At 38.4% G+C, this 288,358-nt stretch overlaps 5 protein-coding genes, 2 long non-coding RNA genes and 1 pseudogene across 18 annotated transcripts; 6 read left to right on the forward strand and 2 right to left on the reverse strand.

Annotated features, from left to right (window-relative positions):
- The first annotated feature begins 19,364 nt into the window (after positions 1-19,364).
- On the forward strand, positions 19,365-29,509 carry UCP1 (uncoupling protein 1). Of its 3 annotated transcripts, XM_039249162.1 has the most exons (6): positions 19,365-19,490; positions 20,131-20,329; positions 24,609-24,806; positions 24,906-25,007; positions 26,482-26,662; positions 29,273-29,509. In XM_039249162.1, the coding sequence occupies exons 1-6, from the start codon at positions 19,365-19,367 to the stop codon at positions 29,385-29,387; spliced, it is 921 nt and encodes a 306-aa protein (XP_039105093.1). In that variant the 3' UTR covers positions 29,388-29,509. The 3 variants fall into 3 exon arrangements, with proteins under 3 accessions (XP_039105093.1, XP_039105094.1, XP_039105095.1); XM_039249163.1 differs by lacking the exon at positions 24,906-25,007; XM_039249164.1 differs by lacking the exon at positions 24,609-24,806.
- A 4,182-nt stretch (positions 29,510-33,691) lies between these two features.
- ELMOD2 (ELMO domain containing 2) lies at positions 33,692-62,852 on the reverse strand. Of its 8 annotated transcripts, none has more exons than XM_039249168.1 (10): positions 62,693-62,852; positions 61,646-61,670; positions 61,402-61,549; positions 59,464-59,492; positions 50,246-50,343; positions 49,866-49,995; positions 46,745-46,878; positions 45,448-45,516; positions 43,875-44,008; positions 33,692-37,241 (listed from the first exon to the last, which is right to left on the reverse strand). In XM_039249168.1, exons 3-10 carry the CDS (start codon positions 61,541-61,543, stop codon positions 37,096-37,098), a joined length of 882 nt encoding a protein of 293 aa, XP_039105099.1. In that variant the 5' UTR covers positions 61,544-61,549; positions 61,646-61,670; positions 62,693-62,852; the 3' UTR covers positions 33,692-37,095. The 8 variants fall into 8 exon arrangements, with proteins under 8 accessions (XP_039105099.1, XP_039105102.1, XP_039105098.1 ...); XM_039249171.1 differs by lacking the exon at positions 61,646-61,670 and adding an exon at positions 62,143-62,181; XM_039249167.1 differs by lacking the exon at positions 62,693-62,852 and adding an exon at positions 61,807-62,106.
- A 12,964-nt stretch (positions 62,853-75,816) lies between these two features.
- MGAT4D (MGAT4 family member D) lies at positions 75,817-131,581 on the forward strand. 3 transcript variants are annotated; one of them, XM_039249153.1, is made up of 13 exons: positions 76,268-76,319; positions 78,819-78,941; positions 94,563-94,721; positions 96,946-97,083; positions 101,771-101,904; positions 105,173-105,219; positions 111,312-111,425; positions 114,294-114,369; positions 115,905-116,019; positions 118,761-118,891; positions 123,711-123,818; positions 125,159-125,324; positions 130,968-131,581. In XM_039249153.1, exons 2-12 carry the CDS (start codon positions 78,890-78,892, stop codon positions 125,171-125,173), a joined length of 1,089 nt encoding a protein of 362 aa, XP_039105084.1. In that variant the 5' UTR covers positions 76,268-76,319; positions 78,819-78,889; the 3' UTR covers positions 125,174-125,324; positions 130,968-131,581. The 3 variants fall into 3 exon arrangements, with proteins under 3 accessions (XP_039105083.1, XP_039105085.1, XP_039105084.1); XM_039249152.1 differs by lacking the exon at positions 78,819-78,941 and having other exon boundaries at positions 75,817-76,319; XM_039249154.1 differs by lacking the exon at positions 78,819-78,941 and having other exon boundaries at positions 75,817-76,319; positions 118,824-118,891.
- LOC120243139 lies at positions 96,702-96,802 on the forward strand (annotated as a pseudogene).
- A 5,234-nt stretch (positions 131,582-136,815) lies between the features above and the next one.
- Positions 136,816-188,712, forward strand: CLGN (calmegin). The gene is made up of 15 exons (XM_039249151.1): positions 136,816-136,955; positions 153,861-154,013; positions 156,358-156,431; positions 157,096-157,154; positions 161,500-161,641; positions 165,387-165,468; positions 166,862-167,054; positions 170,614-170,803; positions 178,947-179,060; positions 179,181-179,331; positions 182,114-182,329; positions 183,607-183,732; positions 183,958-184,126; positions 185,857-185,957; positions 188,166-188,712. The coding sequence occupies exons 2-15, from the start codon at positions 153,870-153,872 to the stop codon at positions 188,244-188,246; spliced, it is 1,842 nt and encodes a 613-aa protein (XP_039105082.1). The 5' UTR covers positions 136,816-136,955; positions 153,861-153,869; the 3' UTR covers positions 188,247-188,712.
- Positions 188,713-195,919: 7,207 nt separating this feature from the next.
- Positions 195,920-206,132, reverse strand: SCOC (short coiled-coil protein). Its single transcript, XM_039249161.1, is given in 5 exon segments — positions 195,920-197,531; positions 199,200-199,283; positions 199,627-199,698; positions 205,932-206,079; positions 206,082-206,132. Coding segments are annotated over 5 exon segments (498 nt in total). The 3' UTR covers positions 195,920-197,388.
- Positions 206,133-206,308: 176 nt separating this feature from the next.
- LOC120243127 lies at positions 206,309-215,826 on the forward strand. Its single transcript, XR_005531226.1, has 3 exons — positions 206,309-206,390; positions 213,682-213,726; positions 215,806-215,826. It is a non-coding gene; the product is annotated as an uncharacterized LOC120243127 (long non-coding RNA).
- A 26,509-nt stretch (positions 215,827-242,335) lies between these two features.
- Positions 242,336-249,990, forward strand: LOC120243128. Its single transcript, XR_005531227.1, has 2 exons — positions 242,336-242,427; positions 249,812-249,990. It is a non-coding gene; the product is annotated as an uncharacterized LOC120243128 (long non-coding RNA).
- The last annotated feature ends 38,368 nt before the right edge of the window (positions 249,991-288,358 follow it).

Below are 288,358 nucleotides of genomic sequence, written 5' to 3' on the forward strand. Positions count from 1 at the left end.
GAGAGGGAGATACAGAATCTGAAGCAGGCTCCAGGCTCTGAGCTAGCTGTCAGCACAGAGCCTGACGCGGGGCTGGAACCCACAAATCCTGAGATCATGACCTGAGCCGAAGTCGGAAGCTCAACCGACTGAGCCACCCAGGCGCCCCCTGGTGTCCTTATTTAAAATAAGGAAGAGAATGTGTATCAGTTATCTAAGTATTTAGCTTATCCTGCAGAAGTGATAAAAGGGTGCAAATCCCTCATTAGTACACTGTAGTACCATGTGGTATGTATCCAGTTGGGTAACTAGTCATTAACTTGATATGATTCGACTTCAATGGTGTTTCACATTATTCCATCATGCCTTTCTATCTTTAGAGTCATTTCATGGTGTCTCAAGAAGTAACCATAAATTCTGATTCTCTTGCCTATCTTTACCTTGCCAGTATCGATGATGGGGATTTGGGAGGGGAACAGACATTTGTTAAAATTCATAGCCCCAGGTAACAAGAGGAGTCAGAATTTTCCATTATTACTGAGAAAGGGACTGTGACTGAGCAGCATGTGACCCGGAAGCATGTCTCTGTTGACACTGTGTCGTCACCTTGCCCTCATCTGTTCAAACACATCATAGTGCTTCTCAACACATCAGAACTATACTTATTACGTAAAGGCCACTTTTAGTCTGTTTGCTTCTGTAGGCTGCACGTGGAGGAGCCCTGAGCCTGTGAGTTGACTATTTCCAGCTTAGTCCATGAGCCAAATGGGCCAGTCAGCTCATCCTCCTTCACCTCCAGAAGGTGGTCAGTGCATTTCAAAGGACATTTTCTAAGAAACAATTAAAGTTCTTGTCTTATTTGTAATGGTTGTTTTATGTCTTTTTAGTATCTCTGTGGATTATTCTCAATTTCAGTTTATTGTAATTTACTGTCTCTGAATGGTCCCTTTTGATCTAGCTCTGCAATGATTAGCTTCCCAGGCTAATAATCATTACACCATCCAGATGGTGGCTCTTGTATGTATCCTAATAGACTTGAACTGGCATCTCCATGAGCTCTTAGCTACAGAACCCTGGATCTTGGCCTCAGTGGTGCTTTTGCATATAAAAACTCAAAAGAAAAAGCTACTGCCAGGGGAAAGGAAGAAACCATTCATTCGGAGCCTGGGTGCTTAGGGAAGTGGGTATTCCAGAGAAACCACAGATCCAGCCACGTCCTTCCATCCCGCATTACTTCAAGTCTGATTCTGGGTAGGAGGGAGGACAGACTATGTGGACGTGCCACAGGTGGAGCCACAGGCAAGGAGAAGGCTCATGTGTCAATGGTGTCCTCGTCTCCCACTGCGGTACATGGTCCAGAACCATGGCAGCCAGGCAGAGGGCAGCTGTCCGTAAGTCCTTGTCACAGCAAATAGGAAAGGTAGCTAGCCATCTCCTCACTTTCCTGTCCCCAGAGTTAGGATAGTAGCCTCCCAGTCTTGGGCTGGTCTCTGCCCAAAGCTTTGTCTAAGGGATCTAAGCTTAGAGTTACCTGGGTCACCTGGGTGGCTCAGTGGGTTGAGCCTCTGACTTCAGCTCAGGTCATAATCCCACAGTTTGCAGGCTCGACTCCCACATCAGGCTTGCTGCTCTCAGCACAGTGCCTGCCTCGGATCTTCTGTCCCTCTCTCTCGGTCCCTCCCCTCCCACTTGTGCTCTCTCTCTCAAAAATAAATAAAACATTAAGAAAAATAAACTCAGAGCTACTTTAGTTCTTGAATCTAAAAGTGAAACTCAAGGGGAGTGCGTTGACAGCTGCCTTAGTTCTGATCCCTCTGGCTGCTCTGAATGTGTATTCTTCACTACCCATCCTGTAAGGAGGCTCTTTTGTTACACATCAACTTCTAACCTAAACAAAACAGCAGTTGATGTAGTGAGTACAAAATATTTCACACTATTTTCTGCTTTAAGATGACTGTTTACATAATTTTTAGGGCCCCGTGCTTTGTGTTGAGCATTTCCTTGACAGTCTAATTCTTTAAAAGGAAAGCTTAGGGAGCCAGACAAAGGAATTGAGAGATGGGCACGGTGTGAGTATGGAAGTCTTGGATCAGGATTCCCTGCCTGTGGGCTTTGTTACTGTGCCTGGTTGTCAGGAGGCGGGGCTGCTCAGCGGCCAGAAGCAGATGGCTGAGGTCCACGCTATAGATGATTAGGGTTTCCTGGATTTACAACGGCTTCCTCTCCTCGCCCTTCACAGAGAGGCCAAGACCTGCAAACTGAAATCCTGTAACCCTTAGAATCCTTCAATGATAAGTATCAACTAGACTGATGCCACATCCTAGGACTGGGCTGGAGATAATCTTTTGAGCCCTAGAATAGGTGTAACGAATTCACTTATTTCATGGATATTGCCCACCTACTAGGTGCCAGATACAGTTTCAGGCTCTGGTGGTATAGCAGCGAATAATACGGATCAAAAATCTATGCCCTTAAGAGAAACATACACTCAGCTAAGGGAGACTGACAATAAGCAAGATAAATGCCATATATGCTATATGTTAGAGACGTGGACAATCAAAATATAGCAGAGAAGCAGGGCTTGAAATGTGGTGCTCAGTGAAGACCTCACAGAGGTGACTTCTGCGGAAAAGCTGAGGGAGTGAGCCATGCAGTTATCTGAGGGGAGAGCTTTTCAGAGTAAAGAACCCCAAGTACAAAGGCCCCTAAAGTGGGAGTCTGCCTGGCAAGTTTGAGACACAGCAAGGCAGCTGTCATTGAGCAGAGGGAAGATGGTAACAATAAGGCAGAGATAATGGGGAAGCAGATCTCAGAGGATCTAGGAGGTCAGTGAAAAGACTTCGGCTCTCAACTCTGAGTGAGATGGAGTGCCCTAAAGAATTGGGAGCTAGGGAGGCATATTCTGACTTAGATTTTAAGAATAATTCTGGGGGCACCTGCGTGGCTCAGTCAGTTAAGCATCCAACTCTTAATGTGGGCTCAGGTCATGATCTTGAGGTTCATGAGTTCCAGCCCTACATCGGGCTCCAGACTGACAGTGCAGATTGGGATGCTTGAGATTCTCTCCTCTCCCCTTTCTCTGACCACCCCGCCCCAAATAAATAAGTAAACAAAAAGAAGAAGAATGCTGAGCATGCTAATGAGAATAATGGTAGGAGTACAACAGTAGAAACTGGCAGACCAGTTAAGAGAGGAGTGTTCTCATTTGGGTAAGAGTTGGTCAGGACTTTTTCCTCCACTCTCACTCCATCCTCACTCTAGGCCTAAACTAGAATAGGGGCATATCCACCACACCCTTGTGGTCCAAGCAGTCACAGGCCAGGTCAGACTCAAATGGAGGGAAGCCAGACGCTAGTTATCAGTGAAAGGTGTGTCAAAGAACTGTGCCCCCCTTTCGCTCCGTCACATCTCCCACCCTGGGTTTTCCCGAGTCTTCTCCAGCGTTCCCAGATTTCCTATTTGCCCATTTTTGCTACCATTTGGAGAACTTTGGCATCTATAAAGAGAACCCAGCAAATGCTCCAACCATGATTTCTGTGGCTTTGCATCCCCCGCTGTGCCTCAGAGATATGAATGAACCTCCCAACCCTCCAGTTGAGGGTCTTAAAACCCTCAGTTTTCTAACCCTCAGTGAATTTGCCATGTCTCTCTCTGAGTTTCCTCATCAGGTTCCATCCCCTGATCGTCTCTTCAACCACGGTCTTCCACTCTCTCAACTCCACTTTCCCTCCATCTGTGGCTCCCATTTGTGGTGACCTCAGTCACCACAGAGTCATTACAAGCATCTGCCATCTTCAATCACATCTGGGCACCTGAGTAGCAGGGGCTCTTGGGTGTGGAGGGGATTCACGATATACAGATTTGTGCTGCTACACTTTTACGTTTGTCTTCAGATGAGACTGGAATGCCAAGTCAACAATCCCTTTCCACGTCCCTGATCCAATCCTCCTTATCCCAAAATAAGCTATTTGAGTTCTTGACTCATTTCTTAAAGTCCCCTAATCTGACTCCTGCACCCTCTTAGGTAAAGAATTTGATTCACAGATACAATCAGTGCTATCAGTTGCCACTCTCCACTTTTAGCCCCTCAAGTACAAATTTATGTGCACTCACAATCTGCTTTGCTCCGTCCTCCATCTTGGAGAGCCTTTGGCATCTTTTCATCTCTGTCTTTTATCATCAACATCTTCACAATGGATTTCTTGGCCTCGGTTTGTGAGAGTGTTTATTCAATTCTTCAACTTTGTTACACACTCTATTTACTGACTTATCAACTGCATTACAGTCAAACGTCATGAAAGAGCAGTGTAATCTTCTGCCTCCATTTCTTCATTCCCAACCTAACTTCCCTTCACTTTAGTATGACATGGTGACTCACCACTGAAGCTGCTCCTGCCAAAGGCACCAGTGATTGCCTAAATTCTTGAATCCAATAGATGCTTTCTGGTTCTTCCTTTTCTGTGTCATTTTGATCCCACATTAAAATTCCCTCCTCCCTTGCACGGTTTCTGTGAAACCGGTGTTTTCCAGATTCCCTTTTCTCTCTCAGACAAAGTCTCCATCAGTTATCTGAGCCTGCCTTCCGTTGCCATCCCATCGTGGGTACCGCAAGGATCTGGCTAAGGTTGTCCCCACTGTATGCCCTGAAGGAGCTCACCCACCTCAGTTATTTCAACTCCTGTCTGTGTGCTCTTTACTCCCAAAGGTTATCTCAGCTCAAGCTTCTCTCCTGAACTTTCACTCAACAAGTATGTGTTGAGTGATGTGGGTATCTCAAGCTTTGTCCATTCTCTCATTTCCTGAATGTTCCATAGGCATCTCAAAACTAGATTTTCTATTTTCTCTCCATAGCCTATTCCCATTTGCTACCCTTAGCTTAATTAATGACACTAATACCCATTCAGTACCCGAAGCCAGAAATGTGAGTCACTTTTGATTCCTCTGGATAGCATGTGACCCACATCCAGTTACCAAGGCCTATCCATTATTTTTTTCTAAACATCTCTAAATCTGTGTTCTTCCATCTGTTCCCAGTGATACAGCCTAGCCTCGTACTTGCTGATCGGTTTAAGAGGGTTTTATTAGGCTCGTATTAATATTTGATGTATTCTCATCACTCTGAATATATTTTTAAAAAATAGGTTATCCTTAAACAAAAGTAGCAATCCTAACAAGCTGTCACAAGACGTGAGAAACTCTGTTGCTTTCTACTTAAAAAAAGAGAGCATGTCCAGTCTTCGGTGGATCGAGCAGCCTCTTGGCACCTTGTCTTTTCTTGACACCTTTTCACAATATCTAATGGTCAAACTTTATGCCCCAAAGTGTGACCCAAAAGGGGAACTCTGAGGTTGCTGATGCTCTGATGAAAGGCTAAGTATGGATGTATAGTCCCAGACCATGGCAATGCTAATGCACCTTTCGTTAATTGGGTCTGTTTTTCTTAATAACTAGAAGGCAGTCATTCAAAATAGCCCTTTGGCTATTGATCAGACTGAGTGTGACATAATTACTCTTCCAAGCACTGGCAAGCAAGAAAAAAGTGATCAAGTCTGTAAGTTCATGACGTTTGTGACAGCGTTTGAAAGAACAAAGTTTGCTGAACTGTGGCCACTTTACTTTTCTGCCTCTAGTCTCCCCTCATACCTCCAGTTACTCTTTTAAGCTACTGGTACGTGATCTTTCTAAAACTTCAGTGTGGTCATGTTCCTCTCTCATCCCAACTCCCTACAGGAAAATAAACAAGCATATAGGAATGTTTATGATCTGTCCTGCCTGTACACCTATAGACCAATTTCTCAATATTTATCGGTGTTGAGAGGTGAGGAACCTAAAATACAGAGGTTATTACAGTTTGTTCATTTTCCCCACTGGCTGGTTTTAGTACATTATTTACAGCATCCTTTATCAAAATCTGTGAACGACATGTGCTATTTCAACCCCTCCCTCCACTTCTGCCACATCTTTAAGGCTAGAATCAGAGGTAAAGGAGGGATGACTTTTGAAGTTTTGGAAGTAAAAGAGGGATCTTGGTATAAAACAGTATGTGGTTAATATGACATTTCATCAGAAGCCAAAAGTGTTGTCTCAGCATCAGATATTTGGACATTAGTCTTGTATAATTTGTATTGAAAAGTCAAGTGTCCCCAGTGTGATAGAACATGGTTATCTCTTCTCACCATGAGATAAAGAACTGTACATCAGAACAAGGGGAAAAATTGAGAAATAATACCTGAATTCACTGGGTCCTTCTTGAAATAAGTAAAAAAAAAAAAAAAATACTCAATTAAGCTAAGATATTTTAAAAATATCTTGGGATGGGGCATGGGGGGGGTGATTTCCTCAGCAGCTGGTCTCATAAAGAAGAAGATGCAACACACAGAAAGGGAATTTGCAAATGCCTGCTGTGGAGGAGATAACAGGAGTATGTTGACTTCCTAAAAAACTTAAGCAAAATATAAAATTTAAACTCTTTGAAAGTGAAGTATTGTATAAAATAGCTTTAATAATACACACAGGTTGGCATGGAGATTTCAGAATCTCCTTTGGAATTCCTCCTTCTTTCTGAATAGGGAGGAGCAAACAGGAGGATTTCCGTAAAGCAAATGGTCTCCCGTGGGTTGACCAGATTTGGGGCGGGGCCAGGAGGTGTTCGGTGAAAAGAATAATGATTGGAGGTCCTCAGGCTACTACGCTGTCTGTCGCCCACCATGGCTCAGTCCAGAGCCCTGAGTAAACAGTGACAAGGCCAGGAAAAGATTCAGACTATCTGGAAGATAACAGATTCATGCATTTCTCTAGCAAAATGTTTACCACGTGCTGAGATTTCTTGAAAAATGACACTCGGTGGAAAGGCTTCCACTGGCTTAGCCTTCAACTTTGTTAAATTTAAACTTTCTCTATGCTACCATAAAAAAGTCTCCAATAAACGTTAGTGCATCTGCATGGACATCACATAATAATGCTTAAATAATTTGTTTGCTTTTTACAAACAAGTCATACACAGATGCAACAATCAAAAATGAACACCCATATTGAATAAAAAATTATGTGGAAAGAAAGTCTTCCTTTATTAGCCCTCAACTCCTACTTCCTACATGGAGGTAAACATGATTGACAGATTGAAGCTCATTTGTTCTATAAATGTATATACACATCTAGGAACATGCATTTTTTTAAAAATGAGATCAAATTTGAAGTTATTCTGTGATTTCATTTTTCTTCACCTAAGTGTCAGGGAGATGTTTCCATGTTGGAATATATAGATCTACTTCATTTATTTTATATGTTTTAATTGTTTAAAGTTTATTTATTTGTGTTTGAGAGAGAGAGTGGGGGGGGTGCAGAGAGAGAGGGAGAGAGAGAGAATCCCAAGCAGACTTGTCACTGCCAGTGCAGAGCCCGACGCGGGGCTCAATCTCATGAACTGTGAAAGCACGACCAGAGCTGAAACCAGGAGGTGAATGCTTAACCGACAGAACCACCCAGGCACCTCTACTTCATTTATTTTAATGGCAGCACAGTATTCCATAGAACAGGAATATCCCATGCCACACCCACCTTCTCACTCCCAGGCGATGGGCTTTTACTACAGCAGACTCTTCTTATTATAAACACTGTGGTAGCAAATATCATTATAAAGACATTTGGGGCATATATAAGAATGAATATTTCTTTGGGATAGAATGAAAATATCCATTTAAAATTTTAACAAATACTGCCAAATCACCTTTCAAAATAATCTAATGCTCACAATCCCATCAAGAGCCGGTACTCTCCTTTCACACCCTCCACCAATATTTGAAGTTAACAAGCTTTTAATTTGTATTAATCTGATCAGTGAAAGGTGATACTTGATTTTTTTATGTTTATTTTTGAGAGAGACAAACAAACGTGAGCAGGGGAGGGGCAGAGAAAGAGGGAGGCACAGAATCCAAAGCAGGCTCCAAGCTCCAAGCTATGAGCACAGAACCTGATATGGGGCTTGAATTCACAGACCACAAGATCATGACATGAGCCAACGTCAGACACTTAACCGACTGAGCTACCCAGGTGCCCCAAGATAATATTTCATTTTCAGTTGAATTTTTCTCATAATAAGGATGTTGAATATTTTTTGAAATGTTTACTGGTCCTTTAGATTTCTTTTGGATTTGTCTTCTAACTTTTGATGTCTTGTGTTCTACAATAGTGGGTAATTTTCATGACATCAGACCTATTTTTAAATATGGCTTGTGTTTTTGTTTCTCTGGTTCTTACATGACATTTACTATGGCAACAAGAGAATAAAATGAAAGAAAAAGAGCAGGTTATTAAGCATCATGAAATATCCATCCTTTCTGAAGGCTTGTGACTTACCGAGTGTGAGATGTTTAACTGGTATTCTTAAGAGCCACTATATTTGCCACAGAGCAGACCTGATGCAAAGCCTCAAGTTACACCTGTTCAGTTGCATCCCACATACCCTAGTTAATATCCATCCCATTGTATCCCACTAGGGGGTAATGTTAGGCTAAAGACTGTTTCTTGTCACTAAATTTGAGACCCGCATTTCACGCATTCTGGTAAAAGTTTTACTTCTCCTGTCCAAATGAAAAGGATACATTTCCCTTTAATGCTCAAGACAATTGGAGCAAAAAGGAGGACAGGGCTTTGAATTCAAGTGTAACTGAAAGGATATTATCAAGAAAAGCTTGACAGACGTGGGCTTCAGGCAGCACTCAGCAGACAATGTGCCATATTCTCTTATGAACACAGGAAGACAAAGGATCAAAGGAAGAAAAGATTAAATAGAAGGTAGATGATGCCTTCATGACGCAAACATTACCTAACATTACAGCATTTTGTTTTTGCTTGAAATGTAATTTCCTCTTGGGTTCATGGCCTTAAGCTGGCAAAATTTCCCTTTACAGCCCTGCCAGTGCCAGCCTGTCTCACGGGGCACAGAGTTTATCCTCCACAGCCAGCGTGCTCTGGCACCTCCCGTCGGGAGCTGGCCTGGGACCCAGGTGACCCCCTGGAGGCCTCCCCTGACAGTCATAAGCTCAGGACACGGTGGGTACAAGCCAGTTTTCTGTACAAAAGCATATACTAAAATCGTGTACCAGAGCACAAGCTAGTTCCAAGGACTCTTCAACCTTTGGAATATTTTCCGTCCCTCCAGGGTCCCTTCACTCCATTGCACACTTTTTATTTTCTCTGCAAAGAAGGAAACCTCAGATGCTCTTATACAAGGTCCTTTAATACATGAAACATCTGAAGAAACTTAAACAAAGGCCAAGATGATCCCAGTTAAATGAGACAGCCGTTTAAGGATTCGAAGGTGCTGCTTTTAAAATAATAAAGCCCCAAACTTTTCAGGGGGATTGATGTGGGGTCAGCCTTCAGCCTGAAAGCTCACAGACAGCAGCAGCACCAGTAGACAAACTGGATCACGTTCTTTCTCAAAATTCGTGAGAAAGAGGCACAATGACGGAGGCAGCGCATACATACGTGTGTGCGTGTGGGAGAGGATATATGAACCCGATGAGTAAAATAGCCATGCCAAGTTTCAACGCATCGAAGATCGAGGCGGCCAGCCCCCGTAGAAATGTCCACATCCTCTTTCTGATGGGCGTCTCTGGCTGTGAGCAGCAGGGACGTGGCTGGGCTGAGAGCAGGGAGTCAACTGCAGTCTAGTGCTCCCCCATGCTGTCCATGCTGGCTCTCCTGTCCCCGTGCACGGATCGAGCCTTTGGAAATGGGAAGGGATACCATTTCCCAGTGTAAAGTCTAGAACCTGAGAGCTTGAGGGTTGGGAGGAAAGAGTAAAAATGAGGCCAGGGAGTTGGCCACCAGAGGACAGAGCAGTGGGGTCACCACTTACGGGAATTAACATGCTCCCCACGCTCGCACACCTGTCCTTTCCAAGTCCTTTCCAAGTCCACCCTCTTCTACATCTTCTTTCCCTACCTTCCCACCAACTGCAGCTGTCATTGAAACCCTTGTGGGCAAAAAACTAAGCTGGAGATTTTAGTGACCCCTTTGGTTCCTAAGAGGGAAGAAAAGAAGAGATTCAGTAAAACCACTCAGAGAAGCTAAACCTGTGGGCCAAGTCTACTCCTGGTATTCATCCTTCCTCTGCCTGTACTTAAAAATACATATTATTTAATATAATACAGTCAGAAATACCATGAATCAGAAAGCCACTGGGGTCCAGTACTGTTCCCAGACATGGGTACTTGGTGACCTGTCTTGAGCCCCGTTCTTTAGTGGGCCTGGCTTTGTCCACCCGATCAGTCCGTATGGGCCCCTAAATACCACTCCAGAGGAACCACAGAGACTGCTCAGTGAGGCTTCATCACCCTCACCATCTAGACCACATTCCAGAACCAGGCCCCAATTTTCCCTCCCCAAAGAGCCATGAGTCCCTGCCAGCACCTGACGGGCCTTCCTCCATCCCCCTGAGAGCGCATCTACATATTCTACGTATTCTACATGTGGGATCCTAGAGGAGAACGATGCCGGTGCTAGTTAGTTGCCTGTTGGGAGAATTGTTCATGGAGCCTCAATGTAGAAGCTGGGATGTCACACCATGTGCCCAAGGCCATGCGGGGTGATAAGAGAAGGGGTGGGCTTAAGGCATTCATGCTTACTGTTGCCCCACCCAAAAATGCTTACAGTGAGCCTGCTTGGGTAAATCTTTCTTCAAAAAGAAACCACAATGACTTACTCCTTACCATGAAATCAATTTATAAAGGAACCATTAGACCATTAGAGTCTACTTCTAAGTAGGCTGAACTCCAAGAGAGAGACTTCATTTTGAAATTCAGCTGGGTAAAGAAACCCTCCAGGAAGAGTCATCAAAAGGTCATTCTGCAGATCATAAGAAAATAATGCAGAGGAAACTTTAGGTTCTTATCTATGAAATTTGGACATCTTATTAATTTTTTTTAATTAAAAAAATTTTAACGTTTATTTATTTTTTTAATTTTCTTAAAGTTTATTTCTTTATTTTGAGAGAGAGGGAGAGAGAAAGAGAGAGCATCAGTGGGGTAGAGGCAGAGAGAGAGAGAGCAAGAATTCCAAGCAAGCTCCATGCTGACATAGTGCAGAGCCTGACATGGGGCTCAAACTTACGAATTGTGAGATCATGACCTGAGCCAAAATCAAGAGTTGGATGCTTAACCGACTGAGCCACCCATGCACCCCAATGTTTATTTATTTTTGAGAAAGAGAAAGAGACAGAGAGCATGAGAGGGGGAGGGGCAGAGAAAGAGGGAGACACAGAATCCAAAGCAGGCTCCAGGCTCTGAGCTGCCAGCACAGAGCCTGACTTGGGACTCCAACTCATGAACTGCGAGATCATGATCTGAGTCAAAGTCAGCTGCTTAACTGGCCACCAGGCACCCTTTAAGATTTTTTTTAATGTTTGTTTATTTGAGAGAGAGAGTGTGTGTGCCGGGGAGGGGCAGGAAGAGAAGGGGATAGAGGACCCAAAGCGGGCTCTGTGCAGAGATAACTCACAAACAGTGAGACCATGACCTGAGCCGAAGTTGGTTGCTCAACCAACAAAGCCACTCAGCTGCCGCAGAAATTTGGACATTTAAAAATCAGCCCCTTCTGTGTTTCCAAACACGCATTCTGACCACACAAGTAAAATGTAAAAGAGAGAACGTGTGTGGAATTTTAAGCACACAAATACACGTGCACATGACAAAGCGTGCATACACTCCAGATGTTTCCCCCATCTGTTTTCTACCGGACCAGCACCTTGGGCACGGCCGGTGTCGGGGACTGCATTCCCTGGGGAGATTCTCCCCTGCCTGCACCCTTGGTGTCTTACTCCACACACTCAAACAACAATGTGAAAAATAGTTCAAGGTAGCCATTTCTTTACTTTGCCCTGCACCATTACGCTGCGGATGAAATAAAATCCATCCTTAGCTTTTAGTGTCAGGCCGCCTCTATCCTTCCCAGACAGCTCGCCACACAGGGGCTGCAGTGGGACATTTCACAGTCTGGCCAAGAAGGCCTCCTGGCCGTTCCCTGACTTGGGAGCAGTGTGGGAAACAGGCAAACTGAAGCAACGACGCAGACATCACCGAGAACGCTTCCACGGTAACCTCAGTTAGTCTTTGCTCCTTCCCCCGGTGTCCATGTCACATTCACACTAGGGCTGCAATCGTTGACCTTTAGCCAAGTCCTCTCTGCCAGGCAGGATGCACCACTCTGAAATTTCCACCGGCCTGGGAGATTAGGAGGAGGAATGGGGGAGGGAGAGGATCCTGGGACTGGGCTGTGACCTCTAACCCAGCAACCACGTCCTCATCAGAACACACTGGGAGCCTCAAGGCTGGCTCTCAGCTGGAATGGCCCCATTTCACCTTCATGACACTCCTGGCTGTCCTCTACCAAGAGATCTGGGTCCCAGTCTACGTAATAGCTGCATCCGAGGGTGGGTCACAGAATCAGGCGCTCAAGTTCTCAAAGTGTGAAGGGACTTTTACACCTCTCAGTAAAATCTTTAGCTGAATGCTTTGGTTCCTTACAACAGCCTGCAAAATGGTCATCCAAACTGGATTAATAAAATATAATCATAATGATCATTGATTATGCCCCTCCATAGTTATTGTGCTAAAGTCTTATTAGTATTGTTTCATTACAGCCTCACAGTATCCCTATAACTGCAATTATGATTGCCACCCTTATTTTACACACAGGAAAACAGGTGTAAAGAGATTAAATAAGTGGGGCACCTGGGTGGCTCGGGAGGTTAAGCATCTGACTTAGGCTCAGGTCTTGATCTCACTGTTTGTGAGTTCGAGCCCCACATCAGTCTCTGTGCTGTCCAAATAGAGCCCGCATAGGATCCTCTGTCCTCCTCTCTCTTTGCCCATCCCCCGCCTCTCTCACAAAAATAAACAAACACTTTTTTTAAAAAAGGAAAGATTAAATGAGTTGCCTGAGGTCACATAGTAACAAATGGAAGATTCAAATCCAGGTCCTCTGACAATATTTTGATGCTCTGAATTAATATTACACCAAACTACCCACAATGGAATACCCCAACAGCCACACCCTCTGTCTATGATCACCTTGACTAGTAGAATATTTTTTACACTTACCAAAAATCTGCTCACCTGTACTTTCCCTGCCTCGGCACTAATGCTCTTCCCTAATTGTGTATAGAACAAATTTCACCTGTCCACCGCATATGCCTTCAAGTGTCTGAGGACAGGAATGTCCTATTCTCCAAGTCATCTCTTCCTCTTCATTTTCTGGTCCCTCTGATGGGCCTCAATCCCTGTCAAACACATTTTTCTAAACTTCATATATCACTTTCCCCACCTCTTCCACCAGCTTCTCCTGAAGATGAAATGAAATTAAGTGATTTTATTTATTTAATTAATTTCAGTTTATTTATTTTTGAGAGAGAGAAAGAGTGCTAGCAGGGGAGGGGCAGAGAGAGAAAGGGAGACACAGAATCTGAAGCAGGTTCCAGGCTCCGAGCTGTCAGTACAGAGCCTGACATCTGGGCTTGAACTCGGGAATGGCAAGATCATGACCTGAGCCAAATTCAGATGCTCAACTGACTGAGCCACCCAGGTGCTCCTGAATTAATGTGATTTTAAAAGTAGAAGTGTTGCAATGTTTAGTCTTTTTGTTGCAAATCCCTTCATCATGTATACAAACCAAGTAAAGGCTATATATTCCATATGACTTCTTTGAAACTTTTTATACAATTTGTTAAGAAAATATATGAGTATACCTAGCCATTCTATACCTTCAAAACATAGGAAAATCATGTCATAAATATATTGGGAAGGCAGTTTGGGTATCATATAGTGACAGAGGGTTTGGGGGACAGAACCTAAGTGTACCATTCAGGGGTTACATGACCTAGGAGAAGATTCTAAACTGCTCTGAGCCTCTGAGTTTCCCCACCCATGACATGGAATTAACAGTAGTACATTTTTCAAAGGGCTGAGATGAGGAGTAAATGTGTTAAACTCCATAAAGTGTTTAGAACAGTGTCTAGTATGTACTATGTAAGTATTTGCTACGAGCATAAAGTGGATAAATCTTTCATAAGCTTATGCCAGTTATGTACAGCTGGTGCTAAACACAAAGATTGATCCGTTAATAAGAATAATGGGCGCCTGGGTGTCTCAGTCCATTAAGCGCCTGACTTGGGCTCAGGTCATGATCTCACAGTCTGTGAGTTCGAACCCCATGTCAGGCTCTGTGCTGACAGCTCAGAGCCTGGAGCCTGCTTAGGATTCTGTCTCCCTCTCTCTCTGCCCCTCCCCGACTTGGGCTTTGTCTATCTCAAAAATAAACATTAAAAATTTTTAAAAAATAACCTCTTGACACAGGAATATTCATTATAAAAGTGAAGAATACGAGTTCAGAGAAGTAATTTGTCCATGCTCACTCAGCCAGTAAGTATCTTAGCTAGAATTTGCACATGGGCTTGTTTCTCTTAAATTTTTGTGCTATGCCACCTTAGAATGAACACAGAAGATTTTCTCCTTTAACACACAGCTTGATAGTCTCTCTCTTTGGGCTGGACTGGACCAAGAGAACCCCTTCCTGCCCTCTCCATACTTTCCCAATTCCTAAGGGCAGTCTCCTTCCAGTTACTTATCACTGCATACAGGTGGACACCTATGGATCATTAATATTCATGATTCTTTTGCAAGCTCAGATAAGCACATCTAGATCCCAAGTGATGTAGGCACTCCCACTAATTTGCTTTTATAAATATTGGACTGCAATAAGCATTATCCTATATATTACTTGTTCTCATTTTGGCTAATTATTTTAGGGAAGATATCCAGAAGTAGGATTCTTAGATCAGAGGATATGGATGTTGTCTTTGCTCATTGCATATTGCCAAACTGTTTCCCAAAAGAATTATGCAAATTTATAATGCCGTCATTAATGCAGTACTGATATTATAATTATCATGTTTTTAACATTTACAGTTTGTAATTAAAACAGTCATCATTTATGTATATTTATAATATTAAATTTATAATATGAAAATGTACATGTAAATGTAATAATTATAATTTTGGTAGAGACAGAGTATTACTTTATTAGGGGAAAAAGGTACATTATGTTGTTAATGACATTAAATATATCCCCCCTATTTTTAAAATTTGTATTTCTTTTTTTATAAACTGTCTCTTCTGTTGTTTGCACAGTTGTCTATACAAGCACATGTGGTGTTTCCTATGGTTGGTGAGAGAATTATGGGAAAGGGTAGAACACTATTCAAATGCACAGCATCATCCTTTTTAAAAAGTGTATATCATTTACTGTCAGATTGGTTTCCATACAACACCCAGTGCTCATCCCAACAAGTGCAGCATTATCTTTTTTATTTAATATGGAGACATTTGTTCAGTGATTCCTGATCGACCACAGTTTGAGCAAGTACAGTTGTAAATGTTGCTCTAAATTTTCAGAAAGGAAATAGGAATTTAGTACATTAAGAACTTGCTGCCTTTCCTTAGTTACGTCATAAAAGGGCTGTTACCCCTGCTCACACTGACCTACTCTTCACCTCTTCTTTGTGCCAGAGAAGTCTGACCTTGGGGATGCCACTCTACCCTAATGTTCTCTCCAAACTGAGGCAAACTTTCTCCTATTTCCAAGGGCCTCTCAAAATGGGTGAAGTAGTCTGCTCCTTGGAATCCAGAACCATTTTCAGAGTCTTGAGATCCTATGACCATAGGGTCTCCTCATGTGAGGCTTTTGACTTCTGCTGCTTCTTTGACCGTTAGTATTGTCATTGTGCCTGACACATCTCAGGTGCTCAGTCACCATTGAACTAAACCGGTACCATCCCCTGCAGAGGTATCTTAACTGATGGGGTCTAATTGTATCCCAGACGCTCAGGCTGTCATTCCTCCTATGGTCTCAAATAAGTCAACCTCTTCATCCTGCCACAGCCTCCCTCTCCCCACCTGTTCTCACCTGTTTGAAACTTCCCTATTTCTAATGAATCTTTTCTTCAGGTTTCCTTCCCTTCTAATGGTTTTCATCCCTCCCGGTCCTCTAGCGTGTCATACCCTGCCTCTGAAACATGCAAACATGTACCTCATGGAAGCAAAACAACTTTCAGTTTACCCTGCTTCTTCTTCAAAAATGTACTGCATAGTCCAAATCCAAAATGTATAGTCCAAATCCAAAAATTCTATACCCACCCACTGCCTCCAACTCTTCATCAGGAAGGTAATGTTGGAGGAAAGGGCAAAGAAAGAGTGTCTTCCACCAAGACGGAGTCTTTTCAACTTCTCCAAAAAAGTATAGGAGATGTTCCCGCTTAAAACAACCACCATTCCATCATATCTCACAACTTCATGGGTCAAAAATGTGGGGAGCGCTCAACTAAAAGATTCTTCTGTCCTACTGACAGCGACAGAGATGACTTGGTGGCATGTAGAGAGCAGGTGGGTTTATCTGCAGAATCCAAGATGGCTGCACTCTCATGGCTGGTGCCTTGGTGGGTGGGCTGGATGCCTACACGGGGCCTCTCTAGTATGACAGCCTCGGAGGACTGTATTTCTTACTCGGTGGCCCACAGCTCCAAGTGCTCCAGGTGACTAAGATAGAAGCTGAAAGGATTTTTATGATTTAGTAGCAGAAACCACAGAGCATCAGTTCTATCTTATTCCATTGGCCAACGCATTCACAAGCCTGCCCAGATGCAAGGGAAGGGACACGGACTCTGACCTTTTGATGGGAGGAATTTGCTATTATGTTTTCAAACCACTGCAGAAAGAACACTGTGAAGGATTCAGGTTAGTGTTGAGTTGTGGGTTGGGGACTACTCAGTTGATAGCAGATGTTCACTAGAGTCACCAAGGAAAAATGCCCCTCTCCCTCCCCTCTTAGGCACTTAGTCACACTATACTGAACATTCTCAATCTCTGCTTAGCCATCGGCCTCAACCTAATGACTCCACCACGGCACACTCAAGATGACTGATAGTATTTGAGCCAAATTCAATAGGTTTTTCTTCATTGTTGTCTTCTTTAACATTTCTTCTAAATTTCACACTAGTTGAGACCCCACCCTTCCTTAAATTATATTCTCTAATATCAGGGTTCCATGACCAGATACACTACCAACTTTACCTTTTGACAAAATCATTCTTCCCAGGCCATAACTCTGCATACAGCTACAGCTTGGCCCAATCCTACTGAACTCACTTTTCATCACATCTATATTGCTGTCCTCCATATACCTCCCAGCTCTGATCTCTTGTTCTTTTAGTGTGTTATGTGTAGTTTCCTATGGTAGCTTTTTACCTATGATAAACACTCTTCTCTTCAAACAATTCCAAGACTTTAAAAGTTAATCTCATCTTCTTGCCCCTAAAATCGTCTCATGACAATCAGCTGGCACCATCACTGAGCTTACTACCCATGTTCTTTTATGTATTTTTTTAATGTTTATTATTTTATCTATGACAGAGACAGAGTGCATACAGGGGAGGGAGACAAAGAATCTGAAGCAGGCACCAGGCTCCAGGCTCTAAGCTGTCAGCACAGAGCCTAACATGGGGCTCGAATCCATGAGCAGTGAGATCAGGACCTGACCCGGAGACGGATGCTTAGCCCACTGAGCTTTCCAGGTGCCCCACTACTATCCATGTTCTTAAACTTAGAGTCAGCTCTGAAAAACCTTTGACTCTACATCCAACCATTCATAAAGCTGTATTGTCTACCATATTAAATAAGACATTTACATGAGAGCACCTTACAGTTGTGAAGAACTACACAGGCATGAGGCGATAACATGAACACACATTTGGAATAGACTTTCAGATTCAGCCCTCAGCTGGCCTTGTTTGGCTTCCTCAGTTTCATCTTTTACCAATTTCATACTCTGCCTCTCTCCTTCTTCCCCATCACACATTTTCTCAGGCAGGCCAACAGAATGCATTCCCATATATTTACCCTGCTTTCCCCAGATCTTCGCCTTTGTATATACCACTTACTTGCCTCAATTGCTCTTTATTTCACAGGTGTTTGCAGAGGAGGAAAACCAATGTCTTCATCTCTTGTTTATCCAGAGTTCATCCTACCTTCACCATTGATTTCCTCGAAATCTTTCAGGCATGTCCTCCCTTGGAAGGCCCCTAAATGGCTTGCACAGTGCACACAACCTGTTCTTACAGAGTATTTGGAAATTATTCTCTAGAGGCTCTGTATCCTATTTTCCCTGCTCTTGAACCAAAAGAATAAACGAATGGTCACAATACATCTCTGCACAGGGTAGAAGTAGGAAAACTCCTCCTCCCACAACAAATATACATTGCAACAACATTTAATTTATCACTATAGGTAAGCTAGCAACAGATTTCACACCTGGGATGTCTCTGGAACCATATTTTACCAGAAGGAAGCAAAACTGGGAGTCAAGGTGACCAAGCCAGGGAAGGGAGGTGGCCAAACTGCACCTGGAGCCAAGGGACAAGCCGCTGTCCTTTCCATTTCCCTCTCCTAAGAAAGGAAAGTAAAAGGAGCAAGTTGTATCTCGCTTCATAGAGCGCTTTAGCAATTGACTATTTGCTTTCTAGTATGTCGGTGATTTCGTTTGACATCCGCTACAAAAGGTATTCAAACGAAACGCTTTATTTCTCTTAAAAGTTCAAAGTGTTCTTGGTTCCTGCCTGGGATTTTTCCCGAGTCTGGATTTGGCAGATGGAAAGGAGAAAGGAGGATGAGAAGTTAAAAGGAGAGGAAGGAAGCCGAGAGGATGCCTGCAAGTTTCCCGGGGCGTCAGAAGACTAAAAGCGGAGCTCCACTCTTGCTTGGGTGAATTCCCAGGTCGGCAGGACCTTTGACTAGGATCCCCGAGATCGCGCCTGTTTACGGACCCCGCACCTGCTCCGCGCCCCAGCCTAGGGCACGTGGCCACCAGGCGCGGGGCTGCGGCAGGCTGCGGTGCGGTCCTTCGGAAGTGCCCCGCGCAGGGCGCAGAAAGCTAGGTGCTCAGCGAAGGCCTTCGGGATAGGGAACAGCTCTCCAAGCGCGGGGCGAGGATGCGGGTGGGAGGGACTGGCGCCCCAGGGCACGCCCCGGCCAGGTCCACCCCCCTCACCCCCCCCAACCCCCCCGCGGAGACCTGGCGAGCGCAGCCCGTGAGCCGCTGCCTATATAAGTCACCGGCGCTGCAGGGCGCACGGAGTAGCCAGGCGCGCCCGCTCCACCTGCGGCCACTGCCGGCTCGCCGCCGAAGCTGCGAGCGGTCCCCGCCTCTCTCAAGTCAGGGAACAGGTTTGCTGTCCCAGCGGGACAGGAGAGGAAAGGCAGGGAGAAATTCCATCTTGTGGAGGCCCGAGTCCTTCCGTCCTTGCGCCCGCTCGTTGCTCCGTAATTTGAGCGAAGATGGTGGGCCTGACAGCCTCGGACGTGCCCCCGACCATGGCGGTCAAGATCTTCTCTGCTGGCGTGGCGGCCTGTGTGGCGGATGTGATCACCTTCCCGCTGGACACAGCCAAAGTCCGGCTACAGGTAGCGAGCGAGATGGACAGGTGTCTCAGGGAGAGAGAGGACATCTATTCTGTGCGTCCTTTGACAGCGGCTTTGGTTTAACCACCCCTTCTCAGGCAGGGCCCATGGCCACCTGTAACAAATGGTGTGGGGTTGTGACTGTATGACAGCGCTGGATGCTTTAGGGGCGGGAAAGTGGAACTGCTTTGAGAGTAATGAAGAACTACAAAGAGCCATAGAAGATAGGTTGACCATGTCGCTGCCAAAACCCCCAAAGTCAGGGTGTACTAAGTATTCTAAGAGCTAACAATACCAGCCTCTCCCAGTTTACAAGCCAGGCTCTTGGCCTTTCTTAGTTTGGCAGGGACACATTCCCATCTACTGGTTAGGGGTTCTGGAGAATTTATGGAGGGAGGGTGAAAGTGTTCAAAATATGCATTGTAGCTGATCTCTCTGCATATATATGTAGCTAGAGATATGTTGGGAGACGTTACTGAAAAGAAAAAAGGAACTGAAAATAGGAGCACAGCGGGAAAAATCTTGGCTTAAAGTTTCTTCTGCATGGAGAACAGCCTATGGCCAGTTTTTATTTTTTCCTCACCAGTTAAGATCCCCATACTCAATTTTAACTTTGCTCTGACCTGTCCTTTCTCATTTCCAGATCCAAGGTGAATGCCAGACCTCCAGCGCCATTAAGTATAAAGGTGTCCTGGGAACAATCACCACTTTGGCCAAAACAGAAGGGCCTCTGAAACTCTACAGTGGACTGCCTGCTGGCCTCCAGAGACAAATAAGCTTTGCCTCTCTTAGGATCGGCCTCTATGACACCGTCCAGGAGTTCTTCAGCACAGGGAAAGAAAGTAAGCAGTGAGCATTCCTGGGAAGGATAGATAGAGAGACATGCCCTGAGCCCAGCTTTGGTCAAAGCAGTGTTACATGCAGGGTAGTGGTCTCCAAAACAAATTGGCAAGGAAACACCCAATATTAGCTTGGTACTCACTGTTCATGGAAAGAAAAGGAAGCGTGCAAAATTGAGTTTTCAGATGCAGATTTATACTTGTAAAAATTAGCCAGTGAATCCTGGACGTTTGGGGTGTCATTTGGATAATCCATCTGTAGAAGATGGATGGGCTGCAAAAACGTTTAAGTCAAAGTTCCCCGAACAGTGGAGTCTCTCAGGAACACCGGTGGAGCTTGTTAAAAATCCCAAGCGCCAAGGACTACCTTGTCCTCCGAATCTGAATTGCTCAGGCTGGGACCAGGACATCTATGTTCTCACAAGTTTCCTGGAAATTTTGGCATGCGACAAATTTGAAGACCTTTGGTCTGAAGGGAAGAAAGCCAGACCTCATGAGGAGAGCTGGGAGGGCAGGGAAAGGCTCGTTTCCTTTAAGAGTGTCCTTGTCAGGTCTCCAGCATCGGAGGAGACCAGAGAACCGAGTCAAGTGCAGCGGTGGGGAAAGACCACAGAGAACTTCAGCTGTAGTGGGTTTGTTTACGGGAAGAAAGGAAAAGTAATGTTTCTTGAGTGCAGCGTCTACCAAGCTTTCCTGTCAGTTTAGGCAGCATTGTTTTGAGGCCTTACTATGAGCTGGACACGATGCTAAGTGCCTCAGATACATCACCACTGGAAAGGTACTGTTATTTTTATCCTTTAACAAACGGGGAAACCGAAGCACAGAGAAGTTTTATAACTTCTGTTATAAGATCACACAGTTGGAAAGGGGCAGAGCAAGAGTTCAAAGCCAGGAGGTCTGGCCTCTAACCTCAGGCTCTCAACCATGGCACTCTCCTGCCCCCTGTGCTGTCCATGTGATTCTATGCATCATCCAGTCCAACAGAGCTGTGGGATGCAGTGTTGCTCCCGTAGGGGAACTGAGTATCAGAACAGTTCAGTGATATCAAGACCACCCAGCTAGCAAATATCAGAGTCACTTTCTTGTGGAGAAGACAATCCAGAGAGAAGACATACTGGTGACAAAATGAACACATTACATGACTACTTAAGCAGATTTTATCAATTCTGCTTTAAGTAACATTAGGATGGATGTGAGGGTGATCTGGCTGCGACATCTGTCACCCCATCGATTGCCAGGGTTGATCTGGCTGATCTGGCTGGCTAGACAGGTGTCCCCTCCCTCCCTCACCACTTCACGTGTGTCCCTCCCAAAGCTGCATGTGCAGTCAAAGAAGACAGCCTTCTCCAATTGAAGAGGACCATTCTCTGGTCAAGGGTATACAAGTGACTGCGCTCCACTGTTAGAACCTCCAAAGAAGCTCTCAAGGCCCATTTGTAGGAGAACGTAGGGTAATAAAGTCTCCAAGTCCACAGACATGTCCAGATGAGGCACTGTAGGTTGCAGTCTGCCTTTCTTTAAAAAAAAAAAAAAAAAAGTAACCTTGGGAAAACATAACTTTATGGGACAAATTATAAATTTTGGTTATATAAATCTATTAAGTTTATCTGCACAAGTAGTTTCAGAGTAAAGTCTAGATGTTTTGAGGTTATACCGCCTTGTCCTATCTGTAGATGTAGCAAGAGAAGAAACACAAACAGGATGTAATGCTGCCCATTCTGGTAGTTTTCTTCATAATTGATTGTTCTAACCGATTGTTGAGTACTTTAGGTACTAAGTTAATAGGACATATTTTGCCAATATTTTATGTTATGCCCATTCCAGATTTTATTGAGCTGCCATGTGCCAAAAACCATGTTAGATGCACAGATTATATGTGTCTGAGTAGGCAAGAGATCACGGTTCCAAGTATGAGATGTGAATAGGTTAATAGATCACTGTGTACTACGAGATAGGCTCTATTAGAAGTAAGTACAGGATGTTGGGCACACGGAAGAGGAATGGTTAACCTAGCCTTGGGGGCGTGGTTGTGCAAGATTTTTTTGAAGAACTCATGTCAGAATTGAATCTTGAAGGACCAATAGGGGTAATAAGGTGAGGTGAGGTGATGAGGAGAGACCTTCCAAGTAGGGTGAAGGTCATGTACGAAGACACAGAGAGGAGTGGCAAGGACACACAGGGCAGAGAGGGAGGACAGCTTGGCCAGGAGGAAGAGACAAAGCCAACACAGGAGGGAGTCAGATCACAATGGACCTTTCATAAACCATCTTTATTTTCAAAGATCACTTTGGCAGCAGTATCTAGAGAATGGAAAGAAAGAGGGCAAGAAGGGGATAAGTTAGAAAGTAAGAAATGATCAGGGTAGGCTAAATAGATGGCAATAGGGAAGCAGAAGAGAGGTCAATCAGAAAGATTTAGGAAGTGTAACTGACTGAACTTGGGAGGCGACTGGCAGGAAGGTGTAAGCGAAAGGCTGGAATGTAAGATGGTTTGTGAGGCTCTTGCTCAAGGTACCATTCATGGAGGGAGGGAATATGGAGACTTTCTTAGGGGGAAGGTAAGAAATTCACTTGATGGTACGTCAACAAGTAATGTCCAGTTAACACATGAGCTTAGGAGTAACATCTGGGCTAGATTCCAGGGAGTTACAGAGAGCAGAGAGATCTAGTGTGAAAATGACTGAGAAGTGATTGATGTGCCTAACAACAAGAGCTCATGGGTCTTTAGCAAAAACATCAAAGGGGGAGTAGTGGAGATGGAAGCTAGATTGTGGAAGATTGAGGAGGAAATGGGCCATGGGAAGTGAAGACAGGAAATATAGGCTCTCTCTCAAAGGGCTTGATGGGGAAATGAGAAGGGGACTGGAGAATGAGTGCATTAAAATAAGATTCTGGGGTGCCTGGGTGGCTTAGTCGGTTGGGCGTCCGACTTTCGCTCAGGTCATGATCTCGCGGTTCGTGGGTTCGAGCCCCGCGTCGGGCTCTGTGCTGACTGCCAGCTCAGAGCCTGGAGCCTGTTTCAGTCTGTGACTCCCTCTCTCTCTGACACTCCCCTGCTCACGCTCGCGCTCTCTCTCTCTCTCTCTCTCTCCTAGAAATAAATTAAAAAAAAAAAATAAAAAGTAAAATAAGATTCTAAGTGGTGCCTGGGTGGCTCAGTCGGTTGAGTGCCCAATTCTTGATTTTACTCAGGTCACGATCCCAGTCGTGTTATCAAGCTTGTCATTGGGTTCTGTGCTGAGCATGGGGCCTGCTTAAGATTCTCTCTCTCTCTCTCTCTCTCTCTCTCTCTCTTCCCCCTCACCTCCCCCTGTTCCCAAAAAGATTATAAATGTGGGCCCAAAGTAAAGGGAATTGTAATCATATGATCTTAATCATATCATCTTAAAAAAAGATGGTTATCTATCGGATGCTCAGCTCTTGGACAAGCATGATGAGAAAAGAGTATAATCACACAGCTATGAAAAGAGCTGCTGTACTTCCTATATTCAGGACAGTGTGTTAAGTGCTATATTGATATTATTTTAACTGACACAGTGATTCTATGAGGTAGATATTATTATTTCTATTTTACAGATTAGGAAACAGAATGAAGGAGAAAGTCATTGATGAGTAAATATTTTTGATCCATACTTTAATTATAAGAATGAGCTTGGGGAGGAGGGCTGCCGGACTATTTGTAGCTCATTAAATAATATCTGTCTTGAGTAACCTAAGCTAGTTGTTTTCAAAATTTCAAGTCAAAAATCACCTTCTTCACTTCTTTCTTCTTTTTTTTTACTTTTGTTCCCTTTGTAACCTTTCGTAACCTGACACCACTTGACATCCCATATGGGGCAGTTTGTCCATTTGGGGTTTTCCTAAGGCCTCCAAGTCCAATAATTAGGATCACCATTGATGAGAGGAAGGCTAAGCATCTCTGGTGACTGGTGCCTCCTCTAGTTGGGAAATACTGAAAAAAAAAGAGCCAAATACAGGAAAGAACTAAGCACTATTTAAACAAGCACTTTGTTTCTTTGTCCTTGAAAGTCTTTATTTTTAAAAAAAAAATTCTAGTCTACTTTGAGGTTTCTTGCCCTATAGTGATTCAGCCCATTCTCAGTACATGATCATCCCATGCATAAGCACTGGGGAAATAGAAAAGATATAAAGATATAATAATACGAACTACTAAAATGAAAAAGACACAGAGCTCCATTCTGGGTCTTGGTTTTTTGTTTTCATTTTCGTTTTGTTTTGTTTTCATTTTTGCTTGATAAATATTTTCTCTCTCCGGATCTCAGCAGCTAGTTTAGGAAGCAAGATCTCAGCTGGCCTGACGACTGGAGGAGTGGCAGTATTCATAGGGCAACCCACAGAGGTCGTGAAGGTGAGACTTCAAGCGCAGAGCCATCTGCACGGACTCAAACCTCGATACACTGGGACGTACAATGCTTACAGAATTATAGCAACCACGGAAGGCCTGACAGGCCTTTGGAAAGGTAACTGACTTCAAGGTGAATTTGATAATGATCAAAACACATGTATCCAATTAGCAATTTATCCTATAATGGAGCTATTGAACATTTCCTTCTTTCCAGGGACTACTCCCAACCTGACAAGAAATGTCATCATCAATTGTACAGAGATAGTTACTTACGATCTAATGAAGGAGGCCCTGGTGAAAAACAAACTCCTATCAGGTAACTTCCTATTATATGTAACAACCAGGTCTGCACATTTACAGTCTCATTTTGGAGCTTCTCTAGCTATGTTGTACTGAATCCCTTAATTGTAACAGTTTTCTCTTTTAAAAAATTAAGTAATTTTGAATATAAAAAATTTAAAAAAAAATTTTTTTTTAATGTTTTATTTATTTCTAGGAGAGAGAGAGAGAGACAGCATGAGCAGGGGAGGGCCAGAGAGAGAGGGAGTCACAGACTGAAACAGGCTCCAGGCTCTGAGCCGGCAGTCAGCACAGAGCCCTACGCGGGGCTCGAACACACGAACCGCGAGATCGTGACCTAAGCGAAAGTCGGACGTTCAACCGACTAAGCCACCCAGGCGCCCCCCAAAAAAATTTTTTTTAATGTTTATTTTTGAGAGAGAAAAAGACAGAGTGAGAGCAGGTGGGGGTAGAGAGAGAGGGAGACACAGAATCCAAAGCAGGCTCCAGGCTCCAAGCTGTCAGCAGAGGGCCCAATGGGGGGCTTGAACTCACAAATCATGAGATCATGACCTGAGCCGAAGTTGGCTGCTTAACCGACTGAGCCCCCCAGGCACCCTCATTAGATATAACTTTTAAGCAAAAACAAAACAAAACAAAACAAAACAAAACAAAACAAAAAACCCCAAACTCCAAACCCTAAGTATTAGAAGTTTTGCTTCAACAAAAAGAAAATGCAACTATATTCTTATACCAGCATTATTCTCATTTAATACTAATATATGGAACTTTTGTTGGCATCTTATTCTTTATATAGCATTATTCAGGAGGTGAGTCCATCCCACACTCTATCCCAAATGAGCTGGTTAAATAAGGAGCTCATCAGTGTTTTTAACCAAAAAGTAGTACAGTTGGATAGATTCCTAAAATATTCTTTTCTTATTATTTTTTTTACATTTGCTTAGTTTTAAAAGACAGAGAGAGACAGAGCACAAGTTGGGGAGGGGCAGAGAGAGAAGGAGACACAGAATCTGAAGCAGGCTCCAGGCTCTGAGCTGTCAGCACAGAGCCCCATGCAGGGCTCAAACTCACAAACCATGAGATCATGACCTGAGCCAAAGTTGGACACTTAACCGACTGAGCCAATCAGGCGGCCCATAGGTTCCCAAAATATTCTAACAGGTTCTAAGACATTGAAATTCTCTCTGAACAATGATTTTAATTCAATAAAAAGTTATTAGATGCCTATGTATCAGGCATTATGCCATACCCTAATGGCACAGAGAAAACTGACAGGTTCTTTTCCTAAGGCATTTACAATCCACTGTGCCTGGGACTATTTGCTATCTCTTTGGTAAAGGGAAGTGTAACCTTCCTTACTATATTTTATTTATAAGACATCTACATTGGTCTCCTGATATCACTAAGTTTATAAGGATCTGATAGAGAACTAAAACCAAGAAGCTTCTTCCAAAAGTCTGATGTTGACTTGTTTTATCGGTCTGTTTTAGATGACCTACGCTGCCACTTTGTGTCAGCTCTCATCGCCGGACTTTGCACAACAGTTCTGTCCTCTCCAGTGGATGTGGTAAAAACCAGATTTGTTAATTCTCCACCAGGACAGTACACAAGTGTGCCCAACTGTGCAATGACGATGCTCACTAAAGAAGGGCCATTGGCTTTTTTCAAAGGGTAGGATATAGTCTTTTCTATCTATAATGCTGTGTTCAGGGTATCTATGTGCTTTGAAATGCTGTCTTGTCTAAATAGTTGACATATAGCTGACCAGCCTTAGTCTAAGCAGCATACTTAGTATCTGTTTTTCCTTGCCATAAATATCGCTCCAATCCCCCAACGCTGGGCCAGAAAATTAAAAACTGTGAATATTAAATTTTCTCAGCCTTGGTCAGAAGCTCACTTAAAATCAGTGACCTCTCACTTGGTCCTGGTCTATGGAAATGTAGACAGGATTTTGCCTTATCAGGGCTAGAGAACTATAGAGTGGATGGAAAACAAAAGAGAGGGATAAGAGAAAACAGGATGTGATCTTTACTATTTAAATGTTTAAAAATACTTTTAAATTTTAAGTTTTTATTTTAATTGCAGTTAGTTAATATACAGTGTTCTGCTAGTCTCAGGTGTACAATATAGTGATTCAGCCCTTCTATACAACACCCAGTGCTCATCACAAGAGGTACATTCCTGATCCCTATCACCTCTTTATCCGTCCCCCACCCACCTCCCTTCTGGTAACCATCAGTTTGTTCTCTATAGTTAAGAGTCTGTTTCTTGGTTTGTCTTTATCTTATTTTTTTTTCCTTTTGCTTGTTTGTTTCTTAAATTCCACTTATGAGTGAAACAATATGGTATTTATATTCCTCTGACTGACCTATGTCACTTAGCATTATACTCTCTAGCTCCATCCATGTCATTGCAAATGACAAGATTTCATTCTTTTCATGGCTGAGTAATATTCCTCTGTGTGTGTGTGTGTGTGTGTGTGTGTGTGTGTGTGTTGTGTGTGTGTGTGTGTACCACATATTTATCCATTCATCTATCCATGAACACTTGGGCTACTTCCATATCTTGGCTATTGTAAATAATGCTGCTATAAACACAGGGATGCTTGCATCACTTTGAATTAGCATTCTTGTATTTGGGTAAATACCCAGTAGTATGATAGCTGGAATTTTCACTATTGTAATCTGATGGACTCAGATTTTTAGACTGTAATAAAGTAAAACTAGAGAAAAATCATTGCCACTGACCTGGAAAAGTGATGCAGAAAATGATGTGGCTTGGATAATTATTATACTCACCTAGAATTGTGTAGATCACATTTCCCATTAAGTAATATTATATTGGAAACTACCTTCCTAAGCAAATACAGTATGAACTAATTTATGGATATACTCCACAAGGATTAAACTCTTGATAATAACAAAATTCTACAACCCTTTAAAATTGTAAGGCAGTGCCTCAAAGCTTACCAAGTAAGCATTAATGCAGCAGACACACTATACACAGGTTTCCAATTCACCGTAATCAGCACCTATATGTTAATACAAATGAAATACACTATAAAATTAATTTAAGAATGGATATGTCAGTTATCAACCATTAACCATTTAACAATATATATTTTTTTCAAACTTAAAACCTCTTGGGGATACATGTGGCAACAAGGATGAAGCCTTGAAACATTATGCTAAATAAAATGGGCCAGCCCAAGAAGGACAAATGCTGTGGGATTTCACATACATGAGGCACCTAGAGTAGTCAAATTCATAGAGACAGAAGTGGAATCATGGTTAGCAGAGGCTGGGGGATGTGGTGGCAGAGGGGATTATTGTTTAAGATGTATAGTTCCCATCAGGGATGACCAAAAGGTTCTGGAGATGGGTAGCGGTTGCTCACAGTGTGAATGTACTTAATGCACTGAACTACACACTTAAAATGGTAAAATGGTAGACTTATGTTATGAACATCGTACCACAATTAAAATACACACACACGTGCACGTGCACGCACACACACACACACACACACACATCCAGGAGTCAGGAGAAATGTGTTGAGACCTACACAAAACAAAACAACACAACAAAAAACAAAACCACACACAAAACCTTTGGGGGCCTGATTTTTATAGGCCAGATCTCTTTAAAAAATCTATCCAAGGCAGATTTAACTGATGACATCTTTTTCTCCTGGAACATATCATTGCTGCAAACAGGCGTTCAAAATCAGTCATTTGGTCTGCACAGTTTGACATAATTCTCAAACATAACACCCCCCCACACACACACCCCACAAAATGCAAAACCAAAAAGTGCACTTAGTCTCTTGACAGTTTAAAGACAAGAACTGCCAAGATCTGGACAGCACGAATTTCTTCACTTTGGAAAATGGTCCACTTACTCATCACTTTTTCTTTGCTTTCTCCTTTTCCTCTTTCCACAGTTTCTATCTCCCATTCAGAAAGCAGAGCAAAACAAAACAAAACTCTCCCCACCCCTCAAAAAAGGGGAGTTATTGGAAAATGCCCTTTTGGAAAGGGGGGAGTGAAGGCTGTGTATGTATGTATCTAGATGGGAACACCTGGGTTTTGTTGTTTCACAGCAGTTTTAGACAATTAGGTGAAACATTATTTTAGGTGCATAGTAGGGAAGGGTGAAGAATAGCTACAGGGAAGCGCCTTTATTTGAGAAGAGCACTACAGTGAGAGGTATTAGCTGTTTGTGCTGCAATAGCTTTAAGAATTCTAACAAACTCAGAGAATGGTGACGTGCACTTTTCTAGATTTGTGCCTTCCTTCTTGCGACTCGGATCCTGGAACGTCATTATGTTTGTGTGCTTTGAACAGCTGAAGCGGGAACTGATGAAGTCAGGGCGGACCATGGACTGTGCCACATAATCGCCTCCAGGAAAAGGATGTAACACAATGGTGGGAATCTGTGCTGGCTGGCCAGATAATTAAAACCCAAAACAAAACAAAACAAAACAAAACAAAAAAACCTACTCATTTTATTTCACCCTAGAAAGATAGAGGAATTCTGATCGAGTTTTGGGCTTTTTAAAGAAAAATTCATATTTATTTCCTGTGACTTTTATTCCCAGTGTTTTCAGAGGGAGAAAACAAAACACTTAGTATGCACCCTGGCAAATGCAATGTCCAGATAAGTGACTGCATCTGCCTGACTGTTTGGGGTGGGCTGGGGTCTTACGATTGGATATGAAGAAATTTAATATGTCTTACTTATAATTCAAGCTGACAGAAGAGGAAAATGGAGTGGTGCATTTTATGTTTATAAATATTTAAGGTGAACAATTATCAAAGAAAATACAATGTTTCCTTTTAATTTATTAACCCAGTTGTCATTTAATATATTCAATAAAGTACTGCTAATACCTTAAAAGTTTGCCATTTTGGATCTATATCTGAATGTAAGCTTGCGGTTCACCTAGATTACAAAGTGGCCCAATAACAAGTGAAGGTCTTTAGAACCAATAGGCAAAAACTTACTTTAAATGTAATTGGTACAGTCTTTAAAAAATTTTGAGAGTCTATATTTTATGGCACTTTTAACAACTTTTAATCTAAGACACCATAATCATTTGGGCATATTGTTATTAGAATCATGGTATCAGGGTACCTGGGTGGCTCAGTCAGTTGAGCATCTGACTTTGGTTCAGGTCAGATCTCATGGTTCATGAGCTCGAGTCCCATGTCAGGCTCTGTACTGACAGCTCAGAGCCTGGAGCCTGCTTCAGATTCTATGTGTCTCTCTCTTTCTGTCCTTCCTCCTTCCTTCCTATCAAAAACAAATCAAGATTTTTAAAAAATTTAGAATTGTGGCATCTATCCCAGAGTTAAAGCACTTTTGAGCCAGAAGGTACCTTTGGTTAGACAGAGGAACGGTCTTAGATTTCTACTGAGATAAAAATGAATCTTCATGGCATCTTTCCAGCAAAGCTAAATTCATTATTAACACCTACAATAACCCTTTTTTCATGCCTTACAAATGGAGTGCAGAAGAGATAGGGAAAGAATAAACAAGAGATTTACAAAGTATAAGACATGGCCCAAGCTTGTTTCCAACCCCAAACAAGAATAGCAGAAGGACCAGGAAGCCCACAGGCTGTCAAGCAGTATTCTCTTTGCTTTAATCAGCTCCACATTATATCTACTGTTGTGTTTCTCCCCTTGACTTTATGAGGTTTCCCCGGTGCTTACTTCCCCTGTTGTTACCTGCAAAAGCGTCTTGTAGCAGATGTCCTCAATATCCCTCACCTGTCACTGTGCTCTCACCACTTTAGCACACACGGACCTGACTTCCTGTTGTCATGTCAGCACCTCTAGAGGATCCTCGGGCCATCAGAGCCATCTTTGCACTCCTGTGCATGCTAGAAGAGCAGGGAAAATAACACACCCCTTGCCCAATAACTGATGGGAGTTGGTGCATAAATACTTCAGTCCCCTTACACCCAGGTGGAGTCACCCCTCACCTTCACCCAAGGGCTCAGAATCCAGTTACACACAGTGTTATTTTGCTTAATACAAACCCTTTATGGGATGACTTCAATTCCCTCCATCATTTCCCCACCCCTTAGCAGCACTTCCTGGGATCACCTTCCAAACAAATGACACATCCTTATCTCTAGATCTGATTCTGGGGGAATCCAAACGACGACACACCACCACCTTAGGGCAGCACGTTTCTGTCAAGAATTAGGAAGAAAACATAAACCTCTCTTTCTTTGCTGAAATCTTGCTCAGGCAATAGGCAGTAGTGACAAGATGCTTCCCCTTGAGCAAGCAATAATCAGGCTCCTCTGAGCCATCTTTTTCCACTAAGTCCCATTGTTAGGCATGACTCCAATTTTAGCAAGAATCAGGCTAAACAGGTTTAGCCAGAATCCCTCACCCTTGATAAATGATCATTCTTGATAATTGATCAAATCCCTCCTCTACCCTTGATACATCAGATCAATTCTCTTGGATTCTCTATGTACACATTTATATCACTTATAAATAGTAGCTTTTCTTTCATTCCATCCACTTGTTTTACCGCACTAGATGGGATCTCTAGCACAACTTTGAAAAGATGTGCTGAGATGACTTGGATTATTCATCAAATGTTCACTCCTTATCCAAGTGTATTTCGCTGTTTCATTGATTTTGGACTTGGTCATGTGACCTGCTAGATGGCCGAGGGAACCTTAGTGGACATGACATTAGCAAAGACTTGAAATACCTTTGAGCCGCAGGGCTTGTTGTCCCTGTGCTTCTGCTGCACCGTGGAAAGAGCATGCCTCAGGTAGCCCCTTGGTCCCAGGTGAACAGGTCACATGGAGCTGACAGGAAGTAAACCCACGACCTATATTTAAGGCCAGCTGAGTCCAGCTGAGATTAGCAAAACTGCCTGGTTGGCCTACCCATCTGCGAGGACATGCCTGGTTTGAATGCCCCCAAGAGTTTTGTGTGATTGGTTGTTCTGCATTGTTCCTGTGGCAAAAACTGATAAAGGTGGAGACACCCTTTCTAAATTCTGATCCAAAAATTTTACTGTTAAATATATTTGCTATGGTTTATTTTATAAAGACACATTTTGTAAAATTAAGGTAACCCCTTTCCATTTTTCATTTGCTATGTTTTTAACATAAATGGATGTTGAGTTTTTATCAAATTTTTTTTTCAAATTTTAAGATCGTCCTGTGATTTTCAAATATTAATGTGGTAAATTTCATTAATTTTATTATGGGAATTAACCCAACTGAGCTATAATTGATCATACATTAAAATAGCATATCTATATGCAGTTCATTATTTATTATGTAATATATAAAGTTTAATATATTTCTAGATTTCAGTATGCTTCTATTTTAGTTAGGATTATTGCATCCAAAGTGACATTAGCATATAATTATTCTTTTTCATTCTGTCCTGGTTGGGTTTGAGTCATCCAGATTATTAAAGTTTCATGAATTACAGGGTGTCCACCCTTCATTATTTAGAAGAGATTATGAAAACTGTCATCTTATTCTTAAAATGTGTTCACTGTAGGTTTTTTAATGGAAAGGTTTTTAATTGCTGAATCCACTTAATAGTGCTAGGACTTTTTGCTTCCCTGTTTCCTTTTGTACAGTTTTGTTTTGGCAAGTTATATTTTTCTAGAAATGTTTATATCCCATCTAAATTTCCAAATTTTTGAGGTTATCCTCAATACATTTTCTTTCCAGTATTTGCTGGATCTGTAGTGATGTTTCCCATTCAATTTTTGGTATCATTATTCGTTTCCTTCCTTATTCTTTAAAAAAATTTTTTAATTTTTATTTTAGAGAGAGAGAGAGAGGGTGTGAACAGGGGGCAGGGAGAGAGAGAAAGAGAGAATCCCAAGCAGGCTACACACTCAGCACAGAGCCCGACACTGATCCCATGACCCTGGGATCATGACCTGAGCTGAATTTACCAGTTGGACTCTTAACTGACCTGAGCCACCCAAGCGCCCCCTATTCTTTCCTTATCTCATGAAGAATCAGTATTATTAGTCTCTCCAACCAAGACATTTTTACTTTTGTTGATTCTATTGTATGAATTTCTATTCCATGCATCTAAGCTCTTACCTTTAATATTTCTTTTTTTTACATTTTTTGCTCTTCACCAAACTCCTTGAGATGATTGCTTTGTCTTTAATTTTCAGCCATTCTTTTTTCTAATACATACATTTTAAAGCTATAAGTAGTATTAACTTTAATAAAGGATGTTTGCTGTATCCAACCAGTTCCATATGTAGTATTTTTTAGTTCAAAATGATACACACACAGGGATGCTCTGCAGTTGTAAATAAATACAGTAAGGAAGCTATGTATTAACATAAAATGTATCTAAGATACACTGCAAAGTTAAGAAAAGCACACCTCAGTGCAGTATGAATTATTCCTATCCTTTGTAAGAATGGGGGGTGGGAGTGGTAGCTTCTTTTTTTTTTCAGCTTTTTTCTGGTCTCATAACTGTTGTTACCCAGTAACATCTTAAATGGGTAATTAGTGGATGAGTTAAAGTCACAACAATAAAAATTTTCTGTGTATTCTGATTTACTCTATAGGAACATAATTAAAGGGTTAAATTAGAAAGTCACTGTTTAGTGAACATAAGTGACTTAAATAAGGGATGGGGAGGATGGGAAGAGACGGAAGGATTAGCAGAAAGGCTTATAACAATTTTGACAGTTTTTTATTTGTTCACAACATTCTGAACAAAATGACATCACATTTAAACTATTGCTTTTACATAAGAAGTTAATTGTTTTACCCAAAGTAGACAAAAATCGATTTCTTTAAGTTGCCAGCCAGCACTTTTTCCCCCAGGGAAAGCCACTGCTTATATTTTTAATACATTAACAGAAACACAGAATTGCCCTATAATTTAAAAAAAAAAAAAAAAAGAAAAAAAGGATTGCCCTATAATAGTTAGGTCTTACTTGAATTACATTTAAATTTCTTCTGGTGAAGCCAGAAGAAAACAAGCTCACTCATGATTTCTCTCAGATGTTTACTAAGTCCATTAATCTTTGTTAAAAGTCTGCTTGTGGAGAGGGGCTCATAAACGTGAAAAAGGAAAGGAAGCCTCCCCAGACTTGTTCGGAGAGAAGACAGGTGGACCATTTATCCTGAGAAAACAGCTGCACATTAGCTCTACACGTGACTGCCCTGCAAGCCAGACTTCTCTTCTGTGCCATGACGGTGCGGCATCTTTTCCGCTCTGGCAACTAGCAGTCCACTTTCCTCTCATGTAATGCTGCTCCTGCGAACAAAACTTGGATCACGTTCTATTTCACTGAACGCAAAGGGGAGAAACGGTACATAAACAATTATTAATACTGGAAGAAAAATGAAGAACACATATGTTTCTCACATAGAAATATACGTACAACTCCAAGTAGCTGTTAAAAGTCGAAAAAAATCAGGATGGGCATTTTCAAGAAAAAGATCCTGTTTCCTAAACTGGTGCCAGTAAGATACTGATTTATATCTAACTATATCACCATATTTATATACAAAGAGAGGCTTGGTCTAGGCTCACTGACATACTGATATGCCCTGATTTCTCCCATTCCCCTAAAGATGGTCTTTCAGAACACACTTGAACTACGACCAGTATAATTCTATTTTTACACCATTCTTGTCACTGGCACGCCCTCTTTGATCTGGCACATACAAAAATTCATTTCAACATCGATTCACTTTTCTGAGGCTAAAACAAACATAATTTTCCTGCTACTTCAATTCTATCACTACTTTGGTATTTTATTCATTATTATAGAAACAGGTAAGATTCTAAATATGGATTTTAAGACTACATAAAACTCTAACACACATACACTGAAAGCAAGGAAAAATAGGAAAGGAGACACAATTATATTTTTCTTTTCATGTATGTCACTATGTTACATTCTAATTTACAAGTGGGGACACTTAGCTTGGCTTCCAGACTATCAAACTTTAGAATTTATTGACAGCTTTTAGACCAATTCACTACAGAGCTTCTGAAATGGTTACTGAGTATTTGAAGCAAAAGCAGGACAGTACCTATATTGTACAAACAGTGATGGATTTAAAGAACATATTATTGATCAAACTTTCAAAGGACATTCTCAAAACATTATTACAAAGTTTTTTTTTTTCTCCCTAGAAGGGGAAAAACTTAATTACTTAAAAAGTTTTCCCTTCCATACATACTTGAGTCATTCTTCATTAAGCATGACAAAGATTTAAGTCACTTCAAGACCTCAGCTGTTGAAATATTAAAATATAAAAATAAGAATTTTCAGGATGAACATTAAAAGACTAACAGAATTGCTTCCCATGTAATAGTAAACACTATGAAATGAACGTTAATGGTTAGCACCTGATCCTTACCAGGATTTTGCTACATCTCCTAGAACTATAGAGCTAGAGACTAAAGCACTGAAAACATAAAGAAAAAATTAAGATAATCCCAAGGTTGAGAAGTCTCCTATAAGAAACGAATTTTAAATTTCTGTGATACTGAGACACCAAACCACAATTATAATAAAATGAACCCAATTTTTAAATGTTTTATTCCGTTGAGAAAATAATAGTTTTAATGCTGAGTTTTCAATGTGTGCTATACAACACTGCATCTGTTGGTTTCCGCTCAGATATTTTTTACCTCTCTTCTCTTTGGCAAGTTTGCAGAGAGAGGTCTGTTAAGAGACATGAACGAACATTGAAAGTTTCGGGTCTTCCTACCACATGTGTCGGTCCTTAAGCACTTGATTTACACATTTAAAGATGGGCTAACTCTCATTATATTTAGAATATGTCTTTACCAGGCTGGTTTCTGTAGGATTTGAGAACTTAATAAAACAAACTGATCTTCAAACTCTTTTAGTTCTGCTAGGAGTACAAATGTCTAAACACACAAGGAAGAAATCATTCCCATGAGAATCTCATCACTATATAATCCTTGACAGCACTTGATGCCCTCCTGAGATTTTAGGACAATAAAGCTATACAAAATGCACAGTCATCACCCTCAGGCTACTTTAGAATCCCACAGACCACGAACTCAAAGAATACCCATAAAGTCCGTACACCATTATCCGGAAACAATATGGAGACAAAGCAAGAAGAAGCAACAGTTAATCATAAGTAAAATAAATCAATGATGTTTCACCAGTATTTCTGAAAAGCTTTAAGTTTTCCTTTGTGTAAGTTCACAGACAGCTTTATTGAAACAGCCGCTGTCCTTTGAATACAATCTAGATTTTCTTAGCAAATACATCTCTTTTCATAAACACTCACAGGCAGAGAAGCCTCATAAAAGGCCTTCACTCCAAGCACTATCTTTCTTTTCTACAACTGACTGAAAAGCAAATAACTGAAGATGAGAAAATGCTTTTAAGCTTTAAAATGCCACTGTGATATTTTAAAGTGTGGTATTTAAAAACAAAAATGCTAGTCACCAATACTGTCATTCTCTCATTATCCATTATGCTAAGTAATCAGGGAAACCTAAAAGGAAGAGGCCATGATTCTTTATCCTGTCTGACATATCTACGTTTTTTACTACTAATGAAGCAACATTAGGACATGTGATTGAGATGCAAACAAAGAAAACCAGGAAGAACTACTCTTCCTGTTAATTAACCTAGGAAGAAAACATGACAAAGAAAAAGAACAATCATCACCAAACTAAAACACAAAGTTTTAAAAGCGCTTTGAAAGGTTATGATACTGACTTGATAGTACAACACATAAAAATGAAAACTGATTTTTATACATTTTAATCAACCAATTAAACACAAATACCTGATTTGTACTTTTGCACTAAACGGGCTAAATCCCAAGTTCCAAACTGTAGTTCACAGGACTCTACAGAAGGGATCTTTGGAAGGATAAGGTACCTTTGGAGAACAGTGTATAAACAACTGTAAACATACACTGATTGTCTACTAGCTTTCTTAAATAGAATTTCTGAAATCTTTTTGTAGGAAATTATATATAAGGAGTGTAATTGATCAGATACTTTCTATTACAACATATAAATTCTGTTGTGTGTGCAAAATGTGGTAGAAATAGAAGATACTACGGATGATTCATATTTTTAAAGTAAGTGATACATTACAATCCAGTAAGAGTCCTTTAATCTTTTCATGAAACTTCTCTCTATACATGTTGAAATACATAATGCTTTCTGGCTTTTCTTCAAACCAAAACTTGTCAAATTCATAGACAAGGTAACCTGCGGTTAAAAAAAACAAACATAAATATAGTCTCAGTAGGGAAATCACAACTAAACCACCTCATTTTAAAATTCAGAGCCATCCTTTAAATTATACATTAAGACACAATAATCAGAAATCACATTAAACTACTAGAAAAACCTTATAAGAAATATTTTTGTTCAAAATAAGCAGGAATTTCAATAAAACATTTAGTATATTTACTGTTTTTGTCTCAAATATCAATAAAATCCCTCAAATGTAAGAGACACAGCACTGTCAAAATATCACTTGGAAACAGGAAAAAAGTTATCCCCAGACACCCCTGAAACACAAATATGAAAGTAATGAGAAAATGGGGAGCCTGGGTGGCTCAGTCAATTAAGTGCCCGACTCTTGACTGCAGCTCAGGTCATGATCTCACAGTTCATGAGTTCGAGCTCTTTGTTGGGCTCTTCACTGAGAGTGAGGGGCCTACTTGGGATTCTCTTTCTTTCCCTCTCTCTCCAAAAAAAAAAAAAAAAATTGTTTTTTGAAATAACAAGAAAACATTAGACAAGGATAAAGTACATGAAAGCCGTCTTCTACTTGATTTATAAATCTAAGAATTATTTCTACTTTCTCCAATGAACTATCAACATCTTCTGTTTTTAAAAAGAATACACAAACTAAATAGTAGGCTTAAGGGCCGCTGGGTGGCTCTGTCGGTTAAGCATCCGACTTCAGCTCCGGTCATGATCTCATGGTTCATGAGTTTGAGCCCCACATCAGGCTCTGTGCTGATGGCTTGGAGCCTGGAGCCTGCTTTGCATTGTGTCTCCCTCTCTCTCTGCTTCTCCCCAACTCACACTCTGTCTCTCTCTCAAAAAACAAACATAATGAAATCTAAAAAGAAATAGTAGGCTTAATGTTTTTGTTGTTGAGTAAGTATCCTCATGACAGTAGCCAAATTAACCCTCAAAGTATTAACAGTACATAATAAAAGTAAAAATGTAAATCGATACATTTACAACCAAAAAATGTGAATTTAAAACTACTCTTAAACCATATTTGGATTCAACCAAATATATGTAGTTATTTAACAAATGCTACTATAGTTCTTACCACACGCTCATGTGCGCATTTAGTCTCGCAGCAAGCCTATGATGTAGTACTGTTGTTACTCCCATTCTACCAACCAAGAAATGGAGGGCGCAGAGAGCTTTTACTTTTTTTTTTTTAAAGTAATCTCTATGCCCAACATGGGACCAGAACTCATGATGCTGAGATCAAGAGTTGCATGCTCTACTGATGAGCTAGCCAGGTACCCTGAGAGCTTAAATAACTTGCCCAAATCACACAGTTTGCAAGTAGTCTCTATTATGTTATAAATTAGACTTTGTTTCCACCAGAATCTCATTTCTTCTTCTGAGAGGATTTGTAATAAGGGATAGAAGTAACTTATTTCAGATAAATGGTAGGGGGGGGGAGGGGGGGAGACAGTGAGTACATAAAAGTGTGGCTAGATTATCATAATCAGTATGAAAAAAATAATACCCATTTTAGAAATTAGTCATAAAGCAAACACTAACAGTTAAGAACCATGAACATTGAAACTTCATAAGAAGGCCAATTTAAGAATGGTTTCAGAGTAATCTCTTGATATGATAAAACAGATTTTTGTTAACTAAGATATATGAGAACAGTGAAGAGTAAGGTCTCTTTGAGCAGAGGGCTTCGCATTCCCAAAAGCCAAATTGAGAATGGTAATCTTGTACTTATTTTTAAGTGGTATTTTTTTAATCTTTATTTCATTCAAAATTTACTTTGTACATATATTAGAATAGTACATCTATAGAAATTACACATTCATATATGAATTGAATCTGTGCTCCCCCCCACACCTACTCCCAATACATTGATAGGGATGTACAATAAAAAATTCAGAGATTAATATGTTGGGTAGTATGAAAAATAAGACATCTATGCAACCTTTATGATATTTTTGTTTTATTATTTTTGGCAATTATATTTCAGCTATTCACCATTCTTGTAAGTCCTTTAAATTGCTTTTCATTACTGCCTAAGTAAATGAGTATTTAGGTTTGGAACAAATTACTCAGGTATAAAGCACTAGCAATTTCTTGCTTCAGAATTGAGTTGTTGGTCTGTAATGTAAACCGGTCTCAGAGAAAGACCGGTCTAAAGTCCTGAGACTGTAATGGCTAAGTTGATTTGATGAGACATCAGGAAACTACAGGAGATGAGAACAAAATTATAGGAAGCTGGCAGGGCCTTACCAGACTCTGAAAGCCTTGCAGGAAAGGATGGAAAAGAGTTGTTTCCACAAAGCACATCTATTGCTCTTTTGCCTCTAGGACGTTTCAAACACTTGACTCAACAGAAACACCATACAAAATTTCTAACCTCAAAATTCCCAGTATGCTTTTACTGTCCCTGACCAAAGCCACAGGGACACTTGAGGTCTTCCAACAGGGGTTAAAATATAGTAACCACAGGAACAGGGCTTACCTGTAAACTGACAATGAGGGATTTACTGGGATAATAGAAATGTTCTAAAAGTGGACTATGGTGTTAGTTGTATAACTCGGCAAATTTACCAAAACTCACTGAATTGTTCACTTGAAATGAGTGAATGTTATGGTATGTAAATTATACCTCAATAAAGTTGTGATTGAGCCACAACTTTTTTGTTATAGAAACGTGGGGAGTTATTTTTTTTGGAATCACCAAACCACTCAGGATGACACTGGATATCTGCTTACATTTTTGACATACAAGAAGGTGACAATGAAGCTAAGAAACTGATTTAGCAAGCACTTGTTTTCAGCCTCGTCTTTAGAGAACAGTAACAACAATAAAAAAGCAGTAGGGATAACTAGGGAAGTGGAGATGGAAATATACCACAGGGAAATAATATATATGAAAGCTAATCTCTTTAGGGTCGCCTGGGTGGGTCAGTCAGTTAAGCGTCTGACTTTCGGCTCAGGTCATGATCTCATAGTTTACGAGTTCAAGCCTCGCATCAGGTCTCTGCTGTCAGTACAGAGGCCACTTTGGATCTTCTGTTCCCCCGTCTCTCTGCCAATCCTCTGCTCATTCTCTCTCAAGAAATAAGCATGTAGGGGCCACTGGGTGGCTCAGTTGGTTGAGCACCCAACTTTAGCTCAGGTGAGTTCAGTAGTTTGTGAGTTCGAGCCCTGTATCAGGCTCTCTGCTGTCAGCACAGAACTTGCTTTAGATCCTCTGCCCCCTCCCCCTTTACCCTTCCCCCACTCAATGTGTACTCTGTCTCAAAAATAAACATTAAAAATAATAATAAATATATTTTTAAAAAACGGTATAAAAATCAATTTTGGAGAGGAAACTTTAGTGTATAAGATTAAGAGAGGTGTGTGTGTGTGTGTGTGTGTGTATGTGTGTGTTTGCTTGCTTTAAATGTTTCAAGAAATTTGAAAAACATAAGCTTCATTGTTTCCAGGATGATCCACAGCTCTTATGGATCTAGAACTGATAGAAACAAGGCAACTGAGAAGGTCCTATAATGACTTTTGTACTTCAGCATTACTTTGATGTCTTTCCTAGACAAGGGCCAAACAAGATGTTGGTGCTGAGGGCACTGAGATCAACGGTATCCAAAGATGCTCACATTACCCATAATTAGAGGAAAAAATACTGGGCAGAGGTCATTTTGCAATGCTTTCTTCCCTACCACACTCTTGTATTTATTTAAATATGGCAAAATGTTTAATTTGGGGGAGGGGAGAATTTTTTGATGGTTTCTTTTTATATTTGTTTTATGTGCAATGGGCAGCTTTAAACAAGCATGTACTTCATAGAGAAAACAAATTATCAGAGACTGTCAGTGAGGTTCCAGCAGTTTAGACACTATGCTAAAAGTCAATGGGAGACTTAGGGGAGGAAATCAAATAAGACTAATGGGGGAAAACAGGGAAAGGTAAGACCTAGAGAACAGGGAAAAGATGATGTAGATTTGGATAAAAACCTGTTCGAAATGCCCAACCCCTAAAAAAAAAGTCTGGCTGGGCCTGAGCCAAGGCCAGGAAGGGTCTCTTCCAGCTCACAGGATGAACACACAGATACGCATGCTGCAGCTACACTGACCCAGTTTCACTGGATCTGGGAGCAGTCAAGGTAAGGAGACACCTCCAGTACAGTCAGGAAGGGCCAGGAGGGTGTTTTAAACAAAACCACAATGACAACTCTGCCATGGTAAAGGAAACCAGTGCCCCCAGGCAGACCATCGACAGTGGTCCTAGGAACCTGAAAAACCTGGCCCCCCATCTGAAAACATGTTGCATCAACGCCTACTTTGCCCACCTGCATGAGGTCCTTTATCCTTTTCCATTTAAAAAGATGTAGACATACAAACGCTAGAGGCTAGAGAGAGAGGCTGGGCTGAAAATGTACACATTGGTATCACGAGTACACATATGGTAAGTCAAACAGGGGACGGGGTAGGACCATTTGGATATAGATTGAAGGGCTGAAGAGAGAAGGGGGTCCAGGGCTGGGCTCTGAGGTGCTCCTACATTTAGAAAGAGGTAGATGAAGAGTCAGCAAAAAAAGTCTGTGGATGAGTCAGTGGGGCCAGGGAAAAGACAGAAGATTATGCCATCAGAAAAGCCCAGATAACGTTACAAGAAGAAAGGCACGGTCATTTACGCCTAGTGCTATTAAAAGTATCACGTAACAGGCAGAAAAAAAGGTGGCAAGTGGATTTGGCAACAAAAAAGGTTGTTTGTGTATTTAAAAAAATCTGTTTTAGCAGTGTAGTAGGGAGAGAAACCAAACTGGAGTTAGAAAAAGATTAGAAGTGAGGAAGTGAAAACAGAACTTATTTTAAAAGCTCTGTGACAAAGGGGAGCAGATAAATGGAGTGGGATCTTGAGGTGGATGCTCCACTAAGGGAAAGTTTTGTTTTGGTTTTGGTTTTGAAAATGGATGCTCCATAAATGCAGAGACTTTTGCCTCATTTCTGCCATATCCACAGTGCCCAGAACAGCATGACACACAGCAAGTGAATGAATGAACTGAACATACCAAAGCAGGTCACTAGTCTTATAAAATATTCCAAAAGAGAAGAGAAGAATAATGGAGAAAGAAATGGGTAGCTGAAGGAACAAAGTCTCTGATAACACTTCCCAGAGAAGGTCATGTCTAAACTGAGATTTGAAGGATGAGTAGCATGACCTGGAAAGAAAAGAGAGCGCAGGCCAGTGTTCCAGGTAGAGGGAAAGGTCCAGAGTCAAGAGAGAGCATGAGACATCTTCATAGCTAAAAGAAGACCAGCGTGCCTAAATTTCAGACTGTGGAGAGTTGGTGTTTGGCAGAAGGTGAATCTGGAGAGGTTACCAAGGTATGGATTATGAAAGGCCTTCTAATGGAACATTTTAAAGAATTTTAAGCAGTGGAGCAAAATGACTAGATTTCATTTTAAATAGTTCTATCTTCAATGTGTAGAAGAACTGGAAGAAGGTCATCAGAGACTAGTGAGAAAGCTATTACAGTAAATTAGTAGTGAAGGCCTGACGTTGCGCAGTTACAGGGGGATGGGAAAAAGCAGGTAAAGGCAAGAGAAATTTAGGAAGTGACACATCAGGAGCAAAGGATCAAGTGAAGGCATGGGAGGCTGTGAGAAGGAGGGACCTGGGTAACACCTTCAACAATGGAAGTGAAGAAGTTATGATTTGGCAATTTAGGTAATAATAGTAGTAGTATTATAGGTAATACAGCTTCCTATATACTGCCAGCATGCAAAAGGTATTCTAAAGACACAAAAAAGATCAAGAAAAGTAGAATGTGAAATTATGCTAGGTTTTATTTTTTTAATTTTTTTTTTAACATTTATTCATTTTTGAGAGACAGTGTGATTGGGGGAGGGTCAGAGAGAGAGAGAGGGAGACACAGAATTGGAAGCAGGCTCCAGGCTCTGAGCTGTCAGCACAGAGCCTAAAGCGGGGCTTGAACCCAAAGACCACGAGATCATGACCTGAGCTGAGTCGGACATTTAACCAACTGAGGCACCCAGGCACCCCAAAACTATGCTAGGTTTAAATTCTTTGCCTCTGAGCAACAGATTCACAAGTTAAGTTCATTTGATTAAATCTTCAGTGTGCAAATACCATCACAACAGAAGTTAATGAACAGTGGTAATAGTGATTGCATTAGGAACAGTGATTAAGGACAACCTACCTAATAAAAACCTGGTCTTGAAATGAAGGGGGTGAGGGTAGGAGGTGGGGAATCTTCCTTTATATTTCCTTACAGGACTAACAAAATAATCTGTGAACGGTCTGTCCTTGACTCAACAGCATTCGCTAACATTCAAGAGAGAAAATTCATTTTATAGTTGACTACAAAATGGATGTTTATAGAAAGACTGAATAAATCCTAAATCTGCATATATGTGAAAAAACTGCCTTGCTGAATTTTTTTATTCAGCAAATATAGAAATTGATGATAAAATAATCCTGGGGACCCATCTACTCTTATTTCCCTGTTTTTCAAAGATCCTAAATAAAATGACAAGCATAAGTTGTATACTTAACAGAGATATTAAATTATATATCTTCCTAATGATTTAAAAATTCTCTTAGAAATATCTAGTTTTAACTCATTTTAATACTCACAATAAAACTGATGAAAGTGTTCCATTGTTGGTATACCAGGAACAAAGTTGTAGAGATGAAACTTCAAAGCTTCACTCTTCAGCAAGCTATAAGCCATCTCAGTAAGGTTGATTCCAACTATTGCATAAGAATACCTATGTCAGAAACATTACCAGTTATACCAGCTAGCCAAATAGCTCATAAAATAAATTTAAAATTATACAAGAAATTAGGGAAAAGGTATTTTGATCCATTTCTAATACAATATTGATTTTATAATAATCTCTATCTATTAAGAAAAATAAACCAGAATAGATAAAATATTTTTGTTCTTTTAGAGGCTATTGATTTTCTGGATATAATCTAAGAAGTAAAAATGAAGCTTTGGATACAAAATTACTTACCCAAAGGGGCACACTCACCCTGATGTTCATAGCAGCTTTATCAACAAAAGCCAAATTATGGAAAGAGCCCAAGTGTCCACTAACTGATGAATGGATAAAGAAGATGTGGTATATATATACACACACATACACACAATGGAATACTACCTAGCCATCAAAAACAATGAAATCTTGCCATTTGCAACAAAGTGGATGGAACTAGAGTGTATTATGCTAAGTGAAACAAGTCAGTCAGGAAAAGACCATTTCACTCGTCTGCAGAATTTAAGAAACAAAAAAGATGAATGTAGGGGAAAGAAAAAAAAAGAGAGAAGCAAACTATAAGAGAGTCTTAACTATAGAGCACAAATTGAGGGAGGTGAGTGGTAATGGGCTAAGTGAGTGATGGGTTTTGAGGAGGGCACTTGTGATGAGCACCGGGTGTCGTATGTAAGCAATGAGTCACTAAATTCTACTCCTGAAACCAATATTACACTACATTAAGTAACTAGAATTTAAATAAATCTGAAAAAAATTCCAATATATACATATTGTGTATATATATATGTGTGTGTGTGTATATGTGTATACACAAATATATATGTAAAGCTATAAATGAATAAATAAATAAATATAAAGCTTTGGTCACACAAAATACCAAAAACAAAAATCTTTTAAAAAATTAAAGAGTACTACATACACTATCATTGGCTTCTAAACACACTAGTAATCTGACATTTTGTCCATTATCAGGGAATTTATTTTATAATGCAATATTGTTATAATGTTTTTTTCAAAGGTAGGTATCACTGGAATATAAAAATAAAATAATGACAAAGCTAATAACAGGACCTTATTTGCATTTCACTTTGCAATTTTCAAAACTATTTCTCATTTTTCTATTTCTATCTCAAAGCTATTTCCGATTCCTATTTTCAAATCTATTTCTCAAGAAACTTTCATAAAGTTCCTTACCTTCATTTTTATAGACAAACTATATTTTCAGTGACAAAAATATACTAAATACAAAACTGATTTACAATCACACTTTGCTTTTAAAATAAAATATCCTGCAATATTCTTTATAAAGTTCTTATTAATAAAAAATAATCTCATTTTTTAAAATACCATGAAAAACTTTCAAATTCAGATAATATCATCAACATGTTAACATTCAAGAATTTACAGTTTCCTTGACCTATCCAGCTTACCCTAATTTTGGATGATTTGAACGGGAAAGAATCTGGTGAGCTTCACTGGTATAGTTTTCACTGAAATACCTTTAAGAAGTTTAAGAAAAATGATGAAATAGGTCATTCAAATTGAAGATATCCAGAAGAAATTTAAAAAGCTTCTGTCAAGATGATAATACTGCCACAATCATCCCAGTCTCCAGCTCAAATCACTTCAGGGACTTGGAAATGTGTCTGCATCAAAATTTAATTCTGAGCTCTGAGACCTATCTTGTTACTATAGGACACAGGCCTTGGGAAAGGCTTTGAAGTACTTAAACAAATACATGATTTAACAAGAGACTTTCCATCTACCTTTCAAACAAATCTAGAGTTCTTTATGTTTATTTCTGGTGATTTTAAGTTTTCTATAAAATAGTCCACGTGTGCCGGCTGGGACATCATCCTTCACCCCGGCTTATTTCTCCTATTGCAGCTTAGGTCAGTATTGTTTAATGCCATTTTCTGTGCAAACAGAAGAAAGTCAATAATCTCTCTTCTGCACTAAAAATACCCTCCTTGGTCAATGGTATAACAAAAATCCTGGCCATAAAAATGCAAGTATTAGCAGGTATAACAGAGAAATATATAAAGCTATCTGTTTGTAGACTCCTACATCCTGTTGGCTTATAGTAATGGAAACTTTTTTGAGTTCTTAAAGCTAGGGATAATCTTTTGTTCAATCTTCTGGATCACCTCATAATGTACTGGTACTCATATACATATATGATAACCAAATGGGTGTTTCTATGAGGGTAAGAAGTAGAATAAAAAGTGGATTTCCACAGCTCATTTAAATTTTGGAGGGCACAATCACTGAAATTTTCATAAAGTACACAAATTTCTAAAAGAGTTCATATAGGCTCTGAAAAGTCAGGGCTTTAGATCATTTGTCACAGATGGTGAAGAATTAAGTGTGAAGAGACTTTATTAGTATCTTATCAAGTTATATATCCCAAGATGGAATTAGAAAACCAAGAAAAAAGAGGCAAGAAGATAAAAAGAATAAAAGAGAGTGTATATAATTCCTTAAGAGGAAATCTGAAAGGAGGTCAGGGAGAGAAAGGAAGAAAGATATCAGTAAGAAATCATACAAAAACAAAATGTGTCCAATCTTTTCATATTGTTGCCAGCGTATCAGTAAATACTTTAAGCAGTGTAGCTATTAAAATTCAGAAAAAGTGTGAAACAAATCGATCAATGATTAGAATTTAACAATATTGGAGGTTCCTTGTAATTTCACTTAGAGAAGAAGAAAAAGTTTATTTTCACTTACACAAGATTGATTAGTCCAAGTATGCCCATGCCTCTGAAGTCTGTTTTGGGATCATCACCCTGGAAACCAATGTCAGCCCACTGCTTGGAGATTCTAGCCTTCAACTTTTTTGTGGGCATTAGAAGATTCCAAAGCTGTACAAACATGCTTCCATATTACAAATAATAGTGATGTTCTTAATTTACCAAGACATTTTTCTTCTCATAGCAGATATGAGTTAAGTTAAATGCTTTCAATGTTAAACAGCTTTTGTAAACAAATTATAAGTTCAACAAAAACTATACTTAGAGAACTTTTCAATTATCCTAAAAAAATGCAGTATTCTTACTCCAACTTAAAAGACTGATATAAAGAACAGTATACTTTGACAAAGTATTAAGTATGCAGAAACCTAAAACAATGAAGCATCTTTATTTACTAAGTAATACATATACACCAGCATTGGTAAACTGCCTCCTTAAGATAAACAATGTTAGGTACATGGTCTTTGCCTCAAACACTAAATACTTAAGTAGGCTCCACTCTAATGGTGAGTGATTAGTCCCTAACCAGAAGAAGGGAGACAGGGAGGGAATCATGAAGAAGTAAGACTGCTAGTATTTCAATCCATATGATCATTATTTTATAAATTTTCATAATTTTAAAAGAAAAATATAAAATGGCTTGGTTTAAAGTAAATATGTTCCTTAAGACTGAGGATTTAAAACCAGAAATCAAATATTAGCAACAAATTAACCAATGCAAAATAAAGGTTAAAAAATTTAATCCTTTCTAAATTCAATACCACAAGTCATCAAACAAAACAGACTTACAAAAATTATTAAAAAGTTTGTGAATATTTGCAGAACAGAAATACTTGCATTTTTTTTCCATTTCACTACCATTTCAGGCATTGTTGAATAAAGGACTCCTAATGAAAGGAGTATCCTGTCACCTAAAATAAAATGTGAAGACTTGTGACCTTACTTTAAGCCAGGGTAATCCAGGCATTAGATCTTATCTGGTCTCTTTTTACTAACATATTGGCATCTCTCCATAAGTTTGGCAAGGGGTTTGATTATGGGTGGCTCAGTCGGTTAAGTGTCCAGCTCTTGGTTTCAGTTCAGGTCATGGTCTCATGTTTTGTGAGTTTGAGCCGCTCATCTGGCTCTGTGCTGACAATGCAGAGCCTGCTTAGGATTCTCTCTCTGCCCTTCCCCCACTTGCTCTGTCTCTCTCAAAATGAATAAACTTAAAGAAATTAAAAATAAAATATAGTAAAATAAATACACAAATATCAAACTGCTGGGTTCCACCTCTGGTGATTCTGATTTCATAGGGCAAAGGTAGAACCTTAAATTCTAAATATTAAAAAGTTGGTTAACTTTAGTGAAGGTGATCCTTAAACTTCACTTAAAGAAACATGTACCTGCTTAACTCTTTACTCACATAGACTGCTGAGTCTGTGCAGCAGCTGGGTGGTTCCCTGACACCAAATGGCTCTTTACCTTTAAAACTGACATTCACGATGAATCACTAAGATAAAAATTACCTTGACTACAATGCTAGCATCTATATCTTACCCCTTCTAAAGGCAAGGTATTATGTAAATAGGGTCAGAAAAGTTAAGGGAATAATGATTAACAATGAGCATATAAATGGTGGCCAACCCGCAGTGAGTGCCTGACACCATTCTAAAACTTTAATTTTTTTCTATGACTTTAGATATACAAATTGAGTCTACACCAACAGCCCTTTGAGGTATGTACTTTCGTTATCCTCATTTGACAAAATCAAGTTTTATTTTTGATTTTAAAATTAAGTGTATATAAGTATATGTACTCTTTTTGAAAAATAGGTTGTTTTTTAACTTGTCTCTTACTATTACTTAGATACTATCAATGTCTCATTCCACAGCATTTTTAGATATATCAAACTCCTAACTCCAAGTACAATGTGCTATTTTCTTTGACTTTAACCATTAAAAATAAAATTGAGCCTAAAGCAAATTACTTTATCTCCTCTAGGCCTAAGAATCCTCATCCCAGGGTGCTTGGGTGGTTCAGCTGGTTGAGTGTCTGACTTTGGCTCAGGTCATGATCTCACGGTTTGTGGGTTCAAGCCCCATGTCAGGCTCTGTGCTGACAGCTCAGAACCTGGAGCCTGTTTCGGTTTCTGTGTCTCCCTCTCTCTCTGCCCCTCCCCTGCTCACATTCTGTCTCTCTCTGTCTCAAAAATAAATAAACATTAAAAAAAGGGTGGGGGGGACGCCTGAGTGGCTCAGTCAATTAAGCATCAGACTTGGGCTCAGGTCATGATCTCGCGGTTTGTGAGTTCAAGCCCCATGTTGGGTTCTGTGCTGACAGCTCAGAGCCTAGAGCCTGCTTGGGATTCTGTTTCTCCCTTTCTCTCTCTTCTCCTCCCCTGCTTGTGCTCTGTCTCTCTGTCTCTCAAAAGTAAACATTAAAAAAAAAATCAAAAATAAATACATGCTTAAAAAAAAAAAAGAATCCTTATCCCTAAACCTAAAATGAAGATGCTAGACTAGATGATCTGGAAAGCTTATTCCAGGTTTACTAATCTCTAATTTTGGCCTCTCGCCAGCCTTACGTATTTATACTTTAGAAATAAGAAATAGAAAAATTCAAAGTAAACTTCATTACTTCCTTAATTTTTAAATCTGTGGTGGTATTATTTGGCAACTCACATTCCATAAATCCCAAAATATTTAACATAGTAATATGAAAGGAGACGTCCATGTTCACAATTTGAAAGTAAGCTTAAAAGGAATGCCTAACTTAAATGAGCGATTTATACAAAAAAGTAAAGGGAACATCTGAAGCTTGTGGACTCCTACTTTTCAGTTGAAAAGATATCTCCCTTATATTATAAATTAAATTATAAGGATTATAATTTATTTCAGAATTAGGAACATTAAAATAAAATTTATGTGAATATATTTTAACGAGCCTTATCAGAAAATTATAAAAATAGTTAACTCAAAATCTTTCACGAATAACAAGGCGCAAAGAAACTGGATGCCTGTATAATCCTCTAGAATTTGCACACAGACCTTACTAGCTCAAGCCCAATTTATTTCTCCAGTGTCCAATAACTCCAAATACTGAAAACAAAATTTTACCTTGAGAAGCAGCTTTTCATGTTGGAGGTTATCAGAATCATATGGCCTTTTTCTCACACTCTCTACATCCAAATAGAGCTGTTTATAACCGGATATCTGCAGTAAGCATGCCTTCATGCAGATTTTAAAACTGAAAATGATAAAATTATTATCTTTAAAAATCATATCTTATCACAATAAAGTAATGTCCTCCATAGCTTGTGCTTCATCTGTCTATTTAGAAAGCATTTCCTCAATTTCTCATCTAGCAAAGTGAAATGGTTGAACTGGATGATCTCTACAAACCCTTCAGCTCCACTGTTTTACAACTAACTGTGTGTGATCTCCACACCTCACCATACAAGAGTGTAATTAAAGAGACTGCTGTAGAGACAGCATACCTGGCATCCTTCTCAGGGTTAATATTCTTTTCCTTCATTATATCTTCTACACATTTGTCCACTTCACTCTGAACAACAAGTGTTGCTTTCTGCAAAACCTATTTATGTGAAAGAAAGCTGAATGAGGAAAATCCCTTATAGTTGAAACACAACAGTTAAGTTTTGGGGGCATTTAGTCTTTACAACGCATATATTAAAATGCAAAATAAACCAAATTTGCGTCACTAGGGCTAAAATCATTCATACACACACAAGTACATAAAAGAGAAACAGCATGATGTATCAGATAAAGGCTTCTTCAACTGGGAATCAACAGGTTCTCAACTGATTAGTTCTTAGCAAATGAGCTACCACCACAGTGGGTGCATGAAGCAGATACATAATTTTTTAATTGCATAACAAAAATATGTGTACAAAAATTTTAATGCAGAAGTTAAAAAAAACTTAAATGCAGAAGAGCAAAAAGAGCATTCAAATATTCTTGTAATTACTGGCCACCAGACATAGCCACTGATAACACATATTCTTAGTCTTTTTTCTATGCATATAACACGGATTTCTTACATAATATGTCCTATTCATGTGCACTGGATCCTTCTTTCAACAATCAAACAAGTTCAGGTCTTTCTTACCCTTAAAAAGTTTAACTCTTATCCCTCTGTAAACTACCATCAAAATCCTCTCCAGTATCCCTTTTAACTCCAGGCAAAATATTCTTATCATACCTAGAGTTACACCTCTGCATATCCTGGACCTTTCTTCTGGAATGCTCCCTCCCAGTCACTGACATATCAATACTTCCCATTTTTAAGTTAGCTCACATAACAAGACAAAGAAGCCTTCCCGGATTCTATTCAAGTGGAATTAACCTCTCCTCTCTTGGAATCCCCATAATAATTTATCTATAACCTTTCTATGATGCATTCTACTTTCTATATTATAGTTCTTTTTATATATTAAGTAGAAAACTCCTTCAGGATAGAGATTATATCTAGTTCATCTTTTCATATCCTGCACATAAAAGATAAGTGACAAATAATTGTTAAATGGAGGTATTTAACAGATAAAAACCTGAAGGAAGGCAACTGTTTCAGTAAAAGATATGTACAGCAATGCATACTACTACTTAAAGAAAGAAAAGGAAAGAAAAAGAAGACTCCCCAAAGTAAATTAAAAAATGAGAAGGAAAATGACCAAAGACTAACAGTAAAGATACACATACGGTCAACAAGGTCTAGTTGGTCAAATCCTGAGGTAATATGGCTAGAGGAAATGTCCTGAAGCTTAAAAATTAGCACTAATGAAAGGGCTACCTTCACCATGGATAGAAATCTTTAGTCTCCTAAAACACGAGAAACCTAGTCAAATATCACCTCCTTTTGTGAAGCCTTCCTTCAGCCCTGGAGTTAGCTACTTCCTTTTTATGCTCATACCTCAGTGAGACAGCACGGACTACACCGTATTTATTTAGTTTTATACATTTGCCACTGGGTTTTGTCTCTCTTACTCTTACATTACGAATGAATGAGTAACTGAATGAACTTGCTAAAGCCCTATATAAACTTAAGAGTTCAGATTAGAGATAATGTCTAGTCTCTCAGCAAATACTTTTTCCTGGAGACTTTTGACTTAAAGACTATGACTTTTTTTTTAAATTGAGGTCAATTTTGAGTGCAAGTACTCAAGTATTACACATCCGTATCAAGATGCAGAACATTTCCACAACCCCAGAAAGTTCCCTTGTGCCCCTTTCTCAATCAACCATTCTTTCAAGAAGCAACCACTACTCTGATTTCTATCACCATAACTTTGTAGTGTGCACAAAAATGAAATAAAAAAGTAGGTACTCTTTTGTGTCTGGCTTCTTTCAATGTTCCTAGGATTCATCTACATTCTTGCTTTTAACAGTAATTTGTTCCTTTTAACTGTCAAGTAATATTCCCATCTTATGAATAGATCTTAATTTGCTTATTCATTCTTGTGGTGACAGGTATCTGCACTGCTTCCAGTTTTAGATGATTATGAATAAAGTTGCCATAAAGATTCTTTATTATGGGGGCGCCTGGGTGGCTTAGCCGGTTAAGCGTCCGACTTTCGCTTAGGTCATGATCTCGCGGTTCGTGGGTTCGAGCCCCACGTCGGGCTCTGTGCTGACTGCCAGCTCAGAGCCTGGAGCCTCTTTCGGTCTGTGACTCCCTCTCTCTCTGACCCTCCCCTGCTCACACTATCTCTCTCTCTCTCTCCTAGAAATAAATAAAACATTTAAAAAAAAAAAAAAAGATTCTTTATTATGGTTTTGTGAATACAGGTTTTCATTTCTCTTACATATGTTAAGAGTGGAATTGCTAAGACATAGGATATGCTTAACTTTTAAAGAAACTACCAAAACCATTTTCTATAGTAAAATGAAAAGCATTTTATACTTTTATATATTACCATAGTAATGGTAGCATTTTATACTCCCATAGGTGCTCACCAACATTTCGTGGTCTCAGCCTATTTCATTTAGGAAATTTCATCACCCTATCCTAGTACGCAGGTAGTGTCCCCTCACTGTGGTTTTAATTTGCATTTCCCTGCTGACTAATAATGTAGAGGACATTTAGAAGTGCTTTTTGGCCATTTTTATTTATATATATTATTTTGTATGCACATATATAAGAATATATACCTCGTGTCATATATATGCACATATGTGTATATATTTATATACATGTATGTTACATACATTTGTTACATATATGTATATATTATATATAATATACACATTACATGCATATGTGTATACACATTTATATAATTATACATTTTTTCCTTTGTGAGGTGACTATTCAAGGCTTTTGTCCTTTTTAAAATTGTGTTGTCTTTTTACTACAGTTCTCAAAGTACTTTAGTAGATACAAGTCTCTAATCAGATATATGTGCTGCAAATATCTTCTCAGTAAGCTGCTTGCCTATCTTTTTTTTTTGCCTATTCATTTTTTAAAGACATCTTTGATAAGCAGTTTTTATTTTGATAAAGTCTAATTTTTCAATTTTTTTCTTAAATGGTAGCACTCTATCTTCTCTAACAGAAATCTTTGCTTAACCCATGGTGGAAGATATTCTCCAATATCTTGAGAAGTTTTAAAATATTAAAGACAGGTGTAAAGTACGTATCAGATTAATTTTCACACGTAGCAGGAAATAGGAGTTGAGCCCTGACTTTGCTCAGTTTGGATATCCAACTGTTCTAGCACTATTTATCGAGAACACTTTCATGTTCTCACTGAACTGCTTTGGCATCCATGTTAAAAATTACATGTGGTCTATCGGGTTCTTGGGTGGCTGTTGGTTAAGCATCCAACTCTTGATTTTGGCTGAGGTCGTGATCTCACGATTGGGAGATAGAGTCCTATGATGGGCTCCACACTGGGCCTGAAACCTGCTGGGGATTCTCTCTCTCACGCTCCCTCTGTCCTTGCCCAGTTCTTGTACATGTGCACATACACAGGCTCTCTCTCCCCCCAAAAAATTACATGTGGTCCATTTCTGATTTATCATGTATTATATTGATCTATTTGCCTATAAAGTTTTCAATTCAGGTAGTGTAAGTCCTCTAACTTTGTTCTTTTAGTAGATTGCTTGGGTTGTACTAGGTATTTTACATTTCTGTATAAACTTTAGAATGAGCTTGTCACTTTTTTCAAAAATAGCTTGCTGGGACTTTGAGTGGAATTGCACTGAATCCACAGATCAATTTGGGAATTAACATCTTACCAATCTGAGTCTTCCAACTGATGATTACAGTATATCTTTCTACTTTTAACTTTTCCTAGGAAAAGGAGTTTTAGTGCAGAAGTCTTACGTAGTTTTCATTAAACTTCTTGAGTATTTTGTTTCTGAACGCTACCATAGGTGGTATTGTTCTTTTGTTTTCCAAAAATTTCTTGGTTATAGAAACACACTGTGTCCTGAGACACTGCTAAATTCATTTATGAATAATGCTAGTAGTTTTTATAGATTTCTTAGGGTTTTCTGCACTCACAAATTCTGCCACCTGTTAATTGTCATTTTCATTTATTATACTGTCCTTGTCTGGTTTTAGCATCAGGGTCATACTGGCTTCACAAAATGCATTTCTTCCTACTTGATTTTCTAGTTTATGTAACAGTGGTATTATTTCTTTGTAAATGTTTAATAAGAGTTCACTATTGAAGAAGAGTTTTAGTGCAAAATTTTTTAATTATAGATTCCATTTGTTAAGTATATGGCTATTTATATTTTAAAATTTCTTTTTGTGTTAGTTTTGACAAATTGTGTTCTTCAAGGACTTTGTCCCTTTCATCTAAGCTACAGAATTTATTGGGCTAAATTCATAGTATCCCCTTATATTTTTAATGTCTATAGTCTGATGCCTCCTCTCTCATTCCTGATAATGGTAATTTGGGTTTTCTCTCTTGATCAGTATTTCTAGAGGGTTATTAATATCACTAAGAAATCTTTTCAAAGAATTAATTTTTGAGTTTGTTATTTCCTGTTTTTGTCTGTTTACCATTTTGTTTAATTTTTTACCTTCTTTTTTATATCCCTTCTTTCCTTACTTTGGGTTTAATTTGCTCTCTTAAGCTATAAGCACAGATCATTGATTTAAGATCTTTAAAAGCTGTTTAGGTGTTCTCTACATTTTGATATGTTGTTTTTCATTATCAGTTCAATTTTTTTTTAAATTTCCCTTGTAAGTTCCTTTTTAATTCCTGGGTTAAATTCCAGATATTTGAGAATTTTCTAGATGTCGTACTTTTCTTCCTTTTAAGTTAGAACAATGGGAGACAGAAAACACCCTCTGTATAAGCTCAAGCCTTTGAAACTTCCTAAGACTTAAAGAAAGACTCACATATTGATGTATCTATATATATATTCCATGTATACTTGAGAATGTGCATTTTGCTTTTTCGGTGTAGTAGTCTATAAATGTCATTTAGGTCAAGATGGTTAAAAGTATTGTTCAAATGGTATATATCCCTTCTGATTTTTTTTTTTTTTTTTTTTGTCTTTCTGTACTGTCAAGTATTGTTTGTTAAAGTTTCCAGCTACAATTGTGGATTCATCTACTTCTCCCTTTAGTTGAGTCAATTTTTCTTCAGGTATCTGGCAGCTCTGTTAATAAGTGCATACATTTTTAATATGTTATATTTCTTGATAGATTAACCCTTTTATCATTATAGAAAAATATTTAGTCCCTGGTAACATTCCAAGTTTATATTCTGAAACAAAGACACAGCAGCTTTTTATGCTTATTGTTTGCATGGTATATCCTTTTCCATTCTATTTGTTTGTATCTTTATATATAGAGTATATTTCTTGAAACAATATTCAGTTAATTGGGTCTTACTTTTTTATCCATCTGTCAGTCCCTGGCTTATTCTCTACCTTTTTGGTAGGTCTGCTTCCTCATCAAAAACAAAATAGCCTGGATGGAGGATAAATATAATTACAACATTTTCTACGTTCTCATGTACCCCACCATTTTGAAGGTATATTCAATACTGGAATATACAGTACTTAGAGAATTTCTGAGGTCAGCAATTCTAATTCTTTCCTTTTTAACCTCAAACCATGTAAGCACCCAAAGACTATTTTCCCAATATCATTTACTTTTTACCAAAGAAAAAGGTGATAGTATGAGAACAAATATGAATCACTTGTCATATATCTTGTAAAGAAAAGTTATATATGCTTATACATATAATTTTATTATAAAAATTTGATGAAAATTAAAGTAATATAGTCTTTTTTACTTCACCTACCTAGATAGATTATAAAATACATGATTAACAGGTATTCATAGGCAGCAAATATCAACAGTGAGTTTCACTATGCAAACAAATTTGGGGTGATTATACATACATTTGTGTTTGTATACACAGTGTGTGAACATTTCGTTTTTGAACCTCTGTGCCTATGTGGTTATATACTTAAAGGTTAAGTACTTAAAGTTTAGCTTTTGCAAAATTAAAGCCCAAAAAGTATGCAAATATGCATCATTATAGCAATGATCCATAGACAACTAAACTGATGCCACAAAACTAATTTGTTATTCAACCGCTAGAACGTTATCATTATTATTTAAAAGCTAAGATAGCACTTACAATTGAAAAAAAAAATGCAGCCAGTCAAAAACACTATTAGATTGACGTGTTCTTTCCCTAAATGTTAAATATTTCAAATACTTGTATATGCATTAGTACCGTGAAACTCTGTAATATTACCATACATTCCACAGCAGCCACACTTCTTAGCAGAATACTGAATTCAACTCCTCAAATTCTAATAAAGTTCCCATGGTCACTTATAAATCCTGAAGTTTAGTAATTAATAAGTAGTCCTTAACCTAAAATACTAGCAAATGAGACTCAATTTTTAACAGTCAAGAAAAGAATTTTCACTATGAAATAGCTCACGACTCAGATCATTCTATCACTGCTTTAAGAAACTGGCCTTAGTAGGTTAAAATCATTTTTATTCACAGCAATCATCAGTAATGTTGAGTATTTAAATAGCTAAGAAGCTTTCATGTATATTTTAAAGTTCTAAAACTCTTATAGTGTCTATTGCCTTAATCCCATTATCACTGATATTACCAATATTACTATTTGTTGGATGCCTATCATGTACTAGGCATTCTCTTAGACTGCTTTCATATTAATATCTCTAATCCTAAAACAATCCCATGGGCATTCACACCTCCTTTTACAATGAGAAAATAAAGAATATGTACAAAAGTCAGCCAGCCAGCAAGTGATAAAATCAGGATTTGAACAGACTTTTTTCATGTAGATGAAAAAGTAGATCAGGTTAGTAAAAATATCACAAAATCAGAATTTGATTTTACTCTACAAAATAAATGAAAACCTAAAAGTGAGATGCAATAAATACCAGGAATCGTATGTTTAAATTGATGAGGCTTCCTCCATTTGTTTACTGACAAGTTTATCTTTAGATTTAAAACTTCAAGAAAACAAAGGTTCTGTGATTTAATTCAGTAACTATACATTCGTTGACCATTCATCATTTTTTAGTATGCCCTAAATAACACTATTAGCAATCTATACTTTTAAATAATAAAACCATAACAACACAAATGTTTATTTTTCAAGTGGACTTTTCATTGTCAGTACATCACATAAAAAAAATAATAAATGTTCTACTGTTCTTTAACTCATTACCCTTACCTTAAAGTTCCCAACACTTCAGCCTCTATTTACCTATACTTTCACCAACTGCCTACTCATAAGTATATTCAACACTGGTCTTTATTTCTTTTATATTTCCCAAAGACCCTGGTGCAATGTTGAACGTATAGCAGCACTCAAATCTCAAGGATTTGACCAAGGCACGAGAGTTCTTAAAAAGTAAAATCCCGTTTAATGTATGGTCCCACTTAAATTTGGCATGATTTTACTACCCATAAAATCCCATTAGTAAAATCTGTGACCAAAACTGTTGTTACAATCAGTTATTGTAACAACAGTTACACACCTTGACACCGAGCAGCTAGTTTCAGAACTTCTCTTGCAGTTCTTCCACAATATTTGACAGTTACTTTGTGAAACTGCATCCTAAGTTTCAATTAATGGAAGGAACCATATGGGTGGTAAGGTAAAAATAAATTTTTAGAGCCAGCAACTTATTAACTTTTTAGAACCCTACATTCTTATTAAAAGAGAAGAAGAATATTAATCACTATCTAGGATTCGGAACAAAAGAGTAGGCCTCCAGATTCCTGTTCCCCAATATATAGCTGCTTTCATGAGTTAATCTTACCTTGACCATTCATAACAAAAGACGGTAACTAATCAGTGAAGCACTTATTTTATAGGTCACTTTCCTGAACATAACAGATATGCTTGCAACATTCAACAACGTCTATTTACTTTCTGGCATGAATTAGGAACTCATATCAATATCACTAGACAATAGCAAGTCACAGTTTTTCACTCTTTTTTATCCACATTGTACATCAAGACCAAGTACAAGCATACCTATGGATATCTAAAATATAAACAGATGCACACACACGATAATAGTAGAATTTCATAAAATAATATTTAACCTTATTATGATCAATGTTTTCAGACTCGATTCTATTCTGGTTGTTGTTAATGCTGGCTGTGATCTATTATGGGCTTTCAAGCAATGATCTAGACAACCCATACTCTACCTTTGCCACACCAAATAATCTGTATGTATAGAAAAAACTGTGAACTACTATAGAAAAGTACAGCATGTAGTAGACTGAATTATTCATCCCAATTTTTAATCCCCTATAATTAAATTATATACTCACAGGCTTACCATGGCTTTATAGCAAGCACTGTGTATTTCTCTACTCTTTGACTTGAGTTTGGCTATGTAACTTATTTTAGCAAATGGGATGTTAATAGACAAGACAAAAAGAAACTTAAAATATGTCTCTGTGGTTGGATATTCAATGATCCAATGCAAGAACATTCTCCATGCATCCACCACATTTTCAACCTGGGTTTCATAATGACACAGTTGGAACTGACCTGATCTTGGGACCAACTTGAAGAAGAGCCTCTCCAGTTGGCCCACAGACCATGAGCAAGAAATAAGCAATGTATTATTATATATGCCCCTGAGATTTTCTGTTTGTTACACAGCAAAAGCTAACTAATGAATAGCATGAGGTGTGACTTATTTTCGATCAAAAGACACATGATACAGCTTTTTGTAACTATCCAAAGTTGCTTGCTTTTCTCTCACATAAGAATCTATCCTAAAAACAGAACTTGCCTTTTCAAAGGCTATCAAGTTTTGTGGCAAAATAAACAAGCAAAACATCAGATAAGGACAAATTATTCAAATACTTTCTTTGTGCATAAGTAGCACACTAACAAAGAAAATATTTCAAAAACAAAACATTACCTCTTTTTTTTTTTTTTTTTGAAAGAGAGGACGTGAGCAAGGGAGGGCCAGAGGGAGAGGGAAAGAGAGAATATTAAGTAGGCTTCAGGCCAACGAGGAGACTCACAGGGGGCTCAATCTTACAACTGTGAGATATTACTTTTAAAGTGGGAAATTTCATGCAATTCTCTTTATGGCAGACTTTTTTAGCAGAACATTAAAAATAGTTAATTCTAAATTCTAAAATAAATAATTTTCTTATTTTAAAGAAAAAGTTTTCTAGAATTACCACCTTGATATAATCCTACCTTATTCTTCGAGTACGTCAAGGAATTTTCTGAAATAAAGAAGAAAAAAAAAGAATGTTACCACTTAAATGCTGGCTGTGAATTACTCTATAAAAAATAGTATAACTATCAAGCCAGTAATAAGTTAATAGTTTAGAAGATATAATTTCTACATGAATAACACAGGAAACATTTGAAAATTTTATCCTTATAGAGAACTATATGATTCCAAGACCCTCAACCCAACATAACACACCAGAGCCAAAGAGGTGAGCCTGTCCTAATTTCCCCAGGGCCGTCTGTTTCTATGCAAACCCCCAAGTGCCTACTAACCACAGCAAATTCATTCGTGGCTGCCTCACAATAGCTCGGGTCCTAGAAACTCAACTAAATAATACATAAGGAAAGTGCTCTCTACTACATTTTTTTTCATTTGTTAGTCTTATGGTGTAAGCATTTAGATTTGAGGAGCTAGCACATGAACCATACAACTACAAAGGAGCAAAAACAAAGAGACTTAGATGATTTGGTTAACTATCCTCTAATAGACAAATAAGAAAATAGCTTCTCCATTCTTGTCTTTTGTTTCAAGAATGACTAGAACAGTTTTACTAGACTATTGAACATTTTTTCTGGTACATGTACTAACAGTCTCTTTATTCTCAGCAATTTGAAAACTTCAAAACAAATAGTTTTGCTACAAATTAATGCCTTAATATGTTCTTCCCCCATACTACAAAACATACACCATTACTGTTAAGATTTCTTATCAAGAGGTACTTTGTTCTTCTTAGAGCAGCCAAAAGGGCAATCAAAAGGGCAGGCAGTAATTGAAGTCAGCCACAAAATTTTGAAAAAACTAGGGAAGTAATTAAACTTCAATCATCCAGCTGCCCTGAGGTTTACTCCCTCCTAATATCTCTCATTCTTTCCAAATTGCCTTGGATACAAACACCCACCCCCCAGATATCACAGGGGTGGATTTCTAGGTCAAAGCATGCTTGTTTAACATAAAGGAGGATTTGGTTAAGTCATGATTTTTCCCTTTAACACAGCGAACATGGACTATAACCAATTCCTGGTCTCACTTACTCTGGTCAAAGAGTGATGACCTCAACCATATTTCTCACTCCTCTGTGTTCTAATTTAAAGCAATATTTTCAATTAAGCATTGAAAGCTGATGAATTTTCCAAGGTAATAAGAGCACCACTGTTCAACAGAAATATAATGCAAGCCAAAATGTGAGCCACATGTATGCTTTAAAAAATTTTCAGTAGCCACATTAGAATCATAGAAACACATAAAATTTTATATATTTTAACCCAAAAAATCCAAAATATCATTTCAACATATAACATAAACAATTATTGAGATTTTTCTATATTCCTTTTTCATATAAAGCCTCTGAAACCCAGTGTATATTATATATTTCTGCACATCTTAATTCAGAGTAATCACATTTCAAGGGCTCAATGACCACATGTGGCTGCTGGCTACAACACTGGACAGTGCAGACTTTGAGTGCAATAATCTTTACCAGGGACCACTTGATACCTTTACTGTTCTTTTGTGAATTACGTAAGACACTAAAGGACTGATGAAAGATGCTGACTATAAAGATTCCGACACTCAGTCTTCCCCACCAGTTAAGTAAAAATTTCAAAGGGCATAGAAATATACACATTTTGCTCTGGAAAATAGGTTGCAACTATAATCTAACATATAATTGATCAATTTTACGAGCCAGAGAAGATCATGCTTTGCAGAGATGTGGAATTAAATAATAATGTTTCTTTTTCCATAAAATCGTAGTATAGTTTTAGAGCTGGAATCATAAAAAGCTAGATTTCAAAGATTGAAAAACTAAGGTTTTTGATCAGGATACATAATGAATATCACTATGAATATGAGAAAAAAAATCTTCAGTTACTTAATCACCCTTTTTCAAATAACATTACCTATCCTGTGTGTCCTTTGTGCACCTACATAGGTATCAAAAATTCGCTGCAATTCACACTTTCCCGTCATCTGTCGTAAGAGCCATTTCATCCAAAATCGAAAAAAGTGCCCATAGAAGAACTCCCATAAAGAAATAAACATTTTTTCCTGGGGAAGGAAATATATGACAGATTTAATGACCTTAGATTTTAAAATGGAAAAAAAATGTCCAGTTTATCCAACTCATCATATCCCAAATTATACCTATGATGTTATTCTACTGGGTCTCCTTTGTAGCAGTATTCAGGCATGTAAGAAAACAATCACAGATGTAATAAATACCATTTAGATCAATTAAATAATGGATGGTCCAAAGCCAATTTATCACCTTTTTAGGAATTAACTGTAAAAATCAAACTACTTACTTAGATTCAAGTTCTCAGTTCCCTATGTTCTCATCTTTGAGAATGGGGCTCAACAGTTCAAGAACCAAAGGGACCCAACTTAGCAACAATTCAATCAAATATGCCTTATATCTGAACTGTTTGTATAAAGAAGAGTTCTTTCAACCCCTGTGTATAATTCCAGTTACATCTGTCCCACAGTCAGGAGGTTCCAGCAAAAAACATTACATATGGCTTACAAACTAAAGTATAGAAGTTGAGCACAAAGTCGATCACACCCTGGCTAATAATTGTTGATTTTCATTCAACAGGTGAAGGGCAGAAATAATAAGAATAGTAAAAAAACTACACCCTCACCAAATCGAATCTTTATGCCATTAGAAAAATCTTGCGCTCCTAAATGAAGCAGGGGTGGGAGGGACTACACGTGAGTAGTTACTTTAAAATAAAAACGCTTATCTCCTTCCTGCCTTCAACATTCCCCAAGATACATCATCTCTAGACTACGGTCTGAGGGACTGTCAAATTTGAAATCCCCGCAGGCCAGCGCAGAAGCAGCGCCCATCATCAGAGATCGGCTGAACTGTTACTCTAAAATGACTCTATCTAGCCCGCGCTCAATAGGACAAAAGAAACAGGAACTGCCAAGCGCTGGGAACACAAGCCTCGAGGCGCCTGAGCTCCCCAGACCTCGGGGAGTGGCTGCGCGGAGCCCCCCCTTCCGGAGCCTGGCCGAGCCCAGGTCGCGCGCTGGCCGCGAGCGGGAAGGTACGGCTCGCACAAAGCCCCGCCGGCCTGGGCACCCCACGGTTTTCCTTAGGACACCGAGGGGCTCAACCAGCCCGCGCGCCCTCAGCGCAGCCGCACCGAAGCAGCGCGGGGCGAGAGGAAAAGAAACAGCAGCCACCTCACAGGAGCGGAAGAACTAGGGGGGAAAGCTGGAGCTGCCTCGGTTTCCCCAACTGCAAACAGCCGGCAACGGAAACGACGCTACTCGCGGAGCGCTCCCTGCAAGCACCGCGACCCGGAAGTGGGGGAGCGAGGCCGCGAGAACGCCTTTCCCGGGACCCTGCCCGCCTCCTCCCCCGCCCCTCCGGCCACTACGATTGGTCCGAGCTCCGCCAATTGCGAGCGCTAAAAGAGGTAGCGCTGACTCGCCGGCGTGCGTGCTCGTATTGTACGGACGCCCAGCGGTTTCCCTGGCAACGGCTACCTGCAGGCAAGTCCAGGGCCAAAGGTTGGTCTCAAAGTGCAGCTTTGGAGGTCTTTAGGGCCTTAAACCGATCATTTCCGCTGATTGAAACTGTGTACTCCAAGCACGGAAGAAACGCGTACTTTCGGTAACTTTCAGAACACCAAGGTTACAAAAGCGCTTTCACCTACATGTAACCTTAATCTTGCGAAGTAATTATTAATAATCCTTATTAATAGTCCTAGTTTATAGATGAGGAAACAGGATTTACGTTTAGTGACCTGCCCATGGCTAATACATGCCAAAAAGGGAGAGTTCTATATGTGGAGAAAAGAAATTTGAAACTTGTCCTAAACCCGAAGAGTTTCTATGGAGGAATATTCCAGGCACTAGAAATGTTAAGTGCAAAGGCCCTAAGCCAGGAGCATACGTCATAAATTGGAGGAATAGCAAGAAGGCCAGTGTGGCTGGAGGAGAAAGGACAAAGGGAGTGTAGAATATTAGTTCAAAGGACAACTTCCATTGAGAAATGACTTACCCCTACCGACCCACAACTTCTGATCCCTCAGACCCTTTTCTCAAAAGCAAGCAGTTTTTTGTTTATACCTCCAAAAATGTTTTATGCAAGTGTATATTTGAATAGTCCCTGCACCCCCTTGTTAACACAAATTGAAGCAGCAATACACACTTCTCCAGACTTCAATCAACATATTTTTTTTAAAGTATTAAATTGTAAAAATTAGACATGTGAAGGTTGAAGCCATCATCCCTGCTCCATAAAAGCAACCAACAATCAATTTGGTAATGAAATCTGGCCATCTACTATAATAATAAAATCATCGAATCTTAGATCCTAAAGGGAAATTAAAGATCATCTCAGTGAATATTTTTTGTTGTACGTAAAAAGATTCAGAAAGACAAAGTACACAGCCAATTTGGCAAGTTAAGAAGTAGAAACAAACTTCTTTTTCAAGGGTCTTCCAATTATTACAGAAGACCTTTATGTGATTTAAAGTGAAATAATCCTGTAGTATAATTATATATAATCTTTTTATCTTCTAAATTTGCTGAGAGTAGGAGTACAGAGGAACTCTCGCCTTGTCTCCTTGCTGCCCCTTGGCCCACTTCTGTCCATGTTTTTCTCCAAGACAAAGTAAGGGTAACCTGTTTGGTTAGAGCCTGAAAAGTTTATTGAACTGCATTTATTGGAAGCAAAGTCATTGTACGTTAAAATGTCATGTGTGTATGATTGCCTCTTTTCCACTAATTCATTTGCATGTAACTGGAAGATATATTAAGCCCTTCTTATCTCTCAGGGAAGATTGGCCTTCTCTCTCTCTTATTCTCTTTGGTTTTCTTTTTCTGTATGACTGGCTAAATGGTATTTAACTCCTGAGATTAGAACTCTGGCTTTAAGTAGAAGGTGGGAGCTTTTTAGGTCTCTGAAGGAAACTGTGTGCTCTACCTGGCCCTATCAAATCACCTATGTGGAAAACAAAGGCTACAGTATAATGGTGTTTGGGCATAGTTTTGAGTAGTACTGAGGAATCCCTCTTTTCTTGGATTCTCAGACTAAACAATCAAGCACTGTTGAGTGTAGAAATTGCATGGGGCACCTGGATGGCTCAGTCAGTTAAGTGTCTGATGTTGGCCTGGGTCGTGATCTCACAGTTTGTAGGTTCAAGTCCCTCAATGAGCTCTGTGCTGACAGCTCAGAGCCTGAAGCCTGCTTCCAATTCTGTGTATCTGTCTCTCTGTCCCTCCCCTACTTCTGCTCTATCTAGTTCTCTCTCTCAAAAGTAAATACACCTGTAAGGCCACAAGTCTAAACGTCTAAACCAAACTGACTCCATGACAGGCTTTAAGTTTCCCCTCTAAACTAGAAGGCCTGAGTTTAGGCTTCCCCGAAACTATCAGGCAGTTACACATTGCCCAAGGCAAGAATAACCACCCTTGCAAAACCCAATCAAGAAAGGCCAGCGACCACCCTCCACATTGTTAAGGGAGAGGTCTGGAGATAGAAACTATGTATAGGACACTGTTACCTAATGTTAAAGTTAACCAGTTAGTCGCCGAACAAGACCCTAGGCAGACTCTGTGATTGGTTGAATTTAAAGGTACTCTAAATGTTGTAATTGGATCCCGCCAAAAGTAACGAATACTCTAGACAATGTGTATGGTTAAACCCACTGTCAATAATGTTGAATAATTATGATTGGATCACTGTTCCCGTGTCACAACTTCTGTAACTCCCCAGTCACAAACCCCATAAAAACCCTACTCTGCCCTTGTTCGGGGCTCTCAGCACGGAACCATGCGCTGGTGAAGTCTGTGAGCCAGAGCTAAAGCCCGTAATAAAGCCCTTTGCCTATGCATGCGTGACTTGGTCTCCCTGGTGGTCTCTGGTCGGTGAGGATACTGCGATCTGGGTATAACACACCCACAAAAAAAAATTTTAGGAACTGCTTAATGGACAGGTTGTTTGGCATGACTTAACCAACAGCTTGTTGCACTGTTCAGCATTTGATCCATAAAGGACTCAAATTAAATCTTAATGCCCCTTTTTGGAGTATGCATGGTCTAGAATACAGCAAATTTTTGGTGAGAAGGAAAATTATTTACTCCTTTCACTAACAGTGAAATTGATTATTTCTGTGGAAGCATTAAAAAGGTTATAAAGTTTTATGATTTGTGTTGTACTTCCCTAAAACTATTTTATTTTATTTTCCCTAAAACTATTTTAAATGCTATTTTAGACACTGTAATTAGGGGGAATACCTCATATATATAAAAATGGTTCCCCATCTGATTCTTTTAGTGGGAGAACGGGAAATATACAGAATGCCAAAGGAGGTTGTTTCTCATAGCTATCAGTAATGAGCTTTACCAATGAAAAGAAAGTTTAAACTATTCACAATTAAGCTAATGCACTGGAGTGAAAATGGTAACCAGGACAAAGGAAATAAACATTGAATCAGGTCAAATGATTTATATGATTGTTTTAAAAAGAAGGGAGGGTGAGAGGGAATAGAGAAGCAGAAAATTGGACCTACAGGGGGTTTGTTAGCACATTTGGTGGTAATGGTTGAGATGAGGGAAATTTACTCCAGCCCCTGCATCTACCTCACATAAGTTAACCTGTCAGATCTGTTCCAATGATCCCAGCCTGGAAGAGTTTAAAGCGAATGATGGCAAAGGGAAATAGAGAAGTAAGGAGTGTTTAACACAGGATGGTGATTGTAATTCATCTATTAAGGCTGTAGGAGAAAAGGACAAGTAACTTGAGGCTCAAGAAATCTTCATTTGAGCCCTGGTAGGAGGTCCAAGATTGTGTGAGATCATTAATGTTGAGGGGCAGAGGATAGTGGAATACCTTTGGGGGATTATTGAATGATGATGCAATATGTAGCATAGTGCTAATGGCATTGGAAAGACAACTGGAGCATAGGAAAATGTTGGGGTAGGTAGCACCAGAGTCACCATGAAGCTGAAGATGAAGAAATAAGAAAGAAAGAACTATTGAGTTCTTGACTTTACCTGAATATATAATTAGAATGGATGTGATAATGGTCCTTGTCACTACTAGCTTAAAGCCAAAAGGTTTTAAGAGACAGAGAAGTCTGCCCTTCGTGTAATTTTAATTGAACATGCAAAATGAAAGCCCTGAGAATTGCCCAGACCTTCCTTTGTAGTAAATATTGGGCAATGTCAGATTCTGGAAGGACACAGAAAAATCTCACCTTTCGTTAAGTAAACAATGAAAGCAGAAGAGCTAATCTCCACTAATGCTTTGTAGTAATCTTCTGTGACCCAGGACCAAAAAAGAAGGCTCTTGAAAACAACATGTTAACTATTACGATTTCATTGAGGTCGTTTCCTCAATGATTTAATGATTTAAACAAGAGTCTGGGGGCTCCGGGGTGGCTCAGTTGGTTAAGCATCTGACTCTTGATTTTGGCTCAGGTCATGATCTTATGTTTGTGAGATTGAGCCCCATGCTGGGCTCAGTGCTGACTGCACAGAGCATTCTCTTCTTCTCTTTCTGCCCCTTCCCTTCTCTATAAATAAATAAATAAATAAATAAATAAATTTTTTAAAAAAACGAAAGTAGAAACAAGTGTCTGTTGTGCCAGACAGTGGAGTTTTCGTGATCATTTCAGCTGGTTCTGTCTTTTTGATCCCACTCTCAGAAATCAAGCGCAGTTTGCTTGTCCATGAGAAGGAACGTAATATCTGTGTAGGGTCCTTACCCAAGACATCTGACCTCTTCAATTCACTGCCACAATTGATGACGTTGGAGTTAGACGTGACCACCATCAACGTGAAGTTAAAATTCATTATATTGAGGACGTTACGATTGTTCCCTCCCCCCACCTTGGAGGAAGGGATTCAGAAGATTTGAGATAAGTAATGGCGGAAATGACTACCCTAATGATTCATCAACCAAGCTAAAATTCTGCACTTACCACAATCAGTAAAGTTTCTCAACATAACTTTGGGCTACCAGAAGTATTCTATGAACAATAAATAATAAATAACTCTCCTTCCAGGACTCTGCCAATAAAAAAAGGCACAATACCTTTACGAACTATTTGGCAAACTATGAAAAATATATAATGGGCAGTGGCCTAAGTATGCTCTGAAACCCTACGATTCTAATACATTCACAGATAATTTTACAAATTTCTGATGCCAGAATACAAGCAAATTGGAAGCTTTGAGTAAGATGTAAATAATACTGCCGCCTTGTGGCGACTACTGGGATATTTTTGCTCAAAAAGTTCCTGATGATGGCGCTGGAGAGCCGGTTGCCGGCATGACGTTGGACTCTAATGAAAACAAACCCCACAACTTAAAAGGAGCAAATTAAGATCTAAACTACCTATGATATCATATGGGTAATAACAGAAAAAAAGAAGAGGTAGTGATAAAGAGGAAGCTGTACAACAAAGTTCTCAAATAAAATGGAATTCGTGTCCCTCTGAGGTCAGAGGTCCCTCTGAGGAGTTACAACACACCCATGACCAAGGAGCATCTTGCATTAGGACTAATTCACAGTTCACATCTCTTGCTGAACAGTCTAAACCCCATGTTTTCCTTTTCAACAAAATAAAACAAGTTTCTTAAAAACCAACAAAAACAAAAACAAGCTTCTTGATTTATACGACAGTGGAAGGAGAACTTAGGTTTTTAACCCCAGGGCAATGATTGCATATTTAAATGGTCATAAGCCAGTAACCAGATGAGAATCTTGATGCGTGCACATTAAGAATACTCCTATTGTAGGTGATGCAATTGTGGAAGGCCCTATGGGGCTTTACTTACAGTGGATCTTAAGAGTGGAGTTAATGAGGGGCGCCTGGATGGCTCAGTCAGTTGAGCCTCCAACTTTGTCTCAGGTCATGATCTCGCAGTTGCTGGAAGGAAGCCCCACATCTGGCTTGCTGCTCTCAGCTCAGAGCCTGCTTCAGATCTTCTATCTCCCTCTTTCTCTGCCTCTCTCCCTGCTCATGCTTTCTCGGACTCAAAAATAAACAAACATTAAAGAAAAAGAATGGAGTTGTTCAGGAGGAGAATGGAATGCCAAGCTGACACCCTGCCGTTTTCTAGAAGTAGCCACATAATTTAAGTGCGTAAAGTGGTGCCAAAGCCACGCAACAGTGCATGGAATGATGATGTATTACATGTGTCTTTTACCTGTGCCACTACTGTGGTAAGAGACTGTTGATTGCTACTAACAGCAGCAACAAAATTAGCCATTTAAAGATGGCGTTCAGAAAAATCTCCTGGGCAAAAGGATCCAAGCATAAAAGCCAGTGAACTATATAGGATTAATTACTATTTGCAGTCCCCACAGGATCCAAATGAGTTTGACATTTATTCTATCTTGGACTAAAGCCCAAACAAACACTGTCAGTTGCTGTTTGGTTCCCTATAATATCTCTCTCTGTGTGGGGTGTCTCGATAGGATGATGTGGGGAGCACCAAACGGGGGGCACTCCAGTCTGGTGAAGGCTGGTGGTGCAGGTGGTGGAAGAATTCACCTAAGGCTGAATTACAGAGATAAGCGTTTATTGAATACACTGCAAGGAGCAGTGGGCAGAACAGCAAAGGAGAGGCTGTCTGTGACAGGTGGTGGTGAGGGCCCACAGTTCCAGGGCAGAGGGAGGGAGTATGGGGAGGTATGGAAATTTCCCTTTTTTTGATAATCTTAGGAACAGTGCCTGGTTGTAAGTGGACAGTTAGGGCCTAAGGCTATTTCGAGGTGGGTCGCTTCATGAGCCCGTTTGCATCCAGCTGGGTGGTTGCAGTGGCCCCTTTGCAATGCTCTAAACTCTGGACCAAAGAGTGCATTATACATTCCAACGTGCAGAGATTGCCTCCCTCCCACCCCAAATCCCAACATGATACGGACACATCAAATTCTTTGCCACCTATAAAGTCATCGTTAAATTGATGCTAGAACATTATTGAAAATACAATGTAAAGATATGGAGGCCTGGCTGGATCAGTTAGGTGAAAGTGTGTTTTGTCCAAATAGAGGGGTAGGGATAGTAAAGGAAGAACGGCTTTAAAAAGGTTTTTGGGTGCTGGAGATGGATACAATTCTGGCCATCAATTCCAGTGTATAGGGTTTTTTCCACACCACCAAGCAATGCTCAGGCACCAGCTGGGTGACCTACAGTTCCGCTCAATTCGGACACTGCCTACCTGGAGATAGTGACAGACCCTACAGTGCTCAGTCCGACAGAACTGCTCGTCCACCCACTGCTGCAGACACCACTTGAAAGTTGTCACCTGTGCTCTGACCTATCCTCGTAGATCAGAGTTTCCAAAGACCCCCTCCTTAGGTTGGATTAATTTGCTTGAGCAGCTCACAGCACTCAGAGAAACATTTTATTTATTCGTTTGTTGTGAGGGACTATAACTCAGGAAGAGTCGTATGGAAGATAGCACATTATGTGGAAAAGAAGCATGAAACTTCTACGCTCTCCAAGCGCTCCACTTATCCCTTATCTCCACGTGTTCCCCAACCCAGAAGCTCCAAATTCCGTCCTTTTGTTTTGTTTCATTTTTTTAAGTTTATTTATTTTGAGAGACAGAGAGAATGTGCAGGCAGAGGAGGGGCAGAGAGACAGGGACAGAGAGAATCCCAAAAAGGCTCTGTGCTGTCAGAGCAGAGCCCAATTCTGGGCTCAAACTCACATACTGTGAGATCATGACCTGAGCCAAAACCATGAGTCGGAAGCTTAACCAACTGAGCCACCTAGACTACCCCCTCCCACCCCACCCAACCCCCACCTCCAGCCCATCTTTTGTTTTTTAGGGAGCCTTCATTACATGGGCACAACTGATTAAATCTTTGGCCCTCTTGGTGATTTTTACTCACTCTCTTGCTCCTTTCCTATCCGCGGAGGTCAGGGGGATGGGACTGAAAGTTCCACACGCTGCCTTACTTGGGTGCTTTCTGAAAGCGACCTCATTAACATAAGAAAACCACTCTTACCACTCTTCACCTTAGGAAATTCCAGGGGTTTTAGGAGTCTGAAGACACAATATATATTTCTTATTATAAATCACAGTATTGCAATGGGAGTGAAGAGGTGGAGGATGGTGCTCTGATAGAACGCTCTTTCCCACTTTACAAACTCATTTTATTGGATCCCATGTTTAAGGGACCAACACTACCCTTGGAAGACCCAGTGGAAGGGAGAATTGCTGCCCAAGACACAATTTCCATTCCTTTTGACATAAATGTGCATATTTTTAAAATGTTTATTTATTTATTTACTTACTTACTTACTTACTTGAGTGGAGAGAGAGTGTGTGTGGGCCCCAGGGAGGGCCAGAGAGAGAGGGAGACAGAGGACCTGAAGCAGGCTCAGTGCTGACAGCAGAGAGCCTGATGTGGGGCTCGAACCCATGAACCTTAAAATCCTGACCAGAGCTCAAATTGGACGTTTAACCAACTGAACCACCCAGGCACCCTAAGTATGCATCTTTTTAAGGAACGCCCTGTGTTGGATAGAGACTTTGTTACAGAAGGGTGGAAGAGACACTGGTTTTGTCTCAAGGATTCAAAGAATGAATCTCGAGGACAACAGAGAGTGAGCAAAGCAGTCGAGTTTATTGAGCGAAAGTATAAAGCTCTCTCAAGAGTGGAAGGGGTCCTGCCTGGGTAGCTGCAGAGGGTTTCTGTCCCTGAATGTTTATTGGCACTTTGTCAGAAAGTTTGTAAGACTCCACTCAGGACACCTAGCCCATGCAGGTCTGGAATACATTTACCCCCACCCCCACCCCCCACTGCTTCTTCAGCCTCCCCCTGACAGCTGCAGCCCGCCTCCCTGAGGCTCCCTTGTCTCTCCCTGCCTCATGTTAACCCTTTCCCTACTCAGCTTCACATCATGTGGCCAAACAAGGATTGGCTGTAGGTCTCACTCCATTTCTCCCAGTCGCCCCATAGAGTGGGAAGATAGCCGCATCGTACTTGACCGAGGCAAGCCTCCCACTTCTTCCTGGACATGGACAAAGGGAGGCTTTAGCAAGTTTCCGACTGCTGCTCTTTTCGTGGATTGAGAGTATGGCTGACCCGAGGACCTCGCCTGGGGAGATCAGGTTTGTATTCTGACAGGTGGTAAATGGAAAAGAGATGATATTTTAGAAGAAGGAGAACAAACAAGAGATGATGCTGGGGAAAGAGACTGCCATTCTCAGTCCTTGAGAATGTCTGAGGGTAAGTGATCACAGTGATTTCTCTCAGATGTAAAGCTACATCATGGCTGATGATGGGAGAAGACCTAAGAGCTATTCTCCTTAAAAATCAGACTGAAGCTGATTTTGACATCTGGCTCGAAAACTCTGCCGGGGTAATCTGGAGAAAACCTGTGACACAGGACCCCTGTACCCCGGCCCCAATGGTAATAGAGTGGCATTGTCATTTTGGGTTGTGATAAGCTATGCTTGTTTTTCCTCTGCTTTTCTAGGTGCCCTATGTGGTACCCATGCTGCTTCCTAACTTTTGTTGGGACCCAAGGCAATGTCTTGTCCTTGTTCACTCCTTCCAGGGATGATGAGGCTTCAGCCAGCCTACTTGATGCTTTTGTGTGCCTTGGTGTAAGATGCGCTCCTTGCTCTGAACTGAACCAGTCTGGCACCAGAGCGCAGCCGGAGCAAGGGCCAATTTCAGCCCTCACCTAGGCCGGGCCCCTTTGGTAGGATTACAGCCTTTCAAGTCAGCAGACAATCCTAGAAACTGGAAGCTTTCTGTGTGTGTTTTGTTTTGTTTTGTTTTTGTTTTTGTTTACCTAACCAGGCCCATCTTTGTACATTCAGGGCTAGGAAATAAATTTTTGTAAATATTGTTAACTTCTAGAATATAATTACCAGCGCACATAATGGAATCCCCCTCGTTGGTGGCAGAGAATGTGGTGTCTTTATTAAATGGGTATTTTGGAGGTGCCTGGGTGGCTCTGTTGTTGAAGCATCCAACTTTAGCTCAGATCATGATCTCGAGGTTTGTGGCCCCGCCTGGGGCTCTGTGCTGACAGCTTGGAGCCTGGAGCCTGTTTCAGAGTCTGTGTCTGCCTTTCTCTGTCCCTCCCCTGCTCACACTTTGTCTCTGTCTCTCTGTCTCTCTCTATCTCTCTCTCTCTCAAAAGTAAATAAACATTTAAAAAATAATTAAAAAAACAAATAAGTATTTGGGGATGGTTTGGGCAAAGAGAATAAACTGGGTAATCTATACCTTTTTTCTAAGTCCAACCTATGATTCCATGCAGGGCTATTATTATGCAGTGGTTCTCAAAGTACCATTCCTCAGACCAGTGGCATCAGTACCATCTGGGACCTGTGAGAAATGCAAATTTTGGAGTCCTAGCCTTACCCTGCTAAATCAGAAACGGAGGGTGGGCCCAGAAATCCATCTAACAAGGTTTCCAGGTGATTCTTGTTTAAGAAGGAGGGCTGTCCTAGATGACCCATGAAAGTCCCTTTCAGCACCGTCGTTTTCCCGAACTGTGCTGAACAGATGGCACTCGCCCTGGACACAGATGACTTATTTCTAAATCACTTGAAACAGAAAATAGGACCAGGACAACTGGCATTTTATCAAGTTATTATCTTTCAGACCGAGTTTTCACCTTCAGGATCCTACGTTTATACAAGACTAGAAAAATCTGCCCCCGCTGGTAGGTTTATTCTGTGCTAATAATGGTCCTGAGACCGCCGTTTAGACTGAAATTAACTCTAGAAGCCCCGATGGCTGTAGTGCTGGTAATACCCCCACAGGATACTTTTCCCATCCCTGTTATTATTCTTATAGATATTCCTATAAATATTTAGTAATTATTTAGCCTGGCAATGTTCTACTCCCCTCACGGTCTGAATATGCCACTACTTTTAGAAAACAAACCACAAAAGGGAAGTGTGAAGGTCTTTGAAAAACGCTACTGCATTCTTGCCTGGATTTCCTGGCATGATATTTTTTGTCGGCTTGAATGGTAGCAGGTAGTGACAATAGGTGGTTAGTTGTGAACATGGCTCAGTTGTACTATAGCCTTGTGTTTCAATCAAAACCTTTCATCTGTAAAACATCCTCAAATGCACAATGGGGAATATGATATGCAAATATGTAACTCATCATCTTTTTCTTTCAGGGACTTATAACATGGTAACAGAAATAAAATCCTTGCATAACAGATAAGTGATGCAGACTGAGTGTCCCGAGAGAGGACCCAAGGGCTACAAGCTTTCAGACAGCATAGAGACTTCTTTATATATGGGCGATCAATGAAGGCTTTGTGAAGTGACATTTCAGTTAAGTCTTGAATACTTTTGAAAAGTAGGGATATGAATGTGTGTGTGTGTGTGTGTGTGTGTGTGTGTGTGTGTGGTGCAGTCTGTGTTTGAGGATAAAGAAGGTGGAGTCAAAAACCAACAGGTGACTATTTGTAGCTCCAGTACCTAAGTCAGTGACTGGCACAGAGTAGATGTTCAATAAATATCACGTGTTCTGATTCATAGACAAACCATGGACTGGTTATCAGGGTTTTGGATTTTCTTTTCTTTGGGAAAAAAAAGACAAAAGAAAAAGAAATAACAAAAATATAAAAATCAGAGAACATATGAGGATTTCAAAAGCATTAAGATGTGAGAACAAAATGCTTTTTTGAATCTTGAGAACATGGTATTTGGTGAGTTTGAGTGCAGTAAAACTGTTAAGTACTAAATTAGAGGCATATACATAGCTGAGATAGATACAACAGCTGGGAAGGTAGATGGTACTAGATTGTGTAAGGTTCTCGATTCTAGGACTTTTCACTTTCAACAGAGATTTGCTGAAGGATTTAAAAAATTTTTTTTAATGTTTTATTTATTTTTTTGAGAGAGAGAGAGAGAGAGAGAGAGAGACAGTGTGAGCAGGGAAGAGTCAGAGAGAGAGGGAGATACAGAATCTGAAGACAGTCTCCAGGCTCTGAACTAGCTGTCAGCACAGAGCGTGACATGGAGCTTGAACCCACAAACCGTGAGATCATGACCTGAGCCAAAGTCGGACACTTAACCAACTGAGCCACCCAGGTGCCCCAAGAAAGATGTTTGAGCAGGGAATCTGCTGTAGAAAAAAATAATAATTAGAATTCGTGAGAAAGTGAATACTGCTCTGATGAGCAACAACAGAAAACCAAAATGTATTGAGCATTACATAATGACAAGAAATATGCTAACTGTTTTTGAATGTTATTTAACTCAACAGCCTTGGACAGATATTCATTCCAACTTTCTGTTGAGGAACCCTAGCTCAGAGAGGATTAAAAACTTTCCCTGCATGCTGCTAGTGGATTGTGACATCGTTTGCTTTCAACAAAAAGCTGAAAGTTGTGAAACTGGGGACCAAGGAAGAGGACTATGAGATCTGAATTTGGAGATCCCTTGTGCTGCATAGCTTCTTCCCACATGTCAGTCTACATCTTTCTCCACCCTACTCCATATCCCAGGAGGCAGTTCTTAAGATCGAATACACTGCAAAGAATGTCCTTGCCTTCTGGCTTCCAGTAGAACTTAGCTAATGGGAGCCACTGGCAAGCGACTAACGGGATGAAGGAGAATAAAGTTGAGGCATTCCTCCCAGCTTCCAATCCTGGGATCTGGCTGGGTCACTGCTCGACTGAAGGTCACAACTCCTGGCCATCATCACATGAGAAGATACAGCTCATAATGGCATCCTTAAGCTGGCATGTGTTCAAATCTTTCTTTTCTTTCAAGGAGCCAGAAACTAGCCCAGCCTGAGGTACAGTGCTGGCTCCAAGTAAAACGCTTATAACCAGACACAGACAAAAAGAAGACTGCTTAGTGTGGAGAACCCAATAGCAAGCCACAGTTCATGGAGCCCAAAGGGCCTTACCCACTGATTTTCTCACCTAGTGTTTCCCAGCCTTGGCTTGTAAAGGGCTGAGAAACTGATACCTTGAACTTGGCAAAGCTTAGCAAACCTCCCTTGCAGTGCTCATTGTATATATAACTTTTTTCTTTCCTAAAAGTTGACTCCCTCATCCTTTCTGGGGGGAGGATACCAAAATATAAAAGATAAAGGGATTAAGCTGAAAGACTGGCATTGGCCATTTCCCACACAAAAATCTAAGCCCCCTACGTTATTTGGGCACTTGATGGCTTTCATTTAAAGCTAAAGATACATCATTATTTAAGAACTTCTATATTACTTATAAACTTATCTATGTACAAGATTTGTAGCAGAACTACTTCCAGCTGTGTATCCTGTAGCTCAATTTCACAATGGCTCCTTTCTTTCAAGGTAAAAGGAAGACAACAAGAGCATATTAGATGTTATTCTCTTTATTGCCTTAAAAAATTGGGATGTTGTGAGGATTTACTGAGGTAATACATGCAAACCGCTTAGCCTAGGGTCTGGCACAGAAGTCACTGCTGCAGGAAAATAAAGTAACAGTCACTGAGCACCCACCACTGTGCCAGGCAGTGGAGAGCTTTCCCATAGTTTATGGCATTTAACTACCAGCAGCCCTAGCAAGGGGTTCGGGATGCTTCGCGCTGAGCCAAAGGGCAGGCGTGCTGGGGTCCTCACGGACGCGGCGTCCGGCAGGGGGCGCTGGGCAAGCGTCCAGAGGCGCAGGCGCGGCGGCGCGCGCTCCGATTCCACTCGGTGGCGGAGGGAGGGGGGGCGCTGCTTGTCCTCTCCACTCCGGGCGCGGCTGCCGCCCCCCTCAGGCCAGCTTCATGAGGACCAAGCACGTGAACGTGCTGATCGCGGTGGCCGCCTTCGTGCTCTTCAGCTTCTCCTGCTTCTGCATCTCCAGGATGACTCAAATCAGTAAGCTGCGGGTGGTGGCTTCTCTGCCTTCTTTCCCGCCCTCTCTGGCTCCGGGGCTCCGGGACTGCCTTTGCCGGGGCGGCCGGGTGGAAGAGAGAGTGGGTGACATGAGAGCCTGGCTCTGTTGCCCGCTCTCGTATGAGGTGTTTTACAGTTGTAGCCCCCGCCCCCACACCAGGCCCTTGCACGACCGGCGGTGAAGCTGTAACGGACGCCCTTGGTCTACCCCGGCGGCCACGACCTCCGCCAGGCGCGCGCGCTAACGATTGGCCCGCGGGGACCTCCCAACTCCCTACCTGCGCACTGGGTTTCCCTCCCCAGGTTCAAGGGCCCACGGTGTACCCTGCGTCCCTGCCGCTGCCGGCGCCTTCCTCTTCCCCATCGTTTCCAGAAATGGGTGAAGGTCTGATTAAAGAATTCTTATCACAAAGCCAACATCGTTCCACTTTTGTGTTCCACCGTGAGGTGACTGAGCCACCCTTGAAGGCTCCCTAACTCTAGGAGCCTAGAAGATGAAAGGGGTGAGATGATGGAGAGGCACCACTTAGAGCACTGGTATAGCATCCCAACTTTCTCAAGTGGGCCATGTGGCTTGCGTTGCAACTTTGAAACACACAAAAGTTTTAATTCATTTTGTTTATGGGGTTCCCACTTTAGCAATTAAAGTAGAGATTGCTCAGTGAAATTTTAACTTTAGATAAACAATGAGTAAGATTTTAGTATAAACACTGCACAGGGGTGGGGGCTGGGGTGGGTTAGAACTCCTGGGTGGCTCAGTCAGTTGAGCATCCATCCGACTCTTCATTTTGGCTTAGGTCAGGTCATGATCCCAGGGTTCTAGGATGGAGCCCTCCCACCTCACCTGCTTGGTGCTGAGCTTGGAGCCTGCTTCAGATTTTCTCTCCCTCTTCCCCTCTCTCCTACTCGCTCGCTCGCTCTCTTTAAAAATAAATAATTTTTTTAAAAATTGCATGGGATATATTTATACTAAAAGATTTATTATTCATCTGACATTCAAATTTAACTAGAGTTCCTGTATTTTATCTTTTAGCTCTTGTCCAATGTCCAGTGTAACATTTTAGCATCCATATAATTGGATTTTGAATTTAAGCTTAGGAATCCTGTGCCCGGGTCCGCTTCAGCCAGTCCAGGGGTCCCTGAAGGGTGGACGGTGTCAACGAGAGAGAGAGAGATGAGAGAGCAATGAGATTCTTTCTGGTCACCAGGCAGGCATCTCTGCACTGACTGAGACTTAGCTTTATTTATGGTTAAGTGTATGGGGAATAGCACAGAAGTGACATTTGCCTTAGACAATGATTTTGATGACAAATTTCCTTGATATGTAAAAATTTCCCAGAACATAGATTTTTAGAAGACTCGTGTATTATCTTTATCAATAGTGATTGATGTAGGTGATTTAGATGCTTATCATATGGGGAAGGAAGGTATCTTTAGCATTCAAATACAAACAAGACAATGTTTTTAGTATAGCAAAGGCAAAAGTTAGTTCTTTGTGAGCAGGGATCAATAGCCTGTTTGCCTTAAGGGGAAGTATAAGCAAAACAGGATTTTCAGGAAACACAATGTCTGCTCCCATAATCACAAAAGAAGCAGTTCCTATAATAAGTTCCTTCACAAGGTGCAGTCAGCATATTAGGGCCAGAATAAGTCACTCCTGATACCAATCAACAAGGTGCCTCAGGGGTTGGTGCTCAAGCAGAAATAACTGAGTGGGGGTGGATATTGGTCATCATCTGACAGCAGGAGGCCTTGCAAACCTGCCTTAACCTCACAAGGAGTATTCTCGGCTAGTGAGTCCGAATGACTCCCAACAGTCCTGTAAATATATTAAGCCAGACTTCCAAGATTGTCCTTAGATTGTTTTAGGTTAATTTTCATTCTTTTTTTTTTAAATGTTTATTTGTTTAGAGAGAGAGAGAGCGAGCGAGCACAGAAACAGGGGAGGGGCAGAGAGAGGGAGGGAGGGGATCCCAAGCAGGCTCCATGCTGTCAGGCAGAGCCCAATCCAGGGCTCAGACTCACAAACAGTGAGATCCTGACCTGAGCTGCATCAAGAGTGAGAGGCTTAATGGACTGAAAATTAGGCGCCCCAAATTTTCAGTCTTATTAAACACACTTATGACTCAGGGCTCACACAAAGTAACCTTGGTGGTGGTGTCAAGATCAAGTTTGGAAGTGGCTTTAATCCTCTAATTAATACTTAATTTTGTCATGTACATACAATATCAACATTCTATTCCATTTTTTTCAAAGATTAGACATCTATATTATCTGATTTATGCTACTGATCTTTAATCACTTTATACACTTTCTCTCTTTTTCATTTTCTATAAGGAACATTATCCAAATGTGTTTTTATGTTTTTTAGGACAATAAACAATTAGCATTTTTCTGACAAAAAAATAAATCATACCTCATAATTAGAAAGCAAAATATGAACTCCTTTTTATAGTAATTTTGTAAGTCAATTTAGGCTAGTAACCTCTGAAGGCATTTTAATACAGTTAATATTATTGTAATGAAACTGTGGACTTTGAACCCCTGGAGAAATGGAGTGGCCCTATACTGGAATGGTGAAGGCTGGGACAAGAGCAGATTGGGGTAAAATCAGTATTTCTGTTAAGAATATGGTGCCTATTAGACATTCCAATGAAAGTATTAATAGGAGGTTGGCATGTCATTCTGGCAGGATTGCGGACATAAATTTGAGAGCTGTCAGCATACAGTATTTAAAGCCATGATACTGGATGAGACCATATAGGGAGTGGATATAGGTAATGAAACATTCCAAAGAATGAGCCCTGGGGAATACTAATATTTCAAAGCCAAGGAAAAACTAGAAACCAAGAGAGCCAAGAAAATATGTCAAGGAGGAGAATTTAACAGTGTCAGAAATGCTGATGAAATCCTTCAGTATAGTAAGAAAAACCCACCCACCCATAATCCTTAAAGTCCTCATTCCTGCATTATTGGTGAATGCTGCCACTTGTCTGCAGGCTACAGTCTAGGTAGGTACTCTATCCCAGTCAACCACGGAAGACCATGTAGGCAAGTGTTTTGTCAGTGTCTGTCATGGACTTCCAGTATCCCGTCTCCTCTGGCAGGTGGTAGACTGTCCCTGCATTTAAGCCCAAGTAGGGCACAGAAGCCAATGTAGGGCAGATAACTGATTCCAGATCTTCTCTTGAGAGTGTGTTTGCTGGGTAATGCAGCATATAGTACTGCTGCCCATCTGCTAGCTACCTCCCTGGAAAAGCCAGCACTTGCCTGCCACTACCGTTGACAGTGGTGGGGCCGCACTTGGCCTGCTGCTGCCTGAACATCTGACACTCCAGCAGGAGCTAGCAGTTTGGCAGAGGAACCACCAAATGCAGGAGGGCTCCTGCAGCCTCTAAATGGGCACAACTGCCTCCCCTTGGCAAAATGTGATGAGAGCATGGTGGGCAAGGAAGTCTGGGACAAGTAACAGATTTCAGGTTTTAATAAAATCAAAAAGGATCTAGAAGGGGCACATGAAAAGCAAATGTGAGCACCCAGACTTTATAAATGAATTTCATGGGTCTCTCTTTCTACCGTTGGTGAATGGAAAGCACCCTTGCCCAGTCCAAGTGGGATGAATATATAGGACATACTCTTGTAACTATATGTGTTGTAGTATGTACATAAGCTCCAAAGTATATGACCTTGTAAGAATATGCCTACAATATCATGGAGAAGAAGTGGTTAGGAGAGCGGTCCCAGCTGTAGCTTTACACCAGCAGAGTCCAGGATGCAAGTGGGGGTCATTCAAGACAATAATTGAAATGTCTTGTGGAATTTAAAATATATCTAGAACAACAATGCATGACAGCAATCACAAGATAGGAGAGAGGTAAGTGGAGTTAAATGGTACAGACTTGAAGCACTGTTGAAGAGTGAGAATGTAAGAGTTTGTATGAGACTGCAATAAGTCAAGGACTCACGATGAAATCTAGTCTAACTACTAAACTAATAGCAAAATAATGCATAACAATATCAGTCATTATAGTTAATGTTCCAGAGAGGAAATTACAGTATTTTCTAATGGGATATAAACAAAACCAAACTTGATGTTGTTTACAAGAGGGTACATTTGAACTTCAAAGACCTAGAAATGTTGGAAGAGGGATGGAAAATTTTATACCAGCAACCTGAACCAAAAGAAAGTTGGTATAGCTGTATTAATATCAGCAAAGTAAGCTCTGAGGCCAAATGTAACATAAATGTTGAATAAACATTGGAGAACTTCATTAGCAATCAAAGAAATACAAATTAAAAACACAAGATACCCTTTCACACTTTTCAGATTTTTAAATTTAGGAAATCAGACATTTGGTGAGGATATGGAAGTGCAGGAATTTACACATACTCCCCTTGGGAGTGGGGCATATACATTCAATCACTTTCATTCTGTAACATGCCTTTCCTGTGTCCTAGAAATTTTTCTGCTAGTCAGGGCTGAAACTGGTGTGTAGCGTTACCCAATGGTTTATGGCCAGCTCTTCTTGCTGATTAGTACCCATGTCATACAGGTGGTTAAATATTTTAAATAACCTCTCCACCACCAGATATATCCAAGGGAAATTCTTGAGCATATGTATGTGGTGTATTCTTGGTTGCATTTTTTTGTAAGTGTTCATCAAGAGTAGAAGAGATAAATATGTTGTTGTAATTCAGAACAGTGGGACATTTAACAATAGGAAAAATGAATGACCTAGAACTTGACTTCCCAGTATGGATGAATTTCAAAAAAATAAATTAAGCAAAAAGAGCAAGTACAGAAGAATACATATAAGTATTATTTTATTGCCTAAAGTCTAAAAACAAATGTGAATCAGTTTGCAAAAGTGGTAAAACTTGAAAGAAAAGCAATGGATGATTAATACAAAATTCAAAATTCTGCTTATCTGGGAGTGGGGAGGAAGGGGGAACATGCTTTTAGAAGGAAACAGATGGAATATTTTTCAGTCTAAGGTAGTGACTTCATGGATGTTTCTTCTTGTCTCAGACTGTTTTATATACTCTTCGCAGTGTTTGAAATAGTTCATCATAAAATCTCATGCACAGAGGGACCACTCATAGGGAGTTCAAAGGGCATGGTTCATAGTGTAATTTGATTATTGCAAAGTATATGTGGAGTGGAGTAATCCAAAATATATTTTACCTTTTTAGCTTCAATTCCTACCAACTGCCTCAGATAGTCGTTCTTTGGAACCACGTTGGGTACAAATAAGTGAATAATAAATTTAAAGTGGTCTGCCAATACTTTAACTTCATGCTGTTCATTCCTCTTTCTTTCTACCCCCTGAGTGAATTACTTGCTCTCCCCTCAGTACGTCCTACCATTTCATACTTAGGCGTTGATGTTGTTATTTTCTTACTTTGGAATGCCCTTCCCTGCCCTTTGCTGTATCACAAAATTCTATACATTCTTCAAATTCTCAAATATTCCCTCTGCTCTGAAGCCTTTTTCCCTCCATCCCCCACCCCTCAGTCCTCCTTACTAGTTAAGCATTTCCGCCTTCCTTTGCCTCTTGTGTTTGAGTATAACTCCGTTTTCACAATTATATTAACTGGTTGTTTAAATATATGCTCCTTCCTCCATCTCTCGTAATTTGGAGCAGGAACCTGACTTATCCATGTTTGTTTTACCTTTCACATAGCTCAGTGAATGACACATGGTAAGTATTAAGTGGCAGAAAGAATGCAGACCCTAGGATGCTTCTCATTGCTAGAGGAATTTAGTGAATGAAACAGAGTGGGAAAGTCGGGTCATGGCCATACGGATAGGACCTTGTATACTAAGCAAGTAGTTTGGACTTTATTCAGTAAACATTCAGAGAACTATATAAAGTCTTTGGGCCATGTTTTCAGAATTGTGGCTTGGAGGTGAGAGACTAATTAAGAGGCAGTTATAATAGTGCAGCTAGAAGCAATGATGACCTAAACTATGGGAAAGCCAATGATGAGAAAGATAAAACAATTAAAGAGATCTATAATAGTGCTTCTTAGATTCGAACGTGCTTATCAGTCACCTGTGAATCTCATTAAAGCTCAGATTCTGACTCAGTAAGTCTATGGTGCAGTCTGAAGTATTGCATTTCTCTTTTTTCAAGTTTATTTTTTATTTATTTTGAGAAAGGGAGAGAGAGAGAGAGAGAGAGAGACAGAGACAGAGACAGAGACAGCATGAGCAGGGGAGGGGCAAAGAGAGAATCCCAGACAGGCTCTGCACTGACAGTCAGCTTGAACTCACGAAACCGCGAGATCATGACCTGAGCTGAAACCAAAATTTGGATACTCAATGGTCTGAGCCATCCAGGTGCCCCATGAGATATCGCATTTCTAATAAGCTCACAGCTGATGCCATAAACCTGCTGTCCAGTGTGACAGCCCCTAACTAGGTGGCTGTTGAGTGCTTGAAATATGGTTAATGCAACCGAGACACTGAATTTTAAATTGTATTCTATTTTAACTAATTTAAATTTAAATGTAAGGATTGAAACAGTGCAAAATATTTCTCCACTAAGCAAAGTTTTACTGTTTTGGTAAGGCTACATTTCAGTTACCATTAAAATTTAGCATGTGAATTAATATGTGTATAAGTATAAACTATACACAGGATTTAGTGTATTTAGCACAAAAAAGAATGTAAACTATTCGTTTAATTATTTTTATGTTAATTAAATGTTTCAGATATATTGAATTATATTAAATATATTCTTTACAATGACCTTGTTTCTTTTACTTTGTTAAAAAATTTTTTTGCATTTATTTATTTTCGAGACAGAGTGTGAGCGGGGGAGGGGCAGAGAGAGAAGGAGACACAGAATCTGAAGCAGGCTCCAGGCTCCGAGCTGTCAGCACAGAGCCTGACGTGAGGCTCAAACCCACAGATCAGGAGATCATGACCTGAGCTGAAGTCCTACACTCAACCAACTGAGCCACCTAGGCGCCCCCTTCTTTTTCCTTTTTTAAATGTGGCTACAGAAAATTTAAAATTATAAAAGAGTCTTACTTTTTTTTCTAGTAGAGAGCTGTACCTTGGACTCTTGCTGTAAGAAGCAAAAGTCAGTGGTACTTAGGACGTCACCTGGCCCCTTTCTTATGAGTAGAAGTCACATTGGCCCATCGCCCACGTGGACTGATGTCTGTTTTTACAATTTCACCACAATTGACTCAAAACATATTATTACTATCTAACCTTTGTAACATATTTTTATAACATTTCATCCTCACAAAATACCTGAGTAAATACCCAAATAATATAAATATTTTAATTGTTGAATTATCAAGTAAAAATATATAAGAAGCAAATGTAAGACTAGGGAATATGTCTTTTCCCTTTTTTGCACGCTTGTTTCTGCAAATACTATTTCCTCTAGAGAAAACTCTTTCATGTTTACCAAATTGATCCCTCAGGGGCTGGCTGACATTGTGGAAGCTTAGACATATTGCATCATCCATGGTGTATCCATTTCAAACACCTGATCCAATATTGGGAAGAGACAATTACCCCAGGAACCCCAATTACATAGTGTTATACTAGAAACTATGTCTACTTCTAAAGTTTGTAAAAATCTTCCAATAGTATCCACTTCATGAATATTTAAGATTTATCTGGGATAGCTGCAGTTCTTTTGATTAAAGCATAATTCAGTTTAAAAATCACTGAAAAAGTCACTATGTTGTCACATCCATGCATCTATTAATTTGTTCATTCATTTCAGCATACATTTTAGAGGGACTATATGCCTAATACTGTTTTGGACATTGGGAATTTAGTACTACCCCTACCCCCAAGCTTCCTGTTCTCAAGCTTGCATTCTAGAGAGCTCTGGAGAGAGACATAAAAACAGTAAATACAAAAAAAAAAAACAAAACAGTAAACACATAATAGAAAGTCTGGTAGTGATGAGAAATTTGGGGGAGGGGAGGGTAAGAAGGAGTAAGAAGGGATACGGTTTCACATAGGGTGGCAGGGTAGGCTTCTCAGGGGAAGTAACATTTTAACAGAAAACTGAATGAAATTGGAAAACTCTAGCCATGTCAGTGTCCAGGGGACAAGCGTTCCCCGTGCAGAAAATTGCAAGAGTCAAACCCACAAGGTAGGTGGGTGATTGGTATGAGGAACGGCCACCAGTGTGACTGGAGCTGAGCTCCCTCAGAGTGAGGCAGCCTAGGTAGGAGGTGAAGCCAGGGAGGGTAGAGGACTAATCCTGTCCTGGCGAGGGCTTTGCTTATTTTACCAAGTGTGAGGAGAGATCTCTGGAGGGTTTTGAGCAGGGAAGTGGCATTATCCAGTTTTTGACACAGGCTGGACAGTGTGCGCTCTTGGTTCATAAGAGGCAGATGAATGAATAAAGTATTAGGTGTTTCAACCCAAATATGCCGCCATTACTTTTATAGTTTCATATTTTACCCTAATTCTTTTTTAAAAAATCCATTTGGAATTTATCTTCCAAACTGTGAATTTACCTTTTTTCTATCCAAACTGTTCGCCATTTTCTGTGCTTTTCCTAATTAGAATATAGGAAGAATATGCTATATTCGTGTCTCTAATAGTTTTTTTCTTTATGTATTTTGGTATTTGACTACCTAAAAAATAACTATTTTGTTTTCATCATAGATTATACCTTTTTCAGCATAAAGAGAACCACTTTAATACATTTTCCCCTGGATTATTCTATCTGATTTTTATATGACAGGGAAAAAAAGTAGGCTAAAGTCTAGAACCATGTAAAACAAAGCATTAGTGGTGGTTATCTTTTTTTATGTTTTGTGTGTGTGTGCATGTTTCAACCTATGACTTGCTTATCTAATTTACATATTTTAACAAAGCAGCCAAGATTAGAAGCTGCTTTGTTCCCTTCTTCTTGTCTTTTTCTGAAAGTTTTATTTATTTAAGTAATCTCTACTCTCCACTTGGAAGCAGGGACTCATGACCTCAAGATGGTGCTCTTCTGACTGAGCTAGCCAGGTGCCCCTGTTCCCTTATTTTCTCTGGGCCATATTCTAGTTGCTTTGTATCCATTAGAATGAAAGTTCAGATGTGTTAAGAGGTATCCAAAACAAAGGTGGTTTAACATTTAAATAATAGGCTCCTGCGGTGATTCTCCTCCCTAACCTCAATCAAGGCTTTAGGTTCTTTCCAACTCATTGTCTTCATCTCCGGGGTATTGTCTTCATGATTTATTCATTAGGCAGAAATGGCTCCTGAGTCCTGTGTTACTGTAGCAACTTCATGGAGAAGTAATGAAGGAAAGTGAGAGAGCGAGGGAAGAGGAGATATCCCCCCCTCTCTGTCGCGCTCTCTCTCTCTCTCACACACACACACACACACACACGCGCGCGTGCGCGCGCGCGTGCGCTTGCACGCGCATCCTTTATAAGCTCCAGACTTCTTTGAGCTATCTTTTATCTCCCTGACTATGGCAAACACCACGGGTTGCCGATCCATATGCAACCTCAGCCTCTTTTTCACTTACAGAGCTGTGATTGTTTGGGCCAGCAATGCATCACCTAAAATTACTAGACTTCCAAGACTGCAGCTAATTCAGGAGGGAGCTGCATGTGTTCAGAGTTAAGACCTCTCCCTCCCAGTCTCAATGCCTCTGTCATCAGGGGCAAAAGAGAGTCCCAGAGACTTAATGATCAGAGTAAAACACCCACCCCTCACCCTCACACCTCCATCAATAAAACTCAAGAAAGAACAGCGGCGGTCCTGGAGGCCCTGACAAGATACACATCCGTCTGTCTGTCTTCCCAATGCTCACAATGTTGTCCCTGCATTCTTTGTTGCGACCATCAAGGCTGATCTCATTAAACCCTTTATCCCAGCCCCTGACTCCCAGGTTAAACCCCTTCTGGACTCTAATCCCCACATGGTTCCACACATTGTGCCCCTTCCTTTCCTATTCTACTCCCCAGCCTTCCCAGTGCCCAAAATCCTTTGACTGTGCTCACTAGAGCTCATGGCCATTGTGAACATTGTCTTTGTCTTGCTTTCACTGAAATTGTCTCTTGCCTGAGGACACTACTTCCCCTGTTCTCAAATAGTGGTGTTTTCTCTCCCATGCCATTTGTACTCAAGGTAGGGTAAATGCCTTTCTTCTCTCTCATTGCTCCTTCCAAATCTTTCTTCTACCTTTCTTCCCAAGATGCCTCATTATTTACTCTGACAATATCAAATGATACCTCCACTTTCTCTCCTTCTGCAATCATCTTTAAACTCATGGGTCACTCTCTCTCATTAGCAATAATTGCTATGTTTCCATAATCTGTGTTCCATGCAACCAAATCTCTGACCACCACCTCCCAAATTTCCAGGCCATTGTCTTTAGTACCCCAGCTACTATAAACTTCTGACACCACTGGACCTATAATCTGTTGATTCATCTACCTTTTCACATGCCTCCCCCTCACTGTGTTCTTCCTCATCAGGTTTAGATTCCATGGACAATCATTGTAACAGTTCCCTGGTGTACACTCTCAATTCCCTTGATTCTTTCTCAGTAATATGCACTTGGCTAAATCACACCCTGGTGAAGTCCCGTGTCCTCCTTTTACTCTGCATCTGCCTCCTGATGACTGAATGTGGCTGGAGTGAAATAAACAGTGACAGTCTCACTTTGAATTCATGACCTCCTGAACTCTGGCAAGCTTTGGTGGCTGCGTCAGGACCGTGCTACATTTCCCAGTCCTCTCCACCCTCCTGCTCTCCCAGGAAACTATTCATACTTCTTTCTTCAGGCCCCCAGTACCTTCTCCAACCCTCATTCTCAGTTGATGAGTGTACCTCCTATTTCACTGACAACTAGAAGCAATAGGAAGAGAGCTTCCAGAAGTTCCATAATCAGTGGAAATCTCACTATAGTTGGGGTAGCTAAGGGCCAGGCACCCCAAGTTCTGCCCCATTATGGCTGGAACTGTCTGTGTTTCTGGCTGAAGCCCATCTTCTACTCGCATACCAGATGCCATCCCCTCTTATCTACTTTCACACGAATCTCCAGTTTTCTCTTTTTTCCCGGGTCACGTGTATCCATATACAAACATTGTGTTTTTCTCCCATCCTGTGAAGGAAAATGAAGAACTCTGTCTCTTGCTTCCACTTCCACCCTAGTTACTGCCCATCATCCTACCCCCTCTCACGGCAAAACTCCTCGAAAAGAGTCTGGATGCCCTGTCTCTAAGCCGTCTCCTCTTGCTTCCTCCTGAGCCCATCTCACTATAGGTTTTCACTTCACCTCTTCACAGCCACCTGGGCCACATGCTGCTGAGTCGCAGTCCACCCCGTCCACATCCCCCTCATCCTGTTCAACAGCACTTGACAGTTGATGCCTTACCTCTCCTTGAAACACTTTTCTCACTTGGTTTCCAGGATTTCACACACACCCGAGTTTCCTCTTGCCTCACTAGCTAATCCATCTTTGCTCTGTTACTGTCTTCTGTCATTTATTCACCCTATAACTTGGGGTGCCCCAGGATTTGGTCCTTGGGCCCCATCTCTTCTCTACTCATCCTTATTCCCCTAGTGATCACCTGCATCTAAACACAGGTCTCTGTAAAGGTGTATTTCCAGGCCAGGCTAGTTCTCCCACCAGACTCACACATGAAGCTGCCTACTGAGATGTGTGAGAAGCATCTCAAACCTAATAAGTCTCCAGCCAGACTCCTAATATTCACACCAAAGCTTGCTCCTTTCATCTTCTCCATCATAGTAAATGGCTGTTCCCTTCTTCTAGTTGCTCAGAGTATCATTGTCTCCTTTTTTTTTTATATCTCTCATTCAATGTCAGCAAATTCTATCTTCTTTACCTTCAAAATATATCCAAAATTAAACTATTCTTCATCACTTATCCCAACATTTTTTCTAAGCCACTGACATCTCTTCCCTAATCTCCCTTCTTCAGTCTCAATTTCCCTAACTCTGTTTTACACACAAGAGATAGAAGGATCCTGTCCTGATGTAAGTCAGATTATGTGAGTCTGTGCTTATGGACTTCCATTGGGTCTCCATTTTGCTTAAAGTAAAAGCTAAAGTCCTTACAACAGTTGCTTTGTGATTTCATCACCTATTACTCTTCCTGTCATTCATTTTGTTTCAGCCACACTGGCCTCCATGCTATTTCTGGAGATAATGGGCGTGCCCCTGCCTCAGAGTTTTGCACATGCTCTTCTCGCTGCACCAGAATTACTTACTGCATTCCTTCCTTTGCTTTGTTCCTCTCTGTGCTCACATGTTATCTCCTTAGAAAAGCCTTCTCTGAACACCCTGTTTACAGTTAAAACCTCCCGGGCTCTGCCATCATCAACACTCTGTGTCCTTTTTCCCTGCTTTATATTTTTCTTGTACTTACCATCTGCCTAATAAAATGTATAATTCACTTATTTATTCTTTTTTTCCATCCAGTAGGATGTAAGTTCCAACGGGACCAGGAGTTCTGCCTGTTTTGTGCATTGTCATATCCCCAGGACATGTAACAGTATTTAGTTTAATAAATCTTTGTTGAACGAGTGAATGAATTGAGTCGCCAGGTGACTGTTCTGGCTGCTGAGACACAGAAGCCCCTGACAAGAGCATTCCTGCCCAAAGGAAAACTCAGGCTTTCCTTGGAAGTGTGAATGAATTCTGAATACATTGTCACAGTGTTTCAGGAAGAAACAGAAAGTTGCTTGTATTGTTTACACCCCACTGTCTACTGAGACCAAATGTTTTGTGATCTGTCTCCTATAGCCATGTCTTTCCATCTGTAGAGAATAGTCGAAATTCCCAGTATTGCACTGTGAGGCACTGATGACCCACACAAATTGCCAACCAGGTCCTGGAGACCTGCCTATTTACTGCCTCATCTGGGTCAATTCGGGGGCCCAAATTAGGAGTCTTCACAAGGCTGCTGAGAAGAAGTTAGTTCAGAGCAGCAAATCCTCCATCTTATCCTTCCTGAGTGATTGATACGTGCAGATGAAATTGTGGCTTGGATCTAACAGTGCCTTTTCACTCTTGTCACTTGTCATTCACTCTTGTCTGGCCTTTCCCTGGAGGTGGACAGAGGAAGGACACCATATATCTTGGGCCACCAGCCAGTCACTAGTGAAGACCGCAGATGTAGATCCTTGAGTTCTGTTGGTTGTATCATAACAGGGTAGGTACTTGTGCATGGATGGGGTACAACACATTGCCAAGGACTACCAGATCTCCTCATAATTACACAATTCTCTGAAACAATTAGCCAGCCAGTTGGGTCTTTCCCTACATGTCCACAGCCCTGTTTCAGCAAGCCCAACTATCCATAAAACCCACATAGACTTGTTTGTGTGTGTTACTCTATTGATGGGAGACCCCGTTGGCAGGCTAATCCATATATCATGAAATTGTTGCATCTGAGAGATTCAGTGACAGGTAACTGGAGCCGGAGAGGTGTTGTGACAGACCCTAGAGATGGAGCTGGCCGCCAACTGAGGACTGGAGCGGTGGGGCTCACTCCAACCCAAAGGGGAGAAACAAAACGTCCTGTTAGAGAGCAGTGAAGCAGCAGGTTCACTTTCCTCCTTTGTGTCTTGGGGCGCAAGATCCATTGAGCCTTGGCAGGGAAGCATTAGAATATTAGTTTATTAGCTGCTTCCTATTCTGTCTTCAATGAGGTAGTTCAGGCAAGACACAAGTTTTGTTCTGAGCTGGCCTATCTGAAAGGTGAATGGAACCAGCAAGATGGATGTACAGCACTGTCAAGAGGGCCCACTTCTGCCCATGGCCAGGGATCCAAGATTTCTGGGAACCAGACACTTAGGCACCCTGCTGGATTTCAAAGACTGAACCCTCTGCCCCAGGCTAAGGCTGGTGTGAGCCAAGGCAGGCATGAGGGAAACATGCAGGAGATAAGACGGGGGCAGTATTTTTATCCCTACATTTGCTTGCTCCATTTTATAAGTGAATCTTGCTTTTCCTCTCACATCTATAATGCCAGCCCCTATCTCTCCCTTGAACTTCAAAGTCATATTAGCCAAATATTTGCCACATATTTGGAAGCCTTATAAGCATCACAGTTGCTCTTTTCCTATTTCCCCAGTTCAGACTGTAGAAATCTGGTGGACCTGTCGGAAGCCTAGGAGGGATTCTAATCTCCCTCTTTCAGTTGGTACAAATTCTTTCCAATGAAAGCTCTCAGATATTTCTCATCTTATCCCCTATTTCCTAATCCTTTCTGCCCTGGCTTATTCTTTGGTCATCTCTCACATGAAACTATCACTATAGTTTCCTAAATTGTGGTTTCTCTGGCCTTAGTTTTGCCTTCCTGAAACAATCTTCTATATGGCCACCAGAATGATCTTTCTAGAAACAATTTTTTAAATGTTTTTTATTTACTTTTGAGAAAGAGCAAGATAGAGCACAAGCAGGGAAGGAGCAGAGAGAGAGGGAGACACAGAATCTGAAGCAGGGTCCAGGCTCTGAGCTGTCAGCACAGAGCCCGATGCGGGGCCTGAATCCACAAACTACAAGATCATGACCTAGCCGAAGTCAGACTTAACCAACTGAGCCACCCAGGTGCCCCTAGAATGATCTTTCTAAAACACATGTTGTACCTGATAGTCTTCAGTTGTGTTTCTCAATTGAAATGGTAGCCTGCAGTGTTGTTCCAAGATATATAAAGTCACCTGAAAAAAAAATTGGGAGGAGGGCAGAACATGACTTCATTATCTTTATATTAAAACAAATACATTTTAATTAGATTTATCGTGGTCATCATTTCACAATATATGCAAGTATCAAATCGTTAAAAAATTTTTTAATAGAGTTTATTTTGAGAGAGAATATGTGTGCACGAGAGCAGGGGAGGGACAAAGAGGAGAGAATCCCAATCAGGCTCCACATTGTCACTGCAGAACTGGACGTGGGGGCTCAAACCTGCGAACTGCGAGATCATGACCTGAGCCGGGATCGAGAGTCTGATGTTTGACAGACTGAGCTACCCAGGTGCCCCTGAAAATCACTTAACCCAAAACCAAACCAAAACAAATATGTACTGTAGAATGGGCTGCAAAACTTTGCACACATTTTAAAAGAACTTCACGGACATTTCATGAATGTGGTGGGCTATTTCAGGATATGCCTCCACCCACATCCCTTTTTCTCAAATTTACTGTCATTAGAGGCTTCTTAGAAGAAAGGTTTGAGAAACACAGGTGTATGGGGAAATGTTCAGGTTCTTTATCATAGCTCATCAAAAAGATCAGCAGAACCAGACTCCACTTTTCACCGCCGAATTTCCCCCCATTGTCCTTGAAATACTGAATAGCTACTAGGTGTGTAGAGACCATGTTTTGAATGCCTCCTTGCCTTCCACACACGCTGTTCCAAATAGAACACTTTTCCTTGCTTCCTTGACTGCCTAACTCACATTCCTTCCAGAGTCCCCTCAGGCAGCACATCCTCCAGAATCCTCTGACTTCCCCTGGTCCCCCAACAGCTGTCTGGGCTCCGCCCACTATGCATACATTATCACTACAAGTTAGGGGTTGAAACCTTATTCTACTGTGCTCATATTTTCCTTCATGGGGACATCTTTCATTTCGTTCTCCTAGAAAGGCTGTTTTATTATTTTTTTAATGTTTATTTTTGAGAAACAGAGAGACAGAGTGTGAGCAGGGGAAGGGCAGAGAGAGAAAGAGACACAGAATCTGAAGCAGGCTGAGCTGTCAGCACAGAGCACGATGTGGGGCTCGAACTCACAAACCGCGAGATCATAACCTGAGCCGAAGTCAGCTGCTTAACCTACTGAACCACCCAGGCGCCCCTAGAAAGGCTGTTTTAAAGCGAGTACTTGGGCCTTATCTCAGAAGCTCATTACCTCTCTCAGAAGACAGAGAGAGATTCATCTGAATGGTGAAATTGGTCAGATTTGACTTCTGTAGACCACACTGGCAAGGAGGCTGAATGGCTTCCATAAAAAGGCAACTTGGGCCATCTCTGGGCTCTTTCTCTTACAACATCTCTTATGTGCTCTACGAAAGAAGGGCCAGCTCTCTCTGCTTCTTCCTCCAAAATAGTGAGCACATGTGGCAAGTCATCCCCTTTGCGGGTGTGGCCCCACCATTGTCCAGCTGCTCTTTCGATAATGGGGTGGAGGTAAGTTAACATAGGTAGGGAAGTAGGACATCCCAGTGCACTCTGCAATACACCCGTTGTCAGACAGCCCCAAATAAAACTGACAACCAGTGGTTGGGACTGATGTTATCTATGTGTATTCCTAATAAGTTAAAACCCAAGGAGAAGGAAATTTGTAACATCTGAAATATCACAATGATTTAAATTATCAATTAAGTTAGTTCTATCAGTTAGCCTATAAACTTCCCGAAGGCAAGAACTACCCTATCTTTTTTCATTGCTGTATGTCCCTTGATACAGAATAGTTGGCACGTAAAAGGTGCTTAATTATTTGTCAACTTTTTTCTGATTAAAGAAGCAATGCCACATGATTCTAGAATGAAAGAATTCTGTAAAAATAGGAAATAAAAACTGATCCAACAAACTAAAGATTATATATTAACAACATGTAAACTTGTATACTTACTCTTTTTTACTATCTGGGTGGTTTTTGTTTTTTTTTTTTCCAAAAAGGAAATTATTTTATGCATAGTTTTGTTTTTAAAAAAACAGTTGTGGGGCGCCTGGGTGGCTTAGTCGGTTAAGCGTCCGACTTTCGCTTAGGTCATGATCTCGCGGTTAGTGGGTTCGAGCCCAGCGTCGGGCTCTGTGCTGACTGCCAGCTCAGAGCCTGGAGCCTATTTCAGAGTCTGTATCTCCCTCTCTCTCTGACCCTCCCCTGCTCACGCTGTCTCTCTCTCTCTCCTAGAAATAAATAAAAATATTAAAAAAAAAATAAAAATAAAAAAACAGTTGTTTTTGCAACATTAAATATAATCTTCTTCTATAAGATGACTTTCACAGTTGCATAGTATTGCACTGATAAATGAACAAAAAGTAGCCCATTGATAAATATTTATCGCACATTTGTCGAAGCATTTTTTTCATGTCCTTTGCCATATGGTTTACATGCATTATTGCATTACTTCTTCCCAACTCTGGAGCAAGGAATTTCTTTTAAGTTTATTTATTTTGGAAAGAGTGTGAGCAGGGGAAAAGCGGGGGGGGTGGGGGGTGGGGAGAATCCCAACCAGGTCCTGCACTGTCAGCATAGAGCCCAACTCAGGGCTCGATTCCACAAACTGTGAGATCATGACCTGAGCCAAAATTAAGAATCGGACTCTTAACTAACTGAGCCACCCAGGGGTGGGGCAGGGTTTTTTATATATCCATTTATACATGAAGGAACAGAGGCTAACAAACATTAAATAGCTTGTCCAATGTGAACACAAGTATTAAGTGGCAAAACTGGGATTCAGTTGTATATGATTTAACACCAAAGTCACTATAACTTTTAAAAAGATATTCTGGGGGGCGCCTGGGTGGCTCAGTCGGTTAAACATCAAACTCTTGACTGCAATTCAGTTCATGATCTCATGATTTGTGACATCAAGCCCCAAGTCAAGCTCTGCACCGACAGTGTGGACCCTGCTTGAGATTCATTCTCTTTCCCACTCTCTCTCTGCCCCTCTCCCACTTGTTATCTCTCTCTCTCTCTCTGTCTCTCAAAATAAATAAACTTAAAAAAAATAAAAGAATATTCTGTAATTTATTTAACATATTTCCATTGCTGGGCATTTAGGTTGTTTCTTATTTTCTTAGGATAATAAGCAATGCTGCCTTTATTAAACATCCTTCAAGCCAAACCTGTGTATCTATTTCTGGTCATTTTCTTCAGATAAATTCTTAAAAGTGAATTTTTTGGCTCAGTCGGTTTTTCCCTTTTAATTGTAAGTCTAATATGTGCACAAAATGGAAATTTTGGAAAATATTAAACAGCACAAAGTAATAAAGCAGAAACCATTTATAATCATTCCACCTTCCAGATAGTACTATAACATCTCACTCTTTCTCCAGCCTTTTATGTATATCATATGTACATATTTATATATGAACTATATACATACACACATGCACATGTGAACACACACAGGCACACATAGAGTGTTATATATAGCTACATCAAAGCATATATTTTACTTTTTTGTTATATATTATAGAAAATTGTATACTACTGATATATGTATATATAAACATGTACACATATGCTTTCTTTGCAGGTAATCAATTAATTAACTGTAGAAATCATATTTTGGAATTTAAGGAGAAAATTCTACATCTAAAAAACAAAACTGAAAGAAATCGCCAAGAGCTGATCGATGCTTTGAGAAAAGTCAAGTATGAAATGACACAGAGAAAAAATATGTCCTTGAACTTAGGTTTGTGATGCTTTTGTTTTTGTGTGTGGTGGTTTGTTTGTTGGATTTGTGTTTTGTGTTTGGAAATTTAGATTTTGTGCTTTCTGATTTTAGGACATTTCTCCCCAACCAACAGAACTAAATTAGTGCTTGTTCTTTTATTGTGAGACATATAAAAATCAGGTAAAATATATCAGTGATATGCCTCTTCTCCTCTGTAGCTCAGAAATGGTCTTCCTGTGTTTTCGGTGTGAACTGCACCGCCGTCGTGTTCTGTCCAAAAGACACAGCCACAACCCTGAGCATTACTCTGACCCCTCCCCCGTCCCTCTTGCTTATTTCCATTTCAGTCAGCAAGCAGTCGTGTATATTCATAATCCTATGCACTTCACAAATCTGTCCACATTTCCTGTCACCGTCTCTGCTGCTCCAGTCAGGACACCTTCATGCTTCATCTGAATGACTGCTAACATTTCCATTTTGTTCTCTCTTCAGACTTGTCCCCACCTGTCTATTTCCACTGTAGCCTAAGTGAATGCTCACTGTCCTGTCTGTCATCCTGCAGTGGCTCCCATTTCTCCAGTAAAAAGTCCTGCCTCTGTTTCTACTTTTGTGGTCAGGTACTCTCTGCTCTTAATTCTTTGCAACCACTAATCATCAGCTCTCTGTTATAGTTTTCCCTTTTCCAGGATGCCATACAAATGGAATCATATAGTGTGTAATCCTTGGAGACTGACTTCTTTCACTTAGCAAAGATTCACTGAAGTTGTAATGTGACTAACTGTTGCCTCTATTGCTGAGTAGCATTTCATCATATGGATGTAGAGTGAATACAGTCTGTTTATCCTTTGCCAATTGAAAGACATTTGGGTTTCTGTTTTTTTGGTGATTACAAGTGCATGTTGCTATAAGCACTTATATATAGGTTTTTTGTATGAAGAGAATTTTCTTTAGCATATATATACTAAATATATACATATACATATATATATATATATATATATTTCCTGAATATATATCGGATGGATATGTGATTTGGAAATGTTTTTCCCAAACTGTGGCTAATATTTTCCTTCCCCTTCAGAAAGCAAATATTTTTAATTGTGATGAAGTCTAATTTATTAATATTTCTTCTTTTTTATTGTGTTTTTGATATTATCTTTAAGAATTCTACCTACCCCAGGGTCATGAAGATTTTCTTTTATATGTTTATTTTAAATTTTATAGTGTTTTGCTTTACATTTAGGCCTATGAAATCTTTGAGCTGATTTTTACAAATGGTGTGAAGTATAGGTCAAGATTCAATCGTTTTCATCTGAGTGTCCAAGTATTCCAGCACCGTTTGTCAAAAAGGTTGTCCTTTCTGCATTGAATTACCTTTGTACCTTTAAAAAAAATCAACTGACAATATTTATATGAATCTCTATTCTATTCCATCAGTCTGTGTATCTTTTTGTAATGTAATACCATGCTGTCTTTTTTTTATAAAGTCTTATTTATTTATTTTGAGAAAAAGAGAGAGAAAGCAGGCAGGGGAGGGGCAGCAATAGAGGCAGAAAGAGAATCCTAAGCAGGCTCTGCATTGTCAGTGCAGAACCTGATGCAGAGCTCAATCTCACAAACCGTGATATCATGACCTGAGCCTAAATCAAAAGTTGGATGCTAAACTGACTGAGTCACCCAGGCACTCCAATATCATGCTGTCTTGAGTACTGTATTTTGTATTATGAATTAAATTAGATAATGTGAGACTTTTAATTTTGTTCTTTCTCAAGTTTGTAGAGGTATATTCAAATGAATGGTACAAGGGAGTAACTAAATGTTTAGCTACAAAACAGTTATAGAGATACAAACTTCAATGGATATTAATCTGAATAGCAGATCAAATCAATTATAGCATGTTTCAGTTATACTTCATTTGGAACCGACAGTTCTGTTAGTCTCTGGTTGTGTAGCTCAGAGTGCTAGACTTAAATATTACTTTTTAAATAAATATGAATCATCACTTCTAGGCCTTTTGGCTAAGATCAAGTATAGTATATGTTCTTATCAGTTTAAATAAATAGGGATCAATAATATTTGAACTATATATTATAGCCAAATGATTTTAATAATTCATATTCAACTGTATTTCTCTTATATATTGAATATTCATTAATCTGATCATTACATTATGAGAAATTATGCCAAAGAGAAAAATCTCTGTAGTCATGAACTTAGAAACCCTATCTTTTCTCTCTTTCAGTTGAGAAGAAAATTAATACATTGGGTAAGAATGAAACAGTGTCTAATACATTTGAAGTCATAAAGTTCTTTTTTCCTCATCTAAGGAAAGTTGGCAGAATTTATCCTGATGTAATCATTGGCAAAGAGAAAACAGGTGGTAAGCAAACTTAGATTTAGAAAATCATCAAATATATGTATTTTGATCTTGGAGGACATGCTTTTAAGTTTTTTTAAACACTTCTTCTTATTATTATTATGCATGCTTTTACATTTTAAAATGTAATCCATTGATATAATACTCTGATATATAGATCACCAGCCAATGTGGCATTAATTTGGACTGCCAGAAATCAGTACGTACATTATCTGGCAGAAAAAACAAGTTCAATAGACATTTGGAGACTTGAATTCAAATTCGATTTTAATACAGATGTTTTGAAAACAAGTCATTATAAGTCACATACACATGAGACTTATATGAAGCATCTGACAACCCTTGTCTCCTTTGGTTTTGATAAATGCATTCTTATTTGGTTATCTTCCTCTTTCCCCACCTTTCTGGGGACCAAGGGCAGCAAAAGCTTTATGGAAGAGGTAATGTTTGAGCTAAGCTTGAAATAATGAATTTAAGCTCAGCAGATATTAAAGAAGAGAAAAAACATTTAAGGTAGAAGCAGAGATATTAGGGCAAGTCTCAGAGTGCTTGCCATTCTCACAAACCTCAATCATTCCAATGAGTAAGTTGCTCTAGGCCAGCAGCAACAAACTACAGCCTGTGGACCAAATCTGCTATTTTAAAATAAGATTTTGTTGGACCCTGGTCAGGGTTCATTGTTACTTGTCTATGGCTGTTCTCACACCACAGTGGCAGAGTTGCAACAGTGATGGTATGGCCTGAGAGACAAAAATATTCACTATCTGGTCCTTTACAGAAGAAGCTTACTGATCTCTGATCTCGGTAGTTCCTTGGGAATATGGAGTATTGTTCCACATCACATGCCTCTGCCAAGCCCGTTGGGTTGGAATGGGGATGCCAGATGGCAGTGCTTAACATCTGAATTCTCACTGTGTTCCACATTCTGCATTAGTATGTTTTCTTTCATTTTCTCATTTGACCCTCGCAACCCAATACAGTAGGACCTATGATTATCTCTCTCTTACACCTAAGAAATTTGAGGTTTAAAAATAGGAAGGTACTTCTTGGGGCGCCTGGGTGGCTCAGTTGGTTGAGCGTCCAACTTCAGCTCAGGTCATGATCTCACAGTTCGTGGGTTTGAGCCCCGCGTCGGGCTCTGTGCTGACAGCTCAGAGCCTGGAGCCTGTTTCAGATTCTGTGTCTCCCTCTGTCTCTGCCCCTCCCCCACTCATGCTCTGTTTCTCTCTGTCTCAATAATAAATAAAAAACATTTTAAAAAAAGATAGTGAGGTACTTCTTGAGGTCACACTTGAGTCTTTAACTGTGTCAGATTACCTCTTAGGAGTGTTTCAGTGTGGCATGTAAATGTGTACATATACATGCATGTGTGTGTGTAGACGTATGAGAAAGTGTGTGCTACACAAAAGCTATGGGTAACAGGAGGAGGAGGAGGTGAAAGTCAGAGAACAAAAAGCCATTACATAGAAACCAGAAAATATTAGATACCAAGAATAAGCATAGCCTTGAGTAAACATCAGCAAAGATACACAGAAGCCCATGACACAGAGTGAAAGGCAGGAGGGAGAGAGGTTCGTTATTGGGAAGAATAAGAGAACTCTTTGTATGGGGGTGTGAAGTGTTGAGGTGACCCAGTGAATCCTGAATAATTTTTATTTCCTGATTTCCTACTATGCTGTATACATTGATTCTTCTTTTGAGGCCCCTTTGGTGGATTTTCATAGGTTCTTGGGGGGACTAGCTTGCATCTAAACCTTCATGACCAGAGGTAATCTAAAAGATTTTCTTCCTGGTAACTAATAGATCATAACACATAAGACGTTTGTAAAAGCACTGAAGACTGCAGCAAGGTCTACTGTGGAATCCATCATCAGGCTTATTTATTCTCTATTCTGAGTATATCTCAAATAATTCCTGCTCTCTACCCTCTATAACTATTCTCTTTGAACTTTCATTTCTTGCCCGGTATATTGAAATAGACTTGAAATTTTTCTCATGCCTTTAGTATTACTAAAGTCAGTCCATTCTTCATACCCTCCTCAGAGCTATGTACCCAAATTCATAATATCATGCTCAACTCTGGTTTAAAGTCCTCTAGTAGATCCTCAGTGCATTTAGGATGTTAGCTCCTTGACATGGTATATGCACAATAGACTATATCTCTCAAATCTCAAATTTTGCCACATCTCCTTTCCAGCAACCCCAAACCACTTACAGTCCCCACAGATAGACCAAGTGATTAGCACATGCTAATCACTGCCTGTAATGAACACACCACCTCCTGTCAACGACAACTCACTTGTCATGTAAGTCGTTGTCCAATATCACCTTTCAGCTTAGCTGACAACTTGTGTGTGCAGTCCTCCACATCCTCACAAGACCAGCTTCTATCAGGTACTAAGCCCTGGGGGATAGCGGCGGGCAAGACATGAGCCTTGTCCTTCTAGAGACATGTGAGAAAGCAACTACAGTGACCAGTGCTGTGACCAGTGCTGTGACAAGGGAAATATCAGATGGGGCAGGTAATCCGTACTTGGGGAATTAGGGAAGACTTTCTGGATGAAGTGACATCTAACCTGAGACACGAAGGGTGGAAAGAATTGGAATAGACTGAATAGGGGAAAAACATATGACAGACAGTGGAAATGCAGAGCATGTTCATCCAGGTAGAAGACACAGGAAAGTTCTAATGGCAAGAGGGCCTAGAGGAAAAGTGTGGCATGCATGTACAGTTAGAGCTGGAAGTTACTGACTGTGAGACATGAAGCAGAGGCCAAATAATAAAGGGGCTTGGCCATTCACTTTTTCACCCCCAACATATTGCCGTCATGATGCATTCTAATAACAAAAAGGATGTTAAGTACTATATAAGACACAGTAAGAATATATACCTGCTATACTCAGCCTTGTTCAGAAAGAATGAGTAGAATTGGCACAAGGAGCCTGAAGAAGAATGTTCTAGGCAGAGAAGGAATGGCATATGTGCAAAGACTTGGAAGTGAGAGAGTCCTATTTGGTCAGTTTGCGAAGCTGAAAGATGTTTAGTAAGTAAGACTGATTTGTAGACAGTTGAAACAGAAGAGGTAGGTTGGGACAAGGTCACTAAAGGCCTTGTGAACGTTTGTAAATGTATTCCTTATTCTAAGGCACTGGAAGCCATTTCAGCAATTGCATTTTATTTTTTTATTTTTTTTTGTTATGTTTATTTATTTTTGAGAGAGAGAGGGAGCGAGGGAGACACAGAATCTGAAGCAGGCTCCAGGCTCTGCACTGTCAGCACAGAGCCCGATGTGGGTGTGAGATCATGACCTGAGCTGAAGTTGGATGCTCAACCAAATGAGCCACCCAGGTGCCCTTCCAGCAGTAGCCTTTTAGAGTGGATCCCAAAGTTTGAAACTCGATTCCTGCCTGACACCATGCATAATCCCTGCCTCACACCATCCATAAAAATGAATTCCAGGTGCACTGTAGGCCTATATATAAAAGAAAAACGGTAAACATTCTAGAAGTTATTTAGGGGAATATCTGTATGACCTAATGTTAAACGAAGATTGCTCAGCAGGAACCAAAACACTAACTGTAAAAGAATAGGTGCATAAATTACACGATATTAAGAGTTTTTGTTCACCAAGAGGTAACACATTGAAAAGAGAACCCAGAATAGGAATCAACATTTTTAATACATATAACTGACAAAGCATTCATATTCAGAATCTATAAAGAACATTTATAAAGAGCAATCTATAAAGAGCATAGAGAAACAGGTAAGAACTTAAATAGAGATTTCACAAAAGAATAGCCAAAGACCTATAAACATATGAAAATGTGTTCAAACTCAATAGTAGTCAGGGAAACACTGACTCTCACAGTTCTCACCAAAGTTCAATACGTTTTTGTTACATAAATGCTTCTCAGTTTGTTGTGTACCAGAGCCCTGATTGTTTTGACAGTTTTTTTTTTTTCTTCCCAGTTTTATTATTGCTTTTTAGGGGGAGGATTTTCTGAGTTCCTCACTTAGCCATTCTAGAAGTCCTTATCCCTACCTTAAAGGTGGGAAAATTGAGGCTGGAGAGACTGTGTATCTTGTCCAAGTTTATACAGCCAGGCACTGGTGTTGAGTTTGGGCAGACTTCAGTGATATAATCTGGATATCTATTTAGGATGACATGAAGTCTTTTCTGCCAGTGTTCCAATCAATATTGGGCAATAAAAGTAACTCACGGTCATGGATTCATTACACGAAATCACTTGGAAATTACTTCATACATTCTTTTTACAGATGAAAATATTTCATAGTATTTTACCTGTTTTGGATTCCAGCATCTCCTTAGGAAGAGAGTCAGAGAATCAGTCAGTGTGGGACATTTTGTATCCAGTTAGGTAAAAGCTATAAGAAATAGAGAGTGGTTAGCTTTATTTTTCACTACACTGAACTCTCCAACATAAGAAAATCTTAGAGTCTACTTACTGCATTTACTAAGAATCCTTTGCTAATTGGAATTTGCTCAAGCTGGAAATGAACTTTGTGATAAAAATTAACAGTAGTTTGGATTGTTTTTGTGGTACAGTTTCAGACACTCTTTTTTAACTGTATGACTAACCCAAACATAGTAATTGGCATAGATATTAATGATAAAGTATGTTTTTCTCTGTGGTTCGAAATGGTGATTCCATGCTCCTATGTCTGCAGTCTCTTTTGCGCTGGGCATTTCCACTGTTAGCAGAGGAAATCAAAGTTACCTGAAGCAAACACTGAATTCTGTTGTCTCCAGGATGACCCTCTCAGAGGAGAAGGACTCTGTGGTGATTGTCTCTGTTGCCGATGTACGTATGAAAAATAAGTAACTCTCTAAATACCATTCCTCCATGGTAATCACTGCATCGTTTCAGAAAAGCAATTCATAGATGCCATTTTTGGATAACAGACAATGTATTCAAGACTTGTTTGATACCATGGAGAAAGAATTAAATATGTCAACCGAAAAAGAAAAGATAGTGGTTCCATGCGGAGAAATAAGATTGCGTTGTTAAATATGTACCTAGGAGCCCTGCATACTGTATGGAAATTATATTTACAAACAGAACATCAAAATTGAAGCTATAGTAAAAAAACACTGTGCCCAGCCCACTAAAAAGTTGGTATATGAAACAAGAGGTAATTTGTGTTAAATTAAGTAACGATAACTACCATGAATCTTGAAGGACTCCTTTCTCTATCTGAAGGATTCAGGACCATTTTTATATACATTATTTATAGCCTGCATTACATCTTTGTAAAGTAGGTATATCTCTCCTGATTTTACAGGTGAAAAAACCTGGAGCTTTATAGAAAGTAGGTTACTTGCCTAGTACTTAATACAGCAGATTCAAATCTATGTTTAATAGATTTTCTATCTTGCCTCTAATACCATTTAAGACTATAAAGCATGGCATAAATATTAATATCATAAAACCTTTTTGAGGAAAATTTTGCACTTGTGATAGATTTAAAATGTATACATCCTTTGTCTCAGAAATCTCAATTCTGGGAAGTTATCCTAAAGAGATAATCAGACATGAATTCCAAAATAATAAAAATATGGCAATGTGTGACAGTATCTACAGTACTTGAGAACACAGACTCTGGGTCTAGATTTCTCTATATCCTGTCTTGTGAACTTGAACAAGTTCTTCACTTCTCTGTGCTTCACTTTCTTTCTCTGTAAAATAGTGATGATAATATTACCTATGTGATAGGGTTTTGTCAATTAAATTAGCTACTATATTTAAAGTATTTAGAATGATGCATGGCACATAATAAGTGTTCAATAAGTAATTGTTTCAAGGATTTTCAGTGCACATTTGCTTTTTAAAACCATAATAGTGGAAACCACCAAAAATGTCTACCAATAAGAGACTGGCAAATAATCTGCAGTGCAATTGTAACCATTGAAAAGAGAGTGAATATCTGTATTCACTGACATAAAATTATGTCCCTATCCTATTGGTGAATGAAAAAAAGTTGTAAAGCATCTCATTTGACATAATGTTTTCTATGTAAAATATGATGGAAGGAAGAAGAGGAGTAAAAAAAGATATACAGGCAGACAAAATGTAGAAAGAAAAAAAATGAGCAAATCTTGTAATAATGGTCTCCAAAATATAAATAATGGTTATCTCTGGAGAGTATGATGTATAAGGATCTTTTTATCCTATCTTTTGAATTTTCTATAATAAACATGTCTTTGAATGCAGAAAAAACTCAAAATAAGCAATAGGAGAAATAACAGGAAAATATAAATAAAAATTAAATAGTCATTCTGTCCAAGTTTAATTTCTTAATATTGGAAAAATATACATTATCTCCAAAATGTTTTGTTGCCATTCTGTATATTATATATTATAATCCTTATTTCTTTGCTGCTGACACAATGCATGTATCCCTAAAATGTTTGGGCCAATAATAAAACATTAGGGACAAATTTTAAAATGGAATATAGAATGCTTAAAAAGTGTAACTTTAGTACTCTGTCTAAAATGTAATATGTTTCAAGGTACCTGGTTGGCTCAGTCAGTTAAGCATCTGACCTTTGATCTCAGTTCAGGTCTTGATCTCAGAGTCATGGGTTCAAACCCCTTGTTGGGCTTCATCCTGGACATGGAGCCTACTTAAAAAAAAATAAGTAATGTGTTTCAGTATGTAATAAATAGCTGGTGATTCAATTTATGGCTATCTTAAGAACCTTAAGTACTGTCAAAGAGTTATCTGTATCATGACACATACATATATATTTAATGTTTATTTATTTTGAGATACAGAGAGAGAGAGAGAGGAACAGTACATGCTGGGAAGGGGAGAGGGAGAAAGAGAATCTGAAGCAGGCTCCATGCTCAACAGGGCTTGATCTCAGGCAAAGGATCCTGAGCAGAAATCGAGTCACACTCAACCGACTGAGCCACCCAGGCTTTCCTTATGACAGATATTTTTAAATAAACAATCTGACTATATACATTTCAGAGTACTCAGATTTGACAATACAATTGTCTTCATTCAAACATTTTTCAGAATTTTATATTGAGAGTGCTTGTGGCCCTGAGGCAATATCATGTAAATGCCATCACCTTTGTAAAATAAACAAATAAATAAATAATCTGAGAATAAACTATCAAAAGCTATTTACAAATAAGTCTGTCATCTACTCTAGCACAGCATTTGATGAAGAGTAGGCAAATAAGGTTTGTTAATGGATGAAAATTTGGGAATTAGTCTGAGTAATACTGTCTGGAAAACTGTGGTATAATATTGAAGTACATTTAGTATCATATAGTACTCACAAAATGAAGACATCTTCAAAAAGAGCAGTTCTTAGAGGCACCTGCATGGCTCACTTGGTTAAGTGTCCAACTCTTGATCTCAGCTCGTGTCATGATCTCATGGGTTCTTTAGAATGAGCCCCACATCGGGCCCTGACACATTAGAGCTTGGGATTCTCTCTCTCCCTCCCTCTCTACCCCTTGCTCGCACATATGTGTGTGCGCTCTCTCTCAAAATAAATAAACTTAAAAATTGTTTTTAACTTTTTTGTTTTTTACTGTTTATTTTTGAGAGGGGAGGGTACAGAGAGAGAGAGTGAGATACAGAATCCAAAGCAGGCTTCAGGCTCTGAGCTGTCAGCACAGAACCCAATGTGGAGCTCAGACTCACAAAACACAAGACCATGATCTGAACTGAAGTCGGATACTTAACTGACTGAGCCACTCACATGCCTCTAAAAAAATTTTTTTAAAAAAGGGCAATTCTTAGCAATAAGCTGCCCCATTTGTAGGGCAAAACTGTTTTAGACACATAGGTTTTTGCATACTAATTTTTAAGTGTAAAAAATGTGTAGTGATATTTTGTATTGTGACAAAGGAAGAATGAAATATTTTAAGTACTCCAGTCAGGTCTTTTAGACACAAGAGTATTTTAAAATGCTTTCATAGAAAGTGAAAAAATAAAACCTTCTTAGGACCCAATGACATTCCACACATAAACTAGACTTACATGTAGCAAACGTGTTAGTAAAACTACGAGGCATGCTTGATTTCAGTGAAATATTTTTCTCATTTTTAGAGAAATGAAGATTATTTAAAATCTGTTGTTGACATGATTAAAAAAAGGTGAGTACTATCTGATAAGCTTAAAAATAGCTATTCTTTTATTTTTCTCTTTTATTTTTTCTGCCCCGTTATTCTATTAGTGATCATATTCTTTTTGATGAGTGTAGCTGTGCAGACAGAACTACTTAGAACTACAGGTAGTTCTAAGCTGTGATGAAGTATAGCTTATAATTCTCCCCAATTTTGTGGGTTATCTACCTAATAAAATCCATATTTTTCATGTTATGATTGTCATATCTATTTATTATTCCTCTGAGGAAATCCACTTCCTCTGAGAGAAGCCTACTAGATTATTTTTTAGGCGATCTTGTGTTCCTTACTGTATGAAGTTGCATTCTCCGCTTCTGCTTATGATCTCCTACTGAACGCAGCCCAGGAGAAGCAAGCACATGCTGATGAACGAGCAAAAGGTGATTTATCCTGCAAGACTCAGTGGAATTGGACCCAGCCTGTTACATGTTTATATTCACGTGGGTGACACAAGTGGTAAAAAACAAATCACAGCGAGGAAGCTAGTGTTTTGCATTGGTGTGGGGAGGACAATATGAGAACACGTAGAGGAGAGAGTATTTTACTCTAATTGCAAGTTATCAAGAAGGTCTTTCCTGAGAAGGAAATCACTGGGCTGAGTCTAAAGGTGTAAGCAGACATTCTTCAGGCAGATCCAAGGAGAAAGGGAATGCCTGGCAAAGAGAAAACCAAACAGGAGCATGCTAGATTTTTGGAAATAGAAGTATATCCTGGGGCGTGGATGTTTGGTGTTTAGGAAGAAGTTATCAGTGGGAGTTAAGGCTGGCAGCAATAAGATCATGAGGAGCCTTGGATACTGTGCTAAGGAATATGCCCTTTATGCTACAGACCAGCGTTGCAAACATGGCCTTCAAGCTGAATCTGGCTAATAGACATGTTTGGCTTAGACAGAAAAGTATTTGTTTGTTTTCCTCACCAAATAGCTCCCAGGGATGAGGCAAAGTTATTTTAGTCAAAAGTATTCCAGCTAATAACTGTAGAATGAATAGAATTAGAAAATCACCATTTTGAAAACAGCTGATTCAGGCATGTGGATGGGGAGCTTTACAAGGAAGTTGCACTAGCCAGCCTGCAAACAGGATTACCCTTGGTAATTCAGAGAGAAGGAATTCAATAGAAAGAATTGGTCAAAAAGTGTTTCTAGGGGCTGCAAGAACCAAAGAGAGAAGAAAGGAAATGGAAGGAGCATGACGGGACATAGTTGTATACATACCTCAGGATCTGACGTTGGGCTGCACCTGCTGCTGTGTTGTTGAAAACGCCATGATCGCAGGTTCGAACTGTGCCAACTCTGTCAGAGCTGGGACCTCCAGTATCTCCGTTGCCTCCTGCTACTCTATCCTGCTGCTGCTGTGGCCTTCACCAGAACCCGAGAGTAGGAAGAATATCCTCCTCGTTGACTGCCTTCCAGTCTCTTGATACTGCCTCCCATGGGCAGAACATAAGTGAAAGGTACCTAGCAAGGGGGCCTGGGAATGTGGTGTGCAGACCGCCTCTCCCTACAACAGCTGGCAGAACAAAAGTGTGAGAATGGGGGCTGAAGGCACATGGGCAGCCTGCAGGAGGGGGCCAAGTGCCCCCACCTGAACCTCTGATCAGTCACAGCATCACGGAAATGAGACAGCCAGACATTTTGTGTCTTCTGTTGTGATGTAAATGAAATACACTGTGAAATAACTCTAGGGAATTACTGCCCACCACTCTCCAAAATACAACACAAAACAAATACAAAATACAACGTAACACAAAACAGACCTTTAATCTGCTCTAAATTCAAGTTTAGAGTCTACATAGTGAATAGAGGAAGCAATCTGGAGTAACCACCTGGATGAGGACGGGGGATAGTCTATAAGACAGTTGACCCCGTTCTTTCAACAAGACTGTTGTATGAGACAAAAACAGAAAGAGAAACTGAAATAATTGGTCTAGATAATAAGTTTAACAAAAAAGTAAGAGATAACTGATTACAATGAGGGGATCTTACGTGGAGGCTGATTTGAACACCCCACCTTCCCCATTGAATACTTGTTAGGCTACTGGGGACATTTGAGTTATCACCTGAATATTATGTGATGTTAAATAACTATTCTTGGTATGGTAAGGTGTGATAATGGCTTGAGGTTATGTGAATAAATGCGCTTTTTCTACTTTGACACTGAAGAATTGAAGGGTGAGAAATGATATCCAGGATTGGTTTTAAAATACTTCAAAACAACAAAACAGTGGACTGTATAGATGAAACAAGTGTGGTAAAAAAAAAAATGGTCATTGAAATCAGGTGATTTGAGTTTCACCGTATTCCCACTTTTGTGTGAGCATGGTAATTTTCACAATAAAAAGTTAAAGCATTGAATTAGACTATTTTCAATAAGCTTGACTGATGGGGACGGAAACAGCCTGATAACACTTGTGTTAGGGGGGGTCTGGAGATGGGTTGCCGGGAGTGGTTTTATATGTGGTCTCTTCCATGGGAGGACCTATGGGGGGTACACGTGGATGGAGTTCTCGGCAGGACTATGCTAAGATAAAGGGGGAAATGACAAGAACAGGTGAAGGAGCAGAAAAAAATAATTCATTTGAGAAAGCAGGGTGAAATGAAAGAATTCCATCCTTAAAGGCTTTTCCTTCCTCTGTGAAAGATGAAAGTATGTCGAGAGTGAGGGATTTATTGGCAGTGAGCTTGAACTGGAGAATGGTAGTGAAGCCCTGAAGTAGATGACCTGTGTGGAAGGAGATAGAGTTGGGCAAGATTAAGGAAAACACCCATGTATGTCTGGTTTTTCCCAAAAACAATTGCCCAGGAAGAAAGTTGCCTCATACTTGAAATGTTCTCCTTAAAATGTTCTCCTATTCCAGGATACGCTCTCTTGGTTGCTTTATTCTGCATAATAAACCACTGTTTGGAGAATACACATTAGCCTGAAATGACATCAATCTATACTAGGTTGGTGTCCTTAAAAGGGAGTCTTAATAAGATCCATTACAAAGAAGGCAGAGGTTTATAAACAATTCCTGGGGATGTGTTTGCATAATTGCAAAACTTTTAAAGATGATTTGAAAAAAGAATTCTAGTATGCGGTTCCTTGTGGAGATCACAAAAATATTACTTGATGTATAAGGAGACATGTTTTGCTATAAAATGTACAAAGACAATGTCACTAACTGGTATTTTAGCTAGGCTTGAAGATCATGTATATCAGAGAACTATATCAGATGATTCAAAGAGATTCTCATGATGATAAGGATATTAATGGTAACAATACATCATAAAGGGTTGGAATACAATTTTATTTTTTGTGAGGGTAGAATGAAACTATCATTTAAAAATTTAATGTAGACTTATAACTTTTCATTTATATACCTACATTTTTATATATTTAATTTAGCTCAAAACCCTTTTTCTATGTCTTCTCACTGAGGTTAATGAGAGATTCCTCTATATGTTATAGGACCCGATTAAGATTATACATAACCTTATATGAAACTGTATGTAACTTACGTGCTTTATATAAAGCTATAAAGCTGTATGGTTTCCATGCTTTTATGACTGTAAGATAAAATCATTCATTTATAATGGCAACAACATACAATTATACTATTTTCTCTAGTCATTGGCAACTAGCAATTCTGGTCTCATTATCTCCAGGACTTTTGATGCTATCCATAACCTAATAATCTAGAAAAGGTTTAAAGAATCCTAGAAGGATGTTACCACACAGGATTCAAGGGTCTTGCTTAAGACAGACTGAAAAAAATTGAACCTGGAATCTTTTCCTTTATCAGTAATGGGAAATTATACCATCAAGATAGAAATTATTTGTAACCTGACCTTTGTTGTTTTGAGACTTTGTGTGAAATTTTCTAGAGGACAAAATTTACTTATAAGCTTCTATAATCCTACTTTTTGATGATTGTATATGCTGCAACTTAATGTTATTTTCATGTACCTCTGATATTCTAAATTGCTGTACAAAGTTAAGCAATTTTACTTTTAAAAATGTAGATACTGTGTTACTAATTTTTACCCTAAAGCAAACAGAATTCCTTATTCTGTTCTTTGAGCCAGCATTTTCTACTCTCCAAGGAACATACTAAAATTAGTTTTTAAAAATCTTTCCAGTTGATACACCAAAAAATCAGAGGAGCCAGAAAGACTTTCATCCACTGTACGTCCCCATTTACACTCCAACCTAAATAAATAAGTAAACAAACAAACAAATAGGCAGAAACCCTTACACTGATGCATAGAGCCTGGTTAGGATCGAGTGTCAATTAGAACAGTTCTTTACCTGGGAGGGAATGTATTGCTATTCCTATTATAAAAACTCAGAAGCCATTTAGAAAACAAACGAAAGGAATGAAATTGTCCACATTGCAATGTCATGAGGAGGCAACACAAGTACCGTGACCAGGCACCAACAGACTTTGGAAGGAGGGGTGAGATGATGATGTGCATTTGTTATTTGTGTAGCGCTACGTGGGCTGAAGAACCGGAAGCAAGTTTGTGCTTTATGGAATCATTCACCGCCAATATAGCATGATGATTCAAATTCCATCAATGTTGTTGAGGGAGACGTGTTGTCTAACTAATACATGGTAACTGAAATTCATTCGTATTGGAATTGTGCAAAGTGAGGACTGCCTATTTTGCACAAAATTGAGATTGTGCATCTAAAACTCTGTCCTGCTTTTTCACCTGCTAGTAAAAAACAAACATTTTCTTGAGACTTTAATATTTTAATAAATAATGTAATGCCTAAATGTAAATCCCATTTAAAGTCATATTATCTCTAAAGGAAAATCTTTTAAAATGCTCTACCTGGTGTCCCATCCTTTACCTTGATGGTGGTAGATTTGTATAATAGCTTTTGTGAGCCATGTGGTGTGCATTTTAATGATGTCCTAGTTTGTCTATAAATATTAACTTAAAATTATTTTTAATTTTTAATTTTGTTTAATTTTAATATATTTTTTATTTTATTTAAATCCAACATGCATTGTATGTTAGTTAACATATAATAGCTTCAGGAATAGAGTTTAATGATTCAGAACTTACTCAGTGCTCATCCCAAGTGCTCTCCCCAATGCCCATCATCCATTTATCCCATCCCCCACTCAACAAAATTAAGATTCTAAAAAGCATGTCCTCCAATGAGTTGTGGACAAGAGTAACACTTAATCCTTGCTTGCTGGGAGGAATCTATAGTTTCAGGAGCCACAGTGCTGTTACTCAGTAGGACTCTTGTTAAACTCAAAACTATGCATTTTTTTTGAATTTTTTAAGTTTATTTATTTACTGAGAGAGACAGAGAGAGAGAGGAGAGAGAGAGAATGAATGGGATGGGGCAGAGAGAGACAGAGAAAATCCCAAGTGGGGTCTGTGCTGTCAGTGCAGAGCCTGAAGCAGGGCTCGAACTCACAAACTGTGAGATCATGACCTGAGCCAAAACTAAGAGTCTGATGCTTAACTGACTAAGCCACACAGGCACCCCAGGCATTTTTTTATTTATTTTGAGAGGAGAGAGAGCCCACATGTATGAGCGAGAGAGGAGCAGAGAGAGGGAAAGAGAGAGAATCCCAAGCAGGCCCCAGGCTCAGCATGGATCCCAATGTGGAGCTCAACCCACTACCATGAGATCACTACCTGAGCTCATATCAAGAGTCAGGCGCTTAACTGACTGAGCCAACCAGGTGCCCCAAAACTATGCATTTTTAAAAATCACCTAATGTTCTATGCTAGCTCAATAGTTCCATTATTTTGAATCTTTTAGGGTGTATATATGATTATAAATTTGCAAAATTTTAAGGGCCTATAATTTTTGTGAGAATAAATTAATTTTATATTGTATATTTTAACTTTTTGTTATATTGTGCACTAATTTGTATAAGAAATACTTTGGCTAAAAAGTATTAGTTTCACAATGTGGATATCATGTATCAACATGTGAAATAATTCAAATAAAAATATTACATGGACCTGCATGAGGACATTCTTTTTAAGTATTTGTTATTTTGGTAAACCAAATATTCAGTTACAAACTTCCATTTACTTCCGTTTACAGATTCAAAAGGCAACTGAAGTCTGGATCCTTAGAAGTCATTTCAATACCTGCCTTTTTTTATCCAAACATGTTACATGTCAAGAAGTCAGCTGAGGACTCAGGAAAATTAGCAAGGTATTGGGGTGTCTGGGCGGCTCAGTGGGTTAAACGTCCTACTTCAGCTCAGGTCATGATCTCACGGTCCATGAGTTCAAGGTCCTCATCCAGCCGACAGCTCAGAGCCTGGAGCCTGCTTCAGATTCTGTGTCTCCTTCTCTCTTTGTCCCTCCTCCATTTGCACTCAGTCTCTCTCTGTCTCTCTCTCTCTCTCTCTGTCTCTCTCTCTCTGTCTCTCTCTCTCTGTCTCTCTCAAAAATAAATAAACAGTAAAAAAACTGGAGACGTATGATGTATTAGAAGACCGTATTCTTAAATAACAAACTTCATCGGATGTACTGTTGGAACCAGTATCTAATAGATCCCATTTCAAACACAGTCACTTCTTGCTCCCTTGCAAGAGCGGACTATGTGCATTCCTTCCCAGTCTGCGTCCAGCGATGTCAGGCTGGTAGCATGAAACCAGCCATGGTAGGAGCATTTACACTATGGAAATGGGCAAAAGCTACAAGTCATGGCTTCTCCCCACCCCACTCCCCAGAAAACATTTGCCACCAGCACTGGATTATCTATGCTCACATTTTCAGCCAATAATTAGCAAGGACATAATGAAGGAGGGAAAAAACTGGGGTTATAAATTATTACATGTGCCTTCTAGTTTCAACTTTTCTGTTTGTTGGTCATCCTAGACAGGAAATTTAGCCTTTGTTTTCTTAGCTTCCTCCATTTTCTGGTGTGTATAGTAAAATCTACATTATATATTTGGAAAAATCATGGTGAGAATAAAATATGATAGTACCTATTTAAGAATTTTGGGGGCACCTGGGTGGCTCAGTCGGTTGAGCATCCAACTTCAGCTCAGGTCATGATCTCATGGTTTGTGGGTTTGAGCCCCATGTCAGGCTCTGTGCTGACAGCTCAGAGCCTGGAGCCTGCTTCAGATTCTGTGTCTCCATCTCTCTCTGCCCCTCCCTGTTCATGCTCTCTCTCTCTGTCTCTCAAAAATAAATAAATGTAGGGGCACCTGAGTGGCTCAGTTAAGTGCCTGACTTCGGCTCACGTCATGATCTCACAGTTCGTGGGTTTGAGCCCTGTGACAGGTTCTGTGCTGACAGCTCGGAACCTGGAGCCAGCTTCAGATTCTGTGTCTCCCTCTCTCTCTGCCCCTCCTTTGCTTAGGCTCTCTCAAAAATAAAAAAACATTTAAAAATTTTTATGAATGAATGAATGAATTAATTAATTAAACAACCAAATAAATAAATAAATGTAAAAACTTTGGGGCACCTGGGTGGCTCAGTCGGTTAGGTGTCCAACTTCGGCTCAGCTTATGATCTCAGTTTGTGAGTTTGAGCCCCACATTGGGCTCTGTGCTGACAGCTCAGAGCCTGGAACCTGCTTTGGATTCTGTGTCTCATTCTCTATCTGGCCCTCCCCACCTTGTGTTCTGTCTTTGTCTCTCAAAAATAAATAAATGTAAAAAAAATTTTTTTTAAAAGAATATTTAAGAATTTTGAACAATTAAAAGGCTTGTATGTGTATAAAGGACCACTACTGTTTGATTATAAATGTGGTAGGTATTATAAGAAATGTAGTAATTTGGTTCCTCAAAACTTAATGGAGGAAAAGAAATTCCGGAATTCAAAAAAAAGTTTTATCCCAGGAAACTTATTAGCTCTGTTTTGTTTTGTAATAATAAATGGTATGTCAGAATCTGGAAATCTCATAAGGATTTTGTTTTACTTTTAATTAAGTAGTCAGGTTTTAAAGTCATAAAGCTGGGAGGCCTTCTAGATTCTGTTTTTCCTTCTGCCCTTTATGTCTCTATCATCATTTCTTCTTTTAAAAACAAAATCTCTCTTAGAACACCTGGGCGGCTCAGTCAGTTGAGTGTCCAATTTCGGCTCACGTCATGATCTCACAGTTGGTGAGTTTGAGCTTCACATCTGGCTTTCTGCTGTTAGCATGGACCCTGCTTCGGATATTATGTCCCTCTCTTTGCCCGTCTCCTGCTCTCTCTCTCTCTCTCTCAAAAATGAATAAACATTTATTTAAGGAAAAAAAAATCTCTCTCTGCATCATTCCTCTCATCCTCATTCCTCAGCTCTGGACTTATTTCAGGCCATTAACGATCTATTTGCTTTCCTTAAGCCTAGCCTAGCCTGGCCTCTCTTCCAATTCATTCTCCACAGTGTAGCCTGAAGAATCCCTTTTCATAGGAGATCAGGAGCGAAGTTTCCTTCATGATCTGGTCTCTGTCCACCTTACCATCATCAGTTTTTTTTTCCACCCATTCTCGTTGCTGTAGATCTAAGATGGCACGCTCTCTCGCAAGCTTCAACGTCTTTGCAATAAAAGTCTTCTCACTAATGCCCCGCCCCCTGCTCCACCCGCGCCATCTTATGTTACATCATCATTGCCAATGTCTTTGTATATCACTTATCTAATTGTTCTGATTTTATAATTTTTCTATCTTTTCATAGAAGATTGTGAAACCCTTCTGGGCAAGGGCTGCATTGTGTATTGCTCTTTTTATCTTCAGGAACTGGCCTCGTATCTAGCTTAGTAATAAATTAGAATAAAGTTTCTTCTTTTATTTGAACAAGACCTAGGATGAGAATGGATATTAACTTTTTTGTACAGATCAAAAGTTAACTAACCAAAATGTAAAATAAATAGGTTATGCTTTTTTTAGTTTAGCAATGGCAGATACCATCCACTGAATGAAGATGGAAACTTTAATATAACTTTTCAGTATAACATTCAATTTCACTTACTATAGATAGTACTCTATGTTAGCGAAGGTTGTTTTCAATTACTGAAGTGTGCTTGTAAATAAAAATTATATAATAATGACAAATATTAACAGATTTTATTATTTATCTTTAGTTGGCACATCAAACAAGTACTGGATTTCTGTTTTTTGATGCTGTATGCCCAACCAAAGGCCATGTATTATTTACAGGTAAGACCTTGGTGTATATATATAATTTGAAGTGGAAGTATTATGTTCTATTGTATCCCTCCACTTACTTTGTATTCAGAAAATAAGAAAATGCTCATTATGTTAAAATTCCAGAAGGAAGTTTTAAGTTGATTTGATGTAAGTCTTCTAGCTGCGTTTACTATAAACAGAGGATATCATAGTTACCTGAAGCAAACTGAAAAGAAATTCTCAAATTAGAAAAAAATAGAAATTATGTTCCCTACATTTGTCTTGCCACAAGTTTATTACATTAGAGAAACATATTTTGAGAACTGAATATATGTCAGATGTGTATATGCTTACCATTGGTATCCTACATTGTCTCCTCTCGTATTTTATGTTCTACCCAGTTCTACAGTGCCTTACTGTATTTTTGAAATAAATAAATTGTATATAGTTTGTTTCCCCTGTATTCTGGCATATTCTTAAATAAGAGTGTTATGTTTCAGCAGTAAGTATACACCTCACTACAAGTGACAATGTGCAGTTGTAAGAAGAGTTTGTAAGATATTACTGGAGATGAGAGAATGTTAGAAAAAGGCCTGAAGCAGGGTCTTCTCTTTTACTGGAAGAACAACAACAACAAAAAGAGCCTTTTGATTTCTAGTTAACAGAAACATGAGATCCACCCGATGTATTCTTCCCAATTAGAACAGCATAATTCTGGTTTGTGCTCTGGTAATAATGTGCTTGAGGATTTCCACATTTTTCTGAATCATGTAGGAGGCCCTCTTAGTGTATAGATTACCCTATAAATATTTATATATATATTATTCTATAATACGTATAAAATTTAAAAGAAGAAAACTATATGGGCGCTGGGTGCCTCAGTATGTTAAGCGTCTGACTCTTGATTTTGGCTCAGGTCATGATCTCACGGTTCGTGAGATGGAGACTCGAGTTGGCCTCTGGGCTGACAGCACGGAGCCTGCTTGGGATTTCTCTTGCCTCCCTCTCTCTTTGCCTCTCCTCTGCGCATACTCTTCCTCTCTCTATCTCAAAATAAACAAATAAATATTTTTTAAAAAGAAAATTCTAGTTTCCCTTTCCCCCTGTCTTATGGAGAACTGCCCTTAGGCTTATGTGTACTGTCATCCTACCCAGCTTGTTGTGGGAGAGTGCCAGCTCTTTTGTCATCTCATTGCCAACCACATTCTCCGGTTCTCTGGGGACAGGACACGGAACCTATCATCTCACACATAAAGCTAGTTAGTCTTAAACTGGGAACTGAAGTATTCGTAAGGATGAAAATGGATTCAGATCAATAGATTTTTTTTCAATGAGGATTTAAATTGAGTGTTCCATATTAGTACTTAGGATCAGCTCTGGTCTCAGAATCTGAAAGTGAAAACTAACTAACCATAAATGCCCTCAGGGAATTGAAGTAAAAATAAAATAACCTCATAAAAACTCTTCCTTCAGTGTATTCTACTGAAAGTATTTTCAGTTCTCAAGATAATACAATTTATTCAATGGAAGCATCAAAGGAACTAACGACTTTTGTCTTTTTCCAGCTAGAAGATGATATCATAGCTAAAAAGATGTACTTTACAAAAATCACAGATTTTGTCCATAATATCACTTCAAAAAATTGGTTTTATATTGAGTTTTCAATTCTTGGATTCATAGGTAAGCAGTCGGGTTTTTTTTTTTTTTATCTCACAATAATCTTAAAAGTTCTTAAGAATTTATTAGTCTATTACTCAATGGAAAGGAATGGCATGGTTTCTGTAAAGATACTATTAATTTAACAATAATTCAAGTATCTGAGTTTCAGAAAGTGTATTTTTAAACCAATTTTTTCTAGATAGACAATATAAAGAAGCAGATTGACACACAGACATATGTGATAAAAATGTAAGAAAGCTACCACTTGCTAAATGCTTGCTGGGATTCTGGCCCACATGGTAGCTCAGTGACTAAAGGGTACTGCTCTATTTTACACAGAAACTCAAAGAATTAAAGTTGCAAATAAAGGAATTCTAATTTAGGACTCTAAACTCCATGTAATTTCCAGTATGCCAAATCTGACATCCTTAGAAAAGTATAAAAATATATGAATCATACTCATCATAGAAGAATTCCTAAAATTGTGCCCATGATGAGATTTAAAAAAATTTCCTCTATAGACTTTCTTTTTTCTTCCTTCTACTCTTTCTACCCTCCCTTCAATACTTTTTCTTTTATTTGAACCTTGATGCAGCAAGTTGAATTGCCACATTCATTTCATGGTGCATGTCATCCTTTCTTTTGTACAAGAACCCTCTCTTATTTTATTCTTTCGTTTTATGCCCAATCCCTACTCTTACTTCCTCCCACCCCTCAATAGGTTTCCACTCTAATATGTTCAACGTATACATATAGGGGCACCTGGGTTGCTCAGGTTAACTGAGTTACCCTCGGTTAACTCTCTGGCTTCTGCTCAGGTCATGATCTCACAGTTCATGAGTTTGAGCCCCGTGTCAGGCTCTGTGTAGTCAGTGAGGAGCCTGGAACCTGCTTTAAATTCTGTGACTCCCATCTCTCTTCCCCTCCCCTGCTCGTTCTCTGTCTCTCACTCTCAAAAATAAATAATAAACATTAAAAATGTTTTTTTTTAAAAAGTATACATTTAAATATGCTTATATGGGTGTTTATAATGTTTGTATCTGTTTAAAACGTACACGAATGGTGATGTGATAAACCTATCATGCCCCTTAACATTTTTGTCCTCAAAACTAGATTTTAAAACTGTCAACATGTTGGTTTATGTCCATTTAGTTTATTGTTTCCTACTGCTGTTGCATAAGCCCCACATAATAATCCATTTTACTTCTCCATCCTTGAAGTGGTCAACTTTGCTCCCAACTCTCTGCTGCCACAAAGAAATGAAGTGACATATTTTGTCTCCTGGAACAGGAGCACTGAGGGTGAATAAGTCGTGCCAGATTACTTTGCAGATTGGCTATACGGTTTATAGTCCCCTAAGCAGTGCATATGAGTTCCCACCTCCCCATATGCTTGACAACATGTCATCTATACATCATGTCTTGTCTTTTCTTTTCTTTTTTTTTTTTTTGCCATTGAGAAGAGTGTTAAGTATTTCTTTGACTGCTAGTGAAATCTGTTATTCATATACTAACTTGACCACCTTCTTTCCCATACTTTCTGTCAAGTGTTGTAGAATCCAATTTTGAGACTCCAAAGGTTTATGCTCAGCTTTGATTTAAATAAGAAGAATAATTATAGGTAATAGTAATACCTAATAAGCTTGAAGAGGAAATAATCTTGTTGATACATTACTGTGATAATTTTAAATTCTTTGTATCTTTCTCACCAAAGTCCAGTATGAGAAGGATGCAGAATATTCACATTCTGATCACAAGAGCACACCGAACAAGGAGCACTATATATGTAATGCTGAAGTCTTATTTAAGCTTATGTTTACAACAGCTGTGGGTTTTTTTTTTGTTGTTATAATACTAACAATTTTCTTACTATTACCAAAAATATGAATTTGCTAAATAGAATTTTACAGCATGCTGACAGCAGGTAAGGAAAAGACAATTATTGACTCAAATATTTCCATCATTAAATCACTTGTTTGGTTACTATATAAAAACCAAAAAATTAAAATACAACCATCCACTTGATTAAACAACTCCAAGAGATTCAATTCCTAGTGAAGAAAAAGAAGCACGATTACTTCCTACTATCATATTAATTAAATGGTTGATATATTTTACACTATTTACTAACATTTACCTGAATCTTATACCTTCAACTTCATTTCAAAATCAAAGATGCAGTATATTAGAAGAAAGCAATTGGATCTAAGGAAATATCCTACTTTAAAATACAGCAAATCTTTAAGTATCACAAATACAAATAGAAATAAAATTCACATAAAACAATGCTCAAATATTGAAATAATACTATATTTTCATCAAAATTAAATGCTAGACATAAAAAATGTGGTAGATAAAGTTCTACAAAAGTCAGGTTTTGGATTCACTTCTACAAAATTAAGTAAAAGATTATAGCTTCTGTACATTTCATTTTATGTATGTATCGTTCACAAGTCTTAGCAATTGATCCTCATTGATTATCAAAGTTGATTTCCTAAGGGTATTCGCTATTCTAAACCTGCTTCACCCTTTCTCTCCCAGAAGTGGCAATCTGTAATACTTAAGCAGATATATTATTTTATTATCCTTCAACTTCAGGAATGTTTTAAGGATATATTTATGTAGGAATGTATTTAATTTTTAATGTTTTTTTTGGTCCTTTCTCTTGTTAATAGAATGAAAAACTATATATAAGGGTTATTTTCTGATATATTGTATAAACACTCGAGAGTTATTTGAATTTGTTTACTTTTTTCTCCATAGGAAAACTATTTAAATCTGAGGACTTAACTGATTTTGTGCGGTTTTTTTTAATGTTCTACAAAGATAAACCCATAGATTTGCTCCTGGGGGACATTTTTCAGGTAAAGATGTGTAACCCAGGAGAGACTCCTGTGAGTATTTCTTTACTTTGTAAATACAAAATATTTTAGGAAAATACTATCTGTCTAATGTATTTCCCTGAAATTTGTTTACAGAACTAAACCAGATGATTGCATTAGTTTTTTAAGTTCTGGTATCCAGAATTTTTACTGACACTGATACCTACTACATGAAGTAATGAGAGGCCACAAATTAGTGAAAAGTGGAAGAAAGGTGACAAAAAAATAATAAAATGATAGATGCAAATCCAAATATGTCAATATTTACATCACATATAAATGATCAAAATATGCCAGCTGAGAGATAGTTTGTCAGAATGGTAAACAAACACTATGCAATTACTTACTGTCTGTACTCAGTTCAAATATAATGCTATACATAGGTTAAAAGTAAAAGATGGGAAAAGAAAAACCATGCAGACAAAAATGAAAAGAAATCTGTACTAGCTATGTTAATATTAAAGTAGACTTTGGTGTAAAAACCCAAAAATTTTGACCAGGGATCAAGATACTATATACTGGTAAAAGAATCAAATCCCAAGAAGATATAACAATCCTAAATGTGTATGCATCTAATGACAAAGACTCAAAATACATGAAGCAAAAGATAACAGAACTAAAGAGAGAAATACATTAATCTACAAGTATAGTTGGAGACTTCAACACTCCTCTCTCAGCAATAGAACTGGTGGGTAGAAAATCAGCAAAGAGATAAGAGAATTGAATGACACCATCTACCATCTCAATTTAATTGATATTTTTTAAAAATGTTTTATTTATTTTTGAGATAGATACAGCGTGAGCAGGGGAGGGTCAGAGAGAGAGGGAGACACAGAATCTGAAACAGGCTCCAAGCTCTGAGCTATTCCTCAGCACAGAGCCCAATGCCGGGCTTGAACCTACGAACCATGAGATCATGCCCTGAGCTGAAGTCATACGCTTAACTGACTGAGCCACCCAGGTGCCCCTGGATTTAATTGATATTTTAAAAACACTACATCCAAGAGCAGTACAAAACACATTATTTTAAAATACACATGGGGACTCCTCCACGGATCTATTGGTTAAGTGTCTGACCTTCGCTCAGGTCATGATCTCGTGATTTGTGAGTCTGAGCCCTGCATCAGGCTCTGTGCAGACAGTGGGATTTTCTGTCTCCCTCTCTCTCTGACTCTTCCCTGCTCGCTCGCTCTATCTCTCTCTCTCTCCTAAAATAAATAAACATTAAAAAAGAAGAAATTAATAACAGAAAGATAACTGAAAAATCTACAAGCACTTGGAATTTAAACAATACACTCCTGAATAAACCATGAGTGAAAGAAGAAGTCTCAGAGGAAATTAGAAAATGCTTTGAATTGAATGAAATGAAAATGCAACCTATCAAAATTTGTGGGATGCAGCTAAAGTATTGCTTAAGGAGAAATTTATCATAGAAGAAATCTTTATCTAAGAAGAGAAGAAAAGTTTCGCATTAATAATCTCAGCTTCCACTTTAAGAAACTAGAAAAAGAGAGCAAAATCAAGCAGAAGAAAGAAAATAATAGCTCTGAGGGCAGAAAGCAACATAAAAGCAATTCTTTGAAAAGAACAAGAAAACTGATAAGTTTTTAAAAAGACTGACAAAAAAGACTCAATAACAAATTATCAATAGAGAATACATGATGCATATGTGTGTGTATGTGTGTGTGGGTGTGTGTGTGTGTACTAACAACATATGGAGATGATTTATATGCTGAAAACCTAAAAATGCTGATGAAAGAAATAGACATACCATCATTAAATATTGGAAGACTCAGTAAATATGCAAATGCTTCCCAAATTGATCTATGGATTTAACATAATTCTGATAAAAATCCCAGCAAGATTTTCTATGGTAGATACAGAGAAGCTGATTCTAAAATTTTTAAGAAAATGTAAAGGAACTAGTTTAGCTAAAATGATCATGAAAAAGGAAGGAGAAAGTTGGAGGCATCACACTACTCAATTTCAAATCTTATTCTAAAGCTATAGTAAGCAAAACAAACATAGGTAAAGAGGTAAACAAATAGACTCATGGAACAAAACAAACAGCTCAGAGATAGCTTCGCACAGTATGGCCAATTGGTATTTGACAAAGGAGCATATGCAATTTAATGGAGAAAGAATAATCTTCTCAACGAATGTGTATTGGATAAGTTGGATGTGTGTATATGTGATATGTAGGTATGTATGTATATATATATATACATAGAAATACATAAATATACATATACGTATATATATACATATGTGTGTATACATACCTATCTACATATCAATCTAAACATAATGCTTGATAAAAACATTATTTCAAAATAGATCATCTATCTAAGTATAAAACATAAACTATAAAACTTCTAGAAGAAAGCGTAAAAAGTATCTTCAGGATCCAGGAAAAGAGTTCTTAGACATGATACTAAAACTATGATCCATTTTTTAAAATTGTTAAATTAGATTTCATCCAAATTCAAATCTTTTGTACTGTAAATTTTACTGTTAGAGGATAACACACCACAGACTATGAAGAAACATTTGTAAATTCCGTATACAACAAGGACTTGTATTCAGAATATAAAGTTCCCAAAACTCAATAACAGGAAAATAACCCAATTAAAAAAATAAGCACAAGACTTGAGTAGACACTGCTAAGGCAATTTCTCCCTTACTGCAATAAGCAATGAATTCAGCTCTCATTTTTTGGGGGGCATTTTGCAGGAAGCCAGTATTTGATAAATCTATCTCATTGAAACTTCTATTAGTAGCTTAGCAAATATTATCATATTTGCTAGTTTTTAACACCTCAACTAATTTTATCTGACTTTAGTTTCAAGTTAAATTAACCCTAGATTATTTAAATACTTTACAGTTATAACAACAATCCTTTAATATATTATTTTCCTACATGTTCGTACTGAGTAGAAATCCATTTTAGTGAGTCTACTATTTTTAAAATTGTTAAATAAAACAAAAATGTAATCTATCAAATGGGAGAAGATATTTGCAAATAATATATCAGATAAAAGATATATATCCAAAGATATATCCAAAGATAATATCCAAAGTATATAAATAACTTATACAATTCAGCACCAAAAAGCCCCCAACTAATCCAATTAAAGAATTGGCAGATAAATTGAATACTTGCCAAAAAAGTCATACAGATGGCCAAAAGACACATGAAAATATGCTCAACATCACTCATCATCAGGGAAATACAAATCAGAACCACAACGAAAGTAGCACGTCACACTTGTCAGAATGGCTAAAATGGAAATCTCAAGAAATAACATGTGTTGGCAAGGATGTGGAGAAGACGGAACCCTTATGCACTATTGAAGGGAATGCAAATTGGTGAAGCCACTGTGGAAAACAGTATGGAGGTTCCTCAAAAAACTAAAAATACTGGGGCGCCTGGGTGGCTTAGTCGGTTAAGCGTCCGACTTTCGCTTAGGTCATGATCTCGCGGTTCGTGGGTTCGAGCCCCGCATCGGGCTCTGTGCTGACTGCCAGCTCAGAGCCTGGAGCCTGTTTCAGAGTCTGTGACTCCCTCTCTCTCTGACCCTCCCCTGCTCACGCTGTCTCTCTCTCTCTCCTAGAAATAAATAAAACATTAAAAAAAATTTAAAAAAAAAAAAACTAAAAATAGAATTACTGTATGACCTAGTAATTCCAATATTGGATATCTACCCAGAGAAAACAAAATACTAATTGGAAAAGATATATACACCCCTGTGTTTACTGCAGCATTATTTACAATAGCCAAGATATGGAAGCAATCCAAGTATCCATCAATACAGAAGTGGATACAGAAGCTGTGGTATATATAAATGGAAAATTACTCAGGCATAAAAAAGAATGAAATCTTGCCATTTTCAACAACATGGATGGGCCTAGAGGGTATAATATTAAGTAAAATAAATCAGTCAGAGAAACGGAAATACCATAATATTTCACTCATATGTGGAATTTCAGAAACAAAACAAACAAAGAGATTGACAAAGAAACAGACCCTTAACTATAGAGAACAAACTGGTGGTTGCCAGAGGGGAGGTAGGTGGGAGATTGGGTGAAGTAGGTTAAGGGGATTAAGAGAACACTTATCTTCATGAGGCGCTGAGAAATAGAATTGTTGAATCATTGTATTGTATACCTGAAATTGATATAACACTATATGTTAATTATACAAATTATTGAGTATATAAATTTGAGATGTATTTTTATGAATTTTCTAAGTATACAGTATATAAAATAATTCTCAGTGATCGTAATAATTTCAAATGTTTGCTCTTGCTTTTAAGGAGTGGTTTCACAGGTCATCTTTCTTATTTTTATTTTTAATGAGATTAACCAAATCTTTTTCTATAAAGCATAATATTGGATCCTTGATTTAATCGTGGTTTTTTTCTACTTAATACATAGAGGTGGGGTGTAACAGTGTAGGAATTAATATGAAATGAAAAAGAATAACGTAGTCTAAGAGAAATGGATAGAAAAATACAAAAAAATTCATTTATGTTGTTGAAATAGAAAGAAGGGAATGGAAAATTATAGTTGGTACAACAGTAGCCTGATTTTTCTACAACAGATTTCAAGAAGATATATGCTTTAACAAAAACCATTTTGTTTCTAAACTTTTGTTTTATTATTTTTCTGAAGAAAAAGCTAAGAAATAAAGTTTTATTTAATGTTTAAATATTAAAATAGGACTCTGGCAAAAACTAATATAATACAGAATTCTTCCATCCATAAATGCAATAAAAAGGACTATTTGGGTTGTTTCAGAAGATTTGTTGTTTCTCTTCTTTTTCCCCAGGAAAAATGTGCGGAAAGAAATAAGCAAATTCGTATTCGTTATAAACCTTCTCTTTTCCAGCATGTGGGTATACAGTCGTCATTCCCTGGAAGAGAACAATATTCCAAAGTAAGATTTTAAAATGTTACCTGAGTAATATACAATGTATTGTCAACTTAGAAAATATTTTCTAGAAAAGGAGTGATGGACACACGAGAGAGACTATAAAATATGGTGGTTCAAACATAGTTCATCTTATGATAGCTGTATGTTGTGAAGAGCAATCACCTTTTCAAGATCCAAGTTATTTGTCATCATTAGAAAAATCTAGCCTATCTTAACTTCTCTGCCTTACTGTTACCAGCTGTGTAATTCCAAGTAATGACTAAACACGTTTTAAAAATCATAATAATGTTCAGTATTTTAGTCTAATATTTAAAATTAGACAAGAATACTTCCAAAAAAGCCCCTATTATTTAATTTAAATGTAGCAACATTCTTATTTCAGATCACTGTCATTTCAACAAAAATTCAGTATTGTCTGGTTTTTAATCATTCTTAAATTTTCCATCATTTTTAGAAACAATATTACTTATAATCTAATTAGTATCTTGCCTGGGTAGAAGAAGCAAAGACTTCAGAGTCAAAACACCTAGTTTTTAGTTATAGTAACCTATGTACACGATATTGGGCAAGACCTGAGACTCCTCTGTGCTTTTTTCAATCTGTAAGAGGAGTTTAAATTAGATCATCCTTAAGATGTTTTCCACCTTTGAAATATTATCGACATCTCTCCCTTCTTCATTTCTTCACACAACAAAGCAAATGATTGCTTTAATCCTTTGTCAATTGAAATAAGAGAAATGTACATACATTTACTCCCATCATTTTATTCATTATTTATGATCAGCCCTCCTTCCACCTTTTCCAGTCCTTATCTCTATATATTTATTATACTGTATTCTTTGAAACACTGCCTGAAGCACAGTGTGAATTCAGTAGATGTTGGCTATTAGCTATTAGGCAAAGTGAAATTCTAGATTAAAAATATTCATTAAGCAAAACAGACAAGTATCTGGAATAATGAATATGTATGGATCTGCATGCAAAAAATAACACCATAAAAATACATAAAACATAGCTGCAGGTGATGCAGAAAGAAATTGATCTATGCCACTCTATTTGTTAGTGCTATTATAATAAGATTCTTCTCTTCCATTATATCTTTTGCTGGATGAGCTATTTTAACCTTACCTTTGTAAGTTTACAACCAATTAAGTAGAATATTTATCTAATCACTCATATTTTGATATTATACTCTAGCCTTTTACCTTTTTACACCTTATACCATGTAAAATAGAAATAAATAACAGTTTAATGACATGTCCAATGTGATTGTATATTTTTAAATGTATATTACTTTAATTATTATAATAATTTAATCATGTTATTTTAAAATTTTCTAACAGGATATTTATTATTAGGATTTCATAATTTGAGTACCTTCTTTGAAAATGATCAGCATCAGTGTTTGGGAAAAAATGATACAATGAGGATTAGTCTTAGTTCTCAACTTTCTTCGTAATGAATAAGACACTATATCACATAAAAAATTAAACCTTTGATGATATACTGGTAAGTGTAAAAATTGATATAAATATATAGAAAATTATCAGATATTTGTTAGCCTTATTTTATAACCATATTTTGTGTATTTTTAAAACTTTATACATATAACTTTCTAATATACTCTCTAATATTTTGTTTGAGAATAATGAGTAAGTATTTTCTTTTCCTTTTTTATCATGTACTGTACACATATAATGAATTTGGAGACAATAGATTTCAGTGTGAAGCCTCATTCTTATCAATAGATGCAACAGTATGGATGAATCTCTAAAACACTGTGCTAAATGAAAAAAGCCAGATGCAAAAGGCTATAGACTATATGATTCAATATGGAATTCTAGGAACAGCAGATCCTGATAATCTCATTATGATTTTAATTTGCATTTCTTTGATAGCAAATGATGTTGAGCATCTTTTCATGTGCTAGTTGCATGTGTGTTGTATGTATGTGTGAAAAGATGCTCAACATCATTTGCCATATATATATATACACAAATTCATATAATGAAATATAGATTTTCATCAATATGGATTTTAATGAAATGTATGTATATAGTTTGTGAAATTTCTGTTCGAGTATTTGCCCATTTAAAAAACTGGGTTGCTCACCTGTTTACTTTTGAAGTGTAATAATTCCATATATGGTCTCAGCTTATGGCTTGCTCTTTCATTTTCTTTTTTTTTAATTTTCAAAAAATGTTTTATTTATTTCTGAGAGAGAGAGAGAGACAGCGTGAGCAGGGGAGGGTCAGAGAGAGAGGGAGACACTGAATCCAAAGCAGGCTCCAGGCTGTGAGCTGGAGCCCGATACGGGGCTCGAACTCACAAACCGTGAGATCATGACCCGAGCTGAAGTCAGACACTTAACTGACTGAGCCACCCAGGTGCCCCTCTTTCATTTTCTTAATAGTGCCTTTCAATGAATGAAAGATTTTCACTTTGATAGAGTTCAGTCCACTGAAACCTCCACTCTGTCGATATAGTTATGTTATTGCTTAGTTTAGTATTCAGTGATTTTATGACAATATAAATGCTGTTTACACTTAAGCTACATAGAATGCTATTTATTTTTCCTTTATTATACAACTGTTTTTTGAGTTTTAAACTTGCTTTATTTCAATGTACTTATCACTAATTCATCCTCATATTCCCCATGAAATATCTAAATCTGTTTGCAGTGTATTGGAACGTTTTAAAAATCATGGATGATGTTCAATACTTTTCTGCATTTCTACCACTTCCCAATCTTGAAAAATATCTCTCCTGTAGCCTCTGACCAGTTCTAGCAGATATCTTAGAAACCAGGCAGTTGATTTTCCTGTTTTCTATATCTCAATCTGTATCATTCTTGGTCTACTCATTTGTTTTAGTAAGGCACACACCCCCCTCTCTCTGGTAATTTCTTGAGGAAGATTGTGTAGGAGGTAAATTCTTGGAGAACTAAAACATCTTAAAATGACTGCAGTCTATCAAATTTGTTAGGTTGGTTAGGCAAAGGATTCTGAATTCTGATTTTTGAAGGTATTCAAGAGTGTAACTGATGAAAAGTAGTTAAAGCCATTCTAATTCCTGTTTCTTGGTATAAGCCCAATTTTCCCATCTGTAAACCTTTTAAAATTTTTCTTATATTTAAGGTTCTACAATTTCATGATCATAGGTCTATTTTTATCTACGGTGCTTGATATTTGGTGGAGTTTTTTTAATATGAAAACTCATGTTCCAGTTCTGGAACATATTCGGAAATTATTTTGTTGATAAAGTGACTCCCTCTATTTTCTATGCTGTTTTTAAGGAACGCTATTTCAAATGTAAGATTTCTTGGATTGATGTTCTCCCTGTCTCTTACTTTCTCCTTCCTATTTTCTTTCTATTTGCTTCACTCTCTGAGAAAGTTTTTCCGAATTTTGTCTTATATCCTTTTTATGAGTGCTATTTTTGTTTTTTGGGGGAAGGAAGGCAGTTTTCATTGATTGGTTGGTTTGATTGTTTTTTTGTTTTGTTTTGCTTTTGCTATTAAAGCTTTAATGTCTGAAGAACCCCTTTTGTGCTCCTAATGTCACTGTCCCCTTTAAAACCCTTGGTTCTTACTTTATGATTGGAATACTCTCACTTAACCCTCTAAGGATTTTAATATTTTTTCATATTTTTTAAAATTTATTTTCCCTGCATAATTTCTATTTCCTTCAAGTTCTTTGTTGTTGTTGTTGTTGTTGTTGTTGTTGTTGTTTTTGGGTCTCTGTACTTCAAGTTGAAGGTATCCTCAGGTACGTAGTGATCATAGAGTGTATGTTCAAAAGGAGAAAGGTGGTTGGAGGCCCTGAGCACACGGCCAAACCTGTCAGTTTCACTGTCTGGGGAGGGGTGGCTAGGCTCTTGCCCTAAGGAATCACCTGTGAGTGCCTCTAAGTTTTGCTTCATGGGCTAATTAAATTGCTAGAGAATCTGGGAGCCCAGTAGGCAAAGATAGTTGGGGGCTTCGGTGTTCACTTTGTCAATATTTACTTATTTGTCCTATTTATCATTATTATCCTTACTCTGGTTTGAGTCTAGATACCCTATGTTTGCCTTTTCAGAGAATTACCTGTCAAGAGTGAAGAGAAGAGGGTCACCAGTCTTCGTGGGGAGGGAGAGGGTATTTAGGGCTTTAACTGCCTCTCAGACTTGCAAGCCAGCCTCACAGTTTTGCCCCATCTTCACCTCCGTTTCTAGCAGTAGTGGAGGTTTCTCTCCTGCAAATGGTGCTTCTGTTTCCATACAGCTTTTGCACAGACCTCCATTGTGGTGCCATCGTTTCCGCTCCCATTCTGTAAGATCCTGTATTTTTAACTGGCCCTTCAGGTTAAGTGTGATTTCTAGATAGAGTGAAAGTAAATACTTGTGCCTGACTCACCGTCTGCATTGGGCAGCCTAGTAGTTCATCCTTGAACTTTGACTCTTCAGCCTATTTGCTTTTTAACTTCCAAAAACAAAATTTTAATTTCCAGGACTTTCAGTTGATTCTTTTTTATGTGCACAATATCCTTCCTATCTCTCGGAGACCATTAACTACACTTAAACATTCGTAGATTAGTATATGTGTAAGTCATTACTTTAACCACCTCCTATGCTTATTGTTTGCTGTTAATTCTGCATCGTTGCCATCCTCCTCTCCATTTCCCCCTGCTTCTCAGGGGGAAACTCATGTACCTTACACAATGTCTTTTCCCACAAAGTGCCATGTTAGGTTCTGTCAATGAGAGAGAGTCCCAGTAGAGGTGGAAGACACCAGAGAAGGTAGCAGGCAGAGAAGGTAACAGTTGCCTGCTGTGGACAGGGAATTGAGATCACACTTGCTTCCTTCTGGGGCATAGGTTCACACACTGCCTGCACTAGGTGCTAGTTACATCTAAGTGGCTCATTCAGCCTTCCTTCAAGAAGGCTATGTATATCAGTTGCCTGGGGCGAAAAGTCCTTATTGCTCTCCTGTGGGTGGTGGGTGCTCCTGACGACACACCCCCTTTCTCCTTCAGGGTTAGCCCCAGTGTAGTTCCCATCTTTTATCAAATTTGGCATCTCCGTTCTAGCCCTGTGCCACGTGCTGCAGTCACAGATTCCTCGGCTCCACAGTCCCCACTCTTCCATCAGATTTATATTTCTCATTAATGTGATTAAATGTCTCCTCACCTGGGAGCCCCCTCTATTCTTTATGTCGTTTGGAGTTAGATCTTTTCTGTTCATATACTATTTCAGTGGGGCCTAGCTGTCTACTACCTAGAACCAAGAATTTAGAGATTACCTTTCAGCTTTTTTCAACTTTCAATTTTATTAAGTAAAATAAAATTTACATTCATGACCCCAGAAAGATAAATGTCACCCTCTTTTCTTTAACCAGGTATAACATAGCAACGCTTTAACATTCATTTCTTTACGTCTTTTGTACCTCTTTTTTTTAATATTTATTTTTTGAGAGAGAGAGAGACAGACTATGAGTAGGGGAGTGGCAGAGAGAGAGGAAGACACAGTTTCCAAAGCAGCCTCAATGACAGAGGCTGAGCTGTCAGCATAGAGCCCAACGCAGGGCTCGAACCCATGGTCCGTGAGATCATGACCCAAGCTGAAGTCAGAGGCTCAACCGACTGAGCCACCCAGGTGCCTGTCTTTAAGTCTTTTTAAAAAAATTTTTATGTAAAATTTGTTCCTGAACCAGTTAAATTATGTATTACACTTCTCACAAAACTTTTTAACATGTAAGATAAATTTTCTATAGTCCATTAAGAAGACAAATAGTTTGGTTTATTTCTATTCATCTAGCTAGTAGTTCAAAATAATATGTTAATTAAAAAATTAATCTTGGTGATGAATATTCTAAGTTTTAAAGTTTTAAAAATTTTGCCTGTCAATTTAAATGTTCTTTATCATTTCATGTTCTACATCTCTAATAAACAAGAGATTAAGAAACAACTAAAATATTTCTGTATGAATTATTGCTGAAAACTCAAATAAGATATTTAGTTTTTCTATTAGCTGATAAGCAAGAGAATAGTGTGTTTCTATAATTTGCCAGTGCTTCATCCTACATGAAAAGTTACGTTTGTTTTACTGCAGTGCACTGGGCATAAGGCAAGGTGATTCAATCTCTTGGAAGCAGAGATACCAAATAAAATACAGGATATCTAATTAACTTTTAATTTAGTTAAAAATGACTTTTTTATTTTGTATGTGTGACTCATTTGTTTATTGCTGTTGCTAAATCTACCAAGCCTAGTTGGAGGTGATGGAGGGAGAGGAAGTAGATGGAGATTTCCCACCAAAATGCTTTCACTGAATTATTTGAGTTTACGCCTTTGACTTTTATTAAAGAACAATATTTGCATGCTTTTCAAAACTATTATTTAAAGTTATGTTTCTTTTTTATGTAAAGATACATGTGACAACTTTCTCTTAGCTAGAAAAAGGATATTCTTTCCCAAAGAATAGTCATGACTTCTGTGGTCCGTTGTGGGTATTTTTGTTCCCTTTGACTAACAAGAAATTCAAAACTAACCTCATATGAAATGTAGTACTCATATTTTCTTGTATTCACAGCAAAATTCCTCCAGTTCTAATTTTATACTTAGTCTCTGATTTTCTTTCATACGTTAGTGTTAAAAGATTATTATGTTTCAAATTGTTATCTTAAATCTTTCCTTCATTTATTTATATTTTAAATTATAAAAATAAAGTGTATGTTTAAAGATACCTGGATGTTGTCATACCAGGGGTACCTGGCTGGCTCAGTAGAGCGTGCAACTCTTAATCTCGGGGTCCTGAGTTCGAGCCCCATATTAAGGGTAGAGTTTATTTAAAAATATCTGTACCTTGTCTATAACAGTTTGTTGGCTTTAATGACAATCCCAACAATATAGATTTCCCAGGTATCCCAATGGTGTTCAATAATTCCAAAACCATGACGGAATTAAAACTGACATTGTCTAATATATCTTAAGAATCATGTCTTTGTCAACGTAAAATTATCTTCTTTACTTATAAGGCAAAAGTGTAATCAAAAGGACAACATAAAGAAAGAATGTTATCAACGTTTTTCATAAAGATAATTATATCCTTGAGAATTAATTAATTTCTACTTTAATTAATATTCTAGATATTGCAGTTCTCTTGTTTTTATCTCAGAAAATAAGAAGATAGTAAGCATAACAAGAAAAAATTCTGTAACACATTGGAACCTCAGACAACCTTGATTTCTCATGGCATCTTTTAGAAATTACACTAATAAAAATGCATAATTGTTTGGAAGAGGAGAAAGCAGTAAGCTAGTAGGCCTGAAATGTTAAGCTACCTCTTATGTCAAGAGAAATTATAGTGTTTATGTATGATATTTATACCCTTACTATTTAATTTAATTTAAAAATAGTAAAGGCAAGGAAGGTTTTGAAAATTAAGAAATGAATTTTGTTGACTTGGATAGTGATGCTATCACATAATTTTAATAAATAATATTTCAGAAAGTTACTATTGTCATGGACAGGTTCTATGTAAATTGGTATATGTTCTTATCCATTTTGTTAGGACATCTAAAGTAATAGAAAGCACAATTTAAGCAAGCCTCGGTCTGGTAGTGTGACAGTATCTTCTTGTCTTTTAAGTAAGTGCGTTTAAAACTATAAACTTACACCTAAAATGTCATTTGAACAGATTACCAGCCTCTTGATGTTTATGTATTCTGATAGTCATTCAGTTCTAAAGATTTTATAATTTCTCTTATTAATACTTTCTTAGCTTATGGGTTATTTGGGAATGTTTTCTTTTTTTCAAATATGTTGGTTTTTGCCATCTTTTACTGTTGATTTTTCATTTAATTGCCTTGTCAGTGGATTTTATCTGTGTGATAAGATTTGAGAATTGTTAAGAACTCTTATGTTTCATATAAATTTGAAAAGAATGTATAGTGTCTGTGCACTCTCTTTAAAATATGTTGCATTCATTTGTTTTTTATAAATGTGTTTTGTGCTTTAAAAATGTCTTCTTAAATATTCCCAGTCATTGGGTGCAGATTTCTCTTATATCAGGCTTTTTAATTTACTTATTCAGGTTTTTAAAATCTTGCTAATTTGTGTCCGCTTGATTATCAGTTTCTTATAGGAGTCTGTTAAACTCCACTATTCTTGTTATGCTGTTGAGTTTTACTTTATTTATTTTCAAAAATAATAATAAATAATTTTTTCCTTCTTATTCTTAGTATAAAATTTGAAAATTGTACTTTTACTACATATTATCTATCCCTGAGTGTCAAAACTTTACATGCTTACCTCAGTATCAACTGTCTCACATATCAACATATAAAAAGAATATGAAAGATGAACTGTTTAATGTGTCCATTTTATTCTCTCCTTTTAGAAGAGAAGGAGCAATATGTCAAGTATATTTCAGTGAAGCTGGGGTGGGGTGGTGGGGATAGGCAAGGAGAAGAAAAGACATTACGTGTATGTTACCTGTGGCAGATGTTAGGAAAAAAAAGAGAGAAGTTGAAGAGAAGCCTTAAAGATTCAACACCTAACTGTTGTCCTTAATGAAATGATTCCAGAACACAGAGTTTTGGTAGTCAACACAAAGCATTTCCAGAAAATGTTCCTAGTGTAGCCAGGAGAGACACCCCCAGTTTTTGTCCCCATTGCTTCTGCCCAAATGCTGAATGTTTGGACCATTTCACTCATTTGCATGGCCCCTGGTCTGAGATATCTGAGAAAGGGGTGATTTGGAGAATCCCTGACACTCATCTGGCATATAGCAGAGCAAATAGCACTTATTGCCTGTTCTGGGCATTGTTTTATAACATTCATACTGATTTTACTTTGTAAAGTCCCTTTCCTACAAGCATATATATGAAAGCACATGATATATTTATGCACTTGGCTCAACATAATAGATGAGTTTGTAGAAACCATATTCAGAGAAGTTTCTACTAAAATCTTTTTCTTCCCCCTCAAACACTACTTTTGAAGTAAATGGAAGCTCTGCAAACTTTGGAGACATGATAGGTGAAATTCTCTCTTACAAAAAATTCAAGTACTGAGATAAGCTATCAACAACTGCACTATTTACTATTGAAGTAAATAGTAACATGGTAATATAAGCAATATTAGTAGTAATAGTAAATGTGACTACACTCTTGGAGAGAGGGAGAGAGTTAACTGTCTACCAACATAGGTGTGTACCAGTACCTGAGGGTTTGTTGTATACTCTTATATGGACCTTCCATTCTGTGGTAGGATTGCAGCAATTATGAACAAATAATGGGAGCTAAATCTGGGCAGGCATTTTCCTATGAAAACTAATTACATTTTTAGATGCTGCGTTATTAATAACCAGTCATAGACAATGAATTACGAGAAAATTTATATGAGCTGATAGGTTTTTGTTTTGCTGATATTAGTTTTCTTTCTAAGCCCAGATAAAATGAGGATTTCTTAGAATGCAGTTTACCAAAACTGATGTGAGTAGAGACAGAAAGCTTAAATCAATGAATTCTCATAGAAGAAATAGAGAAATTTATTGAGAAATTATAAGCACAAAGATACACCAGGCCCAGATGATTGCACAGGGGATCTTAACTAAACTTCCAGAAACCAGGCAGTCCCAATGTTTTAACACTGTTTCAGAGTATAGCAAATAAAGGAAAATTTACACATTCTTTTAATGATGTAAGTATAACATGATGGTCCTAATAATGGTGGTACAAAAAAGGACACCACAGTCCTATATCATTTATGACAGTTGATACAAACATCTTAAATGCAATATTAGAAATAAATTCCCAAGCCACATTAAGAAAACAACATACCATCACCTGGTTTCTTAATACCAGAGGTGCAAGAATCTGAGTAGGCTTCTTACTAACAGGTCTAAGAAGAAAAAGCAAATGATTGCCTCTACAGATGCTGAAAAAGACCCTTGAAGAAAGCAAGACCTATTTTCAACAAGGAATATTAAAGAAAATTGCAATGAATGGATACTTTCTTAACATGATAAAATTAAGGGCTAGATAAACACATATGAAAAATACATATCTAAAATATATGTCTAAAATTATTAGTTTATTTGAAATTAGAATCTCATGGGGTGTCGTGTATTTTAATTTACTAAATCTGATAATCATAAATACAATGTATGTACCTCAACCCTAAAAATGGCTCTTTATTTAATGGGGAAACACTGGAGGCATTTCTACTAACATCGGAAAACAGAGCAAATGATCCCCCTATCTCCACGACTGTTACACTGTTCTGGCCATATTAGCCAGTGAAATTTGATAAGAAAAAAACAGTTATAGGCATAAGAGTTGGAAAATAAAAAGTAACATTCTATTTGAATAAGTCAGGGGACTTAATCACAAAACTAATTCAAATAAAATAATTCAGGAAGATATCAGGATATAAATTTAGCATTCAAAAACTAATAACTTCCTGGGTGCCTGGGTGGCTCAGTCAGTTGAATGTCAGACTCTTGATTTTAGCTCAGGTCAAAATCTCAGGGTCATGGGATCAAGTCCCACGTCAGGCTCTGTGCTAGGCATGGAGCCTGCTTGAGATTTCTCAGATTCTCTCTCCCTCTACTTCCTCCCTTCCCATTCCTGCTTATGTATATGCTCTCTCTCTCTCTCAAAAATAATTACATATATATATATAAATGAGTAACTTCCTAAAAGTGAAAATAAACCCTTACATTATATGATGAATGAGAAAACCTCTTTTATAATAGTAGTGAAAAAGATTTAGGAATAAACCTAGGAAGAAATGTACAAAACCAGGAAACTTTTTGGAAGTGATTGGAAGTATCCTGTATTTTGATTGTGGAAGTGATTTCAAGTGTATACGCCTGTCAAAACTCATCAAATTGTAAACTTTAAATGAATTGTATTTACTGTTAAATCTCAATAAAGTGGATCTAAAGGTAAATTACTGTGCAAAACCTATATGGGGAAAGCTATGAAAAAACGCCTAAAGATGGAAGAAGAGACTCAAGCAAATAGACCTCTCTCCTCTAGGATAGGATATCTCATCAAAATGTTAGTTCTTCCTAATGTAACTTAAAATTTTTTTGTGATTCCAATAGATATGCCAGTATTCCTTTTTTTCCTGGAGGTTGCCATGTTGATGTTCAAGTTCATACGGAAAAAAGCATTCAGGGATATCTAGAAAAGCACTGAAAAGAAAGCACTAAGACGGCATCTGGAACAACTAGATATTAAAACATTTTTCAAAGCCTCTATAATTAGTGTGATACTTTGTACTAGCACTTGAGTACACAATTCAGTGAAATAGAATAGAAAGTCCAGAAATAATACCCAAGTACATATGGATATTTAGTAAATGATAAAAAGCAGTATCTTAAATCACTGGGCAAAGAGATATTCTGATAAATGATATTGGGGCAAGTGGATAGCTATTTGAGGAAATATTCACAAGTTAAACAAAAACTGTAAATGAGTCAGAAATAATAAAATTACACAAGTATTAAAATATAGATGAACCTTGAGTAGGGAAAGGTATGCTATGACTCAAAATCTGGACGCAATAAAAAGGAAACATTGCCCTTGTGCATAAAAATTTATTCAGCCTCACAAGTAAAAATTAAAACAGGGCAGGTGCCTGGGTAGCTCAGTGGGTTAAAGCAACCAACTTTGGCTCAGGTCATGATCTTGCTATTCAAGAGTTCAAGCCCTGTGACAGGCTCTGTGCTGACACCTGAGAGCCTGGAGCCTGTTTCAGATTCTGTGTCTTCCTCTTTCTCTCGCCCCTCCCTTGCTTGTGCTCTGTCTCTCTCTCTCTCTACCAAAAATAAATAAACATTAAAAAATTTTTTTTAATTGAAACTACACTGAGGTATCAATCATGAGGTTGACAAAAATTCAAATGCTTGACAAATGAGTTCTGTTGGGTAAGGTCATGTGGAAATAAACACTCTTATACACTGTTTATGGGGATACAAAATGATGTAAGCCCTGAGGAGAGGATTTGGTAATGTATAAGAAAACTACATAGCACTTAAAACCACACTACATCATTGACTGGCCTCTAGAAAGACTAAGATTGACCATACTATGCAATAGTGAAAATGTACTGTAGCTGGAACTCGCATACATTATGGTGCGTATGTAAAACAACCATTTTGGAAAATAGTGCAGCATTTTCTTAAACAGTTAAACTTATGCGCACTATACATCCCAAACATTTCAATTCAGTCAAGATTTCCTATCAAAGTATTAGCAAAATATGCATGATCCATCATCAATGGGGGCAAAGAAACTCGAGATTCAGTATTACCTTTATGTTGTACTTTTGTTTTTTGGTGTGTTTGGTTAAAAAAAAAAGTACAGACTCTGAGTGAGACGGGCCTGGATTTGAACCCTATTTCCACCATTTGTTAGTCAAAGATTCAGGCAAGTAACTATCTTTAATTTCTTCACCAGGGTTGTTGTGATGGTTAAATGAATCGATGAATGTAAAACCCCTGGAGAACAGAGAGCACAATAAATGTTAGCAATTTTGGAAAGAAAATAATGTACTTATTACGCTAACATTTAATAGGTCTATACTTATCCACACCCCCACACGAAATAGGAAGCCTCCCTGCTGAGCACAACCACCTCTCATCTCTTAACATGTACAACTCTAGGAAAGGCCTGGGGTACTAACTGTATACTGTTCAAAAATGTGAGTTATATAAAACTCAGGATCCATTTATGTGTAATAGCAGGCACAACCCCTCTGATTGCAGACAGGGCAGGTGCTCTTTGGGAGAAGAAAGTCTTCGGGCTAATAGAGAGGCAGTCGTCCCCGTCCAGCCCAGGAACCGGGTCCAAGCACCACAGGCAGCGGAGCGGGCGCGAAGCCCGAGGGCGTGCCTGAGGGCCGGCTCCGCAGCTGCAGCCGGGCCTCGCTGGACAGCGCGCCTCCGCGGCGGTTGAGCCCCTCCATGCAGGTGCGCCCTGCACGCGCCTCCGGCCACCGCCTCCTCCCCGCCTGCGGCCGCACGCGCATGCGCGGTTAGCAGTCGCTGCTGGGCGGCCGCCGGCGGGATTGGTCTGGGGAGACGCGGGGACCTAGTGGCAGCGACTCGGACATCTGAGCTGCCACTGCTGGAAACGAGCCCGCAAGACAGGTGCGTGGGCAGTACGCCGCTTTCCTGCTGCCCTTTGTGCTCCGGCTGGAGTGAGGAATCGGGAGTCGTTGCTTCTCCGCCCAGGGCGGGGATTCCTGGGTCGCACCCTTTGCTTTGGCGACTCGCCAGGCTGAACAGGTTGGGGTCAGGTGACGGGGTGGTTCTTGAGTTCTGGGATGGAGGTGCCCCGAGCGAGGTTCTTGGGTGGGCTCTCCCGTCCTCGAGAGGAGAAAAGCCACCCAAGGGCGGCTGGAGTTGATGGCACATCGGGTCCGTTGGGTCCTAGCGAACCGCTGTGTCCACCTGCTGCGCCGAGGCGGGGGCTGGGGCGCAGAGAAGGCTGGTGTCCTCTCCCTCCCGGCCTGCCCCCGAGGGCTTGAGGGGCCCCAGGGAGCCGAGTCCGTTATTCCAGCGGTTACAATCTCAGCCCCGTTCCAACAGCTCAAGTCCCGGTGAGCGCTCGCGAGGGGTGTACGAAAGGCCCGGGCTTGTCTGGGCGCGGTTCACCCCACCCCGCCAGTTTTCACAAAATCGGGAGCAAAAACAGAAAAAGGCTCAGTTTACGCAAGTCCTACCCTTGTAAAGAAGAAGAGACTCAACTCTCTTTGCGGTGTTGGCCTATAATTCCTGGCCACTCCCTAGATGCGCTGCTGGGAGCTCGGTGTGCGCCGCCGGGGACCGAGCTAAAGAGTTGGGTTGAATCCTAATTACTGTAGACTCATTATCGCCTAAAGCCTGTTTACGATCTCTATCAAGACACTTTAGCTGATAGTATTTATAGCATCGCCCAAGTAACAAGAGGAAGGCATTTGCTTGGTATTAAAAGCAGATGTCAACAAAGCTCAGAAGGGTAGGTGGGGTGGCAAGGAGTGAGACCCTAAATTGAATGGCCATGGGAAGAAGTCTCAAATTAGAAGAGTTAATTTATTTTGCAGCTTTTTGTTGCATAAAAGCCATAAGCCATCAAAACACTGATGTAGTCTTAAGATTTTCTTAAAATATTTTTTAAGAAAAAAATTCTTAAAATTTTTACATCACTCTAGGTCATTTAATCACTAGAGGTGGCCTTCCGTTTGGTCGTTGTAGGTTGTCCTCTTTTCACTTCACAGTTTGCCTTCACATTTAATTGGTTTGGTCTTCCAGTACCATGTAGACCTATCTCAGATGCCTCGGAACGAGATAATCTATATTAGGGGCGCTTGGGTGGCTCAGTTGGTTAAACCTCCAACTCTTGATCCCCGCCAGGTCATGATCTCCTGGTTGGTGAGTCCCGGCCCCATCTCTGGCTCTGTACTGACAGAGTGGAGCCTACTTGGGATTCTCTGTCTCCCTCTCTGCTCCTTCCCGCCCCTCAAAAATAAAACTTTTTTTTTTAATTTTAAAAAAGATTATATTATCTAGTTGATAAAGTTAATTATTGTATATGAATGATTTAAATATGTTGATGGACCTCTAGAAATTGAACAGTGCTATAAGTTAGCCTTACTGCTTTTCAGTACCTAGTCAGTTTTAGTGCTCTTAATTAGAAAGCTAGAATTCTCCATTTCAATGGACCTTTAAATCATATAGTTTAACTCTTTCACGTGACAAAATGAAAAACAAAACAAGCCCTAAGCAGTTTTAACCTCTTGCCTTTTTAATAACAGAACTAGGAGTTTGGTGTGATGGTACCAAGTTCAGGGTACCTTCTATTATATCATTCTGTAGTTGGGTTTCTCCTGAAGCTGCAGGACAACTAAAACTTTAAAAATAGTGATTTTGAAACACCACTTTTGAGGCATACCAGTGTTGGGGGAGTCCACAGGCAGCCATTGAAACTGAATAGCAGAAAGGCATCTCAGTTATAAGATATAGCATACAGAAAAGCATTAATGTATTACATAGTTGAGTGTTGGAGAGAAAAGTTTTAAAAAGACAGAACTTATGATTAGAACTACAGAGAACTACTGTACATTTTTATAAACAGACTTGTTTTAGAAAACTCGTGCTAGAGAGAAGGTGGAGGATAGATTGGGAGATTGGCAAGACTGGAAGTGAAGAGGAAAAGTGGGAGTTTGTTACTCATCTTCAGAAATGATAGGTTCCTAAATCAGGCTGTGTCATGGGGATGGAATGAGGCATTTAAGAAATTCCCAAATGCATTCAGTTACTAATAACATGGGGGATCAGTGAGAAAGATTAGTCTTGTGATAATGGCAAAGTAACCCAACTGATTTAGCTGACTGGAGGTACGGTAATGGAGGAAGAGAAATGTGTTCAGGAGATCAGAGAAACAGGTTTGGGAGGAAAGACCAAGTTCAGATTAGCAGAAGCTTTGGGACATCCTTGAAGATGGATTGTGATTTGAAATCAAGGAGTGCTTTTTGAGCTGTGGATAAGATTTGGGAGTCTACTTACCTAGTTATTATAGGTAGAAGTCAAGAGTATATATAATGGAAGAAGAGAGCCTGGGGATGGAACCCTAACCCTAAGGAATAGTAACATTTGCAGAAGACTGGAGAAAGTGCCCATGAGGAAGGCAGAGAAGAAGAGAATCAAGAATCAGGAATGGTGACATAAAAACCAAGGGACAAGATGACACCAAGAAGAAAGCAGTCAGGAGGAGCAGTAGGCGATAGAATTAAAAATGTTCTTGCACTTATTAAGACTTTGTTAGTAGCAACATTTTCAAAGAAGCTGAATCAGGAATAATGAAAGTATTAGTTTTCATTGCTGCCACAACTAATTACCATAAATGTAGGATCTTAAAGCAATACAGATTTATTTTCTTACAGTTCTTTAGGGCAGAAGTCTGACACAGTCTCACGGAGCTAACATCAAGGCATAGGCCAGGCATCACTGCTTACTAGAAGCTCTGGAGAAATTCTGCTTCCTTGTTCATTAGGTTGGTGGCCAAACTCTGTTTCTTGTGGTTGTAGGCCTAAGGTTCCTGTTTGTTGACAGTCAGCTGAGGGCTGTTTTCAGCTTCTAGAGACTACTCACATTGCTTGGCTCACAGCCCCCTTCCTACCTCTTCAAGTTCTCTCTGGTGGGTGGTGTTCCTCTTACTCTTCAAATCTCTTCTACCCATCTCTCAAGGACTTCCTTTTCTACTTTTCAGGGCCCATGTAATTATATTGGGCCCACCTGGATAATCCAGCATAGTCCCTTTATTTTAGGGTCAGCTAATTAGCAACCTTAATTCCACCCTCAAAGCCCGTTTTGCTATGTGAGGTAACATTCACAAGACCCAAGGATTAGAGTGTAAACATCTTTGGAGGAGGTCTTTATTCTGTCTACCATAGGAAATTAGATGTATTAACAGTTAATGAAAACATAGCTTCTAGCTTTTGTTAAGAAGAAGAGATACCTCGACATACTTCTGTTATCTGGCATGTGATAGTTATAGTTTCGATAGTAAGCCAATTATCTTCTTAAGTGTCTTAAAATTTATGTGAGCATTGTAAAACTTTAAAGGATCATAGTAATGTAAGGTGTTACCATGAAGTTTGTAGTTTTTATATTTTTATATAGTCTTAAGCTGCTTTAAAATCTCTGCTGGAAATATTTTAAAAGTCATTTAAACTATATATGCATAAGTCATAGTTTGGATATACATAAAAATTGGATTTTCAAGTATAAAACCCACAGAAACCGGTTGTATGTCTAAAGGATGGAATAGAACATATTTAACTTTACATTTATTTCTTATTTTTGAGTGAGAGAGAGAACGCACACAAGCAGAGGAGGGGCAGAGAGTGAAGGTAACACAGAATCTGAAGCAGTTCCCCAGTTACTTAGAACTTATTTAGAACTTATTTACTTTTCTTTTTTTTTTAAAAGGTTTTATTTTTAAGTAATCTTTATACCCAGCATGAGGCTCAAACTCACAACCCTGAGATCAAGAGTCTCATGCTCCATCATCTGAGTCAGCCAAGCACCCCAGAACTTATTTACTTTTCTCTCACTTATTATGGTTTTCATGTAATACCTGGGCTATTTGTTTGATGTCTGCTTTTTATCCTAGATTAGAACCTCCTTCAGATCAAGGGCTATGTACATTATGGTAATTACTGTAAATTCAGCGTCTAAATTAATTCCTGGCACATAATTGGCAGTCACAAATATTTGTTAAAAGAATTTGTGAATGGTGAATTTTATTATCTGTCAGCTAACCTTCCCTGAATTTCTGGGCACATCAGCCATCACGATTAATAAATCCTTGATGCAACTTATTCTGAAGCATTCCCGTTTCTTCTGTGAGGAAATAACTGCATTTCAAATGGAGTCTCGCAGCTTCTTTGGAAGAAGGCTGACATCTAAGATGCCGCTATTACCTGCCTCTCTACCTCATTTGTGATCTTTCAAAGTGGATTTTCTATGTGTTACATAGAAAACTCTAAGAATGCCCTATAATTGTGGTGAGAATTTGTGCAGTTTGATTTTTGTGATATGGTAACGCAAAACCTTTTAATCTGATATTTTTGTTTACTGTCTTTCCTAGTAAATTATGAATTGGGTTGTTAAAATGCTGTCTGTAGCAAGATTCTGAAATAACTCATAGTGAGAGATGTTTCTTCATATAGAGTAGAAATTAAAAATATTAATTTCCCCATATTAAATTAGATCATAAAATTGCAAACTTCCTGGACCATTATCTCTTTTCTCTACAGAAATATGTTTATTGTGATAAGTTTTACCAATGTTTTAACAAACTTTAGAAGGCCAGTGTTAGAAGTACTGATATAACGGGGCGCCTGGGTGGCTTAGTCGGTTAAGCGTCCGACTTTCGCTTAGGTCATGATCTCGCGGTTCGTGGGTTCGAGCCCCGCGTCGGGCTCTGTGCTGACTGCCAGCTCAGAGCCTGGAGCCTGTTTCTGTCTGTGACTCCCTCTCTCTCTGACCCTCCCCTGCTCACGCTGTCTCTCTCTCTCTCTCCTAGAAATAAACAAAATATTTAAAAAAAAAAAAAAAGAAGTACTGATATAACTATTTTTCTCTCAAGACAATAAAGACATTTATTATGTAAGGATTCAGTCCATACATTTTTCTAGCACTGAATTCTAAAAGAGGATTTTTCTCTTTAAAGATCTTGTAGACTTTTGTAGACAATGAAAACTCATTTTATTTTTGGCTCTCCTTTAATTGTGTAGAAATCATTTTGCTAAATGTATTGCTGCAGTACTACATCAGCAACAAACTCATCCTAGCTGGTTGCTTAGTAATATCTAGTCCCTCCGCCACCTGACCTTTTTTTCCCTCTTATGTAAGCATTCATTCATTCATTCTGTACACATGTATGTGTTCCTGTTTACCACATGCCAGCTCTCTTGGGTACTGCGAATACAGAAATGACAAGGAGTTCCAGTCCTCAGCAACCTTATACTTCTGTCTGTTTTTTTTGTTGTTGCTGTTTTGCATGATACCTCAGGCTATTTTTTGGAACTATGTAGAAGTAGTCTAAATCCTAAATACATAGGTAAGTATAATTTTATTTAACATTACTTTTAAAATGAGCCTAGTATGACCAAAATAATACTTTTATATCCAGGATTTCATCTCTGTTCATTTCACTAATCTCAGACCTCAGTAGTTTCTCACCTTCTAGGATCAGATCCAGACTTCTTGGAATGTTTTGTAGTACTGCGGTGTCTGAACTCCCAGAAAGGTGTTATTTTCAACTATTCTTTCTGCTTTTTCGGTTCTTTTTCTACTGTTTGCTATATTGCTTGAGGTATTTTCATTATTTCTCTGTTTTTCTGATTTAGAAAAAAAAATGCCTGGTTTTAGTCAAAAGTATGTATTAGTTAAGGTAGTGCTCAAAGAGAAAATAAAACCGTCCCGGAGACCTAACAACAATTTCTGGTTGCTGGCATTCTGGAGGAGTGTGTCAACTTGACTGAACCACGAGGTGCTCAGATATATTTAGACATTATCCTGGGTGTGTATGTGAGGGTGTTTTGGGATGAGGCTAAAATTTGAATGATAGACTGAGTGAAGCAGATTGCCCTGCCCAGTATGGGTAGGCTTCATCCAGTCAGTTGAAGGCCTGAATTGAACAGAAAGGCTGACCCTCTGGTGAGGAAGAGGGAATTCCTCCTGCCTGACTGTTTGAGCTGAGACTTCAGTCTTTTTCTGTCTTTGGATTTGAACTGAAGCATTAGTGGTGTGTGAGTCCAGGGCCTGCTGGCTTTCAGACTGGAACTTCTACCAATGGCTTTCCTGGCTCTCAGGCCTTCAGACTCAGACTACAACTATGTCATTGGTTTTCTGGGTCTTTCAGAAAACTTCAAGGAAAATATAGTCCAGTAATGTCCCCTGGAAAAAGAGAAGAAAACTTGGTGATCAGCTGGCAGTCTCTTTCACACTTTACAACAATTATTGTGATTGTTTTTTCTTTTAACGCTCTAGCAGCTACCTTCGATGTGAGAGTGAGCATTACTTCAATACCAGTAAATGAGCTGCACTTTATAATTTGTGATTGCGGGCTCACAGTGGAGATTCAATAGAACTTTTAGGTAATATTGCTTAAACTCTTTGAGGTATGTCAGGCTGCTTTGTCTTGGTTTCAGAGATTATTGAGAATGGCATCTCATGCTTGGCCAAAGTTACGTATGCTTTAATTTGCTATTGAATCAGTGCAGAAGCAATGCAGAGAACATATATGAGATGAAGGGCACATGAAGATGGGTGTATTTCTCTAGTGCGTCCCTTCTACCTCATGAAGGCACAAATGCTTAGAACCCGAGGGCCTGCCCTCTTTTATATGTTTATAAGTGTAAGTAGAGGGGATAGTATCAACATTAAATGTTCTGCCTTATACCATATAAACAAGTGCTGACTACACTAAAATTGTATAATTTAGGACAACCATATAAATCAATAAGGAAATAGAGGACTTGAACAACACTGTATACCAATTGGACCTAATAGACATATACAGAACACTCCATCTAACAAGAGAAAGAAAAATTAATACCAATCAATTGAAATAAATATTAATACCAGTCTTCCTCAAACTCTTCCAAAAAATAAAAGAGTAGAGAATACTTTCAAAGTCATTCTATGAGAGCAATGTTACCCAGATACCAAAGCCAGGAAAAGACACTGCAAGGAAAGTACTCACCAATATCCCTGATGAATAATGATACAAATACATTTTTTAAGTTCATTTATTTATTTTTAGAGAGACAGAGACAGCACAAGTCAGGGAGGGGCAGAGAGAAAGGAGAAGAGAGAATCCTAAGCAGGCTCTACAATGCCAGTGCAGAGCCCATTACAGGGCTTGAACTCATGAAACAGCAAGATCATGATCTGAGCTAAAACCAAGAGTCAGACGCTTAACCAACCGAGCCACCCAAGCTCCCTGAAGTAATTATTTTTCTTAAGTACACATGGAATATTTTGTAGGATAGACCATACGTTAGGCCAAAAAACATATCTTAATAAATTTTTTAGTGACTGAAATCATACATAGTATTTTTTCCAATTACAATGTAATAAACTTAGAAATCAATAGCATAAGGAAAACAGGAAAATCCACAAATATTTGGAAATTAAACGACACACTCTTAAACATACCAAAAGGTCAAAGAGGAAATCATAAGGAAATTAGAAAATATCTTGAGATAAATTAAAACAGAAACGCAGCATACCAAAACTTACGGGATACAATGAAAGTTTTGCAAAAAGGGAAATATATAGCTATTGATGTTTACATTAAAAAATAAAGATCTAAAATTTACAACCTAACTTTATACCCTTAAGGAACTAGAAAAACCCATATGAGAAGAAGGAAAAAATAATAAAGATTAGGTGAAGGAAAGAAATAATAAAGATTAGGTGAAGGAAAGAAATAATAAAGATTAGGTGAGAGAAATGGAATAGAGAGTAGATACACAATAGAGAAAATCACTGAAACTAAGAGTTGGTTTTTTGAAAATATCAAAATTAAGCAATTTTTAGCTATATTGAGTACGGAAAAAAAAGACTCAGAAGTGAAAGAGGGGACGTTACACCTGAATCTGTAGCTATAAAAAGGACTAGAATACTATGAACAATTATATACCAATATCTGGAACAATAGAATCTATTAAGACTAAATCATGATGAAGTAGAAAATCTGAACAGAACTATAACTTGAAGGGAGATTGAATCAGTAATCAAAAACCTTCCAACAAATAAAAGCCTAGGAGCAAATGGCTTAACTAATAAAGTCTATCAAACATTGAGAGAAAAGTTATTACCAGACCTACTCTAATTCTTGTGAAAAACTGAAGAAGGAATGCTTCCAAACTTATTCTGTGAAGGTAGCATTACTCTGATACCAAAGCCAGACAAACTACAAGAAAACTACAGACCAATATCCATGGATATTGATGCCACAATCCTTAATAAAATACTACCAAATAGAATTCAGCAGCATATGAAAAAGATTATACACCATGAACAAGTGGCATTTATTTCCAGTATGCAAGGATGGTTCAACATATGAAAATCAATTAATGTACTTAACACATTATCAAAATGGGGGTGGGGGGACGTGATTATCTCAGTTGATGTAGAAACAGCATTTAACAAGATTCAGCACCTTTTTATGATAGACACTCAAGAAACTATGAATAGAAAGAAACTACCTTTAATAGGAATAATACAATAAAGGCCATATGTAGAAAGCCAACAGCTAACATTATTCTCAGGGGTGAATGACTGAAAACTTTTCCTCTAAGAACTAGAACAAAACAAATATGCCTGTTTTAACATTTCTATTCAACATAAATTTAGGAGTCTTGGCAGAAGCAATTAGGCAAGGAAAAGAAATAAAACTGAAAAGAAATAAAAATTTATTCATATATAACATGATCTTGTATGTAGAAAATACCTAAAGACTCTACCAAAAAATGTTAGAACTAATCAAGGGGCTTGCCAGGGGCTTGAGGGAGGGAGAATGAGAGTGTTGTTGCTTAATGGTATAGAGTTATGGCTGTACAAGATGGAGAGTGTTCTGGAGATTGGTTACACAACAGTGTAAATATACTACTGAATTGAACAATTAAAATTGGTTTATTTTTTTTAACATTTATTTATTTTTGAGAGACAGAGAGACAGTGTGTGAGCAGGGGAGGGGCCGAGAGAGTGGGAGACACAGAATCCGAAGCAGGCTCCAGCCTCTGAGCTGTCAGCACAGCTCAACACAGGGCTCGAACTCAAAAACCATGAGATCATGACCTGAGCCAAAGTCAGCTGCTTAACCTACTGAGCCACCCAGGCACCCCTAAAATTGGTTTAAATGGTAGCTTATATGTTCTGTATTCTACCACAATTAAAAACATTTATTTAACTACACAAATTAGTTACTTGTGTTTTGTGGTAGTACCCCATTGTCAGGCCTCTCAAAGTTCCAATATAGGCCTGGCCATGTTTTACCACTTCCTTTAAGAAATGTTATGTGACAAACTTCATAGTTTTGTTTGGAGATTGATGACATATAGGTACCATAGTGTAATAACTTTCAAGTAATACTGTGACCTTCGTGATTTTTTTTTTTTTGAGAGAGAGAGAGAGAGAGAGAGAAAAGGGGGGCTCACCTGTGGCTCGTGTTTTACCCAAAGTCGGGCTCGTGTTCACCCAAGACAGGGCTGGAGCTCACCCAATGTGGGACTTGAACTCACAAACCGTGAGATCATGACCTGAATAGAAGTCAGATGCTTAATGACTGAGCCATCCACACACCCCAACCTTCATGATTTAATTCTCAATTGTCAGCTGGTGCATCACTGAATAATAATAGAGCACTCAAGAATTAGGCAGAAATTATTAGGTCTGTATTTCTAATTTTTTAAAAAAAGGAATAAGCAGCAGCAATGACCTTTAACTACATCATTTTTAAATGGAGACTATTTTCTGTAGAACTGTATTATCTACAGAATGGTTTGTGACCAATTTTATTTTTAAGCATTTCACTTCTGTTTTAAGGTAATATATTCATTTCTGGATAAATATCATAATAACTTAATACTAATAACCTAAATGTGAGAAATTTTCAAGAGACTCGAAAGCATATGCTATTACAATTTTCGTAATTTCTTTCCATTGCTTTATCAAAAAGCATATAATAATGCAGTGGGATAAGATTAAATTTAGAGGTAGCATGGTATATTAATGTACGGTTCTAGATTCTGATCCTGTTTCATATTTCCAACGCATGTGACATTTGCAGAGTTTTTAAATCTGATTTCAGTTTGGAGATTGGAAGTAATAATGCCTATCCTATTCATGTCCTGGGCTGCAGAGATTAATTTGGCTCATCCCTTTATGCAAATTAATGATCATAGTCCTAGAACTTTAGAGAAGAGACAGATTTTAAGATAAAAGACTTTCAAAACTTTTTTTTCCTTGAAGCTTTGTGTACTATTTATTTCTACAGAAAAGTTAGAAAGAACTATAATATAAAAAAGAGAATGGGATTGCTCTGGTTGATGTAAGAATAGGATTCCAGAGAGAGCACTGCATGCTTGGTTTTCCCTTATCTTTCCCCAACAGCCCAATACACTAGAGCTCAAACAAAGCACTTAGAACATATTTTTTTCAACAAATTAATTATTAAGAAACTAAAGGGTGTTTTCATTTTGAAGGAAGAGATATGGGCCACCAGTGATACTAGTGTTCATTATTACTGCTATTATTTTATGCATTTCTATTTTACTCAGATGTTACTGATAGTCAAGCAAAAGACTTTACTACATTATGTAAATCATGCAAAGCTTGTAAAACTTTAGAACAATGAAGCTTTTAGAATTATAATTTTTTAGAATGTTTATTTATTTTGAGAGAGTTGGAGAGAGTGCATTTGAGCATGCATGCATGCAGTGGGGAGGGGCAGAGAGAGAGGGAAAATGAGAATCCTAACCAAGCTCCTTGCTATCAGCACAGAGCCCAACATGGGGCTTGATCTCACAAACCATGAGATCATGAACTGAACCAAAATCAAGAGTTGGAGGCCTAACCAACTGGACCACCCAGGCACCCCTGAAGCCTTAGAATTATTAACAATTAATAAGCAATTTGCAAATGCACTCATTTCTCTGCCAAAAAGTCCAAAGATTTTTAAATAAACCTATGTATGGTTATTGAGTCCAATTGAGCTCTTTAAATTTACTTTCTCAGTTACACCTTTTTTTTTTTTTATGATTCAGAGAATTCTCAAACTCTTCTAACAGATAACAGCATGCATCATTTTTTGGTGTTGTCTTTGTCCATAAAGACACACTTTTTAATATAGAATATTCCTATTGTAGTGTCATTTAAAATAAACAAATGCAGGGGTGCCTGGGTGGCTGAGTTGGTTAAGCCTCTGACTTTGGCTTAGGTCTTCATCTCACAGTCTGTGAGTTTGAGCTCCACATCAGGCTCTATATAGCCAGCTCAGAGCCTGGAGCCTGCTTCAGATTCTGTGTCTCCCTCTCCCTCTGCCCATCCCCCACAAATGTTCTCTTTCTGTCTCTCAAAAGTAAATAAACGTTAAAAAAATTTTTTAATAAAATAAGCAAATGCATTTTTCAAGCTAAACTTTAGTATTTCAGTTAGTGTCCTTTAGAAGAAATCAAGGCTAACTGGCTTCCATATTCACATAAAGTTTTGATCTCATTAGGGAAGGTTCTAATCACAAGTCAGTGAAACCAGGAGCTGGTTCTTTGAAAACAACAAAGTTGATAAACGTCTAACAAGACTCGTTAAAAAAAAGAGAGAGAGGACCTAGATAAACAAAATTACTAATGAAAGAGGAGAAATAACAAATGACACCACAGAAATACAAACAGTTGTAACAGAATATTATAAAAAGCTATATGCCAACAAATTGGACAACGTAGAAGAAGTGGGTAAATTCCTAGAAACAAACATATAACCTACCAAAACTAAAACAAGAAGAAATAGAAAATTTGAACAGACAGATTACCAGCAATGAAATTGAAGCTGTAATCAAAAAACCCCAACAAACAAAAGTACAGTACAGATAGCCTCACAGGCAAATTCTACCAAAAATTTAAAAGTCTTTTTTTTTTTTAAGTTTATGTATATATTTTGAGAGAAAGAGAGAATGTGAGCAGGGGAGGGGCAAAGAAGGAGAGGAGTTAGAGAATTCCAAGCAGGCTCTACACTGGCAGTGGCAGCACAGAGCCTGGAGCCTGACGGGCTCAACGTGGGCTGGACACAGGGCTGGACATAGGGCTGAAGCGAGGCTTGAACCCACGAGCTGTGAGATCTTGAACTGAGCCAAAACCAGGAGTCAGTCTCTTAACCAACTGAGCAACCCAGGTGCCCCAAATTCTACCAAACATTTAAAGAAGAGTAATACTCATTCTTCTCAAACTATTTCAAAAAACACAACAGGAAGGAAAACTTCCAAATTCATTCTATGAGGCCAGTACCATCCTGATACCAAAACCAGATAAAGACATCACAAAAAAAGAGAACTACAGGCCAACATCTCTCATAAATATAGATGCAAAAATCCTCAACAAAATATTAGCAAACTGAATTCAACAATATATTTAAAAAATCATACACTATGATCAAGTGGGATTTATTCTCGGGATGCAAGTGTTGTTCAATACTTGCAAAACAACATGATACATCACATCAGTAAGAGAAATGATGAAAACCGTATGATTATTTCAATAGATGTAGAAAAACATTTGACAGAGTACAACATCCATTCATGATAAAAAACCCTCTGCACAGTAGTTATAGAGGGAACATATCTCAAAATAATAGAGGCTTTATATAAAAAAAAACCCACAGCAACACAGTACTCAGTGATGAAAAACAGCTTTCCCCCCTAAGGTCAGGAACAACACAAAGATGTTTATTCTCACCACTTTTATTCAACATAATACTGAAAGTCCTAGCCACAGCAATTCGACAACATAAAAAAAATAATAAAAGGCATCCAAATTGGTAAGGAAGAAGTAAAACTTTCAGTATTCGCAGATGACGTGATAACTATATATAGAAAACGTGTAAGACTCTACCAAAAACTACTAGAACTGATAACTTAAGTTTGCAAGATACAAAATCAATGTATAGAAATGTGTTGCATTCCTATATGCTAATAATGAAGCAGCAGAAAGTGAAATTAAGATAATCTCATTTACAATTACACCTAAGGCAATAAAATATCTAGGAATAAACTTAACCAAAGAGGTGAAATACCTGTACTCTGAAAACTAGCTAACATTGATGAAAGAAATTCAGGATTACTCAAAGAAATGGAAAGACATTCCATGCTCATGGGTTGGAAGAACAAATATTGTTAAAATGTCTATACTACCCAAAACAATCTACAGATTTAATGCAATCCCTATCAAAATACCAACAGTGATTTTCACAGAACTAAAAAAAAAAATCTTAAAATGTATACAGAACCAGAAAGGCCCTCAAATGGCCAAAACAACCTTGAAAAACAAAACTGGAGGTATCACAATTCCAGACTTCAAGTTATATTATGAAGCAGTAGTAATTAAAACAGTATGGTACTGGCATAAAAGTAGACACATAGATTAATGGAATAGAAAGGAAAACCCAGAAATAAACCCACAATTATATAGTCAAGTAATCTTTAATAAAGGAGGAATGAATATATAATGAGAAAACTCCTTTCAACAAATGGTATTGGGAAAACTGTACAGCAACATGCAAAAGAATGAAACTGGACCATTTTCTTTCACCATACACAAAAACAAGCTCAAAATGGATTAAAGACCTGAAACCATAAAAATCCTTGAAGGGAGCATAGGCAGTAATCTCTCTGACATCAACTATAGCAACATTTTTTCTAGATATGTCTCCTGAGGCAAGGGAAATAAAAGCAAAAACTATTGGGACTACATCAAAATAAAAAGTTTGCACAGTGAAGGAAACAATCAACAAAACTAAAATGCAACCTATGGAATGGGAGAGCTTTGTAAATGACATAGCTGTTAACGGGTTAGGATCTAAAATATACAAAGAAGTGATACAACTCAACACCCAAAAAACAAATAATCTAATTAAAAATGGACAAAACACATGGGCAGATATTTCCTCAAAAAATAAAAAAGACATACAGGTGGGGAACAGACACATGAGAAGATACTCAGTATCACTCATCATCAGGGAAATGCAAATCAAAACTACAATGAGCTATCATCTCACACCTGTCAGAATGGCTAAAATCAAAAACAAGAAAAACGTGTTGTCAAGGATGTGGAGAAAAAGGAACCCTTTTGCACTGTTGGTAGGAATAAAAATTGGTGCAGTCATTGTGGAAAAGAGTATGCAGGTTCCTCAAAAAATTAAAAGTAGAACCTCCCTATGATCCTGTAATCACACTACTGGGTAGTTACACCCAAAACACAAAAACACTAATTCATGGGATGTAGCCAAATCATGGAAGCAGCCCAAGTTTCCACTGATGGATAAGTAGCTAAAGAAGTTGTGTATATATATATATATATACACAATGGAATATTACTCAGCCATAAAAAGAATGAAATCTTGCCATTTGCAACAAGACTGATAGAACAAGAGAGTGTTATGCTGAATGAAATAAGGCAATCAGAGAAACACAAATACCATGTGATCTCACTCATATGTGGAATTTAAGAAACAAAACAAAAGAATAGGGAAAAAGAGACAAACCAAGAAACAGACTCTTAACTATAGAGAACAAACAGATGGTTACCAGAGGGAAGGTGGATGGGTAGATGGAAGATATAGGGGATGGGGATTAAAAAAAAAAAAGAATGGTTATAGTCAGTTGGGCTAACTATATGGGGAAAAGCTTTATATAATCTGATATTTCTTTTTTTTTTAATGTTTTATTTATTCCTAGGAGAGAGAGAGAGAGAGAGTGTGAGCAGGGGAGGGTCAGAGAGAGAGGAAGTCACAGACTCTGAAACAGGCTCCAGGCTCTGGGCTGGCAGTCAGCACAGAGCCCGACACGGGGCTCGAACCCACGAACTGCGAGATCATGACCTGAGCCGAAGTCAGATGCTTAACCAACTGAGCCACCCAGGCGCCCCTGATACTTCTTTTCTAAAAATAGCTTTATTATTACAGTATTTGCACTTTGAAGTTCATTTGTTTAATGTGTGAAAGTCAGTGGGTTTTAATATACTTACAGAGTTCTATAACCATTACCATATCCAATTTTAGAACATTTTCATTACCCCCAAAAAACCTTACATCCCTTAATCTTTTATTCCTATTCCTTTCGCTGGGTACTCACTGAATCTATTTTCTGTTTCTATAAATTTCTCTATTTCTTTTCAGTGGGATCATACAATATGGAGTCTTTTAGTACTAGCTTCTTTCATTCATCATGTTTTTTGAACATCTATCTTGAACATATCAGTATTCTATTTGGTTTTATTGCTAAGTAATATTTTATTGTATAGATAGCCCATATTTTGTCTAACCATTAGTTGATGGATATTTGGGTTGCTTTTACTTTTTGGCTATCATGAAAATGTTTCTTTAGGCATCCATGTTTAAGTTTTTGTGTAGATATCTGTTTTCATTTCTCTTGGGCAGATACTTAGTAGTGGAATTGCTAGGTTATAGCGTAATTCTATTTTTAACATTTTAAAAACTGACATACTGTTTTTCAAAACTTACATCATTATATGTTCCTACCAACAATATATAAAGGTACCAATTTTTTCACATCCTGTCAGCAGTTGTTATTGTCTCTTTTTGATTATAGCCATTCTAGTGGGTGTGAATTGCTAATCTCATACCAGTGTTTCTAACACAGACCAATGTAGGTCTACAGAAATGTTCTGGAACATCTAAGAGTTCTAAGAATTTACTTTAAAAAAATTTTTCATGTTGATGGTAACTTTGGGGGAAAAAAGTAATAGAACTGTACTATGGATCATCGGGATCACTGACCACCTTATAACTAAGGACTGCAACACTAGTTCAGTATCCATGTTTACTTTGTGTTTGAAAGGCCATTGGCACCAAAAAATAAAACTTGAATTTTAAGATATTAGTGGGAATAGAGCAAGAGATGCAAATCATGTATTTCTGCCAAGAGGCAGCCAAATTATATTTGGTTTCTACTCAAGTAATGTTATAATAAGGAACAGACATTTTGCAGTATTTAAATAGAGAAACAGATTATTGAGTCACCAAAATATTATGATAAATTACACTTTTATCCAGTACAGTCAGCCTGATTCCAGTAAGTCCATATTTATTTGTCTTTAGCTATGATTTGATTCAGTAAAAGACTGTTACATTAAATTGTGATAAAATTATTTTTCTTTAGTTTTTTGGTGTTAATATGTAAACATACATTGTTTTCATAATTATGAAACTTCAGTAGTGTGTTTATATATACTTAAGCAAGATTGTAATAAAAAATTTGAGAATCATGATCTTCTTTTCTTTTTTTAAAATGTTTATTATTGAGAGAGAGAGAGAGAGAAAGCAGGGGAGGGGCAGAGAGAGAATCCCAAGCAGGCTCCATGCTGTCATCACAGAGCCCAATGTAGGGCTTGATCTCACAAACCTTGAGATCATGATAGGAGCCAAAATCAAGAATCAGACATTTAACCTGCTGAGCCACCCATGTGCCCCCACCTTTTCTTTCTTTTAAAGGGGCCCACATACTATTTGAGTTTGGCAATAACTGTTGATTATATATTTAGGTTTTGTGCTCTTGGTTCTTTGCTTTTAGAGGCAGGTGTGTAGCTATAGAATCTGTGTCCTGTGGTATTTGAAGTTTATGTTTTTATTTATTCAAAGTATAATTTAAACACCTTCATTAATGAAACCATTCTAGAATAAAGGAGGCATTAAAGAGAAACTATGTCTTTGTAAGTGCATTTCCATATTTCTCACAACTTTTATTTTCACTGATAACTCTTAATTTCACAGGTAATAGGTATGCATTTCCAAAGGTTTTGGCTATATTTGGGCCTTCTGTTCATCTCAGTTAATACAGAATTTATGGATGATGGTGTTGAGATGGAAGATTTTGATGAAAATTCAGAAGAAATTGATGTTAATGAAGGTGAACTCTCCTCAGAGGTAACATTATTGCAAAATGAGTTGTAAATTATTCCTTTACAGAAAATATAGGAGAGTGACCTCTAAGATTCATTTCAGTTCTAATAGTAGTCATTTTCTAAATAAGTAGAAAAACACTGCTTTTTTCCAGCTACTTCTTGCCATGTTGTAGAATGCCCACATATTACAGAAATCTGTGCATTGAACCTAGCACAGTTTTATTACTAAGTAAATATGCAGAAGGTTTTATTATCAAAATAAGAATTTGTCACTGGCTAAAGAGGACTGAGCACCTCTATCTGAGAGAAAGGTTTTCGGTCTTATTTCTGACACTGCTGGCCCTCTTCAGATGAAAGGTAAGGTAGTATAATTTGCAGTTGTAGAAATAAAGTAAGTAGTTTTTCTTATTCCTCTGAGGAAAGAAAATGCTAAATAGGAATAATTAGAAAGGGAGGTAGTAATGAGGTAGGCATTTAATAAGGCTTACCTATATTTCTGGCTCATCATTGTTAAGATATGTTTTGAGGTGGTGACTAACAGAAGTCTGAAAACCCTTGCAGAGATTTTTGTATATCTTGACAATCCAGAAAATTGGGACAATCAGAAAAAATTTTCAGAAATATTTTTGATGGTAAGAATGCATCAATTATATTGTGCTAACAACTGCTTAAAGGGCCAAGGACCATAATATATAGTTGTTGCTATAGACTTCACCTCACTTACTTTTAGAGTTTTTTATTTGCAAATGAAAGTGTTTAGCTATTTCAGGTGAATATTCTTTCTCTTGTTAAATTTTAAACTCCACAAGTACATTTCTTTTAAAACCTACTTCTGTGATCCACAGAAAATAAGTAACCAAAGTGCTGATGATTGATTTAGATATAACTACTACAAGGGTCTTTGGAGGTTAAGACTTCAAATGAATTGAGAGATACCTACCATTTTAACTATACTTGGTGATAGTTGAAAAAATAGTAGGAAATGGGAAAGAAAATTTCTGATCCTTCCAATTTTATAGCTATAAGCACGTAGCATAAGTAATCTAAACACAGTAAAGTATAAATAAAGGGCAATATAAACTTCTGATGATTTAAAGAGTGGGTCTAATAGAAAGAAGTCTTATGGTACCATTGTCTATTTTGCCAGTCCTTAAAAATATAGGGAACAATAAAGTTGTAATTCAGTAAACTTCATGAAAAATTAGCAATTTCAGGGGCACCTGGGCGGCTCAATTGGTTGGGCATCCAACTTGGCTCAGGTCATGATCTCATGTCTGTGAGTTCAAGCCTCCTGTCAGGCTCTGTGCTGATAGCTTGGAGTCTGAAGCCTGCTTCAGATTCTGTGTTCCCCTCTCTCTATGCCCCTAACCTTCTCGTGCTCTTTCTTTCTCTCTCAAGTCTGAAAAAAGAAATCTCATAATCATATAGATAAAATCACAGAGCTTGATTCAGAAAGGTCCCAGATCTATTACTTTAGGCAAAATTTTATTGATTCATCATCGATTCAAATTACCTTTTTATAATTTGTCAATAAATTATTTCTAATCTTTTAAACTGTTTTGCTGATATGTTCTATGCAGCATAATGGTTACATGTAAAAATGTCTAGAGCCAAACAGCCTTAGTTCATATCATGTCCCATAACTATCTAACTGTGTAACAGTGGGCAAGTTACTTGGCCTCTCTCGCACAGTGTCATCATATGTAAAATGGGTGCAATAATAGCATTTTGCTCATAGAAGTATTATGAGGATTAAAAGAGCCACCATATAACTACCACCAGTATCACTATCATCATCATAGCAGCTAACACTTATAAAGCACTTGAAACCACTCTTTGCAGATAATTGCTTTTACAGTGCTTTCTCTATCGAATCTTTCTTTTCTGGATTCCTAATCACTTAAAACGGTATCCTCAGCCTCTATCACATAACAGTGAAATTTAAGAGTTGATATTAAACTAGTCTGCATGCTTACTAAATTTTTCATCTTATATGCATTAGACCATGCTATTTCCTCTGTCTCTAATGATTTATATTCTCACATGTTGTCAGCTGCTAGAATCCTTTCAAGGCCATGTCAGATATGCCATGAGGCTCTCTCTAATAGAACTTTTTCCCATCCTTCCTGTGTTAGAAGGACTTAATGTATACTCTATTTGCATTTACAGCATATTTCCAGATCATTGTGCCTCTTATATTCCCTTATCTCTTATCACACTAGGGTACAAAGTTTTGAGGTCATATCACCTTTTATCTATTTTACCTAGATGTGCATTACATACTGCACATCTTAACTAGTGAGGTTATTTAATTAAAATATTTGTGAAGATGAATAACTTTAGATTTTAAAATATCTATTTTCTAGATTAAATATAAGACACCTCAACCTATAGGAGAAGTATATTTTACAGAAACTTTTGATAGTGGAAGGTTGGCTGGGTGAGTATTCATTCAAGAGAATGTATTTTTTTCTTAATTTAATTAGCTGTGTTGAAGTTATTGGCCTATGAAAATTGCATCTACTACAGAATTATAAAAAATGTTAAAGTATTTTACTTGCACTTGTAAACCAGTATCACTTTTGTTATTGATAGAAATGTTTAACTTGAAGAGTTATTCATTTATACAAAGAAAATATGCAAGTGAATTACAAATATAAAGTAAAAATTTATAGCATTTCTTCATTCCTAAGGACAGATAATTAATGATCTAACTTCAGATGACAAATTCAAGTTATTGGTCCATCCTAAATATTGCTAAAAAAGTAAATGCTACTTTTCATTGATTCTTATATGCCAGACACTGTCCCAAGTAGGTAGGTAAGTACTATCTTTATCTCCATATCTTTATCACCTTACAGGTAAGGAAACTGAGGCTTAGTTTATCTGATGTGTGATCATACAGCTAGTAAATTGTGGATTCCAAATGTGGTTGGAATCTAGCCTTGCAAGATTATGTATGAGCATCCATCATTTAGCCTCTAAGCATTTAGTTTTTAATGAGAGGTGACTGTTAGGTAATGTCTTATTGTGTTTCTAATATGTATCGTGTCTGAATTGCTGGCTTTACTTTTAATGATATGTATTTGCTTTTGTCTTTATAGATGGGTCTTATCAAAAGCTAAGAAAGATGATACAGATGCAGATATTTCTATATATGATGGTAAAATATTTAAATATTAAATATAACCAGTATGATCCAGAGTTCACTACCTTTTAAGATTATATTTCTATTAAATATATATTTGAGGTCTGGGGCTCCATCATGCTTCACAATAGAATGTTTAGCCTTTTGTCTCCTTTCTGATATTTCTGGAGGTCTCTGGGTGATCCCTCCTTAAGCCACCATCTAGTTTCCTAACTCGAAAGAGTTAACTTTTCACTCCACTGCAGTTAGTCACTGCATTTCCTGCAGCAGTATTTCTCAGGCTACTGCTGTTTTGTGTTGTTTCATCTCCAGCATAGGCACACCTAGATCAGATTGTAAGTTAGGCCAAGATTCTCCTTGTGGCACCTCGGTGGCTCAGTCAGTTGAGCATCCGACTTTGGCCCAGGTCACGATCCCATGGTTTGTGGGTTTGAGCCCCGTGTGCTGGCAGCTTACAGCCTGGAGCCTGCTTCAGATTCTGTGTCTCCCTCTCTCTTATCCCCACCCCTACTCACGCTTTGTGTCTGTCTCTCTCAAAAATAAACAAACATTAAAAAATTAAAAAGATTCTCCTAGCAAGTGCAAAACGGAGGATAATTTATGAGAGCTACAAGTTATGTGGCTACTCCTGGAGCCCATGTCTCTGGGCCTTATGTCTACTTTCATCTTCAAGCTTAGGCATAGATAAAAATGTCCTATATGCAGGAGTCATCTTTTCTTCCCTAATAGGACTTTTTTGAAGTACAAGAAAAGAATTTCTTCTTCCTTCTCATCTAAAATCAGCCTCTTCCTTGGGGGTATCCTAAAGCAAGATCAGCCTCTTCTCAAGGTGACTGATAGTGGGAATTCTCTTTCCCTCACACCCTTATGGGTGTGACCTCACACTCAGACTCCAATAGGCAGTTACATTAGAACAGTAAGGAAACAGATAATAGCATGTGTAGGATGTTAGCTGTCTAATTCCTTTTCATATTTTGTTGTAATGTGAGATGAAAATCATGCCTGCATGTCTGTCTTTGCAGTGTTCTCCATCCTAGGAACTCTTCTGGGTTTTTATGTGCTTATATTCTCCAAAAAGAACTCTACGATATGCACAGATCAAGCAATACTACATTCAGTCTGAATCTATTTAGAGAAAAGAATCATTTCACCCAAAGCAGCAGGAAGTCTGCAGATGTGTAACACGACCTAAAATATGCCCAGAAAGATACACATTATAAAACAGAATGCTTGACCTAAAACACCTAGGTTTAGGGATACCTGGCTGGCTCATTCGGAGGAGCACACAACTCTTGATCTCAGGGCTATGTTTGAGCCCTATGTTGAGTATAGAGATTACTCAAAAAAAAAAAAAAATCTTAAAAACAGCTATATTTAGACTACTTTACAGTTTTTTCAAGAGCTTTGGGTAGATAATTGTTTCACATTTGTATTTTAGTTTCCTAAAATTAAGATATGCTCTATCTTACAAGTGAGCTTAAATCTCTGTTTCTTGCTGGACAAAAGTGGCTTTTAATGTTCAAATGAGTTTTTTCTTCAGTTTAAAATTAAAATCAAACAAGGAAGCAAAACAACCAACCAAAAACAGCCAACTTCTTAGCACTGAAGATTGGTCTGTAGTCTCGTTAAACATAAATATCCATGAAAATAATTTTCTCACATATTTTTTATAGTTTCTTAATAACTTTTATGAGTGTCTTGAAAGCAACTTTGAAAAATATGGAATCAAAGTTCCAGATCGTGAAAGTGGTATTTTCGATATTGATTGTAGTGGCATTGTTTATAAAATGGTTAGTCGAGTCATCTAGTTGGTTAAGCATCCAACTTCAGTTCAGGTCATGATCCCAGGTCCGGGGGTTCAAGCTCCATGATGAACCCTGTGCTGACGCTTGGAGCCTGGTGCCTGTTTTGGATTCTGTGTCTCCCCTGCCCGCCCCCCTGCCCTGCTTATGCTCTCTCTCTCTCAAAAATAAACATTAAAAAATGGTTAATTGAGATTAATATTATATTCCTTTGCAGGAGAATTTATTTTTCACAGTAGTTAATGACAGCTTCTGTCAAGTGCCACTTGAATAAAGCTCATTCTGAGCTTTTCAGGAGTAAGAAAATCTGTGAAACATGCTGGGATGTAGTTTGCATAGTTTGCATTTGGAGTAGACATATTTACATTTTTCAGATTAAGTTATTAATAAACATATAAATGTTTAATGAATACCAGTTCTTTAAGTGACCAACTTTCAGGGTGTAAAACTGGAATTCCTTTTTAAGAAAAAATGTTTAATTATTTATTTTGAGAGAGACAGAGAGGGTGCATGCCCCTGCATGAGCTGGGAGGGAGAAAGAGAATCCCACGCAGGAACCGAATTATGAGATCATGACCTGAGCCAAAATCAAGAATCTGACACTTAACTGACCCACCCAGGCGCCCCTTAAACGGTCTGAACTCCTTTTAAAATTTTATTTATTATCAGAATATATATTCACTGGTATTGTAGAATTTGGCTAAATGTAGTAGAATTTGGCTAAATGATCAATTAATAGAAAGTTATGAATTAGAAAACCTCATGTCTTTGGGCAATAATTACCCTGTCACACGTTTTCTAAAATTAATGTGCTAGATGGTACCTTTTTCATAGCTGATAAATATATGTGCATAATTGCAAAAAAAAAAAAGAACAACTAGTTTAAAAAATTGTTTGCTATAAATATCCTGAAAATCCTAAAAATGAAGTTTTTATTTCTTAAAAGAAAACCTTGGTTTTTTTGAAACAACAAGTTAGTAGGGATAATACAGTTTATCATCAGTGTGAGAGAAGAAATATCAAATGAATTAATCTTATATAGAGAGGTATAGTATAACCAAATTAGGGAGAGAAAAGGAAAAGAAACCTGTGAAGTTTTAAAAATGGATTTTGTAAAACTCAGTAAATTCTGCATAGTGACAGACCAAAAAACTACTTCTCTCTGATTTATGACTGTTCAGGTTCTTGCATTTTTTTAGAAAGGAAAACAAGTAATATAAAGAGCACTTATGATTCATAAGTGCCTGTTAATAAATATTTCAAGTTGGTATAATGCTTGAAAATAGCTAGTTTTTGCTAAATTGATTTTAATTTGAATTGGCAGTACCTATACTTTTCAAAGTTAGAACATTTTATACAAGTTAATAGAAGTTGATTATTTTTTATGTTAAGAAGAAAAAAGGAGATAGTCTAACATGCAACTTTGAGGCTACAGGCAGCCCATGGAACTTTACAACATTTGTAGTAGCTAATCTAATTCCAGGAGCTGGAAACATGGAAAATTCCAGACCGGAGAGAAGCAAATGCAACTTTGCCATTTTACAGCTCAGGGCTTATCCAGCGCTTGCTACTTTCTTGGCCAAAAGTTCTGAGAGCTAATTGGCCTAGCCTGAGAACAGTGACTTTAATTTTTGTTCATTGGGCGTACAGTTTTCAAAATAAAATTTAAATCCCACAGTAACTTTTGCAAAGGTAGGAAAGCAGCTGATGAATATCATATATTTCCAAATGACTGATGCAAACTTTGTATTTTGTGTTAAGAATATTCTTTATCTATATGTAAGTTTAAAATATATCATTTTAGGGGTGCCCAGGAGGCTCAGTCAGTTAAGTGTCTGACTTTAGCTCAGGTCATGATCTCATAGTTTGTGAGTTTGAGCCCCGCGTTGGGCTCTGTGCTGACAGCTCAGAGCCTGGAGCCTCCTTCAGATTCTGTGTCTCCCTCTCTTGCTGACACTGCTCACACTCCATCTCTCTTTGTCTCTCAATAATAAATAAAAACGTTACAAAAATTTAAAAATATATATCATTTTAGGGGTGCCTGCAGTTAAATGTCCGTCTGACTCTTGGTTTCAACTCAGATCATGATCTCATAGTCTGTGGGTTCGAGCCCTTTGTCAGGCTCTGTGCTGACAGTGCAGAGCCTGCTTAGGATTCTCTCTCTGTCTCTCTCTGTCTCTGTCTCTGTCTCTCTCTCTGCTCCTGCCCCTCTTGTGCTGTCTCTGTCTCTCTCAAAATAAATAAACAAAAAAATAAAATCTATCATTTTAAAAATATGGTGTTGCTAGATCCATGATACAAACTACATTTTGTAATTTCTTTGATTAACAAGCCAGAAATACAATCCAATTTTAGCTAAGAAAATGAAACCATTCTCTAATAAGAGAAAAAAGAGCAGGCATGCATACAATTGCAGATATTATTTCCTGTTTTAAAATTTTGTTTTACTTTTCACAAATCAGCCTTCATAAAAAAAAAATCTTATTGGTCACCACTGCTGATAAATAATAAGTCATTGTTTTTGGTTTTCGTTTAATTTGCTTTGCTTTATATTTTAGGAAGATGGGAAATAGAAGAATTGAAAGAAAATCGAGTACCTGGTGACAGAGGGCTGGTATTGAAATCTAGAGCAAAGCATCATGCAATATCTGCGATATTAGCAAAACCCTTCATTTTTGCTGATAAGCCTTTGATTGTTCAGTAAGTTTTATTATGTTTTCCAGTACTTTTTCTGAAATTTATGTCAGTTCTGTATAATTTGGCTTCTGAATAAAGCTATGATGGGTATAAAATGGGTATAAAAATCCAGATTTCATTTTCATTTTCACTTACTTAAATACATAAGGCATATACAGCCACTCTGAGGTTTTGAGTAAAAGGAAGGTTAATTTAAAAGTTATATAATATATACTATAATATAAAAAATTCTGCCACCATTGACCGTATAATACATACTAAAATCATCATTTTTATTTTACCTCTTTCCTTAAAATTACTTGCTATTAAGATATTAATCTCAGTATATTCAGAAGAGAACCATAAATGTTGCTGTTAAACCAGTGATAAGATTCAAAGGAAACAAACTTATTTTAAAAAGGATACACATATATAGATCAGTGTCTTCCAAGCACAAACCCCTTTTAAAGGGCACATGTTTTCACAATCCTTCACTCCCCCACGTGTGACAGAAGCTAGTTTTATTATGATGTTGCTTACATGTACACTGTCATAAAATCAGGTATAAATTCCTTAAGTTTCACCTATATAAAACTGATGCAAAACAAAATCCGCTTATACGAATACATTTACAAAGCCAATAATTCAAATTAAAAACAAAGAAAAGGAAATGTATAGATGTTATTTTCTACCTTATGTTAGAAGATTTGGCTACCCAAAGTTAATTACAACACCGAGAAGTGTCATTAACTGTGAAGTGTATCACTCTAGAACCCCTTCAGTATCTTTCTTAACATTTTGTTAAACATGTTTCCACATAGTATAACTAAAATGCCATTTTGTGTTTTAGAAATTTTTTAAAATATGGCATTTGGTATAATTGGCTTAATTTTTCACTTGTTTTGCTGTGACTTAGTTGCATTGTCATGTCAATAAATTTAAATTTTTAAATAATGTCAAAGAGTATATGACTATTATTTTAAATTAAAAAGACTTTTACAGTTAGTTTATTGGAACTAATATTTGAGCTTGATATTTTTTGTCATTATTCAAGGTTTGGTTTTTCTTCTTAAAGTTTGAAAGTAATCCTATTCTGTTGAAACTTAGGTGAATATAATATCACTTTCTATTTTGACCCATGTGGCTTTAAATGAAAAGATCAAGGGAAATAATATAAAGTTGAATATTATGAATCAAATTTAGTATTTTCAAAAAGTATAAATCACCACTAGGCAAGTAAGCAAAAATAGAAGCAAAGATTAGATAATAAGTCTAGAAGAATTATTAAATTATGAAATTATATCCTCAAAAAGGTAGAGGAGGCCAAGAAGAATTGAATAGCTGTCTTTGATATATATTCTTGAAAACAATTTGAAGGAGAGTGAATATCTTCTTTTAATATTGATAAAATGAAATGGACAAATAAAGAAATTAACCACTATAAACACTATGGATTTATAATATAACTTTACTCAAAATCTGCTTTTCCCAAATTGTGTACATGTTAATATGCATTATGTGGTCATATAAGTTTTAGAAACTAAGAATATCGTAAGTTTAGACATAAAGAAGTATATATTTGCTTGCCCAGTAAAGAGTTTGAGAACTTCTACATGCAAAAACCTGTTTCTAACTTTAATACTGTGTTTTCCAGACATATGGGACCACAGAATTCTTTCCCAGTAACAATAATTACTGTTTCATAAGACAGTATGGGAAATGATACTCTAAAAAGAATAGGGTTACCATATACTCTAATACATCCTCATTTTTCCTCTGATTAAAGAATAATAGCAGTCAAGCTCTATGATACACATTTCACTTACCTCTAATCCATTGTGAAATATTTATACTCGGCACAAGTTAATGATTTGGAAACTCTTAAAGTCTGTAGTGTAAGAAATAGACATAAAGATTGGGTCTAGGCATAATACAACAACAAAACTATGTCATATTTATAGAGACACTTTACAAAATTGTCTTTTTTTAAGTTTTTTTCTCTTTTTTTCAGTTTTTCTCACAGAACCCTTTGTCCTTAGATCACCTATAATAAAACTATCTTTTTATTTTATTTTACTTAAATTATTAATATTTACCTTTTATTCACACCATGCACCATTTCTTTTACTTTATAGTCTTTAAAAACATGTTCCATGAGAAAAAAATTTGTCAGCTACTGCTTAAAATAAAAATATTGACAAGGTTTGAGGAAAACAAATTGTCCCTTATTAAAAAAACGAAAAAGAACAAAACAGATCCTTTCTTCTGGTCATAACAGAAGCTAACATTTTGGACATCTGGCCATTGCTGTGCATGTATTACTTAATCATCAGTGTCCTTTGAGGTCTCCGAGTTTGAGTAACTTGACTTTCCTAGGTGTCACTAGAGTAAGTGGCAGAATTGGGAATCAATTTCAGGTCTTTTGGCTCCAGATTACATGCTTGTAACCACTGTTGTAGTCTTGAGAAACAAAGCAGAATAGAAAGTAGCAGAGGAAAGATCACCATAATCTGGCAACTCAGAGACAGTCACTTAAAATTTTACTGTATGCCCTTTGTTCTTTTCAGTGCAAAATATATACACTAATTGCATTCAAACTGTCAAAATTTTGGGGTGCCTGGGTGGCTCAGTCAGTTAAGCATCCGACTTGGGCTCAAGGCATGATCTTGCAGTTTGTGGGTTTGAGCCTTGTGTTGGGCTCTGTGCTGGCAACTAGCTCAGAGCCTAGAGCCTGTTTCAGATTCTGTCTCCCTCTCTCTCTGCCCCTCCCCTGCTCACACTGTCTCTCTCTCTCAGAAATAAATACATTTATTAAAACATGTCTACAAACTGTCAAAATTTTATATGCTTTTTTGTTTTTTACTTTGGTGTCACTAAAGTATTTTTTAGAAACATTTGAAACTACAGTCCTTTCTTAAAATTATCACTGGTTCCTGTTAGTTCTCTAATTCTCATTTCTTTTTCGTTTAATTCATTAAGCCAGATCACAGCCATTGGGTTTTTACTGTTTTTCACTCTGAGGGCCATTTCATTGATTATTTCACGTATAATTCATCAGTTTACCAAAAATCTCTCCTAAATACTGCTCGATATGCCTATGTCTTTGCCTAAAAAAGACTATTTCCTTAAAAACAAAAAACAAAAAAACCCTTTGCTAGAGATGATGCAGTGTTGCAAATCCATGAAAAGACTCTCACGTCAGTTCATTCTTCCAGTTGTCTTTCTGTTTCCTGGATATTAAGGTCTGAAGTACTCTAGGTTATTCACTGAGATTATGAAATCTCTTTGGTGAAAGTATTTAATTAAATGTACGAACTATGTTAACATCTAGATGAAGTTGAACTACAATACAAATTAGTGATCTGTGTATCTAAGATCTTAGAAATCTATTGCTGCAGCTATGGTCCTCATAATTTTTGTCTTTTAGTTTATTAAGAAAATGTATAGTGTATACCCTAGCTGAATTTGAAGTTTCCTATTCTGGTTTTAAAGTATCTTATTCTTAAAGCAGCAGTTTTGATGGAAAAATTATTTCAACAAGTTGGCTGGCTTTTCTATAGTTGATTATAATCATTCTATTAGTATTTTAAGAATGTGCATAGAAAAAGCATTTTGCTTATTCCCTATACATTGTGGATATGCTTTATATGAGCTTTCTGGTAATGTAAAACATTTATGTTTAAATGAATTGAGAATAATACATTCGGTTTGAAGAGCAATTAGTAATTTTTTATTTATCAGCAGTATGATTCTTTTTCCCTTCATTTAGATATGAAGTAAATTTTCAAGATGGCATTGATTGTGGAGGTGCATACATTAAACTCCTAGCAGACACTGATGGTTTGAATCTGGTATGATATTTTAATGTTTAAGAAAACCTTATTAAAGTTTATAATATTTTTAAGAAGCAATCAATAGAACAATTTTTATTTTAACTGAAATAGAAAAGAACTTTAAAAATCTTTATCCAGCATGAGTCTGTATAGCTTTCAGAGTGTGTCTTCCAGTTTCATATGCAGCTATGTTACTTGATGGCATCAGTTTTGTAATCTTTAGCAAAATAATAGTTTGCTGTGTCTAAGTAAAAAAATAACATGATGCTTATAAATGTCATGGAAAGATCAGCGTGGAGTTATTTTCTTTACAAATTAAGAATCATAAGTTTGTTTAGGGAAGTAAAATAATGGAGCAAAACAGTAAAAAGGAAAGGCCAAAGAACCAAATAAAAAAGGTAGGTCAGTTCAAGAGTTGGAAGTCCACAAAAATAACCAGGTTAAAAATATTTTCATAATGAAGCAAGTGTATTGGAACTATTTTTGAAGGTTGGAAACATTTCTTATAGCATTCTCCTACAACAGGCTGTATCAGGGCTTCTGCATATAACAGACATAAGATAAATGAGGCATCAATGTGATATTTGTCAGAATGCATGGCTATGCAGGGGCTCTGAAACATATTATTAGAATTAGGGAAAAGGGAGTCCATTTGTAGTATATGTTGAAGCTCTTGGGTATTGGAAAGTGACTGTCACTCAAAGGTGTAATGACATAATGAAATTAAGTACCAAGTATTTTTCTCAGCACTTTACCTGATTAACTCAGTTAATCCTCAGGGAAACCTTTAAGGTAGGTACTATTATTATCTCTATACTTGAGAGGTGATGAAATAGGACTATAGTAAGACTAAGAAATTTGCTCAGGGCCATATGCAGTTGGTTAAGTGGCAGTGGTAGGATTTTCATCCTGTTATCTGACAACAGATCCCCTGCTTTTAACCAATAGGCCATGCCAGATAAAGAGAAATTACTAGTAGTAAGATAGGGAGCATGTCTCTGTGTCTGTTTTTGTGTCTTTACCCTGTGCTCTGGAAGGTCATTTTCTGGTGTCTTCTTGAATAAGTAATCATTAAGGTCATTAGTATGCTTTCCTCTATGCTTAAATTTTCTGAACAAAATATTAATAGTGCAGATTTAATTTAATTAATAAAGTAATTCAAGCTTATTATGTTGTTGCTAGGGTGGTTTCAGCATCTCTCCTACATCTTCAGGAAGTAGTCGTGCATTTTTTAAAAATCTATTTTTGAAGTAAAAATTGGATTTTCCACATCCTTTATTGTCACTTGTGTCAAATGATTCTTTGGTGAATTCGCATTTAATAGATTTTTGTAACTCCTGCCCAATTGGATAGAATAGAAAAATTCATTAAATAATCCTGGACTAATCCCAACACTCATCTCTCTTTGAAGGAAAACTTTTATGATAAAACATCCTATACCATTATGTTTGGACCAGATAAATGTGGAGAAGATTATAAACTTCATTTTATCTTCAGACATAAACATCCCAAAACTGGAGTTTTTGAAGAGAAACATGCCAAACCTCCAGATGTAGACCTTAAAAAGTTCTTTACAGACAGGAAGACTCATCTTTATACCCTTGGTATATCCTTTTAATTAATTCATTCATTCAAAAATATTTGCTGACTACGGATATTTTCATGGCAAGGGATTTGGGAGAAACAAATATGTATCCTGCCCTTGAGGAGCTTATCTTTTTAGGATAATTATAATGCATATAGTGCAGGTAGAAAGTAAAGTGCCACGGAAGGTGCAGATGAGGTACAGTTAAGAGTTCAAAAGCAATATTAATTCCAGTTTGGAGACTCAGAGAAAACTTAGAGATTATGTATTAACTAGTCTTGAAATGTAGACAGAACGTGGAAGATAGGAGAAGAAAAAGACATTTGAGGTGCTGTGACATTAGTGGTAGTGTAAAAATAGAAAACTGGAAAATAAGATTAAAAAGGAAGAAGTCCTTGATGCCAAGCTAAGAAGCTTGGACTGTACAAGCAGTTGTGATTGTTGTTAGACTCTACCTCATGGTAGTTGTGGCACATATTTAAACTTGGAAAGGGAAAATATTGAACAACCATTACATTAACATACTTAGCTTTACTTTGTAAATAGGAGTTTGCATAGACATGGAGTGGGAGGAACATTAGAAGGAATTGTTTCTCCTCTTCCCAAGTACCTATGGTTATGGAGCTTTGATGTATCTATGATTACTTAAGATAACAGCGTGTCAGAATCTGAAGGACAGCTCTATCCAAGACTAAGGTATTTCAGGTTTTTTTCCAAAGACTGCGGTTGCGGAAACATTGAGGTTGTCTGCCAAGGCAATGACCAATTTTCTTTTTAATGTCAGTGTTGATATCAAAGAGCTTTTTCTAAAATTGGAAAATGGAACTGATGTTTTGGGGAACATAAAGTAAAAGTCATGAGAAGTTATAACTAGAACAGAACAAATGAATTTCATTAGACTTTGTACAAATTTGGGGAAAAGCAATGTGGTATAATATATCAAAGACTGTAAGAGGATTATGTGTTTTGAAACCACAATTCCATTTTCAGGAATTTATCCGAGGAAAATATTCCAGAAGAAAGAAAATGAGCTATGTGTGAAAATGTACTGTAAATTTAAAGCAACCCAAATGTTACAGTAGAAATTTCATATGCAACATAAAAATGATAACTATCGGGGCGCCTGGGTGGCTTAGTCGGTTAAGCGTCCGACTTTCGCTTAGGTCATGATCTCGCGGTTCGTGGGTTCGAGTCCCGCGTCGGGCTCTGTGCTGACTGCCAGCTCAGAGCCTGGAGCCTGCTTCAGTCTGTGACTCCCTCTCTCTCTGACCCTCCGCTGCTCACGCTGTTTCTCTCTCTCCTAAAAATAAAAAAAAAAAAAAAATGATAACTATCAAAATGTTTAGCAACAAAGGAAAATGTTTACAATATTAAAATGTTAAAAGAAAAGGAGATTCAAAGTGGAGGTATATCATTATAGCGGCCACTAGGCAAATTATGCAAGCAAATAGAAAGACCAGAAAAAAAAGAACTGATTTTCATTAGTCACCTGATAACATACCATGCTCTGTGCTAAATACTTGCTTTAGAACCATCATGTGATATGAACAGTTTTTCTCTATTGTACCTTAACTTAGGTTAAGTAACTTGTTCTAGGAAATAAAAGTAAATAGTAGGACTAGAATTGAAATTCAAGACTGACTCTTAAACATTTGCTTTCTTACTACTACACACAAAAACTTTTCTATACTAGGAATATTGAAAAACTTAAAATTTTTTTTCTTGTAATACCATTATTTTTTATGACATTACTTTGTAGCTGTTCTAAGAACTTTACAGAGTACCTTTAGAGGCATAAAATCCAATGCCTTTTATTGTTAATTCATTTAAAATATTTAATACAATTTTAGACAAAAAGTGTCTTTTCACATGTTAGGATTTGTCATATGCTTTTTTGTTTTAGGCGTGATTTTTAAAAATTTAAGTTGCAAAATTTAGTCAGAACACTCTTTTCAAGATTTTTCTTGAAAATGCCATTTAAAAAATTTTTTTAATGTTTTATTTATTTCTGAGAGAGAGAGAGAGGCGGCATGAGGAGAGGAGGGTCAGAGAGAGAGGAAGTCACAGAATCAGAAGCAGGCTTCAGGCTCTGAGCTAGCTGTCAGCACAGAGCTCGACACGGGGCTTGAACCCACGAACCATGAGATCCACAAACCGTGAGATCATGAGCTGAGCTGAAGTCGGATGCTTAACTGACTGAGTCACCCAGGCGTCCCAAAAATGCCTTTTTTGAATTAGGAAAAACTCTAGTACTTTTTTACATTTAAGATCTTACTCTTAGCTCTGCTTAAATCTTGATTTTTTCCATATGTAGTAATATAGTTTTATAATCTCAGCTGCAATAGAAGAGGAAATATTGGAGAAAAAAGGGAGAAAACATAGTGTTTTCATTATTTGAATTTGTATATAAATTGCAGTATTTGATTTTGATAAAAATGATTTGGCATTGTTGTTACTGAAACCACTGGAGATTGTTCTTGCTTCAGAACTATTTTCTTCAGAATGTGGTAGCCTATTTACTAATTAAGTCAGGATGATCCTGACACTTGCTGAGAGCTCCTACTTCTTTAGCTTATTGAAAGCAAATGTTAGACATTTATTTTCATCTATTGTTCTTTCCAAAGATCTAAAATTTACCCAGTGACCATACCCCCCAAGTTTACAGAAGGAGGACTTTTATCATTACAATGAAAATTTTGGCTTGGATAGTTAGTTAGTCAGTTAGTTAGTTTTAGAGATGGGGAGGGGCAGACAGAGAAGAAGAGAGAATCCTAAGCAGACTCTATGTTGGGCTTGCTCTCATAACTGTCATGAGATCATGACCTGAGCTGAAATCAAGAGTCAGATGCTTAACCGACTGAGCCATCCAGGTGCCCCTAGCTTGGATACTTTTAGAGAGCTAGCATTCACCTCCAAACAAACATATGTAAACTTTAATATTTTCAGTCAACCTTAAGATATGTTACACTACAATGTATGAATCATTGAATTTAAAATGTCAGTGAACTTGAAAATTTTCTAGGAAATAGTAATCATGCATCAGTGTGGATTTCCTGATTTTGGCGACTAGATTGGAGTTATATAGGAGAATGTCCTTGTTTATAGGAAATGTACATTAAAACATTCAGGGATGATATGTATGAGGTTAGTAACTTAATTTCAAGTGGTTCATGTAAAAATAAAGTTCTTTATAGTGTACTTGCAACTTTTGAAGTTTGATATAGTTTCAAAAAAGTTCTTTTAAAATACTGAAGAGGATTGGGTTGCATTCTGTAATAATAAAAAAGTGAAGCTGACTGGTTGTGTGAGTCCCAAACTGATAGCTATTGGATATTCTTCATTTGAGAAGTAATGGAGCATGTTATTAAATTATTACTTAAGACAAAATTTTATCTTTGGTTTTAGAAAGCACTTTACCTAGTGATCTCAGCACATTTTGATTTAATATTTGATTGTAATTCCTCTATTTCTGGTTGATAAAAATTTTTACTCATGAAATTTAGGGTAGATTTTTATTTCAAAGATTATCTTTAAAATATCAGTCATTATAAGTGTTATTTATTTAAATTGGTCTTTAGTGATGAATCCAGATGACACATTTGAAGTATTAATTGACCAAGTAGTTGTAAACCAAGGAAGTCTACTAGAAGATGTGGTTCCTCCTATCAATCCTCCCAAAGAAATTGAAGATCCCAGTGATAAAAAGCCTGATGAATGGGATGAAAGAGCAAAAATCCCTGATCTTTCTGCTGTCAAACCAGAAGACTGGTAAGCAAAGAATTCAGGAGCAAAGCATTAGTTGGCGTAATTCAGTAATGAGATATTACATATAAATGAAATTTACAATCAGTGAAACATACTCCTTTAGTGTCAAAATTACTTATTTTGACTATTTGGGGTGAAATACTTTTCTAAAGTAGACTTTGTATTTTCTTGCCTTTTAATTATCTTAATTTTCATTTTAATTAATATTTTTTAGTATTTTTTCAATATTTTTTTAATGTTTCTAATGCTGTGGGTGGGGAGCGTTACATGAATCTAAGAGACTAACACTTCAATTTTAATTCCTAGTTTGATCTTTATCATGTATGCGTGTGCATAAATTACATAGTCTTTTCAGTTAATGATTACTGGTTTTACAATACACTTATATTCAGCATCTTCTAAAGCCATATAGGATTCATTCATACTAGGTTGCTTAGCTGAATATTTGTGTCGTTTTCATTCTATAGGATTATGAATATTTTCCTTAAAAGAAATGTACTCAGGGGCGCCTGGGTGGCTTAGTCGGTTAAGCGTCCGACTTTCGCTTAGGTCATGATCTCGAGGTTCGTGGGTTCGAGCCCCGCGTCGGGCTTTGTGCTGACTGACAGCTCAGGACCTGGAGCTTCAGAGTCTGTCACTCCCTCTCTCTCTGACCCTACCCTGCTCATGCTGTCTCTCTCTCCTAGAAATAAATAAAACATTGAAAAAATTAAAAAAAAAAAAAAAGAAATGTACTCAGTTTCTGAGTTCCCATTCAGATGGTGAGAGAGGACTGTTAGCTCACTCTAACTCTAGTTCCTAAGAGTCAGGAATCTGGGAGTGGCTAGCTGACTGGTTCTGGCTGAGGCTCTCCAGAGGCTGGAGTCAGGCATTCATCTGAAGGTCTGGCTACTGGAAGATCTGCTTCGCTTTTTAATTGGCTAATGTGGCTGTTGTCAGGAGGTTTCAGGGCATTGCCACTTGGGCCACTCCTTAGTGCACTCATGACATGGCTGATGATGTCCACCCTGTCCCAGAGGGAGTGACCCCAGAGGGAGAGAAAGCACAGCCACAGAACTTATAATGTCTTTTTATAACCTGATCTCAGAAGTGACCTGTCATCACTTCAGCTGTATTGTTTGTCACAAGACTAATTCTGCCTGGTACATTTGGGAGAGAACTACACAAAGGTGTAAATACTAAGTATGATTTTAATGTTTATTTTTGAGAGAGAGGAAGAGAGTGTGAGTGGGAGGGGCAGAGAGAGAGACATACACACACAGAATCCAAAGCAGGCTCCAGGCTCTGCGCTGTCAGCACAGAGCCCAACACAGGGCTTGAACTCACAAACCTCAAGATTATGACCTAAGCTGAAGTCAGACACTGACTGAGCCCCACTAAGTATGATTTTTAAAAGTTCTTTTCTTAGTTTACTAAGAGTTTTGGTTTTTTTCCATGATTGGATGTTGGATTTTGTAAAGTACTTTTGTGCATGTGTAGAGATGACCATGTAGGTTTTCTCTTTTCTTTTCTTTTTTAATTTAAAACATATTTAAATTTTAAATTAAATTTTATTTTTTTATTTTTTTAAAAATTTTATTTTAGAGAGAAAGAGCAAGAGGGGGAGAGGGGAAGAGAAAATCTTAACAGGCCCATGCTCCACGTGGAGCACAATGGAGGGCTCCATCCCACGATGGTGAGATCATGACCTGAGCCAAAATCAGAGTCGGACACTGAACCAACTGAACCACCCAGGCGCCCTTCTTTTATTTTCTTAGTATGCTGAATTATATTGGTTGATTTTCATAATTAGGCTAAGCTTACAGTCCACTTGGTCAGCAGGAATTGTCCTTTTTATATTTGCTGGATTCTTAATTTTTTAAAAATATTTCTTTATTTTTGAGAGAGAGACAGAGTGTGAGTGGGGAAGAGCAGAGAGAGAGGGAGATACAAAATGTAAAACTGGCTCCAGGCTCTGAGCTGTCAGCACAGACCTCGATCTGGAGCTTGAATTTGGGAATGGTGAGATCATGACCTGAGCTGAAGTTGGACGCTTACCTGACTGAGCCACCCAGGCGCCCTATATTTTCTGGATTCTAATTGCATTTTCCTGTCAGATTTATTAAAGTGTCATTTTCATATAGGTTAATTCATTTATTTTAGATACACAGTTCTGGGCATATTGACAGACATACACAATGATGTAACTACTACCACAATCATGATATGGAATATTTCCATCATTCCAAAAAGGGCCCCTCATATCAATTGTAATCAGTTCCTCACACTCTTATCCCTTGCAACCACTGATCTGATTTCTGTCTTTTAGACCTTTGCTTTTTCCAGAATGTCCTATAAAATGGAATTACATTATATAGCTTTTGTTTCTGTTTCTTTCACTTAGAATAATGCTTTTTGAAATTCATCCATATTTTTTCTTATATCAGTAGTGAGTTTTGTTTTAGGGATTTGTATGGATTTATCATAATTTGTTTATACAGTCATACATTGATGGAAATTTTGGTCAGTTCCAGTTTGGAGCAATTATGAATAAAGCTATTATAAACATTTATGGACAGGGCTTTGTGTGAACATAGTTTTTCCTTTTTCTTGGTCAATACGTAGGACTGGGATTGTTGGATTCTACAATAAGTATATGTTTAAATTTCTAAGAAATTGTCAAAATTTTCAAAAGGGGTATCCCATTTGCATTCCCACTAATACTAAATAAGAGTTACAGATGTTAAACATTTACAGCATTTGGTATTATCTATTTTTAATTGAGATATAATTGACATATAACATTACATAAGTTTCATTGTATAACATAATGCCTTGATATGTGTGTAAATTGCAAAATGATTATCATATTAAGTGTAATTAAAATCCATTGCCACACAGTTATACAGTGTGTGTGTGTGTGTGTGTGTGTGTGTGTGTGTGTGTGTGTGTGTGTTTGATGAGAACTTTTAAGATCTACTCTCTGAGCAACTTTCAAGTAAATGATATATTATTTCTAACTATAGTCACCATGGTATATATTACATCCCCAGAACTTATTCATCTTAGGCTTGTACCTTTTGACCTTTGATATTATCTATTCTTTGTTTTTGTTTTTATTTGACTTTTCTAAAAGGTTTGTAGTGATACCTAACATAGTTTTTATTTGCATTTCCCTAGTAACTAATCATGTCAAGCAACTTTTCATTCACTTGCCATTCATATAATTTCTCTGATAAAGTATATTTTTTAGTTTTTGTGCCCATGTTTTAATTGGATTATTTTATTGAGTTATGTTATTAATTGGATTATTATTGAGTTATGAAAGTTCTTTATATTCTAGATACAGTAATTGTATTAGTTATCTATTGCTAGGTAACAAATTACCCCAAAATTAGCAGCTTAAAACAACATTATCACAGTGTCTGTGATTCATGAATCTCCAAACAGCTTAGCTGGGCCTTCCAGCTCTGGATTTCTCACAGGCTGCAATTAAGATGTCACTGAGGACTAGTCATCTAAAGGCTCAGCTGGGAGTGGATCCACCTTCAGTCTCACTCAAGTGGGTTTTGGCAGAATTCCGTTTCTCAAGGGACTGAATTGTCATTGTTGGACTGAGAGCCTCAATTCCTTGCTGAGTCCTGTCTTGGTTGCTTGCAATCTAGGCCTCTCCATAGAGTAGCTCACAATATAGTAGCTCTCTTCAAGGAACCAAGAACAAGGGGAAGAGAGTGCAGAGAAGATGGAAGTCACAGTTGGAGTGGTTTTTTTTTTTTAATGTTTTATTTATTTCTAGGAGAGAGAGAGAGACAGCATGAGCAGGGGAGGGTCAGAGAGAGAGGGAGTCACAGACTGAAACAGGCTCCAGGCTCTGAGCTGGCTGTCAGCACAGAGCCCGATGCGGGGCTCAAACCCACGAACCGCGAGATCATGACCTAAGCGAAAGTCGGACGCTTAACCGACTAAGCCACCCAGGTGCCCCTTAATTGGAGTGTTTTAAACTGTCTTCATTTAATGTAATTATTAATATGATTGGATATAAAGATACTTGTTTTCTTGCTACTTGTTTTCTGTTTGTCCCATATATTCTGTGGTACTTTATAAAATATTTTTTCCTGACTTCTTTTAGATTGAATTATTTTGTTTTGTTTTATTTTAATATTGTATTCTTTCTTTCCTATCGGCATATTGTCTTTTCCTCTGTGGTTTATTTGTTTTGCATTTCTAACATATTTCAGTCTACTCTCAACTAATATTATACCACTTTATGTCTAAGTTAGTCTTACCAGGGTCTTATATTTTTTTCTTCCATTCTTTGTGTTGTTATCATACATTTATGTCTATCTATTCTATGGATGTCACAAATTTATTCTTCACTCAGTATATTTTTAGACAGCTATTAGGAGAAAAGTTCTTTTATTTACCCACATAGTTACCACTTATGATACTCTTCTTCTTTTGTGTAGATACACATTTTCATTTGTTATTATTTTCCCTTCACCTGATAAAATTCTCTCAACATATTGTGGTGCATGTCTGCTGTCATTGAATCCTCTCAACTTTTAAGTATCTGAAAATTTATTTTACCTTAACTTTTGAAATATATTTTCACCATTACAGGCTGATAATTATTTTTTTCTTTTTTTAATTCAATATAATGTATTGTCAAATTGGCTTCTGTACAACACCCAGTGCTCATCCCAACAAGTACCCTGCTCCATGCCCAGCACCCACTTTCCACTCTCCCCCACCCCCATCAATCCTTAGTTTGTTCTCTGTATTTAAGAATCTCTTTTGGTTTGCCTTCCTCCCTCTCTGTTTGTAACTCCCCCCCCCCCTTTTCCCCATTGTCTTCTTAAGTTTCTCAAGGTCCACATATGAGTGACAACACATGGTATCTGTCTTTTGTCTGACTGACTTATTTTGCTCAGCATAACACCCTTCAGTTCTATCCACGTTGCTACAAAGCAAGATTTCATTCTTTCTCATTGCCAAGTAGTACTCCATTGTATATATAAACCACATCTTTTTTATCTATTCATCAGTTGGTGGACACTTAGGCTCTTTCCATGTTTTGGTTATTGTTGAGAGTGCTGCTGTGAACATTATGGTACATGTTCCCCTATGCATCAGCACTCCTGTGTCCCTTGGGTAAATTCATAGCAGTGCTATTGCTGGGTCATAGGGGAGTTCTATCGTTAATTTTTTGAGGAAACTCCATACTGTTTTCCAGAGCGGCTGAACCAGTTTACATTCCCACCAACAGTGTAGGAGGGTGCCCGTTTCTCCACATCCTCGCCAGCATCTAGAGTCTCCTGATTTGTTCATTTTATCCAGTCTGACCAGCGTGAGGTGGTATCTCAATGTGGTTTTGATTTGTATTTCCCTGCTGATGAGTGACATTGAACATTGTTTCATGTGTCTGTTTGCCATCTGGATGTCCTCTTTGGAAAAGTGTCTATTCATGTCATCTGCCCATTTCTTCACTGGATCATTTGTTTTTCGAGGGTGGAGTTTGGTGTGTTCTTTATAGATTTTGGATACTAGCCCTTTTTCCAGTGTCATTTGCAAATCTTTTTCCCATTCCATTGGTTGCCTTTTAGTTTTGTGGATTGTTTCCTTTGCCGTGCAGAAGCTTTTTATCTTGATGAGGTCCCAGTAGTTCATTTTTGCTTTTAATCCCCCTTGCCTTTGGAGATGGGTCAAGTTAGAAATTGCTGTGGCCAAGGTCTCAGGGAGGTTGTTTCCTGCTTTTTCCTCTAGGGTTTTGATGGTTTTCCATCTCACATTCAGGTCTTTCATCCATGATAATTACTTTTAAAGTCATTTTTGAGTTGTCTTGAGGCTTGCATTGTTTCCAGTGAGAAGTCAGTTGTTATTCTCATCCTTTTTCTCCTTTATCTGATATGTGATTTTATTTCTGTTTGGTGTTAAGATTTATTGTTACTAGTTTTCAATAATTAGATAGTGTTATGCTGTAGTTGTGTGTGTGTGTGTGTGTGTGCGCGCGTGTGCACGCGCACACACTTTCCTTGCTTTCCAGCTTTTCAGAATGCAACTGTACAGTTTGTATCAACTTTGGGTAATATTTGTCCATCATTTCTTTTTTGTTTTTTTAATATTTTTTTCTTTTCACTTTTAGAGCAAGAGAGAGCATACACAAGTTGGGGAAAGGGACAGAGGAAGAGAGAGAGAATCCTAAGCAGGCTCCACACTCAGTGCAGGGGGTGGAGGGTGGGGGCCCAGTGCATGGCTCAATCCCATGACCCTGGAATCATGACCTGAACCAAAATCAAGAGTGGGCCATTCAACTGACTGAGCCACCCAGGTGCCTCCTGGCCATTATTTCTTTAAATATTTGTATGTACCTCCCTGGCTCTTTTTTTAGGACACCAAGTAAATGTATGTTAGACTACTTTATATTGTCTCACAGGTCACTTAGTATCTGTTCATTTTTTTAAGCCAGCTTCTCCCTCTCTGCTTCATTTTGTTTACTCCATTTTTTCAAGCTCTTGTTTATAAACATTGGGGTTACTACCAACTCAGAAATAGAGTGTTGCTCATGGATAACCAGAAGTGTTTCCTTCTTAATTCTCTTGTAGATAAAGAGAGATACTGATTTATCATAAAAATGTTTTTGCATTCAAGGAAATAGTATCATAGGGAAGTAACTTTTATAAGGAAGGAAGAACAGCATGGTTTTTTAAAAATTTGATAAAAAGTCATAATTTTCATGAATTCATTACTTTCAGAAATGGCAGGAGTACCTCCCTCATTTTCTTCCTTGTTTCATGTTTGTTTACCTATAAAGAGTAAGGCTGAGAAGTAAGTTTGCCCTGAAATCAAAGAAATTGCTTATAATAAGCTCTTTCTGATTGTGATACCTGTTAGAGTGTATTTTATGAACTGATAAAAGAAATGCTCCCTTAAATTTTAAATTCTAGTTACTCTGAGCCCTGAGAGACTCATTGATTGATAGTAAGCAAATACAAGTCTTTATATATAGAGAGTTGATTGAGTTTATTTTGTTACTTAGATTTGTTAGAAAAATTATAATGTAACCTCTTGTTTAAAATTTGTACTTTTTTATAAAAACAAAAATTATACCAGTAGTTTTATTTAGTACTATGATTATGTTTATATACTTTAGATATTATTATCTAAGAGTAATTTTTTAATGAAAATTTAAAATTAATAGAATTAAATATGGAGAATTTTAAAAAGAATAATATTGGAGTAGGAAGACCTTTCCAAATATGACATAAGGGGCACCTGGATGGCTCAGTCGGTTAAGTGTCCAACTTCGGCTCAGATCATGATCTCATGGTTCGTGGGTTTGAGCCCCGCCTCAGGCTCTGTGCTGACAGCCAGCTCAGAGCCTGGAGCCTGTTTCAGATTCTGTATCTCCCTCTCTCTCAGACTCTCCCCTGCTCATGCTGTCTCTCTCTCTCAGAAATAAATAAAACATTAAAAAAATTCAAATATGACATAAAATTGAAGAATCATAAAAGAAAATATCAATAAATTTCAACTACATGAAAATCAATTATTTGAATATGACCAAAAAATACCTACCATAAACTATATCAAAAAATACATGAGAAATAGGAAAAAATATTTTCAATTCAGAGCTAATTTCATATTAATTTCTAATATATTCCAGGATACTCATTATAGCATTATTTGTAATAGTAAATTTTTGGAAACACTAAATGTCCCTCAAGAGTAGTTCATCTAAATAAATTACGGTATATCCACAAATTAGAAAACTGTACAACTGTTAAGAATGAAGCAGTATATATGTATATAAAACAGAGCTCACAGAGCAGTGTTGGCACATAGTGGGCTTCCAATATGTATGTGTTGATGAATTGACGAGTTTTTAAGTAAACAGAAACAATGTCAAGCATACTTTGTGTAGAATGCTATCATTTGTGTAAAAAAAAAAGTATATTCCTATGTGCTAATATGCATGTAGTACAATGGAATATATACAAGAAAGTAGCAAGTTAGCAGAAGATTTTGGTGGATGAGAAATGGGAGAGATAGTAGGCACAAAGGCAGAAGGGTAGGATATACCTTTTGGTATCTTCTGAATTTTGTTAACATAATGCATTTTTAAACTTTTTGAATAACTAATACTTGACGTAAAATACTGTATTTGCAGGGATGAAAGTGAACCTGCCCAAATACAAGATTTAAGTGCTGTTAAGCCTGATGGCTGGCTTGATGATGAACCAAAATTTATTCCAGATCCTAATGCTGAGAAACCTGATGACTGGTAAACATTCATCTTCAATTGTCAATTTCATCCATTTCTTACTTGCTTTTTGTTACTAGTTCATATGACTGACAGGAGATACTTGAGGTTAATGTATTTGCTTTGTTCTAATTTCCTAAGGAATGAAGACATGGATGGAGAATGGGAGGCACCTCGTATTTCTAATCCAGCATGTAGAATTGGGTGTGGTGAGTGGACACCTCCCATGATTGATAACCCCAAATACAAAGGAGTGTGGAGACCTCCAATGATAGATAATCCTAACTACCAGGTAATAACCACTTCTTCAAATTCCATAGTAAAGTGTAAAATGCTGTGATATTTCTATTATATATCTAGTTATTGATAATGCTATGTTAACTTTTAGAAATTTGATTTGTAATAGCATACTTTAGCTATCTTAAGTCAAAGAAAGGGCGCCTGGATGGTGTTCAGTTGGTAAAGCATCTGGCTTTTGGTTTCAGCTTATGTCATTATCTCAAGGTTTGTGAGTTCACACCCCACATCGGGCTCTGCACTGACAGCACAGAGCCTGCTTGGGATTCTCTCTCTCCCTCTCTCTGTCCCTCCCCAGTTTGTGCACATTCTCTCTCTCTCTCTCTCTCAAAATAAAGAAACTTAAAAAAAATCAAAGAAAATAGACTCCAACTAATTTATTTAAAAGAATTTTTATTTTTTTATTTTTAAAAATTTTTATTTTTGAGAGTGAGAGAGAGAGAGAGAGAGACAGTGTGAGCAGGGGAGAGGCAGACACAGAATCTGAAACAGGCCTCAGACTCCAAACTGTCAGCACAGAGCCTGACGCGGGGCTCAAACCCACAACCTGTGAGATCATGACCTGAGCCAAAGTCGAGCGCTTAACTGACTGAGCCACTCAGGCACCCCTAAAAGAATTTTTAATGTTTATTTATTTTTGAGAGAGAGTGAGAGACAGAGCATGAGCAGGGGAGGGAAAGAGAGAGAGAGAGGAAGACACAGAATCTGAAGCAGGCTCCAGGTTCTGAGGTGTCAGCACAGAGCCTGACGTGGGGCTCGAACTTATGAACCATGAGATCATGACCTAAGCCAAAGTCAGACACGTAAGTGACTGAGCCACCCAAGTGCCCCTAATTTATTTTAAAAAATCAAGTATTCTTGGAGTGCCTGGGTGGCTCAGTCAGTTGGGAATCTGACTCTTGATTTCAACGGGGGTCAATCTCCCACAGTTCGTGGGATCGAGCCCTGTGTGGGGCTCTGTGCTGAGGGCATGGAGCCTGCTTAGGAGTCTCTCTCTGCCCCTCCCCTGCTCATACTCTGTCTGTCTTTCTCTCAAAATAAATAAATAAACTTCAGGGCCCCTGGGTGGCTCAGTGGGTTAAGCATCCAGCTCTTGATTTCAGCTCAGCTCATGATCACAGGTTCATGAGTTCAATCCAGGCATCAGGCTCTGCACTGACAGTGTGGAGCCTTCTTGGGATTCTTTTTTACTCCCTCTCTCTCTGTTCCTCCCCTACTCGTTCTCTTTCTGTCTCAGAATAAATAAATATACTTTTAAATAAAGAAACAAACTTAAAAAGAAATGCAGAATCTCAGGTCTCAAACCTACTCAATCAAAATCTGCATTAAAAAAAATGTAAAGTATTCTTGGGGTGCCTGGCCAGCTCAGTGCATAGAGCATGTGACTATTGGGGTCATAAGTTCAAGCCCCACATTGAACAAAGAGTCTACTTTAAAAAAATGTAAAATATTCTTTATGTTATTTTCTGGGGGAATAATATTAAGAACTAAAGATCAGTCACTTTATACTGTATTTTTCTCTGTTAATTGATGATCACTCTGCAACCAGTTTCTAGTTTAGAATTAAATACAAGAAATGAGTTCTGATCAGGAGGCCTCACATTGTACATTTTAGTAATTGATACCTGTACTTAATTAATGTGCTCCTTATTTTTTGCTGTTATTAAACTTTGGATTTTTTTTTTAAATTTTTTTCTTTATTTCTGAGAGAGAGAGAGACAGACAGACAGACAATGTCAGCAGGGGAGGGTCAGAGAGAGAGGGAGACACAGAATCTGAAACATGCTCCAGGCTCTGAGCTGGCTGTCAGCACAAAGCCCAACGCGGGGCTCAAACTCACAAACTGTGAGATCATGACCTGAGTCAAAGTCAGACGCTTAACCAACTGAGCCACTCAGGCACCCCTAAACTTTGGATTTTTTACAATATGAATTGGATGTCTTTCAGTGTACTGAGATTTTTGGGTCAAAATCTCTATATTATCCATTTAACCCTATAGTTTTATCTAATTATTCATTGACATTTTCTAACATTTATTATACATATGCAGTTACATATTCTAATTGTTTCCTCTTTTTTATAGCATCCATCACAGAATGCTTATTTTGGTAGCTTCCTTAATATCTGTGTCTTTCATTACTTTAAATTTAATAAAAGTAGAACTATGTCTCTCTTGATCCTCACTCTATCCCTAGTATCTGGCATAGTGCCTGGCACAGGATAGACATATATGACGGATGAGTGAGTGAGTGAATAATCATATTGTCGAATTTTTTTGATTTGGCTGAGTTTAATCATTTAAGATTTAATGGAACTTTTATGTTGAATTTTTTTCTGAGGTGCAGCATAATTGATAATTGATGCCCATCATGCGTATATGTTAAAGGAATGGATTCATATTTACCATACAGTAATCTCTCTGTTTTGGGCAATATTAATGACTTTTTACGTTTAATAACTTTGCTAAATGTAAAATAAATTTGTATAAAGTAGTATCACTTACTTGTGAAATTTAATTACTCAAGGTTCTATGTGTGTTGAATTTTCACTTTGTGGTTTTAGAGTTTTAAGTAAGTTTTATTCATAGGGAATATCGTGTACAGAATGAGAAGAAAAGTTTTTATTTCCAATGACTTGCTGATGAATTAATATCACGTAAGATTTTCTTTCTTTTCCAAATAATACTGCTGATTTTGTTCAACAGCAACAACTTCTTGAATAGCATTTATAATGATATTATTTTATTTGAACATGTCTTTAAATTCTTTTTCTTCCAGGGAATCTGGAGTCCTCGAAAAATTCCTAATCCAGATTATTTTGAGGATGATCATCCATTTCTTCTGACTTCTTTCCGTGCTCTTGGTTTGGAGCTTTGGTCTATGACCTCTGATATCTACTTTGACAATTTTATTATCTGTTCGGAAAAGGAAATAGCAGATCGCTGGGCTGCCGATGGTTGGGGAGTGAAAATAATGATAGCTAATGCTAATGAGGTACAGTATTTACTGTAGAGTAGTGATAGGACTTCGTCCTGGTTATAGCTTATACAAATGGCTCTAAAAGGTAAATAAATACACAGTCATTACTAAATGCCAAAGAAATATACTTAAGTAATTTTATGTAGATAAAATACTTAGCTTTATTATATTATGAAATAGCTTCATCATGAGCTATATAATGAATTGTATGTGTGTATATCTTCACTCATTAAATTATGATAGCATAATGTAATTTAATTGCTTACTTGTTATTTATAAGGAAACTACTTAATATCTTTGTCACCTTGTCACTTCAAGGCCTAAGTGGTAACAGTAATCTAAATATTATTCTTTATTCATTGTAACTACTTTTCACTTTAAAGGAGTACAGAGAACTTTAAAATTTTTTATTATTAAATTATGTTCCAGTATTTTTTACCTAAATCTTAACAGTATTTAGAAACAGTAAGGTAAATATTTCAACACAATGCATCTTGGACAATGTATCTTTAAAATCAAGTTCTGTAAAGAAAAATACCTTACATTTGGTTTCTTTGGACATTAGCAAAAGCCATCAAAAGAATAGGTACAGAGATTTTCACTTAGAAACTTTCTTAATTAAAGCATTTAATGAATTTATATTTTATTTTAATGAAACAATTTCCTCACTGAAGATTATGTATGAAATTTGCTAATAAAAAAAAGAAAATACAGTAATTCACAGGTTGCTCTTGTTAATATGTTCTTTAAAAGTACAGCATGAGGGGCACCTGGTGGCTCAGGTGGTTAAGCAATCCAACTCTTGATTTTGTCTCAGGACATGATCTCGTGGTATGGGTTCGAGCCCTGCATTGGGCTGTGCTGACAGCACAGTGCCTGCTTCGGATTCTGTCTCCCTCTCTCTCTTTCTCTCAAATAAATAAATAAATGTACAGAATGCATTATCAGAGCATTATATACTTCTAAATAAAAGAGATAATGCATCCATAGAGAGTCGTTCTGTCCTGAAGTTTACCAAAAAATAAAATTGTCATAATTCTTGCTGGTAGGTTAGTAATTTCTACCTATGTAGTAACGTATCTTCTACTACAAAGTCTCAAACAGTGATACAGGCTAATAGAGTTTAAACAGTGCAGTGTATAAGATGGGAAAATAAAATATTTTTCGCTTAGAAGTTCATCATTTCTTAATATGAAGCACCTACATAAAATAACTTGTTTTTTTGTAGGCTGTATTTCCTCATGAATGTCTATGGAATCTGAATTTCACATCTATGCCTGTTTCCTCTGCAGCCTGGTGCACTTAAACAGTTACTGGCGGCCACAGAAGAGCGCCCATGGCTGTGGCTCGTTTATCTTGTGACGGCAGCGCTTCCAATAGCATTAATTGCTTCATTTTGTTGGCCAAGAAAAGTCAAGGTAAAGAAACTGAATTTCCTTCAACTTAAAATAAATATCTTAGTATGTAGGAGTTCTGTGAATTGAGCAAGTGATTTCTTAAAAGCAATAAGCTAAATAAATTTCCTGTAAGTTTTTTACTGTGTTCACTATGCTTAATATCAGTTATTGCAAAAAAAAAATAAAAACTTTAAAAAAAATAGGGCTTTGCTTTCACTAAAAATAGCTTCTGTTAAACTACCACAGAAAAAATATGAAGATTCAGAGTATAAGAAAACTGACATATGTAAACCACAAACAAAGGAAACAAAGGGAGCACTAGAGCAAGAAGTGAAGGAAAAGAAAGCCACGCTGGAGAAACCAGTTGAGTTGGAAGAAGAAAAAAAGCAAAGTGATGGTGAAAGTCTTGAAAAAGGTAGGGTAATGATAGCGAGTTGTAACAGGAGCACTCCCTCCCCCGCCCCCCCCGCCCCCCGCAAAGCTCCTAAAAAGAGTAGATTATCTAGTAAACACTAGATGTCGCACCTACTAATTTTCAAATATGTACCTTCTGAATCCCCAGGAGCACATGCCTAGGGCAGAAAGGAGTGATGGCCCCTGTCTGGGTTTGTGCCCCGAGCAGCCATTGCGTATAGTTTTTGTTCTCTAGGAAGAAAGAGATTTAGCTCTCTTTCAGTTGCTTTGGGGCCTGAATCCAGTGTGTCCTAGCTTTTTGCAGGGACTTTTCTTACCTCGAAGAATGTAGATGAAATGAGAGGTACAGAGAGCACAGCTTCTGAAGGAGAGGACTAGGTTTAAGGCAGGTGATTGTGGCAACAAAATCAATAGCAAGTCTTTAGTTTTTATTATTATTTTTTTTACAAATAGTTTATTGTCAAATTAGTTTCCACATAACACCCAGTGCTCATCCCCACAAGTGTCCTCCTCCATGCCCATCCCCCCCCCCCCCCCACATCCATCAGTCCTCAGTTTTTGTCAGCATTCAAGAGTCTCTCATGGTTTGCCTCTCTCCCTCCCCCCACCATTTCCCTCTTCTTCTCCCCCTTGTTCCTCCATCAAGTTCCTCCTAATCCTCCTATACGTGCAAACATATGATATTTGTCCTTCTCTGCCTGACTTATTTCGCTCAGCATAACACCCTCAAGGTCCATCCATGTTGCTACACATGGCCAGATTTCATTGTTTCTCATTAGCAAGTCTTTAGATAGGGAAAAATCTGTTAGAAGATCGCTAACAGGATTGATAGGGGAATTCCAGTCCCTGCCCAAAGACTCCCATTCCGGGTTTTTCTTCCCACCTCGGGTTTTCCTTCCCACCCCACTCGCCACAGGAACAGACTATAAATTGTCACCTCTGCTAATGCACTGGGCTCAGACCTCAGGAGAATGATCTCCTCTGAGCCCACCGGTGTAAATAAATCTCCTGCCTTCCAAGATCTCTGAGTGCCGCTTGACTCTTCCGCCGGATTATCCAGACCAGAATCCGTAACACTTTCAGTGGCTGTGGTTCATCAGATAGTCTATCATATAGAATGAATAATTTAATGTCCCAAAAGGATTGCTGAATCATATATCCCCTTCTCGCCCTATACTAAACTCCTAAGGATGTTAGAACTGAAGAACTGAGGCTTTGGGGTGGGTCTCCTTTGAGACTTTCTTTTGCTCATCTAGGTAGAAATAAAACTATTGATATTTACCAGCTGTCCCAAGTCAAGTTCCAGACTGAGTTCCCTTACAACTTTAACTATGTCGTGAGCACTGTTTTTAACTTAAGAGTTGATAAAGGAATTGACTAAAAATCGTACTCTCAAAAAAAAAGCGCACACATGCATATTTCCATATATATATATATATGTCCATATGTGTGTCCAAGTGTATACACATACACAGATATATATTTGCTTTCATATTACATGTAAACTAAATGCTTATGAATTTCTTAAACCTGTCCCTTCCCTCAAAAATGTTGATTTGTTTATAAAATGTGGTAAAATAATGAGTATTTGTATTAATTTTTAGAAATTTCTAATAGTAGAAATTGATTTTAAATACTGGAATTTAAATAAATCTCCTTATTATATTTAATACTTCTCAGTAGCAAAATTCTAACTCAAGTCTCTGCCTGTAATAAAAATCTATATTCTAGAAGAGGAAGGTGAACCTGAGGAAAAGAGTGAAGAAGAAATTGAAATCATAGAAGGACAAGAAGAAGGTAATAAATCAAATAAATCTGGATCAGAGGATGAGGTAAGCAGCTCTTTAACAGAAGATACAACTATTTTTTTTATATATGATTGTTATCCATAAAGAATTATTTTAATAAAAGCAGTCTGGTTTGTAGAGAATTTTTTGCCACATTTCTCCCAGGTTTCATAAAAGCCTCCATATTGTTTTTAAAATGTATCCATAAAGAAGGCAAGAAAACACTGTAATTTATATCACCTTAATGCCTAAAAAGAAACAGCATGAAGTAAGTGTGGGGTTTACAAAATCCAGAGAGCTGCATCTGTAAAATATTATGACTTTAAAGTATTCTGTTGAAAATTATTATAACAGACCACCTGAATATTTAAAAAGTATTTCTGTTTATTACAGGGAAGTTTTCTTTATATCTTATCGTAAAAACGTTCTTTTTGTCTGAAAAGCTTATTGTCACATTTTGTAATATTTCATTCATTGGGTAGTTGAGTACTATCTGCCTGATATGGTGGGGTTTGTTTGTTGTTTTTTTTTTCCAAATCTTTAAAGAACTAGTTTTCCCATTCATTTGATCTGTCTCCCCCTTTTTGTATCCTGATATATAACAGAACTTTGCACAGTGCCTCTTTTTATGCAGTTATGGAATCAGAAACCATCCAGGATATGATTCAGAACTTTCTCTTTTGCCCAGCATGTACCAAAGGCCTATTTTCTCTCTTTGGTAGCCCTTAGGAGCAACCTGATCTTACCCCAGTCACCATCCTCACCAGCCTTATTACTCATTAGGGTAAAAGCACAGTTTTGCCTGGCCTGCTACATGTGATAACATAAAGTTTCTGTCTTGTATGTTTGAAGAAATCTCTCACACTTCTTTCATTGTTATTTGTTTTCTAAAGGTTATTCAGTATGTAGACTTGGTGACTGGTCTTAATTGCCTTGTGAGTTTTGGGGGGAACATTAGTATGAATATTCGTACTTAGAGGAAGCTGGGTGAAGATAATTTCTTCCCGGACAGAGTTTTAAACAATCATTGTTTCACCTGTCACTCTCTTAATAATAATACTTGCAGTCATTCATTTGAATATATATCTAGTTATATTTTGCTTCACAAAATATTTTAAAATATTTAAAAATATGTGCTTTTAAAAATATCTTGGGGCACTTGGGTGGCTCAGTCATTTAAGCATCTGGCTCTTGATTTTGGCTCAGGTCATGATCTCACAGTTGTGGTATTGGGTCTATGCTGGGCATGGAACTTGCTTAGGATTCTCTCTCTCTCTCTCTCTCTCTCTCTCTCTCTCTCTCTCTGTTTCTGCCCCTCCCCTGTGCTCTCTCACTTTCAGGGAAAAAAATTGTCTTTTACTTTTCTGTCAGTGAGCTAAAATTAGCCAATTTTTTGTATAGTAAGACCTTGAAAAGTAATGTGTTTTGTATAACACCATATAATACTTTCATTATTTATTTATTTATTTTTAGAGGGGAGATGGCAAGTGAGTGAGGGACAGAGAGAAAGAGAAGGAGAGAGAAAGAGAATCCCGTGAGAGTCAGACAGAGAGAAATAAGCAGGGCTCACCTGACGCATGGTTTGAGATCACCCAATGCAGGGCTTGCACTCACAGGATCCAGGGGACTCAAACTCATGAACTGTGAGATCATGACCTGAGCTAAAGTCAGATGCTTAACCAACTGAGCCACCCAGGCGCTCCTTTCACTATTTTATTTTCTTACACAAGTTTAATTTATGTATGAATGCTTATTCTAGAAGGATACGGAAAGAAAAATCCCAAATTATAAATCTGATGTTTCCCTACCCCCCTTCTAATTTTTCTCAAAGTACTGTGTGCCAGAAGTTCTGAAAAAGTCTCTGTAAATCCAGCTCAGCAATTCGTTACTTATGGAACTATTGTGATGAAGTTAGTGTTTAAGATCCCACAATGAAAATGTCATACAACCTTGAGTTAACTATAACACTGAGATTAAATTCTGAATGATAAAATCATGAATAGACTTGTTAGCAGTATTCCTTGTCAGATGCATATTTGGTAAGCAGAGTTATTCTAAAATGTAATCATGCCAAAAGATGAACAAACTAAAACACATTAATTTATGTACACATTTTTGAGCAGTTTCATGAATTAAAGAACACATATAAGGTAGCATTTGTTACATTTTAGAGAATAAGAAATATGTTATTTACTACTACCTACTAGTTACCCACTGTATGAAAATAAACATTTGCATAATTCTTTCTCCTAGATGAAGGAAGCAGATGAGAGCACAGGATCTGGAGATGGGCCAGTGAAGTCAGTACGCAAAAGAAGAGTACGAAAGGAATAAACTATATTCAAGTATTTTTAATTCCTGAGAGAGATATGTGGCATTCTAAAATCAGTGTGCCAGAACTGAACTTGAGTCAATCTGCACATTTTTCTAATATCTAGCAATGTTATTCTTTCAGACATTTATTGTAGTCTTTCTTTTCAGGAAGAGAAAAAAAACTTTGAAATTATCTGGTCTTTGAATTTAGAATAAAAAAAGAGTGGCACGTTACATATCAGATTTAAGAGAATAATATCTTTAGACGTTACAGAGTTATAATAGTTTGGAGAAAGAAGTTTCAGGTTGTACAGAGCAAAATAATATGCAGCAGATTTACTGCTATTGGAAAATCAGTTACTGGAATTTCCTCTGAAAACAGCCATATGACAATATAACCGGTAGTTGTATAATAAAAACAAGAGTGTGTTCTGTTGTACAGAGCTAAGCGCAATAAAGTTTCTGTGTGCTTGTTTGATTCTTTCAACAACTGAAAGTGTTGTATGTGGCCCCCATTTGCCTAGTTGTGTCAAATTATAGTTATGGTCTATTGTTCACTTAAATTACAGATTCCTTTAAAGAGGTGCTTTGTTGATGAGTCAACAAAACAGCAATGTCTAAGTGTCATTCACAGAATCAAAGGTTAATAGTGCAGCATATTTTACATTTGAATACAAAGATAATCGGTTCATCAAAATAAAATGGTGTACAGATGTTTTTTAAGCTTTTATAATTGTTTTATGCCAGAATGACGTACCCTACTCAGAAGATTGGTTATACATACATTGCTCTTGAAAATAAAATTTAAACATTCTTTCTTCTTTAAATTATACCCTCTTTAATAGGAAAATTATTGAGCGGGAGCTTTAAATTATTTTCTTTTTTCTGGTCATTAAGAAATTCTAGTATCAATCATCATGCTTTGTATTTTTTTCTTGTTTTTTCCTGAAATTCAAATCCATTTTAAGTCTGTTATCTCATCTGGCTTCAAAGCTGTCTCTAAGGTAGATGGTAGATATTGCTCCTCTTTTTAAAGTAGTTATCAGAAAACACACTATAATTAGGGGAGCTATGTCAGTCCATTTAAAATATTTTAAAACCTTTTTATGTTTAGGTAACAGGTTAGGCACTTTGGAAGAGGATCTGAATCTTTGAGACCACAGAACCACTTTAATACGAACTTTCACACTAGCTGGGTAATATTTTGGATTTCTTCATGGACATGTACACCCCCAATCTTGGGCAAGCCCCAGCTAAGTTCCCGTACAGCCTGCTTCCCACTAGTACAGTTAGAGCATATGTGTGAGTAAAATAAGTCTCTTACTTCTTTTACTAAAATTAAGCCAAACAGCCAGCAATACTATTCACTCCTTATTTTAGAAAGTGAAAATAAGTGCTTTATTCTCATGCTGTGTACTGACTTTCATAAATTGGTGGTAAAAAATCTTAATACCTAGTTAACCATATTTTGTGTTTATTTAATACTACCTGAACTTTATGTTTAAAAAAAATCTTGCAAGGACTGTTTCTTGCTTTGTATTTGGAATGTCCAAATGAACTAGACATATTGAGTGATTCTAGAGGAGAATGTTTCCGAAAGTAAACTGCTACTTCTGGAAATAAATCCTTAAGTTAATGGAAACCTTCTAGCCTGACAAGTGTCTTGTACGTGAACATTTATTTCTAAATATTTATTAAAGCTTTTTTTACTTTCTTGGTTGCAGATTCATTGTAACTTCAGTGTTTGGTTAAACTCCATGAGCTTGCAGCGGTAGCATCTGAGCAACCAGAGGTGCCAGCTCACTGCTACATCCTGTTGGATGTACCCTCTGTGCATGTAGCATGGCTGATAGGTTTAACCAAAACTTAAAACTCTTACATGTGTACTAGATCCATGCAGTAGACAAAGCACAGAGTTTTCCTTTTACCACCCTAATCTTTCTTTAAAATGACTTAAATTTTATCCTTTTCTCTAATATAGAAAAATAAGTATATTTTGCTTTTCTTTATTTTAATTGGCCTTTTTAAAGACTTTTTAACTTGACCAGGCTAAAGTAGCTTCCTTTTTCTTGAATATCTTAAAAAAAATTTTTAAGATATTTTAATTTTAATTATTTTAATTTTTTTAATGTTTTGTTTATTTCTGAGAGACAGAGAGAAGCAGCACGTGAGCAGGGGAGGGTCAGAGAGAGAGGGAGACACAGAATCGGAAGCAGTCTCCAGGCTCTGAGCTAGCTGTCAGCACAGAGCCCTATGAGGGGCTCGAACCCACGAACTGTGAGATCATGACCTGAGCAGAAGTTGGACGCTTAACCGACTGAGCCACCCAGGTGCCCCTTTAGTGTGTATTTATTATAAAGAAGGGACAGATAGTGTGTGAGCTGGGGAGGGGCAGAGAGAGAGGGAGATACAGAATCCGGAAGCAGCCTCCAGGCTCTGAGCTGGCTGTCAGCACAGATCCCTATGCAGGGCTCAAACTCATGAACCATGAGATCATAACCTGAGCTGAAGTTGAAAGCTAAATGGACTGAGCCACCCAGGTGCCCCTCTGGATTATCTTTTTTTTTTTTTTTTTAATGTTTTGTATCTATTTCTGAGACAGAGGGAGAGAGAGGCAGAGTGAGCAGGGGAGGGTCAGAGAGAGGGAGACACAGAATCGGAAGCAGGCTCCAGGCTCTGAGCTGTCAGCACAGAGCCCATGTGGGGCTCGAACCCACAAACCGTGAGATCATGACCTGAGACGAAGTCAGACGCTCAACCAACTGAGCCACCCAGGTGCCCCTTGATTATCTTTTTAAGATAGCCTTGCTTCCATTGACCATTTCTCTAGGAAGACACATATTACTAGAATTAGGAGACTTTTTGAAGTGTCAGGACACATTTGCAAGAGACACAGGATAGAACTGCTTACATCTTACAATTTAACCCATAACAGTGAATTTAATGTATCTTAGAAATTTAAATTCAAAAATAGTTTTGTATTCAATGAAAGCCATATTACACTTTAAGCATCTAAAGTTTTTTCATTCTCTTCAATCGTGCCTATAGTAGGAATTAGGAATGAACTATCACAGGGCTAAAATCAGAGAACTACTCAAACCTCTTATGGAAATGAGTAAGATCATTTCTACATTAATTTTAATATCCTCCCAAATTTTAGCTTCCATGGATTTCCTTGGTATGACAGCTATGAAGAGTTCAGGAAATAATCCTTAATCCAACATGTCAGATGGGGTAGGCTGATGAGAGAGAAAATGTATTTGAGAATGCCTTTGGAGTTTGTCTCTGGAAATGCAAATGCATGGAAGAGAACATGGGCAGTACGATGACTGGGTCTTGTAACGCCTACCGTAGTATCTTCCCACAAAGGTGGAGTTTGCTAATTGAATACAATTTTACATTCTCTGTGAAATTTGGGAATATTCTCAAGTTTTAATAACTTAGACTAAACATTTAGTACTAAACATTTAGTAAGCCATCTATAAATAGCATATAGAATCTAAAGCAAGGTAAGGACATTATATATTGATTGTAATGTTCTTAAGCCTCTTTCCCCACCCATCAGTATCCACCTCCATTATAAGGTAAGTTAGATCCTAAGGCCAGTATAAACTTCCTGTTATGGTAAACTTGGGTTTAAATGCCATGAATCTCTATGATTTAAAGAGAAACTATAGTAGTGTTTTTCAGATAGAGTAGCTAAGAGGCAGTTAAGTCCTTCTCTATTCTGATTCTTTTTTTGTTTATACATTTTTGGGAGAGAGACAGAGTACGAGTGGAAGAGAGGAGCAGAGAGAGAGGGAGACACAGAATCTGAAACAGGCTCCAGGTTCTGAGTGATCAGCACAGAGCCCTATTCATGAGCCGTTGAGATCATGACTTGAGCCGAAGTTGGATGTGTAACCAACTGAGCCACCCAGGCACCCCATCTCTCTTAGGATTCTTAAACAAACTTGAATGTAATGACATTTTCTATTGTTTCATAATTTGCAAGTTACTTTAAGTAATCTCTTGGTCTTCACTGGTAATTTTGATTTCAGACTGAAGAAATACCTGCAGACAACCACTAGAGGGTGTTCCCTCAAGAGAGGGAAAAACAGTTACTGGCAAAAGTGAAGAAAGGTTTTATTTTCTAAGGTATTACAATCAATTTCGCTTTGCTTTAGACCATAAAGTTAATTTTGGATTCTAAAATTCACCTCCCATTTTTCTTTTGAAAAAAATACTAGATCAAATGGAAGAGTAATGGATAGGAACAGAAATGTGATATTATAAACTGATAGGGGTTACACATTTAGATGGCTTTATTTTTCTGCAGAAATTTTTGTTGCTACAATTTAAAAAAAAATCTGTGAAAAGCAAAAGTGTTTTAAAGTTTGACACCAAAATGCATTTGGCAACCAACCCTGACCTCCCTGGCAGGCTTCTATACAGCATTGATCATACTAGTATTAAACACATGCTATATAATGACTTATATAGCATTAATCATTTAGTATTAAATTCATATATTTGCTACAAAAATATTAATGTGTTTGATTACAGGTGCATCCCCAAACCATATTTATAATACTTTACAAAATCTGAAAAAATCCAATTTCTGAAGATGTGATCCCAAGAATTCCAGATAAGGGATTGTGATCTAGAGTTAACTTGCTATAAATAAAGTCCAAAGGGAATATAAAGAGGGCAAATTCTGGTTAGTATGTTATCAGTATTGAGGGAAGTCCTACTGGGAGCAGCTGAGGAGAAGGGATATGCTGGTTTTCCCTGCCAGCATTTCTTCATCATTCCACCAGCATTTAAGCTAGAAGATTTACAGAAAAAAAGTATTCTGACACTTAAGACAGTGAGGACAACTATTCTAGCTACTATAATAGGTGCCCAAGACAGGGTAGGGGAGAGATACTTCGCTCAAGTCCAAATACAGCAAAGTATTTAAAGTCATTGAGCAGAATGTGGGGAGGGTTCATCGATAGAAAACTGCTAAGAGGAGACATCAAGGGTAGGGGAACACTTGCTAAACTGACAATGTGATTCTTGCTGGAGGCAGACCAAGGTGATCAGATACTGAGGGTGGGGTAATCCTCTTAAAACTTAGCAGGATTCTTTCCAAAACTGGCATAGTCAGGCTAAAGACAGGGCCTATGAGGAGGCCCAGCTGAAAAGGTCTGCTTACAGTTTGGTCAAAGAGAGAGTCTGTCAGAAGCTAGACCCAGTTCCTGTGCACACTGTTTACATCTCTATTTCTAATGCAGAAATTAATAGCCTGAAGTAGAATATTGTCATAAGGAAAACAACATATGGTATTGGGTTTAGCATTCACATGACAAGCAGGTAGGACTTATAGTTCAGTAACATTTTTAAAAAATGTTTTTAAATGTTAGAAAGAGAAAGCACATGAGCTGGGGGGCGGGGTGAGAAAGGAGATAGAGAATCCCCAAGCGGGAGCCATGCTGTCAGCACAGAGCCCGACACAGGACTTGAATCCACAAACCAGATCATGAGTTAAGCTGAAATCAAGAGTCAGACCTTTAATTGACCAAGCCACCAGACTCCCCTCAGGTAACATTTTGTCACCTACTGAGATGATAGCTCTATGGGTAGCAGTTGGAGAAGTCAGAATGTGAAATGAATTGCCTGGTCCTTGATGCTTTTAGCAAGGCATCACAAGAAAGAATTTACTAGTCTTCGAGCAGAGATGGAATAAACACCAGTATTAGGAACCTCAAAGGATTAGAAAAGCCAAGTGTTTCTGTACCCTGAATAACAAAAAAAGTTCTAAGATTGTTTTATTTTTGAAGTGTGGGAGGTGGGGGGTGGGAAGCCCAGCACGACCTCTCCACCACTTGGTTAAGCCAAACAACAGGATCCAGGCCTGCCTTGACAATCTGGGTGTAGCATCCCCAGAGCAGCCTTATTTTCAGTTGGTCTCAAGGCAGCCTCCATTAAAGAGAGGCAGGGTCCTGTGGCAAAGAAAGCATACTTTGAGAATTTGGTCTAGAAAAGTGCTTGATTATGGTTCCTAACAGGTGGAACTAGAAACATGTAGACCAAAAGGCTAAATTTTTGAGGGAATTTTACTGCCAAAGAAATGTGAGCTCGGCCTTAAAACAATGGGCACCAAGCTCATGCCAGCAATAAGTGAACTGTTTTCACATCTCCCATAAGGCGCACACTCCTAGCCTCTACTTAGAGCCGTGGAGGGAAATGCATAAGGAATAACTTTCCAGAGTGGAAGCCATTGAGGGTAATAAACAAGGGGTTCCCCTGCCAGAGAGCAGAGTCAGGATCTGATCAAGGAACTTCTTTCTCCACCATCAGACAGACTCTTCTCAGGGTCTCCCAGGAATATCGCACGGTTGCTTTGAATCGATGCATTCCCTTTATTCCTCTTTCCAAGTTGAGAGTTTTATTTGGGTTTCCTGACCTCACCACAACATTATAAATGGGAAGAAGTGAGGGTGAGAGCAAATAATTTGCCCATCAGTTTAGACATTGTCACACTATTTGGAAGCCACATCTAAAACTGATGGACCTTAACAGAGATCCTAGATTTTGAGATGAATCAGTGACTGGGAAGGAGGGGTTGAGTATGTTCTGTGTGCGAGAAGAAGGTTGTACAGAGACTTAATAGCAAGAGAAAAGGGCTGTGGCTGAGGCTGCAAGTCACTACCCAAATCCTCTATGTACTTTTATGGTAAGACAGTTGTAGCTGGAATATGGCTTCCAGCCAAAGACTACATTTCTCAGCTTCTCCATCTAGATTTAACGAAGTCTCCACGCCACTGAAATGTGAGAAAAACCTATGTGCCAGGCAGGCCCAACCCTTAAAACCTTGCAAATGTGCACCATGAAGGCATGATTGAAAACGGCAGTGCTATGCTTCAAGTCCCTGAATCATCATATGGAGCATAGTCCGCTGGCTTGCAATACTTACCTCACAACCATTAGTTGGGAGAGAAACTTCTATATTATTAATGCATTCTTCTTACAGGAGCTTAGCCCAACCTAAACTACAACCACCTTTCCCCTGGCAATCTTGGATCTTTCTCTGAATTCTTTGTTTTTATTTAAAAAATTAATGTACAGGGGCACCTAGGTGGCTCAGTCGGTTAAGCATCTGACTTCGGCTCAGATCATGATCTCATGGTTTGTGAGTTCGAGCCCTGCATCTGGTTCTGTGCTGGCAGCTCAGAGCCTGGAGCCTGCTTTGGATTCTGTGTCTCCCTCTCTCTCTGCCCCTCTCCTGCTCATGCTCTGTCTCTCTCTCTCAAAAATAAACATTAAGAAAACTTTTAAAGAAGTTAATGTATGGGGCGCTTGGGTGGCTTAGTCAGTTAAGCGTCCGACTTTCGCTTGGGTCATGACCTCGCGGTTCGTGGGTTCGAGCCCCGCGTCGGGCTCTGTGCTGACTGCCAGCTCGGAGCCTGGAGCCTATTTCAGAGTCTGTGTCTCCCTCTCTCTCTGACCCTCCCCTGCTCACGCTTTCTCTCTCTCTCCTAGAAATAAATAAAAATATTTAAAAAAAAAGTTAATGTATAATATCCTGTAACATTTGTTTTAATAAAAATATTCCCCTAAACATAAAGTAACTGGTACTTAAATAAGATATGCTACTTATCCTGTAGCTTTGAACAACCCTGGACACACCACATTATACACACCACAGTATTATAATAACACACACACAATCTCTGAAACAGCTTTTTATTAAACAGTAAAGCAAAATTGCAACACAAGTTTAAATGTTTGTAAATTAGGTCACAAAAGGGATGCAAAATGTTTCCATTATAACTATTATATTCATACAGCTAAAGTCATTCATCGAATCTTACACTAATACAAACATAAGATTATTCCATGATTAAAAGTAGCCCAAATCTAATAACCAAAAGTATATTAGTGGATCTCTCTTCCTATTTAACATTTTAAGATTACTTCTGATACTAAGTTTCTTATCAAATGGAATCTACAAACTAAATTTTTTGAAACTGTCAAAGAGTGACTAAAACTCTGAAACCAAGTAGTTAGGTTTAGAGAAAATTCTGGGAGAAGTAGTGAGATTAAAATACTGAGAAAATATCACTTAGAATACATGTAAAACTTCTCCGTTTTGCTCATGATTCTGATACTAATACACGCTCAAGGGATTTTGCAAAAGTTGAGCTGCTGGGCACCACAAATGAACTTTGGGACTAAACCCTTTGTAACTATTCTCTTCTAGATGTGGCTGACCTAAGGTCAGTCACATTTAATCTACTTTCATATGCATGTACTCCCCAAAAGATCTCGTCTGTGCCAGAGATCACACGAATCCGGAGTGAAAACATCTGGAGCTGGTTACTACTGTTTGCCAAGTTCTTTTCCCATCCTACTTTCTGTTTTTCTCAAAATTTTCTATTTCAAATATATAGCTAGAGCTCATCTTTTGAGATACCAAGTGCATTATTTGTGCAAAAGGAAGGTTTTAGCGACAAACCCTCCCAATTTAATAACTCGGTTGAAAGAAATTTCTTCATATTTATGGCCTCTGTTTTCAATTGATTAAAGAGAAACCAACAATCCTATCTTAATACTAACTATGACAAGCCTGAACTGAGAAAGTATCTTATTTTGGTTAAATTTCAACAATTCACGCTCAGGTTACTCTCACAGATGATTACCTATTAAAATTACTTTTACAAATGTGAAACCAATTTTTTCCTTAGGGGAAGGGAAATGAGAAGGAAGAAGCAAATGGAGAATAGGCACAACATGGTGGACAGGGTACATAAAGCTGTGCGTTCAGTACATGATTTTGGTCACTTTTCACAACACGGTGGATATTGTATCTCTTAATATGCCTATAATAAAAGACAGTGCTAAACCTATAAATCAAAGCAAATTTGATAAAACATTCATTTTCAAGTGTCATAAATATATGCATTTCTAATTATAAAGTCTCTACAATACATGTGCACATTTTTATAGACAAACATATTATACACAAACTCATGGAAGTCTTCTGTTATGCTCTTAATTTTGCCTAGATCTGATATTATCTTCATAAATATTCAATTAAGCCACAAACGAAAGTACTATAACTTCTTGAATCTATCTGAGTTTTAAAGAAAAAAAAAGATCAGCAGCAATTTCATAAAACAGAAGGGATGTCAATCCCTTACTTTCTTTTGCTTTTTGTATCAGTTGTTTGAAAAACACTAGAAGCTGACATGAGGTTTTCTATATATTGTCCAAGAACTTGGTTTTCTGATTTTAGCTTCAGATTTTCTTCCTTAACTGCATCTACTCTTGCGGACAGGTCTATATTAGAAATAAAAAAGCCCATTATCAATAAAATGATGGCAATGACTCCATATTATAAAAGACTTAAGATTCATTCTTAAAAGAGAGAATACGATCTTTAAATTTTCTGTTTTTAAATTCAAGTAACTTTAGAAGTTAAGGAGAACAACGTAAACTGAGTGCAAGTCAATAGCTAAGCTAAAATTCTTAAAAAGTGATCTCACATTAGACTAAATGTTAATCTTGGTAAATAGCATTTAAGTCGAGTAGTTCTTAAAATGATTATTTCTAAAAAACACGGACTTCATTTTTAAAATGTGAATTTTGGTTCATGTCTTAACATAAAAAATCTTTGCTAGAAACACTTCAGAAAATGTCGTAGGCAAATAAAACTAGCTTTATACACAGTCTATAGAAAGTCAATTTCCAAACAATTAAATATTTTGTATATTTACCTTAGCAAGAAATTCAAAAGATACAGTTCTTAATGATCAAATAAAACATTACCTCCATTCATTCATTTAACAACTAAGTACTGGGTGCCCTCTAAGAGTCAGGCGTTATTCTAGAGGCAATAGTAAAAGTCCTTGCCTTCACAGACCTTATATTCGAATATGCATGTGAACACATGAGCATTTAGGGGGCCCCAAGAAAAAGTAGAAAAAAGAAGGGTAAGAGTGGTAGGAAGCAAAAGGGAAGTTGCCCTTTTATATAGGATAGTCAGGGAGAGCTATTTTGATAAAGGGAATTTGACCAGAGACCTACAGGAAGTAAGGAAATGAGCCATATAGAATGCAAATACCTAAGGGACAGAAGTCAAGCCGCTAAGGAGAAGCATGCCAAAAGAACAGCAAAGAGGTGAGTGTCCGAGGCAGAATGTAGGAGGCAGAGTGTGACATGACTGACTCTGAAAGGTAAAAGGAAATAACAGGTCTCCAGAGAGTAACCTGGCTTTTATTAACTGTGAAAAAGGAAGCCAGTGAAATGACATGATCTGCTCACTCTGCTGTTACAAAAACAAAAAAACACAACCTCTTAATTTCACTAAAAACCAAGATGTTTAGGGACACCTGGGTGGCTTGGCTGGTTGAGCATCCAACTTCGGCTCAAGCTATGATCTCAGGGTTTGTAAATTCGAGCCCCACATTGGGCATGCTGCTGTCAATGCAGAGCCTGCTTCAGATCCTCTATCCCCCTCTCCACCCCTCCCCTGCTCAGTCTCGCACTCTCTCTCTCTCTCAAAAATAAATAAACATTAAAAAAAAAACCCAAGATGTTTCACTGGTAGTATTAATTTTATGCAAGACATTGAGAAAATGAGAAAACTCAGATCAATTTACTTTTAATCTCTGAAGCTAAAACACTGTTTTTACTTTAGCATAAGCTTTATTAAAGTGGACTTAGTACTAACACAATGCAGGGACTTAAAAGGGGCTCTCATGTAATAAATAGCACTATGTAACACCAGAGGGATGCTGAAGAACACCATTTTACTTTCTTACTGAAGCACATTTGTTCTTTAAAATCACCAAAGATGCAAGCAGGAGGGGGGAAATATCATTGAAATGGACTTTGAAGTTTATACTTTTAAAAACTGGGGGCAGACTAACAAAGTTTAGCAACATAAATGCTTACAATTTCAACTAATTGGACGTTATTCAAGAAAACTACAAAATGGAGGCTAACCTTCAAGTGTGTGTTGAAGTTCCAACACTTGATTAATAAGTCGCGTTTTTTCCTCCAATTCCACCTGATTTTCAGCATCAACTGCTGTAATACAAAGGTTCGCATTTACTATTAATTAACATTAGGTATCATTTGTGTAGTGTAGCACATGCAAAATGTTTCATATTTGTTATTTTATTTGCCTTATACAAGAGCCCTGTAGAGGAAAAAGTTATACGCCCACGTGGATATATGCCCATAAGGACACCAAGGTAAAGATAGAATGTTTTGCCAATATCAATCCTTTCTAGAACTAGATAGGATATAAATCAGTAAATTAGCCAAATCCAAGCCTTCTAATATTGCTTCTCTGTTCTTTCCACTGCTCTATTAAGCCAAAAGCACCTACAAAACCAGGAACATACAAACAGGAAAATAAAGAACATACCATCCATATCGGCATTCATCATCTCGGGTAACAAACTTTTGGGCCTTGGATACAAAATTTTTGATGAATCGTCTGCAAGAAAAAAAAGAAACAGACACATACAGCAATAAAATACCACTGTACATTTATCAAAAATTCTTAAAGGAGATAATGATCAATACTAGCAAAGTTATGCAAGAACAAACACAAAACATTAGACACAAATTTTAAATATGTATCTTCTTGGAAAGCAGTATGGTAATAAATTAGATTGATAAAAAAAACATTTAAATATTTTCTACTAAGCAATTTTGCTCTTGGAAATTTAGCCTAAGGAAAATTACAAAGAAGGAAAAAAATTATATACATAAAATCTTCACTTCAACCTTATTTACAACCCACTAAATTGGAAACAACATAAACTGTCCATTCAGAGTCTGTAATTACTGTTGTTTCTAATCGAATGGGTACTAAAAATAATTAGGATAACTATCATAACTTAGAAGAATGTTTATAAAATTGTGTATTCATTGATGTAAATCATGTAAAATATACATAAATACAAGTCAAGAGAACAGCAAAATGGAAAAAGCTCTTCTATTAAGGATGATAATAGGAATGAAGATGTGTTTAAAAATATTTTTCATCATTAAAGTGTTATTTTACACATACTGTTTTAGTACTTTCTATTGATAAGGTTCAAGAGAAAAACACTAGTTACCTGAAACACTAATGTGGAATAAATGAAAAATATCAACCTGTTACTTCCTAGTTATGGTTAAGACTAATTAGGATGCGAATAAGTAAAACATAACACTTTAGGGGCGCCTGGGTGGCTTAGTCGGTTAAGCATCTGACTTTCACTTAGGTCATGATCTCGTGGTTAGTGGGTTCGAGCCCCGCGTCGGGCTCTGTGCTGACTGCCAGCTCAGAGCCTGGAGCCTATTTCAGAGTCTGTGTCTCCCTCTCTCTCTGACCCTCCCCTGCTCACGTTGTCTCTCTCTCTCTCTCTCCCCTAAAAATAAAAAATAAATAAATTAAAAAAAAAAAACATTTTATTGTTTCCATAAAATGTTTTAAAATATTAAAGCATATAATTCTTATGAACTATGCTGTGCTCTATAACTACCATTCATTTCATATTCAGTGTATTCAAGATTTATTAAATACCAGATTATTACTGGTCACCAATCTAATCTACTCACTGAAGCAATTCAGACCTGTCAATATTGGTACTCTTTCAACAAATTATTTATGGAGCACCTACTAAAAGCATTGTTATGCTTCCATATACTAACCAGTGGAACCTAGATCTGCTGAACAAGGATGTCTACATTCTAGAACTAGAATCACAATCAGAGTTTTCAGATACTGGCATGAATGTGAAGATAAAATGCTCAATGTACATACATATGAATTATCTCTGAAATAAGAGACCACTTGTTAGTCTAAAACAGAAGGATATTAAACATCTTATTCATAGCATTATTAAAGAATTAACTAGCTACAAATGGTGTAAAATTGACTTAATGGTTAATAAATCTACTCCCAAGTCTCCTGGCATCGTTCTACTTCTCTAGCAGTAGAGCTACTCTCCCCTTATCTTATTCACATGGTTTTTAATTCTCAGGTTCTTTTTACTTCAGAGAAAGTTGACACATATACATGTGATATATATACATATTATATACAAATTACATGTGCATTATATATGCACATATGTATGTAATATAGGCACATTAATATATAATATAAACTTTCTCTGAAGTATAAAGAACCTGAGAATATACATGTAATTAGTTATATAATAACTATATAATTACATAGTTATATAATAACTAGTTAATAATATATACATATTAATATACAATATATACTAGTACATCTACATAAAACCCAAGGAGACTGATTACTAAAAATCTTTCAAAAATTATTTACTTTAAAGTTTCATTTATTGGGGCACATGAGTGGCTCAGCCTGACTTCGGCTCAGGTCATGATCTCACAGCTCTTGAGTTCGAGCCCTGTGTCAGGCTCTGTGCTGACAGCTCAGAGCCTGGAGCCCGCTTCAGATCCTGTGTCTCCCTCTCTCTGCTCCTTCCTCACTCACACTCTGTCTCTCTCTCTCCCAAAAATAAACATTAAAAACTTTTTTCTAAATGAATAAAGAAAATAAAGTTTCATTTATTTTGAGAGACAGGGTGCATGCATGCATGAGTAGGGGAGGGGCAGAGAGAGACAGAGACAGAGAGAGAGAGAGACAATCCCAAGCAGGCCCGGCCCCATCAGCGTGGAGCCAGATACAGGGCTCAAACTCAGAAACCAGATCATGACCTGAGCAGAAATCAAGAGTTCCACACTTAACTGACTGAGCCACCCAGGCACCCCCCAAAATACTTTAAATTATTCAACTTACTATAATATGTGAAGACCTCACTTCAAAAATTATCCCTCTCCATTCAATCAACAACATATCTCTCTACAACTGAAGAGGAAGAGTGTTAGCAGTGAAAACTTTATTTGGCACCTGCCAATTTTCCTACCATTTCAACCACTGACCTGGCTAACACAGGTCTAGAAGGGATGACACAGGCAAGCGCCAAAACCAAAAGTGATCTTGAGAGTACTCAAGTAGCAACAGTAGCCTGCAGCTATCTCCCCTGTTAAATAATATATAAAAAGTGCTTCAAATTTCTAATATTTGTTTTTACAAACAAATTTTCATGCTAGAACAAAATTTTCATGACAGCTGAATTGTAAGGAACACAAGCCAAAGCAACAGATAATCATGCAAGCAATAAAGGACTTTGAAGTCAGATTTAAGATAGGGATATGGTATATTTCTTTTGCCTATGTTTCAATCTAACACTAAAATTAAACCAAAAAGTCTACAAAAGCAAACTGTTCTGAAATGATCATTGTAATCATGAAGCCAGTTTCTGAAATTCTGGCCACATGTAACCCAAGCAACAGAAAATCTTTGTATGGTTTATCAACAGTCTGACTTCATCTGAAAAAAAAATTAAAGAAAAAAAAAGCAGAAAAATAGGGTGGAGGGGGAATAGAGAAAAAATGAAGCTTAGAAACACACATTAAAGACTGGAGTGAAGTCAAGACTCCAGAAACCAGGTAGGGACAAGGGCAGCACTATGGGGTCTACAACACAACCCAAGGGAACACTACTCCCATCACAGTCTAGTAAGATTGCACCTCGGGGCGCCTGGGTGGCTCAGTCGGTTAAGCGTCCGACTTAGGCTCAGGTCATGATCTCACGGTTCGTGGGTTCGAGCCCCGCATCGGGCTCTGTGCTGACAGCCAGCTCAGAGCTTGGAGCCTGTTTCAGATTCTGTGTCTCCCTCTCCCCCTCTGATCCTCCCCTGCTCGTGCTGTCTTTATCTCTCTCTCAAAAATAAATAAAATATTAAAAAAAAAAAAAAAAGATTGCACCTCAAGGCCTGCACAGGGCAAAATGTGCCCAACCATATGCGGCAGCCGTGTACAAAAGGGTATTCATGACTCTCCAATAGAGCAGACAAGAGCACTGCCAGCTGGGTCTGCACATCAACAGAAAAGACAAGTAACAATTTTCTCTTATTATGATATGATTAAATAGGCTGACCCAAAAACGCTTTCTTGCATACATTCAAGTTCTTTCAGTAAATTCAGAGTAACTGATTAATTTTATATATAAGATCAGAAGGTTCATTGAGTTCTTTGTATCAAAGCAATTTAGCCACAGATTTTTTTCTTTCAAAATAAGATCAATCTTCAAACTTCACAATGTCTACATTGTGTATTGTACTGTCTAATATATGACACAGTACTATGTCATAATATGCACTCAGTACCAGAGTGAGGTTTTCAAGTATACAATCTTTTTCAATCTAGAGCTGCTATCATAGCAATCCAATTTCATATAAAATGCACTTTTAAGAGTTCACTGTCAACTCCTTCTGTTCTTATATATAAATGCAAATCTGATGTGAAAAGAAAATCCAGACCAAAGTATCTCAAGTGGCAGGACACTGAAAATAATGTGGGTACTAAGGCTGATCTGTTTACCCTAAAGCTGCCTTAGTTTCCAAATGATTATGGTTCTGAGATCTGTCAACTCTGACCTAAGCCTAAAATGGATCCAAAAGATTTTTCAAAAACGGCCGTAAATTTTGGTCCCTATCTTTATCTAGCCTTGGTCAGTGGTAGAGAACCTAGAATTATTTTGATAATTTAAGTCCTGGAAGCAATAGGTATGGAGAGAACAAGGGTCAGGAAGTGTGACAAACATTAGGGTGGACCCATTTTCCATGCCTACACACGTGTGACCAACTACTAGTGTTTTTTTTTTAATTTTTTAAATTTAATATTTAATATTTTTATTTATTTTGAAAGTGCAAACAGAGTAGGGGTAGAGAGAGAGAGAGAGAGGGAGACACAGAATTTGAAGCAGGCTCCAGGCTCTGAGCTGTCAGCACAGAGCCCGACAGGGAGCTTGAACTCATGAGCTGTGAGATCATGAGCCAAACTGAAGTGGGACGCTCAACCGACTGAGCCACCCAGGCACCCCCAACTACTACTATTTGCCAAAGGAGACCTCTACCTTCTTTTATAGTACCCTGAATAGTACCACTGTTAAGAGGCAGTTTAGCACAGTGATTAAGAACAAAAATTTTTATTACCTGGATTTAAATCCTAGATCTGCTATTTATAAGCTCTGGATCCCTGAGCAAGGTTAACACCTTAGCCTCAGTTTCCTCATCTGTAAAATGAGGATAAGGGTATATACCTCATAGTTTTAAGAATTTAATAAGTTCATATATATGATGTGCTTGCAATGGTACCTTGTACAAAAAAGGTATTCAATAATGTTACCTATTATCTTCTCTTTTGGCTCTAATGCAGGCCACAAAATTTTTTTTTTTTTTGAAAAATCATCTGGTCTAGCTGCCTCATTTTATAAATAAACAAACCAAAGCCAAAGGTAATAATGGCTTACCTCAAATCACAGAACTAGTTATTGACAGAGCCAGGCCTACCCAGGCTAGTTTTTTCCACCATACCACTCCAGGTATGCTCACATCTGAGATCTAAGATTCTGAGGCTTAAGACTGACATGCATCCAACTTTTCAGCATCTAAAAATGACTGTGTGTTAATATACTAAATGCTTTACATATATTATTAGTATGTGTTCATCAAATCAACAGGGCATCATAATTTATGTTTGTGGATGCTATTATCTCAGAAAGGCTATGTTCTGCCTTAGACTTCACAGCCAATGTTTGTACCAAGAATTGGAAGGCAGGTCTGACTATAAAATACCTGCTTTTCCACTATACAATGGAAAAAACTTTAATACAGCCCTAATCTGTATTATTGCAAATATTTTGCAATCTTTGATGTTAAATAAATCCCTTTTATATTTTACTAAGCAACTGAAGATAGATTTCATTCCCTTCAAGCTGTACCAACTTTCAACATGGTTTATCTGTTCAGGCTCGTTCTAGTTCTGTTCTGGTTAGATAAACCCAGTTTCAGATTCTACAAGATTAAGGAGCTGAGTGGCCCAATAGCTAGATCCCCAGAGAATGGCTAGCTATGGTGAATTTAATCAATAAGTACAGGCACATACTATATAGGTATAGCTTTGTATCTTCAGGTGCAGACTTACGGTGTTAGGAACACAGCATTTTAACATTGTTACGTCATAGTAGTGGCATCGCTATATTGTATAACCAAAGACCTGCCTTTCAGAAATGCATCTCTCTCCTTTTCAATCCTAACTCCCCAAAACTTGCTCAGCAGGACCCTGAAGGGAAGCCGAAGCAAAAACCAACCCGGGAACTGCTTTCAGCACCTGGAAAGCTGTCGCCAGCCTTTATATTATCACTCTTCCCGCCTTGGCGTCCTCTCCCGCCAGCCTGCGGGCTCTCGGCACAGCAGCCACGGACAAGTCCAGGCGTGCCAGGTCCCATTCCACCCAAACGCCCCTCCGCAGTCCCAATCAGGGCGGGAGGCTGGACAGCGGCCTTCGACTCAGAAAAGACGGTAAAAAGGAGGCAGAAGGCCCTCCTCAGGGATGAAAGCAGCCCCTCCCCAAAGGAACCTCTGGGCTCAATAATGAGAAGAGGAGAAAGAGGTTGCGCAGGGGCTCGGCAGGGAAGCCAGGCCTCCGCCGCCCACCAAATGCCCAGGCCCGAAGCCGCTCTTCCCGGGCCCTAGGCGCGTCGGACCGCGTCTAGCCTACCCCGCCCTCCAGGCCCTAGATGTGCCGAGGCCGCAACTCCAATAGCCCGGGGCCAAGCCCTCCGCCGCCCAAGACTGTCCTCACCTGCCGTTGGAGGCGCTGGGAGTGGGAGGGATCAGGAGGACGCCTCAGGCCCCAACACTTGGACCAACTGGTACCGGCAGCTCCGCCCTCTGCGCCCACAGAGCGTGCGCCGAGGCGGGAGTCCCGCCCCGTCCCGCCCCGTCCAGCCCCGTCCAGCCCCGTCGCCCACCAATCGCCACTCAAGAAGACACGCCTGCGCATTAGCTGTACGACGCCCCTATCGTCCTTTGTCGAAGCCCAGGGATCCACCTTTTGCCATAACAAAAGGACGTTGGCATCCAATCAGGGTTGAGGCTACTGTGGGCGGGTCCAGGAAAAGCAACAGCCAATGGCAGCACAGAAGCGAAGTTAGGCGTGAGAAAGCAAATCCCTGGAAAGCAGCCCGTCAGCCTCAGCAGGACCCTGAAAATTGGGGACAGAAATCCAGTATGGAAAATTCTGACAGCTGTCAGGAAGGAGGTTGGTAAAACCGAATGCCCGGAGAGAGGAAAATCATTCAAATTTAAGAAAAGGGCATTTGTGGACATGAAAGATAAAGCCAGTATAAAACCGTAGTACCTCAATTCAAAAAGCAGACTTTTCCATATTTTTTAATTTCCCAAATCGAGAAGTTCATAAGTACACCCCTAGTGGATTGTTCCTCTCCACATCCTTTCCAATCCATCCTTTCTATGGATTATTAAATCCATAGTGCGCCTGACTATTTAATAATATTTAGAATTGAGAAAATACCTTAATGATACTTTGATATATAGAGCTTTCACTCTCCTCCTCTCATTTTGATTCTCACACCAACCCGCAGAAAGAAACTGAAGCTTATGAATAAATAAATGGCTTGCTCAAGGTCATACATTCAGTATGAAATGCTGCGACCAGGCTGTGGGATGTAATGTAATCTGGCTTGATAGCATTCATTGATGTCTAGCACCTGACACAAAGCAGCATCCTGCTAGTGTTTTAATATTTGTTGAGTACAAGGTAGTAATACCATATTGCTTTGGCTCTGGCACATTCTCCTGAGTTGTAGAGGTGAACCTATGTCTGCCTGTTTCTTGACTTTTCACCTATGGTTCAGTTTGCTGACATACCACCTTAATCCTTTTAAGAATATATTTTAAAAATCTCCCATTTTGTTAGTATTTGAGAACTATACATTTGGCTGGAACTATGCGACATAATTTGAGAATAATTACTAGAGTGAAACACAGGAGCTAAATAAGTGGAAAATAAGAAAGATCCAGTGTATGTCCAGCTAGGAGTGTCAAAAAGAGAAACTAGAGAGAATGGATATGAGCAGTGTTCATAAATAATAACAGAATTTTTCAGGATTGTGGAATATTTGCTCAGATTCAAGAAGCACATATTCTTCAGCAGGTTTAAAATAAAGAATTTCATACCTGGGCGTATGCTGATGAAACCGCAGAACACCAAAGACTAAGAAGTATTAAAAGAAACTTTGTTGTTGTTGTTGTTGTTGTTGTTGTTAGAGTATAAAATATACATGATGTTTATAGTATAAAATATACATAACAAAACAATTTACATCTTATTTTATTTTTGATAAGTTTGTGTATACATGTGTGTGTATATATATATATATATATTTGTTTGCTTTAGAGAAAGAGAGCATGTGCATGAGCGGAGGGAGAAGGGCAGAGGGGGAGAGAGAGAATCCCAAGCAGGCTTTACACTCAGCATGGAGCCCCATTGGACTTCAGCCCCCAACCCTGGAAATCATGACCTGAACTGAAATCAAGAGTCAGATGCTCAACCGGCTAAGTCACCCAGGCACCCCTCATCTTAACTATTTTAAAGTGTACTGTTCGGGGCACCTGGGTGGCTCAGTCAGTTAAGCATCCGACTTCAGCTCAGGTCATGATCTCGCAGTTTGTGAGTTCAAGCCCCATGCTGACAGCTCAGAGCCAGGAGCCTGCTTTATATTCTATGTCTTCCTCTCTCTTTGCCTCTCCCCTGCTCACACTCTGTCTCTCTCTTTCAAAAAATAAACATTAAAAATTTTTTTAATTATATTAAAAAAGAAAGCTAGTAAGGATATAGAACTAGTTCCCAACCTTCGCTTGAACATTAGAGTCACCTGGAAATCTCTTAAGAATTCTAAAGAACAGGCTAACACCCTATACTATTTAAATCACAATCTCAAGGGTTGGGATACAGGCATTGATATTTTGGGAAGATACAAAGGTGATTTGAACAGAGTGCAGGGAAATTAGGGAACTATTGTTATAGAAGACCTTAACAAGCCTATCAACCAATTTGACCTAGTTGGCATTTATAAAAAATTCCATCCAATAATTAGAACATACCTTCTTTGTACATGGAATATTCAAGAAAGTGGACCATATTCTCTGTCATGAAACAAACCTCAACACATTTAAAATGATTGAAATTAAAAAAAAATAAGGCGATTGTAATCATAAAATACTTTCTCTGCCAACAAAGGAATTAAACTAGAAATCAATAACAAAGAGATTTGTGAAAAATTTAGAAATTAAGTAAGTATATAAATTCTACACAAACTCTTCCAGACAATAAAATAGGAAAGAACACTTTCCAACTCATTTATAAGAACAGTGTTACCCTGATTCCAAAACTAGACAAAAACAGTAAAAGACATGAAATTGAACATAGGACAAAAGTCCTTTACAAGTTTATAGGAAATCAAGTCCAACAATTGCCTCTAGACAGAGAGTCTGAACAGTTGTGATTTTGGCCCCAGAACTTTCACTTCTCTCACAGATTATGCTTTAAAGCTGATTCTAAAATTCATATGGAAAAACAAAAGATACAGAATAACAATGTTGTAACAGAACCACAAAGTTAGAGGACTTATACTACCTTCTTTCAAGTCTTATTATAAAGCTAAAGCAATAAAATAAATGGAGTATTGTTATAGACACATAGATAAATGAAATAGAATAGAATCTAGGAATAAACTCACATATAATATGGTCAATTGATTTTCAGAATTGTACCTTTTATGAGAAAGAATTTTTTTTTCCCACAAATGGTGCCAAAACAGCTGGATATCAGTTGAAGAAAAAAATGAACCTCAATCCCTACCTTAGAGCATACACAGAACTGTTAATTCAGAATGGATCATAAACTGAAACATAAAAACTAAAACTGTAAATCTTCTAGAAGAGGTCAAAGAGAAAAAATCTTCGTCCCTTTGATATTGGCAGAATTTTTTGAGAAAGGTCACACACACACACATATTAAAAATGATTAATTGAACTTTATAAATGGTAAAAATTTCTGCCCTTTTTAAAAAATGTTTATTTTTTAAGGAGAGGGAGAGACAGAACATGAGCGGGAGAAGGGAAGAGAGAGAGGGGCACAGAATCTGAAGCAGGCTCTAGGCTCTGAGCTGTCAACACAGAGCCCAATGTGAGACTTGAACTCAACAACTGTGAGATCATGACCTGAGCTGAAGTTAGATGCTTAACCAGCTGAGCCACCCAGACACCCCTGCTCTTTGAAAGACACCATTTTGGAAATGAAGACAATTTATAGACTGGGAAAAAATCATAATACATGATCTAGCAAAGGACCTAAATTCAGAATGTCTCAGAACTTCTTCAATCAATAATGGAAAAACATCCCAGTAAAATAATGGAAATAAAACTTCTCAGCAATAAAAAGTAACAAACTACCAATATGGATGAATCTGAAGTATATTATCTGAGAGAAAACAGCCAGATAGAAAATATGCAAACCGTATGATTTTATTTTATTTTATTTTTTTAATATTTTTATTTATTTCTAGGAGAGAGAGAGAGAGAGAGACAGCGTGAGCAGGGGAGGGTCAGAGAGAGAGGGAGACACAGACTCTGAAATAGGCTCCAGGCTCTGAGCTGGCAGTCAGCACAGAGCCCGACGCGGGGCACGAACCCAGGAACCGCGAGATCATGACCTAAGGGAAAGTTGGATGCTTAACCGACTAAGCCACCCAGGCGCCCCTGAATTTATTTTAATATAAAGCTCTAGAGCAGACAAATCTTATCTATTGTAATAGTTGAATTAGCAGCTGCTTGGGGTTGAGGACAGATAGAGAGTTGACCACAGAGGCGCATGAGGGAACTTTCTGTTGTAGTGGAAATATTCTATATATTTTTATTGCGGTGGTGGTTACACAGTGCATACAACTGTCAAAAGTTATCTTCTGTAACTTAAATTATATTTGATTATATATTATTTTTTCCACTGAAACTGATTTTTAAAATTTATTTATTTATTTATGTTTGAGAAGAGACAGAGCATGAGCAGGGGAAGGGTCAAAGTCAGACACTTACCTGACTGAGCCACGCAGGTGCCCCTGAAACAGATTTTTTTAAATGTTTACTTATTTTGAGAAAGAGAAAGAGTGGAGGAGGGACAGAGAGAGAGAGAGAGAGAAAGAAAGAGAGAAAATCCCAGTCTCCTCACCACCAGCACAGAGCCCAACATGGGCCTTGATCCCATGAGACCAGAAGATCATGACCTGAGCCAAGATCAAGTGTTGGATGCTTAACCAACTGAGCCACCCAGGTGCCCTGAAAGTGATTTTTTTTAAATGAGAAGACTATCCAGGATTTCTTTAGGGTTTGAAGTATACTAGATATGGTATATGTGTTATTTTACTCAGTTCTCAAGCAATCCAGTGATGTAGGTGCTATCAATCCCATTTTGGAGATGAGGAAATTAAGGCTTAAATTGTAAAAATATCATACAGCTGGTGAATAGGCTGAATTCAAACTTCTCTTTTTATCTCTAAAGTAAGTATCATAAAACCAACTTTACTGAATTGTTATCAGGATCATTAAAATTAAATACAAATAAAGCACTGCAAAGATTTTCCCAGTTGAAATGACTTTGAAATCATAGCCCAAAGAAGGTGTGGGTTGGAACTTGCTGCCTCAATCTAACCAACTCAAATTCCCACTAAAAAAATTTTAACATTCTCCATAGGACTTAAACCAGACCCAGGGTCTCAATAATGTAATAGTCAAAATTTTCAGGATCCAATCCACAATTATTCAGTTTATGAAGAACTATGAAAATCGCAATTCACATGAATATAACAGTCAACAGATACCGATACTAGGATGACACAAATGTTGAAATTATCCAGAAAAGATTTTAAGCAGCTATTAAAAAGTACTTGAACAAGCAATCATGAAAGATCCTGAAACAGAAGTTATAATTGAGAATATTAGTAACATAACAGAGGCTACCAGTAAGAACCAAATGGAAATTTTATAACTGAAAAAAGTATATAACTGAAATGTAAAACTGTCTGCAGAGAATCAATGGTGGGATGAAAATGAAAGAGAAAAGAGTTGGTGAACTTGAGGAAACCTCAGGAGAAATGATGCAATCTGAACCTCAGGACAAAAAATGATGGGAAAAACAAACCAACCAACTTCAGGAATGAAAGAAAACAAAAGAGATACCATTTTGTGTCATCAGAGTCCCAGCAGGAAAGGAAAGAGAGTTTGGTTCTAAAATATACTTGAAAAAATAATGGTTTTCTAAGCATCACAAAGAAAATTTCATAAGAGGAGGGTATGATTAGGAAAATAATGTCTCAAAGGCTCTGGGGGTGGGGTATACTGAAAAAGACCACTGAGAACACTAATCTAGAGCACTAATATCTCTAACATCACAAAGAGAACCCACTAAGCAGCATGTATTTCCTGATGGAAGAAGAATGTACCACCATCTTGGAAATAGTCTTGCCCGCTTGCCCCCACCGAAAAGGAAAAGAAATTGCAACCTGACCTGATCAAGCCCATAAAGTAACAATTTAACAGGAAAACAGAGGTCACAGAGAAATACGGTAAATCTACAACCTGGACAAAATTAGCAAAATCTGGCTATTGAGAAAAACAAGACAAAAACAACAAACAAAAAGCCCTTTTCTTTAACAAAAAGAAAATAAATTGCACTGGGGGGAAAAATTGAAAGAAAACCTATAGATAAAATGATGCTTAAGATACATATTTTTAAGGGCACCTGGGTGGCTCAGTTGGTTAAGCATCTAACTTCGGCTCAGGTCATGATCTCACAGTTGGTGGGTTTGATTTCCACATCAGGCCCTGTGCTGACAGTTTGGAGCCTGGAACCTGCTACGAATTTTGTGTCTCCCTCTCTCTTTGCTCCTCCTCCACTCATGCTCTGTCTCTCTTCATCTCTCAGAAACGAATAAACATTAAGAAAAAAATTTTTTAGATACATATTTTTAAAAACAGACAAAAAAATCTCTGGTTTATTTTGGATGCTAAAACCACTGAAAAGACACAAGAAAATGGTTGCCATCAAGTAGAATATGATTATTTTAGAGCACTTGCCTTTTAAAAATTTCTGGACTGGCAAAAGTTGGACAACTTGGGTAGTGAGTTGGGGCACCTGGGTGGCTCAGTTGGTTGAGTGCCAACTGCAGCTCAGGTCATGATCTCACAGTTCGTGGGTTCGAGCCCTCAACTGGTCTCTGTACTGACAACTCAGAGCCTGGAGCCTGCTACGAATTGAATTCTGTGTCTCCCTCCCTCTCTGCCCCTCCCCCCACCAATGCTCTGTCTCACTCTGTCACTCAAAAATAAATAAATGTTAAAAAAAAATTCTGGAACCAAACATATATCTTGTAAGATAATTTAGAGTTTAAGGAAGTCATTAGAAAAACTATTTCAAAAAAGAGAACACACCAGATGATCATAAAGTTAGAGAGCAATATGTCAATCACAAAATATTGCAAATCTGATAAAACAGTATTACTGATAATTAAGTTCTGCCCTTGAATGTAGGGAAAAAAAAAAAAAAAAACCCTTGAGGAGGGCATGGGTGGCTCAGTTTCTTAAACGTCCAGCTCTTGACTTTTGCTTGGTTCATGATCTCACATTTGTGGGTTAGAGCCCCACATTGGACTCTGCACTGACAGTGAGGCCTGCTTGGGATTCCCTCACTCTCCCTCTTTCTCTGTCTGTCCCTCCCTTCCTGTGTGCTCTGTCTTTCTCTTTCTCAAATAAACTTAAAAAATACTTCATTAAAAAAAGAAAGAAAGATAAAAAACCTTGAAATAACAAAAAAGGACAGTATACCAAATTGGATAGAAAAAGGAAGTTGAAATTTTAACAGACTAGTCCTGAGTAAACATTCTTTAAGCTATGCATTTATTTTTATATAAAAATAAATGCTCCATATTTGCATTATATTTCAGTTAAAAATGGTTTAAAAATAGTCACAAATGTTTCCTTCTTCTGAATAAGGCAAACATACATGTACAAAGAGAAGCCGCAGAAATTGCACAGAAAGATTTGATTATAAGATGAAAATTTGTTATCTGGGATATGCATATATTAATATTATAACCATCTAAATAAAAGCATAAAATTAAAATATTATTTGTAGAGAATGGGGAACTCCAAACTGAAAGCTATTGTTACAAAGCAATGTATTAGGTGAGGAAGAAATGATAAATAGTATAGAACTTCCAAGATCATTTTGATGTTTCAGCCTGACATAGTCTCATCATGAACATGAAACTTCTAACTTAAGTAATTAGAGAGTTCTAAACATTCTGTAGATATTTTAAAGTGAAATATGCTAAATGGTAGCATTTTGATAACTTTCAAGTGTAACCAGGTGTGTTCCCTGATACTTTAAGCTCATTAATTTGCAAAATGTGTTTCATTTCATTCCTAAATAAGAACTCACATTTTCCTTTTTACTTATTTTTTTTTTCCCTTGAAAGGTTATTGAATTCATTGGAGAATGAGTGCTGTCCTAAATTTGGTGAGTAAAGAATATACTCTACTTGTTGAAACTTGATTTACAAACTAGACTTAAGAGTATACCATACTGCTATTTGGTAAATTAAGCTGTTCATGTATACTTTTCTCAACATTATAATTTCTTGATAATAAGCAATAGTTGGCTAATTTGATTAGAGTTATTTTCATTCATTGGTTTAATAGAGGAAAAGTAAGAAGTTGCCAGTGTATTTTTAGAGTTTCTCAAGTGAGAATTCAGAAGGACTTCAGGGTCTTCATGGAATCAAGCTTTGAACTTTATGGCAAAACTGAAAGCAATTGGGAATGATTACGCAGTCTTGATGCTTATTTTTCTCTGCACAAAGTAATGTTTAATCAGTTTCCCCAAAGATTGGTGTTTATACCTCTGGCTGTACAAGATTAGCTTTTAAAAATAGTTATATATTTTATTGTAATTGAAAATACAACCAACCCCTCAACTTGCAGATGTGCTGCCTAGAACAAAGACAAGTTCAGAAATAATTAAATGGTTAATTTAATGTGGCAAAATGTGTGATGATGGTGTGCAAATGACTGGTTTGGAAAGTCTGATGTCTCAGCATTGCAACAAGCACTGGTCTGAAGAAGAGAAAGTCTGGGTTCTAGCTCTGGCTCAATCTATATTTGTTTCCTCCAACTCTTCGTATATTTACTAGGTGAAAATTTTATTTCAGGGCTTATTACAAGCTAAATACTGTAAAATATCCAAATATTTGAAACTGACCATAAATCTGTAGGGGATGCATCACTTTACTATAGACTCCTGTTTCCTCAAGTGAAGGATTGTAGTAAAGTTCAGTCTGCTTGTCTAACATTATGTAAAATACTATTGCATTTATCAAAGAACACTGCTAGTGAGTGATAACAGAGGATTCCTGTATTTAAGACTGAGCCTTTGATGGTTTGGTTGTGTCTAACTATCTAGCCCTTAGTAACATGTCTGCCATAGGTCCTGAAAGCTTTCCTCAGTGATTCATCTTTGGGCCACTCCATTCCAGCTTTTAAGATTTGGGGTTTCTGTGATTCTCTATATGCAAATCAATTATCATTAATCATTTCAGCTGGGTGCGTGTTTCACTACATCTTCATAAAACAATTTGCTTTAAAATCAACAGTAATCATTGGGCTCTGGGAGCATAAAGGGGATTCTGTTTTAATATGACAAAGTGATTCTTTGAAGTGCATAGGTGTCAGGTTAATAGTGACACTGATATTTTGTACAAGAATGCCTTACTAGCAAGGCTCTAAAATGCCAGAGTGCTAATGGATTTTCTTACTTCCAATATACAAGCATGATTCTCATACCTCTCTGTTTCCCTAGTAACTGTTTATGCTAAAAATAACCAACTTTGGAGAGCCTTTCTGTCAGGCTCTGGGATTTTAAGTTACTTATAGGCTAACAAGTTAGCCTGCTACGAATTCATGAATGCTGGAAAGGAGACATGAGATGCCTGATCAGAGTACAAGAACTCTTATTAGGCATAGCTCGCCAGCAGCATGAGCTTCACGCAGGCTTGCTTCCGTTCGCCACGTTCCCCAAGTCCCACAGTGGAGAGGCTGAGGGCTCAGGTAGGTGCCTGCACAGGCAGGGGATTATGGTACAGGGAGGAATACTGAGCTTAGGGGGTCTATTGCTTTTATAGCTAGTGGAAGCAAGCTTGTTATTTAATCAGGGAGAGGCATTATCTCAACTCTTAAAGTTGCTCTTTGCAAATGCACCCCCAAGAAATGGTCTGAGTCAAGACCTCTTGGCATACCAGCAAGAGCATATAATGACACTCAGGGCTCCTTACAGACTGCCTCTCCCCCAGACCTCTAACTTCAGTAATCTTTAGTTCTGTGACAAATTCCCATTTTTCTTCCTCCTTCCTTCCACAATGATTTCAGGAAAATACTACAAAACATCTGTCTCCTAAAGTGGTAGGGTGCCTAAAAGTTCTCGAAGAGAACCACCACTAGCAGGCATGGAAGAATCATCAGTATAAGTCAATGGCTCAATAACAATCAGATTTTTAAAATCAGCCAAAATATTTTTTTTATTTTTTTAATGTTTTATTTATTTCTAGGAGAGAGAGAGAGACAGCGTGAGAAGGGGAGGGTCAGAGAGAGAGGGAGTCACAGACTCTGAAACAGGCTCCAGGCTCTGAGCTGGCAGTCAGCACAGAGCCCGACGCGGGGCTCGAACCCACGAACCGCGAGATCATGACCTAAGTGAAAGTCGGACGCTCAACCGATTAAGCCACCGAGGCGCCCCAGCCAAAACATATTTTGTAGCTATTGTGGAGTCCTACCCTTTCTTTTTCACTGTTTCACTGAACTTTGCAACCATCAGAACGAAGGACAAATCTGTCTGTAGTTTGTTTTAAAATAAGTGGTTAAAATTAGTAATTTTCAGTATAGTTAGTAACACTCATCACAGCAAAAGCAGATCAAAATGTTCTCAGTTTGAAGTAGGGATTTATCCAGGCTCTTTTTCTTCTTTTTTAGTGAAGGCAGAAAACAAGAGAAAGCCTCACTACTAAGGGATGAGAGTGTTGCTTGTGTCCCTGCTCAGAGACAACCTGTGTCTGGTCTAAAGTCTGATGACAACTAATTTAAGTCAGTTCAAGTCCCCTTAAAGCTATAGAAGAAACAAGTCCTCAAGTTAGGAAAAGAGCCCAGAATTCTTTGTCATTCACCCCTGATGATAGAATTGTGAGTTTAGAGTTTCTTTATGTACAACAGGCAGCAAATTAGAAGAAAATATAATGTAGTTTTCATTTTGGGAGAAAATTGATAAATGGCCTTCAGATGTATTTCACATTCATCCTTCTTACAGAAGTTTCTTCATAAAAAATATTTTTAAGGAAAGAAAGAAAGGAAGGAAGGAAGGAAGGAAGGAAGGAAGGAAGGAAGGAAGGAAGGAAGGAAAAGAAGGGAAAGAGAAAGAGAAGAAAGAGAAGAAAGAGAGAAAGAGAGAAAGAGAGAAAGAGAGAAAGAGAGAAAGAAAGAAAGAAAGAAAGAAAGAAAGAAAGAAAGAAAGAAAGAAAGAAAGAAAGAAAGAAACTTTCTCCAGAGGTGATATGTCTGGATTTTTATGTTTCAGGGTATTCAGAGCACTGTTTCCCCCATCTGAAGAGTTTTCTGTTGAAATAAATTTTAATATTTTTGTCTAACAAGCATCACTTGCCACAACCCAACTCCATATTTTAACATTTCTTGCAAGTATCTCTGAGGTTCAGTTTTGGAGTTGATGTAAACAGTATATAGTCTACTCTTAACATCACCTCATAAAAGCCATAGCTCTTGTGCTGCAAGTGGCCATCTATAGGAATGGGAATTACAGAGCTTATCCTAAAGGTCTGTTGGGAAGATGAAATAAAAATATCTGAAGGAAAGTTGCTTGGCGTGGTGGACTAGAAGAGCTAATTTTATCTAAAACCTCCTATACCTGATTCCTTAAATTCCTTGAAGGCACCAATTGATCTTCTTCATTAATGTAGCTCCGTTGCCAAGCTTGGTACCTATATGTGTGTCCATAAATGTAAATTGAATGAATGAATGAATGAACGTTCTGCCACTTTTTCTATCTTATAAGAAGCAGGCGTGTCTGTGATGCATTAGAGGATGATAGTGTATTTCCACAATGTCTTTCCACCTAAGAGCTCATATAACTTTCTGTCAAATTATCTCACTGCTCCTTGTCACATCGCAGGGAGAGGGCATAATAGCCAAAGAAGTCATTTTCCTTATGGTTCCAGTCAGGGATCTTCACACCTACATAACATTAAGCACACATGAAACATCACCTGTAGTGACAAGCAATGTGACCTCATCATAATATATGCCTCTGACAACTAAAAGAGATATTCAGAATAAATGAAAAGATAACCATGAATGTCCTCTGGGGGCATAAGGAACTGCTAGAGACTTGAGTGCATGTGTTCTCTTTGAGATGGTACACTAGTGACCTCTAGTGGCAAAATTGATTCAAGGTAAGTTCTAGTTCACAAAATTTTTTACTTCATTACCCCTATCCTTGGGTTTTCCCTTCCCTTTAGCAACATTTTTCTGCTTGTAGAATAATTTTAATTATACACTGTGATTTTTATCTGTTAACATACAAAAATTATTTTTGCATTTCATAGAATCATAGAACTTTTGAGCTGAAACACTCTCAATTTATTGATTTTATTTCATCAAGTGCCAAAAAAAGAGCCCCAGAAAAAATAAAGTGACTTGTCTGAAAGACTAAAAGTCTAATGAGTCTAAGGCTCTTTCCAAACGTCAGATGACAGCACCCCAACTGACGTTTGACCTCATCAGCATGAGAGACTCCTAAGGGAGAACTACCCAGCAAAGCCCTTCCTGAATCTCTGAGCCACAAAAATCATGAGAAAAATAAAGTGAATATTTCTTTACAACTCTAAGTTTCTGGATTTGTTGCACAGCAATAATAACCACAACAAAGAGATCATTTAGGAACTTTTTCCAATTCTATAAAAAATACTGAATGAGAAAAACAAACTAATGTACACTTCTCAAATACTCATGGGCTCTCAGTTAATCTATTAAAAGGCCATAATGTTAGCTATAATAAATCAAAGATCTCTAGGTCCAAATGAGTACATATTCTTTTTTAAAAAATTTTTTAATGTTTTATTTATTTTTGAGAGAGAGAGAGAGACAGTGTGAGCAGGGGAGGATCAGAGAGAGAGGGAGACACAGAATCCGAAACAGGCTCCAGGCTCTGAGCTGGCTGTCAGCACAGAGCCTGAAGCGTGGCTCGAACCCACGAACCACGAGATCATGATCTGAGCCGAAGCTGGACACTTAACCAAGACTGAGCCACCCAGGCGCCCCATGAGTACGTATTCTAATTGACAGAAATCTAAATTCTTCTCCCTTCATTAGTCCAGATTCTAAATATGTAAATTTTGAAAGTATGAACCAAAATAGAATATATGTGCTCTGTATCCTATAAAAACTTATAAAACCCTATAAAAATGAATCAATGTCAGTTGAAAACTATATTTTCAGCTCTGAACGTGTTAGTCACTTAAGAGAATACAGAAGTCTCTCAAAGAGTTTATTATCTATTTGTTAAGACCCATAGAACCCTCATTAGACAGAAAAGTGTAAAATAGGGTGGTACTAAGTATGATAGAACTTTTAAGAGAAGAGAGAGCTGTTGGACTGGGTTAGGAACACATAGAACATATGGGGAGGCATGTGAAGACACTTTTCTGACTAGTATACTTTTTATTTTCCCAACTGTAAATTCCCTGAGAGATAGCTGTGCTTCTGCCATGATTTTTACTCTGTATCCAATACCCACCCCATAACATGGATCCAGTATAACCTATAAAATTATGATTTAATGACACATTTGGAAGTAATAGGAAATAAGTTGGATATCAAGAGTTTGAATGAAAAAGAATTAATCAATGAAAGAGTGAACAAATGATTCAGCTGAAGAGGGCACGGAAAGCCAATGAGGAATTTGATAAGATAGATTCCTAAGGTGGTGAGTGACCTGTTTTCCAGAAAGATTTGTTTAGACATAGGATGTAGGATGAATTTGGTAGCAAGAGAATATAGCAGGACGAATACATAATAACAACAATAATATCAAGCATTTATTGAGTTCAGCATTTGTAAGGTGCTGAATTGAGCACAAAATATCTCATTCAATCTTCACCATAATCCTGTAGATACTATAATTATCTTTACTTTGCACATGAAGAAACTAAGATTCTCACATGCTAAGTTATATGACTGTTACAGAAATTCAGTTGTGAGAGATAAAGGCAGTGGATATGGAGAAGAGAGACTGTTACCATAAACATGTTAAAGAAAGTAAAAACTGGATGTGTTAAAAGATTAAATCAACTATGGCAGATAAAGGTGAGGGAAAGCTCAGAGATTACTATGTATTTTAGCGTCAGGTTCTAGAAAAATGATAGTACCATGTTGCAACTGTACCATGTGGATGGGTTAGCCTATACTGTGCCTCCCTTTTATTTTTATTTTTATTTTTTATTTTTTGGATTTGTGCCAGTGACCTTCATAAAGGATCACATTGTGTCTCCTTTTATTTTATTTTATTTTTTTTACAAATAGTTTATTGTCAAATTGGTTTCCATATAACAGCCAGTGCTCATCCCCACAAGTGCCCTCCTCCATGCCCATCCCCCCCTCCCCCCCACATTCATCAGTCCTCAGTTTGTTTCTCAGCATTCAAGAGTCTCTCATGGTTTGCCTCTCTCCCTTTCCCCCACCATTTCCCCCCTTCTTCTCCCCCATGGTCCTCAGTTAAGTTCCTCCTAATCCTCCTATACGTGCAAACACATGATATGTGTCCTTCTCTGCCTGACTTATTTCGCTCAGCATAACACCCTCAAGGTCCATCCATGTTGATACACATGGCCAGATTTCATTGTTTCTCATTGCCATGTAGTATTCCATGGTATAGATAAACCACATCTTCTTGATCCATACATCAGTAAATGGACACTTAGGCTCTTTCCATGTTTTGGCTATTGTGGAGAGTGCTGCTATGAACATTGGAGTACATGTGCTCCTATGCATCAGCATTTCTGTATCCCTTGGGTAAATTCCTAGCAGTGCTATTGCTGGGTCATAGGGGAGTTCTATTGTTAGTTTCCTGAGGAACCTCCACACTGTTTTCCAGAGGGGCTTGTGCCTCCCTTTTAAACCCAAGATTCTGAGAGAGAAGTAAGCCCTCCTAAAGTATCCATTGTATGAAATAAATTGTCTCCTTGTATCTAGAAAGGTACTAGTTATATGCCATGTCTGGGAGCATTGAGAAAGTAGTCATAAATCTTTTTTATGTGTTTCATGGTTCATTTAAAGAAACGTGGTGGCTCAGTTGGTTAAGCTACCAACTCTTGATTTCAGCCCAGGTCATGATCTCATGATTTTGAGATCAAGCCCCACTCTGGACTCCTCGCTGGGTGTGGAGACTGCTTAAGATTCTCTCTCTCCTTTTCTCTCTCTCTCTCTCTCTCTCTCCCTCTCTCTCTGTCCTTCCCTTACTCTGGAAGGAAGGAAGGAAGGAAGGAAGGAAGGAAGGAAGGAAGGAAGGAAGGATGGACCCTGATTGAAAAAAGCTATAATTATTTAGCAGAAGATTTCCTTTAGAAAACTGTAAAACTTAGCAAAGTTTTCACTTTGCTAAGTAACTTCCTAGCTCTGAGCCCCTAGACCATTTGATGTCCCAGTCATTTGAATTTAATTGTTTTGCTTTGTTTTGCTTTTCTGTTTTCTCTATAAGGAATCTTCTTGGAAAGATTTTTTCTTCCATCAGTAAGTTGCCTTTGTAAAATGATGACTCTAGAATCTGGACCTTGTCAGTTGGTCACACTGTACCATTATGCAGAGAGCCCAGAATTCCCAGGGCTCTAACAGGTCTTGCCTGAAGCACTGAGTGGTTCCCTTCTCCCAGTTTGGGGTTGGTGCCCTTTCCCTGCCTTAAATTCTGCTGAGGTTGGAAAGGGCTTACTTCATGGTGACATTTCATTGGGGAGTCCTGGGCATTGATCAGAACATTTGTCACTCACCATGCTCATGAAGTAAGGTTTCTACAGCCTCCCAACCTTAAGTCATTCACTTTTTATATCTTTATTTTTTTAAGATTTCATTTTTAAGTAATCTCTATACCCAATGTGGGGTTCAAACTCACAACCCCGAGCTCGAGAGTTGCATGCTCTATGGACTGAGCCAACCATATGGCCCTTTATCTTTAAATATTTAAACTTAATGGAATTTCTTGAAGGAGATTATTAGGACAAAGGTAGTGACAGAAAAAGGAAAATAACTGCTCTTTCAGGTAGAACTATAAAGAATTGTGGGTGAATTTTAGAATTTTAGCTAACTACAACACAAAGTTCATATTTTGATCTTTTTTAGCATGTTAGCAGTGAGAATTTAAAAAAAAACTTCAAAATTAATTTGCTTAGCCAGGAATATTAATTATAGAGAATTTTCCATTGCTTATCACAAATATTTTTACTATATTTGCAAATAGATTTTTTGTACAAAAACCATATAAGAACATGGTACCATCTAGTGTCACCTATAATAATAGATCACATTCATTCATCTTTCCCTAGGTGCCACATGCTTTCACAAGAACTATCTGATTTAGTTCTTAACACAATTTTTATGAGGTAGACACTTGATGTCCCCATGCTCTGGATGAGGAAAGCAAATTTAGATAGCTTCAACAACTTGTCCCATGTTACCACTGTTAGTTGAGCCAGGATTTGATTTCAGAGACTTCAACTGCAGAGCTTGGAAAACTAATCATTACTCAAGTACTGCCTAAAGAAAAGTCATACTATGTAAATGAATAACAAATAAGAGAAAAGAAACAAACCTTAGCAGCAGTGTTTGTATGTGAACAGTTCATAGATTTAGTAGCAATGATTGTAACTATTGCAGATTATAAGTGCTGAAGCCTAAATTTACCTGAGCCAGAGCTTAAATAATAATAATTTTAAAACAATAAAATAATAAATAATAATATTATTATATAATATAGAAATATATTATGTATAAATGTATTGTTTTTATATTATTATATTATATATACATAACACTAAGTTGATAAAACTAAAACTTTTCAAAAATAATTATTCAACTCAGATTGCTGAGGTATTGCCTGATCTCCAAACCCTTAAGCCAACAACCAATAGGGAGTATAGTCAATGTCAGAATGAGAGGAATGAAAAGTGCAAAGGTCAGGCCATGAGATCAAGATGGAGAATAAAAGGAGGAGGACCTGAGACCTCTTAGCGGTGTGTGTGTGTGTGTGTGTGTGTGTGTGTGTGAGAGAGAGAGAGAGAGAGAGAGAGAGTGAGAGAGAGAGAGAGAGAGAGAGAGGATAGAGCAAGGCATGGAAGGGAGAAACAAGGCCACAGAGGCCAGTCAAGAGAGGATAAAAAGCAAGGTAAAGACGAAGAACAGAGTGGATAAAAAAAAAAATTGTGGAGGGATTGAGGAAAAAGGGAGACAAACAGAAGGCACGAAGTACAATGAATTAAAGATGCTACCATGAATTGATTTTTGTTAGAGTGTTGAAAATGAGACTAAATGTGATAAAGTGTTTTCCTTCAAACAAATGTAGGAGGAAGAGTTACGAAAGGTAGTATACTGACATGACAGAGACAGCCAGCTCTGCTCTACATCACTTTGTAACATTTCGTAAGGGTGTTATATCTGATATGTGCAAATTAAGACATAATCCTAACCTGAGTCCTGAATTTGAGATCCATATGAAACACTAGTGTTTGGTTTATAAACATCCCATCTCCCAAGAGAAATAAAGGTTCACAACTGTAAAGAAATTAAGGCTAACAACTTTAGGGGTCCCAATCACATGGTAATAGGAGCAAGCGCTATCTCCACGCAATGGCCGTTCACTTCAGGAGGAGTGCTACTTGAGGCTCAAACCAGATGCCCTGAGTTACAGCCTGGTACATCCTAGGCTTCACTGAATATTTAAGTAGATGAATGAATAAAGGAGTATTCAGTATCTCCTTGGTGGTCATCCCTCCTTATCTCTCTTTTCATATACTAAGGATTAGAAGCCATTCAATAAATCAGGAAATCATGAGTCTATTCTCATATAAATAAATACATAAATAGGTTGATGTGAAATGAAATATTTACTTAGTCTCAAAATATAGAGAAGAAATAAAGTGAGTATAAGTGAGCATTTTAATAGCTCACAGAGGTAGGAATAGAATCTATATACACTTGATTAAAATGCTACATATAAAAGATTTCAAAATACTGTTTAGCTCTTCCTTTTCTCCTTCTCTAGGGATATATTGAGGATTATAACCCATATAGTAAATTAAGAAACCGTGAATTTACTTTGATATAGATAGATAGATGGATAGATATAGATAGATAGATAGATGATAGGTAGGTAGGTAGGTAGGTAGATAGATAGATAGATAGATAGATAGATAGATAGATAGATAGATAATGAAGTAGAATATTTCCATAGTATCAAAATATCTCACCCCAAAATACTAGCTGATTACTAAAAGAAAAAGGAATTAGATACCACCATAATCAAGGGATCAAAGTTCACCTCAATAGTAAAGGGGCAAATAGAAATTATGTACCACTTGATAGGATGTAGTGAGAAGGACACAGCATCACTTCGGTGATATTCTTGCCAAACTTATAGATCTTGTCCTATAATCTTTAAAAGTATTAAGCTCATGAGAGTTAAGTAAAGGTTGAAGAATTGTTCCAGACTGAAGGAGACTACAACAACATGATGACTAAATGCAACTCATGGTTCTGTACTGGATGCTTTTGCTGTAAAGGATGTTATCAAGGCAGCTAGTGAGAAAAATTCTCTTTGAAGATTGGGTGATAGTATGTATGAATGTCATTTTCCTGGTTTTGTTGTCTATATTGTGATTAGAAAGAGGAAGTTCTTGTTTGTACAGAATACACACTAATGCTTCCAGTGGGGCTAGAGCATTGGTTTGGCAACTTACTCTCAAATAATTCAGAGGGAAAAAAAAGAATCCTTTCTAGGGTACTCGCAAATTTTCTGTAGTTGAGATTGTTTCAAAATAAAAAATCAAAGCAAGATATGGCTGTCTTGAAGGGTGGCATTTATACTTTATGTCTTACCTCCTCTGCTCTTCTGTGCCTGTGTGTCCTAGGTCCTATGTGTCCTAAACTTAAGTTTGCTACTTTCTACATATTATTTTTCGAAGACAACTTCCTGTGTGCATCACTAAAAAATACAAAAGGCAGTTAGTGATGTTTTGATAGATGTCCCTTATCCTAGCACTGGTAATTTCACATGCCTCTCAAGATGAATACTTACGCTAGAGTTAATATCTTAGGATTAATATACTAGAAAAACACTTTCCTGTTAATCTTATCTTTAAAGAAGAAATCATTGTATAAATATAACATGAAATGTAATAACCTATAATCCTTTCACACTAATAAATACATTGTTTTCAATTATCTTTCCATCCTAGTCTATATACATAAATTACCTTCACTTGGCTATAATCACAACATAGATAGATAAAATTTTATATTCTACCTTTCTTGTCTAAACATATTCCAATATTGTCAGAGGGCCCCTGAGGCTCTTCGTGCCCCTGATTCTATGATTACATTTTTGAAACACTGACCTCATAATATAACTAGGGGACCACATTTCATTGTTCAATACCTGCAGTGTGGGTACCTTATTGCTTCTACCTAGTCAGTATAATGTGATCATGCTATCTATCTAGTAATTTCTACCCAGATACACTGTCATTTGAAAAAAGGCTTTGAAGTCACTCAGACCTAGGCTGGAATCCCAGCTGTGCTTTGTACAAGTTACTAACTCTTTCTGAGCCCCACTTTTCAATGTGAAGAGTAGGGATAATATTGATCACATCATATTTTTGAGGATTAAATGAGATAATGAATGTGGAGCTCTTGGCATAGTGCCTGGTATGTATTCAGCTCTCTGTAAATGTTATCATTATTCATCTAGGGGATACATGACCAGCTAGTAAAATGTGGGCTTACTCCAAGTATTTAATTTTGTGACTCTTTTAATTGTGAGGAGCAGTGGGTTACTTTTTAGATGGTATCAAGTATCCAGAGAGTTAACTAGGATTTCTTTAAAAAAAAAATTTTTTTTTAGGTTTATTTATTTCTGAGAGAGACACACACAGCATGAGCAGGGGAGAGTCAGATAGAGAGGGAGACACAGGATCTGAAACAGAGTCCAGGCTCTGAGCTGGCTGTCAGCACAGAGCCTGATGCAGGGCTCGAACCCACGAACCATGAGATCATGACTTGAGCTGAAGTCAGACGCTTAACCAAGACTGAGCCACCCAGGTGCCCCAAGAGTTAACTAGGATTTCTAAAGAAACCAACTGATTTTTTAAGCATCACCAAAGTTGAGAACCTGTGGAAAACTAGAGTGACAGCCGATTAATCCTCTTTCTCTAATGCCTGCTTTGGTTTTTCTGACTCCCCCACCAAAAAAAAACAAGTTAAAAAACAAAAAGATGTAAAGATGTAATCGTTGGAACATGACAAAGATATTTCACAGTTTGCTTTTAAAAAGTGATCAGTTATGGGGCGCCTGGGTGGCTTAGTCGGTTAAGCGTCCGACTTTCGCTTAGGTCATGATCTCGCGGTTCGTGGGTTCGAGCCCCGCGTCGGGCTCTGTGCTGACAGCCAGCTCAGAGCCTGGAGCCTGTTTCAGTCTGTGACTCCTTCTCTCTCTGACCCTCCCCTGCTCACGCTGTCTCTCTCTCTCTCCTAGAAATAAATAAAACATTTAAAAAAAAAAAAAAGTGATCAGTTAGCTATCAATTTGCCTAATTCCATTCACAGTCAAATGATTATATACTATGGAAAAAGGATAATGTCTCAACTTACAAAATGGGCCAATAAAGGAGTTACTGTTCATGTTAATAGAAAACATACTGAAAAAAAAAAACCCTATTCTTTGAGAAATTCCTTGAAATACAGGCTATCCCTGGGCAAATGTGTGTTTGGGAATCACACTATGTAGCAGAGAGGCATTGGCTGAGAAATTTAGTGTTTAGGGGCCAATAGTCACTGCCAGCTGTGATTGAATCTCTCAAATTATACATCAATTACATTTTATTTACAGAAATTCTGGGGTTTTTTTATACACTATTTTAAAGCAGAAGAGACAGGACTCCACTGTGTAAGTTGAGAAACACTATAATAGCACAAAGCTGAAGCTGTTTAAAATGCTAAAATAAAAAGGGATAGAAAAATCTTCTAAATATTTTTTATAAATGAAGCTTTCTGAAGTTATCATGACCTTAGAAAAACCCACTCACCTTGCCATTAAGAATGAAAATGAGAGCAGAATTTCACATGGATAACCAAATAATAGTAGTCTTTTGTCTGCTGGGAAAAGGTAGTAAAGATTCTCAGGAGAGATAAAAAAGGAAGATTGTGTTTTAAAATGTGAGCTTTTTCAAATAGCTTTTACTAACATCATGCTACCAGATACCAGAGAACCACACATGTGCACAGCCAAGTACTCTGAGCCAAAGTCATTAAGCTGACAATGAAATGTGTGTGTGGAGAACCAAGGGAACAATGATTAAATGGGGAAGAAAGCCAGTGAGGGCTCAAAAGAAGTGGTTGTTGGCTGCCTGCAACCTGGGAAATCTGGTGGAGGGAAGACCCAGGTCACTGGAACAGAAAGAAAGCAAGGGGGAGACTCACTATTCTTCCGGACTATTCATGTGGGCTGCCTCTGAGCCCCTTCCATTTCCAGTGTCAAAGATTGAAAATGAATGCTAATGTCTATCTGTGCAAGCAAAACATGTCTTTCTGGAACAGTTTTTACAATAACCCTGGTTCTGTGATTGATGTACATATTATTTTCCAGGAAGGTTGCTTATAGCTTTTGGATCATTTAAAATTTTTATTCTTAGGGTTGAGGAGTTCTGTGGAAGCTGGCTTATCCAGTGTGTCCTATTCTTTTAGAGTTTTTCTCTCTTTCTATATACTTCCTATTCTCTTTGAAGCCTCAAAGAGAATCTTCAAAGCATTGCTTGAGGGAACTCTAAGAGTCTAGGAAACTGGGATCTGACCCTCAAATTCTGAATGAGTCAGGCTGGCAGGAGATGTGGGAGAAGAAGAGTGTCCAAAGTTGATCCAACCCAACTGAAGCCTTTGTGAAAGGAAGATCCTGATGTTGGAAAATAGCCTCACTCCCTTCTCAACAGTAAAAGGACCAGGGAAAACTCAGCATTTCATTAGGTCATGAGCTCAGGTAAATAAAATTCACTACTGAGTTTGTTTTTGTTTTTGTTTTTTTAGATCACCTGTGGATTTTTCTTTAGAAAATATTAGCACAATTATGAAGGATTTTATATTTTTTCACATAAAATATTCTTGTCCACCCCCCCTTTTTTTGTTAATCTAATGAAGAAGAAAGAAACATATTTCTGATACAAGGTAACTGATGGATAGTTTTGTCTTTTTAAGGAAGAGTCAAATATTAATACATACCCTTTGATGAGAAAATGAGAGAACACTCTAGATTACTGAAAACATGTAGATATTGTCCTAGCATTCTATTTCCTAAGCTTGTTTATTAAAAGTAGTTTTTGCATTCTGCTGGATAATTTATTTCAGTTAAGTGGATTTCCTCCGATTGAAGATTTTTCACAGACAGAGCACTTACAATTTCTAGCAATACATTAGTGACCCTAAAGCCATGCAACTCTCAAAAGCTACTGAGAAGCAGAGTTAATCTCCTTTTTCTCATTGACTCTCTTATGCTAAGTCTCTAAGGCATTTTGCTGGGCCAGCAGAGGTATTCCTAATGCCACTGTCCATATTATCTTCAGCTTACAGGAACAGATATGCCACTCAACCAATGTCATTATCTGTACTTATATGGATCCCACATGCCAATTAAGATTTGCTGAAACTGTCTGCCATTGCTGGTGCAATGAATACACTTGTTCAGTTCTCCTGCAAAACCATTTCTATCATGCTAGAGGTGATCTTTTGTTCAATATCCCTAAGGATGTCTGAATCATCTTTTTTTTAACTTTTAAAATGTTTATTTATTTTTGAGACAGAGAGAGAGAGAGAGAGAGAGAGAAGGGGAGGAGCAGAGAGAGAGAGGGAGACACAGAATCTAAAGCAGGCTCCAGGCTGTGAGGTGTCAGCACAGAGTCCGACATGGGGCTCGAACCCATGAAGCTGAGCCAAAGTCAGACACTTACCTGACTGAGCCACCCAAGTGCCCCTGTGAATAAGCTTTTAAATTAATATTCATGGACAAATTTATTGTAGGGGATAAATAGAGATGACCAGGGAAAGCTCCACTGTTCCTGACCAACATACATTCGGACGCTTGCCTCATCTCTGTGTACTTATTTAATGATGCCTCCACTCTGGGATTCTCATCTACACACTATCCTTCCAAAAGGTCCAGAGTAACTGGCAAAGCCATTACCAGGAGTGCAGCAGACACTCCAGAGTGGAGCGCTAGCTGCAAACACTGGCTTCATTCACCATCAGCAAAGAAAGGCCGGCTCCCTTTTCATGGACAAAACTCCTGCCATGGCTCAGTGTGTCTCCCAGCTGGATAGCCACAAGTCTATTTCCTTCTTTAGCTGTATTATAATGGAGGGTGAGATGAAAAGGAATACAAACCCTTGATACCTTTTACTTGGAGTGCTAACTAATGCAGGGCCTCGTGTCTGATCTTCTGCTTGGCTGAGGGGATGGCAGATGGCCTACTGAAAGCTTTTCAAACCCGGGCTGCTTTCAGCAGACCATGAGGGGGGTATTGTTACATTTTCCATATAGTGGTAGGACGCAGCCCTGAATAAAAGCACACAACAATTGTGCCACTTCTCTGGGAAGCTTATTACAACCTTACAATGAGGGCTAATTGGCTGATGCCAAAAGCAGACGCGGAAGCAGCTTTGAATATTATTCAGGAGAGGTTTTGGAGAGCAGAGTCAGGAAGGAGGCTGACGCATAAATGAGAACAGCAATGGGAAGAACAGCGGCAGGGAAGATGTGATGGCCAGGATGAAGAGGAAACAGAGGAGCCGTATTATTTTTTATCAGAAAAGACTCATGCTCTTGTTTAGAGTTTGTTCACATCCACCACCTCCTTCTTCCATAAGCCTCCTTATCAGGAGGATGTCAACAGGCAGTCCTGGCTTACAGAGTCCATAGGACGCTGCCGTTACCATGACAACTGACGTGGCCAAATCTTGGAGCCTTTAAAGAAACTTTTGTATGAGCTCCTTGAAATGGGCAGAGGATGAACTAAAATGTACTGAATACTGAAGGTTCAAGAACCTTCCTTTATATTTCATTTAATCTTCAAAATAATTCTGAGACGTATTTTTATGATCACTTTGAATTGAGGACACTGAGGCTCAGGATGTTAAATAATTTGCTCTAACAGACTCAAATCCGGGAATTTATGACTCCACAGTTTAAGCCCTTCCCGCTACACTACCCTGAGCCAATTTTTCAAATAGCTGGGCCCTGTCTACTACCGGGAACATGATAGTAGAGCCTCAATAAATGTTTTCTGTAAGCAGCACTAAACTGATCCACAAATGAAGATAGGAAACAAACATTAAAAAGTATAATTTTCATAGGAGATGATTTTCAGCTAGGGACTGGCCTACTTAACTGGCTATCACACCAATATACACACAAACTCAGAATTCTTTGGCAAAAATGTATTATCTGTTTTGTGCTGGACACTGTGCTAGGTTCTAGAAGTACAGACAGTTAAAAACCCAGGCTCTGTCGTCTAGTAGCTCACAGTCTACTGGGTAGGACATATACATCAGTATAATATGCTGTGAAAAAATATAGGTAAAGGTAAGCTTGGGGTTCTTAGGAGGGAGAAAGGAAACCAAACTCAGCCTAGGGAGGTCAAAGAAGGCTTCCTGAAGGAGGTGATACCTCAGTAAGTTCTTTTATTTTTTTTTTAATGTTTATTTATTTAGTTTTGAAAGAGAGAGAGAGAGGGAAACCGAGTAGGAGGGGGGGAGAAGGAGACAGAGAATCCGAAGAAGCTCCAGGCTCCAAGGTGTCAGCACAGAACCCGACATGGGACTCGAACTCACAAACCATGAGATCATGACTGGAGCTAAAGTCAGAAGCTTAACTGACTGAGCCACCTAGGCATCTACCTCAGTTTGTTCTTAAAGGATGAGTAGGAATTAGCTAGGCAGGAGAAGGGTGAGTGATATTATTCCAGGCAAAGAGAACAGCATGAACAAAGTCCAGAGGCATGAAATAGTGCATGCATGGAAAATGGTTTCCTACTGAGTCCAAACCATGTTTGTAGGAAATGACATAGAAATCTAGCACCAGCAGAGGGAACCTTTGAATACCATACTAGGAGTCCTGGACTTCATCCAGCAGGAGAGATGCAACGCTGATTACTCTCTGCAGAGAGAAAGTATGATATGGTCAGTGTGGAGGACTGATTTGAAGGGATAAGAATTGAAATAGGAAGAAGTTGGGAGGTTGATGTTTTGGTTTATGTGGGAGATAATGAGGGCCTTGTTCAGTGAAGTGATGGTAGGGTTAGAGAGGCCAGAGTTATTTGAGAAACAGTTTCAAGGTCAAGTGAATAGGAATCAGTGATTGTTTGGATTGTGAGAGATAAGAATGAAATAATGACATATGAATTTCTAGCTTAAGGAACAGGGTGGGTGATGGGACCATTCATTAAAATTGTGAATGAGGAGTGGGAATAGATTTAGGGGTGAGGGTGGAGGGAGATAAGTTCCTTTGACACCTGGGACATTATCTACTTACCTAGCAAGGAGTTGGATTATGAATCAGAAACTCAGAAGAGAGATAAAGACAAGTGATAAAGAATAAAGATTCAAGACTGGAAGTTGGAAAATAGTTTTTTTCTGCAGTCCCATCTGTCCTGCAGTAGTTTGTCAGGACTTCTGTGATATCATTTCTGCAATTAGAATTAGGTGAAAACCATGGAAAAATCAGAAAGCTGCACATACAAAAAAATCTTCATTTCTGGTGTCCCTTGAAAGTTCTGCTTATTTGCATTTCTGTTCTTTCATGGCAAAGGTCAGCTAGAAGTGGAGAGTAGCCCTGCATTCTGGGCAGGGCATGTGCTCCCCAGGGAGCCGTAGTCCTCACCTGGCTGGACTCCCGGCCCTGAGGCTCAGCACTGGTTACCATTTTAACAGCACAGTTTGCTCTGTTGCCTTTCATACAGTAGAGTAAAGAAAAAAGTAAATTTTTCTTCTTCCTTTATCTCAATCAGAAGTAGAAATGAAATTTAGTCCAAGAGGACTGTATGTTTCAAGGAAAACGGTGATAAGAAATGAAGAATGTTCCTATATATTTGATATGCAAACAAAGCATGTCCTTCTTGAAAGAATTAAAACACTATTGTGAAATAAATTTTATTAAGAAAATGTCTACTGTATTTTTTTAATGTTTTATTTATTTCTAGGAGAGAGAGAGAGAGAGAGACACAGCGTGAGCAGGGGAGGGTCAGAGAGAGAGGGAGTCACAGACTCTGAAACAGGCTCCAGGCTCTGAGCTGGCAGTCAGCACAGGCCCGACATGGGGCTCGAACCCACGAACCGTGAGATCATGACCTAAGCGAAAGTTGGACGCTTAACCGACTAAGCCACCCAGGCTTCCCAGAAAATGTCTACTGTATTTAAAAGATGCCTGGTGTGCCTGGCTGGCTCAGTCTGTAGAGCATGCGATTCGATCTCAGGGTCATGAGTTTGAACTCCACGTTGGTGGTAGAGATTACTTAAAAATCAAATCCTTTAATAAATAAAAGATGCACGATGACTTTCCATTTGTTTGTAACTTCTTTAATTTCTTTCATCAATGTTTTATAGTTGTCAATAGTTAAAACTACCCAAAGCAATCTACAGTTTTGGTGCAATCCCTCTCAAAATTCCAATGGCATTTTTTTACAAAGATAGAAAAGATCATTCTAAAATTCATATGAAAACACAAAAAAGTCCCCAAATCAACAAAACAAATCATTCTAAAATTCATATGAAAACACAAAAGTCCCCAAATCACCAAAATAATCTGGGGGAAAATAAAATGAATAAAGCTAGAGGCATCATACTTCCTGATTGCAGTGTGATAAAAATATATTACAAAACTATAGTAATTAAATAAAAACATATTACAAAAATATAGTAATTAAATATTAAAACTATACTAATTAAAAATTAAATATAAAAATTAAAACAGTATGATACTGGTATACAGACAGGCATATAAACCAGTGGAGCAGAATAGAGTCCAAAAATAAAGCCATGCACAAAGGAAACAATCAATAAAACTAATAAGCAACTGATGGAATGGGAAAAGATAGTTGCAAATGACATATTAGATAAAGGGCTAGTATCCAAAATATATAAGGAACTTATCAAACTCCACACCTGAAAAACAAATAATCCAGTGAAGAAATGGGCAGAAGACACGAACAGACACTTCTCTAAAGAGGACATCCAGAAGACCAACAGACACACATGAAACGATGCTTAGCGTCCCTCATCATCAGGGAAATACAAATCAAAACCACACTGAGATACCACCTCATGCCAGTCAGAGTGGCTAAAATGAACAAATCAGGAGACTCTAGATGCTGGTGAGGATATGGAGAAACGGGTACCCTCCTACACTGCTGGTGCAACCCCTCTGGAAAACAGTATGGAGGATCCTCAAAAAATTAACAACAGAACTCCCCTTTGACCCAGCAATAGCACTGCTAGGAATTTACCCAAGGGATACAGGAGTGCTGAAGCATAGGGGCACATGTACCCCGATGTTCACAGCAGCGCTCTCAACAATAGCCAAAACGTGGAAAGAATCTAAGTGTCCATCAACTGTTGAATGGATCAAGAAGATGTGGTTTATCTATACAATGGAATACTACATGGCAATGAGAAAGAATGGAATCTGGCCATTTGTAGCAACATGGATGGAACTAGAGGGTGTTATGCTGAGAGAAATAAGTCAGGTAGAGAAGGACAAATACCATATGTTTGCACAGATAGGTGGATTAGGAGGAAGTTAATGGAGGACGAAGCAGGAGAAGAAGGGGAAAAATAGTTGGGGAGAGGGAGGGAGGCAAACCATGAGAGACTCTTGAATGCTGAGAACAAACTGAGGGCTGAGAGGGGGTGGAGGAGAAGGGAAGGGGGGTAATGGGCATGGAGGAGGGCACTTGTTGGGATGAGCACTGGGTGTTATATGTAAACCAACTTGACAATAAACTATAAAAAAATTTAAAAATTTTAAAAAAATAAAATCTTTTTAAAAAATTAAAATTAAAAAAAGAATAAATAAAGCCATGCATATACAGTCCCCCAATCTTTAACAAGGGTGCCAAGAATATGCAATGGAGAAAGGATAGTCTCTTCAATGAATTGTGTTGGGAAAACTGAACTTTCACATGCAAAAGAATAAAATTGGACCCTTATCTTACACCAGACACAAAAGTCAACTCAAAATGGATTAAAGACTTAACTGTAAGACCAGAAGCTATAAAACTTCTAGAAAAAGATATAGAGGAAAGCTTCACGATATCCAGTCATGGCAGTCATTTTGTGGATATGGCACCAAAAGCACAGACAACAAAAACAAAATAGACAAATGAGACTACATCAAACTAAAAAGCTTCTGCACAGTAAACAATCAATAGAGTAAAAAGGCAACCTATAGAACAAGATAAAATATTTACAAATTATGTACCTGATAAAGAATTAACTTCCAAAATATATAAGGAACTCCCACAACTCAATAACAAAATGCATTAATAACCCATTAAAATTGGGCAAAGACTTGAATAGACATTTCATCAAAGAAGACATACAGATGGCCAACAGGTATGTGAAAACATACAAATGGCCAACAGGTATGTCACTAATCATCAGGAAAATGCAAATCAAAGCCATAATGACATACACCTAACACCTGTTAGGACAGCTATAATAATAATTTTAAAAAAAGACAACAAGTGTTGGTGAGGATATGAAGAAATTGGAACACTCGCAATATTGGTGGGAATGTAAAATTGTACAGCTGCCATGGAAAACATTATAAAGGTTCCTCAAAAAGTTAAAAATCAGGGTGCATGCCTGGTTCAGTCAGTAGAGTAGGCAACTCTTGATTGATCTTGTGGTCATGAGTTCAAGCCCCTTGTTGGGCACAGAGATTACTGAAAAAGAAACAAGTTGGAAACAAAAATACCATATGACCCAGTAATCCCCCTTCTGGTTTATTATCCAGAAGAATTGAAATAAGGATCTTGAAGGGATATTAGCACTCTCATGTCCATTGATGCATTATTCACAATAGTCAAGATGTGGAAACAACCTAAATGTGCATCGACAGATGAGTGGATAAGCAAAAATGTGTATATAAACACAAAGGAATTTTATTTAGCCTTAAAAGGGGAAAGAAATCCTGCAATATGCCATGGTATGAATGAACCTCGTGGACATTATACCATATGAGATAAGCCAGTCACAGAAGGACCAGTATTCTATGACTCCATTTATATGAGGTATCTAAAATAGACTTGTAGAGGGGCACCTGGGTGGCTCAGTCGGTTAAGTGTACGACTTCAGCTCAGGTCATGATCTCACAGTTCGTGGGTTCGAGCCCCGCATCAGGCTCTGTGCTGACAGCCAGCTCAGAGTCTGGAACCTGCTTCAGATTCTGTGTCTCCCTTTCTCTCTGACCCTCCCCTGCTCACGCTCTCGCTCTCTCTCTCAGAAATAAATAAAAAACATTTAAAAAAATAAAATAAAATAAAATAGACTTGTAGAAGCAAAGAATAGAATCGTGGTTTGCAGGGGGACTATGGAGGGAAGGGAAAGGGAGCAGTTGCTAATCAACATGTATGTTAAGATGAGTAAGTTCTAAAGATCTGATGTACAATGCTGTGCCTATAGTTAACAATACTGACTGTGCACTTAAAAATCTGTTAAGAGGCTATATTTCATATTAACTGTTCTTTCCACATTAAAATAAAAAAGCTAAAAAAATATGTATAATGAAAAACCTAATAAACTGAAAAAAGAATTTAAATTTCAATAGCATTTTTGGAAATTGAATGAAATAGATAATGAAATAAGTTGCCATGAATCATTGCCTTGCCCTAAAGGTGTTTGAATTTGCAACCTCTATTGTAGTATCACTGGTATTTGGTCGAGGTTGGAGGTGTGGGTGAGATCATCCAGAGAGTGTGTCTAGAGAAAGAAGAAAAGTAAGCCAAAGGCAGAATCTTAGGGAAACACTTGAGGGAAAAGGTTCCCAATGGAGCCTGAGAACAATGAGAGAGAGGTTGAAGGGTAATCTGAGAAGTGTGATAGCATCAAATCCAGGGGAGCAGAAACACAGAAGGAAGGAAGGAGAGATCAACACTATCAGATGTCTTTGTTCTGATGTTGTATGTCTTCAACTCAAAAGAGAGGCCAGTCCAGCTACAGCATAGCTTAGACCAGAGAGTCCCAAACTACCTTGGTTCGCAATGCCCTTGAGCCTAAGGAATTTTTTCACCGTGCTCCAATACCAAAAAGTTCCATGTATTAAGTATTTAGGTCCAACCATCTTAAGTATTGTGTCCTTAAAACTTAGTAGCCATTAAAAAAAAAAAAAAAAAAAAAAAACTACACCAAATTGAGAGACATTTTAATTTCTTTTTTATTTCATTCTTCAATAAACAATCACTTATGGAATGTGTGCGCCTGTTGGGCATTGTTCAACTTCTCCGACCTTCTCAAATTGACACCTTCATCAACCAATGTACTTTGAAGTTGCTTTTTGTCATAGAAACCATAGTAAACCCAGCATGAAAAGAGATGTAGCTCTATCTCATGTGAAATTGTGAACAATCTCTAGCTAGCTGTTCTCACAATGTCTGATAGAGTTTGAGATGCCCCATAGAGTCCCTCTAGGTTTGCTGTGGTGCCCTGAGATACCCTGACACACAGTTTGGGAACTTGGGGTTAGACAATATGAGCTGGTCTATAATTCTATAATTTATAACTTTATTTCTGTAGAGACAATTGTTCTGAAATCCATACAACTAACCCACAAATGAATTTATGGAGTCTGACCAGTTTCTGATTTGAGTAACTGCTGTCACTGCTGGTTTTCATCGCTTTTTACCAACTAACTTAGGAAGTAGGATTACCTAAATAAATCCAAAGTTTAATGCCTTCAGTCCTCTTCCCAAGGAGTTAGCAAATATATTCTCCTTTCTCTTGCCTTCCTCTGATTAGAAAAGAAACAGTGTAAAGAGGGGTGAGGTGGTGAAAAGAGACAATGATGGGATCTAAAGCAGCCACCCTGGGAGTCAGCACAGAGTGCTGGGGGCCTGACTGTGTATTCAAAGGCCTTTTATGAGAACCTCCATTACCTAGCACGTGGCTAGCCAGTGTGTACCTCGGGCAAGCCACTTAACTTTTCTGGACCTCCTCTGTATTTACATGTGTATTTGTACTTGTGTATATATATTATATACAATATATATTACATTTAGTAATACACAGTATTATATATTAAAAGAAAAGTGAGAAATTGTCCTAAACTTTCTTTTCAGAGAAAAAGAGGGCACAAGTGAGCGAGAGGAGAGAGAGAGAGAGAATCACAAGAGGCAGAGAGAAAGAGAGAAACTTTTTGTTAAAGGTTTATTTTTGAGAAAGAGAGAGAGAGAGTGTGTGTGTGTGCATGCAAGGGAGAGGGGCAGAGAATCTAATGCAGGGCCTGTGCCGAAAGCAGCAAGCCCAATGCCAGGCTTTAACTCACATACCTGAGATCATGACCTGAGCTGAAGTTGGATGCTCAAGGGACTGAGCCAGTCAGGTGTCCTTGGACTAAACTTTGTACGGTATAAGCAATACCCTTTTAATGCTTCACTCTTGGACAGACTCCGCAATTTGATGTCTACTAAACAAGCTGCATTTAGTTCATAATAATTTGTTCTCCTATTTTTAGTCAAAGACCTAGAACCTCTTATTAACAATAGCAAGCCAGTGCTACCACATTGGATGGATAAAATTATCTAAAAAGCCAAAAAACATGGTGTTTCAGTTCATTTTTGTCACAAGGATATGAACAATTTCCCTATGCCATCTTGAAATAGTGAAACAGCACAAATTAGTACTAGTCCCTCAGCCCACCGCTACCATGCCGGACAGTTCCATCCCTTCAGGCCCTTTGTGTGCAAAGATTCTGCACCTCCCTAGCCAAGGAGGTCCCAAGTGGGAGCAAGGAGACGCTGGCGCCCCCACTCAGCTGCCACTACTCCCAGGACCAACCCAGGAGTACTGCTTACCCTGTCCCAGTTTATTCAAGGTTCACGCCCATGGGCTCAGCAGCCGTTAGCAAGCAATCATTCTCAAAACCACTGCCAACAGCGGACAGGACACCTGAATTCAACCCCCCTGCCTCCGTCCTCTTCTGCTTTTGTGGGCACTGCCAGTGTGGGGCTGGCCGAAGATGAGACCAGGAGGGCAGGGCTGAGGCAGCCAAGAGCTGGATGAAAGTGAGCAGTTTCACAAAGTCTCACTGCCCAGCCACAGCCACGGTCCCGCTTTTAGGCCCAGCCCACGCTACAATCTAGAAGGAATCCTGGGTTGGGGTGAATTTAGAGCAAGCAAGCATTCTGTATGAACTGTACCCGCCCACAGCATATACGGCTCCCCACGCATAAACTCCTCACTCATCGTGCCTTCTAGAAGCTAAGAAACAGATTTCCCTTGGTCTTTGTTTCCTTCGCTGCCTTCTGCAGCTCTGTCATTTGCTAAACACCCTGGTGGGAACATGTTAAGGCAAGCGGTATCCCATTTCTTCAACAGACCCTGTACCTTGTACCTTTCCTTTCCTCATCAAGGCTGAAAATGCTCCTCTTTGATTTCCAAAGCCCCCAGCATGTTTACGCAGAGCCAAGAGGGGAAGCTTAGCTCTGGCTGGCTGGCTGGTGGTTTGTGCTAATTGTCTGGCTGCACTTTAAAAAGAGGCTTTTTGAATCTGAGCATTTAGGGAGAAAGTGGAGAAGCGTGGCTGTATGAAAGAGCAATTGATGTTAAATATTCATGCTCTGCTCTCTGTTAATCAAGATCAGTAACCCCCATTGCTTCGTTGCTGTCTTGCTGGCTTCTAACTATGATTGTGCTAAAGTAACTTGGGTACAAAACAATGCCAACAACACACACACACACACACACACACACACACAATGTGGGTGCTTATGGGTTTGAAGTGTTTCCAGTTGACGTTATGCATCTCAGCATTGTCTATTTTCTCTGGGATGTTGAATGAGCCATAGTTACCCTTCCATCAGCATTTTAGCACCACTACTCTCCCCTTTTTCCTTCTCCCGTGTTGAATTCACCAAACTTTGCCCTTGCTTAAAAATAAGACATTTTCCGGGGCACCTGGGTGGCTTAGTCGGTTAAGCGTCCGACTTTCACTTAGGTCATGATCTCACGGTTCGTGGGTTCGAGCCCCGCGTCGGGCTCTGTGCTGACTGCCAGCTCGGAGCCTGGAGCCTGTTTCAGTCTGTGACTCCCTCTCTCTCTGACCCTCCCCTGCTCACGCTGTCTCTCTCTCTCTCTCCTAGAAATAAAATAAAACTTTAAAAAAAAAAAAGACAGTTTCCAAAATAATTCTTAAACTGAATTGCAGCATATTCTAGTTCATTTTTCAGAGATGATAAGATTGTTTTACAAAATAGGGAAGAAATTGACTATAATTGAACAAAATATGGTAATAATATATGATGTTCTGGGAACAACTTTGAGGTTCTATTTCCTGGGCTTTTAGGAAATAAACATTTTTATTTGTTGATTGATTTTAAAAGAAGATGTGATACAACCACAGAAACTTTCTAAATAATCACTTAAGTTAAAAGGAAAAGAAAAATAGCTTTTACATAAATTTTTTTAATTCGTAGCTATATTTTTCAAGTTTTCTATAATGAGCATATTTCACCATGATAATAAAAGTAATGTTATATTTTTAAAAAACTGAGCAGTTGCTGAATTTTACATTTCAGACTGCATCAAGTTCTTTCTTCCTTACCTATGTCATCTGTAAGGGAAATGTTGGTGAATGTGCTGTCCTCCTCGTCCTCTTTGCTGGACTTGTCCATCCTGCTCACTTCTCAGGCTTGTTAGCGAGATAAATGAGGGCAGGGAAAAACGGCTATTCTCCCATGTGATCACCCTTGTTAAATCATTAATAAATGAGTGTCCAAGCAGGTACTATCTGATCCTTGCACTAGCCACCTTCTTCCTGCTTTCCGCCTGAGAAGTTCTTACCTGAGTGTTGCATTCCTAACCGGAAATAGTAAGAGACCCAAGTTAAAGAGCTATAAGCCTTTACCTGAAGCTATTGAGCTGGCATTACTGCTTTACCCTGGCTAACTGCCAAACCTTGCCTTCAGTCCATTGACAGTTGGCTTGAGCTGAATTGTCTAGGAATATTGTCCAAAAAGCACTGGAATGAAGTTGGGGGAAGAAACTGAATTTTATGCGATTGGCATATTTTTGGGACACCTACAATAAACTTGTCAAGGATTTTGGTCAGTGACCTAGCAGTATGACTTGGTCATAGCGCCTCAATTTCCTGTCCTACATGTTGATAAATCTTTTGTAAGGATTAAAAGTGGATGATGACATGCAGTTGATAAATGTCAACCACAATAATGACCACAAACGATCAGACATATGTGAGGAAGTAAAATTTGCTACATAGTGAACTCATCAGCGCCCTCTCATATTACTATGTCTACACCTCACCCTAGGAAATGACAGATCTCCCTTCTCTGTTTGTGGAGGAGCCCAAGGGAGGGCATGGTGGCCATGCCAGCCCTTAAGCCGAGGGCCCTTATTAGAGGAAGAAGCATTCTTTTTTTTAAAATGTTTATTTATTTTTGAGAGAGAGACAGAGCATGCACAGGGGAGGGAGAGAGAGAGGGGGAAACACAGAATCTGAAGCAGGTTCCAGGCTCTGAGCTGTCAACACAGAGACTGACACAGGGCTCGAACTCACAAACTATGAGATCATGACCTGAGCTGAAGTCAGACACTTAACCGACTGAGCCATCCCGGTGCCCTTGAGGAGGAAGCATTACTATTTTTCTTGGCCACCTAGCCCACAGTCAGACATGTAGACAAGCCCAAAACTATTTTAGTTTCTCATCACTCTTTCAGAGGAAAAAAAATCAGCCAAGTTTAATGAAGAATTTTAAGCAGATATCAAAATTGAGTTGCTACATAATACATTCTGTCTTAAGTGCTTTGATACATAGGATTTGTTTTAATTCACCTGAGTTCATTTTTGCTATATCAAGCAGAATGGATGTAAGCTGTTAGAAATCCTGACTGTTAAAAATTAAATTCACTAGAATGGAATTCCCCCTAATTTTCTAATTACAGTCTACAAATACTGAGTGCCTATTCTGTACAAGCAGGGGACTTTGGAGGGTTCAAAGTAACAGATGGTTATTGCTGTTAATAAGCTTATAAAACAGCTCAAAGACAAGAGTTCTGGAGGTTTAGAGAAGGGAAAGAGTATGTCTGGCTGGCAGATCTTGAAAGGCTTAGGGAAGGTGACATTTGAGATGCATGATCCATGACAAGTGGGGTCCAGTAGGCAAAAATACTTTGTCAGTGAAGGGGCATGTACAGAGGCCCAGAGTTGGGAAAGCAGTAGGCACATAGGGAGACCTAGAGTGGAAGACATTAGTAGCTAAGAAGTAAGAGATAAGTTAGAATATAAATCAAGGTCATATCTAAGAGTGTTTTGAATGTCAGACTGTGTTAGTCCTAAGAGTTGGACACTTAGATGGGATTAAAAGGGTAAGACAAAATAGGGCAAAGAAAAGCCTAGGAGGTCCATCAAACCATGATGCAAGACCAACCCAGTGAGGACAAAGCAGGAGGGAAGGTCTAGCTTATCTTTCACACTTATGAAGTTTCAACAGGGTTGTCAAAGAGTACTCTGGCCAAAGCTGACCAAGAGCAGTCCTGTGCCTCCCAGAAATGGCCTCCCTTGGCATTCCTGCAGCTCTTGGCTATGGGCTGGGAACAGTTGGTGGGAAGTGAGGCCTCTGTGCAAACATGGTGATGAATTTCAGAGCATAGCAGCTGGGGCCTTAGTCAGTTACCCTCCCTGTACTTGAAGGTCTACAAGGCACACATTCATGGCCAGCATATGAGATGCTTTTTCTAGTAATTCTATATATAATCATGGACCAGTACTTTAGGAAGCATAGAAATACCTCTCTTGCCTGATCCTTCCTCTGTCAGTCCTAGAAATAATAGCACACACTTAAGTAATACTTACTCTGTGCTATTATAATACAACCATGAGGTAGGCACTAATATTATTCCCATTTAAAAGATGAGGGAGCTGAGGCATGAAAAGGGATTAAATAAAAGACAAGCAGTGAAGTGAGTGGTAAAGCTAAGAATGGAAACCCTCTGGGTGCAGGGTCTGTGCTCTTAACCACTATATTAACTACTCCTAATAAAATTGTTGGGTAAGGGAGGGGATGGAAGAAAAGTAATCACTCTGGCAAAAGAATTTAGAAACCAAAGGGTATGTTTGGTTTTAATTGTGTATTTGGGTTTTATTTTTATTACTCATGGCCAGTGGTACTTTTTGCCAGAATTAGCCCAAGTGCATGATTCTTTGTCTTTCTGATTACCTTAAAAAAGGACATTTGTTATGAAATATCTATCCTAATGGATAGGGGAATGAAAAGAGATAAAACTCAAGTCAGTCAGCATTACTACTATCTCTGTGGTCTCCATGGGCAAAAGTTATGATGGAGATGTTCACTTTTATTTTATTTTATCTTTTAATATTTTTATTTATTTCTAGGAGAGAGAGAGAGGCAGCGTGAGCAGGGGAGGGTCAGAGAGAGATGGAGTCACAGACCGAAACAGGCTCCAGGCTCTGAGCTGGCAGTCAGCACAGAGCCCGACGTGGGGCTCGAACCCACGAACCACGAGATCATGACCTAAGCGAAAGTCGGATGCTTAACCGACTAAGCCACCCAGGCGCCCCGGAGATGTTCACTTTATCTGGAGTAGAGAATTATCTGTGGATTGAAATTATCCATGGTAAGTATTTTCTCCTATTTTTTTTCCTAATAGTTTTATTGTTTTAGCTTTCATATTTAAGTCTTTGGTCCCTTTGAGTTAATTTTTGCATGTGGAATAAGGTAGGGGTGCAGCTTCATTTCTTTGCATTTGGATATTTAGTTGTTTTAACACCATTTGTTGTCGAGAGAATATTTTTTTTCCCTCGTTGAAAGGTCTTGGCATCCTTGTCCAAAATCAATTGGTCTAGGGGCGCCTGGGTGGCTCAGTCGGTTGAGCATCAGATTTCGGCTCAGGTCATGATCTCGCAGTCCTTGAGTTCCAGCCCCACGTCAGGCTCTGTGCTGACAGCTCAGAGCCTGGAGCCTGCTTCAGATTCTGAATCTCCCTCTCTCTCTGCCCCTCCCCCACTAGCGCTCTCTTCTCTCTCTCTCTCTCTCTCTCTCTCTCTCTCAAAAATGAAATAAAAACATAAAAAAATATGTTTTAAAATCAATTGGTCTAGATGTTTGGGTTTAGTTTTGGAATCCCAGTTCTATTACATGGGACTATATGTCTGTCCTTATGTCAGTACCACACTGCTTTGATTACTGTAGCTTTGTGGCAAGCTTTGAAATCAGGAAGCATGAGTACTCAGACTTTGTTTTTCCTTTTAAATAATGTTTTGTTTATTTGGGGTGCCTTGAAGTTCCATATGAATTTGAGGATTGACATAAATTTGGCAATGGACTCCTAAATTTTTAATTAGTTTTTTTAACATTAAAAAATTTTTGTTATTATTTTTGAGAGACAGAGAGAGACAGAGCATGAGCAGGGGAGGGGCAGAGAGAGAGGGAGACACAGAACCTGAAACAGGCTCCAGGCTCTGAACTGCCAGCACAGAGTCCGATGTGGGGCTCAAACTCATGAACCGCAAGATCATGCCCTGACCCGAAGTTGGACACTTAACGGATTTAGCCACCCAGGTGCTCCAGTGGACTCCTAAATTTGACAGCAAGCAACAAAAGAAAAAATAACTTGGACTTCATAAAAATGTCAAAAGTGTGTACATCAATTGACATTATCAAGAATGTGAAATGGCTAGCTACAGAATGGGATAAAATACTTATAAATCACATATATGATAAAACTTTAATTTCCAGAATATATAAATAACTCTCACAATTCAACAACAAAAAGACAGACAATCCAATTTTTAAAATGGCCCAGGAACATGAACAGATATTTCTCCTAAGAAGATATACAAATGGCAAATAAATACATGAAAGGATGTTAAATATTATTGGTCATTAAGAAAATCAAAACCACAGTAAGCTACCATCTCATACCTACTAGGATGGCATTAATAAAAAAAAAATAACCAAAATGGAGCATAATGGCAAGGACATGGAGAAGTAAGAACCTTCATCCATGGCTGGTGGAAATGTACATTGATGCAGCCACTGCGGAAAATATTTTGGCATTTCCTCAAAAAATTAAACATGGAGTTATCATATGACCCAGAAATTCCACCTCGAGAGTATATATCCAAAAGTAATGAAAACATATATTCACACAGAAACTTGTAGATGAATGTTTATAGCAGCATTATTCATAGAAGCAAAAATATGGAAACAATCCAAATGCCCATCAATGGATAAATGATAAACATATTGTGATATACAAATATGATGAGATATTGTTCATCAATAAGTAATACCAAAATGCTGATATAGGCTACAACTTAAATGAATTTTGAAAACGTGTTAGGTAAAAGAAGCTAGACACAAAGAGTGTGATCCCTTTTATAGGATATATCCAGAATGGGAAAGTCCATAGAGGAAGAAAACAGGGGATGGGGGAAGGAAGGAATGTGGAGTGATTATTGAATGAGTATGGGGTATTTTTCTGGGATAATGAAAAGTTTGAAACTAGAGAGAGGTGGTGATTGAACCACATTAGGAATATACTAAATGCTGTTTAATTGTATACTTTATAGTGGTTAATTGCTTATTATGTGAACTTCACTTCAATTTTTAAAAAAAAGATTAAGAAAACTCGGTTAGGAAAAAATTATGCAAGGTTTGCCTGTCCCTCCATAATATGAATGAAAGAATTGAGTTAAGTACCCTAAACCATAACATACTTTATAGTTTCAAATTCAATGTAAGAGTAGTCTACAATCTGTCATAGAATTAATAGGGCTAGAATACACCTTGTATCATATCTACCACGTCTCACAAAATTAATATGGTGAGAAAGGCTGAGATAAGGACACAAATCTTTATTATAATACAGCCTTCCCTAAAAGAGGATTCAAAAGCACAAACACTAAAGTGAATATGGATACATAACAAATCATCTTCTCAACTTTTAAATGGGAAGTGTGAGATAAAAATGTGTGTGTGTGTGTGTGTGTATGCACATTGGTGGGTGCTGGCTGGGGATAACAGAGCTGAAAAGAGTGTAAAATGAAGAGAATTCATGAACTAATCATGATTCTCACTGCCTTTGTCATGATCTCAAAATATCAATATCAATAATGAAACACATTGGAAGCTGGTATTTACTATTGGCTTTCACAGAGCTTTTTAAAAGCAATAACCCAGGAAACATCTCTAAGGGCTCTGAGTACCAATTATGCCATCTGAAGTGTACGTAATCAGTAGATTCCTGGAGAGAAACTGGCATCTTTAAAGAAGGTGCTAAGCATTCCTCTGCTGTATAAAAGGTTCTCTTTCTTTAGGAGTAATTTCAGACGAGACTATTTGGATGTTTTTGACAAATTAGTGCAAATTGGATTAATTCAGCCTATTAGCTACAAAGGGGGATGTGATGGCAGAACTTTACTTTCATTATATAGAGCTGATAATAATAGCTAGTATTTATTGAGTGATTACACTCCGTGATGGTCTACATGTATTACCAGTAACCATCTCATTATTTCTCACAACCACCCTATAAAGAAGCAGAATCACATAGACAAGAGAGTTTGCCCAAGACCCACAGCCAGGAAGTAGCAGAGCCAGGATTCATACCCAGGCAGGACAAGTCCAAAGCCCAGGCTCCAACCACTCTGGTACATGGCCTCTATATTACATAAGCATTAAAATATCTGATTCATATTGTATTTTTACCTCTACATGTTCATTTCAAAGATAAAGATCAAATACTAAAAAATGTAAGGAAGGAAATATTAGGAAATTTTAGATATGTGTTCTTCTTTAGGCTACTATAAACCAGGTTAGCTATTAGTGTGGTTTTTTGTTTGTTTGTTTACTTGTTTGTTTGTTTTAAGCAGGTTCCACACCCAGAATAGGACTCAGTGTGAAGCTTGAACTCATGACTCTGAGGTCAAGACATAAGCTGAGATCAAGAGTCAGATGCTTAACTGACTAAGCCACCCAAATGCCCCATTTTTTTAAGTATAGTGTGGGGATTTTTTTAAGTAAAAACTTTTCCTTAATTATACCCTGTTGTAAATGAATTTATCTTTTGTTTTTCTCGAGTATACTTAAACTATATGTCATTTACATCATCTATTCAACTTCAGTAAATATACTTTAATATGCTAACAACATACATCAAGGACTTTTTATGTAAGCAATTAGCTTTGGCAATTGGGTGATATATAGAAACAATTTCTGACTTCACTGGTGGATATTCCCTCCTAAGACATCAGCCTCGATTCTTCAGCAATAATGTACTATGACATTCATAATATATTCATTCAGGTGAGCTTATAACATTTATACAAATCCTGTTTAGCAATAGAATTTGATAGCAATTGGTAAAAAGAAACAAACATGTAATACACATAATGCTTTGTGATTCAATATAAGGCCAAAAAGTTTTAAGTAATGTTAGTGAGTAGCTCCTGTTTTGCCCAAATTCCCTTTAGACAATCATGGAACATAAAGATGGCAGATTTCACTCCAATATTCAGCAAACATTATGTGTCTTCATTGTGCTTCAAGAGTAAATTCTGTGTCTCTTTAAATGCATTTCAAGATGTCCGGTCATGCTTGGGCAACACAGGAAATTTTTAACACATTTTATTTCATATATTTTATATAACTTTTAGTCTATATAAACTGCCTAAATTTATTCTACATTCATTCAACAAATATTTATTGAACACCTGCTATGTGCAAGCCATTTTCCTAGGCAGTGGGAAATATAACAATGAATGAAACAAAATACTTTCTATCATAGAGTAGTCTTGATAAGGAGAAAGACAGTGATCAAACACACACACACATACAAATATATATATTATATGTATATGCAAATATATATACCCAATTCTCATCCATACAATGGAGAGACGTGTTAGGAAGTGCTAGGAAAGAAAATAATGCAGGGTAAGGGAGATAGAGAGTGATGGAAGGGTGGTTATTCAATGTAGTGTGTCAGGGAAAACCTATCTTTTATGATGACATTTGAACAAACACTAATGGAGTTGAGGGAGCAAGCATAAGGACTCTGAAGGAAGAGCAATCCTGACAGACAGACCAGCAAGTACAAAGACCTGGAGGTGGGAGCAGGTTTGACATGTTCAAAGAAAGTGCACAAGGGACGGTGAAGCTTGCACAATATCCAGAAATACAGCAGAGGGCTGTCTATGTGGAACCTTCGGATCACTGACCCAAGGTTCGTTGACCATGTAGAGTCTTCAAGTTTCTTGAGTTTCTCTGTGTGAGGTGGGACATGTTTTACAGAGGACAGACACGGTCTCACTTAAGCTCATTTAGAATCATTCTGACTATAGTAAAGAATGTTGACTCTGGTTGGAGAGTGGAGAGGGGAGGAAAGGCAGAATCAGGGAAGTGAACTAGAAGACTATTCCAATAATCGAGTCCAAGAGGTTGTGCTGATTTAGACTTAAGCAATAGCTGTGGAGGTGGTAGTGAAGTAATCCCATTCTGGGAATATTTCAAACTTGAAACCAACAGCATTTGCTGATGTGGGGAGTGAGAGAAAGACAGGAGCCAAGGATCACTCCAAGGTTTTTGGCATAAACAACCAAAAAAGGAGATACATAACATTTTTTTGGGGGGGGGGAAGGGACAAAGACTGTGAGAGGAGCACATGGTAGAGGGAAAATTTTAAGAGTTTTCTTTGGGGCAGTCAATTTGAGATGCCTTTAAATATCCAAATAGAGATGCTGAGTAGGAATATGTATCAAGTTCAAGGTAGAGGCTGGGGGAGAATTACACTTGTGAGTTGTTTCATGATAGATGGCATGTAAAGCCATAGGTGAGCTGAGATCTCTAGGCAATGGTGTAGACAGAGCAGCGGAGAGAATTGTTGGTGTATGTCAACCTTTAGAAATCAGGAACACGAGGAGGAATCAGTGCCGGGACCGAGAAAGAGCAGCGAGCATGGAAGAAGGAGAATCCAAAGAACTGTGTCCTGGAAGCCAAGTGAAGAAACTGTTTTCTTTTTTTTTTATTATTAAAAAATATTTTTTACATTTATTTATTTTTGAGAGACAGAGACAGAGCGTGAGTGGGGGAGGGGCAGAGAGAGAAGGAGACACAGAATCTAAAGCAGGCTCTGGGCTCTGAGCAAGCTGTCAGCACAGAGCCTGACATCGGGCTCAGACCCACAAACCATGAGATCATGACCTGAGCCAAAGTCAGATGCTCAACCGACCAAGTCACCCAGGTGCCCGTGAAGAAACTGTTTTCTAAGAACAGTGTGATCCAAATAATTAGGAGGTGTTGTCAGGTCAAATAAGGTAAGGGCTGAGAAATGATCACATGTAAGATGTGCAAGTGAATGCCTGCTATCAGTTTCCACCTACAAAAATGTTAGACCAATGAGAAAAAGTCATGGTTACAAAAAAAAGATGAGGAAGGATCAGGAAATGGAAATTATAAAGAAAAAGGCAATTTGGAAAATATGAGCAAGACTTTTCCAGCAGGGTGAGTTGAAGGCAGGGGAAAACAGGATGGAAAATGTTTATTTCTATGCCTCAGTAGCAGATCCAGAATTTCTCTACAGGAAGAGCCCAAGGTCAGCATTCTGATTGGAAGGAGGCAAGTGCCCACTTGTCTTAGATCTGCATTTTACATGAGATTAGGAAAATATTGCAGTTCTTATCAATGAATGGTCCTTATCAAAACATCCCCTGGGCCACCACTGCCCAGATTTTGGGACTGCAAATATGCTTGTGTAGTTGTTCCAGTACAGAGCTGTCTGGTAGGGTGTGTGGGGCCTGAAATCCATTCCATGCTCTGCTGGAAGAACCATGCCCCATAACTCACAGGCATGCCTTCTTCTAATTTCCATATATGTTAATGGTAGCCCTATATCAAGGCAATGGAAACTGCTTTTTCATCTCCAACAGGCACAAACTGCATTTATAAATTAAATTCCTGTATTAAGAAGAAAAATTGTAAAAATCGCTTCTTCACCTGAACATTCTTCATAATTTGTAAAGTGTTTTTCAAAGATGAGCTATCCTGATACTCACATCCTTATTCTTAGTAGACATTTATTAGTGTTAATGCCTCCAAAGTCGGTTGCCACTTATTAAATGTCTACTTTTGAGGATAAAAATAAAGCCATCAGTGAGATCTGACTTCAGTAAAAGTTCACATCCTTCCTAGGAACTAAGAAATTGAGACTTGCATGTGTTGGAACTCTGCAGTCCTTGTCTGAAAAACTTGATTGGTGGTTTTGCTAAGGTCAGTATATTATTATTCTGGCTGTGTTGGCTCCCTCTGGTGGATACATGAACATTAATTTTGGGTGCTCTTTAACAAAAAGCCTCAGTGTTTTGAAGCCTAGAGGGCTTGCCTATTCAAAGTGAGTATCAAGAGATTTCCCATTTTCCCATATGCTGTGTAGACACAGGATGCCTTTGCGATCAGTAGGTTAGGAGGTACCAAGGAGAGGACACTCGGGGTAGCAGTGATGACCTTGTAAACATGTGTCAGGTGGAATTGCAATTGATGGGCAAAGGCCTTTTTAAAATTTTGTTTTAAGGTATTATATATACATACACACAAACATATCTATGTGTTTGTGTGTGTGTATATATATATGTATACACATAAAATGAAGTTGGAAATTATAAGATTATAGACATATAATATATATCCAACACCCAGACCAAAATATTTCCAACACCTTAGTACACAGCTTTTTAAAAACTGGTTCACTTATCAGCATTCAGGTCTATTTTACAACAGAGAAAACAAACTGTAGGTGCAGAATCACTGTCAACAGGCCACCCAAAGGCACTTCGAGGAATAATTTGTTAAATGCATTGAGATGAAAATATGTTGGGGACAGAGGTTGACCCTGAAGTGTCACACAGGTATTACTATTCTCTACTCCAAAGAGAAGGTTACTCATTTTGTCCTTTTTGCTTGGTCACAATCTCTTTGTTTCCAATTCTATTCCCTCTCTGCAGTTCAGACACCTTGATGGAGTATTGTGTGGCCAGAGCTGTGGGTACAGAGAGGAAGAAATTGTGGTCCCTGCCCCCCAAGAACTCACAGAACCATCGAATTTAAAGCAAAAAGAGGAAATGGGTGATTACAACCCAATGTGTTAAGTGTGACAATAATAATAGCTGACATTTATGAAGTATGTCCTGGTATCAAGCTTTTCTCTCAGGACATTACCTACATCTCATCATTTGAACCTCGTCACTCTTACATTACTTTACTGATGAGGTGATGCAAACACAGAGAGGCTGGTGATTTTCCCAAGGACAATATGGCTGGTAAGCGTGGCTGCCAGGACTTGGCCCCATCACCCACACGTGTATCCATTTCCTTGTGGCTGTTTCTCAAGCATGGTATTGGAGGCACATGCACAGGATGAAGGGAGCAGGGAAATCTATGACTGTCTTGTCTGTGAGTTGTTGAGCCAGGAGTCACATTGAGCGCTGCGGAAAAATATGCCAGTCATTGTCTTTCTCTCACAGATCCCTAGTGCTGCCCCTGACTTGCTGTCTTACAGACTTGAGCAAAACCTGGCAGCAGCATTGTAAAAATTCAAAGGCATGTTTTACTTTCATATGAAATATATCAAAAATTACTCCAGTACACACTTGACTATCCATTGTTATAACATGAATTTCTCTAGATCACAGATAATCAACAGAACCAGGTGTCAAACAATTCTTTTTTAGATTTCTTTTTTTTAAGTTTATTTGTTTTGAGAGAGACAAAGAACACGTGCACCCACATGTGCATGGGGGAGGGGAAGAAAGAGGGAAGGGGTGAGAGAAAGAGCGAGAGAGAGGGAGAGAATGCCAAGCAGGCTCTGCACTGTCAGTGTGGAGCCCAATGTGGGGCTCAAACTCAAGAACCGTGAGAACATGACCTGAGCCTAAATCAAGAGTCAGATGCTTAACTAACTGAGCCACCCAAGCACCACATTTTACAGATTTCTATTTAAATTGATGAGTTATGTTATTGAGTTATCACCATCTATAAGTGATTTTTTTTTTCAGTCTTGAAAGCACAATAAAAAGCATTATTGTAACCTTAGGGAATTTCATGTAGTTCAAAATAGATCAGTGTAGTGGTGCACGAGTTTGAAATTCCACCTGAAGATGGTGTTGGCATCTTTCTCCTGTCAGAATCTTCTAAAGCAGACAAAGACTCTGGACAAAGATAGCTGAACCTTCCCTCATAATTGCCAACATATTCTTTTTGCCTAAAACATAGATTATGTCCATCTGCATCATTGTGTTATCTTCATACTCAGTGTCCTCAGAAGACAAGGATCAAGTTCAACTTACATGGAATTTTATTTAGCACACAGACTAGGTACAGGTGGGAATAGAGTAATTATAACAGGGTCTAATAGTAATTATGATGGTTGTTACTGTGGGAAGTGATTCCCAATGTCTTCAAGCCATCTTATATGGCATTAAGGCATGTTCTAAAAAATGAGGTTTGTGTAATTGAGGAGAAAATAGAGGCAGAGATCATTGAATAGTCTCAACAACAGTCCAGTCTGTGCACCTCAAAATACCCAACCACGTTGTGAGCAGTGATTTGGTTTCACCAATTTAATGTTGTTATTAGATTGAGCTTTACTGTGGTTATAGTTTGCTGTTACAGTTCATTGCTGCATAAAAATTATAAGCATAAAAATTGTATATTTTATGCTTATGCATATCCTTAAAGCAAGAGGATAAAAGATGTCAACATTATGAGCTGACAACCTATGAGAAATTTTTCTTTTAAAAAGGGTGGTGGGAATATTCTTCCTTTGAGAAGAAACACTGTACTGTACCCCTTAGGCCTACAGAGGGAGACAAACACAGGCCTTGCTCTTCCGGAGCTTGCATCAACACAGCATTCATCACAGTGTCTCGAGAAGAGGGAAAAGGTTACACACCAACTTTTTTGAAGTCATTATACTACATTTATTGCTGTTTGTTTTTTCTACTCTTTGATACTCTTTTTTTTTTTTAATATTTTTATTTATTTCTAGGAGAGAGAGAGAGAGACAGCGTGATCAGGGGAGGGTCAGAGAGAGAGGGAGACACAGACTCTGAAATGGGCTCCAGGCTCTGAGCTGGCAGTCAGCACAGAGCCCGACGCGGGGCTCGAACCCACGAACCGCGAGATCATGACGTAAGCGAAATCGGACGCTTAACCGACTAAGCCACCCAGGCGCCCCTCGTTGACACTCTTTAAAAGCTGCTACTCAGCAGGGGCTCCTGGGTGGCTCAGTCGGTTAGACATCTGACTTCAGCTCAGGTCATGATCTCAACAAGTTTGAGCCCCACATCCGGCTCTATGCTGACAGCTCAGAGCCTGGAGCCTGCTTCAGATGCTGTGTCTTCCTCTCTCTCCCCTTACATGCTTGCGCTCTGTCTCTCAAAAATGAATAAACATTAAAAAAAAAAGTTGCTACTCAGCAAGTAGTTTTTTCTGTATTTCCTATTGGGATCTCCCTGACATCTTGGTCAATTTTGTTTTCAATGTGCATACATTAAAATTCATTCTTTGTAGTGCACAGTTTTATGGGATTTGACAAATGCATAGATTCATGTATCTCTACCACTCCAGTGCCATCTAGAGCATTCCACTGCCCTAAAAGCTCCCTGATGTGGCCACTATATAGAAAACCTCTCCCTGTTCCCTCAACCCCTGGCAACCACTGACCCATTTTCTATCCTCACAAATGTGCCTTTTCCAAAATTTTATAAAGGAGTAATTATACCACTTGTGGCCATTGGGGTCTGATTTCTTTCACTTATAGAATGCATTTAAGATTCATCTATGTTATTGTGTATGAATCAATAGCCCATTCTTTTTTATTTTTCTTTTTCTGAGTAATAGTTCATTGTATGGATATCAAGTTAATGTATCCGTTACCCTATTGAAGAACATCTTGGTTGTTTCCAGCTTGGGATGACTTTGAATAAAATTTGTGATAAACATTCCTGTGTGTTTCAACTCGTTTGGAGTTGAAATGCCCACAAGTGGGATGTCTGAATCACGTGAATGTATACTTCATAAGATGGCCAAACTGTCTTCCAACATGGTTGTACTATTGTCCACACTCAACCACAGTAAAGAAGAGTTCCCGTTATTCTGCCTCCTTACCAGAATTTGGTACTGGCAGGCTTTTTGTTTTCTTTTGTTTTTTACTTTAGCAGTTCCAGTAAGTATGTAGTGCTATCACATCATGGTTTTCATTTACATTTTCTTGGCAACAAATGATGTTGAGCATCTTTCAATGCTCATTTGCCATTAATATCTTCTTAGTGAAATAACTGTTCAGATCTTTTGCCCACTTAAAAAAATGGGTTGTTTCTTATTGTTAAGTTTCAAGATGTTATCAATTCTGGATACAAGTTTTTCTCAGATAGGTGATTCGTAAATATTTTTTTCCTAGACTGTGCCTTGTGTTTTCGTTTTCTTAAGTGTATCTTTGGCAGAGTGAAGATTTGAGTTTTAATAAAGTCCAATTCATCAATTTTTTTCTTTTAGCATTGTATCTAAAAACTCATTGCCAGACCCCAGGTCATTAAAACTTTTCTGCTAAGTTTTTTTTAAGACATTTTAGTTTTACATTTTATGGTCAGGTTTATGATCTATCTTTAGTTAAATTTTCTTCAAGCTGTGAAATATATGTAGAGGATTTTTTGTCTTCTTTTTGCATCTGTATGTCCGGTTGTTTCAGTATCCATTTTTGAAAACACTCCTATGACGATTGCACTGTCCTGGCACCTCTGTGTGAAATCAGTTGGCTATGTTTCTGTGGGCCCATATATGAATTCTCTTCTGTTACATTGCTTTATACACATATCTGCGAGCCAGTACAACACTATCTTGATTATTATAATTTATCATAAGTCTGAAAACCCTATAGTGTGAGAGTCCTCCAACGTTTTTGGTTTTTTTTGTTTTTTTTTTTTTTTTCAGAATTGTTTTGGCTATTCTAAGTCCTTTGCCTTTTCATATAAATTGCAGAATTGGCTTGTCATTACCTGTAAAAAGCTTACTGTGATTTTGATTGAGATTGCATTGAATCTATAAGATCAACTTGGGGAGAAATGACATCTTAGTAATATTGATGCTTCCAAACCCTGAACACATTTTATTTCTCAATATATTTATATTTTCTTTAATATATTTTATCAGTATAATTTTCAGCATCATTTCCACATCTTTTGTGAAGCTTATACCTAAGCACTTCAGTTTTTTGGTATAAATGTAAATGAATGGTGTAATACCACCTTCCAATTATTCAGTGTCAGAAGATAAGAATATGATTTGTCTATTGGTCTTTTAAAACTTACATACTAATTTCAGGAATGTTTTTGTATATCTTTGTAATTGTCTACATTGACAACCTTGTCATCTTCAAATAAAGGCAGTCATCTTTTTCCTTTCAGCTCTGTATGCCTTTAAGTTATTTTTCTTAGCTTATTTCACTGGCTATGACTTCCAGTATTGATGTTGAATAGGTATAGTGAGAATGAACATCCTTGCCCTTATTCCTAAACTATGGGAAGAAGCATTCAGTATCTTACCCCTATGGATGGGTAGCTGAAGGTTTTTCATAGATTCCCTATATAAAGCTTAAGGAAGTTCCTTTCTATTCTTAATTTTCTGAGCGTTTTATCATGAAAGGATGTTAAATTTTGGTTTTGCTCCTAATGAGATAGATAGGTAGGTAGGTACATAGATAGGTAGATAGATATAGCTGTTAACATGGTGAATTGTATTGATTAATTTTTGAATTTGAACCAGCCTTCTTATATTCTTGTAATTCTTGTATTCTTAGGATCTGGGATAAGTCCCAACTCATGTATTATACTTTTTATATATTGCTAGATTCAATATATTGCTAATATTTTGCTGAGAAATTTTGACTTTATGACATATCTTGGTTTATAGTTTTCTTGCAATATACAATTTGGTTTGGGTCTTAGGGTAATGCTGATTTCATAAAATGATCTGGGAAATATTCCCTTCCTTTCTGTATTCTGGTAGCTGGTGTGTATAACTGACATCATTTCTTCCTTACATGTTTTGTGGAATTCACTAGTGAAATCATTTGGGTTTTCTTTTTGGATTTTTTTTTAAATTAAAAAAAAATTTTAATTTGAGGGAGAAAGAGTGAGAGAAAGTGAGCATAAGTGGAAGAGAGGGGCAGAGGGAAAGAGAGAATCCCAAGAAGACTCCACGCCCAGCATGGAGCCCAATGTGGGGCTCAATCCCATGACCTTGGGATCATGAGCTGAGCTAAAATCAAAAGTTGGTCTCTCAACTGACTGAGCCACCCAGGTGCCGTTTTGGAAGTTTTTAAACTATAAATTCAATCTTTTTAATAGATATAAAACTATTCTGGTTAAGCACTTATTCTTGAGTGAGTCTTAATGGTTTAGGCCTTAGAAGGAATTGGTCCATCTTTTCTAACCTGATGAATTTATGAATATGGACTTGTTTATAGTACTTCCTTATTATACTTTAATGCCTATGGGATCAGTTCATTCCTGATATTGGTAAATTGTGTCTTTCTCTTTTTGGGGGGCAGCTGGAACAGAAACTAATTTTATGACTTTATCAAGGAATCAGCTTTTGGTTTTCTGTTTTCAATTGCATTGATATCTGTTCTATATTATTTCCATATTACTTTATTTCATCTGCTTGCTTTCAACTTAATTTGATCCCCTTTAATGTCTTAGGGTGGAAGAATAGGTTACTGAATTCAGATCTATTGTTCTTTTTTAATATAAGCATTTAAATGCTATATATTTCCATCTAGAGATGCTTTAACTGCATCCTACAAATTTTTGATATGTTGTACTTTTCTTTTCTTTTACTCTTTGACATGTGCATTATTTAGACAAGTGTTGCTTAATTTCCAAATATTTGGGCATATACTAGATATCTTGCTATTATTGATATTATTAGCTATTATTATTAATTCCATATAATTTGAGAACATACTTCATATATTTTCTCTTCTTTTTAATTGCTAAGGTTTTTCATGGTGGAGAATATTCTCTGCACTTGAGAAGAATGTGTATTTTGCTACTCTACAAAGGGCAAATGGGACAAGTTGGTTGATGGTGTTGCTCTGGTCTAATCATCTATATCCCTGCTGATTTTCTGCCTACTTGTATCAGTTTTTGAGAGTAGGTGCTGAAGTCTCCATCTAAGATTGTAGACTTGTCTATTTCTCCTTTCAGTTCTATGCATTTTGCCTCATGTGTTTTGAAGCTTGTTGTTTGGTGCATACATATTTTAAGATAGTTATATTTTCTTGGAGAATTGACTTATTTTTCATAATGTAATATCCTCTTTACCTCTAATAATAGCCCCTGCTGTGATGTCTACTTTGTTCAAAATTAATATAAATACTTTGTTAGTGTTTACTTGATATATCTTTCTCCATTCTTTTATTTTTTTTTAAATGTTTTTATTTCTAGGAGAGAGAGAGAGACACAGCGTGAGGAGGGGAGGGTCAGAGAGAGAGGGAGTCACAGACTGAAACAGGCTCCAGGCTCTGAGCTGGCAGTCAGCACAGAGCCCGACACGGGGCCCGAACCCACAAACCGCGAGATCATGTCCTAAGCGAAAGTCGGACGCTTAACCGACTAAGCCACCCAGGCGCCCCTCCATCCTTTTATTTTTAACCTAAATATGCCTTTTTATTTAAAGTGGGTCTATCATAAAATTGAATGTTGGGGTTTTTTAGTCAATTCTGATCATTTGTTTTTTAAAAAAATATTTATTTATTTTGAAAGAGAGAGTGCATGTAAGCAGGGGGAGGGACAGAGAGTGAGGAGAGATTCCCAAGCAGCGTGGAACCTGACACAGCTCAATCCCATGAACTGTGAGATCATGACCTAGCCAAAATCAAGAGTTAAACACTTAACCAACTGAGTCACCCAGGTACCCACATTTCTGTCTTTTTAACCTGCATGTTTTAGAATTTTCACATTATAGATGGTTATTGATATGCTTAGATTAAAATCTGCCATCTTACTAGCTGCTTTTTGCTTGTTTTTCTTGTTATTCTTTCTTTTTACCTTCTCTCCCTTCTCTGGGTTTAATTCAACATTAAAACATTTTTCTAGTGGTTACCCTATTGTTTACAATAAAACTTTTAAAAATCTGAATCTGCCTTCAAATAATACTATCCTATTAAAAATGTTGTTCAAAAAGTTTTATGACAGTATATTCCCAATTCTTCTCTCCCTCTCATGTGCCATTGTTCTCTTATATTTTACACATGCTGTAAACACACAATTAATTGTTAATTGTGTTGCTTTAAATGGTCAGTTATTTTTTAGAGCAATTAAAATAAGACAAAAATGATCTTATAAGCCCTTAATTTATTCCATTTCTTATACTCTTCATCTCTTGGTACAGATCTAATATTCTGACATATGTCATTTTTTCCTACCCTGAAGAAGGTCTTTTAACATTTCCTTTTTTTTTTTTTAATTTTTATTTATTTCTAGGAGAGAGAGAGAGAGAGAGACAGCGTGAGCAGGGGAGGGTCAGAGAGAGAGGGAGACACAGGCTCTGAAATAGGCTCCAGGCTCTGAGCTGGCAGTCAGCACAGAGCCCGACGCGGGGCTCGAACCCACGAACCGCGAGATCATGACCTAAGCGAAATCGGACGCTTAACCGACTAAGCCACCCAGGCGCCCCGGTCTTTTAACATTTCTTATAAGGTGGGTGTGCTGCTTGTAGGTAGGTCCTTACGTTTTTGTTTGTCTGAAAAAGTGTTTATTGTTTCTATACTTTAGGACATTTTTTCTGAATGTAGAATTCTGGATTGACATTTTCCCCCCTTTCAACGCATTGTAGATATCATTCTATTTTATAGTTTCTTATAAGAAGTCTACTATAATTCTTATATCTCTATAGATAATGTGTTTTTTCTCTGGCTTCCTTCAAGATTTTATGTTTGGTATGTCTTAGTATTTTTGTTTGGTTATTTTATCTGGTTTGTTTTAGTTTTTAAATTCCTTCTTGGGGTTCTTTATGCTTCTGGAATATGAGGTCTGGTATTTGCCACTAATTTAGAAAATTCTCAGTCATTATTTCTTGAATATTTTTTCTGCCCATTCTCTCTTTTTCCTCCTTCTGAGATTCTAAATTATGTGTATGTTGGACTTTCTGATATTGTCCCACAGCTCTTTGGTATCGTGTTCTGTTTTTTTCCAATCTTTTTCTCCTTTTGTTTCAGTTCAGGTAAATTTTATTGATGTATTTTCAACTTCCTTGATTCTTGTCTATTCTTCCTTGACTATGTCAAGTCTACTGATGAGCCTGCAAAGATATTCTTCATATATGTTGCTGAGTTTTTTATTTCTAACATTTCATTTGATTTCCTTACCATTTCTTTCTCTTTACTAAAATTCTCTGTCTGTGCATTTTGTTTGCTTTCCCCATTAGAGTTTTAAGTATATGAATCATAGTAACTTAAAGCTCCCTCTCTGATAAATCCAACATATGTTTGATTCTGGTTCTGATGATTGCTTTATCTTCATTTCTGATCTTCAGAAAAAATCTGTACATTGCAGCTCTCTCAACTGTATTACACTGCAACTCTAGTTAGCATGGTGATAGTAGATGGAAGTGGGTTGATCTCTTATGTTTTCATGAAGTCTCAGTCTTAGACAGACACTGGAAACCTGGGTCTTGAGTGTTTCTTCCCCTTCTCCAGCTGTAGTGCTGTCCCTAGCAAATATCCTTGCTTCTCCCCCAATGGGGAAGCTTCTTTTCCCCCCTTTTCTTCTTTTCTAGCTACAGCCAATTTCCACCAATACTCTCAGAGTACAGTGTTGATCTTCTTCCTGCTGCAGATTAAGACTGTGTTGGGTAAAGGAGATAAAGAAGATGTGTCAAGGTGACATTTGGGTAGGGGACAATGCCTGCTGTTCTCCTTCCCCAGCTAGCACCTGACAGGACATTTTCTTAGGATTCTCCCTGATCTTCCCTACAAGCACCTGGTGTTCCCAGAGGTAAAACCTACAGAAGGGTATGAACCATCCTATGTCTGCAGCCTCCTGGAACTTCACACTCTTGTACTAACCCACACTTGGCCTTTAGCGATTCTTTAAACATTTCTAGTTTAATCTTCTTACCAGCTTTTATGTGATGCAGCAGCATCTGTCTTAGGTAAGCAAATGCTTGAATACTGTTTCTTCCTACAAGCCTTTGTCTTTTTCTTGCTTCTAAATTAGTTATTTGCCTGCAATATTAGTTCTCTCATAGGTACAAGAAAAATTGTTAATTTGAAGCTTATTCAGTTTTTTTCTTATTTAAGGGTAGGAACAATGCATTTTCCAGCTCCTAAATCTCTGACTTTAACCACAAACATTAATCATATTTAAAAACTTTTATTTTTTTAATGTTTTATTTTTTTTAACTTTTAATTCCAAAAAATAGAAGAGAAAGGAAACTTCCAAATTTATTCTATGAGGCCAGTATCACCCTGATACCAAAACCAGATAAATACACCAGAGAGAGAGATTGAGAGAGAACTACAGGCCAATATTTCTCATGAATATAGTTACAAAAAATCCTCAACAAAATATTAGCAAACCAAATTGAACAATACATTAAAAAAAAAAACACACCACAGTCAAGTGGAATTTATTCTTAGGATGTAAGGGTGGTTAAATATTCGCAAAACAATCGACATGATATGTCACATCAATAAGAGAAAGGATAAAAACCATATGATCATTTCAATAGATGCAGAAAAAGCATTTGATAAAGTACAACATCCATTCATGATTTAAAAAAAAAAACTCTCTACAAAGTAGATCTAGAGGGAACATATTTCAACATAATAAAGGCCTTGTATAAAAAACCTGCAGCCAACATAGTACTTAGTGGTGAAAAACTAAGAGCTTTCCCCCTAAGGTCAGGAGGACAAGACAAGATGTCCACTTTTACCACTTTTATTCAACATAGTACAGGAAGTTCTGGCCACAGCAATTAGATAGCATAAAGAAATAAGAGGAGTCTAAATTGGTAAGAAAGCAGTAAAACTCTATTTGCAGATGACATGATACTGTATATAGAAAACCCTAAAGACTCCACAAAAAAACTACTAGAACTGATAAATGAATTCAGTAAAGTTGCAGGACGCAAAATCAATGTACAGAAATATGTTGAATTTCTGTACACTAAAAATGAAGCAGCAGAAAGTGAAAACCATCTCGGGGCACCTGGGTGACTCAGTTGGTTAAGCATCCGGCTTCAGTTCTGGTCATGATCTCACAGTTTGTGGGTTTGAGCCCCGCATCGGGCTCTGTGCTGACAGCCAGCTCAGAGCCTGGAGCCTGATTCAGATTCTGTGTCTCCTTCTCTCTCTCTGACCCTCTCCTGCACACACTGTCTCTCTCTCTCTCTCAGAAATAAATTTTTTAAAAAAGCATTTAAAAAAAACCCATCTTATTTAAAATTGCACCAAAAAGAATAAAATATCTAGGAATAAACTTAAGAGGTGAAACATCTGTACTGTGAAAACTATAAAACACTGTTGAAAAAAGTTCAAGAAATAGAAAGACATTTCATGCTCATGGATTGGAAGAACAAATATTGTTAAAATATCTACAGTACCCAAAGCAATCCACAGAGTTAACGCAATCCGTATCAAATACCAATAGCATTTTTTTCCGAACGAGAAAAACAATCCTAAAATTTGTATGGAACCACAGAAGACCTCAAAATAGCCAAAGGAATCTTGAAAAAGAAAAACAAAACTGGAGGTATCATAATTCCAGACTTCAAATTATATTACAAAGTGGTAGTAATTAAAACAGTATGGTACTGGCATAAAAATAGACACCTAGATCAATGGAATAGAATACAAAACCCGGAAATTAACCCACAATTAGATGGTCAATTAATCTTCAACAAAGGAGGAATGAATACACAATGGGAAAAAGACAGTCCCTTCAACAGATGGTGTTGGGAAAACTAAACAGTTACATGTAGAAGAATGAAATTGGACCACTTTCTTTCATCATACACAAACTCAAAATGGATTAAAAACCTAAATGAGAGACCTAAAACCATAAAAATTCTTGAAGAGAGCACAGGCAGTAATCTATCTGACATTGGCAGTAGCAACATTTTTCTATATATGTCTATATATGCCTATATATTAGGCAAGAGAAAAAAAAGCAAAAATAAACTATTGTGACTACATCAAAATAAAAAGCTTCAGCATAGTGAAGTGCTGAAAGTCAACAAAACTAAAAGGCAACTATTGAACGGGAAAAGATAGTTGCAAATGACATACCTGATAAAAGGTTAGTATCCAAAATATATAAAGAACTGATACAACTCAACATCCAAAAAACAAATAATCCAGTTAAAAATGGGCAGAAGACATGAACATACATTTCTCCAAAGAATACATACAGATGGCCAACACTTGAAAAGATGCTCAACATCATTCATCATCAAGGGAATGCCCAAAACTACAATGAGATATCACACCTGAAGGAATGGCTAAAATAAAAAAAACATTAAAAAAGTGTTAGAATGTGAAGAAAAAGGAACCCTCTTGCACTGTTGATGGGAATGCAAACTGGCACTGCCATTGTGGAAAACATTATGGAGGTTTCTCAAAAAATCAAAAGTAGTACTACCCTACAGTCCAGTAATCACACTACTGGGTATTTAGCCCCAAATACAAAAACACTAATTCAAGGGATATATGCACCCCTATGTTTATTACAGCATTATTTACAATAGCCAAATCATGGAAGAAGCCCAAGTGTACATCAATGGCCAGATAAAGAAGATGTAGTAGATATAGAATATTATAAAGCTATAAAGAAGAATGAGATCTTGCCATTTACAATGCCATGGATGAAGATAGAGAGTATAATGCCAGGTGAAATTGGTCAGCCAAAGAAAGACACATATCATATGATTTCACTCATAAATGGAATTTAAGAAACAAAACAAATGAACAAAGAGGAAAAAAAGAGAGAGACAACCACAAAACATACTCTTAACTATAGAGAACAAACTAATGGTTACCAGAGGAGGGGGATGAATGAAATAAGTGATGCGGATTAAAGAATATACTTCTCGGGGCGCCTGGGTGGCTTAGTCGGTTAAGCGTCCGACTTTCGCTTAGGTCGTGATCTCGCGGTTCGTGGGTTCGGGCCCCGCGTCGGGCTCTGTGCTGACTGCCAGCCCAGAGCCTGGAGCCTGTTTCAGTCTGTGACTCCCTCTCTCTCTGACCCTCCCCTGCTCACGCTGTCTCTCTCTCTCTCTCTCCTAGAAATAAATAAAACATTTAAAAAAAAAAAAAAAAAGAATATACTTCTCATGATGAAAAATAAAATAAAATAAATTTAAATTTCACTAGCATTAACTTGATTTTAAAAGTTTTAGAGGATTTTTATAACAACTAAAAGACATCTTTCTGGGAGTATTTGGAAACTAGAACCGGGGATTGCCTATGAAGAGTATATAAAAATGTGATAGAATATTTTGGGATATATTTTTTTTTTCCCTGTTGTTTCTATTACTCAAACTGGGAGCTGATTCTGTGCTTCCATTGCCTCAGGACTGGAGGGGTTGGGAGGAGAGTTACGTGGTAGGACAGAAAGAAGTAACTTCCAAAACCTTATGGGTTTTATTTGTAGAACTCTGAGCCTATAGTAGAACTTAGAAGGTTTGCAGAGAAAGAAGAGCACAAGGCTTTATAAGAAGCAAAGAGGACAACAGCAGGACAAAGGCTCTTTCCCAGACCAGAAAAAAGTTCCTGACCAGGACTGGAGAAAGGGATGTGTTGGAATAGAGCAGGAAGGGGGACCCCAGGAGCCCACAGAGCAAGAGCTGCACACGCTATCTAGGCAGACAGGACTTCAATGCCACCTTACAAAAGATCCCTCTGTCTTAGGTGTGACTTGGAAGCATAGAGTGCCACCAGTCCTGAAGAGTCCTTAGGACCAAAGACAACGGAAGTCTTAGTGGAAACCTGAGAGACAGAAGACAAATACCAGACTTCTGCACCTCCACAGAGATCTTCACACTGCAGAATATGCTGCACACCCTACATGACCTTGAGGGAGGGGAAGGAGGACTCAGTAATGACACAGATTATATTTTCACACACGTTCGGAGAGATTGGGGTTCACAGTCAATATAGCAGGCTTCTGGAAAATAGAGATTTATATTGCTTGCGCATCTTGTTTGTAGACTGAGAATCATACCTCCTGCTAAAGGGTTCAATTCCCAGCGACCTAGTTACCATTCTGTTTCATTGAAAATGTTTTGGGTTCTAGTAACTCAAGGTTTTTTTTCCACTCTGATGTATCTGAGGGCTTCTGTGGGTCTTCAATTCTAATGATTCTTTCTAGGGTGGGAGGGTGGTGTGGGGTGGTAGAGCCTGCAAGGGAAAAGCATTTTGAATAAATCCCCCAGGTGATTCTGGAAACCACCCTGCCCCCACACTAGCTCCCTTGGCCCATCCCTTCCCTGAGAAACCCTGCTTTCCTCTCTTGGAAATTAAGACACTGAAACAAAGACCCGGTTTGACTCTTTTAAGGGGGAGGTGTGTTCTTAGAAAGGTTCATATAAAAGTAAACTTATTTCTGTGAAAACACCTAGTGTTATATACAGAAGTTGAACCGATTGCTTTTATTTGCATGACAAACAACTAAAGAATAAGTATATTTGTGAACCTGCAGCTAGGAGAGACAAAAAAAAAATCTGTGTTTTCCCTCCTTATTGATTTGGGAAACTGTCCTCCTCCTGACCCGGCCTCCTACTGAGGTTGTGTGAAGGATCCGGTGAAACACACAGAAGCATCTGCATGAAAATGTCCCCAAAGTGAACAATGGAGAGAATTGCGGCAGTTCTCTGTTGACTGAGGCCCTCGAGCTGGTGTATGGATGAGAAGTCCTTGACATTACCACAGCTGAGATGTGTGCTTTCAGCTAGTGTTTTTGCCAATGAGGCCACGACTGACTGGGAGTAAGCGTTGAGGGGATAGCGCATTTTGTATGATGTTTTCCAGAGCTGCTGTCAGATGCTGTTGTGGAGAAACGCGTTAAGAGACCTGGTTGTGGGATTAATTTTCTTGGTTTAGGAAATGTTTCAGCTCCACAAAAGGCCCACAGAACCTGGTGTCTTAAAGCTGCCGTACACGGTGTGCCTATTTCTGATATCTAATACAATCATATTATAGCACTTCTCTCCCCTGGTGGGGAAAAAGGCCTGGAACCAGGAGCCTCTTGGAAATTGGAGCAAAAAGCAAGAAGCAGGTAAAGTAGAAAGTTCTAAAAATCTAGGTTAAAGTGTTCAAAGAGCATGAAGAGAGGTTATCCCTTGTGATTTATCAGTGGAGCACAGAAAATCACCAAGATTTCACCAGACAGGTAGGTGCCATTGCAGACACACTGAGAGGGCCTCTTTACTGCCCAAAGAGCCTGGCTATTGGCTACCACTTGGACCTGCTAGTGAGAGACATTACTGGGAACAGAAGATGTCCCATCCAGAGACAGGGTGAAATATTGTTGAGAGTTTGCTCTTGTGACAGCACGGTGGTTAGGAGCTCAAGCTGTGGAATTAAAGCTGAGTTTGAGGGGCACCTGGGTGGCCCAGTCAGTTAAGTGTTCTACTCTTGATTTCAGCTCAGGTCATGATCTCATAGTTCATGGGTTCAAGCTCTGTACTGACAGTGAGGAGCCTGCTTGGGATTCTCTGTCTCCCTCACTCTCTGCCCCTTCCCTGATCTCTCTTTCTCTCAAAATAAATTTAAAAACCTTTTAAAAAAAGTTTGAATCCCAGTTCTACCACTTTCTCATTATATGACCTCTAGTTATTTATGAAGATATATAAAGGGGATAAGATAACACACATCTCAATGGGCTATTGTGAGGATAGATTAGGTAATGTAGTGCAGAACCCATGGATGTACACAATAAATGTTAGGTATTATTAGCCATACTCTCCCCTTCTAAAATATTTACACTACAGTCTACTACTTTGTACCATTACTAAAAGGTGGCTTCCCCTCAGAAAAGGAATGTCTGTTGACGCCCAAGGGAAAATTAGAGATTTGCATTTTTATTATTTCACTTATTGAGAAGAGAGACTATCAGATTCTTTTGGGGATTTGTTGGGGTCAAAGAACCGGGTTCTTTACAGAGGAGTCCCAACCTGCTATGAGGGCATTGAATTGCCAACTAACCCTCAGATTCTTGAAGGAAAGTATGATCCAGTGTTTGATCTCTTGGATTCAAGGGACTCAGACTTACTAGTAGGGGGGTTATTGTAAGAATAGGCAGGAGAATAAAAAATGACGAGGAACCATCTCAGCAGTCACATAGCCATGCCTTCTGGAAAACTGGCGGGACATTCATGGCTACACAGAATCTCAGGTCCCAGTGGCCCCTCTGGTGCTGGTCATCCATTGCCCTCTGGGACCAACCTGTGATTGCTGCTGACACTAGCATCTCAATGGAGTGTCTGGCCAGCTTCTCCATCAATTTCCACATTTGCTGTTCTTTCTTCCCCATCTCCTTGAGATCCATGCACAGGAGAGAATCGGCCTGGGATATTTAGTTATCCTGTGATGTACAGGGCTCCTATTATGAAGCTGAAATTCTCACTCAGGGGAAACACTAGAACCCCAAAAAGAATGGGACCGAAGTCTTTCATGAAAGGATGACTTACTACTTTTTCCTTGGCTTTACTTCATAAATTAGTAAGACAGACTTAAATTTAATGGTCACCTCCCCCAGGATATTAGCTTAGGCACTTGAATCTGAGACTCCCATCTCTCAGGTGCAGATGGAAGATTTGCAATAAAAGAGATAACATCTTCTGTTCTTATTACTCTCCACAGTAGCTCATATGCTAAGTTTAAAAATCCACATTTCCAGTTTGAGAGCTTTTTGTTTGCAGGAGAAACTTCAGGTTAGTGACAGTTTATGCGTTCAAGTAGAAATGCAAAACTTGGGGCACCTGGGTTGTTCAGTTAAGTGTCCGGCTCTTGGTTTCAGCTCAGGTCATGATCTCACAGTTTGTGGGTTCAAAGCTCTGCATGCCGTCATCATGGAGCCTGCTGGAGATTCTCTCTCTCCCTCTCTTTGCCCCTCCCCTATGCTCCCCTATCCTACCAAGCTCTCTCTCTCTCCCTTTCTCTCAAAATAAATGAATAAATAACAACCAGAAAAAGAAATGAACAATTGATGACAAATGCATTGAAAGACATGAGTATCTCCTGGCATGAAAAGATGGAGAACTCACTCAGCAAGAGGCTCTCAAAGGAGTCTCCCCTCTGAGCATTCCTGCTAGAGGGGAGAATAGACTCTAAATGACCAGCATTTACTATGTCACCTTTACTTAGTTAATGTCCAATGCCATCTCAGTCTTACCGAGAATTCGTATAGGCTGATATAACATCCAAATGAATTCCTTTCTTGGTAATTGGTGGCAAAATTTCTAGATGGTACAATGACAAGTATCTTGAATTTAAAAAACATCAGCAAAAAAGCATTCCGCTCGGTAGTAATAATACTACAAATTTATGGGATGAGACAACAAAAATCCCTAGACTTAAGGATAATTGTACTCTAAACATTATGGAGTCACATATATAAATCTGGGTCTTCTTTTCCTTTCAGTGCCCCTGGTTCACACATAAATGGTATTTTTAGTTCCTGTTTTTTCTTTTTACCAAGCTTGATCAGTGAACGAGAAAGTCTTATCAATCATCTACTTGTTGAAAAGCGTGGAGCTTTGAACCACATAGCTCATTTCAAAATTAGAAATGCCCCACTCAGGGGCCCACGTCAAGACTTTCAGGAGGCAGTTGTCACTGCATCTGAGGTCTGACATGCGTCTTTGGGTAAAAGCAGCTAAGAAATGTTCCTTGAGATAGTGTGGGTGGGGAAAGTGATAAAAATGGTATTTCTGTTTTTTAACAAGTAAATTCCAATTCAGATTTGCTAGAAAGCAATATAGCTGTTTCTAACTTAAATAAAGTATTCATCCTAAAATATTTATAAAACAATTATTTTAAAATCAAAGCACTTATTTTTCATTGACACGTCTTTTTTTGTTTTAATTCTTTAATGTTTATTTTTAAGAGAGAGAGAGAGAGAGAGAAAGAGAGAGAGAGGGAGCAATGGAGGGGCAGAGAGAGAGGGAGACACAGAATCTGAAGCAGGCTCCAGGCTCTGAGCTGTCAGTACAGAGCCCGGTGTGGGGCTCGAACCATGAGATCATGACCTGAGCAAAAGTCTTATGCTTAACCAAGTGAGCCACCCAGGTGTCCCTCACTGACATGTTCTAAAGACACATTCTGATGGGGTATTTTTTTGACAGAAAAATATTTTGCTACCACTAAGAATCACTAACATTTATCCAGGGCTTACTACCTGCCAGGCATCATTCTCAGATCATCACACAATTCTCTCATTCTCACAGTGATAAGAGATATTGTTCCATTTTCCCAGATAAAGAATCTTTTTTAGAAATGAGGAAAAAAAAAAAGAGTTTAAGTTACCAGCCAACAGTCTTATGGTTGAGGTGGAGAAAGGATTAACTCAAGCACTGACCCTGAGTCACCCACTTAACTACACCACCCTGCTGCTACTAACACATGCTCAGGCTCACCAGGAAGAGGGAGGAGTTTCACAGGCTGTCTGACATTGAGATAAAAATCCACTGTAAGTTGCATCATTAAGCTTAAGGTCTTCATCCTTACCCTTGATATCACCCTAGGAACCTACCTAGGATGGCCCTACCATTTCACCTGGCTTTAGACTCACTCATGGTGAATGGTTGGAAAATGTTAATTGCATGATATAGATTATCTCATTACAAGAGAATGAGCTAATGTGCTCTGTCTCTAGGAGTATGTACCAAATAGGTAGTTGAATATTAGTTTAATTACATTGAAAGCAGATAGTATGACTTCACAAGTGCTACTAAGAAACAATTGCAGAAATCAGACAAATGAAGATTTTAAGAATATGTTTTATTGATGATAAATAAATACTGGATTGACAAGTAGAGCATCCCTGGGGTCACAGTCAGACTCTCCAGTGCTTTTTCCCAAGTTTGAAACTTGGCACCCCTCACCCAAGGAAGGGCTGGCTCTGCAGAACGTACTTGCAGAGCAAAATGGGTGCATCTACCATATCCCTCCATTGGAACAAAGTAAGAGCTAGGTCTTTAGAGCTGACTCTGGCAGCAGGTGAGCTCTGACTCCTTCCTGATGGCCACCGATGAGGCAGGAAGTAAGCAAAACAACACCCATCCTCTGACAAGGAGATCCAAAAAGAAAGAGGAAGAAAGGGCTGAGTTTCTTGCTCAGTCCTGACCTCAACAAGTGCATAAGACTACTTAGCCCTCAGGGGAAAGTAAACAGGGTGAGAGAGGGGCTGTGCCACTTCCCAGCACATTTCAAAAGTGGTCCAAGGCCAGACTCATACGAGGGAAAGGAAGATTCCCTCAAATACCAGAAATTGTGTTGAATGCTCTGACCATGCTGGATGCTGCTTCGACAGTGAGTTCCTACTCTGATAAAACAGGGACACAGATCTATTGCACATAGAGTGAAGGTTCCTGAAGGGTTTATTGTTCTTTGGTATTGATTTAAGATTTGACCATAACCTCATGAAATAGGAGATATGAATCCAGCTGGCAGCAAGTAGGTAGCTGGAAATACACCCACCATAGCATCCTAAAATCATTTATGTCAGGCAGCAGCAGCCTATTTTAAATAAGAGTGTGTGAGATTGAGGGAGTCTTTGATTACTACTGTATTATTTCTAGTACTTTAGGAACTGAATAAATGGAGGAACCTAGCCAAATACAATTAGTTACACATCAATTTGACTTGATTTTTCATGTAACAAGGATGCACATATAATTATTTACAACCATTCCTCTCCCCACATTTGAAGGACAGTTGTTGTCTTAGTAGTTCGGTTCATGTTACTTTGGTATGCTGGTCAGAAAAATGGATAGAAAGGATAATTGGGAGAAAGTGAGAAGTGGTAACTTGATCTACATAGGAAAAGACACAGAACTACTTCAGGGAGCAAAGAAAACATCCAGGACCAAAGAATAATAGCAGGAGGGAGGGAAGGAGGGAGTGATGGGAAAGGCAGCCTGGGCTAGAGATTTTGCAAGAGAGGAAGAGAGAAATCTGAGTAGCTTCTATGAGCTGTGGCATTTGTGGGAGAACAGAATGGAGGACAGGATTTGCAGCAAGTTTTCAATAGGCACTTCTGAGTAACTCTTTCTTACCTACATCAAGGAAAATCATCATAAAGATCTTTGTCACTCTGCAAGATTTGGGAATGGGATTTATTTTTCTCCTGGATAAGTTATTATGAGGGAAGAGGATTTAAGGAATGGCAAAGAAGCCCAGATTTATTTGGATCTTTCTATTTGGATATTTCTAGACTGAGTCATCCTGTGGGTTCTGGTGCTGAGATTGTCCGCAAAGTATAAAGTGGTAATTGTGAAAGAATGTGCCGAGGAGGTGGTCAGACTGCATGGCAGGATGTGACAGTGGCTCAAGCACAGAGTGGTGACAAGGATATGTTAGCAGGTGGCCCTTGGCAGAAGCCAGAGATCTGATGTACAATGACCTCTCTAGTCACTCTTCACCAACACACTTCCTCTCACCTATCAGTGGGCTTCCCTGGCCAAGACTTGTGAATGGTCTTTAGCACATCATCTTTGGGCTTTCTGTTTTGAAGGATATTTACTGGAGAGTGGCCTACAGGTGAGGTAAGGTTCCAGCTGCTGGGTACAGGGTCATAGAAAGTCTCTGCCCTGGGATTCAGAAGTGCTGGGCTTCAGGATCAGTGCTGGTGCTGGATGAGTATTCACCTACTTGGCCTCAGTTTCCTTACCTACAAAACAACAGTCTTAGGTAGATGATATCAATGCTCCCTTGCAGCTCAAACATTTCATGATAACTTTCCGGGTCCTCATTCCTTACTACAGCTATCAGTGCCAATTTCTCCTGCCCCAGAAGCCTGACAAGTTCCCCCTTCTGACCTAGTTGTTCATTCTGCTCACAGTACCTCTCCTAATCAGACCTAACTGGGAGTGAGCAAGAACAGCAGGACCATGGCTAGAGCACAAAAGCTGCATGCTCCTATACTGTAAGCTCTCAGCTGGCTGGAGGAGGCAGAGTGTCTCCTCGGTGACCCAGGCGCTCTGGGAATCACAACCCCTACTTGCACACACACAGATATTGACACAGTAGAGCCTGTCTCTGGAGCTCAGACAGCTTGCATAGCAGGAGGAGGCAGCTTTGTTTTTCTTACAGATGCTGCTCAGAGCCACTGAAACAGCAACTGGATAAATATAGGAGGATGACGCATCAACTCTGAGGAGAAGTGCACGCATGAGCATGCATGCACAAGCAAGCCTGCAAGCTGTGGATTGCCACGTGGCCCTCAGCCTCCAGGAACTGACACTCAGGCTCCCAGAGCCAGAAACTCTGAACGCATCACCAAAGAAGTCTGGCAGGAGGATGAGATGAGGCCGCGAGCACAGTCGTGCCCTTGACTCTCTGGAGCACTCTCAGCAATCATCCCTAGGTCGGCCCTGGCTGTATATAGCCCTGCTGACTGCAGTGCACATGTGATCTTTCTGAATGAAATACCAGAAGTTCTTCCAGGCTCTGAGAAAGCATCAGCTAAGTGGCATTTGCAAGTTTTTGAAAATGAGTGGGGGAAACAGAGCAGGTGTTTTGCTCATCGTGAAAGGCAAACACCGATTTGGAAGGTTTTGAGGTAGGGAGCATGGGCCAGACTCAGTGTAGCCAATTTTTAATTACCAGCACAATTAGCAGCCTGGCTTAACAACAAGCCTATTTTGTCAAGCTCTGTTTAAGAATCAGCGAATTGCAGTAGTGGTACCAAACAGATGAACAATGCAGTGATCATATTCCACTCTTGAAAATCAGTGGAATCTGATTTAATCTGCCTATACAGTCCTGGGCTGCTACCAGCAATTATCTGACTCTCTCTTCGTGGCCCTGATTAAATTGGCCTAAGGACAGGGATCACGTCTCTATGAGGCATCTGCCCTGTGGTTGATCAATCCATATCAAGTGAACTATATTTAAAATATGTGATATACATCAACATTAACTTCTTGGGATAAAACAAAACAGAGTTCCTCTGTCTTCTTCTTATCATCCATAGTCTTGACCATCATTTGAAATTTCGAACTACTTAATGTAAGGCATATGACCCCTAAAGTTTATTATGTGGCATCTCCTTGGGGACAGTATTTCTGGGGGAGACCCAGTGTGTCTAAGAATGTCCATTGGGCCTTGGAACAAATTGGTGTAAGCTCCCTTGGTAAAACTTGTGTGTAATTTAATCTGTTACTCAAATCAGGTCTAAGAGACTCAGACAAGTCAAGAATTCCCGTCCGAGGTGTGTGAGGTCTCTGAAGAACAATAGAGGCCCAGAAATAACAACGGAGGACTTTCGTAAGGAACGAGAGACTGGAAGGTTCTAGGCCATAAGACTGCCTCTGGAATTGAGTGAGAGGAGCAGAAACCACAGACATTGATCATCACTCACCTTTCACTGACCTGGCAGCCCTTTCATTGAGCCAGACAGGTGTTGGCTGATTCTTCTCCAGAGCTAACCTTAGGGCAGTCGTGGTGTAAGGAATCTCAGACTCCTCGAGAGAGACCTCAGCAACTCCCCAGTTAAGCTATGATTCTGATTTCAGCTATTCTGCTGTAGGACAGGCAGTGGACTTAGTCACTAAGAAGATCGTGTCCTTAAATATTGCCTCACTTGATGCTTAGTTCTGCCAGTTTCAACCCATTTGCAAGCCATAGGCATTGCTTTCCTTTGAGAGTCATGCAAATACTGTACTGATCATCAAAGGAATACCTATCATTCCCTATGCTTCTACTACTAATATCTACACATACACAAACTGTATTTCTTAGATTTCCTTGGTTCCAGTTAGGGTAGGCCAGAGGGAGGCCTTAGCAGGAAGTCCAAGGGCAGAGGGCAGAGGAAGGGAAAAAGTTCTGCTGTTTCCACCCTAGTCTCTGCCTCGGGTAGTGTCTCTCATGGAGTCCATGTTTATTCCATGGTCCCAGCTCCTACGAGGGAGCTTAAACATGGCTCCATGTCCTCCAGGTAGTCCAGGCTCTCCTCCCTTGGCACCTCCAGCTCTAGCTGCTACTAATTGCTGCCTCACCATCTCCTGTTGACTTTTCACTTCTTACAATCTATTTATAGCTAGTTCCCCTATTCCCTTTTGTGAACTACCTGACATGGGCTCTGTTTTCTTGTCTCAACTCTGACTTATTCAGAGAGTCAGTATATAAACATTATAAATAAGTCTAATGATTTTTTCTACGAGACCTACAGTAGCAGGTAAGTCCTGGGGAGCTCAAGAAAGAAGGACTCAAAGGGGAGAAAAGGGGAAGAAATTTTCCTAGGTCTTCTCTACCCTTCCAAAGACCCCTCCAATTCTAGTGTTGCGTGGGAAAGCCACAACCTAGCAGCCCCTTCCACCATCCTCACTTAGTACTGTCTAGTAGTCTCAGGTTTTACACCATGGAATCTCCGCCTCAGGGGAAATGTGTTTGCTGGCACCCATGATGCAAGAGCTCCCAACTGTACACTTTTGCACATCCATCCTCTTTCTTCCTCACCTCTCTGTCTAGATGGCTCTTCCTCCTTTGCAACTCTGCTTCAAGCCTGAGGTTTGATCACCCTGTTACTGTTAATGTGTCCTTCAACAAGTTATAGATGCACTCTGAGCTCAAATGCTCTGTACTCTTTTGTTTCTTTTTGTCAGAAATCTCGTAGTTTTAATTATACATGCTTTCCTATTTGACCAGTAGATTTAAAAAATATTTTTATTTTATTTTTTTAATGTTTATTTATTATTTTGAGAGACAGAGAGAGACATAGCATGAGCAGGGGAGGGGCAGAGAGAGAGGGAGACAGAATCTAAGCAGGCTCCAGGCTCTGAGCTGTCAGCACAGAGCCTGATATGGGGCTCAAACTCACAAATCATGAGACCAATACCTGAGCCAAAGTCAGAGGCTTAACTGACTGACTCACCCAGATGCCCCTAAAAAAATTTAAAGTGTTTATTTATTTTTGAGAAAAAGGCAGAGAGAGCCCAAGATGGGGAGTGGCAGAGAGAAAGAGGGAGAGAATCCCAAGCAAGCCCCACGCTACCAGTGCAGAGCACAGTGCAGGGCTCTATCTCATGAATCTCAAGATCATAACCTGAACTGAGATCAACACTTTTATACTTAACTGACTGAGCTACCCAGGCACACCTTGACCAGTAGAATTTTAAGGTCCACACAGCTACGAGACCTTATCTTCTATTTCTTCTGCTGCCTATTTCTAACCCTCTCCCTCAGCCCCACCAGTCTCTGGCAATTATAACATTTAGCATTGCTCTAGTGTGTTCAACAAATATTGATATGCTGCCTAAACAAATTCCCTCAGCTAGGAAGATAGGCTTATATGTATTTGTCAGGACAGCCTGCTTTTTGTGGGAGCAGCGCTGGTCTGAAAACCTTCAGATCTGTTCTCTCTTTGACAGGCCATCCCCAGTAGATTCCAATCTCCAGGCATGAGGTTTGCTCAGTCATTATTTTTATTTCTCCCTGGGCCTTGCGTGTTTAAACTACATTTGCAATGCAGTTGTTTTCCCCCCACCCCGAATCTCCTGAAGGGGATTCTTGCTGATGGCATCTGTGGCAGAGACGAGCTCATGCCTGAAAGGATAAATTATTTATGGTGAATGGTGCCCTAATGGATTGTGTGATCAATAATGCTTATAATAGTACAGCAGCAGACAAATCACAGAAGGGCTCAAACACGCATTTACATCATTCTGAGAAGACGGGGTCCACCAAATAGGAAGAGGAGAAAGGGGTGCTCATGATGTCAACTTCAAAACAGTTCTAGATGAGGAAAAAAAGGGTAGCATTCTTTTTTTTTTTTTTTTTTAATTTAAAGGGACAGGTCAGCTTTTAATCATGGGGATCACTGTACCAAAATGCTCCCACCAGTATCCACTTACCAGAGACATGCCTTATTGCTCTAGTCTAGGGAAGAGCCTCCCATATTTCTCAAAAGTGAAATTTCTCCCAGTGTTGTGGTATATGGCCTGCGTGCAAGTAACGAACACATTAGCATCTGTTGCTTAGTGTTAATTGCTTCACTATAGGGCTTTTTTAGCTCTAGTTCCTAAGCAACATCCAATATCTCAACAGCCCTCCTTGTGTAGACATGATCCCAAGTTTAAACTTTCTCAGGACTGTTCTTTTTTTGCCCACTAGAAAGTTCCACTGGAATCTCCAACTGCAATTTCAAACTCAACATGTCCAAAAACAGAGGTATTATCGCCATATCTCTCCCCTACCTCCTACTTAATGCCTCAGCCTGTAGCACCCATCCACCCCCCCAACCCCATAAAAATCTCTGCCTTTCCTCTTTATCTACTGATGTCCTATCGATGGCACCAGCATCTTGCGGCTTACCATGCCAGGGCACCATACTCTTCCCTTGCAAGGCCCGCCTAAACTGTCACTCCATTCTTGAGGCCTCCTCTCAAATCTGAACCCTCCTGGCACTCCCACATCATTCATCACATTCTAGCTGATATTATGAGCATTTATTTGTACGTGCATCATCTCTCAGCCTACAGTGTGAGTCCCTTTAGGGTACAGGCAATGTCTTAATCATCTTTGAAATGTCCTAAAGAGACTAGCACAATGGTAGACTTACAATTACAGTTTGTTGAATAAATGATTCAAGAACAGATCCTACAAGCAGGCAGTGGTGCTGACACAGGCAATGTTTGCTCTTTTTATTGCCTATACCCCTAAAGTGTACAACAGTGGGAAGGAATTAAGTCACATCAGGGGAATTCTTGGCAAAAGGTCTCCAGATCCTATTTCACTAGACAGCACTCACTTCCCCTCTCCTGATTCTAGTAGGTATTTCACAGACAGTCAGAGTTTCCAGTGTTTGTTCCCACAGCTCTAGCTGAATGGAGGAACTCAGAAGATAACCACAGAAAGGAGAGAGGAACCTGGGCTCTTCTGGGCTGGTTTGGGTGTGTAGAAGCTACACTAGGCATTTCTAAGGTTCCAGAAATCTCCAAAGGAAAGAACAGATCAGGATTTAAACCAGAAGCACTGAAAAGGGTTGGGAGTCACTACAGTCAGTGGCTTCCTGTGCTGCAGTAATGAAGCAAGGTTGATGGCAGGACCATAGGGCCTGAGGTTTCATGTCCACACACTCACATAGGCTGTCTCATCTTTTTGAATTGCCTTGGTAGGCACTGCATAGAAGATACAGAAAGACAAAATTATTTTTACATAAAATTCATACAAGTTCCTATTCAGTAGGAGGACATTTAATAAATGGTAATTTCTCTCTTCACCTGCTTCAATTGCACAGTCCCCAGTAAATCCTAGGTGTAACTCTCGAAATAAAATCGCTGTATAATCTCAAAGGAAGGCTTTCCTTCAAGCTCTAGGAAAGGGGCAGTAATGGGTTTGCGGGCGATTTCCCAGTCTACATTTCAGTACACACATCACATGGAGTTCCAGCATGTGTGGCAAAAATCTCTCCTTGTTACTAGGCACCGTAAGGCTCCATTGTTGCAGTGAGAACTTTAATTTTGTATTTTCTCACTTGGGTGCAATTAAGTTTTCAAACATAAAATTGAGCTAATGTCATCTTTGAGCATTTCATTTAGTCTTTTTTTTTTCTTATAAAGGAAACCACCCTTGAATATATTTGGCTGTGATTGCACAGTCAAATAAGGACATATTTAAATATTCAACTGGGTAACTGCATCTACAATCTACTTTCATTATTGGCTTCCAGCACTACGTGGATAGGAACACCTACCTTCATAATGTCTCTTGATGTTCACTTTGGTTTCTTGTGAATGACATAAGCATTACTTAGCTGATTTATTTCCCCTTCTAATCTTAGCAAATCACCTGATTTTCATTGAGGACGATATCCATTCTGGAGATACTGTTCAGGATGACTTCAGGACTAGAAATAGTATCTGGCTTATTTTTAGTGCATTTTCACCTAAGGATTTTACATATGAATGGGAAAATGAAAACATTTGGAAAGTCAGCTAACTCTACCTAGTCTTACAGTGATTCAGTGCCCATGCCAAAAATCATTTTAATTCTTGATTTTTCCTTCAATTCCTCCAATTATTTAAAGAAGAATTTCAAAGCACTGTATTTCCTTAATACCTTCCAGCAACAAGATTCTTCTTTCCTGTATAATTTATCTCCTGGTCCATGGTAGTGTTCAACAATAAATAATTGATGAGGGCATGAAAAAATGGAAAGAAAAAAAAAGAAATGAGAAAGTCTCCCTTGACCTTCTATGGTCAGGAAGTGCAATGACCTTGTCTCAGGGTTTCATAATCTGAAAAAGAAACAGCTGATCCAAACCATTGCTTGAGAAATCAAAAGCATATTCTGTGTGCTTCTTTTTGCAATTAGGCTGCTTTTTGGAAACATAAGTTCTCAGGAAAAAAGTGATCATGCAATTCCATTGCAGGTTGACCATGTACGAGAAAACATGTACTTATGTTATTAGGGTTTGACTACTGTTTGTAACTTCACAACTGAGGCCCAGGTTGTCTGATTTTCAAAACTAGGCAGGATAAGGCAAAAATCTTACCAAAAGAAAAGTCTTAGGACTCTGACCTCACTCCAGCAGGAAACAGTGTTGGTGATAGAGTTCTAGGAGGCACCCGACCTGAATCTCTCCAGAGCCAACATCCAGCACAGCTGCCATCCCTGAGGAAACCTATGGTTATAAGCTCAACCTGCTCTGGTAAATAAAAGGGTTATGAGATCATATGTAGCAATGAAGAGCTGGTTGGATTGAATATTTTTGAAGTCTATCACTACAGAAGTGTCAGAGAGAAGATACTTTCAAATTTCATACATGCCACCCCTGCTGACTCAGCAGAGATGAATGGAAGATAGATTATATTTTAGCTGAAAGGCCCTAGGAAGAAAATTTTAATACCTTGCTGTTTTAGAACTTACTAGAAGTAAAAAAGAAAGAACAACAGAATTCTGTATACCGTCCATTCCTCCTCAGATGCATTAATCCTCCTCACCTATGACTTCACCTGGGCTCCCATCTGGAAAGCCTTGGTTAATATTCCATCATTCTTCATCTCCAGTTCCACTGTTGGGTGACAACTGCCGTTCTCCCTGGACCAAAACCTAAATACCCTTACTATTTTTTTGTAAGCTTGGCTCATCACACAAATGTTCTTTCCTCAGGCGCTGGTTTTTCCAGGTGTGTGTAATGTAAGAAGATGGCTGCCCAAACCAACCAGCTCCTCAAACTTGATCCATTGATAAAAATGTCACTGCCATTAGAGAGGTGCCAGCCCTCTGTCTTGAGGTGGTGGCTTATTCCAGACAAAGCCTGCCTTGCCTATATAGATATGGTATGTTTGAGGACAAGAAGTGAAGAATATCTCATTTGAAAACACCAAGTTAATCCATTTCCTTAAAGCCACTTGGACACTAAAGAGCAAAAGCAGAATTCCCACTAGCATTGTTGGCATTTTCTGCCTCAGAATGATTCCTTTTCAGTCAACAAAGTGAGTGCTTTACAGGGCCTGGGCTTGGTTTGAACAGCACAAGAGAGACCAAAATATCTTCCACCAGAGCCTTCCCGGCACAGACTCCTCCATCTACAGGCTCAGTAGGTCTTAGTTCCTTCCCCACTTCAGCATGGCTACCAGGCTCTCTGTCCAGGGCCATTCTGGGCCTCTGCCAACATCGAATGACGAAGCTGACATTGATTACTGCTGATTATTCATGTGCTGTGCTTTCCGAGATGGGGCCGAGCACGGCTGAGCACCTGGAAGAGAAGCACAGTTCTGACTGCTACTGCCTCTGCTTTCTAAAGAAATCTGTACAGTGCCAGCGAGGGTGCAGATGCAGGCTTTACCTTGTCTCCCTACTCTCTCAAAGAGGGATGAGGAAGCCGGAGCAGAAGAAGGGAGAGAGGGAAGTCAGGTAGAACTATCAGGCCTCTTTGACACTTCAGCTCTCTCTCTCTATGAAACAATTCTGGTCTTTGCTAACAAAGCTTTAATCACCGGAAGCATTATGCAGTCAGAGAGTTTTGCTCACAAATATGGCAGAGAAGCTATGCTCACAAACCTGTTGCCTTTTTCTCCTGGGCCCACAGCTAGATGACATTTCCCAGCCCTCTTCATTTAGATGGAGATTAATTCATGTGATGAGTACTGGCCAGTGAAAAATGAGAGAAAGTAATGTGTAGTACATCCAAGGCAGGCCCATAAGATCTTCTACATAATCCTGCATGCCCTCTCATCCCCACTGATGGCTTCAGGGTCACCCAGGGTGAGCTTGGGACCCATGCATTAAAGATAGAAGATAGGTCCCCACAAGACCCCAGGGAACAATAGACTGTGAAGTGAAAAATCACCTTCACTGTGTTAAGGCCTAAAAACCTTGAGGTTGTAGTTACAGCAGCTGGCTTTCCTTCCCTGACTGATATGACCATCTCCTTCCACACCAAACCTAAAATTCTGTGGCTGCTGCTCTAAATTTTTTTATATCAGAAATAAAGTCTCGGGTCACCTGGGTGGTGAGCCAGTCGGTTAAGCGTCAGACTTTGGCTCAGGTCATGATCTCACAGTTTGTGGGTTCGAGATCCACATCAGGCTCTGTGCTGACAGCTAGCTCTGAGCCTGGAGACTGCTTCGGATTCTGTATCTCCCTCTCTCTCTGACCTTCCCCTGCTTGCGCTCTTTCTCCCTCTCTCTCAAAATAAATAAAAACATTAAAAAAAAAGAAAGAAAGAAAGAAAGAAAGTCTCCAAACTAATAGATCTTTAAAAAGGCAAACAGGAGCATTTGGGTGGCTCAGTTGGTTGAGCATCCAACTCTTGATCTTAGCTCAGGTCTTGATCTCAGGGTTATGATTTCAAGCCCTGCATTGGGCTTTGTGCTGGGTGTAAAGCCTACTTTAAAAAAAATACAACTTCATTAAAAAAAAACAAAAAGGCAAATGACATTGTAATTTTAAGAGCGGTATTCAAATCCTTTGGTCATAGAATTCATTTGTATCAGGTACTGCTCAGAATAAGTAAATTCCATAAGAAAGCTTTGGTATTTCTAGTTTAATTACAGGCTGAAGCTACAGTAATATTTGTTGATATGGAGTCCGACCAGTATCCTATTTAGCTTCTAACTCCAAGAAATTCCCAATGACAGGTGAAGAGTTTTAATTCCTTGAAAGGGAAACATGAGAAAAGGAAAAAAAAAAAAAAGGAAAAGTATGGAGGCAATTATGAACTGACTTCTTTTATCCTTATAAATTTATGTGACTTCTGAGTTGGTATTTAACATTACATTTATGTGTATAAGTTTCTTGCAGACAAGGTCTATGTATATATCTCACAGTGGCTAGCACAGTATTTTATAGTTTAATGAATATTTTAGAATAAAATCAGTCTGTCCACCTTTTTCTTATATTCCTTGAACATTCCCTATCTTTAGTCATTTTGCATTTTTGGCCTCAAGAAAAGGATATCACATGGAAATTAGAGAAAAGGGGGATACCTGATTAGCTATGAGGAAGAAGGGAGGTAGAAGAAAGCCTTAAGGACTTAGAGGATGGTGGGTCCCTGAGAAACATTTCTGTGTCCCTTTTCCAGAATTCATCCTGAGGCTAGAGTGGGGAGAAGGACAGAGCTGTCTTTACCCACGTTGGTCTGTTCTGCCTAGAGAAGGAAGGGACCTGCATTCCAGGTTCCCAGCTAGAGCTCAGGAAGCAACATGATCCCATAAATCGAGTTGTTCTCATGCCCCAGCATGGTGTGGGGCACTGGTATGATTATGTGAGTGGTAAAAAAAAAGGGGGGGGGGAATATTTTGGACAGCCTCTTGGAGATTTCTGAGGCTGAGAGTTTTGTAGCATAAACAGTGAACACCTTATACCCAAGAGGTCCTGGAAGTAGCTGAGAGAGAGCTGGATATGAAGGAGTCTCATGGTCAAGAACAAGGGATGAGTCAGCAGCCACCTGGTGAACCAATAACAGAAGACCAGATGGCAAGGTGGACACCTCGGGGGAGGCCAGCATGGATGGCGAATGATCCTGAGGACCAGATGTCCCCTACAATCCACAACACTACATAAGCCTCCAAAATTTAGATGCAATCCAGGGAAAGGTGAGAGGGGAGAAGCCAAATTAATTGAAATTAAATTTCTGCAACCCAGAGGAATGGAGTCTTCAAAAGGAAAAAAGACAAAGAATTAGGTTTCTGACACACCTCATTATGTGGAAGGAAATTGATACCTGTTCCATGTGATCCAAGAAACAGACCTTAAAGAAGAGGCAAAGGAATGTAACTAGTATTGTGATTTCAGAAAAAATAGAAGCCTAATTTTTCTCCCCTCTGTGCTGGTGTGTGAATTTCCACCATTACAGTATTTCTCCCCCTTCAATTTAAAATTTTCCTCTTAAAATAAACATGCTGTTGAGAGACATTAACCTTATTTCTTCATCACTTATTCCTTATTCCTGATGTGAATCAGTTTATCCTATGTTTTTCTGACAGCAGAGTACAAGCATAAGAGGAAGAGGGAGAAAGAGGGTGAGGGATGCATGGAGAAAAAGGAGGGCCGTGGGAGGCCAGGAGAGAATGAATGAACCAACGGGCAAAATAATGTGCGAGCGAGAGAGAGAGAGAAAGAGAAGAGTGGTACTTCTGCATACAAACTTTGCCCACCTCGTAATTTTGGGTAGGAGTAGCCATAAAGCTAGAGTTGACTCTGTGTTATTACAAACTGTGCTGCTTCTCCTCACGCCGGCTGCCCTTCCTGGGAAGGTGCAGCACGTTCTGTGATTCATCTCTAAGTGCCATGTGGGCCATGGCAGCAGATACCAAGCTGTGCTCATGTAGAGTCACCAGACCTCATTCCCTCTGCATATCTCACAGAACCTTACAAACGAATGAATTCATTAAGCCCCACAGTACACCTGCAAGACAAGGCCTATTAAATCAATTAAGCATTGATAAATACTATTTCAGTATAGAGATGGTGCTCCTAACAGGTAGAAAATATGATTCAGTAAAGTCCAAGGGCTTGTGAAATAATGGCCTTCTCTTGAGGAGTTAAATCAGCCTTTTGTGTGATGAGGCTGCAGCAGGGACAGAGCATATAAAGCAGGTGTTTGCAGCAGGGACAGAGCATATAAAGCAGGTGTTCGCTGTGACAGGAATCTGAAAAGTTAAGCCAGGGAAGAAACAGGTAAATACAAGTGAATGTAAGACCTAAATCCCACAGCAAGGACAGTGACAGGGAGAGTCACTCAGAGCCACAGAAAGATACTATTAAGAAGGGAGAAAACAATGCCCAGTCCTTTGTGTACAAGGATAGTGAATTATTAGTTGTTTTTTTCCCCTCATCATGACCTTGTGATATTGAGTAGCCTCCCTTCAGACAATCAGTGTCGACATCAGCTACATGCTCAGATCAATAGACATTTCATAGGATGTCGGGAAACTGTGTTCTCAGAGGCAAAGCAGGCATCCTACGTACCTTGTCAGCCCGCCATGTCACCTGCTTTGCTGGGAGATTAGGATGTGGAAAAGGGTCAGCGTCCTTCAGCGGCATCAGTGAGAGAGGCTTTTCCACTGCACTTCAGGGATGAGCCAGTCTGCGGGTTATTTTCCACTAACCTAGGCACGTGGCCATTCATTAAATCTGGAAATAAGTCATGCACAGGGCCCCGGGGGAACTGTATTTGTTTTGCATGGTTCTAATACAGCATATCCAGCTAGAAAAGACAGCCCCTCCACCCTTACCAGTTCTGAGAAAATAAATTGTTGCTTATTTTCAGCTTCTCTGCCCTAAGAGATTGCCCATTGCTGGTTTGGGATTTCTGAACAGCATTTCTCAAAAAGAACGTGTTCATTAAACCTATTTTGGATTTGATCCTGGTGAATATCGATGCCGGCAGGGGCTGTGAAGAACGCCCTGGGATAAGCGTGCCACAGTCAGATACTGATTCACACCTAGGCAGGTGGAACTCCCCTGCCACAGTTCACATAATGTGCCCAGAGCAGTGAGTCTGAAATTTTCATTGTATTCAAATCGCCCAGGAACCTGTTAAAATACATATTCCTGGGCCCCATCCCAAAGATACTGCTGAAACAGGTCTGTGGCAGAGACCCAGGAATCTGCATCTTTGTAAGCTTCTTAGGTGATCTTCCTGCACGTGCTCTCTTGACCACACTTTGTGCCAAGCCCAGCCAGCAAGCAGTGCAACATGGAGGCCAGAGCAGTGTCTTTTCTCATCCTGGTTATAACTTTCTCTCCCTGCTGCTCTTTCTGACTCTCAGCCCTTGCCCTTAGGATCCTTCCTGCCTGGATTTATTCTGTGACTCTATTGCCAGATCCCACTTGGCCAGCCCAACTCTGACCACTGACTCCTTGCGGAGAGCACGTGTCTGTGTGGCTTCAACCCCAGTGTGAGAGTGTGTGGCAGATGTCATGTTCACATGGGGTGGTGGTGTGCAGTGACAGTTAGGGCTTCAGTGATTTTTTTGTTTTCATGGCCCAGGGCTCCAAGTTTACTTTTTTCTAGTTCTTTGTTCCTTACCTGCCAGCCAAAGGTACCAGACATAGGCTACTTACAAACTCCTACCCAGTAGAAACCTAAAGGGGAGGGATCCCCATCATTATATTATAAGCATTTTCTTCAAGAAGGAAGGAAATATACTACTAAAATCTCCCAATTATCTGCATTAATGAAGAAAGCCATGGCACAGATAATCCAATTATTTTTTACTTTGAAATTAATTGCATGGTTTCTTGACAGCGATATCCTTCCTAACTGTGCCTTGTTTTTACCGGTGTATGGCTGATATTTCCTAAGCCATATGCCAGCTGATTGCATGGGGAGATAGGAGTGTGTGGGATGGCCAGGGGAAGTTAGTATGAAATTTGATTTCAAATTTATTATCATAACTACATTTATGCACAGTGTACAAGCTCTCGAGTCACAGGGCCCAGACATTTGGACACAGAAAACCTTGGACAAGAAACAATTGTAAAAGCCAGAACATAGGTAAATAGCTGTTTCTAGCTGTGTCCAGATCAACAGAAAAAGAAGAAAATATGATACCAGAGTTGATATGGATGGCATCACCATTTCTGTACATCTACATGACAACATTGTCAACATTTCAGGTCATGGGGTTTGGGTGATGGCTTTGTATGGCCCCTTCCAACCTTGAAATTCCATGAAACTAGAACTGCAAACCAATGATCAAATGTGGGTCTAGAGTTGAGGGTGACCCTTAATATAATCTCCACTAGCCCATGAAACAGAACACAGCCACTAAAATTTCCTGCTGTCAGAATTTGGACTCATTTCCTCCAAGTTTTTAAACAGAAGGATTCAGCCAGTTGGTCAGCCAATTAATATGTACCCAGATGAACTCTCCAGAGCCCAGGGCCCTTCCTGGAAATGGGCTAGATAATTGGGTAATTAGATGGAGAATTGCGTTCACGTGAGCTGGGAACTTTACTGCTTATGCACACACGGAAGCAATAATACCTAAGGACTCGCTTAGGTTTCATGTTGGCTTCAGGTATTTCCATGGCAGGTAAAGTAAGAACTGCTTGGCAGGTTACTGCCTCCTCCTCAATACCTTTCCCTGATGTTGACACTGCCTTATTGTCCTGTTTATAGATGGAGAGAATCACTGAAAGGTGGAGTGAGATGGGCATTCCAAGCGGGGTGACTTTGCCTGATACATCTGCAAAGTATGTCTGAGACTGCCACCCTTAGCATTATGTGGTGCTTTGGAAGCCATGGTAGTTACCACACCTGCCAATGTGGGTTTTAGACTCTGATTATAAGTGCCTTTGTTTTTAAGTATTTTGGATCCAAAGGGTCTTCTTTGACTTCTTCCCAACTTGACCAAAAGGTTGGAAAGTTATGACTGAATAGGGGAAAGCTAAGTTAGAAGCTAGTTCCCAGGGACCCTTACCCTAACTTTTCTGCTGCATGGATAGTTTCTCCTTCCTTTCTGAAGGAAGTGCCCAGAGGCTGTCTGTGCTTTGCTCTCCTCTTGGTAGCTGTCCCCATCAACCCCATAGGAGGGGTTGTTGGCCCATCATGGTGGCCATGAAGGCACATCATTTAGTTCTCCTTTGAAGAGAACTTGCTGGGCTGTGGGCATGGAGGGGCTAGCTGACTGATAGCTTCTAGCTCCTACACCTTTGGATCCACTGGATTTCTGGATTGTTCCCAATCAATGACAGAGAATGGTGGGGTTACTAGTCCATTCCTCCTAAATGTGGAGTTGTCCAAGGAGAAGCTTTGACTCAGGGCCTTCCCACTGAATTGGCCAAGACTTACTTAGAACCCCACTGGGGTCAATGGGTCTTCCAACTCAATTCTCCCTTCTCTGTCTTCTTTCATAGATATACCTGCATTGAGTCTAGACTCTTCCTGCATACTCCTGTTTCCCTTTTATTTTTTACAAGTGTTTACTCTAATAAATATCTTGTATACCTAATCCTGTGTGGGTGTCTGCTGCTTGAAAGACAGAGGAGACATCAGGAATAAGCTGGTATTAAGATGGGTTTTGGAACAGGGCAGTTCACAACCTACCTGACCAGAAAGACCTCATTCTGAGTGGCACTTAGGATACAGATACTCCTTGGCACAAGGTGGCAACTTCATTGTTGAAGATTTCATGTGTGGCTGCCTGGGAAAACATTCTGGTGAGGAGAATGCTTTTGCCTGTGCAGTGATTAAGACATCTGAAAGATATGTGGGGGAACATGGCTTACAAGGACAGTAGAATTTACTGGTTGCTACTAAGTTGTACTGGTGAGCTGCTGGGGAATAAGAAGAAACCAAATGCGGTTAACATACAGATAAAAACTAAGTGTGGGAACCAGGGGGCCTTTCTGGTAGTTTATAAAGAGGCTTTTATCTCATGCAGTGGAAGAGCAAACACAGTGGAGGAACAAATTCAGAATCTGGTAGTTAGGATTGCAAAGCCAAAGTGATGTTTAATACTCAGCCAAGACAGATCTTTTATGGGATCAAGGCCCTGGTTGGGAAAACATAAGACCTTAAACACTGAGTCAGAGATATCTGGGTGGATGTTCTCAAGAATCTGATTCCTCAGGTCCCTCCTAACCCTCAGAGCTTTTGTAGATGCCCCCCCCCCCAGAATAAAAGCCAGCATTTTTTTAATTCAGAAAGATACCATGGGGTTCTTTCCTCAGCAAGGTATCAAGTGCCCCTGCCCCCCAACCCAGGAGATATCCCATCTCTTATTCTGGCTGCCAGGCCAGTATTGAAGATTAAATTTCAGCATAATTCGGCTGAGGACATATAGGGGTTTGATAAAGAAAAATAGAGAGTGTATCTCAACGGAGCTATGGGAATTAGCTGGCATGAACCACCAGGAGCCAGAGAGGCACCTCTGGAATTAGATTTTGAATATGCTTGGTCAAAATGGTTGAACATAAGACTGGAGGTAAAATGATAGTCAGCCAATGAGGGTGCTGATTAATACCTACAATCAGAAAAAGGCATGAATGGAGGAGCACTATCAGAGAGCACTCCAATAAAAAGTCATCACCATTTGCTTTACTTCCTGGACCTGAGAAGATTTTCAGATCTGGATCCCATTTGCTAAGGAGGTGGCCAGATCCCTAGGCAAAATGGGACTGCAATACCATGGCAAGTATGTACCATGATGATTCCCCTAGTCCTTTCCAAAAGGGACCTACGCACACTGAGGAAATGAAAATATCCAAATATTTTGAGGCTATCAGAGACAGGTCTGAGTTGGCATTGATGCCTAGAGACTTGAAGTGTTATCACAGCCTTCTGTTAGAGTTGGGGCTCACAGGGCCAGGAAATAAACTAAGTCCTGGCTAGCTTGGCTTACAGTGTGTCCTCTAGGCAGTTTGTGGATCCAACTAGCAGTCATGTCTCCAGTCCCTGAGTATATAATCAGAATTGATACATGTGGCGTTTGGTATAACCCAGACATTGGATCCTTGGCATATTGGGTATGAGGGAAAGGCCAAATGGAAGCCTCTCAAACTTCCCTCACTCCTCACCCTATCTCCAACTAAAAGAGCAAATCAAAGGCAATATCATATTCTAGGAGTGGAGATTTGTGCCCATTAAAGACTTCAAGGTTACAGGGTGGTGGTGGTTGTCTCCAATATAACTGTGTTTAATTTGCCAGTCTAGCCCCTTTCTCAAGTTGGGTCCTTGAGAATGATTATTTTCTACTGCAGACTTAGCCAAATAGTAGTCCTGATAAAAGCTGATGTGCCACATATGATTTCATTGCTAGAACAGATTCATATACTTCAGGTACATAGCCACTGGTTTGGTTACTAAAAAAAGCCAATTTTGTTCTCGGTCTTTTTTAACTCAGTCACTTTCGGCCACAACACAGCCTCTGGAGATTTGGACCATCTGGACAGTCTGCAGAATGTAACGTTGATCCATTATGTTGATGACATCATGTTGATTGGGCAAGATGAGCAAGAGGTTGCTATACACTGGAGGCTTTGGGAAGATATGTACATTGCAGAGGGTGTGATATATGAAAAATCAGGAAGCTGCTACTCAGTGAAGTCTTTAGGGGTCCAGGATATCCCTGCTAAAGGGATATCCTTATTCCAAAAAAAGGAAGCACAGCACCTGAAGGTCTCTTTGGCCTCTTCTGCATATAGCACATTCCACACTTGGGAATACTGTTCCAGTCCATATACCAGATGACACAAAGGACTGCCAGTTTCCCATGGGGCCTTGAGTAGGAGTGGGTTCTTCAGCAGCTCTAGCCTGCCCTACCATTTGCGCCATGTGATCCAACAGACCCTATGGTGTTGAAAGTGTCAGTGGTAGAAAAAGATAAAGCATGGAATTTATGGCAAATTCCAGTGAGAAAGCAATAATGCAGGTCTCTGGGATTCTAGAGAAAGACCATGCTACATAAAGCAAAATTATGTCTTTTGAGAAAGCTTCTGGCATATTTTGGGGCATGTTTCTGATGGAAAGGTACACCATGGGGCATTGTATGACTATGCAGCCAACCTAAGCATTGTGATCTAGGTTCTGTTGGAACTGCCAAGTCATGAAGTCAGATAGGCTCAGAAGTAATCTGTTTTAAGATGGAAATGAGTGGAACCAGAAGCATAAGGAGGTTATATGAGCAGAGAACCCAACCCCTTTTTTCACCTATCATGGTGGCATCAGTGCCTCACATGTTGCCAAAGGATTGCCTCCTATGACCAGTTGAAGGAGGAGAGGGAAAGTCCAGGCTTGATTAATGAGGAGTCAGCTTGCCAAGAACAAGTTATCCTGCCATAGTTGGATTGAGTCTAGCAGAAGATGTGAAGTCAAGGAAATTTTTTTTTTTTTTTTGTAGAGAGAAAGAGTGAGTGTGAGTAGGGAAGGGGTAGAGAGAGGGAGAGAGAGAATCTTAAGCAGGCTCCATGCTCAGTTCGGAGACCAACATGGGGCTTGATCCCACAATCCTGGGATCATGACCTGATTCATACGCTTAACCTACTGAGCCACCCAGGCACCCAGGATTCAAAGAACTTTGTTACTGAGCACAATATCAGTAGCCAAAGTATCAGTGTTGTTGTTTTTTTACTTTTGTTTGTCTTGTTTTGTTTGCGGCAGTTACCTGAGTTCCAATTCCTATAAGGTAATGTAAAGAATGCTAAGTGACATTTGCACATGTAGTTGGTTCCATTATAGGAGAGAAATCTTGAACTTATGAAACCCAAATCTTCTATAATGAATAAGTATGCCTGCTTTTCACTCTGGAGGGAGACACTATCTCTGTTTTCTAAGGCCAATCACTATACAAACAACCCGGAAAAGATGATCTAGAAAAAAAGGTAGTCAGTGCCTCTCCTTGCAAACATATAGAAATAAGAGACTCATGAGAATTGTCTCTTGCGTGGCTCAATATGGGACACAAGGTAAAAATGAATGGTAACTGTACTACAGCCATATTCATGGGGTAACCTTGAAAGACAAGGGTGAAGAAAAAGCTTCCCAATGGGCAGAGCAGTGAGCATTGTACCTGATCATCCATTTTGTGACCTGAGGTGAGAATGTACAGTTGACCCTTGAAAAATGCAGGGGTTCGGGGCACTGAACCCCAGTGCAATTGGAAATCTGCATATAACTTTTGACTCCCCCAAAACTTAACTATTAATAGCTTACTATTGATCAGAAACTTTATCAATAACAAACCGTTGATTAATACATATTTTATATGTTGTATTTTGTACTGTATCCTTATAATAAAGTAAGTTAAAGAGAAGAAAGTGTTACTAAATCATAAGGAAGAGAAAATACATTTACAGTTCTATACTGTATTGAAAA

Source organism: Hyaena hyaena, unplaced genomic scaffold (assembly GCF_003009895.1).
Source record: "Hyaena hyaena isolate Hyena2069 unplaced genomic scaffold, ASM300989v1 scaffold_333, whole genome shotgun sequence".
In the NCBI taxonomy this organism is placed as follows: Eukaryota; Metazoa; Chordata; class Mammalia; order Carnivora; family Hyaenidae; genus Hyaena; species Hyaena hyaena.

What these genes read in the sequence shown, in the direction of transcription:
- ELMOD2 (XM_039249169.1), bottom strand. Translation starts at nt 61,543, where the DNA reads ATGTTTATTTCTTTATGGGAGTTCTTCTATGGGCACTTTTTTCGATTT. An exon ending in ACAAAGGACACACAGGATAG is followed by an intron (nt 59,493 to 61,401) that starts GTAATGTTATTT and finishes TCTTTATTTCAG; the next exon opens with AAAATTCCTTGACGTACTCG. An exon ending in CTTGGACTAATCAATCTTGT is followed by an intron (nt 45,517 to 46,744) that starts GTAAGTGAAAAT and finishes AACTTCTTAAAG; the next exon opens with GTATTTCAGTGAAAACTATA.
- MGAT4D (XM_039249152.1), top strand. Translation starts at nt 76,226, where the DNA reads ATGAGGACCAAGCACGTGAACGTGCTGATCGCGGTGGCCGCCTTCGTG. An exon ending in GTTGACATGATTAAAAAAAG is followed by an intron (nt 105,220 to 111,311) that starts GTGAGTACTATC and finishes TTCCGTTTACAG; the next exon opens with ATTCAAAAGGCAACTGAAGT. An exon ending in AGGCCATGTATTATTTACAG is followed by an intron (nt 114,370 to 115,904) that starts GTAAGACCTTGG and finishes GTCTTTTTCCAG; the next exon opens with CTAGAAGATGATATCATAGC.
- CLGN (XM_039249151.1), top strand. Translation starts at nt 153,870, where the DNA reads ATGCATTTCCAAAGGTTTTGGCTATATTTGGGCCTTCTGTTCATCTCA. An exon ending in TGATAGCTAATGCTAATGAG is followed by an intron (nt 182,330 to 183,606) that starts GTACAGTATTTA and finishes TTTCCTCTGCAG; the next exon opens with CCTGGTGCACTTAAACAGTT. An exon ending in GTTGGCCAAGAAAAGTCAAG is followed by an intron (nt 183,733 to 183,957) that starts GTAAAGAAACTG and finishes AAACTACCACAG; the next exon opens with AAAAAATATGAAGATTCAGA.
- UCP1 (XM_039249162.1), top strand. Translation starts at nt 19,365, where the DNA reads ATGGTGGGCCTGACAGCCTCGGACGTGCCCCCGACCATGGCGGTCAAG. An exon ending in CTTCAGCACAGGGAAAGAAA is followed by an intron (nt 20,330 to 24,608) that starts GTAAGCAGTGAG and finishes TCCGGATCTCAG; the next exon opens with CAGCTAGTTTAGGAAGCAAG. An exon ending in CCATTGGCTTTTTTCAAAGG is followed by an intron (nt 26,663 to 29,272) that starts GTAGGATATAGT and finishes GCACTTTTCTAG; the next exon opens with ATTTGTGCCTTCCTTCTTGC.